Source organism: Myodes glareolus, chromosome 27 (genome assembly GCF_982192425.1).
Source record: "Myodes glareolus chromosome 27, mMyoGla1.1, whole genome shotgun sequence".
NCBI lineage: Eukaryota > Metazoa > Chordata > Mammalia > Rodentia > Cricetidae > Myodes > Myodes glareolus.
Window position 1 is genome coordinate 42,011,903 of NC_142052.1, and position 288,358 is coordinate 42,300,260.

General features: G+C 45.0%; 1 long non-coding RNA gene across 1 annotated transcript; it reads right to left on the reverse strand.

The window, feature by feature from the left end:
* Nucleotides 1-172,622: 172,622 nt before the first annotated feature.
* On the reverse strand, nucleotides 172,623-173,851 carry LOC146889406 (uncharacterized). Its single transcript, XR_015000128.2, has 3 exons — nucleotides 173,710-173,851; nucleotides 173,262-173,359; nucleotides 172,623-172,904 (listed from the first exon to the last, which is right to left on the reverse strand). It is a non-coding gene; the product is annotated as an uncharacterized LOC146889406 (long non-coding RNA).
* Between the last annotated feature and the right edge of the window lie 114,507 nt (nucleotides 173,852-288,358).

The window sequence follows — 288,358 nt, forward strand, 5'->3', positions numbered from 1 at the left end:
AAGCTCAAATTCTGGCCTACTTGTACAACATTTTCAATCTGCAATTTATTAATAATGCCATCCTTCATTGTATATGACTTATCTCACTTTAACTTTCCACTTTCTATAATTTCTGTATTTACTCTGCATCTTGTGATATATATATATATGTGTGTGTGTATATATATGTATATATATATACATATATATATATATTGCCTACAAGAGAATTTCAATCCCCTTTTGGAATTAAGCCTGGTTTGATTTTCTAAAGTAGCTGGGTGGATGGTCCTCTATTGCTCCATCACTGCTTTTATTCTGTTTATTCGGTGCCGGAGATGGAATCTAGGCCCTTGTACATGCTCGTCCTGTGCCCTACTCCTGAGCTACATCCCTATCCCTCATCAGCAGTGTGTTGATTAGAGGGGAACGCTGACCAAAGAGGAGCTGGTGCTGACTTCGCCATGTGATGTGAGACTCCCTTCTGCATGCTGTGAATACGTTTTCTTACCATTAGTTAATAAAGAAGCTGCTTGAGCCTATGATGGGGCAGAAAACAGCAAGACAGGCCATCCAAGCAGAAATAGAGGAGAAAAGAAGGTGGAGTTAGAGAGATGCCATGTAGCTGCTGAAGGAGACAGACGTTGGAGAACCTTACTAGTAAACCACGAGCCCCATGGCGATATATAAATAAATAGAAATGGGTTAATTTAAGATGTAGGAGTTAGCTAGAAATATGCCTCAGCAATTGGACAAACAGTGTTCTAACTAATATAGTTTCTGTGTTATTATTCAGCTCTGGGGAATGAATGGGCAGCCTCTATCTACAACCATGGAACGCATTTCAGAAGATACCAGCCTGTGGTTTACAGCGCTCACCACTGCTGGGCGGCCCACACGGCTAATGCGATATCTCATCTTCCTCCAGAGTGCATGCACAAGTACCAGTGACCCAAGTCACAATGACCGGAACCTACCCTAGCTTCAGATCCTAACAGACCTTCAAGGATAGATGGATAGGAAATCGAGAGCGCTAGTTTGCGTGTGGTTTTGCGATTCTTAAACATCCCCAGCAGGTTCTAATGGGAATAATTTACAAATTAGTTATTCAGAAGTATCAACTTATCTAGCTTCTATTAACAGCTCAGTTCTTTATTTGTACCACTATCATCTGACCTTTGACCCAGTAACCCTTGGATGCTTAAGAGATGCCTGGCAGTGGTAAGTGTACAATTTCTCATCTAACTTCCACACAGTCAGATGGGCAGAGACTCGTCGTGCTGTGGGACTAGTTCCTAGAGCTTGTGTTCATGGATCAACGAACCCAGAATCTCAGTCTATGTTTGACTCAGCTGTTTGTGCTTTGAGCCCTGTGCTATGAACTTTAGGTTTCATGTTAAATGCAGATAATCTTCAGAGATCCTCTGGCAGGAGGAAGAATTCAAAGTGCCTGGTTTGACAGAAGTGCAGACTGGTGAGGGCTTTGTAGACAAGATTCATGTCTGTAAAGTTCTCGGGCCTCCCTGAGACGAATGTAAATCGTACCTCCAGAAATAGGAGTATCTGGAGATCCCCACAAGTAAGAACTGATTGCCGGAATGAGTATATGAATCAAAATTAGGAACACTTCAGGCTATTCATACTAAAAATCCCTTAGTCCGTCTGGAAAATCAATATGACCAGTGATAAGACGTATCATCTTCTTACTAAAATGGTTTCCTTTTCCTGAATATATAGTAGATCTTATTTCCTACTTTCTCATGAAGTCAGAAACATCCACATGATTGTGCTCTAGCCAGTAACACATTAATAAAAGCAATACACTCTACGTCTGAGTCTGGCCCATGAAATCTTAAAAACAATCTTTCAGTCTCTGTCTCCACCCCCCCTTTTCCTTCCTTCCTACCTTCTCTTTTCTTCTTTCTTTCTTTCTTTCTTTCTTTCTTTCTTTCTTTCTTTCTTTTTTCCTTTTGTGACAGTACCTCACCCCATAGCCCAGGCCAGCCTAGAGATCATTATGTAGTCTTAGCTGGCCTGCCTCTGCCTCTCAAGTGTTAGAATTACAGGCGTGTTCCCATGCACATCTCTCATGCTTTCTCATTGTCAGGCTAAGTAAAAACCTACAGAGAGTTTAGAATCCATGTAGAAAAGATAACCTAATCTGTGTGTTACCAGGCTCTCTCTATCAACCCAACCCTAAGCTTTCAACTAGTTGGAAGCATCTGGGGCTATTTATGTGAGCAAAGAAGAGACTTCCTTGATGTTTGAGCTGACCCTATAGCACGAGCAACACAGGCACCTAAATGACCATTCTTTGGCAAAGCCAACAGTCTAGACCAACATTCAAAGTCAAGTTCAGGTTTATAGCACCAGCTTTTCTGGCATAGGTCATGTTGACAACCTATGGAAATGCATTCTGTAACTTAGCCAGCCGTCAGAAACCTCCTGGGTGTGGTCTTAACTGAGTTCCCCTTCTCTAGCTTCCTCTTCCACGTTGATCTTGTCTACAAGACACTCTGGAGTATTAACCTCATGACTTTAAATTGTCACTTCTAGATCCCCGGACCTGGGGAGCAGATCTATGCTTGATGCTCAGCACTCAGTCATCTTCAGAGCTCTTTGCTCCAGAGTCCTCAAGGCTCTCACCACCTGTGCCGACCCTACAGTTCATTAAGGGGAAATCACCATTTGTCAGAGATTTTGACAGAAATCAAGAAATTAGAATCATTGGCTTCTATTGCATCCGCTTTTGTTGACTAAGAAATTTTCCAGTCTTTAAGAAAGTCAAAGTTTTAAAAATAAAAGACTCAGCAATAGAACTCTATATACTCTAGATATAACATGCTTTGGTTGGGTATGGTGGTGCATGCTTTTAATCCCAGCACCCAGGAGGCAGAGGCAGGTGGATCTCTGTGAGTTCAAGGCCAACCTGGTCTACGTAGTGAAAGTTTCAGGACAGTCAGGGCGGCATATAGAGACCCTGTCTCACAAACAAGCAAAAACCAAAGCAAACAACAGACCAAAACAAACCACAACAAAGCTGTATTTCATCATTACTGAAGATATCTCAGGCATCCCTATAACTCAGACAAATACCCTGTTCTATCCAGTACTGTGACAGTCAATTTACGTGTCTGCGCTCCTCATTGCTTTCAGCCATTTAAGGACAAAAGAACTTGTTGCTTCTGTGTTGTATCTGTCAGCTCTTGAAGGCTTACTACGTGTGAAATGACACAGACAACGGTGAGCCATGAGCGATCATGTCCTTCTTACCTTCAAAGTCACTTTCCCGGGTGGCTTGGTGACAGCAGGAAGAAGCACACAGCCACTTACGACAAATGCTTCACCAGAGTGGGCCGGCAGGTTCGGGCGCTCTGTGTCTCGGTCTCCTGGGTTTGTTTTCTTAAAGTTAGAACGGCAGTTAATTAGTCATCTGCATGCATGCCTGAAAACTATTACCACAAACATTGAAAATAGCCACTACTAGACATCACATTCTTGTTTTCCCCCATTTGGTTTATCGAGACAGGGTTTCTCAGAGTAACAGCTCTGGCTATCCTGGAATTCATGTTGTAGACCAGGCTGGCCTCAAACTCACAGAGATCCTCCTGCCTCTGCCTCTGAGTGCTGGTACAAAGGTGTGTGCCACCACCACCTGGCTAGACATCACGTTCTTAATGCAAAACATTTCAAATTCTTTTAATCAAGAACTTGACTTTATATGACTTCTATGTACATACCCACAATCACTTCTGTTTCTTAGCATCAGTATATGAATTCTAGCCAACATAAGAAAGCAAAAATGTGAAGATAAAGTTATTATTTGTGAATAAGATTGTACAACTGGGAATTCCAAAGAACCAACTGAGTAATGATAACATATATTACTTTGGATCAACTTATATGATTATAAAATTATAAAATATGCAGCTTTCCTTAAGGAATCATTTTTCTTTTTCTTTTTTTTCTTTTTTTAAAATATTTATTTATTATGCATACAATATTCTGTCTGTGTGTATGCCTCAAAGCCAGAAGCCATTACAGATGGTTGTGAGCCACCATGTGGTTGCTGGGAATTGAACTCAGGACCTTTAGAAGAGCAGGCAATGCTCTTAACCTCTGAGCCATTTCTGCAGCCCTGTTTATTTCTTTTTAATTTATGGGTTCGTGTCTGTGTGTGAGAGGTTATGTGCAGCAAGTGCAGGCAGTCCCTGTGGCGGCCAGAAGAGGGCGCCAGACCTCTCAGAGAGGGAGCGGCATGGAGCTGTCAGCTTCCACATGGATGCTGAGACCTGAACCTCTCCGTCTATCTCTCCAAATCTGTAGCTTTCTCATATGCCAGTACCAACCAGTTTAAGGTGAAAACAGTCAAAACTAGGACACAGGTAAAGACCCAAGATTAAACTTAAGATAATGCATAAAAGCTTCTCTGCAAAAAAAAAAAAAAAAAAAAGACAAAATTTTGCAAAGGTTACATAAAAAAGAACTTGCATAGCAGTATGAATCTTGTTTCTAAGCAGGAAGGTGACTTTGTCAAAAGGTCGTTTCCACAGTATTTATTAAACACATTAAGATAGAAGCTGAAAAACAATGATCCACTACTTCATCTGAAATAAAAATGACCAAGAAAACACTTTAAAGAAAAAGGGAAAAGAGTTATGGCCTACCGATAGTAAAATGCTAGGAGAGGTGAGGACTCAGTGCACCCCAATACTCTCGATGCCTCGCTCCCCCCCCACGCCTTTTGTCCCCAGAACCACCTAAAACTGGGCGTGGCGGCAAATCGCTGTAATCTTAGCACTTGGGAAGCAAAAGCAGGAGAATCTGAGGTTCAAGTTTGTCTTTGGTTACTGCGTGATTTCAAGGCCGGTCTGCACTATGTGAGGCCCTCAGATAATAGATCACTCATTCAGTCGTTCTATTGATCAATAAGTAAATCCCTCAGAAACCCATAGCGTTAGAAGTGGTGCATAGATCATGCAGGGCCGGTAAAGAATCTGAAGCCGGCCCTATGCCTGAGTCCCAGGGAGCTGCTCCATACGCCAGGAGCCGGCTGTCGGCTGGCAGCATCGCCCTTCAGTAGCGCCTTGCAGGCTTCGGAAGAGGACATGGTTACCATGGCTGCGTGAAGCAGAAAGGCCATCAAGAGCTGTCCTTTGGGAGCTGAGTTTGAGATGATCAAATCAAGCTCCGAGAAGAGGGAAAGAGGCCTAGAAGGGATGGACCAGTTCACACTGCACACAGAGATGCCCAGTGCCTTCACTGGGATCCCTTGAAGGCCAGTGTGCTCTTCAGGGCATTTGGAAGAGGGAAGAGTTGTTGGGTTTGGTTTATGTTAAAGTTGTTGAAGATGATTCATGAAACAGACCTTACCGTGAAAGGAAGGTCCAGATTACCCAGATTACAGAGGATTAACTAACTGGTAATGTTGGTATTTGAAGCGAATGATTCAGGAAAATGGCTTATTTATCCTGGTATTGGGACAGTGAGGAATGGCTATGTTGGCGCCCCAATTCTTTGGACTTGTAAATTGTATTTTGATCGCTGTGCCTACACTTCCATCAGAAGCAGGACGCTGATGGAACCAGTTATTTTTTCCCCTCTGCAGTTGCTGAGACTTTTTTTTTTAATCCCGCAACAGCATTAGTTTTTGTCAAATAAGATTTTGATATCTTATTTGATAAGATATCATAGGGTCATTCCCTTTAATTCTGCAGAGGCAGTGAGACTTGTTTATTGTTTATCTTTATTTTATATGCACAACCTTCTGTCTGGATGTTTGTCTGTGTACCACACATGTGCCACGGGTGCTGGGAACCGAACCCAGTGCTCCTAAGCCCCGAGCTGTCTCTTTCAGCTCCTCTTGGTTGGCATTTCAAAATGCCAAACCAGCCTGGCGTTCTTGAGTTCCAAACCCAGTTGGCCAAAATATTTTATCCTTTTTCCGTTTTGCTGGAGTTAAATTGTTAGCGTGTTGATCAAGAAGAAGCCAGTGGCACTTCATGTTTGTTTCTTTTTGGTTTGTTGATGACTGCAGCGAGCATAGCGACCCATTCCCTCCAGGGACAGGATCCACCTCTCACAATCTGCAAAATTTGAATGCCGCCTAAAACAAGCAAAGGTCCAAATTCTCCAAGAGAACAAACGTGAGATAGAAAGCCAGAAACAGACACTAACGTTAAACGCTGTGTGGGCTTAAAGTCACAGTTGTTGAGATTTGTGTACTTAAAACAAATTTCTGCATTTATTGAAATATCAGCTATCAAATATCAAATCATTACACTTAGATTGAAAGGCAAGAACTTCGTGAGGATAGTGTATTGCACTTAAAACTAAGTGTGGAAATTGTGAATTAGAAATTAGTCAGCGAAATGACGACACATTCCTGAATTGTTCTTAGGAAAACTCTAACATCGAACACTACATTTGAATTAGCATGATGATAGGTAGTCGGTAAAAGTACTTGGTGCTCAAACCTGGTGACCTCAGCTCAATCCTGGAAATCCACGGACATGTGGAGGAAGGCAGCCTCACAAAGTTACCCGTGTTTGCCACATGCATGGTATGGAATACATACCCTTCCATAATGCACACACTCGTACACAGAGCAATAAAAGTGAACACGTTTCTTAGAATTCCCTATGCTAATATAGTTCCTTCCAGTACGCTTGCTCACTTTCTCCCTCGGTGGGTCTTGATAGGATTCAAGTTCATCTGAATCCTGCTTTCCTCTCTCATACGTCTCTAACTTCCTACTATTCATTTGGAAGATCCCTTATAACTCTGAAACATTGCTCCCATGTTGCACTTTAAGATGAATGGATGATAACAAGAGGAGCCCCAGGGTGCTGGAGAGATGGCTCAGAGGTTAAGAGCACTGACTGCTCTTCCAGAGGTCCTGAGTTCAATTCCCAGCAACCACATGGTGGCTCACAACCATCTGCAATGAGATCTGGTGCCCTCTCCTGGCCTGCAGGCATACATGCAGACAGAACACTGTATACATAATAAATAAATAAAAATATTTAAAAAAAAAAAAAACAAGAGGAGGAGCCCCAATACAGAGCCAATTTTGTTAATCGGGTTACTCTGTCAATCTGGAGACGGTTCAGTGGTTAAGAGCTGTCTGTTCTCACAGAGACCGTGGGTTCAGCTCTCAGCATCCACATGGTGGCTCACAACCATCTGTGACTCCGGTTCCATGGGATCTGACACCAGCTTCTGACTTCCATAGGCACCAGACACGTGTGTGCAGCGCACACATACACGCAGGGAAAACGCGGAGACACATAGAGTAACATAAATGAAGCTTTACAAGATCAAGAGATAATCCAATGGCAAAAACATTTCATTTTGTAGCCACTTAAAAGTGTGAATAAAAACTCTGCCGAGTTGAGGGCTTTTAATAACAGACCGGGAGAAATTAGAATTACAAAGTCTCATGGAAGTACGATTGAATCTTCTGGAAATAAAATTTATAATACAAAGGGAGACTTGGAAATGAACTACTAAGAGCCAAGGTTGTAGCCCAGCGTTAGAGTGTTTGTCTACCATGGGGGACTCTGGGCTCCATTCCCAGGAACACCACACACACACACACACACACACACACACACACACACACACACACGCTGCACTACACTGATCCATAAGGAATTCTGTACAACTTGTGGTATCAATAAGTGGGAGTCCCAGCTAGTGAGAGTCATGCTGAGTATATACTGGGCATCCTTGTCTGTGTCTCTCAGGAGAGTATAAGCCTTTCTTGGGTTTCGGTTAGGTTAGTCATTGTACAGCTTACCAGCTTGGAGACACCCTCAGCATCACCTCCTCTGGCATCAGAGGGAAGCCTCAGCTGCAACGACCTCCTCAGCACAGGGGAATCACCACCAGTCTCTTTAAATTTAGTCTCTGGGGTAAATCTTTCTCCCACTATTTTTTCCTTTTGAGTCGGTTTCGGGGCTTCTTCCTTTTAGGTGCAGACTGGATCTCATACCCTTGTCATCTGTATCTCAGACGTCCCAAGTCTCAGCATCATCCTGCGAGAGAACGAGTCAATCTCCCATCTTATAGATCTCTATCTTATACATCTTCCTCCTCCTCTCCCTCCTCCCCCTCCTTTTTTTTTTTTCTAGAAGGAATTAGATCTCAGTTCAGATGGGAGTGGCCATACATTGAGAGCCTACCACACATGGACTTTTTCTCTCTATCACCCTTCCTACGTTCCTGGTCCAGACTCGATTTACCGCCTGTGCACAACCGCAACGGCTGTCGAAATTGTCTCTGGACTCTTCTTGGATCTCTTTTTCAGAAGCACCCTCCCCAACCAGAGCTGACCACATTATTTTCCAAATTAACCTTGATGGTCTCTACCGTCTTCAGCGTATAGTGAAATTCCTTTCAGATACTTTACACTGTCAGTGATATAGTGAAGCCCACAATACTTAATAGATGTCAAAGGTTTTAGTTTACCAATGTGTGCTAATTAAATACTTTTATTTCAGATCTCAGAAATGTAGGTCGATCTATCAGCATAAAGTGTGAGATGCTGAGATTCAATATTTTTGTTTAATTTAAAAAATGGTAGGGAGCAGTGAGAGAAAGTGGATAAAGGCTGAGCTGCCAGAATTTGATCCCCAGAACATGGAAGAAAGAGAGAACCAGCTCCTTCAAGTTCTCATTGGTCTCCACACATGAACCAGAGCTCACGGAGAAATGCACACACACAATAAGTGTAGTAATCAAAAAAATAAAAGATTGGCAGATCTTACGAGACCACTTTGCATAGTTTTAAAAACCCAACCTGCAGCCGACTTTAAAAGTGATTTAGGTTTGATTATTTTTACATGAAAGGAATCAGACACAATACAAGCAGACTCGGTGTGTAAAAGGCCTCAAATCACACGCGCTAGCAATCTCAGTCGTACAGCATCAGTCTCCTGGAAGCCGATACACACAGCGCAGATTTTCTCTGAAAAGACTTTCTCTTGCTAATTACCATCCAAAGCTTCCTGGGACTTCGGTGTTCGCCGTGTCTAATTTTTCTTTCCTGTCCCTTCCACTTCACCTCTTGTCTTCAAAATTTCCCAGGTTCTGCCTGGTTTCTCTTCTCCTGCATTCCGCACGGTGTGTTCCCCTCCTTACCTTTCTGTCTTCCTTCCTGTCCCCATTGCTACCTCCTCCTCTCCTTCTCTTCCCTTGGTCATTCATACCTTCACACGATGGAACCTGAACACTAGGGATGATATCGTAGACCTTGGAGCAATTGTGGTGCTCCTTCTGTTTAATTAGAAAGCGGGGGTGGTGGGGGGTGCTGGAGAATTGCCTGCTCTTCCAGAGGTCCTGAGTTCAAATCCCAGCAACCACATGGTGGCTCACAACCATCTGTAATGAGGTCTGGTGCCCTCTTCTGGTCTGAAGGCATACACGTAGACAGAATATTGTATACATAATAAATAAATGAATATTAAAAAAAGAAAGTGGGGGCAACTTCTACCCTTGGTCAGTGTGATTGTTAGACAAGAATGGAGCTCTTCAATTAACATAGGCAGAAACACCGTCTCTCTGGTGCTATCTATCCTGGAAAGAAGAGTGAGTATTGAGGTGTAAGGATTGACTCTCAAGGCCTTCCCATCGAGGAGGCCCAGGACAGGTTTTAACATCACTGGTCTTCTTCCTCCTACTCTCTGATGACCCACCATGAGGCTAGATCTGGCCTTAAGCAATTTTAACTATTACCGTGAGCTAAACTTATGTGTAGATTGAAGTCGAAGACTCGTTATCAGAATGGTCGTGTATATCATTAAACATAGGTCAGCCTAACATTATCAGATTGATCATGCTTATCATTAAACACGGGTCAGATTAACCTTATCAGCAACTTGTAGCTGACCACACCTTTCGAGTCTGTTCGCCCAAGCTTTTGCTGCGGCTGTATAAGAGGCAATAGTCTCTACAGTGTTTTATCAAATAAATGAAATCAAATAAGATTTCATGAAGGCAGTCTCAGAATAACAGGTACGTTTTTGGTTTGTTTCTCCAAAGTGAAGCTTTGGTTGGATTTGTATCAGAAGCATGGATGTATACATTATCCCTTCAAGCTATAGTTTACTTGAGAGGGCGTCTAATAGAGTAGCTTCTACGACATATAAAAAATGCTATGTGATTTAAATGTTGGGCAACGTAAACGTGTAATTAACTAATACATATACACATAGAAGAAACAGGAAGTGGAAACAAAGATTTAGTTGCTACCACAATTTAAATATTTCTTACTTTCTTGCATCTTGGATATTTTTACCTCAAAATTAGTCTTTGTAATTGAATATCTAATTAGTACCATTTCTTTATGGTCTTGGAAGAAGCTGATGTATATTTATTCATTGGAATCTACTATGCAGAACTTTTAGCGGTTGGGAAAAATGTGCATTTCTCCCTTGTATACAGCTTCCAGGTTTCTGTTTGATTATGATTTAATAAAATGGAGGGAGAAAATGAGTTGATGATCTACTCCGTTGAAGACCTCGTGCATATCTTATGATGGGGAGGGTCACTGGTGACATATTTTGGAACCTGTATAGAATAATGACTGTAAATCTTTGGGGTGTAGGGACTGCATCTTCAGGGTATAACCATCACATTCAACATATGGAAGTGGTCCAGTAAATATGTCCTGAATAAACGATTAGGTATAGTGTCTTCACTCTGACTCACTTTTTTAGGTAGCCGATCAAACCCGTTTACTTTGCTGGTGTCTCTTATTTCTTCACTTCTTTTTCTCTTTTACCTTTTTTGGTTATAACTTTAAAGCGGGGTGTCAATGTGAGAGGAAGGGCAGGAGCCTTTCCCCCGTGAGACTGTGGAGAGAAGAGGGTACAGAATATTGACTTTGACTGCATTTTAGAGCGAGAGGCACAAAACTCGCCGCGCTATGAAAAGCCCATTTAAAAATAAAGCAAGCTTTGGAATCCCTGAATAGTCGTGGGCGCTGGGCGGAAACTTTGAAGACAATAATTTTAAAACAAAACAAGCTAGACCTTTCATTATAGCGTCATTATCCAGATTTTGAACTGTGAATTCACTTTTACTTTGGTCTTTTAAATAAATTATGCATGTTTTCCATATGGAGCCAGCCCCACACCAAAACTCCTTTTTAATCCGGGAAAGCATTTCCAAATCCAAGTTTGTACCCAGTCTCTGGGATATTAATTTGACTTTGGATGGCTCCGTAAACTTTCCACGTTTGGAACTCTTTTTGAACTGTCCCTCGGGACAGGCATGTTTGTGTTGCGCATATTCTGTCTTTTAATAGTAACATTTAGGAATTCAGTAGGAAAGAAATAATGCCCTTGTAAATGTGATCTCTTTTGCAAACATTCAAACAAAAAAATGTCCTCCGCCTTACCCCCCACCGGGTCTACATTAATAAGCCACCAAATGTAGCCTGGCTGTCCGATTCCAAAGGAACCTTCTGACAACAGTACTGTACACTGTTTTATTCTGCTGGGCCCTTAACAAAGGATTAAGGCATAATGCAACTTTAATTAACTGAAATATTAATGGCGAAAAGCTCTTAAGAGAAAAATATTTTAAAGAGTTGCTCATCACAAACATGGTTTCAATAAAAGTTTATTTATAAAGCTGCATAGGGAACCAGGAATGGATAATTAAAACTTAAAAAGCAAAAAACAAAATTTTTTTTCCTTTTCTCTGTAAAATCATTAACTTGAAGAACTACATAGATAACAGAAAAAAAATGCAGGAACACTTTCTGGGGAGTTGAGCTAATTAACGAAAGTCGAAAGGAACTTTTCTTTTTTCTTTTTGGTTGGTCGGTTTGTCTCGGTTTGTTGGTTTGACTGCTTGCTTGCTTGTTGAGTTTTGGTCGAACTTCTTATGGTGAATGTATAGCGCCTGAAGGGGAAGTGTATTCAGCCACCCAGAATCCTTAATGGGCCCACGCTCTGACATCATTAAATGCCTTTCTCAGTAACCACTCAGCGTCCGGGAACTTCAGCTAATGAGATGCGGAAGAGTAACAAGACCAGAACCACAGCTCTGGTCTCTCTGGCACTAGTTGGCTCTCAACCCTACTGTCCACGCACACAAAGCAAAGTCATGGTTTTATAATTTGCCCCTAACAACGTTTCAGTACCAACAATGGGCCAATTTTGATGGCTTTGGATTCAGTTGCTCCAGCTTCATTTAATAGAAAGCCACCAACAGAGGCTTAAGTGGTGAAGTCTTGTGTTTTTCAAATAAAGAAGTTCAGAAGGAAGCACTGTAGTCATCAGGATAATTATCATGGACTGAGCGTCCTCTATGTTTTTTTCTGTTCCACATTACACCGTATTTGATTTCCTCCCTTGCTTTACCATTAAGAACAACATCTGAATTTTTAGCGGGAAAATGAATTGTGAGGGCTCATGGGCCCGACAGCTGAATTGAGCCTTTTGTTAGCAAAGGAAAAATAGTCTGTTTGTTTTTATCCTTATTTTTATTTATTTACTTTGGAGACATAGAATTCTGACTGAACTGGCACTCAGCATAGACCAGCATGGCCTTGTACTTACAGAGATCCTCCTGCCTCTGCCTCCAGAGTACTGGGATTAAAGTCATGAGACGCTACGAGCCGCCGTGTGCCTTTGTTTTTAATACCCAATTGACTTCTCTATCTCATTGATCAGAATTAGTTCATGTGGACTATCTCTACTTGGAAAAATAATCTGAGAAATTGAATTCTGTTTGTTAAGGCATTTTGCTCAACTCGGTAAAATCAGATTTCCACTGAGAAAGAAAGCAGAGTCAAAAGGTAACAGTGGTTGCCGTTTTGTGTGTGCAGTCAGGAAGCAGAGAGAGATGATTGATCATTGATCCTCACCAGGACTTACACCGTCCTCTCTTCTTTCAGCCTGGGTTCTCAGCTCAGGCGGTTTCATCTCTCCCTTAGTCCTTTCTGGAAAAGCCTCAGAGGCCCTTCTTGCGTCCCCTAGGTGCTTGTTAATCTAGTCAAGTTTCTAAGATACGATAACCATCACCCCTTTCAGAGTGACGATTTGGGGGCTAAGCGTTTAACCCATGAAGGACGGTACAGATTCAAACCACGGGACTAAGCTAAGGAGATGTTGGCATTAAATTAGGAAACGCCTCATCTTTTGGTGTTTCTGCCTCAGGTGACTCAACAGGATTAATACAAGAATGCACGACCTAGCTCGACTAACGGCCAACAAGCTAGAGTTCATAGTCAAACACGCCCAGCTGCAGCTTTGCAAGTAAGTCAGTTTTTATTTTCTCAGGACCAATGTATATTCATTGATGCACATTTTGCTGGCTGCTTTAGCACATTAAAGACAGAGTTGAGTCAGACAATCCTGCAAGACCCAAAATACTTACCTGCTGCTCTGCCATCTGAAGAAGTGAGCATCACTTTTAAACATGTAGCAAACTCTTCCCCCCCCCACTTTATACCTGAGACTTCTGGAAGCAAAGGTGCATAAAGCCTTGAAGGATTAAGCCTGAGGATTGGCTCGGAGGGTAACAAGGTGAGCTTTGAAAAACTGGGACTCTCTTTATTAATCATCGAGGCATTTCTAACAGTCCCCACTCACACATCAATAACGTCATTCTCACCGGAGCCGTTGTTTCAAGTTTGAAGCATCTAGCTTTTAGAATAATAAATAACAGTTTTCTTGAGTCAAAGAAGTTACCCCATTGCCATGCAGGCAAACAAAACTGAACACTCCCCCCACCCCACTTTAATTATTTGTCTAGACATCTTATCTCTCCCTTAGCCTGAGAGGCACTGGCTCACCGAGCTTGGCGTTCTCAGTGCCTGGCAGATTGTACAGATCCTAGTAAGTGCTTAAAATATTTGTAATACAGGAGCTAATTAGTAACTGATCAGTGTTCTGAAATTTATCTTAGTGGTTTATAGAAAGAGCAAAAAGGGGTTGCTCCTTGCTAATGTGTAGTAACGGGTGACATTTCCCCTCAGAGGTTGACCTTTGCCCTTAGCTCCTGGAAGGCAACCTTTAAGCTCTCAAAATGTCTTTCTTGAGTGTTTGTTGTTTACCTGGGACCTTGGGCCAAGCCAAGTCTGTGTTAATTGAGGTTGTGGAGGACCTGACCTTCAGCCAAGTCTTATCAGTTTCATCTCCAGAGGCTGAGGTCTCAACAACGTGGCTGTGGCTGAGTCCTGAGAAAAACTTCAGACAGAGCTTCCCCAGTGGTGTCTAGTACCGCACACAGTTGCTGGAAGAGGGAAGGAGGATGCATGAGCCCCCCAGTGAGGGAAACAGAAGGTGCCCAAAAATCTTGCCTACATCCTGTTCCATGTGCATTTCTCCTTGGACTCTGTGTTTTCGCTGTAGTGAACTGTGATTATGAGGGCAAGAGCTTTTACGAATTCTAGTGAGTTACGGAATCTTCAGGTGTGTGTGGGGGTGCCCAAATCCATGACGAATGTCAAAATGAGGACAGTCTTGGGGTGTTATACTTTATAGATAGTCACAGTTGGGACTTGAACAAGTTCTCTATACACAAGGGATAGAAATAGGAATTAATTTATTAAGATTCCAGAATGAAAAAAAAATGTGAGCTTGCTAATATTTTAATAACCATTTGAAGGATAAACAAATAGAGACTTTAAGAACAAAGACTTCATCCACACATCCAGAAAATAAAATAGTTATAAACTTAAGGTCCCCAGGTCTAGAGCCCACCATGACAAGACTACAAACAGCTCCCCCACTGAGTGGACAGGAGTAGCTATAGGTACTTCTAGCCCAGGCCTCCATGCTGTCTGTTCTTGGGCCTCTGGGGATGTTTACTTTTCTCGTTTCTTTGATACTTCTACTTCTTCATTCTTCAGAACTTCAGTGGAAATGGGGTATCGCTTTCTCATGAATTGTCTTTATCACATACTTTTTGCAGAAAAAAATTAGCCCTTTAGCAAGCTGGTCCTGTTCTTTCTAACTAGACATCCCTAAATATAAAGTGTATAATTTGTCTGCCTGCTGGGACTCTGAGAACCAGTGACACGGGGTAGAGAAGGCTTGATAAGGAAGGATGATTGTTATCTTTGCCCTTTGTACCGTTAAGATAACAGGGTGTGCAGAAGAAGACACCAGAGACGTTTGTAATTCCCCAGCAAGGTCTTTACTTCGGTGGTGTGGAGACAGGGCTGACTATTTGACACCTGTGGCAGGTAAGACGCGGATCCAACCTCTGAGTCAAAGGGTAGCCGGTGTGGCTCAGAATTCAGGTAGACCACAGGCAGGGGGAACACCTCTCCCAACACTCCATTTCAATAGTGCTCAGGGTCTCGAAGCAATTACGTCTCAGATATTCTGGTCCAGAGATACTGAGACTCATTCATCCCAGCTCTTATTTTTCCCTCCAGCGTTGAGTTCAGGGACTCTCTGGAGGACATGGTAACCGCTCTTCCCCCCGAGAGCAACAGCCGGAGACGACAGCTTTCATCTGCTCCTGTAGGACATCGGCCCTCACTTACATGCAATCCTCTGTGTCACAGTGTCCATCAAATACAGGCTTACAGGATAAACCCAGGTGGCAGATTTTCCACATCAATGTGTCTGAGTGGAAATTGGATCTTTTTTTTTTCTTTTTCCAGAGTGACTTTCTTCTAACCATCCAGAGGGGAGAGGATTCTTTGATTTATTATAATTAGGCAAGCCAGGAGAGAGAGAGAGAGAGAGAGAGAGAGAGAGAGAGAGAGAGAGAGAGAGAGAGCAGCAGCTACCATAGATGTAGGATCAGTGAATTCCTGAAACAGCTCCAAGAGTTGAGGAGGGTCAGAAGTCAGTACCAATTTATTTATTTGTTTTTGACAAATATCTCTGTGAGTCATGTCCTAAAGTTCTTGAAGGATTATTCCATTCTTAGGACTGTTTTGCCCAGTTTTCTGCAACTAACTGTGGGTCTATCTGCCCCACGATTGGTGCTGGCTGTCCTGACTGTGGGTCTGTCTGCCCCGTGGTTGGTGCTGGCCGTCCTGGCTATGGGTCTGTCTGCCCCGTGGTTGGTGCTGGTTGTCCTGGCTATGGGTCTGTCTGCCCCGTGGTTGGTGCTGGCCGTCCTGGCTATGGGTCTGTCTGCCCCGTGGTTGGTGCTGGCCGTCCTGGCTATGGGTCTGTCTGCCCCGTGGTTGGTGCTGGCTGTCCTGACTGTGGGTCTGTCTGCCCCGTGGTTGGTGCTGGCTGTCCTGGCTGTGAGTCTATCTGCCCCGTGGTTAGTGGTGGCCGTCCACTACTCACCTTCTAGAAACTTAGCTACAGAAACACCGTTCTGACAGATTTTGCAAATACCCTGGAACAGTTTCCAAACAGTCCCCCATCTCTCTGGACCAAACAGATTTTATGATGCTTTTGGTATTTTCACTATGTACATCTCTCAAAAATAATATAACTTGCTTTGTGGTGATGGCGCACGCCTTTAATCCCAGCACTCGGGAGGAAGAGGCAGGCGGATCTCTGTGAGTTCGAGGCCAACTTGGTGTACAAGAGCTAGTTCCAGGACAGGCTCCAAAGTTACAGAGAAACCCTATCTCGAAAAAACAAAACAAAACAAAAATAATATATCTCAATCAAGAACCATTTCAGAGTAGTGTCATGACCATTTGGAGAACTTTTGACACAGTAAAAAAGAAACAGATTTTAGCCATTGCTTTTTCATTTTACATCGATATTAGAAAACTTCCCTATGTTGTTTGAATTCTAAATGTACCTCCCCCAAAGATTTGTTAGTACCTAGCATGTTTAAAGTAAAATTTAAAATGTAGACTTGTGACGGACCTCGATTAACGAGGAGAAGAAGCAGGAGAGGAAGAGAGACACACCCACAAAGGGGGGCTTCAGGTAGACAGTAAGTCCCACTTTCCAAGGCCCCTAGAACGTAAGGAGCTCTCTATAAACTGTTCTAACAGGCCAGACACTGCTCCTGCCTCCGGAACCCTTTGTGGCCTCTATTTGAACGTTAGGAGATTTAGGTGATTGGCAGGACTCATCCAATCTGCAAGCCCTTTCATTATTGCCTGGAGCTATTTTCCTCCTACTTCATTTCTTTTCCTTCTCTTTGGAAGCTTCTGAAATTAATCACGGGCAAATTGATATTATAGATCATCCTAACAATGTCTAGCTTAGATGGGTAGGCCTAATCAAAAGGGAAAACGTAAAAAGTTAGAGTTCATGGAACAAGTCCTGGTTGTAATTAGCCTTTAAGATTACAAAACTGAAATTTTATATGAACAAGTAAGTTGACTCATAGTAGGTAATGTCTTAATGCAAAAGAGATAAATTTATATAATGCTACAAACCAAAGTTTTTTTTAAGAACCTAGATTTTAAATTTTAAATTAATTGATAAGGAATCTTTGAATACATAGACATGAGTTCCTCAATCAGCACTGTCACGTGATACACGATAAAGCAACCTTTATTCTATATGTATGTATGTAAATATGCATACATATGCAGGCTTATCATTAAATATTTATACTGGCTTAGCATATAAAACAGTAGTTTCTGTCTTAAAGTTCAATGGTTAGATGAAGCTGAGAATATTTTTGTGTGTGGAAAGTCATCTTACAAGATAACTTTATTTGTTTGAAGCTAGAATGCCTACCGTTGATGGATTTACCCCTCAACAGAAGAAGTCCTATAGATCCTTAACCTCTGCCTAAAACGAGAGCCCGAGGATGGGTTTTCCTTCTGCTGAAAATATGTGAGTTGGCTTTGGGTGGAGCCAAGAAGACAGTGGATTAGAAGATGCTAACCCACTATGACACAGCCAATGTGAGGAGTTCAGACAGTGAAGTACAGGCTTATTCTGAGGACAGAAAGAACGAATGAACTTGGAAAACCACAAAATGTGTGACAGAACAGAAGTGGGGAGGGATGGGGGGTGCAGAGAAACAGCTGGAAGGATCAAGCGGCATTAGGCTTCAGCAGCAACTCCTCAATGAGGAGGGGAAGCAGACGCCTCATCCAACACTGTAGGAAAACAAGACTCTCCTGGTTTAACTGACGCTCCTACCTGCCTGTCACACCTACGTTTCAGAGGCTGTGACAAAGAAGCTCTGACGTGTGTGTGTGTGTGTGTGTGTGTGTGTGTGTGTGCGTGCGCGCACACACACACAAGTATGCATGTGTTTATACATGCACGTACACATGCCTGTGCAAGTGTGTGTGTAGTCATGTGTGTACATGCGCATATGCAAGTGTGCATGTGTATATTCACATGCGTACATGTTCCTGTGCAAGTGGGTATGTGTATAGTCATGTGCCTACACATGCCTGTGCAAATGTATGTGTATATTCACATGCGCACACGTGCCTGTGCAAATGTGTGTGTATATTCATGTGCACACACATGCCTGTGCAAGTGTGTATGTGTATATTCTCACGTGCACACATGGTTGCTTGAGTCTGGGGACCAGAAGGCAATCTCACGTCATTCCTCACGTACCATTCACCTTCTGGAACACATCAAACAGCTCAGACTAATTAAACCCAGAGAACTGCATGTCTGCACTCTTAAAGCCTGTGATAAGCATGCTGAAGTGTAGCTCCTCACAAGGCTTCTGGCAGGAGCGCAGGTAGAGAAGGCCTCAGTTTGCTTCAGGGGGTTGGCTACTCGGGGTTTGACCATGCTCCAGCAAGTATATGGGTAACACAAGTTGGACTCCTGTTTTCTTTTTTTTGGGGGGGGGGAGGTCACAGGGTTGGGGCTGGACGTGGGACAACCAGGAAGTGAGTGTGATTGGGGTGCATGAAATTCCCAAATAATGAATAAGAATAAAATGTCGGGGAAAAAAGAAAGAAATGAAACCCAACAATCTGGAAGACAGAAGAAGGAGCTGAAGTTAAAAACTAAAGATGCCCAAATTCAATGCAATAGATTTAAAACAAAAAATTTCCTTAATCTAGGGAAAGAGATGGATACCCAAGTATAAGAGACGTATAACCCAAGAATATATGATCAAAGACACAGTACAAGCAAGTGCCTAAACTAAGAGAAATATTAACATATGCAAGACAAAAATGTCAACTCTCTTATAAAGGCAAACCTATTAAAATAACATCAGTTCTCTCAGCAGAAATTCTAAAATCTAGAAAAATGTGCAATGAGATGTTGAGGTAAAAATAAATCACTGCGGACCAAGATTACTAGATCCATCATAGATTTTCCTTAAAAAGAGTCAGTGGAGACATAGAGACCCTTCAAGACAAGCCTAGACTTAATTGGTGACTACCAAGCTAGAACGGCAGATGACATGAACAGGGTTCTAACCACAGTCGAGGAGGCAGTCACCATCACGAGAGTACTCTGAAGACTTCATTTCACGAGAAGAATGGGTTGACAAGGAAGAGTTAGGAGAGCAACATTTGGGTACGGCTCAGTAAGCCAGCAAACTACTAACACAAATAGGTAAGAAAGAAAAGAACAATTAACATTCCAACCAACCGAAAAAACAACTCACAAAATTACGGGCGGATTCAATAGACTTAGGCTAATTAAAAAAATTCTATGTGTGATGCGTCTTAAAAATAATGACTAGCTGATAAGATTAAAAAACAAAATCCAACTATGTGTTGACGACGGGAAGCATGTCACAGATGCAGAGACTGAGAACAAGAAGGTCAATCAAATGCAACCCCCCCCCCCCCAAGGAAATGCTGACTGCATTTATACATCTGACAGCAGGATTCATGCCAGGTCAGACAGAAGACATGAAGAGTGTCATTACATATTGCTAAAGAAAGCAAGCCATCAAGAGCACACAGTGATTGTATATACATATAAATATGCATGCAGCAAACATTGGTGCATTTAATTCCACAAACTAAGAGCCACTGCTGGCCATAAAGGGATAGCTAGATCCAGGCAGAGCAAGGTGTGACTTCATCTCCCAACTCTTAACAATCCGTAGGTTGTTTGGGAAAAAAAAAATCAACAAAGGAGCTTCGGAGTTAAACTGCATCAAAAATCAAACAGACTTAACTGTTACCTACAGAATATTGCAAGCAATGACTATAAAATACACATCTTCTTGGTAGCTGATGGCCCCTTCTTCATGATAGACCACTTTTTCTTGTGTCTTATTAGATCCTAGAAGAATAAAACCAGAAATCAGTAGCAAGAGAATCCACAGAAACTATAGAAATATATGGAGATTGAACAATACACTCTTGCTTAGGTGTGGTGATACATGTCTTTAATCTCAGCAGCGCTTGGGAGGCAGAGGCAGGAAGGTCTCTGTGAGTGTGAGGCCAGCCTGGTCTACAGAGTGGTCAGAGCTATGAAGACCAAAAAACTCTGTCTCAAAAAACAAATAAACAACTCCAAAGAACAAACAAACAAACAAAACACTTTTGAATGACCAGTAGGTCCCTGAAGAAATTAAAGAGGGAATGTTAGTTTCCCAGAACCCAATGAAAACAAAATCACAACTTATACGAACTTTTGGAATAGGCCTAGAGAAATGGCTCAGTGGTTAAGAGCACTGGTTGCTCTTTCAGAGGACGTGGGTTCCATTCTCAACCCCAACATGGTAGACCACAACTGTCTGTAATTCCAGTTCTAGGGGATCTGACACTGAGTATTATTTCAAGGTGTGTTACATTTGCTCATGCTCTGCAACATTTGCTTAATAATGGAAAGATGTGTTTAATTCTGGGTAGCCATGACCCTTTGCTGTCTAATAAAGAGCTGGACGGCCAATAGCGAGGCAGGAGAAAGGAGAGGCGGGGCTGGCAGGCAGAAAGAATAATTAGGAGAAGGGATGAGGAAAAGGGGGAGGAGGTCAAAGCCACCCAGCCACGCAGTCACCCAGCCACGCAGCCACGCAGCCACCCAGACACCCAGACACCCAGACACCCAGCCACCCAGACACCCAGCCACACAGCCACCCAGACACCCAGACACCCAGATACTCAGCCAGCCACAAAGGAAGAGTGGAAGCAGGATTACAGAAGGTAGATGGGATAATTTAAGTTCAGAAAAACTGGCTAGAAACAAGTCAAGCTAAGGCCTGGCATTTGTAAGTAATAATAAGCTTCCGTGTGTGTGATTTATTTGAGAGCTGGGTGGCGGGCTCCCAAAGACCCTAAACGAGCAATAAGAGTTAACAACCAACAGCATGCTGGCATTCCAACATGGGGCTGGAGTCAAAGAAAATCCAACTCCATTTAAAACCCCGAACAACAAGGCACTATCTTCTGATCCCCATGGCCACCGGGTACACACACGGTACAAGCAACACACACACACACACACACACACACACACACACACACACACACACGCACACACACACACTAAAATACAAACTTTCAAAAATTATTTAAAGGCCCTTTTTTGGAACACTTAGAATGTAGCAAAGACGGTTCTCAGAGAGGAAAAGTCGAGGCCCTGAGTGCTTTGGTTGACCACATCAAGGAGCTATACTCCGACAATACATCAAAAGGTCCCAGGAAAAAAAAAAAGAACAGACCAGACTCAAAGCTTTAGCCAGAAGGAGACAAGGGTTGGGGCAGAGGTTAATGATATGGAGACTAAAGAGAACTTTATGAAGGATTAATAAGACAGAGTTGGCTCTCAGAAAAATGCAGATCAACACACCTGTACCCAAACCAATGGAAAGAGAGAGAAATCCTAAATTGACAAAATCATAGAGGAATTGAGGACAGGAGAAGAGACACCAGTGATGTTCCAGAGGAGCATCAGGTAATCATTCGAGGACTTACCTTTGAGAAAGACTGAAAGCCAGGCTATGGACTGAAACAGATCCATAACGAAGAATAGGAAGGAAGCAGTAATAAGGAGTCTGCACCCACCCCTCGAGAGAAAGAAAGGTGAAGGACAGGATGGCTTCATTGATGGGTTCTGCAAGCTTCTAAAGAGCCGACAGAGATGCCTACGCTCGTCCATAAAACAGAAAAGAAGGGACATCCTGAAACCACACCGCGAGTCCAGCGTCCCCCGGCCACCACAGCAAGAACAGATGAAAATCAAAGCCCAGTTCTCCTAAAGAGCACATATACACGCCTTCTCCACAAACCCCTGGAAGCAGAAGGCAACGCCAACATTAAACAGAGCGACACCATAATCCCTGGGTGTCATCCCGGGGAGGCAAGGGTGGTTCAAAGTGCAGAACTCAACAAATGTATCAGCACACGGACAAATACATGTTCAGAAGCATGCACTCATCTCAATAGATACAGGAAGGACTTTTGGAAGAATTCAAAATCTTCTCACAATCAACGTTTTAAAAGACCAAGAGTAGGTTACGTGCTTCAACATCATAAGGCTTAGTTTATCAACACAACGTTAGCTGACAATATATGAACTGAATAAAGATAAGAAAAATAGCCTCTAAAATCAGAATGAGGTACAGGTGCACACATTTTCTTATGGTTTTCAATATAACAGCCAAAACCTTGCCTAGTGCAGTGAAGTAGGAGAGAGGATTAAAATAATACAAACAAGAAAAGAAGAAACCAAAAGCTCCCTATTTGCAGATGACAGACTTCCGAGACTTCTTCTGAAGTCCCTATCAGAAATCTCTTAGATATGATAAACATATAACAACATTTTGCTCCTTTACTTAATAAAGAAAATAGATGGCACAATCAGTAGGCTTCTGCTAGGGCTGCTTGCTGAGAATGTCCAAGCCACTGGTTTGGACTCTGGGACTTAAAAAACAAAATGAATGCATTTGTTATTTTTAAAAAAATCAGGTGAACTCAAGATTACTGTGAAACCTTCTAGAATTCCCATATATACATACTCACACTTTTATATTTATATTATTTATATTACTTATATTTATATTTATATTTTTTGAACTGGGGTTTTGATATATTACCCAGGACATCCTTGAATTCTTGGGCCCACAAAATCCTCTTACCTCAGTTTCTTGGGTAACTGGGACAAGTATGTAGTAGTACAACTGACAGAATTTTAAAAAAAAAAACCTCACAAATTTCAAGGAAAGTTGATCTTTCTGTGTTGACTTTATGTCTACATAAAGTGTATGACTAGAAGTGCTTGTCGCTTGTTGTACACTCTTCATGTGAGGAAGGCACGCTTACGGAGATGCAGCAATAGTGCGAAGATTTTTGCCTCCTAGTTTAAATATAAAATGTCAGTTGATGACTTTGATAATACATATTTTTTTTGATTTATCAAAAGCTTGGGGATTTATCTAAAAATAGGCTCTTCCTAGAATAATTATTGGCGAAGTACTCGCAAGTTGATTTTGTGTGATACCTTAATATAGAATCCCCACTATCATCCAACCTACTTTAGTTTACCGTGTGAGAAGTTCGCAAGAGATGTTCACAACTCGCACCCGGGCAGACAAGCGGCTTCCGTTGCCCGCCACGCAGTCATCTTCCTTATGACAGCCAACCAGACGATCAGCGACTTTAGCCAGACCATCAGGTAGAGAGTTCCCTTGCAGTTCACCGGGCGAGATCAGTGTGCACCATTAACGCTTAGCAGGGCAGTCGGGCTCCTGGCCCAGAGAAGACAATGCTCCGTTCTCTAGCATTAAAAAAAAGTGTAAAACAACCCTTGATGGAGTCTAGATTCCATAGGATGGTTGACTAACACTAACAATCACACCTTCTTATCGCATGTGATAAATGAGAGTCGTTGTGTCAGGAGCAGAGGTTCGCAGTAAGTTTCATTTCTGTTTATTTAAATCAAACAGGGATATGTGACAAGAGACTGGAGCACTGGTCAGTCCAGACTTGAAGCCCACACCGCTTCTCCCTCTGATGGTGGACTTCATTTACCAGTGGAGCCACTCTCCCTAGGGAAAGCCTTCTTTATGGATCCGTATAATGGTCTTCGAATGGACGGAGAGTGACAGCCACTGATGTGGAGGGGAAGGTTAACATTGGAGGCGATAGTTTCCGCAGTCTGAAAACAAGGTCTACCTCATTTGTGGACTGTTGTCACTTTGTGTCATTGGACAGAGATTAACAGTAGCGTCCTTCTATCTCTACATTAGTCAAAAGATCTCGTTCCTATTCAGGGGGACATAGTGGGAATGCCACAGATTGTAAACACAGATCCTCATTCACGAATGTCCATGAAGGTCTGGCAGATGGTAAAACATTGTCTCTGTTTTCCTTTAGAATATAAGTTTGTATCACTTTAGGTTTTCTAAAGCCAGATGAAGTGGCAAATGCTTGGGTTCCCAGTATTTGTGAGGTGGATGCAGGGGGGGGGTCGGGAGTTAGAAGCCAGGGTGAGTTCTCTGAGACCGTACAAACAAACAAAATGTAGTTACATGCCCTAATGTACATTTCAGTTGAAAGTGAGAAGCTGCCTGGGTTGGCACCGTTGTAAACCTAAACTCCACCACTGCTAGAATATTGGGGACTGTTGTGGAATGTTGTTTTAACTGGGCAAAGGTGTTGTTACATTGGTTTACGTGGCACTTGCTTGATGATGTGAGGATGTGTGTTTAATTATGTAAAGATGCGTTGCATCTGCTTCACCTTGACGGTCTAAGGCACCTGATTGAACTGAACAGCCAGTAGCTAGGCAAGAGAGGGATAGGCGGGGCTGCCAGGCAGAGAGAATAAATAGGAGGAGCCATGCAGGCGAGATGTATAGGAGTTTTCCCCTGGCCGTTTTTTTTTTTTTTAATCACCAAATCTTCCAGTACTAGGACCTGCTTGTATCCAATTGATTGTTGGCCAAAGGGGTCCCATGGAAATCTCCAAACAACCTAACATGTTGCAGGGACAGTGTTGCTCACCACAAACTGACAGAAAGACCCCATTGCCGAAGTCAACCATGGAATTCATTGAACTGGTAGAAGCTGAGTTGGCTCCTACACAGATAGAGCCTTCACCCTATGTTCTAGTGTCTTTGGTAGAGGTGGTTACTCAGCAGAGTATCAAAAGAGAAACATAAACGCCAACCCAGCCACAAACCCTTTGCTCTATAATCTGCCCTGCCTACAAAACCTGCTAGGGGAATGTTGGCCCAAAGCTAGTGGGAATAACCAACCAATGTCTGATTTGACACTCGAAAGGAACCATACTTGATACTGCTTGGGTGATCAAGAACCAGAGACCTGTAGCCCAGAGACCTAAGGTAAAACTAAATATTACTGGTCTAGAAAAAACAAAAAATAAAAAAAAGTAGCAAAAAATGACTACTAATGACCTTCTGCTATACAGAGACCAGGGCTTTATTCAGCCGCCACCAGAGAAGCTTCCCCTGCAGCAGATGGGAACACATACAGAGAATACAGCCAGACATTCAGACATCACACACACACACACACACACAGAGAGAGAGAGAGAGAGAGAGAGAGAGAGAGAGAGAGAGAGAGAGATAAACAGACAGAGAGAGAGAGACAGACAGGCAGACCGACAGACAGACAGAGACCTTAAAACACCCAGCTGTAAATGGGTTATCTCCACCAAATCCCTCTCAGATCTCAAGGAACCCTGGATAAGAGGAGGCAGGAAGAATGTAAGAGCCAGGAAACAAGGCTCTCTAAATCAGCTGAGTTCTTACGAACTCAGAGACTGAAGCATCAAGCTCAGGGGCTACGGACATCTTCTGTGCGTATATTACGGCTTCCAGTTTAGTGTTTTTTTTTTTTTTTTAACTCAGTGGCATTTTTGGAGGATTTTTTTTTGTCTCGTAATGTTTTGTTTAAACATTTTTTTTAACCCCAAAGGTCTTTTGCTGATTAATTATGCTTTCTAATTTTGTGGCTCTAGGTGTTGGCTACTACCTCTTCATGTGGGGTCTGCCCTTAAGTGTGGTTGGCATGTATACCCAGTGAAATGTTTCCTGTGTGAGCAGTTATCCATTGGAGATTGTGTGAAAATATCATGGTGCTGTGCTGTAGTTTTCGACCTGGGAAAACTCCTATTACTGTTTTGCATCCATGGAGTGGCATTTCAATTGTACTTCAATAATACAAAAAATTTATAATAAATAATACAATAAATAAAACTTGCCTGAATACCAGAAAGTAAAACAGCTCCCCTGGTCAGTCTTACAGATCAGGCAGTGGTAATACACACCTTTAATTCCAGTAACTACACGAGTTGCCATAGAAACTGGATGGTGCATGCCTTTAATCCCAGCCCAAGAGAGGGTTATAAAATGGGAGGAGACAGCTCTCAGACACAGTCTCATTCTGAGATTTCTGGGTGCAAGGATCTGTAACTGCTCACATTTTTTGGAAGTCGCTTGCTCATATTTCCTGCTTACTCAGTTCATATTATTTATTGGGTCTCTGAGGGAGTTGAAGATTAGATAGTTATAGTTTCCCAGAAGCAGAAAGCAAGTTATGATAGAAAGTAAATTAAGTATAAGGCTTCAGACTCACCAAGATAGGATAGATAGGAAGTACTTTGTCTGAATTTATTAAATGAAAATTGGCTAGACCTTGTTGATGTATTTATTGCCTATATATATTGTATATAGTCATTGTACTTATTGTATATAGTTTTCTTATATTAGTTATAGCCTTCTTTTTATTTTAGACAAAAAGGGGAAATGTAGTGCCTTTTCAATTGTATTTTAATACGTAAAGTAATGACACAGAGTTTAGAAAGGGGTCAGATTGCTCACTTCCCATACATTCTGCTTCTGGTCATGTCAGTCAGTCAAGAACAGTCTTTCCAATAGAGGCCTCAAATCTTAACTTTCCTTCCTACTTTAAGCAACTCAAGAGCGACGAGATTCAGGGCAATTTCGAAGATGTTTTTTCCTCTCCAGTCAGTGCGGCCGTGTGTACCGAGGCCTCACTGGTTCTGGCAGAGTCACACTCCTGTGTGTAGCGTTTACTTCACTCTCTGTGTGCCTGTGTATTAGTCCTTGCCAGGAGACTCTGGAAACCCATTACAGACTCTGAGAAGACAGAACCGTTTGGCGGTACGGGAGATTTACAAGCTGCTCTATTTGACAATGAACCCCACGGGTGTACACGTTAGGATTTGAAGAATTTTTATTTTTGACAAGAAAGGCCTTCTTCGGTAAGCTGTTTTTCTTTCTTGGCACACAGTTGGACCTGTCTCTAAAATTTCCCTTTCTTCTCCCCTAAACAGAAAGGCCCATTTTAATCAGAATCTTAGTTCTTCTTTCTGAATTTTGTTCATCATTTTCCCTGTCCGGCACGTGGCTAAGAAAACACCACGCAAAGTCGGACAGCCAGAATACCAAGAAAGCAAATCCACATCCCCAGGGTATGAGTGACTCTGGGCTTTTACCCGTACGTAAAAAGAATTACTTTGCACCCTGAAGAGCTTCTGAGGTGACTTCCTTCCTGGCTTTTAAGAAAGTAGCTGATTTCAGGAAATAGGTTCTCCTAGTGAGGGGACCTGCAGCTCCACCACAAGAAGGAAGAGGGCGCTCTCATTTCTCAGCTGTTTGTTGTTGTTGTTGTTGTTGTTGTTGTTGTTGTTTCTGGTCCTGTCAATCTGGTGGAATCTGCAGACCTAGCTAGAGAGAGCTAGCTCGTAGTCTATTGTGGATGTTGAAGTGATAGAAACGAACCTGCAGTGTTGCAGGGGACGGACAAGTGGAGCCAATCTGAATGTCTGCTGCCGAATGCCAAGCCAGGACACAGCTCTGGAGGGTGACATTTCCGTTCTGTGCTACTCTGGGGAAGACTTTCACGTCCTTCCGTGCCTCCTCCTTTCTCTCTCTCCTTCCTTCCTTGCAGTGTATTCAAATTTGAACATTCAAGTTAACGTTAGACTATATGTAAGATCACACGGAATCAAATAATTGAAAGTCAGATCATCTTTCTCTAGGGTGTGTGCTCGTTCGTTTTCGTCAACCTGATGTCGGCTAGAATCACGTGGGAAGACACGCCTTCGGTTGAGAAAATGCCTCCACTAGACAGCTCTATGGGACATTCCTACCTGTATTAATGATTAATACAAAAGGGCCCAGTCCATTGTGAGCAGGTGCCACCCCTGGGCAAGGGTCCTGTGTTGTGTACAGAGAATAAACCAAGCAAGTCATGGAGAGAAGGCGGTGTTCTCTGTGGTCCCTGCTTCAGCTTCTGCCCTGACTGCCCCAGTAATGGCTGGGGGCTGGGAGTGTGAGCCAGACAAACCCTTTCTCCCCATGTTGGTTCTGGTCATGGGGTTTCATCACAAACAGAGGGTAGAATGATGCAAATGAAGGCAGGATCTTACGTAGGCTTTTTTTTTTTTTTCCAATTTGGGTTTCTCAGCTACGGTCACAGCTCGCCTGCCTATTTCTTTGCTCTGGAATCTCTCCTTCCGGTTCTCCTGCCACTCTGATGTTAGACTTCCAGAACAAAGAGTCAATCATATCATTTTAAGAATACTCGTGGTTTCCCTGTAGTCCCACGGGGTGAAGACAAAATTCCTTAAGAAGATGTCGAGGGCTCCTTTCACAGTGCTGCAACTTCCCTTCATACCCAAGCTCCCCAGAAAGTCTTCTCCTTCATATGCTGCCTAAGAAGAAGAGTCCTGGTGATCTGTCCAACATTCTCTCCAAAACCAGCCAGGACAGAGGTGGCCAGGCATTACACAGCCTGGTGGGGACAAGGTGAACTGGCAAACATGGCTTCTTGCCAAGAGGGAAGGGCCTGGGAGCTGCAGCTTAGCTTGAGTCATTTGTTGCCATGTGGGAATGTGGTCCCGATCTTGCCAGATCTTCAGATTTTTTTTTTCTTCCCAAGAGAAGCCAGAAATCTGGAATTTTATGAGAAATCTTCCAATTTTCAAATCTTGGCAACTAATTCAAAATATTTTTAAAACACTACATGGGCCAAAAAGAGAGGGGAAAAAAAGTCTGCCAACTGCGTGGAGTGGGACATTAGACTGTGACCTCTTTCCTGAGAGGCGGGAGCTGGGTGCTCTCTCCTTAGCTTCCCGGTCAGCCCTCACCAAACTTCCCCCGGTTCTTTGAGCGCATACCAGGGACCAAGCGCACCTCACCAGTAGGTGTCTTGCTGTCATCCATTTCCTCCTCATCCTTCAGGACACAACCCAAATGTCACGTCCCTCGGCATAGTCCACCCTTCTCCGGGATGCAGTCAGGGGTCTTCCCAGACGAGACGCTCCCGTCTGCCATCCATATGGTTGCCGTGCGGATGCGAAGGGGCTCCTCCGTGGCTCGTCCCTGGCACCTATCCCAGGGTCTGGCACATAGTAGGCGCTCACGAAATGTCTGTGGAATGGATGTGTTCCCATCAGTAGGAATAGATGAGGTTCCCCAAGGAAATAAACACGTCTCGATGCCTCCCATCTTTGCCATGTTGATTTCAATGTGGTAGGCAAACCCATCTGTGGATGCGGGTGTCCTTTTTCAGTTCTGCACTGCGTGCAGACTGTACTCTTTTGGAGCGTTCATTGAGCTCACTCTTCACCGCACTCATTGGCTTAGGGTTAAGCGCATCACGGCAGATGGTGACGTAACTCCTCGTCTTCCGCGGGCTTAAATTATTCAGCTTGGCTTTGAAGACATGAAGGTGTAGAAGAGTTGTTCCCTCAACGACCTTGGAGTCAGATTTACAGAAGTGAAACTGTTGCGTGGTGGGTCAGGTATTTTCCATGCAAAGATACGCCTACTAATTTTGTCTAATTCATTTCTTAAAACCGTCCTGGGTTCACGTTTGATGTGTGTTATGAGAATAATGCCAGTCTAAATGATTTCATATGAATAATGAAAACCACTTGAATCCTTACTTACCTCTGTTAAAGCAAAACCATAAGGACTTCTAATTCCTAATTTCCTGTATACAGCCCACACTTTCGAACAAACAAGCTCATCCACATAATTTGACCACACATCCACCCACACAAGAAAGCCCATAGATTCCATACACATACACTCCTATAAACACAAAATATGTGAAGCAATTTGCATAATCATCTCATCTACCCAATAGTATTCAAAGTAGACGTCCCCTCTGGAATGTGATGCACTCATATATTAATTAAGAAGCTGCATTCTCTTGCCTCCATAAATGCGAATACTCTTCTGTTTTACCTCTTTGAGAATTTCTACATTTTTCTAAAATTCAGATAAAACTTGTTTGAAAACGTGGGAGGATTTTGGTCAAAGATCCACCTGCTTTCCTACCCTTATCAACAGAAATTAACTATCTTGTTCAAGATCTCACTATAATTAGCTGAGTCAGGTAAGGCCTATAAGAGGACCACCCACCCGTGACCACTACCATTCCTATGGAATTATATAGATTTTATTTCTTTTAGAAGTCAGGCCAAAGGGCGCAATCAGAGTGGCTAAATGTTAGGAAATAAAACTTTTTAAATAACTAAAAAGATTAGAAAAGCAAATCTTCCAAATGAGTTTTTGTCTCAGTTAATTTGATATATCGGTTTTGTTTTTTTGTTTTTTTTTTTTTGAGTCTTGGTTGACAGTGAGTTTTGCAATATGCAGTTTACATGCATGATTACAGGACGGTCTTTGTTCTTCTCCTTACACTGTTTTCTTCTAAAGCACACCACTAATAGGACCTCTCAATCAGGGCCTTGAGAACTCCAGAGAAAGGTCAGGGCAACATACAGTGCTATGCTTGGCAGAGAAATCCAACCACAAGCCCGGATCTCCTGCTCGGCCCTCGCATATGAGAGTCCAGAGACATAAAATATGCTCAGTCATCAAACTGCTGGATTGAACAGAATGGCCCCTCAGCCCTGGAAAAGAATGGGGGAACCGCAGTCATCCAAAGGTGACATTCAGGGTCAGACGGATAAGTCCCAGATGGCATCTGGTGACTGTTGAGCATTAAATACGGGTGCATTTTGAGTGTCCCCTTTCTAGATCGGCCACCACGCATTTGAGAGAAACACAGAAACAGGAGACCACCTCTCCTTCCTTATTTGGCCCTTCCCCTTGAAACCACTCACAGGAACTAAGGATTCTCCGTTTTCTTCCTTTTTATAAATTTCATTTTTTTAAAAAAAAAAATTATTTTCCGACACACATTCTTACTACAGAGTCTAGCTGGCCTTGCATTTAAGAATCTTGTGCCCTGCCTCCCGCATGCTCGGATTGCAGGTGTGTGCTAATAAGGCCTGGTTTCTGAGAAGAACTTTCTGATTGCCCCTTGAAGCAGGTCGTAAGATTCTTAGCCCACTTCTGGGCCTTCCTTACACTGGCAGCCAAGGGGCAGCCTTATCCTGAAGACATCAGGAGGATACCACACAAGCTGACCGCGTGTCACGTTTCCTCCTGGTGTTGTCATTATGGGATCGTTTTCTTCAGTCCCTTTGTGTCCCCAGGACTACCCCTTCTTCTTCAGGCCTCACATGAATCATCACTCACGCACACAAATTTACCCCTTTCTTCAGGTTTTCATTTTACTGTGAAGACGCTTGTATCTAGAAAGCATGCAACCAATTTGTCAGCTTTTCCCCCCTCATCTGTCCGCAATTCCAGGGGCCTCGGATGCAGATCTAGTGGGTCACAAGCCGCTGTTTCTGCGCTGTTGTGGTGCTGGTTCCTGTTTTCTTTTGTTTATGTGCTCTTCTGTGTTTACAACTGGGACAGTAATGTGGGGTTTCAGAGCACGAAGCTGCTCACCAGAAGACAGGAAGTTCAGGCTTGGGTTGAGGAATTCTAGGCTACGCTGTGCCCTGTTCTTCCCGATCTATTGCTCGGAGACTGTGCACCACACTTTGTCCTGGTAGCTTCCTCGCTCTTTGGTGGATCGTCGCTGTTCCTGCCCATTCGCCCTGAAGCATACTCGGGAATCCCTTCTGTCAGCACAGCCTGAGATACGACAGAGATGGTGTCTTTAGTGCATCCAGGCCTTTAGTGCATCCAGGAGATTGTAACAAAAACACCCAGGGATTAGGAGCAACAGTTACTTCTCATGGGTCTAGAAGCTGGAAAGAGCAATATTAAAATCCAGGTAGGCTGGGAAAGAGATGAGGATCCATCTCTCAATCCACAGAGAATACCTTTCCCATGTGCTTACAAAGAGGAAGTTGCAGGCAAGGCACTCGGACCCCTTTGTAAGGGCACCCTTCATCCGTGTCTCGAGAGCTCCACGTTCAAGATCTTAAATGCCTCCGAGAGGCCTTGGGTGCTAAGACTACCAACATGAAATGAGGTCTCCAAACACGAATTTTGGGGGGAATAGAAACCCTTAGACAGCAGCAGGTGTTGAACAGGAAAGAAAAAAAAAGTCAAAGACAATAGGGACAAGACTATACAGCCTGGGGATGAAATGGACCATTCTAGAGAAGGAAGAGCCCTTCTGAGAACTCTCTTGCTCTCATTCAGCGGAGCAGAGTTTCAGCTCTCATGGGGAAACAACAGACAATAGCGGTGCTCAGAATTTCCACGTGGGACAGAGAAAGACCTTCACATCTTTCCTTATAAGGGGAATAAAAGTCCTCCCGTGTGCTGCAGGGGGACACGGCTGTTACTAGGTTATAAAGTTTAAATGGTCTTATTAGGATTCCCAAACCAGGAATATGCAACGCAATTTCCCCTCCCTGCCCCCAAGACATATTTATTGCCATCTATAGTGAAAAAAAAATAAGAGCTTGCGAGATTCCCAAATGTATCCAAATAAGCAGTTAAGAATACACAATGCGCCTACGTCACATCAAAAGGGGTAGTGTAATTTAAGGACTGCGGGGTAAAAATAAAACCCAAACCTGTCACAGTTGCACAGAAATGCGGCTAATCCCCTGTCTGAGTTATTTGGTAATGAAGCATCACCCCACCCCCTCAAACGCTAGCCAGACCAGGTTGGCCAGCCTTCATTGCCCTCCTGGGGCCATCACGCTTCAGATAAACTCAACTGACTTGAAAGCAAGGTTCAACAGACAGGCTGCTTGCACGTGAACTTCTAATGTGGAGAGGGCCCTGCATGTGTTCAAGCTGCACCGAGAAACTCCATTGCAAAGTGTCGCTAGACAGGGCGCTCACTTGGACCTGGGAAGGAGGGTCCTGGGAGTGTAGCCCCGCCCCTTTGCGCTGGGCTACAGCTCTGCTTGGGACCATGAGGAGTCCACATGGCACTCACTGAAAGGAAGAGTCTTCCCCACATTCTGTTTGTCATGCTTCGGTGGCAAACAAACAAAAAAAAAATGGGAAATGATTTTTTTTTTTTTTGCGTTTCCGTGGCACACGCACGGGATGGTCATGGGCACAGAAGAACTTGTTGACATAGCGACAGAGCTAAACCTGGTCCCTCTCAACACCCTTATCTATTTATCAATCATCTGCTCAGGTCCGTTCTTGGATCACTAAGTATAGAAACCCATAAAGGATAGGCCTGAAATGCTAAAAGACGTCCCAAGGCTAGACAGTGGATACCACACCAAGGGGTGACTCGTTAGTGCCACAGTGGAGCCTAATTATAAAACAGGTAGGACAAAATGTCAGTATGCAAACAAAAAAGAAAAAAAGAAAGGAAGGAAGGAAGGAAGGAAGGAAGGAAGGAAGGAAGGAAGAGAAAAAAGATCTCATTTACAATGTTCTCAAAAATATCCTAGGAAGACACCATGTCAGCTCCATGTGTTCTCTCTATCAATTTCTTGAACAGAGAAGGTCCGCCTATCTTTGGAGAAGGCTGATTACCTGGTTGAGAACCACGTCAAAAAACAAACGAAAAGAAAAAAGACAAACCTCGAACCTGAAATTCAGTGGCTGTCATTGCTGAACTCACAAACAATTACATGTCTTTGAACGTGTGTGTTTCAGCTGGGCTTGGTCAGATCTCTGCACTGAATTCAAGACCCCCAAGAAACTGTTGAGAAAAGGAAGAACAAGCTGTGTCTCACCTCCAGCTCACTCTAGGACTGGCCCTTATATTTTTTTTAAATTGTTTTTATTGAGCTATATATTTTTCTCTGTTCCCTTCCCTTCCTCACCCCTCCCAGGAGGAGAGATCCTGTCTTTTGCCAGCTTCCTTGTAGGTTAGAACCACGTATGTCTCTCACAGGCTCCTCTTTGTTGTCTAGGTTTTCTGGGGTTGTGAATTGTAGGCTGTTTTTTTTTTTCTAACTTTTGTCTAAAAGCCACTTAGGAATGAGTACATAGTATGTTTGTCTTTCTGGATTTGGGTTACCTCACTCAATATGATGCTTTCTAGATCCATCCATTTGCCAGGACAGGCCTTTATTTGGTGTCATGGGATGTGGGATTTCTAGTACGGTTGCTGTCACTCTGGACTCCTACACCAGAGACCTTTAGGTGACTTTTCAAAACTTAAAGGGGAGAGGGTGAGCATCGCTGGTTGGCAGATGCTTTGGAAGGAAGCTGACATGATTATGTCAGCGATTCTACACAGCAGATTGCGCTCCGAGGAAGTGTCCAAGGGAGGTGTCGGGAGGAGGGCTTGAATTCTGCCACAAGGCCTGCGCTGAAACAAGACTGGAGGTGTCGAGGCCAGCCTTCCAAGAGCTAAACTCCAGAACCGACAGACTCGGGACTCCTGACAGACAGAACAAAGCGGAGGGGAAAAAGAGATCCAAGAAGACCAGTTATGTGTGAGCATGGGAAGTTGGTGGCGTTCTGGAAAGCAACACAGAATGAGCTACCGACAGTAGGTATCAGAAACACAAGAGAAAGCGTGGGATCCGCAGCATAAATGATTTGATTCTTATCGATTAAAATCCAGGATCTGTGTGGCTTCTCTTATGCTGTCACTGCCTGAAACCGTGATACGATTTAAAAAATGAATAGATTTGACTCTGGAGTTAAGGATTAAACTGTTACCTGGAGGCCCAGGATTGACCAGGGGTTGTATGTTTTATATGTTACTAGTTTTATACTATGTCTTCCAGGAAAGCCCACAATAGTCAAGTCAGTGGTCTATGGATGACACCAGGTTATCGGCGAGAAATAAGTAGAAGCAAAGACCCTACTTAGACAAGGCATTTACTGTGACACTCTCCTAACGTAAGCACGTCCACCGCGACCAGATGGAGGCAACACGGCATAAAGCAACTTTTCTTTCAATATGGGTTATTTCTACCATGATACTGAATCCTTCGGGATGAAGGCCCGATGTTTGCACTGGTCTTTGTGAAGTGAGGAACAAAAGATCGATAAAATTCTGTCTTGATAGTCGATTGCTTAGGCTGAACATTGCCGGCGTTCTATTCATTGAGACCATGTCTTCATTTCCCTTGTCGTGTGCCCTTTCAGAGAGGGTGTATGTAACAATGCTGCTGACTCTATAAGTTATAGTCCAAGGGAAGCTGTGTCTGCTCACCTCATTCCAGAGATGTTAGCCACAGAGACAAGAATGACTCTCTCTTAAATTCAACGATATAGGAATGAGATAATGCTGAAATGCTATGGGTTCTTGTTTGAGTTTGCCTAATAGAATTTTGACTAGGAGTTGACGTTTTATGTATTTCCTTAAAAGTCAATCTTGCCTGTGTTCATTTTTCTGAGTTTTTTTAATATTAAGTACAATCATAGCCTTAAGTTCTAACACACATATACTTTTAGAGCCGAGTCTCACTGTCAAACTACATTACAAAATTCTTTTAACAATAAACAATTCAATTCGGTATGTTCTAATAATGTTTTATTTTTTAAATTAATAAAATATGTCTAAATTTAGAAATAAAACAGCCCCTTATTACTGAAAAATATTAAACATGGAAATAAAATGAATCTGGCATTTTAAGTTGCCCGTTAGCTTCTTATTTAAGGACTGACTGTATTGAAATCTATTTACCGCAAAGAAAAAATTCTCAGTTTGTCTATCATAACTACAGTTTATTTATTTGAATAAACAATATCTTTAAAAGGCTAAAGTAATACTTTACTTCTGTAATGAACAGAGAGGAAATTATATGTCAGATGTGCAATAATTCTCACACAATCCAATCTTGTTCTCCATAGTTTAGAAAGGACACGACCGAGATCTGAGCTTAAAGTACTTTTTCTGTACATTGTCTCTGGTGCAATTAGAAAAAATGGCTTGAATCCGTTGAATAATCAATCCCAATGCAGAAAGAGGTTGGGATCTTTATCTATGCCCACACGTGTGAGGAAAGACACGAGAGAGAGGCCTGTGAACACAACCGAACACCTCCTTCAGGACATCCGACACCGTCAGTGTGACCTCGGAGACCACTGGGGGATGTGGGCCGACTGGGTAGGGCCACCTCCCGCAGGCTGGACACAAGGCTCCATTTCTCCTCGGCCCTGTGCAGTTGTGTGCTTTCCCTGAGCATTTTGGCCCAGCTTTCGGTTTCCTCCCCCTCGGATTCCATACCCGGAGTTTTTTCGGTAATGCTAGAAGCTGGCCTGGATTCCCGACATTTCAACGTTCCTAATTAAAGGAGGGGGGCCTTCTCCAACTGGCAGACGGTGCCGTTGGAGCTTGTTTCCAACACAACCGTGGCTGTGAGGCCTTTCCTGTCAGGGATCTACCCGGAGAAGCAAACACGCTGGGGGCACCTTTCAAAGCAAGAGTCCGTCCGGTGAGTGATAGACAGGCTTTCAAAAGTGGCGGTGAACATGGCAGAGGCAGGTGCGGAGGGCGGTGGGCGGGGCTCGGGGCTGAGGGGACCCGCGGAAGCCTTTCTGCTCCAAGCCCTGCTGTAGTTTGTTGTGTGCTTCAGGGACTGATAAAGGCAGGGGCTCATTCAGGAGCACGGGCAACCTGGCCACGAATCCCAGCTCTGCAGTTTAGGGAAAGGCATGCTCTTTCAACTTTTCTCCAGTTTGGCTTCCTTATATACAAAATGGAAGATGTAATTCGGCTTTCTCAGAGGGCAATGTCTGACCATAGACTCGTGTATGCAAAGCGATTACGTATCTGATATTCAGGCCACGTAAGGTTCCCATAAGTGGCACTGTACTGTTAAATCTAAGTTAGTGGAGTAATTTATAACTACCCTAGATATTGGAGACATAAATTATTTTTTTTGAATGTGTGCTCAAATATTGCTGATCCAGACGGTCTCATGGTAGCTTACCAAATGGCTGCTAACTCAGCATAGAAAGTACTAGACTGTTTGGGGTGCAATCTTACTTTTGAACTCAATGCTTGATGACTCAAGGTTTTATTAAAAAAAAAAAACTAGTGTGGGGGTTTAAACGCAATGACTGTTTGCTATTGTTTGTTAATTTGTAGCTCTTTTCTGATTTCATTGTATTTCTGTAGGCCTAGTAAGCACCCTCACAAACATAACTATAAGATGTGCAGGCCCCAGGTTGGCCCTTAGCCCACAGGTGGCATTGTGGTGCACCCCCACACCTCCACACCTTCACATCCTCCTTTCTGTCACCCTCTTCAGAATCAAGGCCGGACTTCAGCAACCAAACCGTCCTAGAACAACCCACTGTGATCCTGGCTGATGGAAAAATGTACATTTCTCATTAAAGTACCCTAAAATGTATAAGACTTTAGCAGTTGATGAAAATGACCCTTAATTGCGGTATCTTAGTGAAGCATGCATGTTGGAGTCTTGGTTAGAATCCTAAGTTTGCCGTCATTTACCAAAGGCTGCCATAAAGGGCAAGGGGCAAAATCTTTAGGGTTGGAACTTGAGGCATCTCATAAGAGATTAAAAATATTTAAATATCCGGGGACAGAAACTCTCTCTTCTTCTCTACCTCCAACTTTTCTACAAACAGAAGAAATGCAATCACGTTAATTTCTTAAAAAAAAAAAAAAGAAACCAGTATTAATGGCCAACAGAGCCTCCAGCCTCTGGTGGTGGAGTTGTGGAGAGGGTTGGATCGCTTTGGAATATTGTTAGGCAATCTCTATTAAGGTAAAACTCATATAGTCTACGACTCAGCACTTCTCCATCAGTAATGATACCCATGTTCAACAGAATGCATAGAAATGTTTTATTTATGCATAAAATATAGGGGCCAAAAGCACCTCAAATGACGTCTAACCGCGGAATAGCTAAGTAAGTTGGTACTATACAGACAGTCACCAAACTGACACCCTCAGCACAGGAGATGAACTCCATGGACAAAGCGTTGAGTACAAGAAGTCGATACCAGAGAGCACCCACTTTGTGATTCATCTCCCCAAAAATCCACAGCTAGGACATGCAGCCAGTGCAGCGGCCACACTGGGAAGAAGGTGGTGGGGAGAGGAACAAGGGTGGATGGGATTTGGTAGCGTGCGGGCTTTGACGGGATACCGAGTGAGCCCTTTCATGCAAAGATGCCCAGGGCACAATTATGACATGGAACTACGTACGTAGCAATGCTATATGACTGTGTACTAAAGCACATACAATAAACCGGTCTCCTGTATAAAGACCTTCAAAGGCAGGTGATGGTCCAGAGGGACAATCCACTAGCTTCTGAGCTGCTCTCTGAGGCTTGTCCCCATTTTCTTCTGTGAGAAAGGGCTCTGACCACAGCACTTCTCAGTGAGCTTCCTTCTTCTCTGCCATCACACACTGACCTCAGAATCAACACACATCCACCGAACTTCCTGTTTCCTGGACTGCACAGGAGAAGGCAGGTCATGCTTTTTTATGGGGGTGGGAGTTCCGAACTAAAGCCACTCTTTCCTCAAAAGATTTTTGGGCAGTCTGGTGGGGAAAAAAAAAACCCTTAGAATACATTTCTAGTTTTTTCATTTTTTAAAAGATTAGAATAAAATTACAGCATTTCTCCTTTTCCTCTCCTTCTTCCAAACCATCCCATATTCCCTTCCTTGCTCTTTTTCAAAAGTTTTGGCCTTTTAAATTAATAATTATTATATACATAGCTATATCTATCTCTCTCTATATATATATATGTATTTTTATCAAATATACTATGCTCAGTCTGTAACATGTTACTGTGTGTTTATTCTCAGGGCTGACCGCTTGGCATTGGATAGCCAGTTGGTTTGCTTCTATAAAAAAATAATTTTTTCTTGGTAGCTGCTGTCCCTTCAGTGTTGATTCTTGTTAAGGAATAATCTCCTGAAAAGAATGCGTCCTTAATCCTAACAAAAAAATGAGAGGCCCAAACCACGCCGTAGAGTGGAGGTAAGCATCTTAAAGACACAGGACCTCAGTAAGGCATCCCCTAGGGCTTCATGCTTCTGAACCGCCGATGGCATTGTTTGGGCTTTATTTGCATCCTAGACCTGACCCAGCAAACTAAGGTTCTGAACACAGCTTTGCCCATTAGATCCTGATGAGAAAATGTGACCTGAATCAGCTCCAATCAGATTGTATGGAACTTTCTGTGCTACTAACCGTCTCTGGGACAAGAGCTTCCCCAAACCAGGATTCTTGTTCAGTGAGCACGCCCTCCGCCCCGTAGTGGTGAAGGGGAGCTGTGTTTCTTTAGGGACCCTTTCTCCGGCTCCTCTTTCCTTACCTTGGGACAACCTACAGAAGCCATTAGGGTTGAAAATGTTTGGCTGAACGTTTTGTACCTCTCGTTTCCGAGAATTTTCCAAAATAGCAAAAGGGATGTTGACTTCCCACCGGGACTCAATTAAGTGTAGCAAATCAAACAGTTTTCGGGAAGACGTTCTCGCTCCTCTGACCACATTTCCTGCCCCACAGAGAGACGCTGCGGCTGCAACCAAAATTTATCTGAAACTCTCTGTTGGAAGTAAGGAACGTATTCTGTCTTGGAGGGAGAAAGGGACAGGGAAAGGTCCCGGGGGGGGGGGTGTGGATTTGTGAGTGGGGAGGAGACCACCAAGGATAGCTGTGTAATTAGGAAGGAAATGAAGGATGCACTCACCAGGTTTATAGATCTGAGCAGAGGCTGGAAGACATCCGCTATCTAGCAAGAGTGAGTAGTGACTTCGCTAGCATAGAGAATGGCTTAAGATTCTACTCCAGCAGCTGTGGGTCTTATCCAACCGGGGAAACTGATTTTTATCATTCTTCACTGAGGTATGACACACAAAAGCCATTGCTGAGGTTAGAGATCGAAAATATTTATCAAGTCAGTTTCTTCATAGAGACTAGCTCCCCTCTGGGCCTGGTATCAGCAAGCTGCTGTGTCCTTACCTCCCACCCCTGGGGAGCAGCTTGCCATTCCTGTCACGGAGGAGACAGGAGAAAGCTGTAAGACATACCACCAGCAGAAACGTCTGCCTCCGGGCACTGGCCAGTCATAAGACACAGTAGCTGTGGGATTTGGCTTCTGAAGACAGATCTGCTGTGGTTTGGATATGACCTCCCTCAAGAGGCAAGAGTGGAAGGCTTGGCACTCAGTCGGTAATGCGGCCAAAAGGTGCTTGGCTCCCAGGTTGCTAACGTCACAAATAGATGAACTTGTTAACGAGTTCCCAAGTGGACGGGGGTTATTCAGAGGTGAGGCCCAGCTGGGAGAAGGGCATCACTGTGCCTTCAAAGGCTATATATGACCTGCCACTTTGTGTATACATATGTGTATATATATACACATATACATATGTATATATGTGTGTGTATGTGTGCATGTATGTATATATACATATATAAGTATACACACATATATATACATATACACATACACACACACACATATATATTCTTCATTGTGTCTCTCTTTCTCTGCCTCCTGTCCACCATGACGTAAACAGCTTTGCTCTACCCGGCTCTTGATTGGTGGAACTCTGCCCCACCGTACACAAACCAAGAAGCAACAGGCTGAATGGAGCCCTCAAGTCATGAACCCAAATAAGCCTCCCCTCCCATCCGTTCCTCTCTCAAGCATTTGATCAGATTTCAGCACCGAAATCTGACTGCTGAAAACTTCTGACCCTTGCCCAAAGTCTCTGCTGCCAGTTTAGGAGAGACCTAAGGGCGGACACCCATGAGCCGTGTCCTGTCCCCTTAAGCACGGCGGTGCTGTTTAGAGCGGTTTCCCTGCAGGGGTTTCCCAGATGCTGACATGGCTCATTGCCCATCACTTAGCCAAGCAAGGGCGACCCCTCCGCCGCTGCCCTGGTTTGCCTGCTCCTACTCGCCGCTGTTTTTCTTCTGCACAGCTTCCAGCTCGCTGACATTAAACCCTGCGTAAGAGACCATTGCAGCCCTGAGCAGTCTAAATGTGGTCTCGAGGCAGGATTGCCCCCCGTGTTAGCCTCCTGAATAAGGGGTTCTTCTCAATCCCCCACCAGCTCCAGTCTGTGCACCCTTGTTTTGAGCAAAAATCTAGTCTGGCTTCGCTACAGGACTCGGCTCTCAGAGGCACTTGCTATGTGTAAAATAGTGTTCTCTGTGATACCCACCTCCCCAGGAGACGAGGGAGCATGAGGGCAAAAGGGGGTTTCCATCCCCCATAATCACCTCGCACACTGACAAGCATAGCCAGGACCCCACACAGGCACGAGTCTGAGAAAATCGCTCCAAGAATTGACTTGTATTCCTATACAAGCTACAGAACATCTAAGGGGAAAACGGACCGAAAGTTTGTCATAAAATTAAGGAAATGACTGAGGAATAGGTTCTAATGATTGAAGATATTCACATCGACGGCTCGGGTTGCTTGTACAGGTGGCGGAGGGTGGGACTAAGCACACACACAATGACAAATGATCCATAGAGTCTGCTTGTCCGCGTACAAGCAGGGCCTATACGGGATGTTTGGAAGGTAACCGAAAACCACCCACAGCTCCCCTGGGCCACTTCATAGGTCTGCCGAGAGGAAGATCTTGGATGGGCGTGAGATACGGCCCCCAATATTACTGTAGGCTGTTTACAGACTTTAGGCCCGCCAGGCAGGGCCGGCGATAATTGAGCCCTCAGCTGGGCACCGACTGGACGTGTTAGAGATGAGGCCTTCACACAGAACGGGACTTGGGGAATGCTTGAATTAAATAGGCTGTGCTAACCAGTCATCTCCCGCGCTTGTTCACATCTGGGGCCCAACATGGTGCACCCAAAGGTCTTAAAACCCTTCCTATATATCAGCCAAGAATAGCTCCCGAAGGGAATACCTCAATGAGAACCTGGGTCATTGGTATTTCAGGCTACACCATGTTTTACTAAAATAATGAAACAAACTTAGTTTTAATGAGTGGAAGAAGTCGTTTTTTTAATTAATTAATTTATTTATTTTAGAAGTCGTTTTTAGTAAATAAGAACTATCCAACTTATTAACTGTAGTGTGAAGGCTGGCCTTTCCTTCCTTCCTTCCTCCCTCCCTCCCTCCCTCCCTCCCTCCCTCCCTCCCTCCCTCTCTCTCTTTCTCCTTTCCTCCATTCTTCCCTCCCTTCCTTTGTTTGGCAGCAGGAACTCACCCACATGGCTCAGGCTGGCCTCTAAAATCCTAAATTTCTAGGATCACAGACTTGCAGTATCAGGATCCTGGCTCAGCTTCTCTTTCACACGCATTAGACATTAATAGGAATTTCTGTGGTATAATAAGCTGTCCTCGGGAGAAGGTGAATATGAAAAACATCCATAAATGGCTGGCTAAAAGTTTGGGGGCTGGGGAGACAACTTTTCAGTAAGGCTGGAGGGAGTTCAGCAACTAAGGCCAGGAAGAGGGCTCAGACAGTAACAAGCTTGCTGTGTAAGCAGAAGAACCCAGGTTAACCCCAGGAGTCACATCAAAGGCCTTGCCTGGTGCTTGTACCTATAATCCCAGTGCTGGGCAGGCAGAGGCAGGAGGATTCTTGGAATTCACTGACTAGCCAACCTAGCCTAACCTGCAAGTCTCAGGGCTTACTGAGAGACCCTGCCTCAAAACCAAGATTTACAGATCTTGAGGAACAATACCAGAGGCTGCCTCTGGCCTCTATGTGTGCACACATGCACCCAAGTACATACATGTACTCCCACACATACACAAGCATGCACACAGTCCATTAAAAAAGAAACAGTCTCAGAATGAATTTTAAAGGTGGAATTATTAAAATGATAGTGCTATTTCATGACTTTTTCTTTTACTTTATACTAAATCTGAATCATCTTGTTTGGTCTCGTACCTTTAATAACTGTTAAAAACTTGCTTTATAGCTACCAAGGGAACCTTGAAGGAGGCCAGCTATCTTCTTTTCAGTGTATTTTTTTCCTTATTCATCCCTAATAGTCATAAACACTTCAATTTTCTTCCCTCGTCTGCTGGAGAAAAATTCATGCTTTTGGCTTTTCCCCCTCTGGAAAATAGATTAACCAAAATGTAACATGATATTTAAGTGAAGAGTGTGCCACTGACATTAAATGGTCCACGTAGCATTGCATTATGTTTTCCGTTTCATCCCGTGCATCTTTCTAATACAGGCCAAAGCCGGCGTTCATGTAAATTGCTCTGATTTTATAGAGCAGGGAGCTGCATTCTTCTTGAAACCCAGGGCTCTTGTGCAGTAATAGAAAAAAGACAGCGGCAAAATAATGGGCGCGAGCAATCAAAGTATCATTATAGGTACATTATGTGTGGGGTGCTAAATTGGTAGAAGGCCTTTATTTTTAATTTCTGCTCATCTGTTCACCATTATTAAGCGAGCTTAGATACCGAGGAGATTTAAGAGTGACAGAGGGTAATTATACACTTTAGGAAAAGATATTTCTCATCGTAGGCTCAGGACTGCACCGAGAGAGAGAGAAGCCTGTTAGGATTTTCTGCAGAGTCTCTGTGAACGCTCTTGTTTGGATAGGAACGTATATTCAGTCTATAATCCAGCTTGGGTTCCACACAACATCGTTTCTGTTAGATTTTTGTCTCCTGGCTGGAAATCGTCTTGAAGGCTTTGTTAAAGGCATTATTTTAATAGCGGATCGTTGACTTTGTACTTTATACTTAAGAATGATTCACAAAGCAGTTGGTGAAAATTTAAGTTTTCCGGTTATGGTTTGTGTCATTTGAGAAGAAACGGTGACCATTTTAAACATAATTGGAGATATTACTTAGCTTCTGAATGATTGAGCGTATTGATTGAGAGAATTAAGTGTATTGATTGGGAGAATCTGTAAAAATCTAATAGTTTTATTGATGTATACTTGACAGAAAATAAGATACATATATATAATGTATATTTTAAAAGTAGATTTAAATTGCAAACTTCTTATAAATTTATATATATGTATATACATGTATATATACATACACACATACATATGTATATACATGTATACACACACACACACACACGTATGGCATCTGTTTTGATATCCCCACACCCCAACAAGCGTATTCTAACAAATTGTTCTCAAAGGTAGTGATTGGATCCTAGAATCCCCACATCTCCTGATATTTCCTTATAATTTCCCCTTTGATTCTTTTTTCCCAACGCCTACTGCAGGGCAGAGTCAATTGGCTGTCGCTAAGGTGACTTTGAACTCTTTAGTTATACTTCGGTGAAATCGCATCTGCTCCTGTCTGATGCCATCCCCTCAGGAGGTGTCCTGGGACAAATCTGTGCTATTCTTTACATCAGGAATGTCTCACCTCTCGTTGGCAAGTGCCATTGTATTGTGCCAATACGTTACGTGAACCCAGTGTTAGGCTAAACCTGTTTCCGTATGTAGTAAACCGCAACCTAACTTAGTACGTGAACAAATTACAGGACAAACAAAGAGAGCCTTCCTAAAACAAGTAGCCCAGTCTCAGCCAGTCCCAGCAGCTGAGCATCAGCCAGTCAGAGGCTACCACATGACCAGCATCCAGAAGAGGGCAGATGCTTCCGCAAACGAGGCTCACAGAAGGCCAACCTGGAGCCTGTCAAACCATGTCTGCCTTGTTACAGACGTCTTTCTGTACAGACAAGCTGCCGGCCCGGTTAGGAGGGCAGCACTCCAAGAATCTCCACAGATGCTGGGTGCTATGTGACTCCTCTGGGACTCTAGCTGAAATAGACTCTGCAAAACTTAGTTTCTCGGAAGCTCTACCTTGGGGCTTGAGGGATAGCGAAGTGGTTAGGAGCACTTTCTGCTCTTGTTGTGGACCTGAGTTTTAGTTCCCAGAACCTACATCTGGAGATTCACTATGTCCTGTTGCTCCAGTTCCCCTAGAGGCCACACCCTCTTCTGGCCTTCTCAGGCAACTACACACAAGGTACATAGATCCACACAGAAACACACATACCTAAATAAAAAAAAAAAGAATGATTTTCTTTTTGAGAGAGAGAGAGAGAGAAAGAGAGAGAGAGAGAGAGAGAGAGAGAGAGAGAGCACAATCTGTGTATTTATAGACCTTTAAATTGCCTCAAGTTTTTGGCTATTATGAACAAATTTGCTATTGGTCCTTACGTTTATTTTCATGTGTGTCTACGTTTTTCTACTCTCAAGTCTCTATGAGTGTATGTAAACACATGTCCATGAGTGTGTGTGCCTGTGCGGCACACCCGTGCACACAGGCCATACAGGGGCACTGCATACAGGGGCGCTGCATGAGTCTGCACTTGTTCTTTGGGTTAGTCTCCCTTAACCAACAGGTCCTGTTTTCTCTGCTAAGCTGGAAGCCAGCAAGGCCTGGCAGTCTCCTGTTTCTGTCCCTCCTCAGAGATGGGGTAACAGGAGTTTGTGGGGACTCTTAGCTTATTCCACGGGTGTTGGGATTTGAATTCTGGCCCTCGTGATTTTGGATCAAGTGCTTTTAGCCACCGAACCATCTCTCCAGTCCTGCTAGAGATATTCATTTACAGGCCACTGCATGGGATACATGCTTTTGTTTCTTTGAGATAGGCTTAGGAGTGGAATCACTAATTCACATCGTAGACACATGCTTACGTTTTAAAGAAACCAGTAGCTGCTTTCCCAGATGATGATACCATCATGTATTCCCTCTTACAGTGCACAGAGATCCCGTTGCTCCTCATCCTCATCGACGCTTGACGCTCATTTGTTTTTATCTTTAAAGGGGCACCGCGTCATCTCCTTCCACTTTTCAAGACCCCTAACCTTTATTTTTATCAGATACTGTAAGAGCGTTTGGACCACGTGTCTACAAGCGTGCCGTGTGCGGCGCCGGCAGAGGCCGGAAGTGTACATTGGATCCGTTGGAACCGGAGTTACGGGGGTTGTGAGCCAGCATCAAGGCGTGGGGAATGGACCCTGGTTCCTCTGCAAGAACGTTAAGTGCTCTTGACCACAGAGGCACCCCTCAAACCCCTCGTTCTGATCTAAATCTACATTTCTGTAACAGTTTACGCATTGGGGCCTTTGGGTTTTCTCAATGGTAATAGTTACAGCCTTAACTTTTGTCGATTTTATTTCTAAGGAACTTTCCCTCCTGGTACTTTTTAGAGCATTCCTTTCAAACTTTAACCAATATTTAAGAAAAACTTATCTATCCATCTTGTAGTTAGACGTCTCTGTGAACACACATGCTCTGAATGCCTGTAGATCCAATCAGATGTTGTATATAGATGGTCTCTGCGAATAAAGACAATTTCATTTCTTCTTCTCTAGTATGGATGCTTTTTATTTGTTTTTCCTGTTAAGGATGCCAATTATAGGTTGTTCGGAGGTGGTCTTTATCAGACCGAAGATTGGTTTATTTCACATTGCCAAGGGTTTTTGTCAGGGATGGAGATTAGATATAACCACATAATCTAATACTGTTTGAATGCATATTTTAAACAGAATTTTGACTCCAACTGACTTTTGAATAGTCCAGAACATAGAATATTAGAATTTGTGATACTTTTTAAAGGAAAAAACATCTCTTAAAAATGACTGGTGTTACCACGCCTTTAATCCCAGCACTGGGAAGGTAGAGGCAGAGGGACCTCTGTGAGTTCAAGGCCAGCCTGGTCTACAAGAGCTAGGTCCAGGACAGGCTCCAAAGCTACAGAGAAACCTGGTCTTGAAAAACAAAAACAAAAACAAACAAAAACAAAAAAACCCAAAAAGACTGGTGTTGAATTTCCTTAGCAGTACATGGGTTATCTAATGTACCATTTAACACTGTATGTAGAGGATCACGCCACTTTTTTCTTTTGTTCGGATAATTAGAAACTGTCATACACTTTAAGCAGTCATGCCTTGTACTTGTATCACTTTAAATTCTAAAATAGATTTATCCTTGCTTCTTCTATTAAGTTATGTATTTAAAAGAAGGGATTACACTGAACCCCTCTGCGTCCTCCCCAGAGCCTAACCGTGTGTGTCTTTCTTACCATCAGGTGCACCATCTCCCTTGCTGATTAAAACTGATGAATTGAATAAATCAACTTCTCCTCTTCCCGAGCAGCATCATCGATTTCAGGATTTCCGACTTTTGAAAAAGGAGAAAAGGATAATGTTCTGTGTGTTTCTCCCACCAAGTCTTTAGTGTCCAAGCATAAAAATAGCCAGAGGGGAAAGATGGGGAGCAGTTGAACAGTAGAAGTGGGGACAGGAGAAATGGGCTCCTTGTTACTCTTTTGGCTTAGGCTAGGGTCAGCCGTACATGTCGTCTAATTGTGTATAGGGAACCCAAGTCTGATTTGTTGATTTCACGCTTACTCTTTTTTTTTTAAGGACTTTCTTATTTATTTATTTATTTATTTACTTACTTATTTTGTATACAATATTCTGTCTGTGTGTATGCCTGCAGGCCAGAAGAGGGCACCAGACCATATCACAGATGGTTGTGAGCCACCATGTGGTTGCTGGGAATTGAACTCAAGACCTTTGGAAGAGCAGGCAATGCTCTTAACCACTGAGCCATCTCTCCAGCCCCCTTCACGCTTACTCTTGAAGAGTAACAGGTTAGCAATGATGACCTTGAAGAGCTATCCTATTCCCGGATACTAAAGAGGCATCTAGGTGTCCACAAGACCTGAAGCGTCTCACACACCACACCATCCTGCTTCTACATGAGGGTGTTCCTTTGCTGCCTTGTTAGACTGCTTAGATCATTTCTGAGCTCTCTGGTGTTGAGGCTTGAACTTGGGGCTTGCACATGCTGGGCAGGTGACCCGCAACAGCGTCACATAGCCAAGAATTATTTTCACGTCTTAGCGTGAGACCGGGTCTCACGTTATTGTCTTGGACGGCCGTTCGCTTCTTCCGTAGCCAAGGCAGGCCTTAATCTGGAGGGCTCCCTGGCTCCCACCCATAGACCCATTCACACAAGTGGAGAAATAGAAAAAGACTGGGGGTGCTCTCAGCATTAATGACATAAAGATGAGTAATTTGTGGTCTTCATCTACTCTTTGACGTTAATTGACTAATTACCTTTGTAGGGATATAGTTAGGTCTTGAGTTAAGAGAAACTCTATATTTTACTGCTAGTTAAAAGCACTTACTCATTCTTTATTTTCTGTGTATGGGTGTTTTGCCTGCCTGTGTGTCTCTGCGTCGACCATGTGTGTGCCTTGTGCCCCTCGAGGCCAGAAGAGGGCAATGGATCCCTTGGAACTGGAGTTATCAATGGCTGTGAGCCCTCATGTGGGTACTCGACGTTTAATTCAGGTCCTCTGGAAGAATGGCAAATGCTCTCAACCACTGAGTCATCTCTCCAGCCCCTATGATTTTCATTTAAAATTAAAAATCTTTAGGGCTTTTTATTTTAAATTAAGTAGTTTTGACACAGGGTCTTATGTTGGACTGCCTGGCCTATTAGTTTGCTATTTAGACCAGGTTGACATCACAGCTGTTTGTATTTATTTTTAAAGTAATGTACAAAGTAACAGCACCCCCCCCACGGTATTTTCACACGCCATTTCGAATGCTTCTCCCCTGAGCTCTTTCCACCTTCTCCCTGATGTCCCTGATGTCACCCACACTGTACCCTCTGCTCCCAGTGTTCCACCTTTCTCCGTTCATACACCTGTCTTCTACATCACCCTACTCCTCCCCTTTCAGGAAAGGTCCCTCTTTCCCACTGCATGGCCTCTTTTACAGTTCCCTGGCCTCTGCCCACACTTCCTTTAACACAAGTACACATTATAACAATTAGAAGCTAGGATCCACACAGGCAGGCTAACTGGTCTCTTGGAGCCGGCGTCATCCCATTTAATACATTTTCCAGACAAAGTGTTTGTAAGTCAAATACATACGCTAAATACTGGTAATGATCATCGTGTTCCATGTCAACAACCAAGTCCTTTTCCTGTGTACCACAGTCAGTTCTTTCCTGTCTTACAACGTTCAGTTTGTGGCCCCGAAATGTGCCGTGAACGGCAGCATCTTGCCACCTCTGTCTGTGGCTGACAGCTTTGCTGATGGTATTAGAGTTCAGGAAATCTCTCTCCAGAGCAAAACAAGAGCTGGTGGAAATAAAGACGCTGGGTTCGCTGCCAAGAACATGAAGAAAATGGAAGGGGAAGGAGAAGACCCAGCATTTTGGTCTATTCGTGAAAGCGCAGAGCAGAGGCACCACCTTTGGTCAGAAGGCCATCAGCTGTAGTCACAGCGGCAGCAGGAGCAATGGAGCTGGTAACTGAGGGTGTCAGTTACAAATGGTCAGCCTCACAGCTTGGCATGGTGGCGTGCGCCGTTAATCCCAGCATTGGGAGGCAGAAGCAGGCGGATCTCTAAGTTGGAGGCCAGCCTGGTCTACACAGAGAGCTCTGGGACAGCCAGGGCTACACTGACAGACTCTGTCTCTAAAAACAAACAAGTCAACACAAAGAATCATCAGACTATCTAAAAGCACCGCAAGAATAAAACAATCTTGACTACGCCCGTAAGACTGGAGAATCATAGGTGTCGGTTTTCCCAGAAGGTGACGGGAATGATGGACAGTGGTAATCCATATATATCTGCAATTAATCATCATGTTTTATATCAAAAACCAAGGTCTCTCGGTACTTACATCTATCTGAGGCTGAAGTATTGACCAGTTGACAAACATACCAATATTTTCTGTTTGCCCACGTGTAATACATTTTGATCTTAGTAGCTGAACAAATAATTTGCAATGTATATTGTGTCTTACCTCTTTATTTAAAAAATTTGTACAGGATTATGCAGGCCATTTTCATGCAACTATGTGATGTGTTTTAAAAGGATTTTCCGACATTCTTCTCACCTCCCCCACCCCTGCTTACCCCAGCCTCATTCCCTACTTTGGCATCTCTACATATAAGACTGTTTCTGTCTATAAAGTCGAGAGAAAACATGTAGTATTTTGCTGTGGAATAGTCCTCTTCTACACTGTAAGGAGTTGGCACTTGAATTGGTTTAATAAAATGCTGATTGGTCTGTAGCCAGGCAGGAAGTATAGGTGGGGCAACCAAACTAAGGATGATGGGAAGGAGAAGGGCGGAGTCAGGAGTTGCCAGCAGATGCAGAGGGAGCAAGAGATGAATGTGCCATGCTAATCAAGGTACCGCCACGTGGCAGAGCAAAAATAGCTGGTAATAAGTCTGAGCTATTGGCCGAGCATTGACAATTCACATTCAGACTCTGAGTGTTGGGGCAGGAGCGTCCGCTTACAGTATCTGACGTGCTGTGGCTGGCTGAGTTCGTTTGAGATGATAGCCTCCAATTTCATCCCCCCACCCCCCTATAAACCACGTAAGTTCATTCTTTGTGACTGAATGAAACATTAATTGTGTATGTCACCGCATTTCATTTCTCTGTTCACCAAGGTGGCTCTGCTACTCGGCCACCGTGAATAGCTCAGCTGCACTGAGCGCTCAGGGCAAGGATCTCTGCCAGGGTTAGAAGAATGAGACCACCAACAACCATATTCTTAACTGTGCCACATTAAATAGGAATTAGTTATGCTTTTGCTACCAAAAATGTTTGCTTTTTTTTTTAAAAAAAAAAAAGATGGGTGTCACTATGTGCTGGCTAGTTTTATGTCCTCTTGACACAAGCTAAAAGTCACTGGAGAGGAAAGACCCTCAACTGAGAAAAACCCTCCTTAAGATCCAGCTGTAGGCAAGCCTGTAGGGCATTTTCTTAATTAGTGATTAATGGGGGAGGGCCAGTCCATGGTGGGTGGAGCCATTCATGGATTCTATAAGAAAGCAGGTGGAGCAAGTCATGAGGAGCAAGCCAGTAAGCAGCACCCCTCCATGGCCTCTGTGTCAGCTCCCGCCTCCAGGATCCCGTCCTGCTTGAGTTCCTGTCCTGGTTTTCTTTGAGGATGCACAGTGATGTGGAAGCGAAAGTCAGACAAACCCTTCCCTCCCCAAGTTGCTTTGGGCATGGTGTTTCATCTCAGCAACAGAAACCCTGACAAAGATACTAAGTAACCAAGATAGGGCTTGGACTTGCCATCTTCCTGACGCAGTCTCCTGAATGCTGGGACTGTAGGGATTTCCCCGTGACTCCTGGCTCCTGGTCTTCCAACAATGGAAAACTCAATTGGAGGCACAGGAAGCAGGAAAGTGTCAGTTAAAATAGGAAGCCAGATGGGAACTTTGGCAGAACCTAAGAGTAAAACATTTCTTAAAATTTTCTTGAACTAACTAATGACAAAACGTGTATAATTACACAAAATATAATTTATTGAAATAATAATAAATACAATTCCTGTCCTCCCACCGCCACTCCCATGCCCTGCAGAGGCTTCCCAAATCACACTTTCTTTGCTCTCACTAAGGTGACTCAATCCTGAGTCTTGTGGATGAAACTCCCTGAAATTTTGCCATGAACTTACGTTATTATGCATCATGTTATTTAATTCCCATGCTTTCGAATTTTATACAAATTCGGTAATTATGTGTTTTGTTTCTTATGCCCCACATTAAGTGTGATATTCCCGATTCTGATCACCTAGTTCAAGGACATTGTTTACTGCTGAAGAGTACTCCATTATTGCATGAACCCCATTAGGGATTCAAGAGATTAAGATATGTTTTGGAATTTTTTTGTTTTGCTTTGTTTTTTCAAGACTTTTTTTTTTTTTTTTTTGCTGTTCTCTGTGTATTAGTCTCTGTTTAGACCTGGCTATTCTGGAACTTTCTCTGTAGATCAGGCTGGCTAGAACTTGGAGATCCACCTGCCTCTGCCTTCCTGATGCTGGGATTAACGTTGTGCACCACCATTGCCCAGAGATTTCAGGATTTTTTTTAATTACTAGCTTTACGTTGTGCCCAAGTTAGGATTCCTTAAGAGGAATCCAACCATGTTTTCTTGAAAAGTCATGAACGTATCTGGCTAAGAGCCCTGCCTTGGCTTGACCCGTGTGACTCTGGAGATGTCCCTTAGGTCTCTCATCACCTGTCTCATGCGAATAATGACCCCAACTATGTCAGAGTGATCAAATGAGATGATACACACAAAATATTTCCTGGAACTAATTCCTAGATAGGATTCAAGTGTTTAATATTTGTGATTCACCAGAAGAAACTATGGTTTGGTACAAAATCAATGGAAAGTGATTTGAAAAAAAAAATTTTCCCAGCTGAAAACAAAATGCTTTCAATGTTTCTGAAGAAAAGTTGACACAATTGAACCTCTTCCAAATATTGTCCACGATGCTGAATTTAACTCAAATGTGCCAGAAGAGAAAAGGATAAAGGGAAAGACTCTTGAAGGAAGGCCCATGGGTCCGGCCTGTGAGGGAGAACCCGGGTGCCCTGTCAGTCACTGCAGATCCCACAGGGATCTAAACCTGGGACATTCTTCAGTCAGCACGAAGCTCTCTGGGTGACGTGAATGCTCCATAGATAACTGGGGAAGAAATTGTCCTTTACAGAATGAAGACAAGGGAGTTCTCAGAGACTATAAGTGTCTCCACCTTGCCCTGGAAGAGCGTGGGCATGCACCAAGGACAGGAAATTTCCCCTCCACAGTACCTTTTAAGCTCTCAGTCTAGGTAGCAGCCCGCATCTTTTGACAACAGGAAACCTTCCTATGACCTTGCGCATGTGAACTGGAGAGGCTTTGAGCGTCACACAAATGGAAAACACAAAATGATGGAGGAGGGTTATCTGTCTATTGTGTTATTTTCATTGGTCAATAAAGAGACTGTCTTGGCCCCTTGATAGGACAGAAAATTAGGTAGGTGGAGTAAACAGAACAGAATGCTGGGAAGAGGGCTATGAGCCAGATGCCATGGAGCCAGCCACCAGGTCAGACCTGCTGAATCTTTCCCGGTAAGCCACACCTCGTGGTGTGATACAGATTAATAGAAATGGGTTAATATCAAGATATGAGAGTTAGTCAGTAACTAACTCTCTAGAGATAATGGGCCAGGCAGTGCTTAAATGAATACAATTTGTGTGTTATTATTTCTGGGGCTAAGCTAGTTGTGCGGGAGCCGGGCAGGATGAAAAGCAGGCCTGCCCGCAGCTCCTTTCTACAACAATCTAGGACTTTAAAGGAGATGCCCTGGCGGAGCCTGCGTTATAACCAGGTGTAAAATGCAGAAACCAACTCTGCAAGTCAACGTTCAAAAGCAGATGGATCGTGCCATTAAGTCAAAATAAATCACATTATAGGCGAAGAGCTCACACGCCAGGTACAAACCATTGGCTTCTACTGGCCACACACGTGACACCAGAAGCCATGCTTTTTCCACCCTATTGTCCACAGTCATGCTTAGCACAGCCTTCAGGGTACTGACACCCGGCTTATGGCTCATTGAATAACTGTAGACCGGATGTCTGTAATAACTTCTGTACTACCTTGACGCCATAATGGCCTTAGTTACTTTAGCCTAGCAAAACATAGATCGCTGTTGGTCAGTTAATAATGTTTATTGGAAGGAAGTCAACTTTCACAGCATGCCCACGCCCCAAGGTTATGCTCCCCATAAGTGGCTCTCGCTTTTTCAGAAGCAAACATCCTTTTTAATATGTGTATATGCATTTTATACACACACACACACACACATACACACACACACACACACATACACATATATATATATATATATTGCACTTTTATTATTTGTGTGTAAGTGGGGCTTGTCGTGAACCACGTTTGGACATCGGAGGACAACTTACGAGACTTGTTTTTTCCCTCCTACCCCTAAGTCCCAAGGATGAAGCTCAGGTTGCCAGGGACGGAGGTAGTAACTTTACTGACAGTACCATCTCACTGGCTGCACAGGTCTCCTTTTAGAAGCAAACATTTCACATCACTATTACACTGTTTTGCTTTTAGTGCTGGACTAAGTAAAATAAATGTGAAGATCTCTAGAAAGAATTCGGCGGCAAGCCTGTCCTTAGATTGGGAGTCCATGAACCAGAAACCCGAACTCCTGAATCCCTCCTCGTGTTCTTGTTTTAGACAGTAAGAGAGAATGATCACTTCCATCCCCATATGAGAATCTTTGACGTGATGGCTCGCTAGCGTTTTAAACCTCAGCAATAACCAGTCCCTTTCATCCTGCTCCAGCCCTTCCTTCTCTGGCGCTTTTATTTTGAAGTCTTTTCTGAACCCTCTCCAGCTTTTCTTCCTTTCGAAGTGGCAGAAGCCGCCAGTGGCCACAGTATTCTGGTGGCACTCCGTTAACAAGTGACACAGGGTGATGGGCTTCTTCAAGACCTGCACTTGTAAATACAGAAGGCAGCGAGCAAAAACCCCAATAAAAGTAAACGCCATTACACAATTTCAGCCTATAACGTCTGATGAAAAGGTTATCACGATGCCATGCGGAGCTGCTGTGTTTCTTCGACCTTATCTTGCCCACACTCCCGTTGGTCTACTGTGTAACGGGATACACAGCTCACGTCTTTAAGCCACACAAATGTAGGAATGAGTCCCATATGTACCTTGGCTTAGTCCTTTTGATGGGGATCCTGATTAGCCCCTTGGCCACACAAGTAGAGTTAACATGTCTTTCCAAACAATTCTGCTATGTTTCATTACTCAGACTCCTTCCCGCTGCTGAGAAGGAAGCCCGCTCTCCTCTCCTCTCTCCCAGAGTCATTCAGTGTCTTGGAGTTTACTGCCTGGGAACTAAGCCATCATTTCCCCGCTCTGCCTTGAAAGCGGCAAGAAAGCACAAATCACATCTTTTTTTTTTTTTTATCAGTGTAGGTGGGAATTATGAGCTAACTAGAGATTTCCCCAAATCCTGAGTTGGCTGCAAGTTAATTTGGTAATTCATTTAGGCCCATAGGACAGCTGCACTGTGCAAGAAGTGGGGGTTGTATGTTCTTGGGTTTTTTTTATTTATTTAAGAGTAAGCCCAGGAGCCCAAGAGGACAGCTGTGTTAACCATGGGTCAACAGCATTCTCCATCCGACCTCTACCCATCAACACTTGTTCTGACCCCGTCGGAGTTTCACAGAAAGAGAAGGGATCATTAGTTGCAAACTATGTTCATTCCTGACTTTCTCTCTCATCCCTCATACGGTTTGGGGGAAGTCCCTATATGTTTGAGCATGTTTTCCCCAGAACAGCCATGGCGTTCTTTGTCACACGTGCGATTTTGAGAATCAGATCAAACAGTGACCCTTGATGTGCTGGGTAAACTGTAGTAGAATCAAAGGGACAGCCACTCTGCCCTTAGCTTAGAGGCACTTCAGGGACGAGAAACTTCCTCCTCTGGTGAACTTACAAAAATGGGCTGGCAGATGGAGCCAGCGAATCCAGTTCAGTCAAAACCTCTGGATCACCCGGTTCAGGAGCAAAGAGTGGGTTTTCCTATTTCTAAAGGGTTCCAGAAAACAGATGTAAAACAAACGAACCAAAACATGACAGACTTGCCAGTCACAATATCTCAGATGACTTCCTCTCTGCCCTCGCCCCAGAGAAGATCGGTGGTTCCTAGAAGCAGAAGTGAGTCACTAGATCCTGTGTCTGCAGCCTCCCCACCAACTCAAGGACACGTCGCTTTCCGGCTGTCTCCTTGAAACCTCTCCTAATCCCGCACACAAGAGGCTAAAGGCAAATAGGCGGCGATTTTGTTATCAACTGGTGGGCACCAAGACTCTTCAGCTCCATGCCAAAGATCAAAAGGAATCTCAGGTTGCATAGCTTAGGGGGTCTTCCAATCTACGTTCCAATTGAGCTGTGGGCACAAATCATTTTAGAAAAGACCAAAGGGTCTTTCGTTTTGAGTTTGTGTTTCCCCCTCTAATAATCAGCTGCAAATAGAATTATCTCATCTCTCTCGTTCTCTCCTATCGCAGCCATCTTCAAAACCCCTTCATCTAAACTGATCCTGGTGGCAAGGGGCCGCTGACATAATTAAATTCAACCGTATGAATTCTGGATCAAGATTAAACAAAAGAAAAAATTAAAGCATTTATTATGTTGAAATTTCTTATGCCAATTTTCTGCTAGGAGGGAGGGTTTTAAAGGTCAGGGCCCTTGCTGCAGACTTCGGGGCATATTAGTTACAGCCGTTCAGCCTGAAAATTCCGGGAGAAAGAAATACAACGAACGTCATGACTTACAAGAGACCACTGCTCTAATCAGCTCACGGGAAGCAGACAAACACGCGTTTCTCCTATTGACAGTTGCTAAGTGGGACCCTGAAGCGTGTTTAGAGGAGAGAGAGCTGGAGCTTCCGGGTTCGGCTGTCAGGCTGAAGTGAACATCTGAGTTCCTCTCGTCTGCTCTAGCCCGCCACGGCGGGAAGGCACACAGAACCGAATGCTATCTGTGCTCTCCCTGATAGATCTTTATCACTTCCATTCGGTGGGTGTTCTCTGAGCCAGACAATGCCGGAAAGCCGGGGAGTCAATATGGTCGATGGTAAGGAACAGAATGACAGAAACCTCACGGATTACTTTGCTCTACTTTCAGAAGCCACAGCAAGCACCACCACAAACCTGAGTGCGTTCTTCTGAGGCAGAGCTTTCTGTAGCGATAGTGGACGAAGACTCGTAACTGAGCGTGGTTCTCGAGATGCATCTTGTGAATAAGTTTCTCCTTCTCAAAAATCATGTCGAGTTCTTGCTTTTTTTTTTTAAATTGAAGTACAATATCCAGACTTCATATCAAATCTCAACTCATAAGAATCATGTCTGCAGTTACAAGCCCTATTGCTTTGCAAGACTAAGTGATTGACAGGGGACTGCGGGGCGAGATCAGTTGGCAAAGGGCTCTTTGGGCAAGTGTACAGACAATATGAACAGACAATAAAAGAGAAAAGAAGGCATTAGAGGGAGACCATGGCTCCAAGGGGTTTGCTGTGGCTGTGGTTGAGCAAGGAGATTGTAAGTTTGCATATGAGTTCTTGGCTTTTCTTCTTAAAACTTGAAATATGCTGTCCTTGCAATAGTAACAATAACAGTGTTTTTAATTGAAAAGATATTGATTATCTAAACTCAGACTGAAGTAGCTATCCAGTTGCAAGCACACAGTAGGCCTTCATGAACTGCTTTTGCTTGCTGTGGTTGCTTGATTGTAGTTGGTCCCCATGAGCCCATAGGGAGTAGCACTCATAGGAAGTGTGGCTTTGTTGGAGTGAATATGGTCTTCTTGGAGGAAATGTGTTACTGTGGGGGGGCAGGTTTGAGGTTTCCTATGCTCAAGATATCGTCCAGTATCCTTTCTGCTTCCTGCTGCCTTCTGATCAAGGTGTAGCCAGAACCATGTCTGCCTGCACACCACCATGCTCCCTGCCATGATGATAGTGGACTGGACCTCTGAACCGTAAGCAGCCAATGATGTGGGAGGTCCTTCTGTATATGGGTTGCTTTATTTGTTAATGAATAAAGCCGTTTTAGCCCATGGCCTAGCTGACTAAAGCCAGGTGAGAAATCCGAGCAGAGATATAGAGAGAGTAGGCAGAGTCAATGAGACTGTAGCTGCTGAGGGAGAAAGAGGCCAGAATCTTCCCAGTAAGCCACAACCTAGTGATGATACACAGATGAATAGAAATGGGTTCATTTAAGATGAAAGAGCTAGCTAGGAATACACCTGAGCCATTGGCCAAACAGTGTTGTAATTAATATAGTTTCTGTGTGATTATTGGGGTCTAGGTGTTCAGGAAGCAGAAGCACAGTCTCCGTTTATGGACCACCTCAGTGAAATGTTTTCCTTTGTAAGAGTTGCTGTGGTCCTGGTGTCTCTTCACGGCAATAGAAACCCTAAGACACTTCTAAGCCCTGGCCTCTAAGGCTCTGTCTCACCTTCCATTCCGCTCCTTTCTGCCTGCTACTCCTTCCTGAGCTAAGGACCTAAGGATGGCACACAGTATCAGACATTTCTGTCCATGGAAGGGCTTACCTTGTTTTCTCCCTTGAAGGAGCCACTGACAATTTTAAGATTCATAAATGACAAACTTCCTCATTCTATACCAGTGCTGTTCCGGCCCTTCCTGAAGCTCAGGCCAAATTTCCATTAGTCTAAATGGGAAACACGTTCAGGGAAGACTGAAGTTTTGGCGTTCAGAACCATTGTTTAACGTGCTCCTTCCTGGGTAAAGAACTCTGTAGAAGAACCAATAACTGACCCCATGTCTGGAGTCCTGAAAGAGCGGCTGTGTGTAGCCTCCCCTCCAACCCCCGTGAAGCCTGTGATGTGGGTGCTTGTTTAGGCCATTAATAAAACATACGTGCTCATTACCCAATGACCCATTAGCTCTCCTTCCAAGCCTGCGCCGTGTGTGTGTGTGTGTGTGTGTGTGTGTGTGTGTGTGTGTGTGCCATTCTTACAGAGAACAGAATGTGTTCTGAATTGCTACCAAGAGCCATTTACATTCTTGCTCAGGCTATTTAAAAATTGGGTATCTGGCTCCAAACAGCTGAAGTCTCTCTGCTCTACAGTGTAAAGACAGATACGGGTGCTTCTCCGACACCACCAGCCAAACTGCACAGTAAGTATCGTTACAGAGACGGAATGTGGAAAACCAGCACCCAGGTGATGGCCCGACCTGGGTACCAAAATTGTAACTAACCCAGTCTCACAGAGCACAGCATTTTACCATCACCAGGCTAGCAGAAGCTGAAAATCTTTCGGCATATAGAGCCTTTTCTAAGTGCTTCCCTGTCTCCCGTGTACTTAGGTAATCTCAACCTGCAGGATGTGCCCCCCTCTGCTCAGGAGGGAGTCACCGAGGTGGGGCTATGTTTCCATCAGAGTCACAGAAGCAAGAACAAGCGGCTCTCTGTGTCCCCAGGTTCACTTTCTGTAGGTTAAACCAACGGAGGATTAGATATTAAAAAGGAATAATGAATTGTCACTGTACCTAGCGCATGATGACTTTTCTCCTTATCAGTAGACAACAAAATAGCTATTTACGTAGCTTTTAGAATATATTAGGTATCGGGGACTCACGGCAGGGTATATGCAAAGACAGCACCATTTTATGCAGACGATATCAACAGCCACAGACTTACGTGTCTGAGGAGGACCTTGGAATTGGTCTCTGTGGAAGCCAAGGCATGTGCGTGCAAAAGTAGGGTGACATCTTAGGAATTTGTGGATATTACTCAAGGGGGAAATGGGTAGAAAAAAAGAAGGGGGTCATTCCTCAACTTCTTGAGGAACGGAGGTAAAGGGCAGCCCATTAAAGTGCAGTAAGTGTGTTCTTGTGATGGAACTCCAGAACTGCCTGCCTCGTTCCAGAGAATGAAAATAAGCCAAGAAATGCAAGGGGCGGGCAGAAGGAAGAGGAGTGAGAGCAGCAAAAGGTGGAGGAAGAAGGGGAGGAGGAAGAGAGGGAAAATTAGTAAAGGAAGGAAAAATGTTTTCTCTTCTCTTCCCCAGTGGAACCATCCAAGAAAGCAAGCAAGCTTTCTTTCAAATGGAATGGATTCTAATTTCTTCGGAACATAGACAGTGCCTTAAACCACTACATTTGTTGATTAACTGTTCTGTGTCCTCTCTCTCTCTCTCTACATAACTTCTCGATGGCTATTTCAACATTCAATCAGGCCTCAGGATTCCTGTCAATAAAGCCCAGCATCTGATCACCAATGTCAAACAATAATAAATAAGATCTGATACTAAGTTCGGAACAGAAAACATGTTTCAAGACATCGTAGGGAGCTGAGAAACTGTACCTGTGTTACAGGTTAGAGTTTCCTTGGTTGTCCTAGATTTTCTATATGTTAAAGGTTTGGGAATTCATAAAAGTTTTGCCTTTTAAATTTCATTTTGTGTCAGGCGGTGGTAGTGAACACCTTTAATCCCAGCACTCTGGAGGCAGAGGCAGGCGGATCTTTGTGAGTTCGAGGCCAGCCTGGTCTACAAGAGCTAGTTCCAGGACAGGCTCCAAAGCTGCAGAGAAACTCTGTCTCGAAGCCCCCCACCCCCCCAAAAAAAACAAAAAAAAATAATTTCATTTTGTTAGTCATTGTCTTGGTTAGTGTTTCAATTGTTGTGAAGAGACACCATGACCACAGCAGCAACATTTAATTGTGATGGCTTACAGTTTGAAAGGTTTAGTCCATTATCATGGTGGGGTATGGCAGCATGCAGGCAGACATGGTGCTGGAGAAGGAGCTGAGAGTTCTCCATCGTGACCCGAAGGCAACAGGAAGTGAACTGTGTTACACACAGTGTGTAGCTTGAGCATAAGAGACCTCAAAACTCACCCCTACAGTAACACACTTCCTCCAACAAGGCCACACCTTCACCAACAGGGACACACCTCCTAGTAGTGCCACTCTCTTTGGGGGTCATTTTCTTTCAAACCACCACACCTGTCTGCCTATTTTTTTCACCCATATTTGAGTCCTTGTTATGCAACAGACCTGGCATTTAGTGGTAGGGATTACAAAGTTGAATAATAAAGAGCTGGGACCCTAAGGTGTTCACATTTGAATATGGAAAATAGCATCATTATCCCGTCATTTTGGGAATAATTTCCATCATACTACTGGAATCCTTTTACCTACTATTCATTATACAAGATTCATGTTATTTATTTTATTGTTTGATAATTTCATACATGTATAGAATATGCTTTGAGGACCTCCAGCCTCCCCATTCTGTCTCCTCCATCTCCTCCACTATCTCTCCTGGACCACTATCCCTCTGGCTTCACATGCTATCTTTGTAAAACCCACTGAGATATAGCTAGCTGAGTGTGTGCTGAGTGTAGGGTCAGCTGCTGGAGCAGCAGCCTCTCGGGTTGCAGAGATCCTCTTTAAAAGCAGCCATCATGGCCTCAGCCTTGCTCATAGGGGCAGCACCATGCGGACTCAGTGGGAGGGACAAGAAACAAGAGAACAGGAAGTCAAGAGGGGAAAGTATTAAAGAGAGGACAGAGGTGGTTACGATTAAAGTCTAACATATATCTATGAAATTCTCAAAGAATAAATGGGAATATTATATAAAATAGGTATCTTTTTAAAAGATCAGTCATCTCTTCAAAGTCTTCAGATGCTGCCCTGACTCAGTGGAGCTGGGTCCCAGCCCCACCGCTGTATCATTGGGGCACTGATCTTATTTTCGACAGGACATAGATTTAGTCAGATACGTAATGGCGACAAAAACAAATACACACATGCAAGTCCTAGGAAGACGGCGAGTGATCGGCGGTCGGACAGGACTGGACGTCATTTATCTTGCACTGTGGTACCCCATGGAGGTTGACAAGTCATAGAAACACAGCAGGTGCCTCCCTAGGAATGAATTCCAGCAGAGCATTTACTCCCTGGAGTTCAAGGTCATTGCTTGGATTATGTGTTCCCTTAAAGAAATCCTACATCTTGAAAACCACAGAATTCGTTTTCAACAGACTGAAATCACTGTCGCTCTTCTGATATTGTTTCCATTTTGGCGATGGTGAGCAGGCCCGCCAAGCAGCAAGGGTGAGAGAGGGTGTGGGCACTTAGGGGCCCATATTCCCGCTATGGCTTTCATTAGAGTCTTTTCTCACGGCGACTCAGGAGAAGGCTTTAGGCTTCATTTTCAACTTTCTTCAATTCATTGTTTCAGAAGAGTTACCATTTCCAAGTCAATTTTAAAAAATAAGGTGGAAATACTAGATGATTGTTTTTAAGAACAAATCATATTAACCTGTATATTTATTGTTTATATTTATTACACTTAAATAATTTCTTATTCAGATCAACTGATAGAAAATCAGGATAAAAGAATAATGGAAAACAAAAGATTTTCTGTTAACTGTGTTGGTTGATTGACTTTCTGTTTTTGGTTTTGGTTTTGCGTTTTCGAGACAGGGTTTCTTGGTGTGGTCCTGGCTGTCCTGGAACTTGCTGTGGAGACCAGGCTGGCCTTGAACTCACAGAGATCCGCCTACTTCTGTCTCCCAAGTGCTGGGATTAAAGATGTGCACCACCACTGCTGGACTTATTCTGACTTTTTTCATAGCTTCTTGTCTCTCAGTATAACCTGATTTTTTTTGTATTTATCTATCCGTCTATCTATCTATCTATCTAACTATCTATCTATCTATCTATCTATCTATCTATCTATCTATCTATCTACTAGTGTGTGTGTGTGTGTGTGTGTGTGTGTGTGTGTGTGTGCACGTGCACGTGCACCTGCATCAGCTTATCTGCCCCATGAGCACACAGTGCCCCAGAGGTGCTGGATCACCTGGAATGGGGTTGTGAGCCATCACGTGGGTGCTGGGACCTGAGTCAAGGTCTTTTGCCGGAGAAGGAAGTGATCTGAATCCTTGAGCCATCTCTCCAGCCTCCTAATTCTTACACTTACTAATAAATACAGTAAAACTTCGAGGCTCAACAAAGGTTTTTACCAAATTTTCATTTTACTAAATGAAATCTTAAAAAAATAAACTGATAATAATTACTATTATTATCCCATTAGTTCATGAAAGTATGCCATACAAGATTCAGAAGAACATACTAGCATAGATGGACATTTAAATCAAATAAACTCAGTTTTCAGAAGTCCACTTTATGTCTTAACTGTTTTTATTTTAATAGGGACCACTGAAAATTTTGATATAGACGCATGGCATCAAAAATTCAGACTTGGAAATTTCGGTTGGTTATTCTTTTCTCTCCTCTCCTCTATCATTCTGTAATCCTGTGTTCCTTGTCTGTTCCCAGGGCTCACAGTAGGAAGGTCCATCTTGTACATTCTCACAGTGTGATTGGAACAAGTTGCTTCGGCCTGCGGCTCCTGAAGCAGTGCCTCCATCTCAGTGAATCGGGCTCGGTACACACCACCCCACACTCTTCATCTCAGCGAATCGGGCTCGGTACATCCCACCCCACACTCTCCATCTCAGTGAATCGGGCTCAGTACACACCGCCCCACACTCTCCATCTCAGTGAATCGGGCTCAGTACATCCCACCCCACACTCTCCATCTCAGTGATTCGGGCTCAGTACATCCCACCCCACACTCTCCATCTCAGTGAATCGGGCTCGGTACACACCACCCCACACTCTCCATCTCAGTGAATCGGGCTCGGTACATCCCACCCCACACTCTCTATCTCAGTGAATCGGGCTCAGTACATCCCACCCCACACTCTCCATCTCAGTGAATCGGGCTCAGTACATCCCACCCCACACTCTCCATCTCAGTGAATCGGGCTCAGTACATCCCACCCCACACTCTCCATCTCAGTGAATCGGGCTCAGTACATCCCACCCCACACTCTCCATCTCAGTGAATCGGGCTCAGTACATCCCACCCCACACTCTCCATCTCAGTGAATCGGGCTCAGTACATCCCACCCCACACTCTCCATCTCAGTGAATCGGGCTCAGTACATCCCACCCCACACTCTCCATCTCAGTGAATCGGGGTCGGTACATCCCACCCCACACTCTCCATCTCAGTGAATCGGGCTCAGTACTCATTGCTCAGAACCAATTTCGAAGGGGTTCACAAAGAGTTAGGTATTATTACTTAGTTATATTAAAGAAAGACAGAGACTTTCTTAAGGTATACACCGAAGGCTTGTAATTGCGTATGTTATTACAAAGTAGCTTTTTACAACAGGGGTTTCACTTTTTTAAAAATGAATTATTAGTCTGCCCTGTGCACTGAAAACAGCCCTCGCAGTAGGGAAGGCCATATGGTGGGAACCCTTCCTCCTCTTCTTGACTCCCAGTTTCTCAAATCCCCTCCCCAGAGATAACTACGGCAACTATGGTTACCAGATTTTTATCCGTCTTTCCATAGATAGTCTATGATTATGTAAACACATATATCCCCAATTCTTTCTTTTTTATAAAATGATAGCACATCATTTGCTCTCAATTTTTGAGGTTAATATATCTTAAGGCTGGTCTGTGTTGGCACGTGTGGGTTTTCCTCGCCCTTTTTAATGCCTGTGTAGTGTTTTAAATTGCATGTCTGCACACAGTTCACTTAACCCATTGCCCCTGAGCTTTCTACAGTCTTTCACTATTTCAAATGATCGCATGTGACATGTGTACTTGTGTGAGGATTGCTGTGGAATATTCTGACCAGAGCTACCAGGATCAGGAATGGGCACAATTCTGACACTTCCACCATGTTTCAGTTAAAAAAAAAATTGGAGTTTTGAAGAGTAGTAACCTCCTCTGCACCTGCTATTTGGAACTTCTCCAGGAAGATTCTAATTCCTACAGGAGTCTGTTGCTGAAGAACACTGAATGTCACGTTCAACATGGGGCCTTTACAAAGATCAGAGTTGCCTTCGCAGACACTCTGCTTTGGTTGCTGGCTCTGATTTGCAGTTTTCCAGGTCTAGATCACAGTCCCACCATTCCCCTTTGGACATGCTTAGGTTGATCCAGATGGATAACCTAGGCAGTCAAAAAAATAAATGGTTCAAACGAAAATAATACATTGTTCTTAGAAGCTAGGTGTGAGGGAGCCCATGCGCAATCCCGGCATGGGCCAGGTTTAGGCAGGATTGTGAGTTTAAGGGCCAGACTGGGCTACGCGGAAAGACTCAGCATAAAAGAACAACAACAAATCAAAAACCCCAAACCAAAAAACCCAAACCAAATACTTGCTGCGTGAATCTGAGGAAGGATTATCACCCTCTTCCACTTTTCTGCTGCTTCACCTCAAGCAGTCCCAGAGCCACCGCTGGATCTTCCACTCCTTTAGGAAATATGGGTTGATGAAATCGGTATTAGGAGATGCCCAAAGCAAAATCATGCCAGGCGTGGTAGTGCATACACAAGACTCCATCACTCAGGAGGCTAAGGGAGGGAACATGAATTTGAGGCCATGCATAGGCAAGGACAAGAAAGAAAGAAAGAAAGAAAGAAAGAAAGAAAGAAAGAAAGGAAGGAAGGAAGGAAGGAAGGAAGGAAGGAAGGAAGGAGGAGGAAGGAAGATGGGGAAATGGAGGAGGGAGGGAGGAAGGAAGGAAGGAAGGGACAAGGGAAATCAAAAAAGAGGTGAGAGAGTCCATAGCAATCTGAATCCTTCCTTGCATTATTACATGCAATTCTTACAGACCTGTGCCTTCTCTTTTTATGCATGGATTTTTTAATTCACTTTCTCTCACTCTCCTTCTCCCTCCTTCCTTTCCTTTTTTCATGCTTGTTTTGAAAGACACCAGCCCCTTCTTGAACGGGTAGGACAGAGCAGTGGTTCTCAACATTCCCTGATGCTACAACCCTTGAATACAGTTCCTCATGTTGTGCTGACCCCTAACCACAACATTATTTTTGCTGCTATTTCAGAATCGTAGTTAGGCTACGGTTAGGAATCCTAGCGTAAATGCTTTTGGGAACTCTACGTTTGCTCTACGTTTGCCAAAGGGGTCGCGACCCACAGGTTGAGAAGCACTGCCATAGAGCGTGGCAATCATTCCCTGTGGATCAGGTTGCGGCCAGCAGCATCCAGTCGGGATGATTTGTTTTTTATTTTAGTTTTTAATTATATGTGTGTGGGGGGGGCAGGGGTAATGTGGGATATGCACCTGTGAACGCAGGCATCTGTGGAGGCCAGAGCAGTCTGATCCCAGCACCCCACGGGAAGTTGGGCTGCAGGGTGGTTGCGATCTGTTGAATGCTTGCACCTGAACTCAGGTACCTTAAACAGAGGCACCTGCTCTTCACTGCTGAGCCTCCTCAGGGTGATGCTGTTGGGTGAGTTTTCCTGTGCTGGGTGTGGCAAAGCACCTGTGGTCCGTGGGCTTTGTTAATGATTCGTCCCAGGAAGCTCGTGGGTTCCGAGAGAAAAAAAAACGATGAAGATTTTCCCTTTAGTTATCCACTCACAGATGCTGAAAAGCCTCATTCGGGGCTTCGCTATAAGGCTGCTTTATAACAATTAAGCTAACTGTGGTTAGGAGATTAGTTCCAGCATCTTTTATGGGCAGCTACAATTTTGGTCGAAAGGATGGAGTGCGCAGTCTCAGCCATTCCGAAAGGGAAATGTTACCAGCAAATTCCAAGGTCTTTCCAACCAGCTGGGGCTCTCTCTCTTGGAAACCACCTCACCTCTCATCTGTGCGCTCACACAATCGGAAGCAAACCAGGGAGGGACGTGGAGTGTCACGGTGTGCCCTTAGTCTGAGAAGCTGGTCCCATTCCATTAAATGACAGCGCTCCCTCCCTCCCTTGCATCCCACTTGAGCGGCTGAAGGAAAATTGTGGAATTGCTAACGCTCGCTGCAGCTGCCAGGAAATGATACTAATTAGTTTAATTTGCAATAACACAAGCACTTAACTCTCCAAATAATCTAAGTTGGTAAGTCAGTTTTTATATTATGACAATGACGTGCTTAAGAGACAGGGAAGCGGTGCTTTTTTGACCTTTGACACACATTTTTTGATGAAGGAGCGGCTCCAAAGACACTTGGCTTGACTTCTCAATTATACTTTCATCTGTTTTCTGGGGGGAAATTATTTAATACACTAGAAGATTTGGTGGCTTTACATAAAGAAAGGAAGCCGAGCATGATGTCACCAAAGGTTTACAGCCAAAAGGATTATTTTGTTGTGTTTTTTTTTTCAAAAAAAGAAAAAGAAAAAGAAAAGATGATTGTCCCAAAGGATGGTAATAGCTCTGAGATCACTAAAGTCCAGGCAACCCCAGGTTCACCTTTGCAGGGGCTTAATTTCTTCTTTTGCCCTTCTCTGTGGCAATTGTCAGCTCTGGAAAAGACACTGTCGTTTGCATTTCTCTTCCCCCTGCCTGGCCTTTCTCTGTCCTCAGACAAGGCTGGCACTGCCTTTCCAGCTCCTCCACACAGGCGAGCATTTAAGACGCTTTCCCCTCTCTCTGGACACCTTGTATCCACATGGCTTTTCCAAGTCAGAAAGGCACAGCCTTCGAAAGCCTTTGCCTACGCAGTCCCCGGGCCCCTCCGAGCTGAACGAGCTGCTTCTTCCTCGTTGGTTTCTTCTTGGGATGATGGTTTTCATTCCACACCAGGCTGGGGGCGGGGGGGGGGGGGGTTGTGGCTGCCACCGAGTACATGAACCGGTCCAGAGCGAAACAGAACCACGTTTCTCATCCAAGAACCATGTACGTGCTCCGGGTGGTCTTCCTGAGATGAGGGTCTTGCTTTTGGGTCTCAGCTTAGTTTTTGTTTTTTATTTATTTATTTTTAATATTTCACTGCTTTTTCCCCTTCCCCTCCCCTCCCTTCTCCTCCGTGATTTCAGTACTAAGTTCAGCCTGGGTCAGAGAAGCTTGTCAAAATCTTACCATAGTAGGTGTCTTTCCCAGGAGTCCATGCGCCGAAAGCTGTGTGGCTTTTTGGAGATCTCTTAGTCCTAGCAACGCCTGTTTGCACTCAGTGAATGACGTTTATAAAGAATGGTTGGACTTGCGTTTCTCCTTGCTGCCCCAACTGTCGTTCAGGGGTCCAAGCAAAAGTGTGCTTTCTTCTGAGAGATTTCATCGTAGCGAAGGGGAGCTAAGTTAAAGGTCCAACATCAAACAGCTGCTGGATGCTTCTCCGCCATGTCTTGTTCTTATAGCAATTAGCAGGGGAAACTGGCACAGGCTTTACCGTTAAAAAGAAAAAAGGAAAGAAAACCCATAACACGACGTTCTCTTTTTCAATTGATCCACAGCATTGTGATCAAACATTGGGGAAAAAAAATCCCCGAAATGGATAAAATACTCTCAAAATAGGGCGGAGGGGGATGGTGCACATTGTTGAGGGAAGGGCATTAAAATGGATGCTTAATAATTTTCACCAGTGTTTTTTTTATTGTTGTTGTTTGGAAATTCTGCCTCGCTGGAGTCTGTGTCATAGACGCCGCCTTCGTTAACTTTCTGTCCACGTTTCCATCATAAATAAGCCTCCATGTTGCGAGCTTTATAATTTGGTTATAAAAATTTGCTTTCTACTAAACTTTGACAGGACACACAAGACTCAATTGTCCGAGAGAGAGGTTGTTTCAAAAATGGTTGGGAGGAATAAAAAAGAATGAAGGGCATATTGTGCAATGAGAATCAGGAGTTTCACACTGTACTTCTTTTAGTGGCCTAAACAGTGATGCGTTTAGATAGATCTTGGCCCCGAAGTGAAATTTTAGAAAGATGTCACTTGTCCGCCGATAATGACTGAATAAGCATGCTTTTACCCCTCCCTGGTCCCACCCCCTCTCACTCTCCACATCCCATCTCATATGGTATCGAAGAAGACACACAAGAAAGAAAGGCCATGGTTGCCTTCCGCCTTGCTCCAACCTGGTTTTACTTCCCACTAACCATTTCTTTCTTATTAAACATCTAAAGAAAAATGATCATTAAGGACCTGGGTACTATACTAGTCACGTGTCCATCTATGGGCAATGCCTACACATGACTTAGAGTATGCTTAAAAAAAATTAATGGGTTGACAGGAGGCCAAGAATCTACCTTGACTCCTGCCAGTGATTGACAGGGTTAGGAACACCCCCCAAATCTCTGCAGAGCTGGTTTCCTCAAGTGAGAAACACGGGCATCTGCGATCTAGTTCTTTCTTCCTATGAGCACAGTTTTGTTATAGGAGGTAGGAAGGACACAGCTTTCAAAGACTGAGTTTCCTTCCCACCCTTTGCAAATGCCTCCTGTTGAATGAGCAAAGCCTGGGGCCTCTAAAAACTGTTTGGGGGCTCCACCAGAAGTGTGACTTTAAGGACTGGGCAACAATACTGCTGTGGGTACTGTATATTTTATGGCAATAATCACTAATGTAGATCATCCATTTAATTCTTTAAAAACAGGTTAAGTCAGAGACATCATCTCCATTGTGTAGGTGAGAAAACTGAACTCCTACAGGCCGACTGACTTGGCCATGTGGGAGCTGCTACAGCATTCAGAAATGGATTCTGTCCTGCTTCTGGACAGTTCCTTCTCTTCAAATTTCCCTGAGAATGCTTCCACTTAAAGCAATAGGACTTAAGGTCTACAAGTCCCTGTGTGTGGATCTGCTCACCAGTGAGCCAGACCTTTGTCTTATGGCTCTGCTGTCCTCAAAACTATCAGCACAACATCCCTGCATCTCTGGACCCCAGCCTGTTGACAGTCTCGTGCTGCGGGTACCCGCATCTCTGGATGCCTCAGCCTGTTGATAGTCTGGTGCTGCAGGTACCTGCATCTCTGGACCCCAGCCTGTTAACAGTCTCATACTGTGTGTCCCCGCATCTCTGGACCTCAGCCTGTTGACAGTCTGGTGCTGCGGGTACCTGCATCTCTGGACCTCAGCCTGTTGACAGTCTGGTGCTGCAGGTACCTGCATCTCTGGATCTCAGTCTGTTGACAGTCTGGTGCTGCGGGTACCTGCATCTCTGGACCTCAGTCTGTTGACAGTCTCTTACTGCAAGCCCTGTTTGACTTCAGAGCGCCGAAGGCTAGCTCTCATTCTCAAAGCTTCGATCCCTGTCTTTCTGTCTTGTGTTTTCTCTCTTCCCCTTCCACTCCTTTTTTCTGTCTTTGGTTTGTACAACGTCTCAAAAGACAAGAAATACCCAAACCCTTAGATTCTTAAAGCCAAACAGGTTTTATTTGGACGCTCTTTAGACCAAGACTTTCAGTTTCCAGAGGACCTGAGAATCTCACCCTGGTGTCTGGCTGCTGAGAAGCACTGATGTCAGAAACCGTTCTCAGCGCAAGAGCCAGCTGGACTCTCAAGCTTCTGGTGCAGCCTCTGATGCCTCCAGGGTCTCCACATACCCTCTCAAGAGCGTGACACGGGGGCCACTCACCAACCCTTGCATATACTACCTAGTTCTTTAAGCCTCTACACCTAGAACTCTCAATGCTGTGACAGCCGAAACATGAGAGAAATTCAGCCCTTAGTTCAAAATTAGCCAACGAAGGGCTCTTTCGAGTTCTGAATAAATAAGGAAACTCCCCCATTTTATACCTAAAGTCACTAAAGCTGAGTTCTATGATTTGTTCAGTCGACAGTAGGGCAGATGGGGAGTGGAAAGGGGAAATTCAGTAGGGTAGACGGCGACCAAAGAGCCCACTGCTACAGCTTATAGTGAACTAAAGAACAATACTGCTTAATGATTTAAAGGAGATGTCAATATTTCTGGTCAAATATTCAAGGTCTTGGCTTTAGCAAGAAATAAAAAAGAATAATGCATTCCCTTGCCAAAAATATTCAGGAGTTTGACATCATAAATCAGTTGTTTGAGACCAAAGAGCCTTCTATTTTCCTCTCCTGTTACAGCAGCGACCACAAGAGTGTAGGGAAACTTGCCATGTGGGTCTTCTCCGGGGGGCAAGGCCAGACCTGCTGGGAACGGTACCCACAGTGGACTTCACCCAGCGCTGTCTCTCCAATCCATCACTATTCAGGACCCGCAGCCGTACCATTGCACGGCTCGCTCTGAGATGCGTGGCTTGCCTTTGTGATTTCTGTCTCCACGTCAGTAAACAGAACTCAAGAATTCTGAGGGATTACGGAAGGTCTCGGAACCGGCCAAGCAAATTGGAGAAAATAAGCGCTGTGTTGATTACATAGGCTCCCTTGGAACACAGCGCTATCACGGATAACATACAAACCCAGGGTTGGGGGATTCTTAAAGCTTCCTCAACGCTCGGAAGCACGTGAATGGCATCACATTTACCAAGCTCTCTTGGGTGTGAGGGACAGAATGATGAGGTGGAGAGAGAGTCATTTTATTGTCTTAACATTAGAATATGGAGCATTCCCGGAAAATTCATTCTCGCTGAGATCCTGGCGACTGGCACCATATAGCATATACCCTGTAGGTCAGGAAAGCACAATAGAAAAGAAAAAATGGCTTCTGTTGGCTTGTGGGGCTCCGATACAGGCTTGCTATGTGTCCTTTATGTAAGAACTTAGCGTGCCCATCACCATCGATGGGTACCCTAGGAGGCTGTTTAATTGCAATTCGGCAACTTAACGGGCCTGCACAGGAAGCCAGGGCCACTTTGCATATAAAGGTATACCAGTCGCCTGAGTCCGCCACTCCTCACCATTCATTGAGCGCAGCTTTAAGGCTAAATGTGTTTGTTCAAAAATCCCCCCCCTTCCCAAGTCACAAGGGTTGCTCACTCTAACCAGCAATTTAGAAACAATAAGAACACTTTTCAGGAGAATTATAATGTGGTTGTCTGATACCCAGAATGCCCCTTTGTCAAAGCGTCCCTTATAATCAACACGAGAAATATAGGGTGAGCTGGCAGTTGGCTTGGAGGAAAGGGGTGGTGTGTGTGGGAGGGGTGGACGCCACATCGCTGCTGGCTTGATAGAACTTTACTTTCTCCTCCGTGAACACACTGATACAGAGTTATCCCGGTCTGTGAGCCCCCGCCCTGCCCCACCTCTGCCGGGTTTGCTGTCACCTCTCCTGCCCAAGAAATCAAGAACAGATGTGTCAGGCCTTGAACGAGAAAGTAGGGGTCAGAGGGCACTTTGTAATATGCCCAAAACTTATCCTAGGGCTTCCAGACAATTAAAGGATGTCAGAATCCATGCTTCAAACAGTGTCTAACTCTTTGGGAGATTCCACATCGCGTTTTCGACAAGTAAGAATTGGAAATGTCTCTTGAACTAATTTGCAATACCTAAATTGACTGTGTAGCTCATGTTACAATTAAAACACAGAACACTCAGTTATGAATGGGGAATGTATTAATATGAGGCCAAGAAAACTTTTATCTGTAGAAGTCTGAAGGCTGAAGTTTCTTTTTTTTTTTTTTAAGTGTGTTTTATTAGAAGCATCAAAGACATCTTTATTTAGATTTAAGAAGCCAAGGGCTGGGGCATCCTGGAGGCTGCAAACAATGTCAGGTTCCTCTTATGACAGGATTTATTTCCACCTGTGTTGCTCCATGAACCTCTGTGGTCAAGGCATCTCAAGAAAAACAAAACAGCCCATAAATTTACCCAGAGGGGAACATGAATCAATGATGCTGGATTTTAAGGAGAATTTTTATTTTATTTTATTTTTTTGCTGAGATTAGGCTACAAAAGTAGTTCATGTCTATAAGGAAAGGCGAAAGCTGATTACGTGGTAGAAGAATAAACCTCGGCTTACTGAAGCCTAATTTTCCAGGTCTAGCAAAAGGAAAGCTTTAGACAAAGCAGAAAGAAGTTCCCGTGTTGTAGGGAATTTGTAAACGTTGCTCTCTCAACTATTAATAAGCCAACTTGCTCTGAATTTAGACGGAAATGTAGCTGTAAAGTTCTAACTGGGTGTGAAGGGAGGGTGGAAATCCCTGTCCCTGTCCCCTGCTTCTTCCTCTCCCTCCTTCCCTCTTTCCTTTATTTCCAGTGTAGGCACTGAACCCAGGACCTCATGAAGGCTTAGCACGCTACCAGTGAAGGTTCAGCCCTTTTACTGATGTGGTACCACAACAATAGTTCCCAGACTTCTATCCCAGAGACACATAGAGGACCAAACCCAGGATGGGAGCTTCTGGTTCCTATGACCTCAGGGTCGAAGAGGAATGGGTCAGGCGAACTCCTCAAACGCCCAGACTTCCGACTGGAAACCCAGCCGGGAGACTTGGAGAGCTAACTTTCACCAAGCGGTAGTCACTGCACGTCATTAACCCGGTTTCATTGTTGTGGTTATTCTTAGTCCTCAGGGGACAAGGAACGATGCCTAGATCGGAAAAAAATACAACAGTTCCAAGACAAGAATCAAAGAGAAAGCATTTGGGCAGAGCACAGACGATGCCTACTGAAAGTAAAATCTTCGGTGATCTTCCCTTTGTCGTAGTCCTCGGACATTTATAGATATTTCAATGTGGTTTACAAAGGACAAAGGTCAAGCATGCACGAAGGGCCTTAGGGACCCTCTGCCAAGTGGACGCCAGGGCATCCTGAGCAGCTGATCTGTTCAGTGTGTCTGTCCTGGAGACTGGTCCCAAGCTATCTCGGCCTTTGAGAAAAGGGTGGGGCTGTTGGGAATCTACCAGCCCACGGGACACGCTATCTAGACCTGGGCTTCCAGAGAGACAAAAAAACTCTGCCCACAATTTTTTTTGTCACCTTCTGTTCTTGGAGTCTTGGTGGTGTTTGATCTTAAGGCAGACCGGAGAATGGGTCCTTGCCAATGAATTCTTCAGCTGTGGTTTATCAGACTTACAGGCTGCACACACACACACACCACTCACACACACACTACTACTACTACTACCTCTCTCTCTCTCTCTCTCTCTGACACACACACACACACACACACACACACACACACACACACAGACAATACATGTTGTACTAAGTACACTGATCCCTAGAGGACACCAGCGTTCATGTCTCCCCCTGAGAGAAAGGTGCCCCTTATAACAGTCAGGAGGGAAGGGAGGAGACACACGATAAAGCATTAAGGGCCTTAGCCCTCTGCTCATCACCTCATTAGGGCAGAAAATGTGGCATGAATCTCACCACTCAGGTCAAAGTGATTTCTCTTCTTCTGTTGGGACCTGAACCATCGCGCTGTCTCTTGGACTTTATGTATCCCTACCGCGGGCCCTAGTGTACTAAGGGCTTACTTGGTGAAATGTTTGCAATGGTTCTGAATGCCAAAAAGGAAAAAAAAAAGAAGTTATGAAAGTTGATCTGAGCAGTCCTAGGATGCTGGGGTCCCCAGCTGCTCCACCCTCCACCGGATCCACACTGCCATTTCAGTGGGCAATTGCTAAGAGGGAGGAAGGAAACCTCACATAAAGAGATCCCCCCTCTAAATGTTAACTAAAAGTCCCTTATCTCTGCTGCCGCCCTAACTACCTCACTAATTCTGGTACCAAAGTCATGCTGTTAAGGAAATAGCTGATTTAAACAAAGCAGGCGTATTTTTAGAACAATAAAAAACCCTATTCAGGATATCTAATTATGCAAACTGTGAACAAGAAGACACTAGTCTTGCATTAGCAGAGACTTGACTCTTGTTGTAATTTGCTCTTTTTTTTCCGCAGCAGAAAGCCGGTCCTTTCTGTCGCTCCGCTGCCTTAGCCGGGCTTGGCGCTTCTGCCGGAGCGGCGCAGGTCACCGCAAAGTGTTTCTGTTGCTGCGGTAGACTGCAGTTAGGGAGCGTGGCAGGATAATGTATTGTAATGCAGATTACGGTGGTTTGCTGCTGCGTGATTCACAGATATGATTGCATCTAATTTCAGAAGTAAGTGGAACCGTCTGCTCTTTTGTGTGGGCTGAAAGGCCCTTCGACGGCATTCAAATGACTGCTGCTTTTGCACCCAGAGGAAGAGAAAAGAAACCCACCCAGTGTCACCATTCTAACTCTCCTTGCCCGTCGTACCCGCCCCCCAACCCAGCGCCATACTGGGTTTTTTTTTTTTATGAGAATTTTATTTCTTTTATCTTTCCTCTGAGAAAGAGTGCTGTCTGATGTTTTGGGGGAGTAGGTACATTTAGTTTTATTAAATTTTCTCCTTTCTCCTCTTACAGAGGGACCCCCTTCTCTCTCTCTCCTTGCCCCTCTCCCTCACTCATCCCTGAGGTTCTACCACAAGGCAGTTCTCACTCTTCGCAAAAAGCATCTCCAGGGAGACTCCTGGCGACACGGTCCTGGCTAACTTTATGAAGCCTGGTCTTTCGAGACCATCATGGACCCAGCTCTGAAGGATCCAGGTCACGTTTCCATTGAGCGAATAAGAGTTCCAGGTGTCTCCCACGTTCTCCGTCACACGCAGATCGCAGCTTATGATCTCCGCGTGTAGGTCTAGGTTAGGAAGCGCATCAAGAGGTTGTGGTGGCAAAAAGGGTCAGAGAAAGGAGCATAGGATGGATAGATGTGGCAGGAGAGTGGGAAGGAAGTCAGAGGAGGGCGGAAGAGTACATGTAGGCGCAGGGAAGAATGTGGGGGAAGACAACCAACAGCAAATTTTCTTTGAGGTGCCTTAATAAAACCTAACACTGTGCAAGCTAATTTATTAAGTAAACAAATAAAGAGTAAAAACAGTTTAAGGTGCTATGGTTCATGCAAAACTGCACCATTTAAAAAAAGATAATGAGAATACTGGCAATTAAGTAATTACAGTCTTAATTCTTAGGTATGACTAGGCTGTGGACTTGTTTTTAAAGCCAGGTTCCTTTAACCTGCTAACTCCCCAGTTTCCACTTTGGAGGGAGGGCTTGGGGGGGGGCAGGCTGGCCGTGCACATCCTCTCTGGTCTTCTATGGCCACACACAGTTCTCTTTATGCAATCAGCGCCCCCAAGTTTGAGTTTGCATCCCCTAATTATGTGTTTCCTCTAATGTTTGTTTTCCATTGCTCTAACTTTGGTTTTACATATCTCCCTAAGACAGCCCACAGAAGCAAGTTAACTATACTTTGCATTCCAAACAGACATGAAACCTAGGTAACAAGGCCTTTGGCAGGAAAACAGTGGGATTTCCCAGTGAGCCACATGAATGTAGATGACTCTGGAAGCCAGAGGCTGATATAAGAGGGCAAGGACCGAAGGTCTGCAAAGAACCAGCCTGTCAGTTCCTACAGATGTTCCGTTTGCCCGGCTCCCGGACGGGGCCAAGTCAGGTTCTTTCCTCAGCTGACACCCAGAAAAGGACCCAACTGATCTAGGCGCTCAGAGTATAAATATCTTTAAAGCGGCTGCTCCCTCAGCCTTGCTCCCTCTGCTAGAGGCTGCTCTGTGCCCCCAGGCCACAGGTGTTGGGGTTGCAGGTTTTTATCTGACCCACAATTAAGTAGAAACCTATGAGACAATGAACTCTCCCCAAGGGAGCCACTACGTCGTGACTCAGTTTCCCAGTTTGGTCTTCAGAAGTCACCTGATATCTGCTGTTAAAGGTTTTTTTTTTCCCCCAAGTGTTGCTTCCTTTGAATGGGCCACAGTAAAAGATGTTGTACTTTATGTAAAATTCTATCCACTTTTTTCTTTTTCTTAAATGCAGTTTCCCACGCTGTCGGCTCTCCGATAGTCTGCTGGTTGGGTTGTTTCTAAGCTTTGCCTCCTTGCTCTTAAGGACTAAAGAGGCTGAGGCCCGAACCTCCAGTGAATCCCATGGGAGCTGTCTCCCCAGCACAGTCACTTAGCAGAAAACGCCAAGAGGTGCTCCAAGCAGCCAAGGTGAAAGGCCCAGGTACCACCTCACCTGTACCTCAGTTGGGAAGGCCTGCTAAGGAGGGCATCATTATCCCATATGATGTACACACGATGGAAGAGGAGAGTCATTAGAAAATGCACAGCTGTAAGGGACCGCTACTCAGTTCCCTCTCTGCATACTAAAAACTAATTGTAATATATCAGCATCGGTTCTCCTAATTATTAGCATCTACTTCAAAGAAAGCACTTGGCTGGGGCATAGCGGAGAAGACGTAGCAGAGGGAAGACGTGGCAGAGAGAAGTCCTAGCGGAGAGAAGACGTAGCAGAGGGAAGATGTGGCAGAGGGAAGGCGTAGTGGAGAGAAGATGTAGTGGAGAGAAGATGTAGCGGAGAGAAGACATAGCAGAGCTCTTCCCAGCCTTCCCGGGGTGGTCTAGTTTGAAGCAGGCACAAGCAGGAGAGAGGTGAGAATAAAGGAGCTGCGCATCCTTTTACAATGTTGCAGCTATTTGCTTCTATTTTTAAATAAACAACGAGCTAATTCCCACCCCAAACACAACAGCGCCCTCTGCTAACCTAATGCTGCAGCTGCCAAGGCGGAATCAAGGGGTAAATGGGTCAAGCCCAAAGCTTTAGAAATAAATGATATTTCTTTGAATGGGCAACTAGGGCATTTAGGTTACTCCAACACTGCGTATCTTGGGAAAACCCCAAGCTACACTATCTGTCAAACAAAGGGGTAGCCCTGTTGTTTTCAGACAGAAGAACCTTCAGGAGAATCTCCAGGCATGTTGGGAAACATACATTCTTTTAAGCTATCACACATGGAAGGACCCAGTACAGGTATCTGGAATTTATATGTAGGAATATATATATATATATATATATATATATATATATATATATATATATGTATATACAAATACATATATGCATGCAACCACAGTGAATGACCAAAGAGACTGTGCATTGATGGGGGGTGGAGAGAGGAGAGGAAAGGGAGGGACATTGTAATTAAATTACAATCTCAAAAATAAACAAATCAAAGCAAAATCAAAAAGGAGATGAACAGGGCGATTCTAGTGAGCTGGCTGCTACAAGCTCCAGAACAATACTGTGAGGAAGAGATGTGTTGTTAGGGGCAGTTGGGCTAGTTTGTCGGGCCATTGATGGGAGATAAAACCATCTAAATTATAGAAGGTAGTCTTTATGAAAAATGTGCTTTTTCTCTCTCCCAATGGAAGAGTCCCTCTCTCAGAGTGTGAGGATGGTCAAGTGCGTTCTTGCCTCACTCCAAACTGCAGGCCAAGGTCACTGCCTCTTCAGAGCGGTCAGGTCATTGCCTGCCTTTGGAGAGAGTGCACACCTCAGCACACCGGAGACGACTCTACTCTGAGCCTTCGCGTGCACTCCGCTAACCAGTGCAGATGGTGAAGCCTTTGCGTTGACACCCTGGCCACTTCCTGTCCCTGGTTCCCACCACATGCCAGAGCCACTTAGGGAAGGAGTCGATGACTTCCTGTCATTGTGTTTGAGTAAGGAATAGGACAATTACCAGAGGCTTCTGGAAGCTCCTGTCTTCTCAGTGCCCTAATGGAGCATTGGATTCCGAGACTTGGGAGCGTAAACGGCAGTGAGGGCGCCCACGTGTTTCAAAGGCTGTGGAAATTGCATTGCACAAGTGAAACCACCGGAAGCGTTCTGGCTTTCTGAAAGGATCCTGCTGAGATATTTTTCATCACTTTTTCAATATTTTTTTCCTTGCTGTCATTTAAATAGAGCCATGGAAACTTGAAACTTAAATTTGTTTCCCTACCCGAAGTTTTCCTTCCAGCTTGCACATGCACACACACACACCACACACACACACACACACACACACACACACAAACAGACATACACACACGCACACATGCACACACACACATAGCTGCTTTGTTATTTTAGGATCACTCGTGGACTAAAGACCCTGATCTTTTTTTTTTTTTTAATCAAAAAACTACATGAGTCTTCTCTCCTCGTATTTCCCCCACACAGGCTACATCATCTTCCGATGGTGAATTAAAACCCACGTAGGCAAAAACATTAGAGACGGGCTCATTGCAACAGAGAAACAAGAGTGGTAAGTGTGCATCTCTTCCCAAGTAAGTATCCATCCATTGCCTTTCTTCTTTCCTTTTTCCTCTTATTTTTCTTCCGTTTTTCTTCCTTCCTTCCTCCCCTCCCTCTCTCAATCTTTGTTTTCGTTTTGTGGTGTTTCCTTAATGGTCTAATTCTGTGAGCCGAGATGTTACAGATCACAGGTGCAGACTTTATGTACCACATGGCACGGGCGGTCTCTCACACTCTCGACGTGAGGAGCCCAGGCTATGATTCCGGCCCTCACAACAGCTTGGCCTCGCATGCACACACTCCTCTTCCAGATCGGCATGTCCGTGCTCCGCATTAGCCCTGTGAGCTCTGCATTCACTTTTTCTTTTAAAACTTTGTTTTTCCCGTTGTTTCTCTTGCGTTCTCATAATAATTGGCACTCCCTCTGGTAGCTAAAATTACACCTGTAACTGTCCAAAACTATTAGTAAAGTCAGCTTCACCCAGAGGATAAAGTATCTGTCTTGTATTTCAGACAGATTGTGTTCCAACACCATTGTGGTCAGATTTTTATTAAAAATTCTTCATATTTCTTTTCTCTCCGTGCCAAACAGATCACTACATTTTCAACACTTAATCATCTTCATCATCTCAAAATATTTCCACATTAAAGGAAAATATTTAAACTTCTTTCTGGGGCATCAAAACTTTAGAACACTGCATGAAGCCTGGTTTTCATAAAGCCCCGTAGAAGGGTAGTGTGTGCAGAAGTGACTTTAGAAATAATTGTCAAGATCAGCTCTGAGGAGTGCTGGAGTGGTCACCCTGGAATGCCCTGTGCTTGAGTTCCCTGATGTCTGTCTGTCTCTACAGTCAAGCTTGCTCCCTTCTTTGGAGCAACTTGGAGAGTTCTTACCACTGATAGGAAACTGGCTACCCTTAAGAGGGCTGCTTCCACTAGGTCTTTCATGATGGCGGTGGGAATTGGGAGAGAAGAGGAGGGAGGAGGAAGAAGGGTGTGAAGTTGGGGGTGGGCAGAAGGAGGGACACAGTCATGGCTACCCCTTTCTCAAATGGCAGTAGGCAACGTCTTTAATTAGTTGTTGCTCTAACAGTCTAATGAGAAAAGTCGAAACTTTTCTGGCCGTCTAAGACCAAAAGAGTTCGGCACAGAGATCTGATCGTGCCTGTGTTGGGAGGTCAGAAGACGAACAAGAGGCCCCCAGGACACGCAGAGATGAGAGACAAGCTAAAACCACAAATGGGAGGAACAGAAGCAGAAGTAAAGCCCGCGTTCATAGGCATTCATAGTGACAGGAACTCAGCAAGTGACGCTTGAGGCAGGAAGATAGGGACCGTGAGGCTTCTGGGACAAGATCTGGGCCTGGTCTTGAAAGACTTCCAGCTCTCCTGGTACTCCTCCAGCTAGAGCTGCCGTGTGTGAAGAATCCTGGGCCGACCAGGAGGTACCTCTGTCCAGGGCCTCTGTATTCGTTCAGTCCAAACAGGCTAGATTTTGTCTCTGGAGGACCGGGGAGCCTGTGGTTCTCTCTGGAAGTGGTCCGAGAGCCAAAGAAGGCAGGGGCAGATGTTTGAAGGAAGAGGCATGTGGCTTGAATATATAAGATAGGGCTGTGTATGTATAAATTGTCATAAGCAACAAGTGGCTGGCAGGCCTCAGCAGAGAACTGGACAGCTAGGCAGAAGCGGGAGCCAGCCCCGTCTTGCTCACTGCCTCCATGTCTAGGTTTGAACTTTGGAGAGGCCGTGAATTCTGCTAGGAGAGGGACAAGGTAAGAGGAAAGCATGTGTTTGACAACCAGCGAATTTACTGTCCAATCAGATTGGGACATGCGCAGTACAAGAGTCCCCCCCCCCCCCCCCCCGCCCCGCACTCCCCCACCCCCGACTTGCAGGCTGTAAATGTTAGAGGCATGCCTAGGGAAGGGGAAAGCGCCTCCGCGCTCTGTGGGTCACCTGGGAAAGCTGTGGGCTCTGACCGCCCCGCCAAAGCTGCACACTGGGTCGTGTATGCCCAGTTGCAATCTACGACCTGAAGCAAACGGCATTACCATTAATACAGCTTCTGCGTGATTATTTCCTGTCTAGGTGACTGGAAAATGAACAAGCAGCCTCCGGCTACGTGCCTCCATTCCCAGAGCACACGGGTGCAGCGAGAGGACCTTGGTTGGTTAGATGGGAGTCCTTGAGCTTGCAGATGATGTTTCAGTATCCTGCCGGGCTCAATGTAAAACGGAAGTCCCGTAGCAGGTGTGTCCAGAGCATGGGGCGCACGGGTGGTCTCGAGGTGCTCACAAAGCAAAGGGGCACTCTCCCCCAAAAGAAGCAGAGCCCTGCAGATTGCTTGGTCTCAGACTTGGGGTCTTCAGAGCCAGAAGCAAATCAAATGTACACGGCTTTACGCAGCTAAGAATGTAACACCAGGAGAGCGGGAATCGGGGAAGTCATTCGGCCATGACACTACAGTCTGCAAACTGTTGCTTCATAAGGAGAGGACAGTGGTGAGCAGGAAGTCAGTACGCTGCTCCAGGAGAGGTCAGGGAGAGGAGGCAGACTGTCGGCATGCAGGAATAAAGCCCTCATCAGCAACTGAATCAGCTGGTACCTTGGTCCTGGGGTCCTCAATGGTTGGGGCTGTGAAAAATGAATCTATCCAAGCCACACCAACTGTGGTAGACTAACCCAGCATTTGGAACCAAGACACTTGAAGACCAGACCCTGCATAGTACCATGGAGACAGACAAACAGCAAAAGGCCTGAACGGGGAGAGACCTTATGGTCCAGGGAATGGCACAAAATGTGATCTGAACTGTGACATGCAGAAGACCAGAGGGCTCACATGCCCGCTCCAAGGAGTTAAGAAGCAAATTTGAGCGGAAGGATTCTCCCCAGAGTGTAATTTCTGTAAGCAGAAATTAACCAAGTCGAAAATGCTGGGGAGAAAATACGCAAAGTCAGAACGTCTCCAAGGGCATGATTTATTCAGGGACAACTTGGAGTAAGGAACATACCAGGTCAGAGGTGAGATAAAATGAAAAGCTAGCTAAGGGTCGGGTTCTGAAATGTCTTACACGCCTCATCATGGAGGCCTTCAGGGTGAAAAGGCAAGAGATTGAAGAGTGGATGATATTTTGGGTTTGATTTTTCTACTGTTAGCTACCGTGTGATATTGAACTAATTCTTTAATTTTAATTTCATGTCAATAAAATACAAATGGAACCTGGGCGTATACTTCAGTCTTAGTAGTCTCATCCAAAATGGATGAGGTCCTAGGTTCGAACCCCAACACCATAAAAGGAAGAGAGAGAAAAAGAGAGGGGGTGGAAGAGGGCTAGGGAGAGGGAGAGAACCAATGAACACGGAGCTATGTTTCTCCTCCTATCAGCTGTGAAAATGCAGCCGAGCAAAGAGATTGCCTATCCTCCTTCCCCGCCACCCCATACACTAGGTTAGCAAACATATATCTGAGAGGAAACAATCAATCTTGGCAAAGACGTGGAGAAGCAGACACTTCCCAACATTATTGGGGTGTCGTGCTGTCGTTTGAACAGGAAAATGTCCCTCCCTTGGTTGGTTGAACTCTTTGGGTCCAAATGTCAGTACAGCACCGTGTTGGGAGGAAGTGGAAATTTTAGGCATCTCTGGAGAAGGCAAGGCAGTGGCCCTGAAGATGACACTTAGTCCCTGCCCTCCTCTCTCCATCCTGAGTATTTTCGGCTACACATTCCCACACTGTGAGGTTCTGTCCTATCACGGGGGACAGAACTGAGTGAGCCAAGGACTATGGTCTGGAATCTCTGAAATCATGAGCCAAAGCAATCTTCCCTCTCTCGAGTTGTTTAGGGCAGGAGTGTTGTCACCGTGACGAGGCCGATACATGTCGCATTAATACAACTTGCTAGGGTAAAGGTCTAAATATTTCACCTATTCCCCTGCTCGTCTGGTCCTTACACAGTTACGTCTGAGAGCATGAACTCCCACAGTGTTTGGCTATTATACAGGACTCCAGTACATTTATGACCCTCGCTGCCTTCCCTGAGGATTTTGTGAAAAATTACTAGAAACGTCTTTGTTTCTTTAAGGAAGAGAAGGCTCGACAGTTTTTGAGTTGATGGCCTGTGGAAAGACCACCATGGGGGAAAGAGGATGACAACCACAGGCCTTCTTCTGTTGCTCTTGCTAGGGCCATCCTAGGATGTGCACACAGTGTGGAGGAGTCAGGGTGCTCCTGTTTTGCTACTTAAAAGAAGGGTGGATCAAGTGTGCTCATGTGCAAATGCGAATCCAGAGGAGGAGTGGGGATGAGGAAGAGGTACCAGAGGAGGAGTGAGGATGAGGAAGGGGTACCAGAGGAGGAGTGGGGATGAGGAAGGGGTACCAGAGGAGAAGGAGGGGATGAAGGAAGAGGAAGAGAAGAGAAAACCTGGAGGAGGCTGCAGTAGGGGACCACTTGATGGTTTCCAGCTGCTTAGCCCTGAAATAATCACACAGAGACTATATGAATTAAATCAGTGCTTGGGCTATTAGCTCTAGCTTCTTATTGGCTAACTCTTACATATTAATTTAACCCATTTCTATTAATCTGTGTATGGCCACGTGGTTGTGGCTTACCAGCTAAAGTTCTGGTGTCTGTCTCTACCAGGGCTCCATGGCGTCTCTCTGACTCCGCCTCCTTTCTCCCAGCATTCCGTTTAGTTCCATCCCCCCCCCCGCCCTCCACCCATCCCCTCCCCCTCCCCCACTCCTTCCAGCCCCACCTCCAATCTCTCTTCTCACCCGCATCCTCTCCTTCTTTACTTCCCTTCAAAACAACGAGCAGACCTCCAGGGCTATCAATTGCACATGGCCTAACAAGTTTCAATGAGACTCGGCACAAACCCTTATGTCAAGGCTGGACAAGTTAACCTGGGAGAGGAAAAGTGTCGCAAGAGACAGATTTGTCACCTTAATACATTTCCAAGTAAAGAGAATGTCCCAGTCACTTTCTTATGACTGTTAAGGACACTATTTTCTGAGTAGTAGCCACCTTAACTCTGGAAGGCAGCATGAACTCCTATTACGTTGTATCAAAGCACGGATCAGTTAGGACCTAAACTTTCTATTATCCAAACTATATTTTTTTTGCTAAATGTTTCAGAAGAGGTGTTACAACAAAAGGTGTGTGTTTGCTAAAACCACAAACATTTGCACACATATCCTTGGCAAAGGCACGCTCGTTACAAGAACTTTTTCAAAGAATGCCTGATGGAACAATATGTTGATTCATGGCTGATCATTTTCTTCATTCTATCCAAAAGGGAAAAGAGTGTGGGAGCATTCATTTAGATTTTTTAAAAATAATAACAGAATTGAAACAACTTTCCTCCAGGAAGCAGAAAGCTCTCTGTATCTCGGTGAACTGTGCATTTCTTTTAGAAATGAGTTTTCTATTATTTTAAAATTCTGTGTGCGCATGCGTGTGTGTGAGTGCATGGTGTGTGTGTGTGTGTGTGTGTGTGTGTGTGTGTGTGTGTGTATTCTTGAGTGCAGGGACATGAAGAGGCCAGTGATATCAGATTCCCCTGAAGCAGGAGTTGCAGGGAGTTCTGAGCTACCCATGGGAGCTAGGACTCGAACTCCGGGTTTTCTGCAAGGACACTGCACACTTTCTAACTGCTGAGCCGTCTCTCCAGCCCTGTATTTTTTCTGCTGCTTGAGTAACATCCTCATCACCAAAGGTTTCTTTTCTTTTTAATTTTATTTATTCTCACTATCACTGGCACGCGTGTGCACATATGTCTTGCTTGCACATGCCTGCCAACATGTGGAGGTCAGAGGACAACCTCTAGGGGTTCTCTCCTCCCGCTGCACGTCTCAGAGATCAAACTCGGATCAGCAATTTTGCATGGCAGGCTCCCTGACCACTGAACCATCTTGCCAGCCTACCAAATGCTGTAATTGGCTCTCAGGCCCTTCTGACTGAAGGGGCATCCAGATACACACAATAAATATGAATGGACGAATAGGCAAACACCCTCGTGATGTGGATCAGGTTCTCCAGTAAAGCAATTTTAGAAAGTTTCTTAAGTGACAGCGAGGGTGACATTAGGTCACGAAGGCCCATGGAGTGGGAACTCAAAACCCAGAGCCCTGAAAACAGGGCTGCTAAATATTACACGCACAGCCACGCCTTGCTAAACTCATTTTTCAGGACAGAAAAGCAGATTGTGGAATTATTCACGCCAAAGTAAATCCTCGCTTAATTTAATCGTCAAACTAGGTTTCCTAATATGGATATTTTCTTAGGCTTCAATTTGTTACATAGCTAACTTATTTTCTAATAGACTATGTTGGTAATAAGAAAATGAATTACATGCTCTTGGCAGAGAGATGACAAGCTAGATCTGAATTTATCCCACACAAACTTGGTACCCCCCTTTTAAATTCAATAAGCTCGGATCCCTCTACAATATATCAGATCTGGAAGCCAATTATAAACAGATGGCAAGCCTCCGCACCCCACTGCTCAGCAGAGACCGAAGGCCACACTACACTTTTATCAGGAACTTTCTGGGGCATTATCAAAAGAACACATGGTCCAGTCCGGCTCATTCCGAGTTAAGGCGGCTCGGCTTCCTATTTTGGGGTCTTCTAAAAGCAAGCTTCTAGTTGGCTGAGCAAGGCAGAAGAACACAGCAAATTTAGTGTAGGGCTCCTCCCAGGAGGGGGCAGTGGCAACTCCCTGGGACCAGCCCACGCATCCCAGAGGCCCTGTGTGCTGAACTAGAAAAAAAAAAAAACAGTGGAAATCAGGCGCCTGGTGCTCGCAGAACTCTGGTCTGCTTTTACCCAGCACCTCCAGACTCAAAGCAGGAGAAACACGGGAGTAGCCAACAGCCACCATGTCACCAGGTTCCCCATCACAGCGGGACCCACCAAAAATAATAAGACCCGTCTATGATAGGAAACCGAATTATTAAGAGCGTTAAACGCTGAAAGATTGCAGCCCCGTCGTCACACGGGCTGCCTGTCGCTCGTCTCACTTGTCAAACACGAGTTCATTTTTGACACTGATTTCTTAAATTTCCGCTGACTTGGCAATCCGCAGCCACTTCGCACAAGCTCTGTAATATCTTAAAGACTTCGCAGCTAAGCTTTGGGGGTTTAATTCAGCTCTCTGACCTGTTTAAGAGACTAACGGAAATTTGTATCAATTTTCAACGAAAGGCCGAAGAAGGCCCCTCTCGCTCCGAAAAGACTCTTTGTATCAACGCCATGAATCAAATGGTTTGTCTAAGTGGTTATTCCAGTACCACCAGTGAGGGCGCAGCAATGTGGCCGTGAATCACATTTAATAACTTGTGGTTTGCTGTCATGAACACTTAATTTGATGTTGAACACAAACCCTGCAGGGCCGGAGGGGGCTGGGGAACAGGGAGTGGGGGGCAGGGTTAAGATTCACTTGGGGTCGATCTCTTGGCTTCTTCTCCTCCCTCGCTGCACGTCACGTTTCTGTCTGCGCTTGGTTCGGCTTCGTCCCTTCAGCCGGGCTGCAGAAGCACTTGAATTCTTGGCGTCTATTGTCCCTTGGAGTTTTCCTGGGTCCTGCCCTCGTCAGGAAGGCTCCCCCAAGGACCACAAGAACATTGCAGCCCTTTGCAGTGTGCTGGTGGCGGAGAGCCGTCAGGCTGGCTAGAAGAATTCAAAGTGTCCAGGGAACCCACAGAAGATTTCTTGCCGCTTTTTAGCTGTCTGGCATGCAGCAGAAACCCCTCTTGTGTCAACTGCTAAACACTGCTGTCCCTGTGTCCTGGATGGAATGCGCCAAAACTCTGCGAGACCACAGCCCCACATGTCAGCCATGTGTGCTGGCGGCAGCCGGCTCCAGCCGCCTCAGACGTTTTAATTCGTCACTCGGGAAAGCAGATGTGTCAGGCAGTTGGAGTACTTGGGAGGTGACCACAGCAAACTCCCTGAGGGGCCTACCCCCCCCCCACTACCCGCCCCCCCCCCCACCCCAGGATCTCTGATGAGCCTCTTCCAGGCAGACCTAGAACCAAGGGAGCAAAACGGGGCGGAGCCATTCTCTCCGGGACACACAGATAGAGGAAGGCCAAGGATTTTGGACAAAGACTGAAGGTTGAGTCTCTGTAGTCCCTAGTCACCTGCCCAGCAATCTACAGGTCCTGTATTTCATAATCCAAATCCCCAAAGTCCTTTGCGAAAGTACCATTAACTCCAGTCTTCTCTCACGAGTTTCAGAGAGTTTCTGAGTCGCTCTGAGGATCTGTTAAGTGCCCTTCAAATTCTACTTTGCATTAACACGAGCCCCCCACATATGCCCTGATCATCACAATTTAGTTTATACTCAGGACATCTGCTTCTGAGGGAAATGGAATTTGACATTTAAAAAAAAAAGAAGAAGAAAAAGAAGATCCTGTTTTCACAGTGCAAAGGAGCCAATAAATGTGTTTTCAGGTACCATCCCCACATTTCGAATCAAAGCAAGCTCTAATATATTCAATAAACGCTAATTAAGCTGTAACACCTCTGAAAGCAATAAATACTCCCTCGGCATTCCAAGAAACTGAGAGACCTTTTCTGACTCCCCACAGACACCTTCTCCTCTGGCCGGCTCTCCTCCACCCACCGCAGAAACTATATCACTGCTCAGAGCCACTGGCGAACGAGAGAGCCTGAGCCAAATTATTACCTCTGGCACGGTGAATGTGAAAAGTGAATATTTCTGTTTGACATATTTTTATTTTAATGTATCTATAAAATAAGAGAAAAGGGTATCTTAAAAAAAAAAACCCAAGCTCATGAGATAAAAGTGACAAGAATAAAGTCACCCAATAGAACGCGCTCAGCAGATTCGTTATAAAAATGCATGGGTTTGGAAGTTTTGTGCCATAAAGATTAGCAGGTCCATTCAAATAACAGTTATGGTACCAAGTTAACTAGTTTATAGCCACTAGGTTTACTAGTCCCACAGTAAATGACAGACACAAACTTGAATAAGGAAAAATAAAACCAATGTATTATACAAAACTGGGATGAGTCCCTTCAGCAGGATCACTGAGGTTGGGGTGAAAGCAAAGGGTTTAGGGCCAGAAACATCTTCAACTATTTAAGTATTTCACTTAAGGGGAAGTGAATTAAGTTCACTTTCATTATTTAATGGATTTTTTTTCCATAAAAAGGAAACTGAGGCATGGGGGAACTCCGGGAACTGGTCTGAAGACCCGAAACCCTGGTTAATAACAGACCAAACATGAGAATTAGCTTCACACTTAAGACTGTTTCCTCGGCTGCTTCCTCCACCAATGTCTGCAAGAATGATAATCTCTTACGACAGTTTGATGGGGGCAGGCCTCGAGACCAACGCAGGTAAAAAGCCCGAAGCCAACAGACAGCAGAAGAGAGCCAGAGGGATCCAAACCGCCTCGCCCCCAGACAACGTTCCTTTAGAAGTGATTTCATTAAACCGTTTCAATTCTCAGAACATTCTGGGTAGCCTGAAAATACGCAGATAAACACAGGAGAATGCACTCAAATGGCTTCCTTCGTTACTCACTTTGCGACCAAGATTCTCTCGAAAGAATTCTCTCAAGCCTTCTTTTCCAGGCAGTGGGACTAGTCCTGTGTCTAGGCCCTGTGACTATAGAGCCCCGGAATCCAGGATGGGTAGCTCGGTGGCGAAGCCCTCTGGATGCTCAGTTTGGCGTCTTTGCACCCGGTCTCAACAAGAAGGCAGAAAGCCCATTGTTGGCCACTGCTATGTATCCGTGTACACCCTAAACTCACTAGATTCCGAGGTGTTCATCCAATGCTCGTCTTCCTACAGCTTACCTCACCTCTGAGGAGGATGGGGGAGGAGGGGGATTGGAAGTAGGGAGGAAAAACGGAGCGCGGTAACCTGAAGGACCCTGCCCCGGGGGCCTCTAGGCGTTCCACTCAATGGGCTTTCTGCATGCCACATCTCCATAGAAATCCTATCATCAAAGCCACCAGACACTATATTTGTTTTCTAATTACAGAGCCCGAGCTAACACTTTACTTCTTCTTCCCTATAATAACAACAGCACTTCGTATTTATCTAGCGCCTTTCTTCCAACCAGCTCAAGCAGCGGCCCAGACATCAACTCTTGAACCCCAAGCCTCTGGTGATCAGTGGTGACTTTGAATTTCTGCCTTTGGAAGGTGGAGAAACAAGGCCGAGAGTAGCCAAGTCTTGACGGGGTGGAGGACAGGCTGATGGGATTGGCTTGGCCCTTGAAGTAATGCTACCTTTTACCCTATTCAGGGACAGGCAAACAGCCAGAGGCTGGTGCCCCCCACTCCCCCCAGAATCTCCCCAATGGTACAGATGATGTGTAAGGACAGCATTGGAGTCAGGGGGACCAGTTAGGAACTGTCACAGCATTTCAGGAACATTGGGTAGCAACTAAGGTGTAGCAGGGTCAGGGGACAATGGCTGGGATCAGCAAGATTGTGCCACTCAGAGTAAGGAGTGAGGACAGGAGGGTGGGGATCGTATCAGGATTTCTGCTTCGGTGAGTCCTGTCAATCCCAGTTACAGAACCCAGACGATCAGAAACTCAAGGAAGGAGACATTTCCAGAACTGGAAGGAACAGGTTTGCAGTTTCCTTTACTGTTAAAGCAGCCTGGGCTGTAAGGAAAAACCAAGGTGAGTTCCTTCAAAGGCAGAATGGATGGATCTAGGCTCCGAGGAACCCAAGAGTAGAAGAGTCTACTGGCTTCTGTAGGCTGCCACTTGGGCCACATGGTGTCGCTGAGTCACATTGTCAAAGCCCCCTTTTCTAGCTGCTTTCAGTCAAGTGGCATTTCCTCTCTGGACCACGAGGCCCCATGTGAGTCTTTGTTAAAGAACTTATTGATTAGCTACCCATCACATCAAAAACACTGCATTCCTCACCCCGATAAAAAAAGATACAAATAGTTTTCCGCCATGATGATTCTCAATTAGTCATCTCCGCCGCCTTTTCTAAATATCCGTCTTTAATTGATTGCCTCTACTTGATGCTTAGAAGTGATTGACACTCAGGTGAGCCGTTCTGCATGTTTCTCTTCCCCGAATATCGAAGAAGAATTTTGCCAACGTTCTCTAAGCATTTTTTCCTAGTTTCCTTGATTTCCCAAAGACACGGAAAGATGTGAATGGTGATGGGAACTGTGAATGACTCCTGGTTCCGGGCTGTGCCTTGCCTGGGACTGGAGAGGCTGTGATCCCGGAAGGGGCACGCGTTACACCGAAAAGGGTCCCCTCTTTGTTTCTTCTCCAGAATGGAAAGACAAGGGAGTCAACACAGGAGTCCACTCTCCCTGTTTGCCTTCCTTCGTATGACAGGGAAACACAACAAAGAGAGAAGTTATGGGTGGATTGCCGTGTCCGTGACCATACCTATCACAGTTTGGGATTATATATTCATTTATGTCTTAATTTCTTAGAAGCTGTCTCCTGCGTTAGACCAAAGGATTCACTAGGAAAGGACTGGTGTGGGAGAATTGTATGTAATCTGTCAATTATATTTTAAATAAATGCTGATTGGCCAGGCAGGAAGTATAGGTGAAAAAACCAAACAGGAAGTAGAGGTGATGCAATGAGAACAGGAGAATTCTGGGAAGCAGGAAGCTCCCTCCGCCATTCCTGCCCAGACCACAGACAAGCAAGATGTAACCTGCCCCCGCTGGAAAAGGTACTGAGCCACATGGCTAACACAGACAAGAATTATGGGTTACTGTAAGATGTAAGAATTAGTTAACAAGAAGCTAGAGCTAATGGACCAATCCGTTTATAACCTAATGTAGACTGTGTGTGATTTTCTTTGGGGCTTGCCAGCTGTGGGGTACTGGGTGGGACAGATACCCCAACAAGCCAGCCCCTCATGTTACAAAGAACCATGTTTATTTTATTCTCTCATCTCTAGCCAATCCTTGCTGTTGAATAAGTAAGTCCCTATTTTAAAAATTGCTCTGATATCTTTCCTCTAACATCAAGCTCATAGGCCTAAATTGCAGCACAGCAGCTTCCTCGTATGAGACACCCTTCACCACGTCAAGGCAGCCCCAGCTCGACGCTCTGGCATGGTGGGGCTGTGTTGTTGTCCCACTTGGGGAAGATCCTGCTGCCACAAGTGAACCAGACCAAAATGATCACCAAAAAAGGAGCAGTGTAGAACAATCAAGAAAAGCAAGCTTTCGCTGCAGAGGCCCAGACAGTGACCGTTCTAATGATGAGAACTCTACGACTGCCATGACATGGTCCAGTTCTGCTGGTCACTCCCGAGAGCAGCCGTGGATAATTACACGAGCAAACACGCCTGATTGTACCAATAAAACTTTACAGAAATGCCCAGTGCCTGTAGTTCGCCAGCCCCCGAGGTCGAAGAGTAACAGAATACAACGAGCTCGTGCCTGTCCACAAACTATGGCTGCCCTGCTTTATGGACCCGAGACTGTTACGTAAGGCAAGGCAACAGTGTGCTCACCAATCTCAAATTGGACTTACCTGTGGAATCCGTCAATTAGGACCTTACCCGCCAAGGGATTTCTGCCCGTTTTGACCCCCCCTCATGGAACAATCTCGGTGCCTAATGCTTAGGAGGATCTCTGTCAATGTGCTGTGAGGCAGAGGAGCTACTAGGCTGTAAGCAAGACCACCTGCTCTTGTCATTCATCCCAGAAGTACATGTGATCTGCTCGCTGTGCCCCAGGCACTGTGTTGGGCACTGGGCTTCAGCCGTGAGCAGAAGAATCTGAGTCCTGGCCTTTCAAGGCCCAAGGTAGGCAAGGAAGGGAGGCAGTGTGTGTCGGGGCCCTTAGGGAGCGAATTCCAGCTGCTGTCTGGCACAAGAGGAGAGCTGAGCCCGAGCGTGGAAGTCAGGGGAAAGTTCCTGCGTGCTGTGCACTGGATGTCTGTGCTTCTAAAACCTCCACCCTTCAAGCCCCAGTCCTGCATAGGCTGGCAGGAGAAGGCGGGGTTTTGAAGAGAGGTGACCATGTCCTGAAGGTGGAACCATTTTGATATGAGCCCAGAGTAGTTAAGAAGAGACCCCAGAGTTCTCTTGCCTCTTTTCCACCACCTGAGAATAACTCTACGCCCAGAGAGTCCTCACTGGAACCTTCTTCTGCTGGTAGCCAGTCTCCAGAACTGTGAGGAATCACTTCCTGTTGCTTAGAAGCCCTGTGGTCTATGGTACTCCATCATAGCATCTCAAACAGACCCAGACCCCAGGGAAGTAATGCCAACGTGACATTTGAAAAAGAACCCCCCCCCAGATCGTATTTCTTGATATAGTTGAGTACATAAGTCTGAGTTCACTGTTATTCTAGACCAAAAGCGTTAGGATGTATTTGGCAAGTTTGGGAGCCAGAGAAGGGTCACCACTCAAAGGACACCATCATGGCCATACCGCAGGAAACGTGAACGTGACCCGCAGTCCTCACGCAGACCTGTGAGGAGTTGCAGGGCCACATCAGTGAGGATGGCTATGAAGAAGTTGCTGTGGTTTTGATTGTGGACCCCTCAATCCTTTCTACCGTGCTCGCTAAGACAAGCTGATTTCTTAGCACCCATCACTGTAGGTCTGAGTCTCTGTTAAGGGGGTCCAGGGTGTTGATCCATCTTCATTCCTCTGAGAGCATCTGCGGTAACTCAAAACACACAGTAGTGCACCCCAGAATCTGCCCTCAACAATCCAGCATATCTGGGACCCTTAAACCTCTCAATGACTCTAAACTCTGACTCAGTTTGAAAATCACATCATAGAGTTATCCTTAAGGATACATTACCTTGAATTAACATATTTTCTGCCTTTTAAATAACAAAACTCCTAAAAGGAAGGCTTGTGTGTGTGTGTGTGTGTGTGTGTGTGGTGTTTATATCTGCATATCTATACCTGTTTAAACTTTAACTTTCTATTATAGTATAAAGATTCTAATTATCCCAATGTGCACTGGTTAAGTGACAGCTTTTGACTCGACCTGAAGCAGGACCTTTTTAGTATTTCTTACGCACTGGGCTTCCACTCGGCCTGTAGGGCCACAACAACGACAACACATTTTTAAGGCAAATAAAACCAGGTAGAAAAGGACAAAATGGGATACAGTATGCAAAAAGAATAGCAATTATCCGTGAGCTAGAAATCTACTAAGAAGAGGCAGTGAGGTAGCAGGGATGAAGGACCACATGGAGTATAGAATACCCTCCACCCCCAATTCAATAGGCCATGGGTTGAATTGAATTGTTAAAATTTTGGTACATGTTGGAAAGCCTGTATATTATTAAGTGGGTAGAGAGTAAGGGGCAGCAGGGAACACACCTTTTTTCTTTTTGATGTCCGCAGTCAAGTAAGCATATTTTCTGCCTATAAATTATAAAGCCATCCGTGTTGTGAGAACTGGGCCTGGCGCACACACAGCCACACGCGGTGAGTGATCTGGTCCAGCCAGCTGCATTTGTACATGGGCGATCCCTGGTGTTCCTGCTTTGAAAGGTCCTGGGTCTGCACCAACATCAGTTTTCCTCTGCGGGCATTAGGAATAAAAATTATAGATGGGCCTCACAATAGAAACATGGCCCACTTTGGGGGGAAATAATATATAAATCTCTGTATCGTCATCATCATCAACACTGTAGGGTTCATCGCTCTGAAATCTTCATCCACCTCGGTGAGCTAGTTCGCACTCGACTGGAGAGATGCTTAAGCAAATCTGTGAAGACTACCTGCGTGGAAGTAGGGAAGAGCCTGCCGGGGACCAAAACTGCAAGGTTCACTGTCTGGGTCACAGGGTGTGGAGAGGCTCTCATTTCTTTCTGCAAGTCAAGCATGAACCTACTGCTTGTTCCTGATGGAGGGACCGCAGCATCACAGACACAGACAATCCGGGAGGACAACGTAAGAAAAATCATGTCTTGATTCTTAGTGGCAGCACAAACCTTAGGAAATCTAGATGTCTTTACAGTTTGTAAACCCAGGTTATTCTTACAACATCACAGTCTTGACCTGACAGAATCAGCTGCCATTGTCCTAGGAGAAGGCTCCTCTTTTCAGGACAAGTTAGTCATCTAATGTTTTAATGGATGTTTTAATTTTCTATCACCCATCATCATCTGATTATAGAAATGCTCTCTGAGCTGTGGACTGCACTTCTCTGAAGGGACGGAACTAAGAGGTGCCTCTAATCTTTGGTAGGGTTTCCAGTGGGCTAAGACTTTGGAGATTTCTCTTGGGAACCATCCCGTGCGAGAATGAAGAAGGTAAGATTGGGCAGTGATGGAGGTTAAACCCAGGTGACATTTCAATCAGTCAATTGACTTATAAAGGGATTTCTTGGTAGGTAAACTCCCCAGAATTGTCCTGTATTGAAACACTGGCAAGTCCCTGGATGCAGATGGCTTCTCAGAGGGACACTGTGTTTGAGGAAACACTCCCTTTGCTTGGCAGCTTCCCGAGGAAGGGATTCTGCTGTGTCGGAAGTCGCCAGAGGGCAAAAATGCTGGCAGTTGAGGGAATAAGAGGTTTGCCCCAGAAGAGGGACATTATCTTGGCACACTGTACCCACTGTGCATGTCCTTCTGCCACCCAGACTCGCTTCCTTCCTGTTTGGACAGCCCCTTTGGAAACAGCTCCTCTGGGATTCTGCTTTATGTGTTTTGTGAAATTTTTTACCTGACGTGTTAGTGGGGTGAACAACAGCCCCTGCCCCATCTGGTCCTGAGGCTGCAGCTGCTTCTCACCCTTGTCCAGCTACAGAGACCCAGCTTCACCAAGCCTGGATGTCCCTTTATTAACCAAAGTGTCACTGGATATGGCCTGCCGTGAGGGCAAAGATACAGACTGGGCGAGGAAGCGCCCTTTAGACTATCTGCCTATGAGATCACAAGGTGAGCTAATGGTAACTCCTGCATGTGAGACGCATCCATCCCCAACAGGCAAGCAACCTCCAGCAACCATTGGAAAAATCCCAATACAGAGGTCTACCCACGGGGTGGGAAGACATTTGTGGGGTAGACCTCACAGCTACGTTTTCTACTGCCTGAAAATTAATGACCTCATGCGTACAGAAAGCCTAAGATGTCTTTAATAATTTGTAAAGCCAAGTTATTCTCACTACATCACAGTTTTGACTTAGAAGAATCAGCTGCCACAGACTCTCGGAGAAGGACTCTTTTAAAGCCCAGCCAGACTACTCAACGTTTTAGTTTGTCTGTTGGCTTCCTGGTAAGCCAGCATCATCTGACTTCAAAACTCCACATCCTTGGTGGTTTACATTTAAAAAAAAAACTCTAATTGAGTTTGATATAAAAGGTTCATATTTGATATTGGGGGGGGTACCGGAAGCATGCAATTTTTTCTCACTGGCCTCTTAGGAACATCTGAGGAGTAAAATGTTAGTATCACAGGAAAACTTGAAACAAAACCATAGCTTAATATTTTTTTTAAGACTCAAGTGATTGAACATGACACCAAGCTCTAGTTAACATGCTACATGGTTGTGGAGATATTAGGATTTAAACAGATGTCAGCATTTTTTTTTTAACCAAGCGGAAATTGGATTCTACAGATGTTGAGGAGTAGGGAGTTCAAAGTGGTTGGGTGTTGTATTAAAATATACATTTGAGCGGGGGAGGAGAAGGAGTCGTTTTTAGTAGTTCCTGCTGGATGTGCTTCGGGTGACGAGGATGACTTTCAAGACTTCAGGCCAAAAGCTATGGAACGTTTTCTAACCCTGCAGCTTTCTCTTCCTGCCCTGACTTCCGGGTTTGCAGGAGTCTGCGCAGTGATGCACTCCTGCGCTCCATCTCTGCTCTTAGGCTCTTGCGTCCAGACTGCACTGCTTCATCCCAGGCGTTCATTCCGCCTTTGCGGTCTTTGCAGTCACTGTCTATGACGTCATAACCATCATCTCCTTGCAGATTTTCAGCACCTTCTCCACACATCTGGACCTCTTTAGAACGCATCATCTTAAGCATGGACTTAATGAAGATGCTTTTGCCAATGAAGAAAGGGGTTGTAAAGTCGTGAGAAAGTGAATATCCATGTTTTACCTTTTTTTTAATCTACTTTTTAAAAATTATATTGCTCAGTTTTAAAAAAAACCACATTTTACATAAGCGATAAGCGGGCAGAAATCTGTAGTTTTTTTGTTTGTTTGTTTTGTTTGGTTTTTGGTTTTTGGTTTTTCAAGACAGCGTTTCTCTGTAGCTTTTGGAGCCTATCCTGGAACTAGCTCTTGTAGACCAGGCTGGCCTCAAACTCACAGAGATCCACCTGCTTCTGCCTCCCGAGTACTGGGATTAAAGGTGTGTGCTACCACTGCCCGGCCCAGAAATCTGTAGTTTAAAATGGAAACATATAAAATACATCCTCCTCTATAAAATCATCACCTTATGTTGGTGCCTTGATTTCTGTGTGTATGTGTCTGTACTTGTCCGCGTGTGTGCATACATGGGTGTTGTTCATGTGCACACGCTTGTGGAAACCAGAGGTTGCTGCTGTGTGTCGTACTCGGTCATTCTTAGTTTATGTGAACGCATTTCTCAGTGGGCCTGGAGTTGACCAGTTGAGCGGGTTAGCTGGAGAGGAAACAACCAGAGAGAGAGCCTCTTCTCTCTGCCTTCCCAGTGCTGAGGTTATAGGAACATGCTACTCTGCCTGGCTTTTACATGGGTCAGGGATCAGACTTAAGTGTTCATACTTGTACGGCAAGCTCTTACTGACTGAACCATCTCCCAAGCCCCGTTTTATTTTTTCAAACGTACCATCCTTCCTACATGCTTGCAACAGGGGCTCAGTTTAAGAAACTACTTCTGGATATCCATCTATGCCGCTCCTTAGCTCCATGGGACTGTTTCAGAAGAAATGTGACCAGAAAGAAGAATCCTAAGGCCAGACAAGACAGAAAGAATCTCCCGGGAAGCCTCAGGAACTGCGGGCGGAAGGAGCCACTCTGCACAAGGCTTGGTACCCGGGGCGCTACTGGGCACCCGGGATACACCTCTGGGAAAATGTCAGCCAGTTGGTCTCAGTACACAGAAGGGGGCTTCAGTAATAACAACCCCGATAAAAACGGGATTGAAACGATCGTGGATCCCGTGACTTCTTCGCTAAGCTCTGAGGTCCACCAGCAGTTCCACTCATCTTCAGGTCAGAACCAGCTCCGGCGATCTAACCCCCTTACAAGCCTTTTCTCCGTGGCTCCTCAGAGCCCAAACGTGAAAATACTCTGAGAGCTCGCTCTGCTCCACTCTGCTCCGCTCTGCTAAGCGGCACATATCTGTTTTATATGTGAATCTCTTACGGCTGGTTTCGCCTTTCTATTAAACCTAGTTTGAAAGCATCGCCTGAAGCCATTCCTGCCTCTGGCTTCTTCCTCTTTGCTCCCTCGTTCTTTGAGCTCCACACGGAGCACATCAATCGCCGCTCGGAAAGCTTTGATGCCTCTTTGGCAGTGACTTCAGTCTGTGCTGCATTTACCACAGGGCTGTAGTGACTGTCTCATGTGGAAGAGGCATATTTGTGGTTGATAAAATACTAGTTCCAAGGCAGGGAGAGTGAACTGATTATATTGAGCATTCTTATGACTGTCACTTTTCCTTCAAGACAAAAGAGAACAATTTTGGTTTCTTCATCCAGGCCACATAGGCGCTGATTTTTAATTATCATCAGACATTATTAAAGGAAATCCAAGCGAGACGAGGGGGAAATTATAACTATGGTTTGCTGCGTAGGGGTCAGGGTAGGAGGAGGTTAGCCGGCACCTTCAAGCTCTTAGATGTGTGCAGTACTTGATTATGTATACAGTTACTCAGAAGGTATTTTGCTCGGCATAATTACATACAGAATAAGGCATGGAACAATGCTCTTCTATAGTCTGAATTCAGAGACATGAAAATCCCACTGCCCTTTACCTACAAATGGTTGGATTGATTTGATAATCGCTTCCCTTTTTTAACCCAAAGATTTTCTTTTAGAGATGAACAACTTTGCCCTTGTAACTTTCTACCATCCTTCCGCTACCCTGCCCACTGAGCTGGGTGGGAGTGGGCTCTTGCCCCGTTAACCTTCTACGCAGAGAGACAACGCAGTAGAAGTTGTGTGCAGGGTCTCAAAAGCAGGTAACAGACATTCAAATCAAGGCTTCCTTTCCAGCACCTTCATTGGTAGTCTGTACGTCTGGGAAAGCAGTCTGTCTTAGTTTCTGTCAACTGGACGCAGGCTAGACTCATTTTGGAAGAGAGAAACTCAGTTGAGAAAATGCCCCCATTAGCTTGGGCAAGTCTGTAGTGCATTTTGTTAATTAGTGACTGTTGGGAGAGACACCATCCACAATGAACTGGGGCACCCCTGGACTGGTGGTTCTGGAAGCAGGTTGACCAAGTCATGAAAAAACAAGTCAGCAAGCAGCAACCCTTTATAATCTTTGCTTCGGTTCCTGCCTCCACGTTCCTTTCATGAATTCCTGCTCGACGTACTTGGATGACGGGCTATGGGCAGCAAGTTAAACCAAACCCTTTCCTCCCCAAGTTCTTCGGGTCATGGTGTTTCATCACCACAACAGAGACCCTGGCTATGGCAGAAGCTGGTGCCCAGAGTACGGCGTTGCCACAGCAGACCTAGCTGTGTGTTGGGAGTGTGTTGTGTGTTAGAAAAGTTGTCAGATATTCAGAGCTCAGTGGAATATTCTGTGGGAGACTGGAGGGTAAACCTGTTGAGAGCTGTGGACACGGTGGAAACCTGGCTTGTGAAGGTTCAGAGGGAAGCGAGTCCCTTAAAGATTTACAGAGCCCATTGGTGCGGTGCTTTGCGCTAGGAACCTGTGACATCTGGTTAGCTGGAGTTGGAGAATTGCCACCATTAAGAAGAGAACAGCATCAAAGAGACAGAACCCCCTGGGCTTCTTCAGGGTCGGCATGCGGAGGTTGCAATCCAGAGGGTCCTGGGCTAGACTTTGCACTGGAAGCTGAGCTTGGTAGCAAGAGTCGTCCAGGTGGTACTGATTACAAAGGCTTCAGAGGTCAAAGAGAAGAGCTGAGGCTTGGCACCCTGCCAGGAGAAGCCTTTGGGAAGGTGCGTTGAGGGTCCAGGATAGGAGTCATGGGGGAACGTGGAGGCTTGGTACCACGCCACAGGGTGATACTATCTCAAGAGAGCCCAGGGGAAGGTGTTGGTGAAAGTGCGGCTCAGTCGCCATGGAGACCTGAGCATTTTGGTACCAATACTATGGAGAGACTTCCGAGGACAGCAACAGCTTCCGAGTGGAGCTGGCCTGAACCCAGGGGTAAGACGGGGGTGTGCTGTGAGGGTCTTTCCATGCCCTTTGGAGGAGGCAGAAAGACGGCGGACGCATCCCAGAGGTCTACCACTGACCCTTAAATCGTTGGAATTTGCTTTGGTTTCATTGTGATTCTGCCACGGCTCTTTCCTCTTGGAGCAGGAAAGCATTTAACTTCTATTTCACTTACGGGGGCCCACAGTTCAAAGACTTTGAACTTTTAAAGAGACTTTTGGAGTTTTAGAAAAACTAATGGTTGTGGTAGAGAAACTATGAATATTTTAAAGAGACTGAACTTTCAAAGCGTTTGAATTTGTAAAGGCCATGGGACTTCCGAAAGCAATTATGATATTTATATTAATATGAGATCTTGGGGATGAAGAAGAAGTCTAGGTTTAACAGTAATATCTTTTTGTATCAAGTTGGCAAAGCATCTAGTGTGCTGGTTGGTTTTACGTCACCTTGACATAAGCAAGAGTCATTTTGGAAGAGGGAACCTGAAATGAGAAAACAGCTTACAAGATCGGCCTGTGGGCAAGTCTGCAGCTGTAGGGAAGTTTCTTAATTAGCAATTGATGAGGGAGAGTCCAGTCTGTTGTGGGCAGTGCGGTCCCTGGGCTGGTGGTCCTGGGTTCTATGAGAAAGCAGGCTGAGCAAGCCATGAGGAGCAAGCCAGGGGGAGCAAGTCAGTAAGCAGCATTCCTCTGTGGCCTCTGCTGCAGTTCCTGCCTCCAGGTTCCCATGCTGAGTTCCCGCTGACTTCCCCAGATGATGGACTATGATCTGAGAGATGAAATTAGCGTTTTTCTTTCCAAGTTGCTTTTGGTCATCACGTTTTATGACAGTGACAGCCACCCTGACTGAGACCATTTCCTCATCTATGAAATGGGTGTGAATGGTATCTGTCTTGTATGAGTATCGAGAGTAACAAATGCATTATGGGGCATGAAGTGCACAGTAAATAAAAATGTTAGTCATCATTATTACCAGGATCATTAAAATCTTTAGTAGAATTATGGCGGCAGGCCCATAGGTGATTTAGGGGACTCACGTCCCACACGAGAAATCACCTGATAAACGGTGGGAAAATCTTTAGTGATATAGATTACCCTGGAAAGAGTGTCTGCTGCTTCTGAATGAGTCTTGTAATCCCAGATCATCCTAGAAGGACAAACTAAAAACCCCCAAACCTTAAGAAGAGAACCTGTTCTCTTAGCTCACTATATATATATATATATATATATATATATATATATATACACTTATATATATATATATATATATATATATATATATATATATATTTATGAGCGCCAACTAGATTGGAGGGCTGGGAGGAGGGCTCCTGCGGGAAAGTGCCATCCCACACGACACACCGACACACCGAGTGCAGTCCCAGAGCCCATGACTCACACACAAACAGGCAAAGCTGGGACAGCGGTGCACACAAGCTAGAAATCCAAGGGCGAGAGAGGGCGGAGTTGCATGAGTCTTGTCCAATCAGTGAGCTCCAGGCCGGTGAGCAATGGTCTCTCAACAAAGTGGATGGAGCCTGGGGAGTAACACCAGAGGCTTCTTTTGGGTCCGCGTTTACAAGCTCCCACAGGTACACACACACACACACACACACACACACAAACACAAACACACTGGATTCAGGGTTTTATTGCTACAGGAGTTCTCCATACACACGAGCTAGATTCAAGTTTTTATTTCCAAATCATTTTTCTTTCTTTTGAACTAGCTCTTCCTCAAACAAATTCTACACAATGGTGATGGTGATGACGACTGTCAAGAAACACTTTTTTTTAAAGTGTAGTAATGCTGTGTGAGTGGGGGGTAGCAGGTGAAGGGGAGGCTTGCCAAAGGACAGCATTTCAAGCCTCCTAGGAGCGGTGCTGTTTTCCTCTTTGGCTGACTTGCCGTTTTGTTAGTTTATTTAAACCTGTGCAGGCGCTGTCGTCTTCTGAGTCACCTAAAAGGAAGGTTGTTGATATGTCACCCTGTGGACTTTTAGTGTCCAGAAATCCAGGGATGAGCCTAAGTGGTCTCCATGGTGATTAATCCCGAGCGATCCTCCTGCACACCAACTGTGAGAACCTTTGAGGCAGAATCCACCGGAAGGAGCGTGTTGATGAACTCATGAGATGTGAGCACAAGGAGGAAGGTTAAAAGTACTCACACTTTGGGTGTTTCTTCACGGCTGGGAGCTTTCTCTTCTCCTGGGTTTCCTTCGCGAAGTCTTCCGAACTCTTTTAAAGAGAAGACGGAGCAACTGTTTGCTAAATGCCTCCCGAGAGGCAGAGCGGGTGTGCAAGAGTTAGTGCCGGAGAATACATCGGTGGAGCCGACGCACATATACCGCAAGCCCTCATTTGCCATAATTTAGGGAAATAGATCTTGACGTGGTGCCAGGGACTCTTATAGCTAAGCTACTGTCTGGCTCTGTCGAGGGGGGAGCACGCAGAGCCCAGAGGAACCGTAAAACATCAGCTGAGCACTGATGGTGTTTGGAGTTCAACAGAGTCCTGTTCTCCAGTGAAAACCTGCATGTCTGGGGAACGGCATTGCTACAATCAAGACACGGCCAAACTCGCAGATGTGCCCAATCTTCTGTTTCCTCTCCGTTTTCCCAGGTTCACAGCCCAGTGACAAATGAGGACAGTATTGCGCTGACGTTTGCATAGCAGCCTTGGGAAGCCGCTCACAAATCCCTGTGGTGGGGACGCGCCTCCCAGGGCTGATGGGTAAGTGGTGCATCTGTCCAATCCATCTCTGGGACACACTAAGCGCTCTGTTACCCGGCATGGAGCGAAGAGAAGAAATCCCATTACTCTAAGTCGAATAGAAGAAATCCCATTACTCTAAGTCAGGCTGCAAAAGAGAAAATATTTTCTCCTTAATGTCTTAAGTGGTTCCCACTCTTCTATTTATGTTTTCAAGTAAATGAGGACATATGATTGATAATTACAAAATAATCCAAACATGTCTAATGGACCCAATCTCGGTTCTCCTATTTTCTGGGGTTCTCACCTGTAGCTGGAGTTTTCTTTGGGCCACCAACCAGCTGCCAAATAAAGACATGGAGACATGTTACTAAATGAATGTTCAGCTTTAGCTTAGGCTTGTCCCGTTAGCTCTTTTAATTTAATTTAAACTGTTCCATTCATCTACATTTTACATCAGGACCTTTTTACCTTTCTTTCATATTATATATTGTACCTTTCTTTGTGTGTTCTACTTTCTTGCTTCCTCCGTGTTTGCCTGGTCAGCCCCTGTTGTCTCCCTGGTATCTCTTTTTTCTCCCCCTGAACCTAAATCCCTCCTCCTCCTCATGCCCCTGCCTGGAAGTCCTGCCTATACCTCCTCTCTCGCTATTGGCTGTTAGACTTTGCTCAGACCAATCAGGTGCCTTAGGTAGGCAAGGTAAAACAGCAACACATCTTTACATAGTTAAACAGACATTCCACAACATTCATCCTTTTTAGCTTTTGAGATGCAAGAAGGCTCGACCATCCCTCCCCGGAGCAGGAGATAAGATTTGCATTGCTTGCTGGCTATGGCAGGATTGCTTTCCTATTGAACTCACAGCAGCTGTGGCTGCCTGCTCGAGACTTGAGCAAGATCAAGCCAGGCACCATTCTAGCATGAAGTGGGGGATGTCCCACCCCCACACACCCACAACTGATAAGAAATGATGACTTCTGGGCAGAGTCGGTTTTCTTTAAGGCTGTGGACCCTGGTAGGTTAACCACACCCCAGCACAGACTGGACTCAGAGTGTTATCAAATAAGAAGGGGTACAGGAAGTTGGAAGACTGGTAGATCTCAGAGGAATTAGAAAAGGAGAGATGGAAATGGGTATACTTAAAATGTATGAGATTCTCAACATTTATTAAAAGTATTATATTAAAATAATTAACTTTTTTTCATACTTTAGAAAAGAAAAAGTACTGCAATGGGTGATCGCCTTATTGACTATACATATGCGTTCACATGCACACGCATGTGCGCGCACACACTTTCCTTCACCTTTTTTGGGTAACAGCCTGCTTTGGGGGAGTTCATCTGACTCCGCATGCAGTCACCTTGTGTGACCTGACAATCCAGATGTTCCCTGTCCCTAGTGAGGGAATGCCTGCCCTGGCAAAGCCCATCAGGGATGCTCTCCCCAGCACCCAGACTGTGCAGAGTTCCACCTACCGCAAGCAGGCGTTTATTCCTTCTAGCGTTTGTCTTGCCAGGGCTGACTGCTACTTTCTGCTTCCTAGAGCCTCAGGGCTGCCTCGAGCTCCCCCAATGTGCTTCTTTCGTCTTGCCTTTGCTGCTTCAGCAGCTTTACCCCTTCCTCACAAATCTCTCAGACTTGGAGTTCCTCACTGTGATTTGTAACCAGAGGTGTCAATCAAAATCTTTACCAGTTGGCCTGCCTTTGGGGGAGGCAACAGTTCTTGGTCCTCCCCCAAAGGCATGGAGACTTGTCACGGTTGGCTGTGTGTAGGTAAAGCATTTTTTTTCCCTATAGGTTAGCTCTCAGTGTCTGTTTTTGAAATAGGGTTATTTTCATCCAGGTGAAGATTTACACAGGGCTGTGTGATGGAACTAGAAGGTTGTGATCTAATTGGGAGCGGAAAGGAAGATTCTATCCCAGCAAGGGTGAGCCAGAGTCTGGTCCATAGGGTGGGATGCTGGCTGGTATGGGGATCAGCACGAAGAGTCACTTTCAGATCATCAGGATTCCAGAGACGCCTTTGATTTGGAGATATCGGATCTGTTCCTAAGAAAGACAACCTTGAGGTACTAACAGCTGTAAGTATGTGTGGCTGGAGAAGGCTTCCCTGTACTGGATTAAATGGTATGGACAAATCCCTCACAGACCCCACACACACATTGCAAAAATTGGGATGTAGGTATAATGGGTAGGTCTAGCTATTCAGGCCCAGCATCTGGATTTCTCGAGAGACAAGGCAAGGGACCACTACATTGGGGTACAATAGAGAAAGTTAGGACCTTGGCAAAGGAGACTCTTCAACAGAACACAGGGTCTGCACCAACTTCAGCCTCCTTCCCGCTGTGGCTCGTCTCCATGGCTTGTAACCCGCTCACAGGCTACCTGTCAGAGCTGCACTGATGCTCTATGATGATCCACAGTTTGGCCAGTTGTCCCCTCCGTGGAACATCCTTCATCCTGTCTATGCAGAAATGCCTCTGTCCTCGTGGTCTCTAGTGCCTGGCGTCTAGAGCAATGTATCCTTTACTCAGAACGTGCCGCGCCATTTGCCTCCATCAGAAAACTGTTGGACTGCTCCACTCTTGTTAAAGCCAAATACTTAAAATTTTTTTGTTTAAGAATGTAAAGAGTCCTTGTAATTGGACAGCACACAGCCGGCTCACTCATTCCTGTTCTGAATGACAAAATGTCTTACAGAATGCAGAAACATTTCCCCCACCCCGTGTTCCCTCCACCTGGAAAGCTAGCTCTGGGACACCTCTAACCAGGTGTGAATGTTCATAGGTCTACGGTCTCCACAAGAAAGAAGAATGCCTTAGAGAGCCGTTACCACCCTTGGTTCACGAATACAACTCCAGCAACCATTAGCAAAGTGCCAGCAGAGAACCAAGACTCGGTAGGCTCTTGCCAAAGGAATGTAATTCTCAATCCAAGGCTTCCCTAGAGCATAGTAGCATAGAGTGAATGAATTTCCAGAAACAAATATATATGATTCCAGCATTTTGCTGTCATCTGATTTGGCTATTGCTTGTTTGTGGTGTGTGTGTTTTAAGATATTAGTTATGAGCTGTACAATGGTGGTGCATGATTTTACGCCTTTAATCCCAGCACTCAAAAAGGTAGAGGCAGGTGGATCTCTGTGAGTTGGAGGCCAACCTGGTCTACAGAGTAGTTCCTGGACAGCTGGGGCTACACCCTATCTCAAAAACAAACAAACAAACAAAAAAGACATCAGTGATAAAGGGCTGGGAAAGCATAAGATGCAAAGTCCACGAGGACCCAAGTTCAGTCTGTAGCATTCATATAATTCCACCTCACAGTCTGCGTGACCGAGATAGGAGGATCCCTGGGCTAACTACCCAGCCTAATCAAACCAGTATCCTAAGGCCGGATGAGAGAAACAGTCTCAAAATATGAGGTAGAGTCCTCCCAAGTTATGACTCCTCAATCGGTCTTCCGACCTTCATCGGCATGAGCAAACGTGTGCACACTCACACACGTGAACGCAGGCTATCACTAATAAAACACAGAACAGTGAGCGAGGCTGTTTTCATCCCCCAGCTCTATCTCTTGCGAGTGCTTCAAACACAAGAAGCTGCCCAACAAACATTCGTCAAGGGAATACATGTGTAAACATGGATGAGTCAGCATGATCAAAGCAAGGCCTGTCACCACCACTCTTCTTTATGAAGCAGAGATAGCGAGACTTCCTTTCTTAATGAAGTACAGAGCTTGGAGTAGTTGAAAAATGTATCCGTATCATGATAAATGTTCAAGGAAATGTGTCTTCCCTGATATAAAAGAAAAAAAAATGTTCTTCTACTGAGCTTTTACAGCCATACACCAGAGGTTAAAAGCCCATAAGGTACGATGAAGGATGAAGCATGGGCCTGTGAAGTCAAAAGATTTCTCCCTGCTTTGAAAGATTGTGTTGCAGAGACCTGGAAAGCTATCACACGGCTTAAGTGTTTTAACTGGCCATTATATTGTGACATCAGCAAAGCCACCAGTTACAGGGCCTCCCCTCTTACCAGAAAAGATCCAGAATAGAAGATTAGTTGACAGAGAATGTTTCTTTCAGAAAGAAAGAATAATCAATGCCTAGAAAAGAATCAATCAACTGCTGAGTCCTCCCAACTACTGAGTCCTCCCACCTGCTGGGTCCTCCCAAATAAACACACCCGGAAGAACTTACCCAGCGAAGAACTGGTGTTGGCCATGAAAACCCTCGGTCCTGGTTAAGGAGACTTGTGTTTTCATCGGCTGCTGCTCCCAAGCCTGTAGAGCTGTCTAAAGCAGGTAGAACAGAAGGGAACATGGCCTCTGCGTGGATCCCAGACGCCCCCAATCCCGTTCTAAGGGACACCTGTACAGTGCAGTCTCATGAGCATTTACGGCATCAACAGTCAAGGGTGAACTCTGTGGTAATACACCCAGTCCCCGCATCAAGAGGTCTTCCTCAAAGCCTTTGCTTTAGGAAGACAGCCATGTCTACCTCCACGTCTGGGCTCCCTGGACCACTAGACTTTGCTAGTCTGCTTTACAGTTTGGAATGAAAGTCATATTTCCCAGTGTCTGTGATGTATCTGAAGACTCCAACATCGATTAAAACACTCAAATTCTTTTTTAAAAGCTTTTTCTTTGAGATGCAAAAAATGGCAACAATGAAATTAATAAAGTGTCTTTTCCAAACTGCAGTGCTATGCCAAATGTAGTGTTAAATTTAGAATCTATGTTTTCTTCATATTTGAAAGCAGCTTACAGGTTAGAGTTCATTATTTTGTTAAGTGATCAAGAAATAATAGGCAAATTTACAAAATGTTATCCATAGTCAAATAGCTCGCAGTTCGGAATTATGAGCACCAACCTCGCAACTGTGTAAGAACTATAGGCGATATGGCATGAGGGATATTTTCATACATTTTGTATCATGTGCACTGGAAGAGGCAGACTAAGATAGACTGCCCAGCGGGGAGGGGGTTCAAACGCACCCCAGATAATGCTGTTACTTAGTAAACACAGCCCAGAGCCTGAGCCTCTTCTCCCCATTGGATACTTCTCCAGAGTTCGTCCACGAAGCAGGATGGAACCCAGGGAGAAGACCCCGCTGGTGTTGGACACAGACGCGCAGGCTCAGGTTGTAGGACATCCACCTCTTGTTACAGGATCTAATATGCTGTCTCAGCTTGAGTCTCAAGCTCTGTCTGACAGGACAGAAAGAGACAATAAATCAGGATGCCCGTGGAAAGACACAGCCGTAGCAGTGTCCTGTGTTTTAGTGCGGCGCGCAAAGGGTCTTGGCAAAACGAAAGCCACACAGGGATCAGGAGTCAGGAACGGCTTTGCGTGGGTGGTCTCGCGACAGAGTCAGCGCTGAAGGACCACACCATGCCAACTGTGGCTCTTCGGTCCTTTGGCACCCTCGACCAGCAGCAATATACCTCTCAGACCACACCATGCCAACTGTGGCTCTTCGGTCCTTTGGCACCCTCGACCAGCAGCAATATACCTCTCAGAGGTCTGTGTAGGACATTTGTGCTTCCCCAGAATCAAAAGGGAAACTCCTGAGAACTCCCGTCCCCCTCTTTCAAAGCAAAGATGGGGTGTAGTTGAGCCAGTCCGCGCTCTCAAGGTGCTGGGTCCTACCCGCTTACATATGCTTTAGAGTTAACGCATTCAGAATTTCAAGATCCCACACAGTTCTATCCTCATTTATATGTTTAAATGCCACAACCAGGCAGAGGATGACGGCGTATATTTTGTGTCTTTGCCTCAAGCAGACTCCACCTTTAACTTCGCAGCTGGAAAAGGACCATCTGCCCAGCTTGGTTTCATTCACGGGGAGAAAAGACACACCAGACAGACTCCAGGGTGGAGAGAAGCATCCTCAGAGTGAGGATGGAGAGTCCCCCATGACCTGGCCGCCGGTTAAAAACAGGGATCACGAGCAAAGACTAGAAACTTCTACATAAAAGGACACTGGGATGCAACCGCAGGAAGTGACTCCATGGGCCAGCAGAGAGGACGTTTTTCTCTCCTCATTCTCAAAGTTTCTTCACATTAATATATATATATATATATATATATATATATATTAGATATTATTATTTATATGTATATTGGTGGAGTGCTTGGTGTTAGAGAATTTTCCAGGAAGTTCTAGACATTCCCAGGATTTCCTGATTCCATGCTGCCAGACTGTGGAAGTAGAAAATGCGAATTAAAAAACAGAAAATGGAAGAAAGGGACCCAGCCTCTCCAGGCTCCTCCCAGCCCCTGGCTTGCAGCGCCTGGCTACCGAGGGTTCCTGAGGCCTGGGCTCTGACCACCCTGCTAAGTTGGCTTGTTTTTTCTTAGAGACTCAGTCTTCGGTGCACTTAACGAGGGAGAAATAGGATGTGCTTCTTCCCCCTTTGGAATCACTTCAGTATGGTCCGCAGCTTGATTAGCGTGGCCCAGCCATGGTTTGGGATATGATGACTTAAATCATTCCTATTAGTTTCCAGCTGACCTTGGAACACAACCATTCCATCTGATTTCAATGAAACGTTAGACTCTGTTGTTCCCAGTCCACTAATGAAACAGCTGAACCTTCCCATGACTTGTGGCGTTTGTAATAATGGGTAAGCATTATCACGAATGAGGCGAACCAATTGACAAGATGGCAAGACAGGAGTCGGGCTGGAGGGCGGGGGCAAGGGGCTCGCACACCAACGATTCTAAACATGTGACCTGGACGCTAAGAAACAAGGCAGTACCACCCAGAACGCTAGCGTGGTGCCTACACCAACAGCGGGTGACCGCCAGACACCCTGCTTTGGCACAGTGACCTGGTTACCAGGAGCACCGCGTTAACGGGAAAAGGCACTTTTCAAGGTCTGTTTGCTGCTGAAGCACACACGAAGCACTTCCCTCAGTCCTCCGAACTGATTAAAGCCTTTACGGAAAATAAAAGTGTTCAGCCGGAGGGAAAAGCTGAGGGAGCCGAGCCGTTGTTGCTTGTTGGTTTGTTTTCACTGAGGTGTGGAAGAGAGAGCCCGGGCTTTGACAGATTTCCAGGTTCTCATTTAGTTTGAAAGGTTTAAGAGTTTATGCCACCCTCAAACAATTTATACAAACTCAGTGGGTTTCCAAATCAAATATAATGACTCTCACTCTCTTTCGGACAGGGAGAGTCCTCCTCCTGGCTGGAATCCGGGTACGGAATACAGTGCCCCACACATAGCACACGCTGAATAAATGAAAGAAGAAAACCAGGCCCAGGGAGGCTAGAGACTACCTAAAACCTCCTCCCCAAGTGACTCCCCAAAGTCCTCATCCTTCGAGTCGCTTCCTCTGACCTGTCCCAAGCCCATAACATTTGAGACCCTGGAGTCAGGCAGTCGGGACTTGATCCCCCCATCTGCTTATCGCAGGTAGGTTCTGGGGCTGTGGCAATGACCACGTCTTAGGGACTCCATCTGTGAAGACCATTCATGACAAGTAAGTCCAGTGTATGGCCCAGTGGCACTGAGAAGGCTGTTCGTTGGCACCTCTGGGGCACCGCCCTTGTCCCCTCTCTCCCTCTCTGTTCTTCCAGCACACGCAGAGGGAAGGGTTCCTGACTTTTGCTCCCAGTAGTCCCCAGGTTACAGATTTGGGTGAGAAGCCCATCAGGTCTGCCCCCTGAGATTCCGCAGGGTGTAAGCAAGTTAGAGAGCTCCACCACCAAGAATGCTGAGGCGGTCTCAGACCTGTTTGTCTTTGCGGCATGCCGATTGGCTTAAAGTTGATTTTTCCCCTGAAGATACATTTTGCTTCAGAAAATCTATATCACCCTTGGATAACTTTTTTTTTTTGAATGAACATTGCCCCTTCTTGCTTGCTCAACCAGTCTTGGGAGAGGAGAGGGGAAGCTTCAGGCTCCAGGCGAGACTTTTCCTGCCAAAGCTATCATTAATTGGAAGAATCTGTTTTCTTCCCCCAACTTTTAACCGCATTTTAAAAGCCTGTACAGTGTGTTTCCCCAGCGTCTGTTCTAGGTGATGTCATCCCCCAAGAACCTAAGTATTCAAAAAAGAAATCATAATAAAAAAATGTGCTCTCCGGCCACAAAAGACAGAATGCAGCTGAGGCTACTTCATTGTTTCTAGAAAAAGAATCGTTCATGTACAATACAGAACGCTCAGGGGTATAGGCTAGCTCGGGTTCATAAAAGTTGACAAATTTACAGGGTAGTGTCAAGGAACTACAAATACAGCTGGCTTGGTTAGGACCAAACGTTGCCAGGCTCTCCTATCTGTGCTCCCTCTGGGGCCTGTGGAGGGAGTCACGATGGCCAGCCAGTGTTCGCTGTGTATTTGGAGGTCTCAAAGTGAAGCATCATTCTGCCATTTTTGTTCAAGGAAGTAAGGGATGAATGTGTCTCTAGAAGAGTGGTATCATACATGTTCTCTCAAAGAAGAGAGGGCGTTTAAAGCCCTTTGTCAAGCTCAGATGTTTCTTTTCTTGCTTCCCCCATGAGGGAAATAAGTCCCCCCTTTGGGGCCATTCACTCTGCCTATTGTAAGCCTAGGTCCCTCCTTTCTTTGGGGCAATTTCAATTTCTTTGTCTACTTCAATTTTTAGCATTTGAAAGTCTCTCCATTGAATACTGCGATACCAATGGATATCCCAGAAAAAAATTCTTCTTCTTCTTCTTCTTCTTCTTCTTCTTCTTCTTCTTCTTCTTCTTCTTCTTCTTCTTCTTCTTCTTCTTCTTCTTCTTCCTCTTCCTCTTCCTCTTCTTCTTCTTTTATTTGTTTTGGTTTTTAGAGACAGGGTTTCTCTGTGTAACCCTGACTGTCCTGGAACTCAAAGATCCCCCTGTACTTCCTGCCTAGCTACTGGCCAATCAACATTTTACTAAACCAATATGAGTGACAAATCTCTACAGGGTACAGGAGCACTGGCCCACAGCACAGGGCTGTCACTTACAGGCCAGAACGTCTGGTTTCTGATTTCCCCAAACTCTGTTCTCTCCTCCTAACATGACATTTGACAGTATCCCATGGGGTCTTCCCTTTCCTCCATCAGCCTAACTCCCAGAGCAAGGGTGGAGACAAGATGCCTAACAGGGCCTCTTGCAGCTGTTACTTGCTCTGGAGATACCAGTTCTGCTCTTCTGTGCTCCCAAGAGCACTCGTTTGGAAGTGTTAGGCACAAACCACTCACTTTTTTCAGAGCCTAGCTTTCTGGCTTTAGCCCCAGGCCCCAAGATCCCCTTTCCCAGCATGCTCTGGGAGTGTGGAGCTGGGATTCTTCTCTCTTCTGTAGGATTAACCTGGCAGCTAGCCCACCTCACCTCTGATGCTCAGGGACATTGAAGTGAGGTTTCTTCCAGGATGCCCGAGTGTGTCCCAGGCTCCCCTCTGGTGTCCCGGACTACGGTTTCCTCTGTTCTGGCTATCTGATCACCTATGATGTTTTATCGTATCTTTTCTGCTTTTGTTAATCAATCGTTGCTGTTATTTCAAAGGAATCTTTAGAGGAGATGGAAGCTGGATGCCCAAGCTGTCTAACATTTTAAAGCAGAAGTCGAGGCTCAATTTTAAAACGAGGCTCATTTTAAGAAAGAATTCCCAATGAAAAGAAAACGAAATCAGGCTGCTTCTGAGTTGTCTAGGTGAAAGAGCCGCATGCGAGGGTCTTGCGGACAGACACAAGCTCTCCTCCTAGGCTTTGCATGGGTCTCTAATAAACAGTTATGCTTGGGTTTGGGGAGGGGGGCTCAGCTAAGAAGAACACGAGAATGCTAGAGAGGGCTAAAAGGGTGCAATAAAAATGATTCCAGCTTGGATAATAGGGTATTTGAGGAGAAGTAAACAGAATTAGGACTTTTTATCCCAGCCAAACGAAATTTCAGATTGTCCTAATATAGTCAGGTTTTGAATGCACGAAGCGCTAATGGCGTAGATCAAATTTTCTGTATCTCTAGTAATGCCAAAGTAAGTAGAAACTGAGTTTAATTGTGGGACACAAAAAAGGGCGAGAAACTGCTTGAGGACAAAAGCACAGAGGAACTTTCCGAATGTTAGGTTATTAACGCTGGCAGAGGACTCGCCAAGGACGGTACAGAGACAGTCTTCCAGATCTTAGAGCAAATGAGAGGGGGCACATAATTGAGCTCTGTCTGGAGAAAGCCGTCCACGGTAGGCTCTCCCTAGCATTATGGTGAATCTGACACAATGGCCAGACTGTGAGTGTGTCTGTAAAACTGAATGCAAGAGTCTTTCCTATCGTTCTTCTGAAATAAGTTCATTCATGAGAAGCTGGCAAGAGAAATGCATGGGGTTGAGTTGTAATATTTTTGTTTATGTTTTGTTTTGTTTTGCAACTGTTGAAAAGTCTACTTTTAACTTTTCTCTTATAAGCATGAACCTTCTTTGCAAGATCTCTTCTTCTCATTAAGCCCTCCCTCCCAAAGGATGTTTTCCCCGGTAACCCCTGACGGAACAGCCTAGCATACACACCCTGGCTCATCACAAACACTTACTTGCTTATTCTCTATCCAAGAGCCCTCTGATTTATTATTTTTGATAGAATTTGCCCACATGAAAAGAAGACACAAGGAACTTGTGGTGAGGATTATTTAGAGAGCTAAAGCTTCAGATTGTCCTAATATAGTAAAGTTTCAAATGCACAAAGGGCTAACGTACAAGTTGGATTTTCTGTATTCTCCTGAAAGCCATAAGTAGACTTCAGGGGGAGAGAAAGGAAGCTCTAGGGGAATAAAAATACTAAAACTTGCTCAGTGTTTCAGGGGTTCGAATATAATATAACAATATAACATACATATATAACAATATAACATCTGTGGGATATGTAAACAGTTGTCCAGTTCCTAGGAACACTGGGAAATGTTTAATCTCAAGGGCTGACAGTGTTTCAGTGACAGAGATTTTTCAGTCGAAGAGTCAAGGGGTGTTGATTCTGTCTTTTCATACCTGGAGGTGCGTGAGGACCTAGCAGATCCAAAGTGAGTCCTGAAGTAGAAATGACTGTTTGGCAAGCTGGAAGCTTGCGGGTAGGGGAGGAAAGTTCTCCTCTTCCTTCTTTGGCTGGAAGATGGGGGATGAGATGTGGAACCAACCAGGTCTGCCAACTCGGAACCCGAACTTTAGCAACATCTTCACATGGAAGCATGAGAAACACCTTGCCGCTTCTCAGCCTTCTGGATCAGAGGAGCCATGTCTCCACATTTCTAGGCATGCAGTAGACCCAAGGTTGACTCCATCCAGTTTCTTGGCTCGACTCCTTCCCATCTGTCTGTGGGAGCACTGTGATGTACACCTGGGAAGTCATCACTTCAAATTGAAACACTGTTTCCATTACATAAGAACCCTTTCTTGCCTCCTGTCCCCAATTCCTGGGGACCGCTATGCCATGTTTTGCCTCTGTAAGTGTAACTACTTTGGTTACCGCATATGAATAATGGCATTTAATCTTTGTCATTTTGTGTCTGGCTTATTTCATTCAGCATAACGGCTCCAATATTGTTCGCTATGTTTCAGATATACAAATCCTATTCCACATGTACATCAATCAGAGTTCTCTAGAGGAACAGAACTACTGAGTGTGTGTGTGTGTGTGTGTGTGTGTGTGTGATTAAGGGGATTTATTAGAGTGGCTTACAGGCTGCGGTCTAGCTAGCCCAACAATGGCTGTCTACCAATGGGAAATTCAAAAATCCAGGAGTTGTTTAGTCCATGAAGCTGGATATCTCAGCTGCTTCTCAGTATCATGAAGAACTAGACTCTAATGCCAGCGAAGGAGCGTACTTGTCAGGAAGGACAGGGGCAAGCAAGCAAAGAGAAAGCGCTTCCTTCTTCTCTACCCTTATATAGACTTCCAGAAGAAGGCGTGACCCAGGTTAAAGATGTGTCTTTTTGCCTCAAAAGATCAGGATTGGGTGTGTCTTCTCACTTCAAGTGATCTAATTGAGAAAGAAAATTCTCACAGGTGTACCCAGTCACTTGGATTTTAGTTAATCGCAGGTGTAGTCAAGTTGACAACCAAGAAGAGCCACAGTAGGATGGCCCAGCAGTTAAGGACGCTTTTTTTGTCTCAGTTAGATGGAGACATCACATCTAGGGCTCAGTGGCCCAAGGCCCCTCACTCTCTGCACACGGTCCAGTTGTGGATCCCTGTATGAATTCCCCTCTACTGCAGGGGGAAGCACCCCTGACGATGGCAGAGCAAGACACTGATCTATGAGTAGAGCAGAATGTTCGGAGGCATTTTGTTGCTATGTTCTTTTAGCAGAACAGCAGTATTTGGTTTTCACCTAGGTCCCTGGCCTATCTAGTCTCAGGCTCTTGGTCACCTGAGCAGTGTTGGGGATGAGTTCCATCTCATGGAATGGGCCTTAAATCCAATCAAATGCTGATTGGTTAGTACCACAAGCTTTGGGCCACTATTGAAACTAGCAGATCTTGGACACAGATCTCCCTGATAGACCAAAGTTTTTATGGCTGGTTTGTTGTTTACCTTCCTCTGGTAGAAGGCAGAGCACCTTCCAGTACCCTGAAAGCTAAGTCTTTAGGGGTGAAGGCTCTCATGTGGGCACCAGAACAACTTCTCCTTGTTCAGTGAATCGTGTAGGTGTTGTCTGTAGCAATAGGGCCTTACCATAGGCTTGTGGAAAGCAACCAATAGTCAGAGTCTTGGCAATAGGCTAGGCTCTCTTGGGGGTCGCATAGGGTCCCTTTGAACAATACAATTAGAAGCAACCCAGTTCTGGAACTGAAGTCCTCATTTGGCAATGACTGATGTCTAGTTGGGGCTCTATCTCTCCTATTATTTTGCGATTCCATTTAGATCACGCGCCTTTATATATGGATACATTTCAGGAAGCTTCTACTGCATTAGTTTCCCTAAAAACCTTCAAATGGCCCTTAATTTTAGCTGTACCTCCCCAAACTGCCTCCCTGTATGAGCTCCCTCATCGCTCTCTTTCCTCCCTCTCCCCATCTGATTTTCCCATTCAAGCCCCCTCCGCCATACATAACTATCTATTCTGTTTCCCCTTCGTAGGGTGGTCCAATCCTCCCTGGTCCCTTACTCTGTATAGAACCACTGTGGCTATATAGATTGTAGCCTGATTATCAAAGACTTAACTTCTTTCCTTCCTATTTGTACCTCGTTCATCTACTTCAGCTGTCTTACTGCTTGACTTAAGACTTCAAGAATTATACTGAGTAGCTGAGGAGAGAAAGGACACCGTGTCTTGTTTCTGATTTCAGTTGAAATGCTGAGTTTCTCTCAGTTTAGGTTGGTGTTGTTTGTTGCCTATTATGTTGAAGTATGTCCCTTATAGCCACAATCTCTCCAGGACTTTTATCACGAAGGTGTGGTGCATTTTGTCAAAAAGCCTTTTTCTGTTTGTATGGTCTATTGCATGCATTGATTTATGTACGTTGGATCATATCTGCATCTCTGAGTTGGAGCCTTCTTGATCATGGTAGATGATCTTTGTGATATGTTTTTGTATTTGGTTTGCAAGTTTTTGGGAGTTTCGCACCTATGTTCATAAAGGAAATTGGTCTGTAACTGTCTTAGTCAAAGCTGCTTTGAAGAGACATCATGACCAAGGCAACTCCTTTTTTGTTAATTAAATTTATTCGTTTATTGTATGAATAATTTTAGTTCCCTTCGCTCTTTACCTCCCATTCCCTCCATTCTCCTCCAACACCCCCAATCCACTCCTCCTCTGTTTCTGTTCAGAAAGGAACAGGCCCCCCATGAGTGTCAACAAAGCATGGTATATCAAATTGAGGTAGGATTAAGCCCCTCCCCTTGTATTAAGGCTGGGCAAGGCAACCAGGTATGAGAAATACATTTCTGGAGGCCCAGCTTCCACCACTAGAAGTCCCACAAGTGGATCAAGCTACATAGCCATCACATATATATAGAAGTCCCAGGTTGGCCTTATGCAGGCTCCCCAGCTGTCAGTCCAGACTCCGTGAGCTCCTGTAAGCCCAGGTTTGTTGTTTCTGTGGGCTACCCCATCATGACCTTGGCCCTGCCCCTGCCCTCACCTTCAACAGGAATCTCTGAGATGCTTGACTGTGGATCTCTGCATCTGTGTCTCTCAGTTACTGGATGAAGGCTCTCTGATGACAATTGGGGCAGTCACCAATCTGATTACAAGAGATGGCCGGTTCAGGTACCTGCTCCACTATTGGTAGGAGTCTTAGCTGGGGTCATCGTTGTAGATTTGTGGGAGTTTCCCTTGCAGCAGGTTTCTACCTGACTCCAAAATGCCCCCCCATAATCAAGATGTCTTCTTCATTACTCTCCCCCTCCATCGACCCCCTCAAACCGATGCCTCCTGTTGCCATCCCTGCCAGCCCCCAGTCTACCTAGGAGATCTCTTCTATTTCCCCTTCCCAGGAATACTCAAGCATCCCCATTTAAGGGAGCGTTCCCACTCTGGAACTACTAAGGTAGACCGAAGCCAGGCTGTACCTAGAGCCACAATAGGACAGCTCTGAAGGCTGGCATCATAACAGGACAGCTCAGCCCTAGAAGAAAAGATATCCTGACTTGTTGGGAAGTCTGGGGATGCCTGAAGTTGGGGTCTGGTGGGGGACGGTCTCCTCACAGGATACAGAAATCCTGCTCCTCTCCTAGAGAGTGGTGACGACTGAGCTCCACACTGCTAGCTTATGAGAGCATGCTGGCAGAGCTACATGCTTCTTCTGATGCATGGACAAACTGCTTCTTTCACTGTCTCCTTTTAACTTTTTTTTTTTTGCTCTGTTTTCAGGGTTAAGGAGTATTTCTTTCATTGGCTCTGGTTCTAGGGCAAAAATGCACTTTTTTGGCTCTAGTTTCAGAACTAGGGTGTGTGTGTGTGTGTGTGTGTGTGTGTGTGTGTGTGTGTGTGTTGTTTGTTTGTTTTTTCTCTTGGTTCGGAGCTAAAAGTGTTTCTTTCACTGGCTCGAGTTTCAGGGTCCGGGTGGTAGATTTTGTGCTCAGGAATTGACTGGTTTCTTCAGTTGGTCCCTTTACCCTGTACTCAGTCCCCCTTTGGATTCTCCTAACCAAGGCAACTCTTGTGAAAAAAGAATTTAAATGGGGACCTGCTTACAGTTTGAGCGATTTAGGCTGTTATCATAACGGCAGAAGCAGGGCAGCATTCGTGGCACTGGATTAATAGCTGAGACCTATATCCTGATCTGCAGTCAGAGAGAGAGAGACAGAGACAGAGACACAGACACAGACAGAGCAGACGTACATAGTGCAAGAAACAGAGACAAGACCTGGCATGGGCTTTTAAAACCTCAAAGCGCCATACTGATATCAGTGTGGTGATTTCTCAGAAAATTAAAAAACAACTTACCTCAAGACCCAGCAATACCACTTTTGGGTATATACCCAAAGGATGCTCAATCGTGCCACAAGGACATGTGCTCAACTATATTCATAGCAGCTTTGTTTGTTATAGCCAGAGCCTGGAAACAACCTAAATGACCCTCGACCAAAGAATAAATAAGGAAAATGTGGTACTTTTATAGAATGGAGTACTGCATAGCAGAAAAAAATGATGACATCTTGGATTTTGCAGGCAAATGGATGGAGCTAGACAACATCATATTGAGTGAGGTAACCCAGACCCAGAAAGACAATTATCACATGGACTCACTCATAAGTGGATTTTTAGACATAAAGCAAAGAAAACCAGCCTACGATTCACAATCTCAGAGAACCTAGACAACAATGAGGACCCTAAGGGAGACATATATGGATCTAATGTACATGAGAAGTAGAAAAAGACAAGATCTCCTGAGTAAATTGGGAGCGTGGAGACCACGGGAGAGGACTGAAGGGGAAGGGAGAGGAAGAGAAGGGAAAAGAGAAAAATGTAGAGCTCAATAAAATCAATAAAAAAAAAAACTCAAAGTACACCCCAAGTGACACATTTTCTGCAGCAAGGTCACCCTTCCCAATCCTTCTAATTCTTTTTAAACACCACTCCTTGGTGACCAAGCATTCGAATATGTGAGGCTATAGCGACCATTCTCATTCAAAACACCACAGTAACTCTCTTTCCTTGTTGAGTCTGATTGTGGGTTAGGTCTTATGGAAACTGTGGCCTTGCAAAAGGAATTGGGCAATGTTTCTGGTTTGCAGACTATTTTGAGGAGTGTTGGTGCTAATTCTTCTTTGAAAATCGGATAGAATTCTGCGCTAAAACCATTTGGCCGTCAGCTTTTATTGGTTGAGAGACTTTTAATTACTGCTTCTGTTTCATTTGGGGTTATAGGTCTGTTTCAATTCCTTCTCTGATCTTGATTTAATTTTGGTAGGTAGTAGATATCAAGAAAACTATCCATTTTGGTTAGATTCTACAGTTTGATGGAGTATAGAAAGTCTGCCTTTATAGTTCTCTGAATTCTTCAGTGTCTGTTGTTATGCCCCCCCTTTTGTCTCTAATTTTGTTAATTTGGATCTTCTCTTTCTGCCTGTTAGTTAATAAGACCAAGGCCTTACCAATCTTACTGATTTTTTTTCAAAGACCAACACTTTGTTTCACGGATTCTTGGTATTTTCATTTGTTTGTTTCTGTTTCATTGACTTCAGCCCTGAATTAGGTGATTTCTTCCCACCTACCCAGCTGTCTGTCTTCTTTTTGCGACAGAGCTTTCAGGTGTGAGGTTAAATTACTAATTTGAGATTTCTCCAGTTTACCATGTAGGCCCTTAGTGCCATGAACTTGCCAGTTAGGACCGGCTTCATTCTGTCCGGTAAGTTGGGCGTGCTGGGTTTTCATTTTCACTGAATTCTAAAAGCTTTTAATCTCTTTCTTAATTTCTTTCTTGATCCGTTTTTCATACAGTTGTGAACTGCCCAGTGTCCATGAGTTGGAAGGCTTCTGTTGTTTCTGTTGTTGTTGATAGACAGTTTTAATCCATGATGGTTTGATTGGATGCATGATGCCATTTCAGTTTCCTTCTATCTACGGAGACTTGCTTTGTAGCCAAATAGGTGGTCGATTTTGGAGAAAGTTCCATGAGTCACCTAGAGGAAGGTATTGTGTGTGTGTGTGTGTGTGTGTGTGTGTGTGTTTGGGTGAAATGTTCTGTATATGTGGTAGGCTCCTTGGGTTTATAGCATCATTTAGCTCCAGAATTTTTCTGGTTAGCTTTTATCTGGATGACCTGTTCGTTGGCACAAACGGAGTATTGAAGACACCCACTATCACTATGTGAGGGTCAATATGTGGTTTTATCTGTAGTAATGTTTCTTTTTATGAACTTTGTGTCCTTACGTTTGTTGCTTAGATGTTTAGAACCGTAATATCCATTTGGTGGATTTTTCCTTGTATGACTATATGGTGCTGTACTCTTTCTCTTTGAATTAATTTTGGTTTGATCTGTTTTGTTAGATATTAAAATGGCTATATCAGCCTTTTTACTTGGGCCCATTTGCCTCAAATATCTGTTTATCCTTTTACCTTGAGAAGATGCCATCTTTGATGTTAAGGTGTTTCTTGGTTGCAGTGGAAGAATGGATCCCATTTTTGCACCCGCTCTGTCGGTCTGTGTCTTTTTGTTGGAGAATTGAGACCACTGGTGTTGAGAGTTATGAATGAGCAGTGTTCGATTCCTGTTACTTTACTCTTGTGGTGGTGACTTTTTCTCCCTTCTTTTGATTTGATAGCCTGAGGCTATCTACTCCTTATGGGTGGAACAAGAAGTAGAGAGCAAGACAAAAACCCCAGGCTAGGCGTAACCCCAATCTACTTCCTCCAGCCGGGCCCTACCTTCTAAAATTTCATAAGCACCCTGCATAATGCCACCCTCAAACATACGATGTTCGAACATACAATGCCTGTGGGCAGCATTTCCCATTCAAACCATAACATGCATACATTATCAATAGTTCATCTCATTATATATAAATTATTCCCATTATATATAAATTATAAATATAAATTTATAATATAAATCATTTATGTTATATATAAATCATTTTAAGAGTAAGTTTTCTTAGTAACTGGGAAACCGTTGGAATGATCTCACACTGGATCACTGCCATCTACTTCGATCTGACAGGTTAACTTTTTGTACCAAAGAAAAAAGTATTTCTGTAGGCACCTTCCTTTAGCCGCGAGCCACGAAGATTTTCCAGAATGTTTCCTGGAAATTTATATTCATTTCCTGTCTATGAGAATTTCAGAACATGCCACTATATTTCAAATAGACTGGAAAATAAAATAAGGTATATTCAAAGCATTTGGATGAAAGCAGAGAAAGTTCTTACTGTAGAGCATTATTTATAACAGCCCTGTTAGCGCTCAAACCCGGGACAAATGACTAACCGAGGTGCCGTTAACATATTAAGGAGGACCCGGCTATCATTTTCTCCAAACATTCCTCAGCCCCTACCTGTTATGGGATCTGGTTAGCACACCCTGCCTTGGACCCTAAAGTTCTCCAGGTCAGGGGCTGGGCTGCCTTTCCCCTCAGCTGCCCTTCCCTATAGAGTTCAGCCATTTTGGTTACCCAGCCCCTTTTCTACACCTTCCTTTCCTGACTTTCCCCTCCCCCTCCCTCCGCTCTCCTCACATGGCCCAGCTCAGAGTCAAGTTCATGCTATACTCTCCCAGATGTCCCTGCCTCTGACTATGCAGACACTAAACCTTCTCCTCCACCATACCTAGGAGCAGTCATTTCCTTCCTTTCTGTTTCTTTTTTTCCCCCAGCCCCCTAAGTAAAATGAAAGCATTTCAATGTTCCTTCACTTGTATTCCAAATATATGCCCTTGCACCAGATGGCAGCTTAAATGCAAATGGATGCTCCAAAGTTCAGGACCTGGTGGATGTGACCACAGAAGGCTGCCCACCGCAGCCTCAGTCCAAAGCCCACAGACACGTTACGCCTGCAGTTTTGCCTGAATCAAACATATGCACCCACAGGGAAGGTTTCTATCAAAATCATACATATTTCATTGAGAAATTCTTTAAAGAAATGCATAACACTTTGATGCTGTGGAAGAAGAAGGACCATACATGGCCTTGTGTTAAAGATCAGCCTCAAAAGTTAAGATACAGCTGATATGTGTGTGGTGTGTATTATGTTATTCATAATCTATTATACAGATAGAAAGAAAGATAGATAGATAGTTAGATAGATAGATGATGGATAGATAGAGGATAGTTAGATAGATAGATAGATAGATAGATAGATAGATAGATAGATAGATGATAGGTAGATAGATAAATAGATAGATAATAGATAGATAGAGGATAGATAGATAGATAGATAGACAGACAGACAAGTAGAGAGATGATAGATAGATAGATAGATAGATAGATAGATAGATAGACAGACAAGTAGATAGATGATAGATAGATAGATAGATAGATAGACAGACAAGTAGATAGATGATAGATAGATAGATAGATAAATAGATAGATGATAGATAGATTGATAGATAGATAGAGGATAGATAGATAGATAGATAGATAGATAGATAGATAGATGATAGGTAGATAGATAAATAGATAGATAATAGATAGATAATAGATAGATAGATAGATAGATAGATAGATAGATAGATAGACAGACAAGTAGAGAGATGATAGATAGATAGATAGATAGATAGATAGACAGACAAGTAGATAGATGATAGATAGATAGATAAATAGATAGATAATAGATAGATAGATAGATTGCCTAGAACATGTCCTAAGCTGAATGTTGAATGTGGTGCTCTAATCTCAGGTTTGAGGTTTTAACATCAAGAAACTACTTTTTGTTGTTATATTTTCATAGCAAAAGAGCCTGTCACTAAAAGGATTAGCAAACCAAAAGGAAAGAGGCCAGAGAGCTGGGAGAGAATTCTCCCTCTGCAGACCAGCACCAGGACGGTGTCTTTATACCCGTTTCAGCATCTGTACAGACGCAACTGCTTGCTGGCTTGCCTTTAAAGAGCTATAACTAATCACACAAATAATACGGAGGCATTTTCAGATCAATTCAACACTTCAGAAAGAAAACATGACACATTTGATTTCTTTAAAAATATCTCTTGAGGTTTTGAAGACGTATTTTTTTTTTCTTTATTTCAAGTGGTTCAAGAAGAGCCTTTGGCAGAGGTGTGCAAAACGGTGTTGTCTCTGAGTCATTGGATCGTCCAGTTTTAAACCGTAAACACCGGGGGTTTGGGCTTGCATTTCCAAAAGCTCCTGGCCTACAATTGCATGGTCGGGTGGAAAGTCACGAACCCCATCATTCCTTGTCTCTTAAACCCCTCCCTTTTCTTGGGTGCTCAGATGAAACAGGGCAACAGCAACCTCAGGGACAAAGGGGTTAGTGTGGCTCGTGATTGATTGATTCATCATGGCTGAGAAGTCAGGATGGCAAGGGATCAAGGCAGCTGATCACAAGGTATCCAAACCCAGGAGAAAGGTAAATGCTGGCACTCAGCACGCTTATTGTACCTTTTTATGTCTCCACATCACTTTACCTGGTTCTTCCCACTGCCAATTAACAACTGATGTAATCTAGGTAATCCCTCACGGGCATTTACCCAGAGGCTTGTCTCAAAGGTGTTTCGAGACCCTGCCAAGTTTGACACATTTAACCAGCACAGTACACCGTAGAATTTTCCACTATAGAACTGTCGCTCCAAAAGGGTCACGTGCAACCTCTCCAAGAGTCCCCAAATCAGAAATCATGCAAGGAAAGCAGATACCATGATGTCAGTGTCAGCAGCTCAGTGGCTGTGTCCTCTGTTGGGGATGGACACACACAGGCACACTACACACACACATACAGACACATACACAGACACACACACATACACACACACACAGGCACACACACATATAGACACTCATACACACACACAGACACACACATATACATACCACACACACATACACACACACGACTATAGCAAAATTGAATAAGCCCGTGGCATAAAGAAGCTGCAAAAATAAATACAAGGATAACTCACAAATTAAAAAATCTATAATCAATAAGAATGTGTAGATGTGGCCGCGTTCTTAGATAAGACTGCATTTTCAACTATTTTTAAAATGTTTCCCATTTGGCAAAACCCCAAATGGGCTTTGCCAAGCACTTTTCTCTGCACGTTTTAAGTGCATATGTATTTCAAGGAAAATTTAATCCATATGTTCTTCTCTCATTTACACAATTTACCAAAATGTTGCTTTGAATGAGCCATTTAATGTCTAAGAAAACGAAAGAGCGCGTCCCCCCCCCACCCCAAATAAGATTTCAGCTTTTTTTTTTCTTCCTGAACTAAAAATGTGTTCTGGACCGCATAGAAAACTAATTGAAGAATATCCCATTCCATTTTGATATTCAGAACCAAGTAATAGCTGATAAAAGGCCAACTAACAGAAGAAGACACGCTCCCCTCGGGAACTGCTCCCAACTTTCTCAAAGCCCTGGCCTCTCATGGTTCCGAGGAGCCAAGGGATATCCAGGGTACAGGTCTCAAAGAATAACTCTTTTTTTCCTTGCCACTTTAGAGAAACTGAGTCTGAGCAAAGTCGAAGCACTGACGGCCACTGCAAAATAATATCAGTGGAACCAAAGTATTTGTCCAGTTACGTGAGTTCATTGTGTATGGTTTTAAAATCTTATCTAGAATTTCGTGCTGTAATGTATGCATGCTCTGGAACGACAGAAGATTGTGAGGGCACCGTGCAGCTCCTCCTGTCTGAAGAGTGCCCTCTGCCTTCTCCAGACATGTGTCATGAAGGCTGTTGTCATGACAACAGCTGGTGTCACCAGGGAGAGCTTCCGTCGCCCGAGTCACCAAGTGTCCCGAATGTAGAGCCACAGGGACCAGCCATGCGACTACTTTGTTAATTATTTTTAATTGTGTGTGTGTGTGTGTGTGTGTGTGTGTGTGAGAGAGAGAGAGAGAGAGAGAGAGAGAGAGAGGAGAGAGAGAGAGAGAGCTGTCCTCCCACTGTGGGACCCACGAATTCAGCTTGGATCATCAGATTTGTGTGGCAAACATCCCTATCCCCCGAGGAGCCATCTCATTGGCTGCCACCCTTTGAAAAGGTCAATGAGTCCAGCAACACTGGCCGTTCTTACCAAGAAGGAGGAACGGAAACGCATACTGACCGCATCGCAACAGATAAGGACATTCATTCCTCCCTTTCTTGCCTTCTTCTCCCCACAGAGGGTGTCTCTGCAGGTCATGTTTGTACCATGGTGTGGAAGAGTCAAGGATGAGTCAGCCCCGGCAGGGCCATGGGCCACCCTGGCTTCAGCTTCTGTTGCCAGGGTGTTGAGATGCCTCAACCTCTCCAGGTATGGAGACAGACCTGGGGAAAAGACAGCCTGCTTCCCTGGGGAACAAAGAGACTCAAAAAGGAATTTGAAACTATAGACCAAAGATCAGTGAAAGATCTCCCTAAGTTCTGTTACCTGTGGCCTCTGTGTCTGCTGCTTTATACAAAGCTGTGACTGTCAGAAAGTTCTCATTCTTCCAGGGCCACGGAAGGGAGTGGGTATGCCGTAAATACATGCATATTGTCTGCAAGCAGTAACGGAGAGAATCGCGAGATCTTCTGTGGGTGGTGGGAACCAAAAGGAAACCGCATGGACAGATCAACTACTCGCTAGCTCTTTAGCCTCAAGAAGGTTGCTTGACCTCTCCTTCTCGCTTGCTCATCTATAAATGTGGAACAGTACTATGCCTTGCTTCGGAGACAAACAGCGCATGTAAAGCCCCTGAGATAAGGGTTACACAGAATGGAAACTCAATAAAAATAATTGTGGTTAGCATTTTTTCCTTGCTTCACTCATGCTTGGAGACTGGCTAAATTCCTAGGACTTATAGCCAGCAAAGAAAAGGAGACTATAGGAATGGTACTTAAAACTGACGAAGAGACCCACGTCTAAGGTGGGGGGGGGGGGAGACCGATGGGACACGACGACACTATTGCAAACCAGTGAACTATGATTCTGAACCCAACCGTGTACTCCACACACAAAGCAAGCCCCGGCTTGACGCAGGCCCAGCAGGCACCCATGTCACCCAACATGTGACTCTTGAAGAACTGTACACTGTCTTTCGATCTTGATTTCCAGTTGTCAAAATGAGCTAACCAATCGAGCTCGCTCGTTATAAAATATAAAATAAACAACCGTGTCACATGATAGTCTGTAAACATGTACAGCCATTCGGCGTCAATTCAAAAGTAGAAACAAGGATCAAAAAACAGCGTGGTCAAAGATGAGCCAGCCATTGTAACCCAAAAGCAAAATCCTTGACCGTACCCTCAAAGCTGTAGATCTGGGAGCATGGTTCTCTGGGGGGCCCACGTGTGGCTGAACTCTGCATTGCTTTGTCTTGGTAGTGAAAAGAATGTAACTGCTGTCTAAATGTCATTACCAGGGAAATTGGGGTGCCTGCTCAGCCTTCTTACTCTCATCCTTAAGGCGATTTAAGAACAACTCAGAAGGATGCTCAAGAACAATTTTATTAGTGCCAGAAAGAGAAATCATGGGGTAGCAAACCTGTAAATCTTGGCACCAACCCAGAGGAGAAAGATAGAGAAGAGGGAGAGAGACACTAGGGCTTTCTGAGTTAAACGTGGAGGCTCAGCTTTTAGTCACGTGATTAAAGGGAGGAGGCTTCCTTCGTACAAAAGAGAGGGGAGATCCCAGCGGGCCAGAGCAAACACCCACAGGCATGCGACAGAATGTAACCAGCATGCAACAGGAAAAAACATGGAAAAGAAGAAAAAGAGAAAGTTATAATTTCCTGAGTCAGGACCCAGAAAGTCTGACCGATGTAAGGAGTCTCAATGGCAGCCCCATAATGACCGCACAGAGAATTTGGACTCCGGGAAGGCTGGTAACACATTGTCTCCTTAAGGGGATAATTTTTCTTCCCTTCTCTTTAGCGTGGATCCAGGGAAATCTGACTTTCTGAGAATTTGATCTCTTAGCACAATGATCTACTACGCCAACTGGATTCACTCTTCCGTTTCTGTGTAGCTTGGGATGTTGGTCTCCACCTGGGTCAGAGGTAGATTCCACTCTCTTCGGTCGGAAAAATAACCCTTCATCAGAGTCAACAGAACTATGACCAAGGCTGTGACCCTGCCATTGTGACGATGACTTTCTCTTTCCGGGAGGTGTGAAAAGTGAGGTTGGATTGGGTGCTCATAAATGTTCCTGCCTCCTGGGAACGTAACTTCTATGGTGGGGGAGGGCTTGCCTAGCATGCTCAGTTCCCTGGGTTTGAACCCCAGCACTGCCAAATAGAAAACAAGCGTGCCCACCACTCTGACAGTTCATGGGCCTACCATGACCTAGAACAGTTAAATGGGTTTTAAGACCCCTCCCATCACCGTCCTGTCATTACCGATGTGGAAATGGCTGTGGATAAAATAAGCTTTATGAGAGACTCTGGAATCCGGTGCACACAACGGTTCGGTGGTGGGGAAATAATGAACCACTTTCAGTCTAAATTTGCTCCTTCGTGACGTCAGGATTCTTTTTCTGCTTCATAGATTTGCACAAGGGGTAAATCATAGAGGTTGCTGGCCTCACGATAGGCGCTCACAGGGCACTGCTAGGAAGATGGTAGACAAGAGCATAGTGGGTTCAGACATCCGATGGGAGCTCACGTACAATAAGGGAGTATCAGCGGGCACATCCGTGATGCTTCCCAACCCAAAGACGACTGCTCCTGGTTTTCCGTGTCGCTAAATGTAAAAGCAGTGGGATGGCATTATTGACTGTATTAATGATGCTGCTCCCCTGAATCAGGCTTTGTCAGAGACTTTCCCAATGAGTAGAGTTCCATTATATCTCAAATCTAATCATCAAATATGTAACAGTGGATGCCGGACCTTGATGTAGACAGCACATGTTATACTGATGGGTAGATGAAATGTTTGATATTTGAACAATAGAAACAATCAAAACTGCGGAGTCGGAGCTGAAGAGATGGCTCAGCAGTTCAGGACACTTGCAGCTCTTACAGAGGACACGGGTTGAGCTCTCATCACCCACACACCAGACTGCAGCGACCCGTAACTGCAGCTCTGGGCTATCCAGTGGCCTCTTCTGAGCCCTGCAGGCTACTGCACACACACACACGGTCCACCTCCATATACTCAGGCGTGCAACACATAGAGCAAGATGGGAGTTTAATGTAGGGCGTGCCCAGAAACGTGCTCGAAAAAGCTGCACACAGCACTCGCGGAAAACACCCTCCATCAGAATATCGACAGAGTTTTAAACCTCTCATTAGGGGGTTCTTCTCCTCGCAGCAGAAGCGGGCCAGAGAGATGCTATGCAGGTGGGAGCTACAGTTTATCCCAAGGGCCGTCTTGAAAGATACATGGCTTGGTTGACCCCAAGAAGACGAAGAGTCTTCAGGGTTGTTGAATTCAGGCTTCCGGCTGACAGAGGAAGCGAGGAACCGAAGGACCAGGCATTTCTCTGCTGGCTTTGAGGGCTTTCTCTTCCTTCTTTCTGGTTCCTATGATTTTAACCAACACAGTCTCTAAACTATACTTGAAAATTATGTGCGTTCCTAAGTGGCGGTGAGCCCCCCCTTCACACTCAGCAGTGAGACTTGAAAGTGAGGGCGAAGTTGTCAAGGATACAGAGAAGTCACTGTGGGAGAAATGAGATAGGGAGCTGAGCTCCCCATGGACCTTGAGAAGGAAGGAAGAGGCTTCAAACCTACCCCAGGGCAGACATTCTGATAATCCCAGATAGGGCAATAAAGCCAAGCAAGGGAACCCTCTCTTTCTATTATTTCCAGCTTTCTTTATTTTTACTCCAAGATTGCAATTTGTTTTAAAATTTCTGGTACACAATAGCTCTTCCTTCCAATTTCTGCACAGTGCTTCTTGGACTTGGGGAATGTGGAGAAGTCAAGCTAGGAAATACATTCAACCTGATTACTTAACCAAACTTCCTAAATGGCCCAGGTATGAATTCTTATCCAACTCAAGAATGAACAGAGCTTTGTCTTGGACTATCCTCACTTCCTAGCTTCAAGAAGGGGACAGAAGGATGCACTGGGCAGGGGAGAATATTTTAGTTGGGTCTTTAAGTTGAAACCTACACATCAAAACAAAAGAGAAATAAAGGCAAAGTTTGTGAGCTCAGGTAAACAAATAGTTCGGTGGGGAGGGCTGGTTTTCAAATGCCTCCGTCCACCCCACGCACACTCATTTCCCGTCTAGGGTCCTGCCGCCTCTCCTTGTTTCAGTCTCGAGTCAGGCATACTGGAACTGATCACTTTTCAGGCTCAATAAGTCCTTGTTAATTATTTTAACATTTCAGGTTTAGGAAACCCAAGCCCAGTGTTTGCCAAGTGCGCTTTTCCTTGATTTGCGCGCCCTCTTATATTACAAGGGAAGTCGAGTCCATGTGTTTCTGATTCATTTGTACTCAACTCATCAAGACATCGTTTCGTGAAGGCCATTTGATGTCCAAAGATTCTGCGGAAAGTTCTGTTCCTCAAACTACCGAGCCAGGAGAGCTATGCAGTTAGAACAGAACCAATCAGGGGCCCCAGAACTAACTCTTCTTACCTCCCCTGTCCTGACTGGCTTTCACAGGGGGATGGGTTATCTGGATAGAGATAACAGTGTTTCATGGAGGGGTTGGGGAACTGCATTGTAAAATAGCTCTTTGAAGAGTCTTTCTTAAGACTGGCTATGGCTGACACAAAAGCCCTTGAAAGAAAAGAGTAAGATCTTGTTCCGTTTGGTACAGCGGTTCTCTTGTAAGCAAATTCCCTTGCTGTAAGAATCTCAGCGCAAAATGGAAATTGTGAATTGCAATTAGATAGAGCATGTTTCTACTTGAAAGTGTAATCCTCATGGGTGTGTTTACACGGGAATACTGTCTTTCCTACTGAATTTCCTTTGGAGTAAAACTCACACCCCAACCTTTTAATCCATTTACGGAAAGACAGCAGGAAGATTCCCAACACAGAGGCCGCCTTCCTATTTCCAGTTCAAAGACGGAAGTTCTCCAGCTATTTTCCTATAGAACACAGAATATCAAAAGTTAAAGCCATTCTAACGGAAACGGCTACAGATTTAGAATGTATCAGAAATTAATTTTAAAAATTAATTTGTTTCCACTTTCTGCTTCTTCCCATAGCTCGCTGTCAGTTGCTGGACTCTGGGTCCTCAGGTAGAAACCCTGTCAATCGCCTGAGTCTCCAGAAAGCAAAATAAAATTCAAGAATCATTTGAAACCAAGATCACAAAGTAGCTTGTGGATTCAAATAACAAAAGGTTACAGTAGACGAGTTAGAGTAAAATCACAATATACCTTGGTCTGATGTCTGCACCAGCCGAAAGCCGTGAAGCGGCTGGCAGCTAATGAGGACCTTCGGCTGTCCGCTTTCCCCAAAACTGCTTATTTTTTGAAGAGCGCTCTCTTTCCTCCCCTTTTCTCGCGTGTGTGTGTCTGTCTGTGTCTGCCTGTCCATCTGAATATCTTCTCATTATCATTTAATCTTCAGTGAGTAGCCCGGGATCCGGCAAAGGGCCCAGCTGAACACAGTTCAGACAGGCGGACTCAGCAGATGCTGGGTCTCCCTTTCCTTGGCAGATTACGGCTGGATTGCCCACGGCTGGGAGAGAACATGGGTGCTGCAGGAAGGAAACCTGGACTCTTTCCTTCTGGTTTTTAACGAGGTTCTTATGAAAGTAGCCACATGAGACAGGAGCAGACTGTCCTCAGCTGTACAATCAAGTTCACAGGAGTCCTGGGTACACCCGAGGCTCAGCACCAATGTCCCCTGGAGATCTTGCAGCGAGCTGAGATCAGCCAGTGTCTTTCCTCCTGAGAATCAGGACCAATCCTACCTGGTTCATGCCAAGCAGCCGTTCGGAACTGCATAAACGCTCCGTGTGTGCCTGGTGAATGACATCTTTCTAAGACCCTTTAGGAGAATGTCTATTGCTTGCCCACGGAATGGGGTGAGGAAACCAGGAGGGATGCACTATCTTCACCCCATTTATACTGAAAAAACAAAACAACAACAACAACAACAACAAAAAAAAATCCAAGTCAGCCATGTGGTGTTTATAGACCGATAAACAAGGACAGAAAAGAAATGATGACCACACAATGTGGACGTGACCGGAATGCCACAACATGGAATGCCACGGATATGTCACAAATTTGACCATGATAAACCTCGAGGGCAGGAAAGAGAACGTGATTGTGATGAGAAAACCGCTCCCAGGGACACAAGCTGAGCTAGGGGATTCCTGGCAGAGGGAACCGCCGATGGGGTCCAATTACAAAGACGCTGAGAGCAAAGGATGCTTCCACGCGGACACCTCACTTCACACGCGGAGAGAGTGTCCACCCATGAGAACCGGAAGTCCGATACATACGATAGTTTCTCAAAATGCTACGAACAAGGAACAAACGCCAGGTCCGTCTCAAAGTGGAAGGCTCCTTGAGGCCCTTCTGTGGTCATTAACGTAGCGAGCTGCTCAGTGTCTTCATGGACATTGATCTGAGAGCAGAATGGATGGAGCTCCAGAGGGCGCCCTCCAGTCGACTTTCTGTGTCCTTTGGTCGGTTTTTCTGTTCTAGTCTTGGCAGTTTCCTGTACCCTACACAGAGTGCAGGACTTGGGAACCACTGTGTCCTAAGAGAAATGCAGAATGCCTTTCTGGTCCAACCAAAGAATCTAGCTCTTAGAAATAAAATGAAATCACCAAAAACAACAGACTCCTTGTGTCTAATGTGCAGTTTGTCTGTTTGTAACAACTCTCTCTGGACTGGACTATCAGAGGTGTCACACGTGGTGGGCGTGGTCACGGCGTCATTTTTCAGGTGTGTTTTCTTCCATATTTTGGGTCATAGACAAGTTGGCGCCCTAGATTCCTCACAATTTCTTGTCTTTTCCCTAAAGGGACTTTACTATACCCACACACTGCGGTTGGGGAGAAAGTTGCTCCCCAGCTTTCACAGCTACCCAATGGCCTGCCTCTGTTTCTTTCCCTCCCCAGCGAGGTGCAGATGAATCTACCTTCTCTGTAGGTCTGATGACTTCAAGGTCTGAACTTCCAGGTTTCTAACCCCCAACCTGGCACAAGAGGGCCCCCTAAAAGTGTGAGCAAAGCAAAAAAGCAGAAACATGTATTTATTATACATCTTAGCAAGGTTCGGAAAGCGTGAGGTACCTGAATCGATGAATCTGGGTGATTGCGAAGATGAAATTTTGGTGAGAAGTGTCTGTTGCTGTATAGAAAAACCACCCCCAAGTTTACAGACGTAAATAAAAAAAAAGAGTTCAGTAACTGTTTCTGTGGCTCCGGAATTTAGGGGTAACCCAGATGGGGAAGGAGGGGTTGTGAGGTTACAGTACCTGGGACTGGGGTCATTGTGAAGACGTCTCAATTTCTGTGTCTGAAATACCAGTCAAAGCTCCTACAGCTGGTGGCTGAGGTAATGACTCTTCTCTCCCATCTCCCAACTTTTCCTTTGCCCAAAAGCAGCATTTGGGCATGAGGAATTCTTACCCAGCAGCTCAGCTCCTCCAGCTAAAGGCATGTGCGGGGCTACCGAGTCAGAAGCTGAAGCATCGTTCTTCACCAAGCTTCAGTGGCGTTAGGATTGTTTTCACCTTGTTCTGAGTTGGTCGAACTGACTGGCTGAGTCTGGCCCCATCAGCCAGGTTAGGTAAGTAGCCAGGAGCTTCTCGAGACAAGGTGTCACGTAGCCCAGGCTGGCCTGGAATTTTTCACATAAGGAAGATGACCTTGACCTCTGACGACCTTGAACTCTGAGCTGCCTGCTTCCCCTTCTCGAGTGCTGGCATTCTAGGCATGTATCTCATGCCCTTCTGATAGGGTGCTAGAGATTGAACCCAGGACTTCCTTCGTGCGAGATAAGCGTCGGACCAACCGGACTACATCCTTGGCCCTTAATACTGGACCTGCCAAAGAATCTAAAGATCTGTTTTAGATACCCACTGTCAGGAAGGGATAATAGCAACTTAAAATGATCAATAATACCTTTGAGAATCTGTAGTACATAAAACTCAGCCCTCCAAGGTGCTCTCGATAGGATTTTTGAAAGATTTTTTTTTATTTTCATTTTTAATGATGTGCACATGCGTATCTTTGATTGTAAGTCTGTGCATGGCAGGACAGTGGCCATGAAGCTTAGAAATGGGTTCAGATCCCCTAGAGCTGGAATTCCAAGTAGCTAGAAGCCCCCCAACATGGGTTGTGGGACCCTGTTTCAGGTCCTCTTCATGAGTAGTAGGAGGCCTTCACCACTGAGCCCTCTATCCAGCCCCCAATAAGACTTTTTCCTGCTGCTTAGTGTCTTTCATTTCACAGGCACACTTCTAAAACCATCAGTTTCATTTCCATTCAGCTGGTCCACTGGGGTTGTGTTTCTCACTCCTAGGCATGCGTTAACCGAACAGGATGCAAAAAATAAATCTCGCCACTTAACGCTTTGAGGAAACCATGGCCAAGACTGGAGAGACAGCCCGGCAGTCAAGAGTAACTGCTGTTTGGCAGATGACCCAGGTCCAGTTCCTGGAACCCAAGTTGGGTGCCTCAGAACTGCCTCTCATTCCAGTTCCAGGGGAACAGAGCGCCCTCTTCTGTCTTCTTGGGCGCCTGCTCTCCTGCGCATGTGCGCTCACATTCTCAATTTAAAAAAATTATACATGTTTTCCAAAGGAATCCAGTCAACCTTACAGTGATATGCAATTGCTACATTAGACACACAAACAAGACCGAACTGAAACAGATAAAAAAAAAAAATAGGCCAATGAAATTAGCCCACCACCCCTATTCTATGGACTTGGAGAATCAGACTCCCAACTCCACCCGTTTGGAAGGGTCCTAAGCCAAACGGTTCCGACTGTGGGGACATGGCCCCTGCCCTAGTTCTTCAAGACAATGCCAAAGGAAGACCTACGAGTCACAACACAGAGAAAGAAATGGAGGCTCTTCCCCTAGGACTCAGTTCTTGAAATACAGTCTCGTGAACCCTGTGCTTCCAGGCAGACCCCAGCCTTACTCAAATGTATCTTCCTGCGTTCAAGGAAGGTGCCAACAGGATTGGCTCTCTCCCTGTGCGGGACAGGTTCCCTGCTGCAGGAGGTCCTGGCGCACCTTCATGCGTAGGGGCCCTAAGGGGAAGCAAGTGAAAGAGGCAACTTCATAAGACGATGCTGGAGAGGCTGGGAGAAGAAAGAGAGCCACCAGAGACACACAACGATGTTCATCAGGGACCTCGGCAAGTGCCAGGGAAACGAAGATACAAGACAATACCGCGGCATAGCAGCTAAGAGTAGGACCCTTCCAGTCGGACTGGGAAATGGCCCCTGTGAATGAGCGGTGTGGAGCCAAAGGGAAGGCTGTGGCCGGCCTGCACAGCCTTCGGATCTTTCTGTAACACCACACAGATGGGTGGAGATGCTGCTGGGATTGTCCTGACCACCCAGGCAAACTGTCCTGCGGCGCTGTCTTCCAATCTTCCAGCCAAATCAACAAGAGGGCACTGGCATGGGTGTTATGCTCACGGGCGCCTACGGGCTCCACATGTCAAAGAATAACCACCCCAGGCCACCATTCACGGAGTCCTTGTATCTGTTAGCCTGGTTCCTGCACCAGGGGTCCTCACACGCCGTATCACACAGGCTATGTTTATTCTCAAACGCCCCTTACGCCACGTTTATTTGTAAGAACATATCTAAGCTTTTATTTCGCCTGCTGTGGGAAGGAGGTCCGCCAGGACGCACTACAAGAAAAGGGAATGTTTATGTAAAACTTTTAGACAGAATGCAGGAAAAATAATCTTTCTGGTTAGAGGGCGTCGCTGGAGGAGGTGAGGAGCTGACTTCTCAGAAGGGCTCTTAATTGCATTTAAGTTTATCAGAAAAATTGTTTAAGCCTCTATCAGGAATGCCGGCTTCTTTCCAGAAGAAAGTGGGCGACGATGTAGCTTATACACAGAGAGTTGTATCCCGAAGCAAACGTGGGGCAGCATTTTTCCCATCTATTTATCCTTTCTCTATGTATACTTCATGCTTCCTTCACGTCAGTGGGTTTTCTCCACTTCCAAGTGGTTTTTCTCCACTTCCAGTCACAGTCAGCAGCTCCATTGCTCTCTCTGGCTTACGCCAAGGTCAAATGCTCCTTTCTCACGATAATCTCTTTGTATTCTACATTGGGGTGTTCCATTGTTCCAAGCTTGCTTTCAGTGGCTCCTTCTTGTGAGGGCTGCCTTGGAGTTGGAGTTTTCATTCTTTGGGTAATCTCGGCTGTTCTAAAGTTCATCTAAGATGGGCTGACACTGACCTCAGAGCAACCCCTTTGCCTGTCTGACGGATGCTGGAATTTCAAGTGTGTGCCACCACGCCTGGCATTGCTGCCTCCTCGGTCCTTATTTTAATTGCAAGTGATTGTATATTTTTCTTCTGTGTATGTACCCACGAGTAATCAAAAGTTGGCGTAAGGGACTCCACGGTCCTCCTGTCTTGTTGCTCTATGGTGCTCAGTGCACGGCTTCTTCCCCATGGCTCACTGTGGCTCCTTGACCTTCAGCCAGCTCGTCTTTATTCCTGTCCGTGGGAAGGGAGTGAAGAAGGCTTCTTTAAGGACATGCTTCCAAAGCGCCCACGGCGTCTCGGCTGACCTCACCTTGGCCTTCGCCTGGGTGCAGAGAGCCACTGGTAGTGAGGGAAAGGGAACAAGGTGGCCTTTAAAATCCACACCTTCAGCTTCATGAGAGGATGGGAAGAGGAAAACAGGATGGGGAAAGAGGGCGGGAGGGTCAGCACGAGGTTCCCTTCGAATGGCCTCTCTCAACTTTGGTCAGTCGTCACAGGCCAGGAAATTGCATTTTTACTCAAGCTGTTTCCTTGGGCTCTAGCCTGTTTCTTCTTACTGGCTTCACGGTAGATACTTACGGACCTTACTTAAAAATATTTTAGTGCGTTCTTTCACAATTTCATGCATGTGTATTAGGCATTTTAATTCATATTTATGAATTTATGTACTCACCCCATTGCCTTTTCTTACCCACACTCTGCCTCCCATTGAAGCCCTTCTCTGCAACACAGATTTCATTTTTTTTTAATGTAGCTAAATGCCAATTCCTAACTCTGGGTGATTTATATATAATATTAAAATGTTGGTTATGTGTGATCAAATATGATTAGGTATCTATGTGGACTCAGCCATGGGTACTAACTTGTATATTCAATCCACCGTGAGTCCCAACTCTTTTCCGCGTACGCCACAACTGTACTGATGCGCTAATATGCTATGCGTATTGTAAACCACGCACACAAATTAAAACTGGTGAGGTGAAGAGAGGCTACGCCAAAGTTCTGATGCTTTCTTCCTTCGTTCTGGTGGACTGTCTGAGAGAAGCCCAGGGCAACAGCTTCTGGAGCCCTTGCTCTATGGTTACCATACACAGCACCATTCCAACTGAAAATCCACTCCAAACAGAACCTGGAAGACCAGGGCAAAATGTTAGCGGTGGATGTTGTCATATTGTATGTCTCACACTGGGGGAAAGAAAGAAAACAATTGTTGGAACTCCCACATTTAGGATCCGACAAACAAATTAAGTGTCTCGACAAAATGTCTACATTGGAAAACCCATTCGGGCTCTTTGCACAACACAGTTGAGTTTGCTAAAGAGTTCAATCTCATCTTGTTTATGAACCCCTAATTTCCCCATGATTGGGTTTCACCGATGGGATAAACAGGGCACATTGCTGGTTCTGCTCATTGTGGTCATGGATTACAGGGCCCCGGAGAAGCAGGCAGAGGTAGTTTGGGGTCTGGGTATCAATGTGCTGTGTGTGTAGTCTATGGGCTTCTATATTATACATATGGAGAGCAAAGTTCTTCAAACGGAGTTGGGGGTGAAGTTGCCAGAGAGCGGTCACACTGTATTTCCCTAAGGACAGAGAGCCTGAAACTGACAGCTTTCATTCTGTATTCCAGAATAAAACCAAGCAATCAGGACCCAGCAGACCCCTGCACGGGGCCGCTCACCGATATCAATTACTCCGCTAATTAGCCTGCCAAAGTGTCCTATTCATTTAAGTCTTTCATTTGCAGGGACGGGGAAGCAGTGGGGACCAAAGGAAACAGGGACCATGGCATCTCGGAATTGCCAATGCGCAAGACGTGAACATCTGATCAGAGGCTGGCATGTGCCCACGGCCTTAGGGAGAAGAATGTCAAAAAATCAGTTTAGAGAAAGTTCAGATATGGCTCAGGAGAGACGGTAGGATTCAGAAGTGAAATTCCATGCGTTCTGATGAATGAATGTGGAGATAAAGACATCAGTAAGACCGCACCGAATTTCTATGATGAGTTTAGGTTTTGAAAGAATCTGTCCAAGCGAAATTGTATCACCAAGGTCAGATTGTGAAATGTATAAGAACATTGTCAAAACCGTTAATGCGCTGATACACCAGTGCTTACGAAAGTGACAAAGGCAATCAGACCTGTTGGGCTTGTCTGTGCTGAACTCTGACGTGAACGAGAAGCAGGCTGTGCAGCCAGGAAGACAGGGAATGCCGCAGGTGAGCCAAGCTTCCCCATCCCGGGAAATTACCTCCAAAATGGGAAAGGCAAGAGTGGGCCACAAGGAGACACGACCTCTACAGAAGGGAGGGCGGCTGAAATGAGCCCCCCTCTCCATTTCCAGAGAATTCCCCAGGGCCTGGAGTCATGATGCTGAGGTCGCTTTGTTCCAGACGCAGATTCGAGAAGGCGTGGGGCATACGGGCTTTTCAGAAGCTCAGCGCTTGAGTGTCGGAGAGCAGACTGCCCCACATCAATGAGAAGACGCGTGTTCTTTTGAAGACTTCTGGTTCCCACGGACTGTGTGGAGTTAAAAACAAAATCAGGAGCATCTTGCTCAGGTCTCCAGTCTTCTAACATTCATGACATGATACTGTCCTCTACGAACGTGCCGGGCTGTATTCAAAGCTATCCCGGGAGGCACGTAGTCCACCAGCCACAGGTTGGATACATATAAATTATACATATGGGCTCTTTAGGGTGATAGACGAACAGCCGGCAGGCAAGCTCTAACCAGGTGCAGAACACCTGCAAGACAGTCCCCTTGCAAATGTGACAAATGGCCTTTAAAGGTTTGCTACTTTCCTTCTTTGTAAGAAAAAAAAATGATTTATTTTCTATGTGCCTTTTTAAGCACGGGACTATAAGACTTCTTTGAATGCAGCATGTCATTCATTGTGAGATCATGTATATACTTGAAATACTTTTTTTGATTGAGGAAGATTATATTAAATGTATAATTCATCTTAATTTTACAGCACTGAATATGGAAATCTGTCTTAGAACTGAGGAGACACACATACATATACACACTTGTATTTATAAGACTGAAATCATACATTTTATACACTTGCCTTTGATTTTAATCTTCAGCTCAGTGCCATGGAAAACTCCATAAACATCATTTCTAATGAATCAGTAATAACCTATAATTCATGTAATTATTCCTTTATTGTTCTAAACTTTCAAATTGGCTTTCTTCTAATTTTGTGATTTATTTTCCAGAAACAATTTTCTGCCTTGCCCGTCGCCTTCCTGAGGTGCGGTTCTGACGCAGAATTAGTGAATGGCAGATCCACAAGGCACGAAGGTTACAATACACAGTTCCAGACCGAAAGTCTGCTCTCGTCCACACGGCCGCCGGTCATCTGAACCAGGACCCAGCTTCCAACCACTAGAGATGATCTTTACAATTTCTGTGTCTGGATACTGGGGGAAAAAATCAGTTCCCTTTCTATTTGACTTGGATTTTATTAGCTACAGTGAGCTCATTACAGTACCGGGGAGGTTATCGCTCTCTCTATTTCTCTTTCTTTCTTTCTTTCTTTCTTTCTTTCTTTCTTTCTTTCTTTCTTTCTTCCTTCCTTCCTTCCTTCCTCCCTCCCTTTCCTTCCTTCCTTCTTTCTTTCTTCCTTCTCTCTCTCTCTCTTTCTTTCTTTATCTCTTTCTTTCCTTTGTCAACCATTCATTTTATTTTACTCATTTTTCTACCACAAATCTTTTATTTTTCCTGTTTACTGTCTTGTTGTCTTTTCAGAGATCTGAACCCTCCGGGTCTGACTTGCTCACATCTGCACGCTAAACCTTGATGCTGTGTTTTACATACGGCATCTTCCTTAAGGCAGACATTCTAGAATGTGGGCATTCTCCCTTGGAGGGTTTGGCAAACCTACTCCTGTGGGTCTGTCTGCTGCTGACCATGCTGAGCCCCCGGACACTGCTGTCTTTCTGAGTGACAGCTTGGTGTGCATTCTGTGCGTGCCTGTCTTTGGTTCTGTGCTTGGCGTTTGGTTGCCTTCATCTGATACGACTGTGACGGTCATAGATGTGTGTTTCTTTAAAAAGCTTTGCTGGGGGCTGCTGCTAAGTTATCAAATCACATGTGAACCTATATATGTCATAAAATATCAAGTTCATGGTTGAGGCAAAGTCTTGGGTTTTCATTACCTGAGGTCAGGGATTTTCACTCCCCCACCTTCACTACGTCTGCTTTCTGGTCTTCATTGAAGTGCAGGTCGGTAGGATCTGCTAAAGAGGCAGAGGCAGGAGGATCATGAGATGGAGGACAGCCTGGGCTACACACTGATGCCTGGGGGTGGTGGCGCACGCCTTTAATCCCAGCATTCGGGAGGCAGAGGCAGGCGGATCTCTGTGGGCTTGAGGCCAGCCTGGTCTACATAGAGAGTTCCAGCACAGACTCCAAAGCTCTGAGGACAAACCCTGTCTCAAAAAAACAAAACAAACAAACAAAAAAGAAACTCAGTCTGGGATCATTTCTATCAAATTGTTGCTTTTCCACTTACTGACTTTTATGCCACCGTTGGGGTATTCGTTTTCAATGAAATCATATTTGCATTTTATCTGAATGCAGCAGCGATTACTTTTCTTTAAAAGGATGGTTGTGTGTGTGTGTGTGTGTGTGTGTGTGTGTGACTGCTATTCTTTCCCATGGTCACTGAGAGCCCTTTCCTGTTAGAACCTTTAGTGGCCTAGAGTCCTCCGGTTTTGTGAGTTCTCAGGCAGCTAGACTGTGAGGAGCCAGAGCTAACACTTGGTTAGGTGCAACTCCTGCCACAGAGGCACCTGGTCCAACAAGCAGAAGGGCCACGAACAAGTTCGGGCTCGCTAGCTCTGCCTCTAGAATCACCTTACCGTGAGAAGCACAGGGAACATGTGGACAGCATTTGAAAGGACCACTTTATGTGTTCTTTAAAAGTTGAAATGTGGAAAGAAAGTTGGAGGCTGTGAAGCCCTGAAGCTGAGGTGGCCAAGCAGGCAAGAAACAGAGACGGGTGTGAACAGGGTTAGAACAGCTGTCTCCCATCATGAGGAAAGAAATAGAGACATGGCCTGGGCATGATGGCACAAACCTCAAAAGCCAGTCCTTGGGAAGCAGAGGTGAAAGGAGCGTGAGTTCAGAGCCAACCTGGGTTACAGAGAGAGTTCAAGGCCAACCTGTACATACTGAGATCCTGTCTCATAAACAAACACACACACACACATGCTCGCACATATGGACACACAAGCATGCACACGCACATATGCACACACGCAATTGTGCATGCTCATACAATGCATGCACACATGCACACACACATGCACACTCATGCGCATGCGCGCAATCATGCACACTCACATGCATGCACATGTGCACATACATGCACGCACACGAACACATTGTGCAGACTCATGCACACGCATGCTCATGTGCACACACACATTTATGCACACTTACACATACTTGCGCACACACACAATTGTGCACACACACACATGCACACTCACTATCCCCTGCCTAGACTGGAATATGAAAGAGGCCTCACGGGAAACAAACCAGGATTAGGATGGCTGCAAGGGTTTCTTACTCTCATTTACATAAACAAAAGCCACAAGACTCTTAGTGACAAGGACTGAAATTTCCAGAGCCTTCTCTCCTCTTAAATGTTAAGCGTGGGACCACCAGGATGTCTAAACAAGAAACAGTGCAAGGTACCAAGCAAGGGTGGCTTGAAATCCTCCCTGGGAACCAACCCCTCACACTGACCTCTGACCTCCATACATGCACCATTGTGTGCTCACACGCATACGGTGAATACAATGTAATAATAAAGATGTAATATTTTGCTGCTGGTTACACGTAACTGTGAGCAGGAGTCCTGTGGGGCTGATTTTCTGAAATATTAATTCACCCAATCTCCATTACCTGTGTTCTGTTCTGTTCCGTGTGCATGCGTGAGTGTGTGCATGTGTATGTGTGTGCATGTGGATGCGTTCATATATAAATGTGTCTCTGTGTGTGCCTGTGTATGTGTGTGTATGTATAGGTGTGTCTCTGCATGTACTTGTGTATGTGTGTGCATGTATAAGTGTGTCTCTGTGTGTGCCTGTGTATGTGTGTGCATGTATAAGCGTGTCTCTGTCTGTGCCTGTGTATATATGCATAGCTACGTGTACGTGTGTATGTGCCGTTTTCTGTCTCACTGAAAGTCTGATTGCCTCAGAGGCCCGAAAGTCAGAGCAATGCTCCCTCCAGATGCGGCCTTAGTGAGAGACTGCAGCTTAGTGCTGCGATCGCTAACTTCATATCAATTCAGTTGGGCCGTAGTGCCAGATATGTGGTCAAAAATTCTGGATGTTTCTGTAAGGGATTTTTTTTTGGATGAGGAAAACATTCAAATCAGTGAAACTTGAGTGAGGTGATTGTCCTCCATAACGTGGGTGGGCCTCATCAAGTCCATGAGAGAACTGAGTGGAATAAAAAACTGAGCTCCTTACGCGGGAAGGAATTCAGCCAGAAGATACCTTTGGGCTTGAGCTGCCACATCAGTCCTGCCCTGGTCACCAGCCCGATGGCCCCACAGACTCCCCGCCTCTGCGGTCATGTGTGCCAACTCCTTCCAGTGGATCTCTTTTTCTCACACTCTTTCTCTTATTCTCTTTGCCTCCCTCCTCTTTCTTTCTTTCCTCCTCCTCTTCCTCCTCCTCCTCCTCTTCTCCTTCTTCTTCTCCTTCTTCTTTCCTCCCCCCTCCCCTCTCTGTTCTAGATTTCTGGAAAACCTTGACAAATATGTGTGCTATCTGTTGTGTGTCTAAAAAGGCACCCAGATCTGAAAGTAAATTAGAATACATAAAACATAACTCTGGCCCTACTCTTTTAAGATTGTGCACACTTACTGTTGAGATTGTGTGCACTTACTACTGAGATAATTGTGCACACTTACTGCTGAGATGATTGTGCACACTTACTACTGAGATGATTGTGCACACTTACTGCTGAGATGATTGTGCACACTTACTGCTGAGATAATTGTGCACACTTACTGCTGAGATGATTGTGCACACTTACTACTGAGATAATTGTGCACACTTACTGCTGAGATGATTGTGCACACTTACTGCTGAGATGACTTTCACACTTACTGCTGAGATGACTGTGCACACTTACTGCTGAGATGACTTTCACACTTACTGCTGAGATGATTGTGCACACTTACTGCTGAGATGACTTTCACACTTACTGCTGAGATGATTGTGCACACTTACTGCTGAGATGACTTTCACACTTACTGCTGAGATGATTGTGCACACTTACTGCTGAGATGACTTTCACACTTACTGCTGAGATGACTGTGCACACTTACTGCTGAGATGATTGTGCACACTTACTTCTGAGATGACTTTCACACTTACTGCTGAGATGATTGTGCACACTTACTGCTGAGATGACTTTCACACTTACTGCCGAGATGACTGTGCACACTTACTGCTGAGATGACTGTGCACACTTACTGCTGAGATGACTGTGCACACTCACTGTTAGGATTGTGTGCACCAACTGTTACAATCCCTCTGGGATTATGCTGAGCTATTTGTCCAGCACGATGTTAATACAGGCAGGACTGCAGCGCACCCCTGTCTAATCTCTACATTTTGTAATTGACAAAACAATACACAGGAAGGCACTGCTTGAGTGATGATAATCAGGACATAGATGTTAGGTGTATTTGCAAAGCTGTGAGTTAGCAAGCAAATTCTTCAGTAAAAGAAAAAGTCTAGGAAAAATACATATACTAGATTCTTAATAATCCTACGCAAACTCTTCCCCCGAAGACCTCCCACCTGGAATAGAGAATTCACACTGAATGATAAATGAGAATTCTTCTACAGAAATTATTTCATAGCTATTTGCAGACCATAGATAAAACATTCTGTCTTCTAGGAGTTCATATTCAAAGCAGGCTACCTGTGTTTGGAGGCACCCGTTCTGCAGGGGTGGGGATGCAGCCTTTGGGGAACCAAGCCCTTTTCGGCTCTCCGCCCACTGTGACCCACAACTGTGTAAGTCTTGGAGTTGATTCCCCTTAACAGCTTCCAAGAGACTCACCTCCAGTTTCTTCAAGTTAAATCAGCCGTAGACAGTGATTCCAGAGAAACTCCAGTGACACCCACGCATTGGGGACCCTTAATGAAAATGGAGTTTGCGTTGGGTAAAAGTGTCAAGATAAGAACAACACTCATGACTCTGATGAGCCACGGTGCACACCAGGGAGCTGACTTCCTGCTTAAACATGCAGGAAAGCCAACAAGTATAACACATATGTCTTCCTTCCAACTCAGAGATTCCTAAGCAAACCCCAGTCAGAACCAGCACACCGCCCAAAGACAGCCACGTACAACCCACTGGCCGAGATTTTCACACAGGTAAGCAATCACTAAATGACCTGTAAGACCACACTACCTAAGTAGTGTGCCGCCATTCTTGTGCCGCCATCTTGGAACCTGTGTTGACCAGTGTGAAGAGGGCTCAGCCCGTCCTCTGTCCTGACATCCTGGCTCCTTCCTTCCCTGTGTGTTTTCATTTTCATGACATGTGTGGCGGCAGGAATACTCACCCAGTGCACACTTCTCTACAGCAGTTTGCCTTGGGAGAGATGTGTGGCCTCCAGGGACACCATGCTGTTGGAAGGCCAAGAGATCAGTGGGAGCTCAGCTTACAGTCAGCAACCTGATCCAGAGTCTCTGTATGGATGCCTCCGGGCAAAGATCCATCCTCGCTTTAGTGGCTGGTACAAGTTAGAACACAGAGCTAATGGCTTACTGATGTTTAAAAAATGCTACCGGGTACTGAAAGCAAGGGTCGGTACCTAGCTCCAGTATCCCTGCCAGAGAACTAAACCGTGACTGTTAGTTACCTTTCAGCGGCCATCTCTATGACAAACGCTTCCCACAAGAACCCACTTTCTGTCACTTGAGACGGATGGTGATGGCCGCGGTGACTCTTGATGAGGAGCCGAGCCCCCCTTTCACAAATGACCCCATGGCTATTGCATGAGACTTTAGTCTGCCGCATTTATCGGTTTCATTCTCCAAGGTCTCACTGCCTTCGGAGTGGTGACATGCGGATTTCTCTACAGAAAAGATATGTCAGTGGTAAATAAACACATGAAGAGATGTTGCTCTTGATCATTAGAAAAACTCAAACAAACAAACAAAAATCCACCTCACATTAGTTACAAACTTAACAGGGCAATGACAGCTGGAGTTGGTGATATGCAGAGAAACGGGAACCCTCAAACACTGTTACGTGATGTGAATGGTCTAATCACTTTATTAAAAAGGTTGACATGTTTTCGAAAGCTTAAACATGTGTTCATGCATGACCCAGTAGCTTGACCCCCAGGTATGTGCCCCGAATGAATATAAATATGCATCTGTAAAGGGTTTTGAGCGTTCATAGCGGCCAAAGGATGGAAGCAACGAGAACGTCCTTTAGTGGAAGGCGAAGGCAGAGAATATCCAGGCACTGGGGTGTGAGCCACTGAAGAGAAGGAATAAAGGTCTGATACAAGACAAAAGAAGGATGACGCTCCAAAACACAATAATTGGAAGAAGTCAATGACAAAGGAACCCACGGCATATGATTGCAGCCACAGGATGCGTCTAGAGGAGGCAAATTAATCATGGGTGAGAATATCTGTGGTTAAGAGGCCTAGAGAGGGGGCAGGAGGACAGCGAGAAGGGATAGCGAGTGATTGGGGGACCATGGTTATTTCTGTAGGGACGAAAACGTAAAATTAAGAGGACAATTGCATAGCTTGGTAAGTATACTAAAAATACCACCAAAGTGTACAGCTTAAATAGGTAAAATGATATATAGATTATTAATGAAGTTGTTAAGCTATAATGATAAAAGATAAAAAGAAAAGGGGTCCCACTGTGTCCTCTCAAGACGGCCATGAATTCTAGATCATTCTGCCTCGGTCTCCTAAGTACAGCAAGGTCACAGATACGTACCTGCTTTAAACATGAGGACACACACACAAAAAAAATCCCTTCCTATAATTTACTGGTTCAGGAAAGAACAACTTTTGAGAACACGAAGATGCGTGCTTGAAGTGTGGAGGGGAGACAGGTGGTGCGCCTCGGAATAGATGTCGGCCGCACAAAAGGATGGTGCAAAAGCACCTTCAGGCAAGCAAAGGCTTCTGTGCTTTTCTTTCTCCCACTGATAACATTTTGTTCATCAAAATGTGTCCATACTGGGCTGGGGAGACACCATCAAGAAAAGGCCCTTGTGGTGAAGCATGAAGACCCATGGTTAATATCCAGAGCCCATGTAGTGGGAGGAGAGGACTGACTTCCATAGGTTCTTCTCTTACTTCCACATGTGCAGCAATGCAACATGTAACACATACACACACACACACACACAGAGAGAGAGAGAGAGAGAGAGAGAGAGAGAGAGAGAGAGAGAGACACCATGATGTTTTACAGACCTCTTACTAGTGTGACCTCCTTTTCCTCCATGACCCCTCACTTTAGTGTGATTTAGTGTGACCTTCTTTTCTTCCATGTCCCCCCACTTTAGTGTGACTTAGTGTAACTCTCCTTTTCTAGGCTGACCACACCTCCCTACAGAATGGGGAGTCCAAGTAGCAGCCTCAATGTGTAAAAAACTTGTGTTTCAGGCTCTGACATGTGGAGGTTCAAGAATCTAGCATGGAATTACCGATACAAATGAAGATGAAAACCTAATGAAAGGCGGGCAAAGGCATTATGTATTCAACACCAGTCACCATCCTCCAGTCTTTGGCCATGGCATGACTCCATGTCAGAGCCTTGGGTAGACAGCAGTGCCTTAGCCCACCCAGACCTCCCCACCGTACACATCCTCATTCTGTCTTCACTTCAGGCCGTCAGTCCATTCTACTCCGCGTTCGTTTCACTGCAGGGTCTTTTTTTTGAGACAAGAGACTTCTGGAGTTTACAGGGAGCTCCATCCTTCCTGTGTCGCTGGTGGATGTGAGAGACGTTCTTAAGTGGGAATCTGTTACATATGCACGTGGAAAGGCAGAAATAAGACAGTTCCTAAGTTATCCAGACTAATTCAATACATTTTAAAAATACTCTGTTTCTAATCTCTACACTAGAGCCCAATGTTTCAAGACTAAAGAATCCAATTTACAGCCCCGGGAGCCTGACATAAACAAGGTGCAGAACACAACCACATGAACCCAACAGTGACAACCAAGAATTCCTGTTACATTGGGCTATTGTGTCATAGGCATCCAGAGAAAGGGCCCCCACGCACGCCAAAGACCACACAAACGGAAGCCATCGTAGACGCTTAGACACGGCACGTTCCTGGAAGGTTCACGCGTCCATCCACCTCACACGTGAGTTGTCCGCCTGCAGTCTCGGTTGGTAGCATGAAAAGTTACAAAAAATAAATTTTACATTTTCCTATGGGGAGAAAAGGGTAGGCCCGCCAGGCACACCTCAGCTAATAACTGGGAACGAATGTGAGCATGCCAGGCATGCTGGGAAGTAGCCCAAACTCAGCGCAAACCAGAGAGGGAGCCAGTGGGCTATCTCTGCTCTTCATCATGAGTGTGAACAGAGATGGGACCGCGGTGGTGAAAACCGACTGGTTTTCTAAAAGGGAACCTCTGGTAGTCCGATTTATTTTTCTTTGTCGTGCACTATGAATAAAATAGCGCTCAGCTGCACAGTTTAAATCATTTCCTGGAGTGCTGTTGGGCTTTGGTGTACGCGGACAGCCGTTTTAAACTAACTCTGTAGTGTGGGAAGGAGCTGGCAGCCCACTAGGAAGAATTTCATCACCTAGGCTCCCGAACCTCAAAAGGCTCTTTATAGACTTGAGATACAAAAATTCTTTCACTGTTGCCTGAGATTATGTTTCATTATTCCGTGGGTTCAGTTACACACTTGATAAGCTGTCTACTGTGTATCAAATTCACACCAAGTGATTGGAGACTATGTTCCCAAATGATTGACAGTTCTCTAGCAACAATAACGCATTACCTGTCAACTTTTGAGATATGTTTTCGATATAATGAAAATGAAATAACACTAAAATACATAGATCTCTGAAAGAGGGAGGTTCTGTCATTCCAAAGAGATCCCAGGTGACTGCGAAAAAATGTATTTGCCTGGGTAACAATTATGTCACTGTGATGTGGGCATCTCAACCACACACTTGACTGCAATCAATGCTCATTCCCATCAACAGGAAGACAGTGCTGAACTCAGTAGCCCCAACAGAAGAGCAACTTGGCGTTCTAAATTTGGAGACAAAAGTCTGCTAATTGGTATTAAGGAGCTGACATTTCCTGTAAGTTGGGGGCTTACCATCCAGGTTGCAGAACCAGGCATTAGAGGCAATGTGTTATAATTGGTTCGCTCTGGGTTAGCTGGTGGATATTTTTAACATTGGAAACCTGTTATTTTGTCGTTGAGGTTTATCCTGCTTCCCTACAGCTTCACAAACTTTCCGTTTTAAATTCTAGAACCTTCCATGCCAGTTATAAACTTTTATCTTTAAGAGGGTTGTCGCCTTTTAATCATTTGCCAGAAACGGGTTCCCCTTTCCTTTTGCCAAAACGTTCTAGAAGACAGCATTGCTCTTAACTTCGGCTGAGGGAAAAAAACTCTACTTGTCTCACATAGGTTCTTATTAATTCCCTGGGAAGCCTGGGTCAAGACAGAGGTTGGTGTAAAACAACATGTCACAAGGATTCATACTTGCTTCACACAAACGTGAGTTTCCCCCTTAGCAGAAGAAGCCAACGTTCTGATCATTTTGCCCGTGGAACACACTGAGCGCTGTTTCTCACGCGCCCAAGTTAGCCCCAGCCGAGTTGCTCTGGTCACGAACGAAGAAAGCTGTGGTCAGTTCCTGGGTTTTAAATCTGAAACCTGACCGTCACTTGCTGGCCTTGGGGTCCCTCAGCCTAGTCTCGTGCCTTCTCGGGAGAGTCTATGAGAAAGCATGCTGCATAGCCAGCCCCCTTCAGCCGCACTGAGTGGAAGCACTTACGCAGGGGCGCAGGCAGGAAGCTCACCCCACATTCCCATGTCGCTAGGAGTGTGCCCTGAGTGGGGTCTGTGGCTGCCCCACTGCTATGCTGCAGAAGGTCCTGCCTGTTGCAGGCCACCCCCTCAACATGTGACTGCTCACGGGTGTCCCTGCTTGAAATCTAGAAAACACCATGGCTTCTTTTCAGTCAGGCTGGAAGCCCTTGATCATTCCACTCCTTCCTTTCCGTTCTTCCTCTCCGGTTCCTTCAGTCTAGAACTTTCTTTTTTTGGTAACATGTGTGTTATTCTTCTAGTTGGTGGTCCCCGTTTAAAGACTCTGACTGCTCAAAGCTCAGTTGCCCTGCACCGCGGAGGACTGTTGCCTTGCCTGGGTGAAATTTCTGGCTAGGACACGAACAGTTTTTTTCTTTACAGTTGTATCTACCTTTACAGGATACTACTCTAGAGCCCAGTGCCTTGTGCAATGGGGACTCGTGTTTGTGTGTTAATTGCATGATGTCATGTCTGAGTCTTTCCTTTCTCAGATGAGAAATGCCCTCAGCATCCGGAACTCCCTTCTTACGGGGTGAGACCTGTGCATCTCAAAGTCGTCACTGTGTGCAACTTAAGAAGGAGGCCCTGGCAGCTCTGCAATTACTGGTTCCAGGCTCTGAGCCGCTAAGGATGGAGGAGCAAGGTGGAAGGGGAAGGGAGGGAGGTGGGAATCGTATTAGGAGCCCCGATCGCCTGAGGCGCCCGGTCTTTCCAGACTTGGTTCTTCATTGACAAAACTAGAAGGGAGAGCCTTTTCCAGCTGTGAAGTGACAAAACATGAAAAATTTGCACAGCCCTTTGTCAGGGTCACTGAGAGCAGTCACCTATATGGGCTTTCTAGGTCTGTGCTCTTTTTGAAAATAAACTTATATTCTCTCTTTCTTCCTGTCTTCTCAGCTACATTCATTTTGCATTAAGAAGCAATATACTGATCTGAATAAAGTGGAATCTTCTGGGTGTCAAAATGAGGAAGAGACCTGGTCAGTCGTCCTCATCAGCTTAGACCGTGAAACCCAACACGGACAAGTTCAACAGAACCGCCATATATGGGCTGCCCATGCGTGCTTCAGCATTGCCAGGGCATAAATGTCATTCATTCATTCATTCATTTATTCATCTTATTTAAGGGAAGAGTTGTCCTTGTGCCTTGAATCTAGGTGTTCAGTTCAAAGAAGGCTAATGCTATCTCAAAATACAAACTCATATACAGATGTCATACATGTACAGAAAAGCAATTGGAATGAATGTACAGCAAAACACGCATAGTAGCTATATCTGAATCTGTGAAACACACGTGCTTTGAAGTTTCCATTATATTCATCAAGCATGTTTTATTTTATCGTAATAATAAAGAGTTTCGACCCCCTCTGGGTTGCCTTTCCGTACATTGAGGCTTGCATGCACCTCCGTCCTCCGTGAGTGTGTGTTGACATCTAAGTATCCTCCACTTCCCTGGAAAAACTGCAGCCGGGTCCTGCTCTTCCTCGTCTCAAATACAATAGCAAAGACATTGTAAATGTTCAAAGGCATGTGCTGGTTGGAGATTAGGTGTAGAAAATCACACTGTGGACTTCCTGTGTGTTTCCAGTGGCTGTATCTTGGGCTCAGAGTTCATTTTGCTCAGGCTAGGCACCAAGAACATTTTAATGCAGCGAGATTTGCATGCTCAGACTCAACAGATTTAAGCATCTTTCAAAGTTGCTCATTCCCATCAGATAAACTCATTGAAATAATAAAGCCCCACAGGAAATACCTACTGACGGTGGAGAAAACTAACGAATGAATGTTTTCATTGCAATGAATAAAATGACATGGAGGTCCATCCAAAGGAACTCAAAATTGTTTATTGTGTATCTGTTTGGAGTTAAAAGTTTGGGTAAGGAATATGGCCAATTTTATTAATACTAAACAATTTCAAGGTGATAAAAAGCCATACTCTGTAGGATCATGATCTCCTGTATAAATAAATCCTGTGTTCTAAATAACTGGAATTCACTTTATTCATTGTAATATCACAGGGCAAAGTAGGCCCACGTCTATGATAAAACCAGAAACAAAACTGTCTTCCGTGTACTGCCTTTAGCAGAATGTCTCCAAATCTGGACTCAAATATTGCGAATGTTAAGAAAGACTTTTCATATTGCACTTTTGAAGCATCATTGCAGATCAGTCTCCAAGGATGTTGAGGAAGAGGGCCGCTTGTTGATTCCTGGCCACCCGGCTAACTTAGCCCCGAAAATAATCACACAGACACTGTATTAATTAAAACACTGCTTGGCCCATTAGCTCTAGCTTTTCATTGGTTAACTCTTGCAGATTGATTTAACCCATTTCTATTAATCTGTGTATCACCACGAGGTCATGGCCTACCGGCAAAGTTTCAGCACATCTACCTCGGCAGCGGATCCATAGCATCTCTCTCTCTCTGCCTTCCTTCTCCCAGCATTCAGCCCAGTCTTCCCCGCTTACCTAAGTTCTGTCCTGCTATAGGTTCAAAGCAGTTTCTTTATTCATTAATGGTAATCACAGCACACAAAGGGGACTCCCACATCACAGGGGGGTGGGTGTCTCTTTCTCTTCCTTGTCTAAGACTCATAGCTAATGGATAATGGTCTCAATAACTTTAACCGAGAAGAATTATCAACCAAGCAATAGGAGATCAAGAGACACAAAAGATTTTGCTTGTTACAGTCCCCAGAGACAGAACGGAGACGTAGGTCTGCATTCTTGAACTAACCTCCGTGAAACACAGTGACACAGATAATCTCTCTCTTTTCTGCGGCTCCCTTAAGACCTAGAAAAAGACAGGAGGAGACTGTGTGAGACCAAAAGATGAAATTACCCAATTTTTTTTTTTAATGTACCATAGGTCAGACGAGCTTCCTTCTTCTAAGGCCTCAATGATACTGTACCAGGCGCTAATTTAAAGCCTCAAGCCAGCTTGAGTCATTCGGTAGAAACAAAACTCTAAGCAGGGGGCAGAGAAGACCACTAATTTTTTTTTTAAAGAAGAAAATGCAACTGGAGAAAATAAAATGTACTCTGTTCCGCTAGAAACCTGACTCCACTCCCCAGGCTAACCAAGCCTTGTTTCTGAGGATGAATAATGTCACTGTAACTCATCGGGAGACTCCACGTTTTAATTTGAAGAGTCATTCCTCTGTTAACCTTTAATGGCCTGTCTTCTGGACCAACAGAGAGAGTTGCAGAAAGGAGTCATCCGGCAGGGGCGTAATTAAGGCTTGTGAGAAGCAGCTGGGGAGCTGATCTCCTTCTCAGCCAATGACTGGCCGGCACCGGCACCGAGATCCACCATTTGATCAGTGGCCTCTAGCCCTGGGGGCTTTATGGTCTGCAAGCCACAACCTACTAATAAGCACCCTCCAGCCTGTTTGCTAAACAGATCTGTCCTGGCAGGCACCCAAAGAGTGCTCTCCCTTGCGTGGCCCATTGTGTGGCAAGCGAGGGAACAGACTCTGTCCCTCGCGGAGGCAGGGCAATTACGGATCGGTTAGCTCGACAGCTGCGGCTCCGAAGACTGCTTCCCTCCACCCAATCGAGGCCTAATTTATTTTTGTATTGTCTTTGCTGCAAACCAACCAAACAGCTCCTCCGAGCTCATGTATACAATACCGCGAATGGCTCTTTCTCTTATAAACAAGATGGCAACTCTTGGCTCAAAGGCCTCAGCCTCGGTAGCTGCTGGTTTTGTTTTTATGGTCGGAATGAAGCCTTTGCTTGTTGTAGCCTTGTTAGAATGTTTAAGGAAACATGGAAGACTGCTTGCTTTGATAGGCATTCCAGTGTGTTGAAGACCCTGCGCCTGCACAGTGCTGCTGTTGTCTGCCACGGATACGAGGCTGTCGCTTTAAAGCCCCCAAACGTAAACAAACAGAAAAGGGACATCTCTATGTGAAGCATGGCAAAGTGACTTGATTTATGCACATTGATCTTCAATTATGACGTATGGAGGAAAATGTCTTTTGGAAAGCACTTTTATATCCAAATTAATCCTTGCCGAATTGATAATTTAAAAAAAAATCTAGGCTTCTGGAATATTAGCGTTGGGCTAGGAAGTCTACCTAGAAACAGCGCAACAGCACCAGAAAGATATATTGTTTTGTTTTTTCCGTTTGTCACGCTGTTTGAGCACCAACTCCTTGGCCTAATGATAACTTAGGCCCTAGAGAAAATGTGAGGCAAGCTAGTGATGCCACTGAGAAACATCTAGAGGGCTTTGGAAAAACGGCTTCCCAGATAATAGTAGACGATAAAACCGTGACTGTGCTTCCCCTGGGAGGGAGTCTGGAGCCGACTTTATGTATCTAGAGCAGGCAGTACACCTCGCTGGAGCTCCAATTACTTCAGTAAGACGGAGGGGCCTCTTCTGCAGTCTCGGGATGGGCTGGCAAACACCTAGAAGTAGGAACTGTTGTCATCGGTGAATTGAGATCAGCTGGTGACTACCAGGTACAGGTTTACGGGTTGTCACCCACTGGACAGGAGTCTTCCTGATCAACTCTTCATTACCCTAACCAGCCTGACTTAGGGATCTCGGATGGCAGTTTGAAACGTATAAAGAGTTTTGTCTAACGTCATCTCACCTTTTGCTACTTACTGACCACCGCCCCCCCCACGCACACACACACTACATTTTCCCAAGCCAGAACCTTCTAGATTCACTCTAGCAAAGACAGAAAGATAAGCAATAGGTGTTCAAAGCCAACACCTACGGCTTCCTCTGGGGCTACACTCAGAGAGAAGTAAACAAGAAGGGAAGAAGGTTTAAAGCTGAGGACAGGCTCACCGACCGGGTAAGAGTTTGTCCTATTCTTTCACAGAACCAGAGTTCAGGTCCTAGCACCCAGGTTAGGAGGCTCAGCACGCCCTGTAGCTCCAGACTCAGGGTATCGAATTTGCTGTACTGGCCTCCATGGGTACCTATGCGCACATGTACAGACTCACGTTCACACATACATTTGTGTAGTGTGTGCATGTGCGTATATGTGTGTAATTAAAACGAAATGAAGTCATTAAAGCTGCACTAAGGAGGACGTTATCACAGCTGCCAAGAAGCCCCAGGAAAACTCACCCTGAGAGCCTGACCGGAACGAATGGCCGAGAAGGTTTTGCTCCTGCTCTGGCCTGTTTGTGCCAGCTTTTCGGCTTATAGTCAAGGCACGTTGTGGATTTTGTTGTTGTGTTTTGGTATTTTTCCCAGAGCCCTATTCTTTGCTTTTCCCTCTATAAATAGTCAGGTATCTAAAACGAAGAGGTGACCAGATGTTCTGTTAGGTTAGAGCTAACTCTTGCGGTACTCTGGCTGAAACGCATGCGTCTGTATCAAATAGACATTTTAGTACGTTTCCTGACGTCCAGCTCTCCCTGCCTCTGTCTTGGGTAGTGCCTGACTCGGTGATTCCTTCAGTCACACTATAGAATGAGTGGCTGACTTAAATAAACTGACTTAAAACATGCAACATTCCTTACTCATGGATTTTCAAACCAGCTGCAGTTTGATTGGGCTACGAGTAGGTGGGACTCCGTGCTCTGGGAACTGGGATACAGCCCGGTGCAGTTCAGTCTTGTGCATACTTCTACTCTCTGGATCAACGGCTGCCCAGGACATGATTGTTTCACAGGGACCAGCAAAGACTTAGGGCACTGGCCCAGAATACAGTCACTAACATCCCCACCCACTCTTCCCTGACCAACACCAGTCCAATGACCGATCCTATATCAGCATGGCTGAAAGAAAAACTTTTCATTCCTAGTGGGAAGAACTTCAAGATCAGAGGGCGAAGGGTCTGGGTAAGTCTAACACAGGGAAATCATGATCCATTTTAATGATGGGGCAATCTGTCATAGACGATTTACAAAAGGAAACTTTTATTTTATGTTACAATATCTATTTGTTTTGAAGTATATTTTAAACCTTAACTCTACTTGTACTCAGAAGTCATCTATAATTTAATTAATTATATATGATTAATTTAAATAATTAACGTGGTTATCATGCATTGAGATATGTGTGAGTATAAAATGCAGACTAAATTCTGTCAGCTTGGTGGAAGTGTAACGCAATGATATAAACACCCATTTGGTAATCTCTGCATGTAAAAATGCAAACATCAAGCTCTTAAGCCAGAGTTTGAACCATGACCTCGTCACGTGGAAGATGAAACTCCGGAAGATCTTCTCCTTCCTGCACAACCCCTGCTACTCCGAGTCCCTATGATCCTAGGTTCCATAGATTGAGCCGTAAGTGAGGTCACTAAAACTCACATCCATAGAACTCACAATCAACAGAAGACCTATCGACAAACCGTACTGCTACAGCTTCAAAATGGGTCGTCCCCCATGGTCTCACGTATGAAGCACTTCATCCATACCTAAGGTTATTGCTTTAAGACGCTGGAAAGACTTCAGGAGGAGCCTAGGGAGAATGTAGGTCCAAAAAGCAGGCCCTCGAAGGTCACGTCGGGACCCCAGTCCCTTCCACATCTACCCTGAACTGAAGCAACTCCTCGGCCATGTGTTCCCATGACAGTGCTATTCTGCTCAAGAGTTCAAGGCTAAGCAACCATAGGCTGAACCTTCTAAAACTGTGAGCGGGATGTCTCCTTCTCTAACCTGCTATCGAATATATTTCAGTCGTTGCTATGCAAAAGTAACTAAAACTTTCAAAGTTATGAGGCTGGATCAAAATGACGAAGTCCCTAGCTCCTCCCATGCAGGCATCAGGAACGGGGAAAACGTGTAGGGAGAGGGTACTGATCTTGCCCGTTCCACAGAGAGCAGCCGGCTTCCAAACTGGTTCCCCTCGGAGTCTGAACAGGAGCCTGACTCGAGAAAACAACTGTGCCATTTATGAACAGCATTGCTCAAACCCCAAGAGCTCAGAAATGGAAGAATTCTACAACGGAGTTAATCATCGCTGTGGTCACTGGTGTCTCCGAGAAATCATTTAAATAATAATAGGATAAAATAAAAAACGGCAAAAAAAAATAATAACAGACGGATCTTAAAGTGTGTCCTGAGATCCTAGCAAGCATCTCTTTGTGCCCATGGTCCCAAGGCTTTACGGACCGAGCGAGTACTCTCGGGTGAGGAGTACACAGGAGGGAAGAGACAGGAGGAAGACGTGAATTGGTAACAGATGTTATAAAAGGGAAAAAAGAGAAGTCTGTCCTCTGTGCAAACCAGCTGACAAAGGACTGCCTGAACAGAGTGGGGAAGAGGCGTGAAGGTGCGCACAGAATAGAAGGTAACCTGTGGAGCGGTCCGGACCACGCTGGCAGGAAGCGCTGGCTGCTGAAAAGATAGCAGCATGCCCAGAAAACTGCAGTAAATGCAAAAGAAAAAGGCAAAGGCAAAAGGAAAGCAAGCATGGGTAAGCGAGAATTCTTTTTTGTTGTTGTTGCTTTGTTTTCTTTTCTTTTTGTTTGTTTGTTTGTTTTCGAGACAAGTTTTCTCTGTAGCTTTGGAGCCTGTCCTGGAACTAGCTCTTGTAGACCAGGCTGGCCTCAAACTCACAGAAATCCGCCTGCTTCTGCCTCCTGAGTGCTGGGATTAAAGGCATACAAATGCAGATCCCAGATGTGGCGAGGCTGCTGCACTCAGGAGCCCACAACAGCTCCGCACAAGGTTGGGCCTGTGGCAATACATCCCAGAGGAGAAGGGGCTTCTGAAGACCTGGGCCTTCTGGAGGAGCTGTCTGTCATGCATGGCTGAGGGAGGAGAGAGAGAGAACCCCTTCATATTTACTACACCAGCAGCAGAGGGAGCTCTTGAACCAGGCATCTTATATGCCATCCCACATGGTTTATGGTTTTTCCTTTTTCTCACAGGCAGAAAAAAAGAATGTAAGCAATCTTTGCTTAGCAGAAAATTAGAATTGACATGTCCACTCTGCTGTTAAAATTTATCGCCATGACTTAGTGAGAAAAGCTAGGGTCAAGACCGCTCTACTGCGTGGGCCCAGCAGGCCCAGCTGCCAAGCTCAGATCTGCTCCCTCTGCTGCTAACTGGAGCACCCCTTGGCTATATAAACAGGTTTTGAATCATGTAGCCATGCTGAAAAGCCAGAGGATGGGATCTCTGTGTGAGACCCTGGGCTATTTTCTCAGAGCCAGCCTGTCCATGCCCTCTGGTCACAGTGGTACATCCCAGGTACAGCACTTCCATCTTTCCATGAACCGTGGCTTGGTATGTTAGACCTTATCACTTAGCAAGTTCAACATGACCCAAACGATAATGGATACTTAGGAGTTCCATTGCAAAGCATTTCTGCTGTTATCACACCCTGGTGGAGGCACATGCTTGAAGCCAGATCATCATGCTTGGACGCTCTCTCTTCTCCAGAGGTTTTGGAAAGAATTTGTACATTGTAGGGAATTCATTTCTGAATGCTTGACACCATCTACCCAAAGCCAGCAAGACCTGCAAATTTCACTGTTCCAGTGTTTTTTTATTATAATGTAAATGTGTTTAATATGTAGAACTACTCATAGTTTCTATTTCTTCTTGTGAGTTTCCATAATTCTGAGTTTTCAAGGGAATTTTCCTCCTTATCTAAGTCAGTGGATCTTATACAACCTGAAAGGTTGTAATATTCCCTTATTGTCTTTCTGGTGTCTCTGGGCTCTGCAGAATTGTATCCCTCATTCTTGAGATTGGCGACTTGAGTGTTTACCACACACACACACACAAACGTGTGTGCATATGTGTGTGTGCATGCATCGATGCATTGGCACATATCCCCCATGCCACTGTATCTTGTGAAGCAAGTTTATCAACAAAACCCCACCACAGATCCAAAAAAGTTTCCAAAGAAGCATAGAATTCTATGGATTTTTTCCCCCTCAGTCCTTTAGAGACACCATCCCCCTGCCATCTGAAAAGCCTGCAGTCCCTTCTTCTTCTCTGCAGCTGAGTGAATTTCCCTCAAACGCTGTGATTTTTTTCCTTCACCTTTTGTTTTTCAGTTTGATTCTGATGGGTCGTAGGTGTTTTCCACTGTTTATCTTTCCAGGAAGTAGTCGGGTGTCCCGGATCTGGATGTTTATAGAAGACGTTGATTGTGACCGATGCACTCTGCTTTTCTATAGGCTTCCTCATGTAGCCTTGAAGTCACCATCTGATACGTATCCTGTGTGTTCTGACATAAGCCTGCCTCATCACACCCATGTGCTACAGATACCATACTGTAAATTAGTTTTGCACGTCTTTCTTTAAAAGAAAGTAGCATAGTAGAAAATGTACTAGAGGGGGAAAGAAACAAAAAACCAGAGAAATCATAGTCCTGTTTTCAATTCTTCTACTAACTAGCTGTCTTTCAACAAGGCCTCTGGGCTCACACAGTTTTGTCTTCAATGAGTTCAGTTCTTTAAAACACTTTTAGATTCATTTATTTTAGCTGTATATTATTTTGCTTGCGTGTATGTCTGTGCACCATGTGGGTGTCTGGTGATTGTGGCCCTCAGAAGAAGGTGTCAGAGACCCTGGTGGTTGTGAGCCACCAAGTGGGTGCTATTGATGCGGGAGAATTGTCTGTATTCTGTCAATCATATTTTAATAAAACGCTGATTGGCCAGGCAGGCAGTATAGGCGGGAAAACCAGACAGGAAGTAGAGGTGATGCAATGAGAACAGGAGAATCCTGGGAAGCAGGGAGGTTCCTCTGCCACTCCTGTGCAGACCACTGAAGAGGCAACATGTAAGCTGACAGCTGAAAAAGGTACCAAGCCATATGGCTGACATAGATAAGGATAATGGGGTAACAAAAGTCATAAGAGCTAATAAGTAGTCTGACCTAATGGGCCAATCAGTTTATAACCTTATGGAGTTCTCTGTGTGATTGATTTTCTCTTTGGGACTTGCCGGTTGTGGGGTACTGGGCGGGACAGATACCCCAACAAGCCGGCCCGTCATGTTACATGCTATGAGTCAAGTCTGGGTCCTGTGCAATAGTCACAAGTGCTGTTAACCTCAGAGCCATCTCCCCAGGCCTCTGAATTTAGCTGGTTAAGTTAGGTTATTGCCAAGGCCTTCGAGATCCTATCTTTCAATGCCCTTGAGTTATCAATATGGGAAGACTCCAGGAATACACAGACTCTTCTCAAGAAAGTCTCTAGTTTCCTTACATCCCACAACCTTGCCTCATCTGACAGTCAGTACCATGCCCTACAGAACACCGCAGAGATGAAATAGCATACTCAGATTTTAAAAAAAAAATCTGGGAAGTTTTCCCGGGAAGAGAGTTGCTTATGGCTTTGGAAGTCATATCAAAATAACCCCCACATGTTAACAGTACATGTCACGCTAAGAAACAGCTATTAATGAGGGCTTTTAGAAACAGGCAGGGTAGGTTTAAATAAGGTGCAGCCTCCTGGTGACAGATTTGAGTAGAGAGAGCCAGGAAGCAGCCAGACTGACAGAGGTACGGGTTCATTACTAAAAATAGGAAGAGGAAAATGTAGCAAGCCCGGTCAGGTGGCAACTGAAATTCACACTTGGGGCTTTTAAACATCAGAAGCAAGACAGTCATTTACAACGCGTTTCAGAAGGGTGGGGTTCTGCTCGGTGTAAGGCATACGCACCCATATGTGTAATGGCAGAAGGTGACTTGTCTTCCGTGGAGCGTGAGGGGGCAGGGAGGGGATGGAAGCCTGAAATGGGTTCTCTGCATAATTTGTCTTTTTTTTTCTTTATTAGAAAAACACACATTAATAGCAACTTGAAAACGAGGAGTGATTTTTCTTAATAGTTTTTTCGGCACAGTCCAGCCTGGACCTGGATGCTGGGTTATGGGAGCCCACAGCCTGGTCTTTTGGTTTTAGTAGGGACCTGCTGTGTCACAGCGCTGGAACCGGGCATCGCCAGCTGGTCTGTTTTGGTTGTAGTCATGGCAGTAATGACAAAAATAAAATTAGGATTCTTTCATAGCGTGTAAGGGTACTATTGAAAACGCGCTTCTGTAAGCGACGGGGGGGAAGGCAGTCTTCACTCCTTGCAGTGAAACCATCCCCTCTGCCCAGGATGGAAGGGGTTGGATTCTCATCCTAGGTTTTTAGATTCTGGAACTCGAGAGTTGTCCCGCGCTACCGTCTCGCCCGCAAGAACGACGCGGGACACTTAGGATTCTTCTGCAGTAAAGCTTTATGCATCTTGAGAGGGAGAGCATAAGCTTACATGGCGGAGACCCAGAATGAGGGGAACCCAGCCCTTATAAAGGAAACAGTCCTCGCTTCTAACGTGTCACTCTTGGATTGGTCCACTGCCCATTATCCCAGATGATGCCTCGGGAGTAGGCAGGGACCCAGCGGTAGAGAGTTACCAAGCACGTGCGCTGGGATTAAAGGTGTGTTCTACATCACCTTGAACTCACAGAGATCTGCCTGTCTCTGCCTCCCAGGCATTGGGACTAAAGGCGTGTACCGCCACACCTTGGGGTCACAGAGGTCAATCTCTACCTTTGTTCCTAGAAGCAATGGAGAATGCGGTCCGGCCCTCCACAGAGAGTCACAGTGAGAAGCTTATTTTGAAAGAAGCAGTGGGGGCCAGAAGAAGCACTTAAGAGCACTGGTTGCTCTTCCAGAGGACCTGGGTTGAATTCCCAGCACCCACGCGGCGGCTCACACTAGCATTGAATCCTAGCTGCTGTTAGTAATAAAACCCCAGAGTCAGATATTAGGGGGTGAAAGCTGAAAGATCAGAGAAGCAAGGCAGCCAGCCACCAGTCCTTACCTCTACGAAATCCTCAGACTGAATGGGGTGTCCTGTTTCTACAAGTCCTCAGACTGCCTGCCCAGAGCTCCTGTCTGGTCCCTGTAGTATGAGGGGCCGGCTTGTTGGGGTTTCTGTCCCGCCCGGTACCCCACAACCGGCAAACCCCAAGGAAAATCACACACAGGCCTCCATAAGGTTATAAACTGATTGGCCCATCAGGTCAGGCTACTTATTAGCTCTTTATAACTTATGTTACCCCATTATCCTTATCTACGTTAGCACATGGCTCCGTACCTTTCTCAGCTGGGCAGGTTACATGCTGCCTCTTTGGTGGTCTGCGCAGGAATGGCGAGGGAGTTCCTGCTTCCCAGAATTCTCCTGTTCTCATTGCTCCACCCCTCTTCCTGTCTGGCTTTCCCGCCTATACTGCCTGCCTGGCCAATCAGCGCTTTATTAAAATGTGATTGACACAATACAGACAATTCTCCCACACCAGGTCCCCCTTATATTCCTGTCTCCTCCCAGCCATATCCCTTGCTGTCTCCACCTCGCTAGTGCTGGGTGGGATTAAAGGTGTGTGACGCCCAAGTACTAGGAATAAAGGTGTGAGCCACCACCACCTGCCTCTATTTCTCTTTGAGTCTGGATCAATCTTGAGTAGCCTAGGCTGGCCTAGAACTCACAGAGATCCACCTGCCTCTGCCTCCCGAGTGCTGGGATTAAAGGAGTGTGCCACTACTGCCTGGCCTCTCTGGCTAACTGCTGGCTCACTCTGCACTCTGATCTACAAACAAGCTTTATTTGTTAGATCACAAACAAAATATCAACACACACTACTGTCTATAACTCCAGCTTCCAGGCGATCGGACACCCTCACACAGAGTATATATAGGCAAAATACCTTTGTACATTAAATAAATACCTTAAGAAAAATGTTAAAAAATACAGTCTAAGTATTTAAAGTAAGAAAGACACTCAGCTTATGAAGAGACAGTGGACTAATCTGTACCCCAACCACGTAAAGGGTTGCCTATATTCCCCGCACAACCCAAAGCCAGAGAGTAAGAAACTAGAGGATGTAGGTCTAACAGAAATAGCCGAAATGATTGTAGGAAGAATTCTATTACCTTCCCAGCAGAGGCACAGAATCGCTCCTTTATCCACAGGGGATGTAGCCCAGTGGATGTGATCAGTGCTCAACTGTGCACAAAGTATTCGCTTCTATGGACCCTACGGCATTGCCACATGCTAGCAGAGTTCATCCGTTGTTTCATGGCTTACGCCTTGGTATCTATCGCCTTGCATCATTGCCCTTGTGCGTAGGGGGCATTATTAACTAAAATAGGAACCATGGGGACAGTCAATTCAACTGTGCCACTAAGTGTCCCGGGAACGCGTCGTGTATACTAAGTATGTCTGTGCTTCCAGAAGATGTGGTCTGTGCCCAGGTGAAGCAGAGTGTGATGGCGTAGGATTTTATCACACGGCTCAAGTGGCATTCAAATTAAAACTCCGGGATTGCCTATTTATGGGACTTGCCATTTAATATTTATAAACCGTGGTGCACCCACACACAACCACAATGGTGAAAGGCAACACCACAGATAGCAGGGGCTACGTGCGCTGGTAAAAAAAAAAAAAAAAAAAAAAAAAAAAAAAAAAAAAAAAAAAACAAGTAAAAAACCCAATAGTCAAGAATAAAAATCAATAGCCAGCCAAACCAGAGGGGTTTAGTTTTGTGTCTGTGGATATTGTCACAGGGGTCAACCTGAGGGACCTGGCGTGACGGATTCTTGAACAGATAACGCTCTGTCATATAAGTGACCTTAACGTTGCTTGAATATGTGGAATGCCTCCCGGGCTACTTCTTAGAAAAATGAAAGCATCTCAGCCGATCAGAATGAAGCCACTGACTGCTTACTAGGGGCTGTCCAGCAGAGCTGACTCAAAAGAGATACTACAGCCGCAAGTTGCGAGTTGTGTTTTCTTGCTTGCTTCTGAGTTCATGCTGCAGTCTTGTTCCACAGTGGACTGCAGAGAAACTCGGGCTTGAAGCTGCCTGACCTATGAGTCACTGTTTGCTCAAAAAGAAAGAAAGGGAGAAAGAAAAGAAGAAAGGAAGGAAGGAAGGAAGGAAAGAAGGAAGGAAGGAAAGAAGGAATAAAACTTCCTGAAATGTTCATTGTGACTCAGATCACTTTTTAGCAATTTACTTTTTCTCATACTAGGGATTTTAAAATATTTATGAGAAAATGATGAATGCGGTAGATGGATAGCAAGTTAATCAAACTATGAATATTTATTTGTTCCTTTTTTTTTTTTACTATTCGTCTTATAAAGATCCTGCATTATGTTTATCATCAGAAAGAAAAACAGCATTCTGAAGACAGGCTCTTTTCTCTGGCTGAGGTACGTCATTTCTAGAGCCTGGTCCCACGAAGACAACAGCTCCTCCCTACTTTCCCACCTCCCTGTGGCATCTCAGTCTGTGTCTATGCCGCACGGTCCTGCGAAGCCATTGACAATTGAACTCATTTGTAGCACCATGACCATGGCTCCACTCAAGACCCACGGCACCAAATTGCACCAGCAAAAGAAATAGTTTGTTCAAATGTATTTAGGCCAAAGTTTTCTCCAAAATTCTTGATTTGTGTCTACTGAAAAAAAAATAACAAAACTTCATTTCTTTTTGCGGCATTGAGGCTCAAACCCAAGGACTGGTATGGGGGAAGGCACGGGTAATGCACTTGTATCTCTGTTCCACTGCATCCCTGATGTAAGCCAGTTCAAGATGCTCAGCACCTCAAGTAAGTATGGAATAATCAGAGCAAATTTGCTCTTCTCAGACTTTACATTTTCTGCAAGAAAAATATCAACTTCCTCCCAGGCGGCACAGGGGCACTGGAGGGCTGCAGGGTGTGTGACCTGCAAGGAGGGGGGGATGGCCATATCAGTAGGGACAGTGAGCTCTGCACGCTACGTAGACAGCTGGGTTCCATTGAAACTGTCGCACCACACCCGGATGTCTGCCTTCCCACTTAAAAATCTATGTAAGACAGGTTTTTCTGCCTTGTTTGAGCCGCTGCTGTTTTGTATCATATAATAAACAAAAAGCATTCCTGGAGGGGGGGGACACACAACAAAAGTCTGGCGTCTCTGGGGGAGACAATCACTGCTCATGAGGTGCATGGTATCAAGATATTTACAGATGAGGAAACTGAGGCACAGATATTGATCTCCTTAACTATTAAGAGTGAGGATTAAAGGGACAAAGAAGACCAACGGGCTGGGGGCCATGTTTTCAGGGAGCGACAAGGGTGGGACCCAGAAAAGCCCCAAAGCAGGAGATCAACAGGCTATGCTGTTCCCGCTGCCCGTATCGTCCAGTGTCATTCCAGAATAAAAGTCCCCAGAAACCTAACTCATGCGTACAACATGGGATTCTGAACTGCACATGCTGTCCGTAAAATGAAAACAAGAAATAGGAACCAAAGAGCAGATCCCAGAGGTCAGGAGAGAGGGGGAAAGCGGTTCCCTCTCCCTGCTTGAAGGTGCGTTCATTTTCCTCTCTCGCCGAGTAGAATGAAGGTAATGGGAATTTTATTTGACACGTGCTAATTTTGAAATTGCTACACATCGTTACATCGGTTACATTAGTTACATGGTTACAATCGATGTGGGACTCGGGACACCTGCAGGGTGGATCCAGCCAGGCTGCCGATGACCTGGAGACTTTATACAAAGAAGAGGCACATCCTGGCCCCCCTTGTCCTTGTTTATTTAGAGGGACGAAGTTGGTGGCATTTCCTATCTGTTAGTGCCTTGGGTATATGCAATCTACAAACAGGGATGTCTAAGGCATATTCTGAACATCTCTTTAAAACTCTGTGGGATGACGTCTGTTTGGTTCTCTCTGCTACACTCACCTCTCTTCACTCCCTTGCCCCCCCACACACACAACAGCTCTTGATTAATAGAGGCTCCTGCCTTTCAGGAGCTGTTTCAATAGGATTTTACCATAATACTGCTTACTATGAGGCCTCAGAAAATGGAAGGGATTAGGGTTATAGCCCTAATAATTTGCCTTTATTGATCTAACCTGAAATAACAGGCACAAAGGAAAAATAAAATTAGCAGTCTCTTGAATAATTCCTGGGTAAACGTAAGTATTAAATCCCGTTGACAAAAATAAATAAATCAATAAAAAGGCAGTAAGGCGGGAGCCACGGTTTGAAAGAGACGCGTCAGGAAATGGCTAAGGTTCTCGGCCGCTCCTTAAGGGCTTGGTGGAGGTCTGACCCTGGCGCACTCACCTTCCCTCTCTCAGCTGTCGCTTTATTTCTTGGGGTGTTAAATGTCACAGTGACTAGTGCCTTTTCTCATGAACAATCTCTCCTATATGGAATTTTGCCAGAATCCAGAAATAAGCAAAATTTAAAAAAAAAAAAAAAACAACCCTCTCTCAGGAGCTCAAAGAGCAATACAGAAGGTAAACGTGACTTGTGTTCCTAACAATCCACTTCATTCATCCACGAGCCTCCATCTGGCATGAGGCTGTGTGTGGAATGGGAAGATGGAGGAACTGAAGAAGATCAGGCTCGGGGCCCCAGCCCGTGAGGAACGGCCAGCAGTTTTCCCTTTCTTCCAGTTCCCAGAAGCAGGGTGTTCCTAACGGTCCCGCTATGTCTGCATATCAGCCTTGCCCTTCCTTATTTTGTGCCTGAGAACCCCAAGCTTCCAGCCCATGTCCCTTCATTGCGGCTGTTCAGCTTTGTCCAGCATCTTCAGAGTTGCTCAGATCCAGACGACTCACCCGGCAGCAAATGTTCAAACCACAGAGAAGAGGGCTGTACTCACTCGGGCATAGCAAGGACTTTATCTGCCGGTCTCCATGAAAGCGGTCCTCCTCGGAGAGGAAGCTGAAGTGTGGGTGGTGACAGAGGCCCCAGCGTATGAGCTCCAACCGTCCTTGGAGATGACAGAGAACACGGGACTCATGAAACCCAAGCTGTGTCCCATGTTGCTGTCCCTGAAGGTACAGACGCATCCTTGCCCATCGCCTTCCTGTCTTCACACAGCCTGCAGGATGCCCGACACCTGAACGCTGTGACAGGGTCCCCGCCCAAACCTGCCACAGCCAGCAGCTGGCTGATAGTCACAGCCACATCCATATTGCCTTTTTAAAAAATACTCACTTAGCACAAATAACTTGAGAACTTTAAATTCCATGACCCATGTGGAGGCCATTTTTAGTTCTTGATCCAGCAAACGCCAAACTCCAGGGCCAACTGTGCCTGATGGTCAGCGGTCAGTCTAGCAGGGATTCAGACAGGAAGAGGAGAAGGTTTAAGGGAGTCACAAACCTGGTCCTTCTGCTGCTGCTGGAGCCAAAGCTTCAACACCCAGGTATTGCAGGGTGAGGCCCCTCTGGAGCTTCAATGGCTAATTAACTCTCTTGCTTCCTCTTGTGTGTGAGGCTCATGGGGCAGTCCTGGCCTGCCCGGGGTGGCAGCAATGCTCCCGTTTTTAACCTGTATTTTCACAAGGTCTTTCTCTCTGAGTCATCCCCCTTTCTGGCTGTGCATTGTCCTGTAAGGACATTCGCCATTGTATCTCATCTAAGATGATCTCGTATGGGGCTCTGTAACTCAGTAAATCTGCAAAGACCCTTTAATCAAGTTAGGTCACATTTACAGGTTCCAAATGGACATTTTTTTTTTCTTTTCGAGGGGGCTTTTATTTAGATTTCTGTTGCTGGACACAACCATAATGAAAAACAACTTCTTTAAGAAAAGGTTTATTCAGCATCTCTACCCCAGTCACGGTCCAAATGGCAGAACCCTTGAGCGAAGGCTACAGAGGAATACTGCTTAATTGATTTCTCCCCATGGCCTGTAAAACCTGCTTTTATATGCAACCCAAGACCACCTGTCCAGCGCTGACACCTCGCTTAGTGAGCTGGGCCCTCCCACATCAGTCATGAGTTAAGAAAGGGACCCACAGAGAAGTCCACGAAGGACCAATCTGAGGGAGGCAACCCCCAGTTGAGCTTCACTCTCCCTAAGTGACTCCAGTAGATATCATGTGGACAGAAAACTAAGCAGCACCAAGGGGGGCCTCTCCTTGTCCACTAGAGTATACTATATATTAAATTGGATCTTACCCATTACAGGAAGTTTTGCACAGGGCAAGTCTCTATGCTGGATATCAGCGGAAGTCTCCCCTCTCTTAAGTGTGGTTCATTAGACTCTCGGTTCAGTGGCCCCGGGGAAGCATAGCTCCTAGTGGAGCTTGTGCAGAATATTCCAGAGTGAGCTCCAGAAGGCCGCAGTAGCACGGGTGGGCTAGCTCAGCTCACCTGGTTTTCCACCCCTTGCTCGGCATCTCATCTCGTATCTTGCTGAACCACAGACAGATCTGACCTGTTTAATTCAGGATGATTACCCATCCAAGATTCATACAGAAGAAATTTCATAGAATAAGCAGTAACAGAGAGATTAATGCAGGAGGCAAATCCCCTTCAACTCCTCGGTGTGGGTACCAGGGCCATTAACCTTCATCTTCCTGAGCCTCTTGCCCTCCTAGTCGGCTTTCTTTCTTAGAAGTTTCTTCCTCTTTCATTCAGCTCCATTCTTAGGGTCTCACGCTTTACGCTGTAATTTCATTACAGTGGCTTCCTTTCCAAGGAGGTTCTCAGATTTAGAAAGACGCTGGCGCTAAGCTAAGGAGACCCACGGAGACCCGACTCTCCCATCTTACCATCAGTCAGGAAACCGCGTGCACAATTCAGCTGTGCTTCAACTAGGAACCAAAACGCCTCAGGTGACATTGCTCCCAAGGAGATTTCCGAATCACCTTTACCCTTTTGTGTGGCTTTCCAGAGCTGCTCTTTAGACTGGGGAAGAGGGGAGCTGTGAGGAGAAAAAAGGAGCGCTACGTGTTCGTGAGGAGGAGGTCGTACCGCCGTAACCCCAGCTGAATCTCATCTATAACATGACCATCCCTGACTTCTCTATCCCGCAATATGGCCCCCACTCTCTTCCTTAAAAATAAACTTGGTTCTCAATCAAAGCTGTGAGTCGCTCTATCAGAATGACAACGAGTGAGCCCCTGGGCAGGACTGGCTTACAGGTTCTGATACCCCAGGTTTCAAACTACCCCAGACTAACAAACGATCGGTTTGCACCCTCCGTGTAGTGTTGGCTACTTCAGATAATCAGAGAATGACTAACTAAAGCATGGGAGGGCAACGATTGTCCAAAATGTGAATAAACCATCCTGCAGAGAAGGGAGTATGGGAGGAAGTGGGCTTCCCTTCTGCTTAGGTATCTACTCCGAGGTGAGATGGTGCATCGCCGCTGTTTGAGAAGCAAACTCCGTTCTGAGTTCCACTATGGTTCGTGCCACAGGCCCCAGAGGAACTGGAGTCTGGGTCAAGATGGAAGATGGAATGGCAGACTTCAGTGATCAACCAGACCTCAAGGACTTGAGGACTTGAAACGTTCCTTTCCAGAAAAATGTGTAGCTGAAGAGAACAGGATAAAGACACAGAAGACTCAGCTTCCCAGTTCATTCATTAACATAATCACCATCTCCGGCCGGAATTTCCAGTTTGCCAAACCATTTACAATAGCACAAGATAGGGAGGGGCTTAAAGAGAGAATTAAGAACTATCAAGTCCTCCATCAGCATAGATTCCCTGAGAAGTCACTGCTATAGCTCCTTACTGTTAGATAAAGCCTGCAGCTCTGTCGCTTCCTGAAGAGAAGAGGCAATTACGCTTTTAAAAGTTTTAGGGGTGAGGGTGGGGATGGTGGATCCATAATTACCTCAGGCCTAAATTCTCATGCCGATTTCCAACTTAATATGATCGGGTCCTCTGCTTCTGCCTCTGAGGGAGAAACGCTGATGCTTATAAAACGTAGAAAGAATCCCTCTGTCCGAGGATGCGGCCACAGTTCAATGGACACAGGTGCATTCGGTCCTGGAAGGCCATGGGGCAGGTGCAGAAAGAGGGAGATTTGTGGGCACAGAATACAGACGTCCCCAAGACAAATCCTTGAATGAAAAGAACCTCAAGAAAGACCAGAAGTAACAGTTAGGCACATCTACAGGAGACGATGCCCCAGCCATGGAAGGCAGAGAAAGCCAAAAGGGAAGAAGTCTCCTACCCAGAAAACAGATTTGGAAGGTGATCAACCGCCATCCTTCTCTGTCTGGCTTAAGCACTCTTTTTTTTAAGGTGATTAGTGTTATTCAGTAATTAGTAATTAGTTATTACTTTATATTAGCATATATTAGCATGACTCACTTGAATATCATTGAAGTTGAAGTGTAGGGGGGTGGGAACGGAAAAAGTGCTTACACACAATTCACAGAGTATTGCTGTCCTGGGTAAACTCATATAGGTGTCAGATAAGGGACACAGAGGGACAAGGTATTGCTTTCTGAAAAGGGCATTTTAGGGAAGATGGCGTTTGATAGGAACGGGGTAGGGGCTAGGGGAGGGCATGACAGTCAGAGTATTAGGATGGGGGAGATCTCAAGCTGAAGAGACGATCTGAGAAGGGGCTAAAATACAGGAAGGGCTAAGGCAAGTGAGGTCATGTGGCAGGTGACCATGAGCCTTAGGGAGTCTGAGAGCAGAGCAATAGGTACAGACACAGCCCAGGAAGGGATTCAGCCACCATGTTCCCTTACACTGGACACAGGCTGGGAAAGGTCTGAGCAAGAGAGCCGACCTAGAAGGGTGGCAACAGGCCCAGAAGGAGAAGAGAGCTGCCTGAACTAAACTCTATGGGATTTAGGTAAGGGAGCTGGCAGAATCCAAGAGCACGCCAAGGCACGAAGCCCAAAAGAGCATCACAGCAAATTTAAATGTGAAATACTTAGAAACATGTCTCCTCGGTGAAGCTGCCATCCAGAGACGGCAGTTCAAAACTGTAGCGTACCTTGGGGCTGAGAACTCTGGTGCCACATTAGAAAGAGGACGCCTGTGAGACAGGGGAGGGTCCCAGGCTCTGCAGGCCCGCCCTTCCGTCCTCAGACCTGCACCCACCAAGCTGTCACTCATGCCTGATGGGGCGGGATTTAAAATGAAGCAGAAGCATCCAGAAACCTTTATTCCAACAGAACAGAAGAGATTTACGCTTATAGAGAACAAAATCAACTTTTAAGTCATGCTTACTTGTTTGTGTGTCTTTTTCACCCCAATTTTCTAGCGAAAGTTTCCAACTCACAGTGGATGAAGGGGAATGAGAGAGATTGCTTCCTTTTCCAGAAATACCCAGGGAGGCATCATTGAGGATTTTGTTTCACACTTAGAAGTTTCAAGGTTTTTTTTTATATAACTAATTATTTAATTTTACCCAAGAAATACATCTTCACATGAGTAGTGCAGGCCTGCTTCTCCAATTTTCCATAAGGTAGGATTTTAGATTTAATTCATATCTAAGCACATAAACACGGACAGGGTGGAGAGTGGTTCTTAAAGCTGGGTTTCCGACTCGGGGCCTTGGGTCTTGGGTCTCTGGGTCTTGGGAACCCATCAGCTGTGCAGGTGTAAGCTCAAATTGCTTTTCAGGAGATGGAGTAACCTGTGAGGTTTGTAAAACACGCGCCCTGTACTGCCCCAATTCTCAGAAGCAAAGTCTAAGTGCCACTTATGAAGGCTTCCAAATTTGTCTGTTAACTCAGCTCTCGAATCAACGTCAGATGAATCTGTTTCAACTGGATTCCATCACTACTCCGAGTCAGTTACCAATAATTCGTGTCATTAGTGGGCAATATATGTAGAGATTATCATTATTTTCTCAAATATTCCCTTATCAGAAAAATATTTCCTTTGCAGTTATATTTATAGTAAAACTTATCTGTGAGTCCAAATGCTCTTCTTATTTTTATTCTTATTCAAATGTTCCTCTGGGCCCACCAGGTTTGAATGACACCCCATCCTCAGAGGCTGTGAAGTAGTTGTTCTCAACACCCAGGCTGGCTGAGTCCTGGGGATGCAGAATCCTAAGGTTCAAATTCTATTTACTCTCAGACTTTGAGACATAGAGAAAGTAGCATTTGCTGGAGGATTTGGTTAAAGAATCTGACCCAAGAAGCTGAGGATGAACGAATCTGAAGCCTAGGTAGAACTTTCCTTGAAACATACATGGATAGAAACATGTCAGGAAAATGTCTGAAAAGCTGGCTGAAAGGATCACCCAACCCTGAAGAATGCCCAGAGATATGGACAGGAAGCCAGGACTGCAACTCAACTGTGGCATTTACTCCGGAACTCTCCGGAATGATGTCGCAGGACGTGAGCCTCAGGTGGTGGCTACAGACGACTAGAATGTTCTTACGATCCTTTAATAGTTGAAGGAACAGAACTAACTCTCCAAGCCGCGGATGCTTTGGAGAAATCAGCTCTGAACATGAGGTGATTCTACAGAACAGAGCGCTGCAGAAGGCTTACTGTTGACAGGACAGTGGACAGTGTGGCCTAGTAACACAATTCTCACTTTGACTACCCAGTTGACAAAATTCTGCAGACGACCCGAGGATCCCTTCCCATGACTCATTGCTTACCCTGCACTTTGGCCCTGGAGCACCATTAGTGAGACACCAAATGTTCAACCTTACGAGATTCGCCGTACCTAGAACTGTTTTACAGAACAAACCGTTGGTCTGACTCAATAGAATGGTGAACACCACGCTTTTTTTTTTTTTTTTTTTTTTTTAGTTTTGGTGTGCACATAGCTAATTCAATTTTATAGCTTGCGTGAGTATAGGATCCTGTTTCACGCTGCCTTGATGTTTCCCTAGGCATATCTTTAGTGGTGGGCAGGGAGGGTGTGCACCTGCCCTTCAGGTGAAAATTGCTTTCCCAGAGATTGGTTCAGCCTTTCCACAAGTGTGGGGGTGTGTGTGACATTTGAGCATCCAGACACCACTTCTTCGTGGTCTCCTACTGCAATGGGTGCCCTGGAAGGCAGAGGTCTTTTCAGGCACAGTTGTGGCTCTATCGTTAAGCCTAGTACAACACTAGGCAGAGGGAGGACATCCGATAAATAGCTATTGAATTCTTATGAATAAATAAAGCAGACCCAGACCAGCTAGCGTCCTCTCAATCAGAGAGAAACCAGTATGAACAAATCTGACCTGGGGTTATGGACGCCTGCCCTTAACAGCCTTTGTGTTCCGTTCACAAGCCTGACTTCATTCAGAACGTCCCGAGGCTTCCTTCCCAGCAAAGTCCTGAGAATGGTCCATGCCTACCCCATTAGCTTTGCAGCCGCTGAGAAATGAACGGGACAGAAAACATTTTCATAGGTCTGCCGGGCCCAGAGTTAACTGCCCTTTAAAAAGGGGCTTTCAGATAAGCAAAGCTTCCCCTGCCTCGGGCACTTAAACATTTATCTGTAAATATTTAACGGCAATAAAGAGATGTGTGCAGGTGACCGGCCTCATCCTTCAGATCTTTGGGACAGACTGACCATCCACTGCTGGCTTAAAAACATTCCTGGGGGTTTCACCCTTCAGCTCTCCGGTCTCCTGGGATTATTTACCGCTTTAGTCAGCCTTGAGCAAATACCTCTTTGCACTCTGACCTTCAGTTTGCTCTTCTAAAATTCTTGGGGGTGGGGGGGACACCTAACTCGCTAGCTCGCTTTAGGACTCACAGAAGTGGAGGCTAACCTTGACTTTTCGAAGAGAAGAACTCTGTGCAAACACCCCCCTTAAAGGCGCAGGGGCCGTGTGCTCTTTGCCCTGATCCAGTCCCTTTGGCTGGCATCACAGGTGTGGGGAATGTTAGAGAAGGAGCAGATGCCCTCCCCCATGGTCCCACGCATGTTGATTTTGACAGGAAGAACCTGGCTCGTCATTGAATGTCACTGGTGGAACCATACTTCTACCTAAGACAGAGACTTCTGCCCAAGAGACTGAGCTGCCCATCACTGAGTTCAGAGGACCAAGCAATCAAACCCAATCTCTGGCCATTTCAGTGAGCTATTTGACTCACTGGAATGGTTGCCTGATTGGATGCCCGATTCAGTCCAAAGGGGTCATCTTAGATGCCCGTCTTGTTCCTCTTGTTCCTCGTGCTAAAATGAGTACAGAGAGTGGGCCTGGGGAGCCGGGGCAGACTGACTGAGCATTTGGCTGCCACCTTAATGCAATCTGCTGTTTGAAAGGTCATAGGCTTCATTCCCAAAGCCACTGGATTCTGTGTCCCCCTCCTTGCCCTCCTGAGGGCTGGGAGATGGTGAAGCCAATCCTCTTCTCTGTCAAGGGCTCTGTGTGACCTCACGGGATACGTAGATGCTGTCTGTCTTCAGTCTCTAACATGGACGTAGTCCTCTGCCACGAAGGTGGATCCTGTTGGCTGGGTTAGTGGGTTGATGCATATAAAGGCTGCTTCAGAAAACAACCTTCGAACTGTTGTTGCCCAACAGACAGGTTCTTGACCAGAGTCCCCAGGGCCTTGGCTGCTTTCACATTTGAAGTACTCCGTCTCCCGGTGAAGGTGCTTCCACTTGTCAGTTAAAATCGCATTTTTCTGGCATTCTCCAAGTGCCGATACCGCGTTAGATGGAAGCAATGCAGACAGGAAGCCCGCCTACCGGAAGCATTCTCTTTGAAACCGCTCATCTCGGCTCCAAGATGAGCCTAGTTGCTCTTGCTGATTCAAACAAGCAGTCTGTTAGTGGGGCAAAATAGACAGGAAAAGTTTTCAGGGTGGTAAGCTAAGCGACCCCGTGCCTTCGGGGGACGAGCCTGGTTTTCAGGCTTACACCCTGACCTGACCTATCTCACAGGGCCCCGTGCTCTGATATTATCATCGTAAATGTCTTAATTTTTGAACGAGGGATCCGACATTTTCTTTCTCGGTAACCCCTGCAAAACATGTAGCTTGCCCCACCTGACTGCCAGCCACGGCTATAGTCCCTATTGTTCTTAAATAAAAATAATATGATGATGGGATGCCCCGGGTGGCTCGCAGAGCAGCTTCTAGTCCGACAAGGATGGCTGTGGGTCCCTGCAAGATCTCCAGGGTGGCAGCGCCATGCGGCCGGTGGAGTCAGGCGGGCGGTTACGGCGGATAAAAGGCTCACAGGACGTAGTATTACTTAAAGAAGAGGGAGACATTTATTGCTTAAAGAAGAGGAAAACAGAGAGACATAAGAGAAACATAGAGAAAAACAAAGACACATGTACACACAACAAGAGACAAACACAAGAGAGAGAAAAGATGGCAATGGGGGAGGTCAGAAGTGGCTGGGGTGGGCGTGGTTAGTTCTTAAAGTAACCGCAAAAGAATAACAGTCCCAGTAGCTCATATTCTAATATTTCCTGTTATAATACGCTCATGAGGACCAGGGGTGAAGCTCAGTGGTGTGCTTGTCTCGTCCAGGGTTTAACCCTCAGCATCCCCTAAATAAAGTGTGGTTGCACACACCCACCATCACTGAGAGGGAAGCAGGGAGTTCAAGGCCACCCTCAGCCTCACAGCAAGTTTGAAGCAGGTCTAGACAGTGTGGGACCCTGGCTCAAAAAACAAAAACTAAAAACAAAAACATAAACGAAAGAAATCAAAAGAGAAGATGCCCAGGGCTGATGAAATGGTTCCATTGGCAAAGTGGTGTTTGCCATATAAACCCTAGTAGCTCAGGTCAGATCTTCAACACCCACATAGAAGCCAGATGTGGAGGTGCCCACCTGTAATCCCAGTCTTTGGGAAGCTTGCCGGCCAGCCAGCCTTGTAGATCTGAGTGCCAGGTACCTGACTCATGCTGGTGTTCCTGGCCACACAGGAGCTGCATCCGATGCCTGCATGGACCTGCTAGCCCACCATCCTCCCAGTGTCTCTACCGATCACTGCCTTGGACTTTTGGGGGGTCACGAGGAGCTGGTAGGCACGAAGTAGCCAGAGTCATCGCCTTCACCTGGACTCCTTAGTACTAGCTGATTATTAGAGAATGCTTTTCCACCCCTCGGAACCCTCCAAGTTACTCAGTACCAAATGCAGAAGTAACAATTTGGATCTCTTACCCACCCCAGCTTTCTGTAGCTCATGCCTTGTCCCGGGGCTGTTGACGTCCCTGTATTGTTTTTCTACAGCATGAGATAAAAACCAGGGCTTTAGTTGTTTGGCTTTTACTGGGTGATTAGTCGAGGCATGATAAGAGGAAAAGCACTGGGAGCATTATTTTATTTGAAAGCCAGAAGCACATAATGTTTATTAATAAAGAGCCTGGTTTACATAGATTTTATTATTATTGAGCATAAAATGGTTTATATTACAAGCAAGGGTGAAATTACTAACTAATTAGCCCATGAAGATCATGTTTAATGGAATATATAAATCTAGGGTGCTGCTTTTTTCTTTCTCAACCCTTATGGGTCCTGCTCATTAAATGTGCACATATGCCTTTATGCTGAACAGGGGGTTGTGAAACGCAGCTCAAGGTCAGATGAGTGATCCTGTGCTTGCTGGTGTCCAAAGTCTCAGGGGCTCTGCATCCCTTTGCTCTGAAGGAGGCCACCTTCCAGGTGCAGGTGCTGGGGTGGAGCTGAATTCAAGTGAAAATAAAGCAATGGAGGAAAACAAAAGAAGAAAGTATCTGCTAAATAGCTCCCCTCTGCCCTCCCCTACCCTCTGCCCTGTCCCCCCCACCCTGCCCTCCCTTCCCTTCTCCTCTGCCCTCCACTTCCCTCCCCTCTGCCATTTCCTCCTGTCTACCATCCCCTTCCCTTCCCTCTGTCCTCCCCCCTGCCCCCTCCCCTCTGCCCTGCCCTCCTCTTTGCCCTCCCCTCCCCTCAGCCCTCCCTTCCCCACAGCCTTCCCCTCCACTTAAGGCCCATTTGACTATTCCAAAGGAAGTCAGTTTCCAGTAACCCGAAGGATGGAGCCACCAACGTCAACGCACCATGTCCAGATTTCAGCTAGCTTCTGTAACAGCATCCTAAACTATATCCCTCGCTGTAAGAAACTGTCATTCGCATGGGAAACTACTGGGAATATGGCCTGGAAGGAAAAAAAAATAATCCCAACATTTGGAAAAATGGATATTCCTCAACACTTCCCCATGAATGAAGTAGGGGCTGCAAATTCAAAGAAGATTCCAAAACTTTAGCAGTGCCCGGGGACCCCGCCCCATTCGGGACCCCTACTGTTTCCCTCCAGGTGGCTGGGAGGCCAAGGAGGGAGTTCTCACTCTCCAGCCTCTTGGCAGCAGGTTGCTGCTTCCCACTGAGCACCCAAGCGGTAAAGATGCCTGCAACCCCCACCCTCCCAAATCTTAGTCGTTTTAGGCTTAATGTCTACTACCCGGGTTGTTCAAAAACCGACTTGCAAGCGCGTGTCGCAACTCCAACCTTTTTGTTAAAAATTCAAGCCGCCACACGGTGGAAGGCGCGATCCTGCCTCAGGAAGGAATGAAAAGGCCTCAGCCACAGGATTTCCTTCCAGGGCCTGGAGTTCTTTCATCTGCCCTTCGGGGTGACGACCAGAAAGAAAGATCAAACAGAAACAATACTCCCAGGTTAGGGCTCTGATAACCCCGGGCTGGTTTCCAGTTTCTGGGGGGCGGGGAGGAGGAGGGAGGGCACCATTCCAACAGCCCTAAGCGATGACAACATTATTCACGATGAAGATAACACTGCCTGCGGCCTTAACGTCCTGTCGTTTCATTTTATGGGCGTGCTTTTGTTTTAATGTCACAGATCAGTGCGAATCTAGACGTAGCAGGCCAGAAGATTTGTATTCAGGAAATCTGTGTTTGAAAGACTCCAGTGTTTGCTCTGGGGGCCCGCGCTCCTTGGACACCAAGGGGTTTTGGCCTCCCGTTTGAGGGCCTGCCCGGCTCGTGTTATTTAAAGATGAACACTGCCCCCTGCTGTCCTCGGGACGCATTGCGGCCAGACGAACTTGGCTAGAAGATGAGAATCAACCACCTTTGTAACAAGGGGATGTGGGTGGGTGGGTGGGTGGGGGATGATTTTATTTTTTTAAACCTGGCTGTCAGTTCACAAAAATTATGACCGCAAAGAATTGCTACTGCAAGACAAGACAAATCGTTTTATTTTATCGTTGTTTTTAAGTCGCTTTGACGAACTATCACCAGAGGCAAAAATCTGCTGGAAAGAAAGGTCTGGAGCAAACCTCTGCGGTGCCCCAGGGCCTCCTATGAGTAAGACGCGGGGAAGAGGAGACTGCGGAAGGTTCTGGCCGGTTATAGTTCGGCTGCAGTTGGGTACAGCACCTAAAGACAGTCAAAACCTGAGTCAAACGAGCTTTCGGACAACCCCCAACTAAGGTACCCTAGCGCTTCAGTGTGAGCACTGCTGGCTGCTTCCAAGCCAAGAAAGCCCGGATGTTCTAAGAGGTTGTCCGAACCCCACAAGGGCACCCCATGGGTTACCAGCAGGCCATCTTTGTTTCTGCTTGGAAACCAGGGGCTGCCGGCTCACCTTCCAGCCTTGCTTTTAGCTGAGTATTCAGGGAAGCCTTCTTAGGCAAATTTGGGAGAAGATACTTAAGTGCATCCTAAAAGATCACCACTCCTGACTCTCCTGGCAGGGAGGCGACAGTCTTGAGAAAGTAAAAGGAGTGGAGATCTTGATCTTCAGATTCTAGCTGTCCATGTGTGGGGGAGCCAAAACCAAAACCAAAACCGTTCCCGCGCTGCTGGAAGGCAGGGCCGGCAGCTTCCGCAAACAGTTGGATTAATGTCATCAGGTACCCACTGGGTCAGCTTCCCAGGTCATCTGTTCATTATAACCCTGGGTGTTTCTACAGCATCTTACTGAGGTGCATGGGTTTGTTTGTTTGTTTTTGAGACAGAAATTATCTCCTTTTTATAAGCTAGAAATTTCGGGATTATAAAGAAATAACTGCCTCATATTCGAGAAGTTAATGGGTACAACAGACCTTGCGTTCACCCCACCTTGTAATCTGTGAGCTAACCTACAGGTCTTCTTTCCTTTCTTCCCCCCACCCCGCCCCATCTTCCTCAAACCACCAAACTTAGAAGCTGGGCATGTTAGCACATGCCTGTGACCCCAGGACTTGGTAGGTAATGAGTTCAAGGTTTGCCTTCCAAACCCACACACAGGGAGAAAGGAGAGAGAAAAGGAAGAGGAGACAAGAGAGAAAGCAGGGAGTAGAAGGGAAGGGAATAAAGAGAAGACAGAGAGAGGAAGTCAATCATGCTGAGTTATCCAATACGCCTATTAAATATGCAGCAGTTTATTGACAAACTCCCAGCAGAAAGGAAGTCATCTGGCCAACATTTTATTTTTTAATCGGAATTGCCTTTACTGCCCCATCTGCCTGGGGTATCACTAATGGGTCAATCGTGGTCTAAAAACATTGACGAAACTTCGAGTAAAACACACAATTCCTAATAATTTCTGTGTTTCAAACGGCTGTGTCATGACTTATTGGCACAAGTCAATTATTTCTCAGTCTGTGCCTCCCGTATAGAGTAGCATAGCGGCGTATCTCGGGGACATTGTCGTTCAGGATGGTCTGTCTCATGTCATCAAGAGGAGACCACACGCAGACAGATGTATACCAAGAGATAGAGGGGGAGAAACCACATCAGCATGGCTTTTATTGCGGTATGCGACGACGATTGTCCTTTTAATAGTAGGTATTGTCTCGTAACTATACTGTTCACACTATACCCTACAACTAATAAATACACGTGCGTGTGTGCGTGCATGTGTGCGTGCGTGTGTGCGTGCGTGCGTGTGTGTGTGTGTGTGTGTGTGTCCTAAACTGCATCTCCCATGGATAAGGAGTGACTCTTATAAGCTGTATGGCATGAGTGTGTTATGTCGGAAACATAGATGGGCACGCCTGTATCTTTCCACAAGACCAGAATTCATCGGCTAACCAATGAAGTCACAAGCTCTATCCATTTTGCTGTCTGTAATTTACCAATGTGGTCCCAATTTCTCCTGATAGCCGGCCACCTGAGAATGCGCCTCATTGTATTCCAGTCTTAATTACTAAAGTTAGCTCAGCTCTCACGTTCACCCTCTGTGAGATTTACAAGCCCAGGAGTCGAAGGCTGACAGAGAGGACTGAGGAGGCCACAGAGTTCCGGCAGAGGGGAGCAAGCTCAGAGGGTGTCTGCAGGGGACCATCTAAGAAGTCCCAGGACTAGCAGGTGCCAGCCATTCAGACACAGTTGTCAAAGGCAGGTCTGGGTGACAGGCCCTTGAGGGACGGTCTGAAGTGGGCCAACTGTCATGGGCAGGAGAAACTGAACACTCACCGTCGCTGAGAACAAGAACGAGAGTCCTTGACTCCAGCATGCTTCTGAACTTGCCTAGGGACTTAGCCAGGGCCCTGGTCGGCATGGCTGCTGCAGTTTGGGCCTAAGATGCCTCTTCTTTCCCGGTCTCAGGTGAGACGTTCCCATCTGGAGTGTAACAGGCTCGGAAGCCACGAGTTTCTGATATGGTTTGGTGTATTTTCAGGTGTCACGATTTATTGGCACAAATAAATTATTTATCACTTTGTGCCTCCTGGTGTTGGCAGATGGTGGCTGTTTACGCGCACAAACAAGATGGAGAGGCGTTGGGTTTTTGGTGCTTACTCTCAAGAGAGAGTAATCCGGGTCAGGTTTGTTGCTTTATAAAGTGGAGTTGTGTTGGGCCAGGCACAGCCTGAAAGCTGGTGTTCCACAGACCGCGGTGTGGTCAGGAACAACCCTCTCTCCCTGTCCTCAGAGCCTCCTTTGGCGCCTTCTGCATTCATGGGTCGATCCTGAGGGGATTCTGCTCTGAGATCCCCTCCTTTACTTCACCCCCTTTTCAAAGCATTTCAAAGCCCTACCAAAGTCTTTTGATTTTCGTCTTAAATGCCAGGATATTAACAGTGACAATCTCCATTGCATGCTTGCGCTGTACTGTGAGCTACCGGGGGAGAGTCCTTCATGGGCCAGCTCCTTGATTACCATGACGATGATAGCATCCAAGAGATGTCATTGTCTCCACCTCGCAGAAATGAGGCACAGACAAGATCAGTCACTTGCTCAAGGTCACAAAGAAACTGATGCAGGACTGGGAATTAGATTCAAAGTTTTTCTTAGTTCCTTCAGTATGAAATGCTCATGGATCTATTAAAAACACAGGAAAACCTCAAGCAGAAAGGCCACCGTTCAGGTTTTCCTCCAACATCCAGGGTAGACAAAGCATCCTTTATGGGCCATGGAAGATGAGTACGGAGAGCCACGGATGAGTCCCGCAGAATCCGAATATCGGGATCTCGGTGGGAAATAAGAGAGCAATTATAAAGAAGATTGGAAGTGTTATTTATTCTATAAAAATGAAGCAGCCTCCAGGGTTTACCTCCAGGGCCAGCTGGAGGCTAATCTCTGAGCCAACCTTCTGCTGTCTGTCACCGGGAGTTAAGGGCTTGTCAACACCAGCTGTTTGTAACAGTCGTGCGGAGGGTAATACATGGTGACAAGAACCGCAGTGACCTCCGCAAAGCCAGCGTGTGTCTGTGCCCACAGTGACCTCCCCGAAGCCAGCTCATATCTATGCCCAATCCTGCAGCATCCACAGCGTGTGTGTGTGCGTGTGTGTGTGTGTGTGTGTGTGTGTGTGTGAATTGTAATGAACTCAGTTGCTGCTGAAGGTAACAAGTTAGAAACAAAACTGACATAAGCCCAGATCTGACCCCACGGGTCCTCAAAAGATTCCAAAGAAATCAGGAACCTCTAGAAGGCTGCCTTCTCCAGAAGGTTGGTGTGATCACCGTGAGATGGGATGCCATGGTTTCCTTATGAATGGGTATAGAGGACCTAAGACACTGATCATTTATCATCCCGCTAATTAATTCCCTGAAGACCAAATCAAATGTGAGAATGGAGTGATCCCTCCTGGACACCAGAGAGAAGCCAGTCCATCAGAAGGCTTCGGGCGCTTGTGCCAAGTCAGGGCTGTGTGGACCCTGCTGCTTCTCCTGCCTCTCAAGGCTTTAAGCTAGCGTCAACGCCTCGGGTTCTACAGGGCAGGGCTAATAAAATAAGAGTGTAGATTTCCCAGAGTCCTTCTAACACTATGTTTCTGGCATGATACTTTCAATACTGAATGGGAGAAAAATTTCTCCTGAGAATGGCTGGTAAGCCGTCTGTGTTGGCAGTGGTTTGCAGAAGAGCTTGAGAGTCTAAGCACAGCTGTAGCCTTTCAAGTCGCTGGGTAAAGAAACGGGCTGGCGCTGTGGCTACTCAACTTGCCTGTTGCTAGGATTTTCAATCACAAAGCAGGCCTCAAGCTCGTGTGTGTGTGTGTGTGTGTATCTGCATGTGTGTAGCTGTGTGTATGTGTGTGTGCATGTGTGTGCTTGTTATATGTGTGTATGTTTGTGTGCATCTGTGTATATGTATGTGTGTGTTTGTGGGCATGCATGTGTGTGTACATGTGTGTATATTTGTGTGTATGTGTGTGCATGTGTATGTTTGTGTATATGTGTGTATGTTTGTGTGTGTACATCTGTGTATATGTATGTGTGTGTTTGTGGGCATGCATGTGTGTATGTGTGTGTTTGTGTATGTGTGTGCATGTGTATGTGTGTATGTGCATGTGTGTGTGTTTGTGTGCATGTGTGTATGCATGTGTATGTGTGTGCATGTGTGTGTGCATATGTATGTGTGTGCGTGTGTGTGTATGTATATCTCTTGAGGCATGATGCCACAACTCCATAGCTACATGCACTGCTTTAAATCACCAGAGATCCGAGACAAGCCTTCATACAAGAAGAACCTCCATTTCCCATAATCATAGTTGCGTTGGGAGATCCGTTGCCATGGCCTCAGATGTGCTCCTCCCTGCTGTCATTGTCACTTGAACCTGAGAATGTCCCCTGTCATACACGGAAACCCTAGCCCTAGTGGAGATGGGGCCTCCAGTGAGGTTGTTAATGGTAAAGAGGTTATAGGATGAAGCCCGCACCCATTAGCACCGAGATTTTACAGGCCAGGGAAGAGCCTCCAGGGCCATGGCTGTCGCTCAGCCTCTCCTGACAGACAAGAACAGGGCCTGTTGGGACACAGCCAGAAGGTCCTGTCTGCAAGCCAGGAATAGTCCTCAGGAGAAACCAAACTGGCCAATGACTTGATCTTAGACGGCCAGCTTCCAGAAGAAGAGGGAATGAGTGGCTACGACTGTCCCACCCAGCCTGTGGGCTTCTGTCATACACTGTCCTGTATGCCTCCAAAGCACCCCTGCCATTTTTCAGTTACCCCACCATTTAAGAGCCGATGCGGGGGGACTTTAAACACCCCCCACTTTCCTCACTTCTCCAGCAGGCCCAACATTTTGGACACAAAGTCTTGGCCACCTATGAGCTGTCGATGGGGTCCCAACCTCTGATCTTTGGCTACAGACTGAGAGACAGACAAGAAGCCATCTTGTCCGTACCGAGTTCGGAGAAGTACAGGTGTCTCCGCAATCACCTCTCCTCAGCCCCTTTTCTTAGACAGATAGCACCAGTGTGGCCACCCAGGGGTCTGGGCTCCAGATTTTGCAGCAGGCTGTGGAGGCCGGCTTGCCTCCATTTCCCCACACATCAGTCTACCACTCTGCCTGACAGACTGTCACACCATGACTGTGCCTAGCTCCATCCCTTCCACTCCTTCATGCGATGAATATTTATTGACGCATTATGTGACAGGCACCGTTCCAGGGAGCTGGGACATTGCAGGGAAAAAAAAATAAGCAAAAGTCTCCATCTTCTTAGAAGTTACTTGCGACCAGAAGCCCTTATAATTAAATAGCTTTTAGTCAAGGCAGATTTCGGTTTGTCTCATTGTAACTCCACTCTTTAGATTTTTACAGCGTGTCATTTCTTTCCCAATGACAGGTTCCTGCCTCAACCCCATTCTTATCTCCCCCCCGCCTTTCCTTTTATGAATAATACTGCCAGTACTCCATGTTACCAGAGCAAGCATGCATGAGAGGAGAAGCAATCCCAGGAACTTCCTAGCCTGCCAGGATCCACACATACGATCGATCGCCAGGCAAAGAGCAGGGAGCAGGGTTTCTAAGGGTCTGGAGAACAGGAAAGCAATCCGAGAGCAAAGGGCATGGGCCTCAGTTCTAAGTTTCTACTTAAGCCTTGCATTGACAGTAAAAATGCAAACGCAATTCCCCATTCCTTCTCCCCAGGGACCTTTCTTGGCTGATTTCTTATAACTCAATTGCGCCGGTTCAGACAAAAATCAGCCAAGGTCATGACAGTGAAATGCATATTGCACGCTGATCAAGGGACCTTGGGTAGGAGTTACCAGCATGAACTCCAAGCCAGAGCTCCGAATTCACCCTGTAATTATTTTATTTTCGACTATAGGAAGTCTCAATCAAATTGCTATCCTGGGTTTAAAACACTGCTTTCTGAAAACATCTAAAAGCCAACTTGTATTTTTGTCTAAAACATACATAGTAACCTAAGCGAGAGTCAGCGGCAGGAGCGTGAACTTACACGGGGTAGGGAATGTGCCCTTCTAGTGTTAACCAACCCAGAAATCACCTTCATCCCATTTCTGAGTTTGAAGATAAAAACACCTTCCCCCGCCCCCTTCTGCCCAAACCAGTAGATTGTCAGGGTCACAGGGTGTCAGTTAAAGACAGAGGGATGCTCCAGTCTGGGGTTCGTCACCCCTCTTGCCTTCATCTTGGAAGCTCTCTGGTTCCAGAACCGTCATGGGCACAAAGGAGTCAGTGGGAGACAGGGGAGTATTTCCGAATAGGGTCAATTTCACTTAGAGAAACTGCCTCAGATTTGGTCTCTTGCCAAAGAAGGAAAGTGAGAAGCCAAGTCTTGGGCCGATCCTGAAGAGTCAGCCCAGACTAAGCAGCTGGGTACCCTTGTGCTGGGTAACAAAAACAGTCCCCAGCCCACGTCCTTAGAGCCCTGAGGAGAACAGCGCCTCCTACCGGGGAAGCCAGGCAAAGCATCATGAATACTGGGGATTGAACAAACCCCTGAGCTTGACCACTAAGCGTCCAGCTGGTTTCGAAATGTCTCTTATTCTTCTTACACCATGCAGGGCTCAGCCTCTCATGAAGTCTCTGCTTCAAGTTCAGAACACTCGTGAATGAGACGGCGGGTGGGGTGGGGCTCGACTGAGGGTTGCAAGCAGATGGTGGCGGAGCCCTCCAAGGTGTCCCATACACATTTTTTTTTCCTCAAAAACTCAAATGGAGAACCTATCCACCTCTGTATAACTGAGGACAGGAGAATATTCTATTACTGTGGTACTGATTCTCACTGTGAGTTCAGATTCACACAAACATTTTGCTAGATTTCTTTTCTTTTTTCTTTCTTTCTTTTTTTTTTTTTGACTGTTATCGACCCAAGTAACATCCTGTTTCAAATAAGGTTTTATATAAGTATATATTATATAGATATATTACAAACCCTTCATAAAGGTCCCTGGATGTCAAACGATTCGTACAGAGCAAGAAATTGCTGGATTAAGTGCAGAAGAAACAGGTGGATTAAATTCCCCTCAGACTCTGCGTGGATTTCAATATTCAGAGGAACCTCGCTTGAGAAAAATGTCTTTTGAATTTTCCTAGACACAGAGTCTTTAAAAATAATCATGATTTCAGGTTTGCTTCATCGGGTTTGCTTCACAGCTTCCCCGATCCGGGTCAATCGCGGGAGAAATCCACACACGTGTCTACATGAGGGGTCCCCGAAGGGGGTCCCAGGGGTGTCCAGGACCCGGCAGCCCTGGCTGATAACCATGCTGTATGGCAAGTGCTGAGCGAGAGAGGGCCTCCAGGCCTCCAGCTTGCCTGTGTTCACACTCACGGTGGTTTGTTTTTGTTTAGCTTTCCGTCTGAGAGAAGAACACTCTAATGACTTCCCCACCACGGCGCTCCCACCCCCTCCCCATCGTTTGCTTCCCATATCGCCGAAACCCTCGGGGAGAACCGATTGCGTGTGACAAAGAAATATGTCTTTCCTCCGTGTTCCAGACCTTGGAAGCCATCCAAGACCCCCTTTCCCCGGAGGCCAGCTCTCCTCGGCTGGGATTTGCATTTCACCGCCCAGACACTGCAGCAGGGGCGAGAAGTTGCCTCGGCAGAGTGGTGGGAGCTAAAAGCAGAACGCGAGAAGCCTCCATTTTCCAGCGCGCTCCGCACAACATCTCCGCTGCCAGAAACCTAAAGCCGAAAAGCGATTTGAAATTTATACAGAAAAGAACATCAACACGACCACACTCAGCCTCTCCGCCCCTTTCTCAAGACCCCTCTTGACCCGAGAACGTCTATTTCATATTTGAATCAATTCTTAGATTAATTAATATCTCCCCCTCCCCCCACCCTTACTTAATCTTGCTATTTACCCCAGGTGTCTGGAGTTTTCTTAAACTCTCCTTCTCCGCGAATTTTTAACTTGTAAAACCGAACAAAGCAACTCTTGAAATGTGAGCGAGAATTTGAAAAAGAAAGAAGAAATTGGGTCAGAAAATAAAAAGTCTTTTTTTTTTTAATTGATCCAGTTTAAGCCTTCTGAAAGTACTTAAAATATGCTCCACTCAGGGAAAGAGAAGTCAGTCACCCACCCTGTCAGTGATCACCTTTAATAAAGGCTATCGAAAGCGTACTTGTAAGAAGGATTGTTTTTGGTGAGGTTACAGAGGCTACTCAGCTAGAAGAGTTAGCATTGCACTCACAATTACCGCCCATAGACAGAGCTCGCTTCCCCAGCCGAACATGTGGTTTTCTGAGCTGGTACCAAAGCATTCCCAAGGGGAGACACTGGCACCTCAGAGCCTCGGCTGCTTCCTGCTTCCTGCCCTGTACACACACCTCAGGGAAATCAGGCAGTCTTCTCCTGTCCGTGTCCCAGAGGCTCCAAGGAAGGCTAAATACAGCCTACAGCCCAGCTCAGCCTGTGTAGGTCAAGTGTACCTAGGTCTTCATCTATCTGCTGAAAACCTTCATTTCTCTCATCACGAAAGAGACAAGGGCCGCGAGAAGGGAAGGGTGTCTACCAGACTCCCCCAGGAGATGGTCATCTGCAATGGCCTTCCTTCAATCCGCCAAATGCCCCGTGAGAGCATGAAGGACGGATGAAAATGTCCCTGGGTTCACTTGAAGGTTCAACCCTCTTTCTGCTCGATGCCTCCGAGCCCTCTGGCCTGCAGGATAAAATCCAGGCTTCTGAGAGCTTGCAGGAGACGGGCCTGGCAGCCGGTGGCAGCTCTTCATTATCCCAAAGATACCCAGGTCCCCCTCGTTCAGGCTCTCCCTCAATCTGAAACACTGCCTGGCTGACACCCGCTTCTTTGTGAAGACTCAACTCAAACGTTTCCCCCTAACTGAAGAGGTTTCTTCCTGGCACCGGACACTCGGCTCTTCTCAAGCTGACTTGGTTGCCTGATTCCACTCAGCCGAGGTGTTCCTGCTGTTGCTGCTCCCTGCAGCAGATTCCCAGTCACGTGAGAGTGCACAGTGATGTTTGAGAGAGGAGGTGTGTGTGTATGAAAACACGGGCAAGGGTGATAGGCCAGCCCAGATGATCATTCTGCCCAGGGTTTGAGGCATCTTCTCGGCAATCAATGCAGTTTGGCCAGGAAGCTGCCAGCCACACCGACCGGGGCACCCCTGAGCTGGGTTTTTAGCCCCTCAGGTCAGACCACAGATAGTTTTTCTAAATCCAGAGCTCAGCCCAGCCCTGTCCATCTATCCCAGAACCTTGTAGAAGCCAAGGGGCAGCCTTGTCTTCTCCCCAATATCTCTCCACACTCTGCCTCACTCTCTCCCTTATTTAAGGGTTCACACATTGTTCCAACGAGTTAAGCAAAAACTGTTCCGTGGGGTAAAAGTGCCGCGGTAGTTAATTTTGCTCGCTTGATAGGGAGCCAATAGTTGATTTTCTATTGCTAATAGCACAATGCCACACTCCAGGTAAGCACTAGCGGAGAGGAGCTTGCAGTTCTTATCCAGAGTTAAGGGGCCCCGCACACAGTCGGTGATGGCCCTCTGCGTGGCAGAGTGCAGAGGCCACCCGACATCCAAAGGTAAGAGACCTAGCCTAGCTGGCTTTAAGCGTAGACCCACTGTTGCCATGACCCTCAACCCACTAACTAACCCATTAATCCACCCATGAGGACAAAGTCCTTGTCACCTAAGGTCCTACTCAATCTGGTCTCTTCGTTTCTCGTGATGGAGATTAAGTTTCAACATGAATTGTGGAGCGGTCGGACCGTATCCAAACCACAGATTCATGCAGATGTAACTGGGCATTTTGTTTAATCAGGCCATACCTGAAATGAACTCTCTTCCTGAAGACAGATTATATTCCAGTCCTTATGTATAACTGGTTGAACTCTGTTCACCAACACTAGACAGTGAAGTGCTTTCTATGCGCCAATTCATGTGACTTTTACAGAGTCTAAGTGACATCTGCTTTTATGGCTTAAGTTTACCAGTGAGGAAGCTGGCTACACTCACCAGCAGACAGGCATCCCCATAGCTCACAGGTTTTGTATCTCTCGGGACAAGCATCACCCCCTTATCGGTCTCCTAGAAGCACAACAGACAGCTTGCATCTTAGAGTCACAATTAACTACCCACAGCATCTCCCTTGTTTTTAGTCCAAGCCCACCCCAGACACCCCAATTCTTCCATAACTACATAGGTAACTTCCGTCTGTCGGTCTGTACACCAAAAGTCAGATGGGAAAAGTTGAGCTCCCAGGGTAATTGAAAAGACCCCGGTTGTTGCTGGTTCTAACCAAAACTGGTTCTAACCAAACCTCAGCTCAAAAATCATTACCTAGAGAGTAGAAAGGAGGGGTGTGTGCAACCTTGGGGACACCGGCATCCAGAAAGAGCTAACCAAATGCCAATCACATGAGGACTGCAGAAGCCAAAGGAGAAAGAGGAGGAAGAGGCCCCACCAACTCCAGCGTGGGTGAATTTCTGTCATCAGTGTTGGCCACACATTGCCTCTCAAAATTCTGAGTCTTGGAATAAAACAGCTATCCTTGTCTGCGACTATCCTGTTCATCCAAGGAAAGGAAACAGGCTTAAAGGGGCTCTCGCTCTCACCATGGCAACCTTCCCCACTTCCTTTTGCCATCCTGGGTGGACATCATAAGTGCTACCGCCTAATAAGACATAGAAAAGCAGTCAAGTTTCCTCCTTTAATAAATGGTAGGTAGGGGTTTGGGCTCACCACCCTCACCTGCATGCCCTCCACCAGCTTTCCAGAGACCCCCAGTTGAGCCTCACCCAACTCTCAAGGGCCCTTTTAACCTTGCATGCCTGACACTGGCTTCTGTTCCCAGCTCATCCGTGCAGAGTGGATGCCACACACACAACCCCCCTCCCGGCCTCTACCTCTCCATCTGCAAAATCGCTGAAATAACACTAGCCACCTGCTTCCTTTGCGGAATGGTGGTGAGAATTAACGGTATTGGGCTGATGTGGACAGCTTCCCAAGGAGCTCGGTGGATTCAGAACAAGAGGCTTTATGGATAACGAACCCCGTTCCCTAGTCACGGGACTTTGAAGCTGCCCATATATTTTCAAAGCCAGATATCCGGCAACATCGAATGCCCTATTTGTTATTTGAAATGGTGCCCAAAAGAGAAGGCGACAAGACATGACAGAAAGATATGGTTGAAACGACCCTTCTGGTGACCATCCATTCAACATCTGTTGGGGGGGGAGAGCAGGCTGATTACAGAGCCTCAGATTGTGAGTTGATTATCATTAGCGAGGTAATTCAAGCTGGGGGGGGGGCAAAAGGACAGGTCAGGCTCCGGAGATTTTTACTGAATGCACAGCCCCCAGCCCAGCCCCATCTGACCATTCCAGAACACTGCAGAAGCCAGGGGCCGCCTCGCCTGCTCCCCAGCATTTCTCCACGCCCACCCGCCTCTCGTCCCTTTTTTAAGAGTTTCCCAAACTGTTCCTGCCAGTTTAAGCAAAAAATGTTCTGTGAGGTCAAAGGGGCCACGGTAATTAATTTTGTTCCCTTGACTGGAAGGTGAAAAGCTTTTTATTATGTAAGTTATAAATATCCTGGAGGGAAACTTTATCTCTCTCTCTCCAATGGGCCCGTCAGGCAGCCTACATCAGGACTTTTTTTTTTAATGTTTATTAGTCTAGGGGGGCTGTTTAGGAGGTTTGGTAGTTTCTAAGTGCTGACATATATCTATCGTTTCAAATAAACCTAATGGCAAGGAGCCACGGGTGGACCACTAAATATGGAGGCGGGGAGACGGTTGGACTGTCCACAGACACGCAGAGAGCAATGAGGAGCCTTTGAGCCCAGGGCAGTATGGGACTTGTTCTCCAGGCTGAGCCCAAGGCTTGTCCTCTCCTCCTCCTTCTTACTCTTGAGTGATTTTTTTTTTTTTCTCAGCTGCTTCCTCTCAGCCTCTCCAACAACACACGGCTATTCCCACACCACTAACCCACCCTGGAGCTGAGGGCTTCCTCCTCTGTCTCTCCCTCCCACCCCCCAAATTACCCATCACGATTGCTTGTTTGGATCCATTCTTTGTTATACTAGAAACACACACTGGAAACTGTCCTTCCCGTAGGCGAATAAATTGTTTACAGACACTGGTGCTTGCCTGGGCCACGATGCCCAGATACGTGGCCAGCGCAACTCTCTCCGTGTCCCTGTGAGGATGGGTTTTGGATGAGATTTATTTACACTGAAATCAATGGACTCTGAGTGAAGCAGAGGGGCCTCTCTAATGAGGGAGGCCTCATGGAAAGCAAGGCCTGACTAGGGCCGAGACTGACCTGAACTCACATCCCACACCCCCACATCCCTGCCCCCGCACTGTTCTCTCATTGGAGAACTCGAACACCTATGCCAACGGCAGTGTTGGGGGCAACCATCGCTCTCCTCCAGGAAGACGGGCATTTAGTATAGCGACCCCCGCCTTACAAACCTGGAGAAAGGGGGTGCTTATGTTTCTTATTTTATAAAGCAGTACCGGTTAGCTTGTACCTTGGCAGGAATGACATGCCTCAGGCTGCCAAAGATGAAGGAAGCAGAGGAGAGAAGATGGGTGAGAAGAAAGGAGAGGTGAGGTCGCAATCGCAAATGGATCCCAGCTGAGGATTGTTGAATGGGAATGGCCTCCGTCTTTGAACCTGGCCCCCCAGGTGGTGGAACTGTTTGGGGAAAACAAGGAGGTGTGGACTTGTTGGAAGAGGTATGCCACCTGGGGAGGTTTGAAAAGCCTGTGTTTTTCCCAGTTTAGGGAAAACTTACAGATCACAATCCTCTGCTGGAATAGAGAATTAGCAACCGAACCCTGTAGCCGGGGAAAAGAGATCCGGGGCTTGCTTTACATTTGCATAAATAGTATAAGAGGCCACGCCCAAGTGGGCGGGTAACTTAACTGCTACTGGCGGTAGGAATTACTACTGCAAAAGGACACCCCCAGCTCTCTGCCTTTCAGAGATAAGGAGACACACGCAGCTGAAATTCGTAACACAAATACAAATACGGGGAGAGAGAAAGGCCGTGCCATTTCTGCAGCTGAAAAGAAACGCTAGGTTAGATCTCAAGGGTGCCAATCAAGACAGAGGGAGGGGCATTTACAAAGCTTCCCATGGCTGGAGACAGCGTTTCTCTCCACCTACCAAGACACCTAGTTGAAGGATTTCCATGATTTATTATCATTGGTGGCAGGACCATGCTTCCTCACAATCAACATTTCTCCAAGATGGCATGGCCGTGTAACGGGTATGGAAAGGCTTTAGCTTAGAAAGAGACGGTAGGGACCTAACTGGTGTGAGTAATGAAGGTGGGGCTGGACTACTTCTTGGTTCTCAGGATCATCTTGTCAAGAGGGGAAGGAGAGCAGGAGAGGGAACCGAGGTGGGATAGAACCTACAAACTGCTCCTCAGTTTTTTTCTGCTACAGTTTCGATCAAGAATGCCCCTTGCCCCTTCCCCACTCCCGTGCCTAAAGAACTCTGCATTGAGGACCTGACCTCAAGTCAAGCGATAGAACCATGAAGGGGACCTTTGAAAGGAAGTTAGGTCACCGGAAGTGTCCTGGAAGGACTCTTGGGGACCTGGGCCGTCTCCTAGCTCTCTTTCTGTCTTTGCTTCCTGGACGCCACAGGTTGAGATCCCTTGGGTGGTATCCCCATCGTGATGTGCTGATATCAAAGGTCCAAAGTTCAAGGCCCAGTACCCTCGCCTAACACCTCAGAAACCATGAGCCACAGTGACGCTTGTCCTTTACTGAGCTGAGTGTCTCCAGTGTTTCACCTCAGCGAATGCAAAACAGACTCGTCCAGGACCAAGATCTATTCTCACCTCTTCGTAGTCAAGGGGTAGCCATGCTGCCGAGTTCTGGAGGACAGGCTGCGTGGATGGAACACGCAAGGCTCTTAGATCACACCCCAAGGGACGCTTATGTCCCTTCCAGACTCTATGTCTGCAGCCCTGACTACGGAGGGGTTGCGGGGCCAAGGAAAAGGTGACGAGTGAGGTTGGAGAAAGCGACAAAGGTGGAGTTTCAGGACTGGGGGCTGAAGGTAGAAGGAGCCCGGTTTTTGGCCCCATGAAATTGTACACCAGACTGGAAAGGCTAGTATCATGTTACAGTGTTAGCGATAGATAGATAGATAGATAGATAGATAGATAGATAGATAGATAGATAGACAGACAGACGGACAGACAGATAGATATATGGGTAGGTGGATAGATAGATAGATGGGTAGGTAGATAGATAGACAGACAGACAGACAGATAGGTAGGTAGGTAGATAGATAGATGGGTAGGTGGACAGATAAATGGGTAGGTGGATAGATAGATAGATAGATAGATAGATAGATGATAGATAGATAGATAGATAGATAGATAGATAGATAGATGATAGATAGATAGATAGATAGATAGATAGATAGATGATAGATAGATAGATAGATAGATAGATAGATAGATAGATAGATAGAAGAAACAATAAATATTCTTTTAAGCCATATTCTAATAGAGGTGGGAAGCTTGGGAACCTCCAGGGCTATAAGATTTTGCATTCTCTCCCACATTTTGAGTGATTGAACCAGTAGATTTTTCCCATCACTCTGGCATCAGAGTGAAAATCTGTAGTCACACTCAGGGACTTACAAAGTCCACCCCCTTCTGTGGCAACAGTCTTGGCACCAATCCCTTCAAACAGAAAGTACGCACACAACCCCAAACTCTTATTTACCGAATGTTCCTTTTTAATAACGGTCTCAACACATTTGGGAGTAGAAAATCCCAAGCAAGCTTTGGAAATCTCTGCAAAAGGCATTGCCAGAGAGCGGAACGCTGTGAAATCCATCACAAGGGGTATGATTGCAGCGAAAAGGACCCAAGTTTTACTATCAGCCCCACAACTAACATCTCAGTTCGGCAGCCCGAGGCGTTTTGTCCCACCACAGAGGGAGAGGGGGAAGGGCTGTGAGAACTATGACCTCTCAGAGGCTAAGGCCAAAGGAGCCATCCCAGGACACAGAGCTGATGGGACTTCCGCCTGGTCACTTTCTTAGTGAGTGGGTTTCCATCTGTTCTGTAGGAGGCTAGGTTGTTAGCAGACAAGACTTTGCTATAATGCCCTCTGCCGTGGGATTTGTTCAGCTGAAAGCAATCCCTGCCTCTTGCTCTGTGGCTTTCTTGTAGAGAAGACACGGAAGGCAGTGTGGCCCAGTGGAGAGAAGATAGACTTTGACGTCAGATGCACTTGGCTGTGAAGTCTAGGTTCACTACTTACGTGACTTTGGACGGTCACTTTGCAGCAAGTCTGTCTTGCTAACTGCTGCGGTAGGTTTCCTGGGTTGTGTTGGAGGCGTGTGAAGCTATCGCTCGGTATCGTACTTGGGCAGTCAAGGCTGTTAGTGTCGTGCTGTTTGTGTGTTCGAGACAGGGGCTCACTATATTGTCCTGGCTGGTCTAGCTCTTCCTATGTAGACCAGGCTGACCTGTACTTCACAGAGATCCACCAGCTTCTTCCCTCTTGAGTGCTGGGATTAAACCACATCATCCTGACCTGCCTCTGTTAGTGTTGTTTTCTATGATTGCTCTAATTATTCTAATAACAGGGCAGTAGACCAACCAGGCTCAAATCCTAGACTGAGCAGGCCAAGTTCTCTAACTTGGGGGAAGATACTTAACTTTTCTGAGCTTCCGTTTTCCCAGCTGTAAAGAAGGATCCTACGGAAAATACCTCGTAGGTGTGCCGTGAGAATTTAGTGCACACCAAGATGAAAGCCATGGGAAAAGAGCTCAGCTGAGACCCAGGCCTGCGGTTTTAGCTTTGCAGGAGACAAAACTCCACGGTAATTTGCTCGAAGGCAGCGAGCCAGTCACTTTTTGCGTTCTAAATAAAGTTACGCACCAGTGGTTTAGAAAGTGGCCACTCTGAGTCCACTCTGCACGGTAAAGTCACAAGAAGAGGATGCCGAGAGTGGGCAGGTGTGTAGGAGCAGCCTGAGAAGGAAGCCCCCCCCCTTCCGCTTCTACTTCCAGACACAGTTACTTCCCTGTGTATTTCATACGGGTAATACGAGGCGCCCTTGAAGGGGGGGGCACAGTTCAAATAATTGAGACACTCTGGAGCTTCTGGGTAAGACTTCAATAGGTTGAAGGTTTGAAGTAAAACCGTGGGAAATTATTTTAAAATATTAACTTTCCTCCAGTGTTTTCTTTGGTGGGGGGGGTTGTTTATTGATTTATTTTTGTTTTGACATCCCAAGCAAAGTTTCTTCTTCCTCCCCTCATGGTGGTGCCCCCCTCCCGCCCCATCCACTCCTTCTCCACTGTTCTTCTTCAGATACAGGCAGACCTTGCGTGACTATCAACCTGTCATGGTCTGTCAAGTTACAGTGAGACCAGGCTCCTCCTTTTCTATAAAGGCTGGGTAAGGCAATACGGTAGGAGGAGCAGGTCCCTAAAACAGGCAGCTCAGTCAGAGACAGCCCCTGCTTCGGCTGTTAGGAGTCTCAGAGGAAGGCTGAGTTGCACAATTGTAACATAATACAGAGGGCCTCAGTCAGTTTCACGCAGGCTCCCTGGTTGTTGGTTCAGTCTCTGTGAGCCCAGATGAGCCCAGGTTAGTTGGTTCTGTGGGTTTTGTGTGTGTGTGTGTGTGTGTGTGTGTGTGTGTGTGTGGTTGTCATCGACACCACTGGATCATATAATCCTTCCTCCACCTCTTCCGCAGGATTCCTTGAGATCCACCTAATGTTAGCCTGTTGGTCTCCTCCAGTGTTTTCTAAGATGTCCTGAGCAGAAAGCTCAGAGCGCATGGGGTTGGGGCTCAGCATCCTCCAGTCTAGGCCACATCCTTCCTGGGCCATGTCTGTCCATCAACCAGCTGGCTGACTGGAGTACCCCTTTGCTTTGGGGCTTCAATGTCTTCATCTGGAAAGAGGAGCGACCTCGCCAGAGGATTCTGGGCTGCCCACAGCACTTCACAGTGGAAGACCCTGCCCTAATCCAGTCAGATGCATCTTAGCAAGCAGCCAACTCTGCCTAGTCTAAAGAAACAACTTTCCTGGGTTTTGTCTTACTTTTCCGATATACTGGCTACAGTTTGTAGAAACTCGCAAGGAAAACTCGCTGTCCCTGTCCTTATGTTCAGCCGTTTTGTAGTCACAGCTAATCGCAAACATTGGGCAACGGTGGTCAACCATGGCCCCCCTCCCCCCCTTAGGACCTAGGCTTTCAGAACTACTGTGTGGAGCTCAGACGCATGACTCCACCCACGGCTGATTGGCTAAAGCGAGTCACGTGACTTCTGAGTTCCGCAGGGAGGGGATAAAAGACCAATCTTCCCATCACAGGAGTACTTGTGGCTCCACACAGCCCACCTCGGAGGTTAATAGGGAATTCCTCACTTCATCTGGGAAAGCCTTTGTTTCTCAAAGGAGGAAGAGCCCCCTTCCCTGCTCAAGGGAGACACTGGGGACTCAAGGACTCAGATGGAGGCGCCCTTCTAGGAAACCCACCACGGAGGCAATTTCTCCCTGATATGCTGTGAGAAAACAATGCCAAACAACCTTAACTCGAAGGCGAAGTGTGCCATTAGGGATGAGGAGAGAGAGAGAGAGAGAGAGAGAGAGAGAGAGAGAGAGAGAGAGTCAGGGCTGGGGAAAGCCAGTCTTGGAGAGATGACACCGTTTTCCGCGGCGCCAGGCACTTCCTGCTAATGACTGCATGCAGGCAGCTCGCGAGCACAGAGGATGCCAGGCAAGAACATAAAAGGCAGAGGAAGACGGATCAACATGTTCGGCTGCCATTTCCAGGAAAGGGATGCTGTCCCCAGCAGCCTCCCGCAGTAGATGACCAGGAAAATAAATAAATAAATAAATAGATAGATAAATAAATAAAGGAAATGCAAATAGCACCACTGAAAATCTGAGCCCTGACTAGTGTGCTTAGCATTGAAACACATCCTCCCTCAGGCCCTGGCTCAGGCCCAGCCCAGCCACTTGAAGCAACGTTGGCAGCTTGCTCTCTCTCTCTCTTGGCACCGGGAGTGTATGGCAGCTGGATGGCTTGTAGTCAGTGTAGTTTTGCAGCTGGTGGTGGCAGCAATTGGCAAAAACGAGCCATCCAGATGGGGCATTAAATTCTCTTTAATGTTTATAATATGTCAAAAGAGAATAATCCTATGTCAAAGTGGCCGGGGCGAACTTGTATTCAGGAGTTGACCGGAAATCCGTGTTGTCTAGATAGAGGTTGCTTTATTGTAACTACAGAGGGGAGTCTTATTCCCTAACATTGGTTTAGGGTGAAACGGAATATCCTTTGGTTAGAAAGATTAAGGGGGACCTCCCACCTACTCCCCTTTGCAGGATCTCCATAATCTGTCAACTACCAGTCAGCATTTAGCTGTGTGGGTATAGGATATGAGCTGAGGGTTTGAAAGGAAAATGATGTCTTAGTCTGGAATTTTTATGGTCTTCCCAGGGACCAGTGCCATTCCGTTAGCAATGGAAAATAAACAGTAAGTTAATAGTTGTACTGCATAAAATAAGGAGCAGAGAAAACCATTGCCCTATACATAGAAGAGCAAGAGATTAATATCTAAGACATGTATTTTTGAGCTGCCAAAAATCAACAATAACAACAACCCAAACCAACGGAATCGCCCGCTTTAAAAATGAGCGTCAGATGTCAACAATTCACAGAAGGCCTGGATTGTTCCGAAGTGATGGAGAATCTCATCAGCCCTCAGGGAGAGGCGAGAGGTCGTTTGCACCAACAACACGGGAGATACGCGCACCGCCATACCCTGTGCACACCTGCTCTGTGGAAGGATGGTTTCTTGGTATCTACAAATTTGAAACATGCATGCTCTCTAATCCAGCAAGTCATCGGCTCCTCCTGGAATAGCAGCCAGCGTCCCCATGCGAGACGGATCGCAGCGCTCCATAGCGACCTGTGCACCAATGTCCCAGCACGGCCACCTGAAGTTGGCTTCTTGGGGCATAACATTAGCACCCTCTGAGAGCTTGTTAGAAATGTCCCACCCTTGAGTGACCGAACTCAAGCATGTGGAAAGAACAGACTCCACGGTTCCAGTGGTCTTTTCTAATGAGCCCTTCTACTGATCTCTAAACCTTGTGAAGCAGTGAGTTATGATGCTGCATATAATGAGCAAGGAGGAGGAGGAGGACGAGGAGGAAGAGGAAGGAGTAACCTAAATGTCTGAAATGGCTTATTCATACTCTAAAAAAAAAATTAGCCAGCATGTTTTAAAAATGGAGGCGATTCTTGAAGACTCAGAACCCAGCAGACAATGTGATACTGTTTCGTTTTCCGAAAGGAGCTAAGGAACACGGGCTGGGGTGTGTACCTCAGGTGACAGAGCATCCATCCGCCTGGCATAGATGGAGCCCAGGGTCCTATCTCCAGCACCCAGAAACCCACGGTGGCCTGCATGGTAGCACACACCTGAAAATCCAGCACGCAGGAGGCAGAGGTGGGAGGCTCAAGAGCTCAAAATCACCTTAGGCTACACGGTGATGATGAAACCGGGCTTGGCTACCTGAGACCCTGTCGCAAAGAAACAACAAAATCTATTTTAAAATGTGCATACATTTCTATGTGAGCGTGTCCAGAAGTCTGCAGGGAGCCTGCAGCGGGACATCAGTGGCACCAGGACTATTCTGCAGAAACACCAGGCTTGGGGTGGTGATAAGGCCTGTGGCCTTCCCTTTGTCACTCGGTATGTTAGGTAATAAGGACTCAGACAAGTATTACCTATGAATATGTTCTCCTTTTTCTTTGAATTAGCTGGTGGCTAGGAGGTTTGGGTTTTAGGCCACCTCCTCTGGGTCACCTTGGCTAATGCCAACCTCCCTACCTATCAACTCCTTGATCTGGCAAAAACTTGGACCACTTAACCCAAACTGTAGCATGATAATAAAACCCAGAGACAGACACTGGGGTTCAGCCTGAAGATCAGAAAAGCAAAGCAGCCAAACCGTTAGAGCGCTCTTACCTCTATGAAATCCTCAGACTGAAAGAGAGCGAGTTCTTGTCTCATCCCGCCTTATATTCCTCTCTAGTGCTGGAAATAAAGGCCTGCACCACCACCGTCTGACCTCTAGGGCTGATTAGAGTGACTGCTGGGATCAAAGGTGTGTGCCCCCACTGCCTGGCCTGTGTGGCCGACTAGCTGGCTGCTTTGCGTTCTGACCTTCAGGCAAGCTTTCTTTGTGAAAATGCAGATGAACTATCACTACACCAAAGTCCTTTTATTCAGCTTTATCAGGACGCTCGGTGGCTAGAGACTTCTGAGGACAGAAGTCAAGATTCTTGAACCTGGCCAAAGAAACAAACAGAAACATACATATTTGCACCTTGGAAAGACTAAAGAGTAAATCATTTCCACTGGCCATTTTAACACACATGACTTACAGGGGCGTTCCCTGTCTTTAAATATCGCCATGGCTATGAAAAGTCACTTGTATTTTTAACGGAAAAGTTTAGAGGTCTGATTTTTTTAAAAATTGCTCCACAAAAATTTCCAGCATTTAAATTCAAGTGAGTTTGACAGTCCCTGGTTTTGGTGATATTGGATACAAATATAGATAATACAAATCCTCACGTTCTTACAGAACACAATGAACCGGAGGGTAGTCCTGCACATGGCCCTCTTAATTAGATTGCACATGTAGGTAGTGAGATAATACCTGGGCCACAAGTTGTAGGGATAGTGTTTTGTTTTGATTCTAACAGGGAAAAGAGGGATTATGTCAAACACCCTGTTTACTTTCAGAGTTATCTATTGCCTATGTAGCTTGCATTACGTGTGTGTCTAAATGAATTTTTTTTAACCAAGGTATAAATTCATTTAAAAATAAAACTGCAATTCGAGGAAGTAGATACAGGAATAATGGTTACGGAAGAATTGTAGAAAGGCTTTGATTAAACAGCACAGGCTGAAGCAACACTTACTGCAACCGTAAGTGTCTCTCCCCCGCCGAAGACGGTCCGACTTTACGGGCTAAACGCAGTGTTCAAGCACAGCATCGGGCCAGAGAGTTGGGAGCATCCACAGCCTACCGTTTCATAACCAGGCATTCTAGGTTTGAGAGTAGAGTCCAGGCTTTCTGTCTCTCTGGCCAGGTCTCCTTCCTGAGTGGAAACAGATCGCAAATGCCCTTAGCACCTTGGATGCAAATGGATGAGAGGCAGCCAACTTTACGAGGATATTAATTTTGAAAAGCAACGTTGACCGCTTTCCACTGTTTCTTTAAAATAAATTTAAAGGAGGACTTTGGGGGCGCTGCCAGTGCAGAAGGCCCTTCATCACAGTTTTAGGGTTTCTGTATATGAAGTCACTTTCTATTATCGTGAACAACAAAATGAGAAAGACTGCGTTTTGTGTTTGTAGGGTGTTTGCCCGTCACGAGCGAAGCCTCGGGTTTCATCCCCAGCACCACGTGAGCTGGGCATGAGGGCACACATTCCTGGAATCCCAGCACTCAGGCTGTGGTGGCAAAAGGATCAGAAGTTCACAGTCATCCTTGACTACGCAGGGAGTTTGAGGTCAGGCAGGGACACATGAGGACACACCATTTTCAGCAGAGAAAAGGAACAGCCACGGGTAACGCATGTCTATGATCTCAAAGCTTGGGAAGTGGAGGCCCGGGGAGCTTAAGTTCTATGTCAGCCTGGGCTATAAAGTGAATACTGAGATCTAGCCTCTAGAAAAAAAAGGGGGGGGCAAATAAAGGCACAAAGAGTGCCAATTATTGTCAACGTGTCCTCCTAGGTCCATTTCCTTTCGTTGTCTGTCCTCCTCTAAACCCTGGCTGCTGACCGCTGCCACAACCCCACCTTCCTGAAGAGTTGAGCCTTCTGGTGAAAAGGATGAGAAACAACCAAAGAAAAGATGAGAAGGAGGAGGAGGAGGAGGAGGAGGAGGAGGAGGAGAGATGCGGCTTTATCCCTCTCCTCCAGCCCCATCTCCACTCTCTCTCTTTGCTATCTTATTGATGGAGGCTACTCGACGGTCCCCATTTTAGGTTGTACGACAGTGCAGGCGATGACTACTTCTGTGACTTGGGAGACGCTTGGATAACCCTGACCAGCAGCTCAAAAGAGGGCTTCGCGTGGCTGCTGCTGGGATTTTGTTAGACAGCGGCCTTTGAGTCTTAGAGGGAGCACTGTCAGCCCAGGGGGGAATTTTTTCATTGATTGATTCAAGTTATGAGTATAATTGGTGTTTCCAGATAGATAGTTAATAGTATAATCATACATACATCAAATTTTAAGAGTTTTTAAAATAGTCTCTTATTTTATTCTCTTCCCTTCTTTTGCCTTTCTTTTAACCCCCCTAACTAAAGTTTCCTCTTTCTCATTTCCCCATCTGCTCACTAATACTCTTTCTTCCCTCTCTACTGGTGCCCCAAGTCCAAATGGTCCCCTTTTACTTTCCGGGTGTCTGTAGTTACTACAGACTTTGTACTCACACCTGCAAGTTTTGAGTTAGTTCTCCAATGAGAGAGAATATGTGACCTCTGGGCTACTTCCCTCCACATGGTCTTTACAGCTCCTCCCCTTTACCTGTAAAGCGTCTGATTTCATTGCAATTTGCAGCTGAGCAGCGTTCCAGAGTGCATACGTGTGCATATGTGTGCATACGTGTCATGTTTCCGTTATCCGTTCCTCAGCGGAAGGACATTTAGACTGGTTTCCGTTTCCTAACTCTTGTGAACAGAGCAGCGATGATCATGCCTGAGCAACTATCTGTGCGAAAGGATTGCCAACTCCTTTGGGCATAGGCCAAGGAGTGGAAAAGTTGGCTCATAGGGAAATTTTATTTTTGGCTCGTTTGAGAATTCTCCACACTGATTTCCAGAGGGGCAAAACCAATTTGCAATGCCACCAACACTGAAGGAAGGCTCCCCTCTCCCAGTATCCTCTCCAGCAGTAGCTATGGCTTGTTTTGTTGATTTTGGCCTTCTGGCTGGAGTAAGATGAAATTTCAAACCTATTTTAGTTAGCATTTCTCTAATGGCTAGTGATGATGAAGACTTTTTGAGATATTTCTTAGCCATTTTTTTTTCTTCTTTTGAGAACTCTCTCTTCAAGTTCCTGGCCCACTTTTTCAATAGGTCATTTATTTTTCTGACTTTTTAAAATTTTTTTTATATATTATGGCCGTTAACCCTCCATCAGATGAATAGATGGCAAAAAAATCTTTCCTGTTGTGCAGGCTTCCTCTTCATCAAATCTTTGGTTTGTTTGTTTGTTTGTTTGTTTCTGTGCCAAAGCTTTTTAGTTTCATGAAGCTCTCCTTGTCAGTTGTATGCCTTAATTTCTGAGCAAATGGAGTCCTATTCAGAATTTCCTTTCTGACACCTATGTGTTGGGTCGATATGGTTTCCTCTGGCAGCCCCAGGTTTCATGTTTAGGTCTTCGATCCATTTGGAGTTAGTTTTGGGGAGAGATGAGAGATGCAGGTGTAATTTTTCTCTTTGGCCCGCGGACACCCGGTTTTCTCAGGACCGTTTGTTAAGGATGCTGTCTCTCATCCAGCTCATGGTTCTGGCATCTTGTCAAATGTTAAATGGCTGAAGTTATGCGCTCATGTTTGCGTCTTCAGCTTCGTTCCGTTGGCCTGCGCGTCTGCTTTTATGCCAATAGCACTTGGTGTTTATTATCATGACTCAGTAACATATCCTAAGATCTGGAATGATAGTCCCTCCATCACTGTGCTTTTTCTCAGGATTGCTTTTTGACTATCTGGAGTCTTTTGTGATTTTGTATTAATTTTAGGATAGTTTTTTTTTCTATTTCTGTGAAGAACGCGATAAGGATTTTGATTGGGGGTGTATTGAATCTGATCTGTAAATAAATTGGTAAAGATTTTTGCAACATTAATTCTGCAGACACATGAGGATGGGATGTCTTTCTCCTTTCCAGTGTTTTTATCTCTTTCTTAAGAAGTTTAAAGTTTTATTTGTAAAGGTTCTTCACCTCCTTAGTTATATATATATATATATATATATATATATATATATATATATATATGTATATATATATATATAATTTTTTGAGACCACTGTGAATGGGAATGTGTTCATTATTTCTTTAGTGTTTGTTTTTGATATCTAGAAATGCTATTTTATTTGCACAAGTTGATCCTGTATCCTAATGCATTGGATACATTTATTTTTCATTTCTAGAAGTTTTCAATAGAGTTAGTTTGGTGGTTTTTCTTACTTGTATCCTTTTAGTTTCTTTTTCTTGCCTTATTGCTTCAGCTAGTGCTTCAAGCACAACTTTGCAAAGGAGCGGTGATCGTGGAAATCCCTGTCTTATTTCTGTCTTCAATAGGATTGTTTCAAGCTTTTCTCCATTTAAGACACTGTTGACTGTGGGTTTACTTATTTATTTATTTACTTATTTATTTATTTATTTATTAGTGTACAGATTCTCTTGTGTTGAGATGTGCTCCCTCTAGCATGGCGTTCTATAGAACTTTTATCACGAAGGCACGTTGGATTTTGTCCAACGCTTTTTCTGCATCTATAGAGACGATCAGATGATTTTTGTCTTTGTGTCCCTTTATGTGGCTTATTACATTTACCGGCTTGCATATTTGGAACCATCCCTGAATTACAGGGATAAAGTCAACTTGGTTATGGTGCATACTGTTTGTTTTTCTTTTTTCTTTCTTTCTTTCTTTTTTTTTTGTATCGGTATTCGGTTTGCAAGTATTATATTGAGCATTTTTGAGTCTGTATCCATCAGACTCACACTGGCCTGTAGTTTTGTTCTTGGTTGTGTCTTTTCCTGACACATTTAGAGTATTGTTTATTTCATTGAAGGAGGCTGAGAATATGCCTTCTGTTTCTACTTTTTTTTTTTAATAGTTGAGAGGCATTGCTTGCAATTTGTTTTTGAAAATCTGATAGAATTCTGCTGAGGATTCATCTGATCCTAGACTTTTTTTGTTTGTTTGTTTTAAATTGGAAGCCTCGTTACTATTTCAGTCTCAGCATTTGTTATGGGCCTAGTTAAGTTGTTAACTTCTTTTTGGTTTAATATTTGTGCTTTGGCTGAATCTAGAATTTCATGCATTTCTTTAAGATTCCCCACTTTAGTGGAGTACCGTTTTTCAAGTGATTACTTCACAATCTGAGTTTCTTTGGTGTTACTTGTAACATTTCCTCATTAATTATCTTTTATTCTGTTAATTTAGGTCTTCTCTTTCTTTGGGTTAATTAGGTCAAGGGTCTGTCAATCTCGTTAATCTTCTTAAAGAACCAGTTTTTCCACTTGTTGACTCTTTGCATTGTTTCCTTTGTTTCGATTTCATTATTTTCAGTTCTGATTTTTTTTTTTTATTATTTCTTGGCATTGACTGGGTTTAGATTTGGTTTGTTCCTTACAAATGTTTGCACTGAATCACTGTTGTTCATCTGTGCTCTTTCTGATTTTTTTCACGTAGGCACTTAGAGCGATAACTCTCTCTTGGAGGACTGTTTTCCTGGACTCCCAGAAGTCCCATTGTGTTGTATTTTCATCTTAATTTTGTCCCAGGAAATTTTTATTTCTCTCTTGATTTCTTCTTTGGCCCATTCATCATTCAGTAATGAGTTGTTTAGTCTCTGTAAGTTTGTGTATTTACTAGAGATTTGTTGCTGTTGAGTTTAAACTTTACTGCCTTGTGGGGAGATAGGATACAAGGAGTTATCTGAACTTGTCGAGATTCATTTATGTCCCAGGGTATGTGTACTTTAGAGAGATTTTCATGTCCTGCTGAATAGAAAGTCTATTTTTTTGGCGTTTGGGTGGAATATATTCTGTTAAGTTCGTTTGATGTATGACATCATTTAATTCTCATGTTTCTCTGTTTATTTTTTTGTACTGATGACCTGTTGTTTGTAGAAAGTGGGATATGGAATTCACACCGTATTAATGGGTTGGTGTGACTCTGTCTTTAAATTCAACAGTACTTTTAAAACAATGAAATCAGATACACGAGAGTTTGCTGCATATGTGTTTAGGATAGCAGCGTCTTCTTGGTTAACTGTTTCCTTGATGAGAACGAAATATCTCTCTATCTCTTTGGATGAGTTTTAGTTTGAAGTCTGTTTCGTCAGATATTAGACAAGCAATGGCTGCTTGCCATCCTGGTTCCATTTCTTTGTTTTTTTTTTTTTTTTAATCTATCCCTTTACTCTAAGGAAGTCTTATCTTTAGAGGTGAAATACGTTTCTTGTAGCCAACAGATTTATGGATTTTGTTTCTTGGTACATCAGACAACCTGTGTCTTTTGATTGGAAAACTGAGACCACTGATAGAGTTATCAATGAAGTCTGTGTTAACGGTGCCACCGTGATGCTGAGCTTTGGCTGCTGTTTCTATTGTCAGTGCCACTTCTATCTTAGTGATTATGGCCCCATATTTCTTCCCAAAGTCCCCTGGCGGTGCCCGTTCCTCTCCTCCCCACGCTCTCGTTCCCTGCGATTGTTTTACGTTTGCTTTGTTGGATAGAAATTTTTTAGGCTCTTTACTTAATGGAAAGTTTTCATTTCTTCTCTTTCATCTCTGGAGGGTAGTTGGGCTTTTGTATATTAGTCTAGGTTAGCCCTCATGGTCTTTTAGAACGTGGTATTAGTCTAGGTTAGCCCTCATGGTCTTTTAGGACGTGGTATGCACTTCTCCCGGCTCTTCTGTCTTCTTCCACTGAGACATCCACTCTTATTCTAATGGGTTTTCCCTTCTACGGGGCTTATGTTTCCTTTTTCTCTTACAACTTTCAATGTACTTCCTTTTTCTGCGTACTTACTGTGTTAACTATGGTATGCCATGGGATTTCCTTTTCTGGTCTTGTCTAGTTGGTGTTCTGTGTGCTTTTTCTATCGCATGGCCTCATCTTTTCTCAGTCTGGGCAAGTTTTCTCCTGGGATCCTGTTGAAGATTTGGTCTCTGCCTTTGGGCTGGGATTCTTCTCCCACATCTATGCCCATAATTTGGTCTTTAGTCTTCTGATGGTGCCCCATACTTCCTGTGTGTTCCTTTCATATGTTTAATTTTTTTATTCTGTTCCTTGTTTTTTGTTTGTTTGTTTGTTTCTTGTTTTTGTCTACCTCCTTTACTTTATCTTCAAGTGCTCATATTTTATCCCCTGCTGGATCCATTCTACTTCTAGGGCTTTCCCTTGAGTTTTCAAATTGGGTTAATGGATTTCTCAATTCCATCTTCTTTTATGCTTGAGGCTTCTCCCATGTTCCTTTCTCTTTACAGAATTCTGTCCTCGTTGATTACATCAATCTTCTATTTGTATTTTCTTGGGTATCACTCAGGCATTTTCCCCTTTCAGTCCCCCCCCACCCCAGTTTCCTTGAGCTGTAATCTTCTTTAAACTCTGCAAAGTCTTTGGTGAAACTTACCAATGTTCTTCTAAGTTTGGTGCTCTGTAGTTATTTTATACAATTCTCACCGGCAAACATTTCTGCAGGACTATAGGTTTTGGAGGGGAAATTATGGCTTGATCGTTCATATTATTTGTATTTTTGGGTTGAGATATGGGTGTGTGAACTTCTTTTCCCAGTTCTATGTCTGATATGTACAGGGCAGGCTGGGAAGAAGAGAGGTTGTGTGGGCAGGTGGGGTCATTTTGCCTGGATCTCTCTCCTTCCTTTCCTGTAGCCACACTTTCTAGGTAGGATGCTCCTTCACAAAGCATTAAGAGATAGTGAATGCTACCTCTTACCGCAGTGTCTGAAGAAGTTTGCCTGCTTTTTACTTTACAAGAGAATATATAGTCACCGTCCTTCCATGTGACTGGTCTTGAACTAAGACATTGAAGCGCATAGCCGATGAGTCTTTCAGATGCGCATCCTTTGGTGGAATGAACAAGATGCCTGCTAAACTTGCATCGCATCATTGCTGCGACTTGATTTAAACACACAGGCAATTACAAGGCAATGCATTTATTGTACTTTTAACATGTAACTCACTGTTTCCTTTTCTACTCAGAGAGAGGGTCAAGCATTTTCCAATGGGAAAAAACATCTCCATGTACAAAACAGTGCTTTGCCGTGAACGTAAGTAATGGCTTGATGTTTGAGGATATCTGCTAAGTGCGCAGATTGCAAAGAAGGTACTTTCAATTGTTCAATAATATGTCCTATTTAATTGCTCTTATTATTGAATAAAAGTCCCTGCAGAATTTTCACTTCCAGCAATGTTTTCTGACCTTCTTTAAGTGTCTAGACAATAATGACTTCCTGAAATGTTTGAGGGAAAACATAAGACAAAAGTCTTACCTATATGAATATTCGAGGTTATTGGGGTGCAGAAGGAGAGAGAAAATAAAATGGTTTTGTGGTTTGCTGCTGTGCTTTGGAATGGCAAGGTTTTGTTGTGACCGCGATGTAATAATCAAACTCTGAATGCAGAGAGTTACATTTCACAAGGACGACAAACTTCGCATTAGAGGTGCGAAGTTTGTAAGATCATAATGACTTTCTGTGACATTAACAACGAAGGGTGGTGATGTTTGGCTGAACAGAACGATTTTTGGCGACTCTCAGGTATTCGGTATACCAGGCACTGCATTTCCCTTAAATAGCCACTAATGGACCTTAAAGTTTCAGTTTTCAGGTGGTCCTGGAACCAGAGCCCAGAAGCTCCTGGAGTCAACTCTTGTCTTCAGCATCTGAACCACCTCAGGGGGTGACGGACAGCCAGCTAGCCCCTCTGCTTGTCACTTGCACAGTTTACTTCAAATGTGTCTTTACCCTGTCCTGAAAGACAGGAAAATGTTAATTCCCTTACAACGTCCTTAAAGCTGTCTGAGCCTTTGATCACACCTGTCCCTATTGCCATGAAAGGACACCGCATCCATCCCTCTGAAGGACAAAGCATTTGAGGAGGTATCTTGGAAGCCAAAGCACAGGTGAGAATTCTGCAGACAGCAAGGTGCATCTGGCGCTGGGGCTCTTCCCTGGGCCAGCTGTTTCTGTGCTGAGATGTTTGCATTCTCTGTTTGGTACTTGCTTGGCTCCTAAAGTCAGGGATAAGGATTATGAGGGATGTGTGGAGTAAGTTTGTTCTTTAGAAAGGGGACAGTTTAACCAGACTGGCTTGGTGGATGCTTTCACAGATGTTAGAAATTAAGGGTGTTCTATGGGCTCTCTCAAAAACCCCAAACTCACTCAGCAATCTACTGGGACCTTACATTGAGTGACTTCTCCAGGGGGAAATGTGAACAAGCATCTATTGACTCCAAACAGGGCACCAAAGAAAGGAGTCCACCCAAGATTAGCATACCAGTGAGTTTACTGGGGTTACTTACAGAACATGGCTGACTCTTGAGCAGTTGTATTGTCAAAGCACCCACCCCAGAGTGAGTGGCAATGCAGGTTGTGCCGTGAGCTCTGGCAAAGACAGATCTAGCACCTACTGCTTCTAGAACCCCACGGAGCAGCTGTTGATTTGGGTTTTGTGAGCTTTCTGAGTCTTGTGAATCCCTGTCCCCTCCGGGAGGGAATACTTCTGCTGTAGGGAGCCGTGTGTTGGTTCCCGGCCACTCAGCCCCAAAGTAATCACACAGAAACTATATTATTTAAAGCATTGCTTGGCCCATTAGTGCTTGCTTCTTATTGGCTAACTCATACATCTAAATTTAACCCATTTTTATTAATCTGTGCATCACCATGTGGCTGTGGCTTACCAGGGAAAGTTCCAGTGTCTGTCTCCGGCAGGGCTGCATGGTTTCTCTCTGACTCCTCCTTCCTGCTTCCAGCATTCAGTTTAGTTTTCCCTGCCTACCTCTATTCCCTGCGCAGTCCCAAGACAGCTTCTCTATTAACCAGTGGTATTCCCAGCATACAGAGGGGAATCCCACATCACTTCCACTTGGATTAGTGATTGTATAACATCTGGCATCAATGGAGCCCACACTGAATGAATGTGTGGGACCTCTCTTCCCAGCTTTCATGGTTTGGTTTCTGTCAGCATGTCTGCCTGTTTATGCTTTCCTTCTCTGCCTTCTAGAAAGGGGACATTTCTGCCCAAACCCTACCCCTCCCTAAAGATGAGCTGGCATCTCACTGACCCCAGCTCTCCCCGGCACCCTGGTGTGTCTTCACTGGTCTCTTCCATCTGTTCCTTAGCGTCCAGAAATCTGTGGCCTGGTCCAGTCTCTTTCCATCTCTCAGCATTGCTGGGATGTTTAACAACACACTCTGCTTATATCTCCTTTCTCTTGGTCCTGTGCTACCTCATACTAAACACCTGATTCCTTCCTTGAAGAGAAACCTGGCTGCGCACCTACCACAAATCTCAACATGTCGTAGGATCACAGACCTACAGAGGAAAGGTGGCTTGTTCCACCTGTGGTAGCAGTCCGAAAAGCAAGGCTCAGTGAGGTGAGAGGAAAATCTGAGCCCAAAGCCAGGAAAGTTTCAAAGCGTCATTCCTTGCGGCTTCTGACGCAACTGTTTCAGTATTCAAATCTATCAAAAAAAGTTTCCCTCATGCTATCCATATCCCTTCCTGTTGAACGATGGTGTGTGTTTGCTCCTCCTTGTCAAATAGAATTCTCCAGAGCCACAGAGCTGTTAGTTATTCGCGTATTAACCCTGGACATAGCACTTTAAAATGAACGGTCCAAACATAGACTTGAACTCCTCTCTGCCCTCCATACCTGGGAAAGGAAGAATAGAGCTCCTTGACCCCTCACTCGAGCGTTCCTGGAGAAATTCAGGCATGCACAGGATACCCTTCCCTTTCTCTGCAGTTTCCCTGATAGCTGTATGCTGCATACAAGAGAGACCGACTGCCCATATCTGAAATACTCCTAATTACACACACTGTCCTACAAGGAGCACCTGCTAACCAGTAAGATGTGCAGGGAGCACGGCACAGAGCCATGACTCTTACCCTGCCCCGGATCCAACCGCGCTAAAGGCCAAACACTGGTGCTCTCAATATTCAGATCAAATAGACGATCGCAGGGCTCAGGCACAGCGAAGGCACCCATGTCCTCTCTCCATCCTTGCAAAGTCATGAGTCAGGAAATCTGAATAGGCAAGGGCGGTGGATTTATCCCTTGATGTGATACAGAAAGGCAGGCACCTCCGTGGACCAGCCATCTTAAGGTCTACGAACACAGACGTAAACATGTGCATACGACTGGCCGCCTCGACTGCAGCATGGCAGAGACTGTGAAGGCAACAGAGCCTTGTGGCTCCTGACGTGACCCAGAACCTGGGCCTGTGGGTTTCAGACAGCGACAGCCCCTTCCCGTCCTTTATGAGGCTCATCATTCAGGGCAGTGTCTCTTTATTGCACCGAAGGCGCGCTACGTCAAAACCGCCAGCAGCGTCCGGTTGACGGAGTTGAGAGCGGTGCATCAGCTGCCGATTTAAATTAATTTTGCTTCTTGAACCATGAAAGATAGTTCTTTGAACAAGAATCCATGATAAATACACATGTGTAAAAGTCCTTTAATCATAATTATCATAAATGCATAAAACACAGTTTAAGGCTCTCAGCCTCATTAATTTCTTATGGTATGAAAGCAAAAACAAACAGTAAATGAGAAAAGTATAAGTCATAATTTAAATGTGTTATGCATGGCCATTTAGCCCATTAAACAAAGAGGTTCTCTGTAAACTCTGGCGAAAAAATGTTCCTGCACCAGCCAGTGTCAGAGAATAACGCTGCCATCTCCCTACAGAGCACCAGTGTTTGATTAGATCTTTTAAAAAAATACCTTGCATGGCTAAAACAGAATTCGAACAATTGGCTGTACCCTCCAACACCGTAGGCTCCCTCTTTCCAAGGATTCTACTCTTAGCTGACTAATTCCCAAGGGCAGGTGACTCCTTCTTAAAGCCTACAACATAATAAACACTCGGTAAATATCAAAGAACCTGATCCCCCCAACCAGTGTGTCCTAGGTTTACACGGGTCAATTTGAAACATCTCCACTTTCACGCTTTGAGTAATTGTGGGATTTCTGTCTTCTCTCTGATGAATGCGTGTTTTGCCAGGGCCTCTAGTTGTAGCAGCCCTGTCCCCGGTGTCTAGCTGGATGGATACAATGTCACAAATTGGGTCTAGCTGGATGGATACAATGTCACTAATCAGGACTAGATGGATGGATACAATGTCACTTATCAGGACTAGCTGGATGGATACAATAGTGTCAAGAATCGGGACTAGCTGAATGGATACAATGTCACAAATCGGGACGGTGGGTCCAGATGATGATTTTCCAGATGCTCCATGTTCTGTCAAGTTATAGAAAGAGGAAGAGATTTAACATAATCCCAAGGCAAGACCTTAATTATGCCCTGCTGTCTCTTTTGCATAAGTCATATTCGCTCAGACTTCCTGCTAGAGACAAGGGTGAAGACATCTGCCAGATGTGGGGCTACACGCCCTGGGTGAATAACCCCCTATCTTCATGGCTGTCCTCTGTGTGCCACCTGCACTGGGACTTGTATGATACCTGGGTGTGCTTGCAGAAGCCCCGCTATGCTCTGAGAGCCACTGGCTTGATGGGGCCATAAACTGATTTGTTTAATGAGAATATCATAACAATTACCTGTCCTCGAGCTAAAAAAAAAAAAATAAAAAGCAACACAAATTATCATCTCTCTAGACAAAATATCACTCTTTTTCTTTTGACTTAGTTGTGCTGATAAAGGTGTGATTAGGGACAATTTCAAATATTTCCAATTGTCGTCTTCCTCGGATGGCTCTTAACACTCAACCTGATGGATTGGCCGAGTGGGAAGGGGACATCTCAGGAACTACCAAGAATGTATACTGTAATTAGACACCTAAAGACAGGAAACGCCTTGCAGGATGGCAAGCCCCCTGGACCCAGTGGTTCTATTGCCAGCTGAACTTAGGCCGAGACTCCATTTACTGCCATCTCCATAAGCCCTGCTCTAACAGAAGACAGCAAGAGCCGTCAGTGTCCCACATCCCATGGCTACCTGGGATCCAGCGCTGTTCACAGGAATCTGAATACTGCACTCCCCCAAGCATAGGATGAGAGTCAATAATCTTTAGGTCCTTTGTTGGGGAGATATTGGGGGGTTAATGGCTGACTATGTGCATATGTGTAGATGGTGATCTAGATCCATCCCCCTAGAGACCTCACCTTGTTTTGGGCCAGTGAGTTCTGAGAATCAACTCCAGTCTCACCACTAGTAACTGGGGCATTAGGGGTTACTTTGAGTGTTAAACCTTCTTCATAGGCAAGCGTATCTGAACACAGAGTCCTTAGCTGGGCTGCTGTTTGGGGAGTTTGTGGAACTTTGGGGACACGGAGCCCAGATGGCAGAACCAGTCGGTGGGGTAGGCCTTGAGGACTCTACACTGGCTCTGCTCTCTCTGGCTTCCGTCCTAAGCTTTCTGAGTCCCTGAATGCCGCAGCAGTGTAACAGTTCCCTCCCACTCCCACCTCCACGAGCCCCCACCATGCCTCCACTACTGCCACTGTTGGTCTCACACGTTCTCACACAGGCAAGCAAAGCACACTCGTCAGCCTCCTTGCTTCTTTTGCATTGCATTAGTTGCGCGACTCCCTTGTCAACTGTGCCTTACTAGCAGTCTCCTGGATGTATGTGGACCATGGTCTCCTGAGGGCTATCACAGTCCCCGTCCATCACGATGCTTGCGTTGTTTAAACACCAGCATCTGGCTTCTATGACTCTGGAACACGATTGTCACTCAGGCCTTCGAGAAGCAAGGAATCACGTTCTGGGGCAGCACATCCCTGTCTCACGGATGGCACCTCGGCTAAGCCTCTCCACCCTGGGGTGCCTCTTTTCTGGTGCATTCCTCATCACTTTGGTCAATGAAAGTCCCCAGAACTTTACTTGGAGTTTGTTCAGTGGGGGGATGCTTTGTGTAATACATCCGTTTTTGTGTACCTCATTTTAGAGCCTCTGTTTTTGGATTTTTGTTGTTGTTTGTTTGTTTGTTTGTTTTCCACAGCTGTTCTGGCTTTTCTACTCCAATCAGCATAAATAGTAACCTTCGGCAACGTTATAAGCTGTCTTCGGAAAACGGACGAGCATGTGCAGATACAGTGCCTTGTCAGGGCCTTGATCTTCAGGGTGCCTTTTTCAATATGCCCTTACCTTACTCTGCTTCACACTGTGCCCTTAACAAATGCAGAATTATCATTACCAGGTCAGTTCGAAATAGATTGTAAGTCCGTGTTGTGTGACTAGATCCCATAGCTCTTTTGGGGTCCTCTCTTACCTGGACCAGTGATTCCATGGACAGGTCTGGTAGCCAGAAGAACTGATACAGACAAACCCCGAGAGTGCTTTGATCAGCAAGTCATAGATCTCTGCGCGATTTTTATTGCCGTTAATGATGTGTGTGTGTGTTTATGTGTCTGTGTGTGTGTCTGTGTGTGCAGGTATGTGCATGAGAGCTCCCCTGGATCTGGAGTTACATGTGATGTGAGCTGCCTGACGTGTTAACTGAGAACCACGCCTGGGTCCTCTGCAAGAGCAAAGCATGTTCTTAATCACTGAACCATCTCTGCATTATTTTTAACCCAGGGAGAACTTTCAAGAAACAAAAGTAGGCATGCTTTATAACTCAGAGTTCATGAAAATTTGAATTTTAAAATTTCCCTTCTCTCCCCACCCCACCCCCCCGGGTTTTACAAAACTTAGGTTCCTATAACTTAATTCTACCATGACAGACTTTCTAGGCTTGAGAACACAATCTTTTCTGGACCTCTAATAACCTTGTTTGAGTTATAACCTAGATGGGGACCTAGACTGGATCTTCCTTTCCTCTGTCACAGGTAGAAAGGGTCTGTGAATTCCCAACAACTTCCTCTGATGGTCTCACTGTCTCTTCCATTGGAAAGGCATAGTGCAAGACCTTTCAACAGTTCACAAACAGCACAGAAGAGCCATTGTTCTTGGAAGTAATACCTCCTTCCGGCTCTCACAAACCTTAAGATATCTGAGTGCATCCCCTGCTCCCGTTATCCCATCCAGGCTGATAAGCTTTAACAATTCCATTACTCCACACACAATGTCTCAGAACATGGCTGAGCTCAGTGTTCGGCACAGGGCCCCGAGGGCTGTCTTCCTGCCAGCTGGCCAGAGAAGGCTAGAACTCCCAAACTGAATTTCCTTATCTGCTTTTCTCAAACGGCTCCTGACACCGCGTGAGGTACTTCCCTAAGAAATATATACTGAGATCGCAATTCCTGTCTTGGAGAAAGTTCATGAGAGAACACACAGGAATGCCATCTGTGGGGAAGGAGAGCAAGTCGGGATCGCGCAGAAGGAGAAGTTGAACACAATATCGCTGGAGTGGAGGCCTCAAGTGGTCTCCATGGAGTTCCTGAGGCGGTCAAGGGTGGACTCTGCCTTCAGAGCTGACCTACGTTGAAGACAGGCCGCTCATCTTAGTTTCCTGATAGTCTCTCGTGGTTCTCTTGGGAAGATGAAAATATGAAAAGTCAGAGAAATAACTCCACCAAAGCAAGGGTCATTCCCTAGTTGGGACTCAACAGCAAATAGAGCTCAACTTTTTTTTTTTCTAGAGAACTTGGTGGGCTCCAATTTTCTTACTTTCCCCTAAAAACACGGGGAAAGAAAGCACAATTTTCCCAAGAGTCACTTGGCATCATAGAAGCAGGGTCAGTCTTACTTCCAGCCTTTGTTCTCTGGACCCATGCCGTCCTCCGTGAGGGTGTTACCATACCAAGAGATCAGCATTAGCCGCTGTGGATGGACGGCGGACGTTGGCATTGGCAGCAGTTTGACCAGATGACGGGTGACAGCTCACGCTGCTGGTCCTGTACACAGTCCCTGACTCTGTCACCATGATTGCTCCACTCACAAGGCTATTGACTGGGTCATCACCAGAGTGGCTGATGTCAGAGACTGACCAACGGCAAATGGCATGTCGTTCTATATACTTGGTTATTTGGTTTCTTCTTCAAGTGACGTTAATATATTATTAAAACAGAATACAAGGGTCTCTTACTTCATGTTCATTCTGATAGTTCTATCATGTATCTCCTGCCCTTAATAATCAGGGATTTCTCCTCCTAGGCACGTGACCAATCAGCCAAGACATTTACCATTCTGCATGTATTTTTTTCCCTTACCCAAGAGTTATATGTGATGCTCATGTATGGAGAATTCTGTTGCCAGAATTCAAAAATGCCTCTTGGGCACCGTATTTCCTTCTTACTGATGGAAGGTACATGATGCAGTAGTCCATTTACTCTGAGACATCCATTGAAGTCCTAACCTAATTGCCAATTTTCTGAGTCCTGAATTGTCTATACTTCATATTTCTTCACTCTCTGTAGCCTCCAACTACTTAATGCAACTGTAACATCAGTCTCATTAGCTCTAAGATATAATAATATTAACACTGTAAGTCAATGTGACATAGAATGGTCCGTGGTTTATATCTCTTTAAATTAAAGTACTTTTGTAATTCTCAGTTTGATTGTCAACTTGACTGTTTGAAGAAACATGTAGGGGATTATTCAGGAACTACCCCAGATGTGTCTATGAGGAAAACCTGCCATAAATGTGGGCAACACTGTTTCATTGGCTGGAACAGTGTGGGGGAGGGAGGTGAAAACACCAAGAACCACAGACACCCCCCTTTCTCTCTCCCTATCCTGCCAAGGTATGACATGGACCACACTGTCCTGCCCATGGGAAGTGAAACCTCTAAACTGTGAGACAATGGAATTTTCTCTTCTTTGTGTTGTCAATGTCAGGTGCAGACAGCGGTAGGAAAGCAGCAAATGCAGGCTTAAGAGCAGAGAAATTGGCGCAGCCCCAAGGTAGAGCCACGCGAATTTGCTCGACCCCAGGCTCCTGAGGTACTTCTGGGTTCCTTCCAGATGGAAAAGGGTGCAGAGCAGAACACACACCAGGGGTAATCCCTTCACAGAGGTTTATGGAAGCGGTGGAGCCGAGGTTCCATTTCTACCTGGGCTTTACATCCTCTCTTCTGAGAATAGCTTGTGTTGATACACCAAGTCTCTGTCCATGTCCCCCATAATTCATAGCCTCAAAGTGCCAAGGCCTTCCTTTCCTCTTGCTTACCACCATTATGATTACAACAGCAGGCATGCTTTCTAGGGTTCTTCATGCTGAAGGTTCAGCCTTTCCTTCAGTCAATGGCTTCTGAGTCTGAAAACTCTGGTTCTACCTATTGAACAGGGATGATAACTTTTGGTGAGGTTGTCATCCTTAACCTCTAAGGCCTTGCGTTAGTTCCCTTCCTCACAGCTTGTCAAAATACCTGGCCATGAGCAACTCCAAGGGGACGAGTTTAACTCAGGTCCTAATTGCTGCATTGTTTGAGTTACATATCTGTATATAAACATAGATAGATAGATAGATAGATAGATAGATAGATAGATAGATAGATAGATAGATGGATAGAGATAGGTGATATAAATATAGATATAGATTCTAGCCTAACTCTACAAATCTTTTAAAATGATGTATCTCACATCCTTCCCTATTTTGTCCTGATTCAGTAGTGACACAGTGCCTTCCACATTAACATGATGTTTAACTGGATCCCAAGTCACCCAAGGCTATCTCAGTCCAGCTACCATCTCTAAGACAACTTCTGTCCTGCCATGCCTGTTTGAGGAGCACTTGCTGTATTTTAATACACTTCAAGGCATGCATGTTCACACCTTGGGAGAAGGCTCATTCGGTAGAGTGCCTGCCATCCGAGCACAAAGAAAGACCTGCGTTCCAATTCAATCCCCAGTATTCACGTAAAAAGCAGGACACTCAGGCAAAGTGCTATCATGATTCTAGGGCGACAGGCATGACTAGATCCCTGGAACTCACTGGTCAGCAAATCTGGCCAAATTGGTGAGTTCCAGGTTCAGTGAGAGATCTGTCTCAAAAATGAGGTGGAGAAAGTTTGGGAAGACACTTCATATCAACACATCAACATATATACACACATACACACACATTCACTGAAGGAAGTGGTGTCAGAAGTTTGGATGAAGAACCTGATGGGAGTGAAGAGTGAAGCATCATTTAAAACATTCCACGTTTCCAAGGCCCTTGATGTCAGAGAAGAGCAGGTAGTTATTAACCACGATTTGTAGGCTTGTACCCCAAGCCAAGACGATGGCGTCTTCAGCTGAAGCAAAGCAGGTATATCTAGCCAGTCTTCATTCATTCATATTTAAAAACAATAGGAGACATACGGAAAATTGAAGCAAACACAGCTCTGTTGGGTTAGGGACCGAATTTTGCTTTGTACCCTTCGGTGAGAGTGAAATCGACATCAATGCAAAGTTAGGGTTGTAAGCATCGCAGAGTCACGCTCCATACTAGAAGCTGAGCCTCTGAGCTGTGGAATTACAACAGTCGGACCACGAAAGGCAGCAAGAACAGTACTTCATGGGTCAGGCTTGAGTAAACACGAGCCTAAGGTAGCACCAGGAAAAGAAAAAGGGTAAACTAACATTTCTATTTATTCTTTCCTGTAGCTAAAACGTGGGTGGTTCTGGTGGGTCTCTTTCCGTCTGACTCCTGAGGGAGCAGTCCCGACTGCTCTGCCCACCCCACGGGTGTCTGTACCATGAGTGAGAGGCAGAGGCTGGTACATCTGTGTTCTATAAGAGAAGAGAAGACAGGGGCTCCAGGGACAGGGAGCGATGCCTTATCAAAGTACAATACAGCGGAAAGCAAATCGTAAAAGGAGACCAACATCACCTCAACAACTGGGGAGTTGAATCAAGCCCAAAACACATAAGGGATTGCTTAGATATTAAAACTGTGAAGTACCCAAGTTCTTTACAGAAGAAAATTGATGGCCTTAAATTACTTGATATTATAGAAAGGGATGAAAACATACAAAGTAATCCTCCATTCTTAAGTTTTCAAAAAGGAAATAAGGAATAAGCCTACAGACACCAGGAAGCCAGACTTAATGGTAAAAGGCAAAAATGGGTAAATAAGCCACCAAAAGGCATAGACTTTGCTATAAAGGGTTGCTCTTTGAAAAGAACTGTACATATTTTTAAAAACTCAAAAACATTTTCAAAAGCTGATTAAAGTCGAAGGAAGGTTCAGTAAAGAAGGGGCTTAATAAACTCAGAGACAAGATGAAAAGTTATGAAGATTCTACAATCAAATTCAAGGAGAATAAAATGTAAGCAGCCAGAAGAAAGAAGAAGTAACCTCCCCTAGACAGATGTGGGTCACCAATACTGAGCTGAGGGAAGGCAGCTTTGAAAATGCAGCTCACCAGAGAAGAGGCTCACGTTGCCAGGATGTCGGCACAGAATGCCATCTTACATGGTCATTAAACAGTCATCATTGCAAACTCAGGCGAATACGGAGTATGACAAAAGACAGTAAGTGCCGAAAGGCACTCCAAGCAGCAAACACCATCTTCAACTAAAACTTCCAGAGGGCGGTCATAAAAAATACTATAGACCATCTAGCTATGAAAACGGGTACAAGTACTAGTTTAAAAATCAGCAAAAATAGAATCAAAATGAGCCAAGCATCAAATATGTTATGCCTAAGGGAGGTTTGTGGAAGGTGACTTAATCGATCTGTCAGCATAATTCCTTTTATTAATAGATTTGAGTTGAAAAATGTAAATATCTGACTTGTTAAAACTCAATATTCATCTCTGATTGTAAAAATGTCACAGATACCAGCACTATAAGAAACTAATAAAAGAAAAGGGGAAGGAGGGAGGGAGGGAGGCAGGGAAGGAAGGAAGGAAGAAAGGAAGGAAGGAAGGAAGGAAGGAAGGAAAGAAGAAAGAAAAAAGAAAAGAAAACCAGGTACATACACTTTCCTAAACAGCAAAATGTTAAAAAAAAAATCTTACAGGAAATTAGCAGCTTTCACTCCAGGGTATTCACTGTTTTTTAAGGGTCTGAATGTCCAAGAGAAATATTAAGCAGAAATGTAGGCAAAGACCACATTTCCATTTCCCGGACCCCTTAGACCTGAATAATCACACAGAAACCGTATTAATTACAACACTGTTGGGTCAGTGACTCTAGCGTATTCCTAGTCAGCTCTTACATTTTAAATTAACCCATTTCTATCAATCTGTGTACCGCCACGAGGCTGTGACCAAGGTTCCCGCATCTTTCTCCTTTGGCAGCTACATGTTGTCTCTCCCTGACTCTGCCTTCTTTCTCTCTCTGTCTCTTCCATTCTGGCTATATTCTGCCCTGCTACAGGCAGAAGCAGCTTCTTTGTTCATCAGTGGTAATAAAACACATTCACAGCTTACAGAGGGGAATCCCACACCACATAAACCCTGGAAAAGAAGGTATAGAGCTGTCGTTTTTATTGGTGAAACAAAATCTCACCACCCCACATTCGTGTTTGCCCAGCTTGATAACAGCTGCGTGAAATCCCAGCTTTTAGGGAGAAGAGGGAGCATCTTGGGTTCCAGTCTAGACTGGGTTACATAGTGAGCTTCAGAGCAGCCTGGGCTGTATAATGAAACCCTATCTCATTCATACATATGTGTACATGTGTTTATGTGCGTGCGTGTGCATCTGTGTATATGTGTGCATGTGTGTATATGTGTATATATGTGTATATGTATATGCACGCATGTGTGTATATGTGTGCATGTGCATCTGTGTATATGTGTGCATGTGTGTGTATATATGTATATATGTGTATATGTATATGCATGCATGTGTGTATATGTGTGCATGTGCATCTGTGTGCATGTGTGCTTGTGTGTGCATGTACATGCGTGTGCATGTGTGTTATAGGTGCATGTGCATCTGTGTGTATGTGTATATGTGTGCATGTGTGTGTATATGTGCATGTGTATGTGTGTGCATGTAAAATAATAACAAACCCTGAGAGTTAATGAAGTTGTGAAGGTGCACAAACTAAATACATAATACCAGCATATTTTCTTCCCTGAGGTACTTAGAAATACAGAGTGGGAGCAACAAATAAACACCTAAAATTTCCAAGGACGACACAGCCACCCTATGAATGGAGGTTAACAACACTATGTAGATGATATAATCTGAGACCTGGGAAGGGAAATGGGCATCTCAGGGTTCTTGTCTCGACTGCTCGACTCCATAGAAATGTCTCTTATATCAAGACGATTGAACTCCAACAAGGATTTGCTTTTGTTTTATTTTGTTTGTGTTTTATTTCGAGGACACAGAAGAAGATTGGATGATTTTATATTAAATAATTTTCCAAGACGGCATAGAAATATCTGCAGCAGAATTTGGAAGCCACAGAGAAGCAACAGACAAAAAGCTAACTGAGATGGAGGTCTACAAGAAGCGTATGTTTGTGATAAGGGGGCTTGCACTCTGTTAATAGGAAATGATATGATGAACACGGATCAAAGGGCAATTTCAAGTCAACATGCATTTCTAACAAACATGTTTAACCAACCAGAAAATTCGCTTCCAGTGGAGAAAATGCAAACCAAAATAACAATTCAATTTTCCTTTGCACGTACCAGGCTGGCGAAACCCAGAGACCATTCCCTTTGCAGCAGAGAAATGGGCACGCGATACCCATAGATGCCGCTGAGAATAGAAGCGATGTGTCACAGCTTGTTTGGGAAGCCATATAGCAACTTCTACTGATTGAAAACACATCACACAGACTTTGACTCTAATCTCCACTTCCTGGAGTCCTGCAGAAGTGAAAACACCACCAGGAAGTGAAAACATGTACGGTGTGAGGTGAAAATAATACTGGGCCAGGCAGGGGGCACAGGATCAAAGTGGTTAAATACGTTATGAGCCCTTCACAATGTGAAGTATTAAGCATCCATTAAGAAGCTAAGCAGAGACTATTGTATATAACACCATTTGTAAGGGTTATCTTAGCATATACAAATCATCTTGACTTTGCCTATCTATTTATGTCTGCATATACTGGTAAAAGGATAGGGAAAATAGAAAGGCCAACACCATCTTGTTAGTCATAGTCATGGGAGTGATGAAGGGGAAGCCGGAAGGATGTGGAACTTGGAGACAAAGAAGAAAGTTACAACCAAAAATCGGATTTCACCTAAAAACGTTGAAACATGACCGAATTGCACGTTTATATAAAGTTATTTGCCAGCGTGAATATACAGGATCCTTGCAGCGGGGAAATGTTAATGTCAGTCATGGGGCTGTGATTGGAAAACCGTGTAACTGAACTCCAGCCCAAGGGAAGGGCACGGCCATAGCGCAGGCGCAGTCGCTATGGAGACCAGTAAAGTGTTTCTGCAGCGCTGTCCTCACAGGTCCCATGCGGACAATCACAGCAAATATGCTTAACAGTAAAGTTTAAAGAGAAGCGGTCATTTTATGTGCTACGTTAGCACGTTTAATAGTGTCGTTACACGTAATGCGAATTTACGTTAAATCCATATAATATTACGCCGCCAAGGCCCTCCCTCTTTGTGTACTTTGACGCTGTAGCTTCCAAAGGGCTAAAAGTATAAAAGTAGGTTTGTGATGCTGCAGTTCAAAGTGATGGGAGCCTACAAGCAAACGTAAAACAGTAACTTTTAAAACTATGTGTGCGCATGCGTGTGTATGCTTGCGATGTAGTGTGTGGTGTTCACCTTTTAAAATGCCACTTTCATGAGCTAATTTTCACAGTCATGCTAAAAGGATTAGCAGTATCATCTTTTTTAAAAGGTAAGAAGAGTGTGTGTGTGTCAACAATGCCCCTGTTTTCCATCCCAAAGTTGATTGTTTTCCTCCATTCAGTTGTATGTGTTCAAAAATCCAGTGATTTTTTTTTTTTTTGGAGTGGAAAAAAATGAAAGAAAATGGAATTGGGGGATAAATCATAGTTTTCCATAGCTTATGAATGGAACTCCAGAAGCATTTGAAGTATAAAGTCCCAAAGCAGCTGCGCAGGCCTCGGTGCGTTCCCCCAATTGGTACTGCCGTGCAAGGTGCATTTAGGATTGTTTCTCATAGCAACATTGTTTCTAGTCGGCCAAGTTGGGCGGTCCCTTTAAAAGTTCCACCTCAGTATCAAACATTCTTTTGTCACATGGAGAAGCTTCCAGACTCCTGCCAGTAGAGTACTGATTTTTTGCCCTTCTCTGTAATCGATGACTCCTCGGCTTAGCTGGAAGCCTCTGGGGGCCCCAGGCAAGACCTGGCCACTTGGGCTCCTCCTGTAGTGTGTGACTCTGCCAAGCCCCCCCCCCCCCCCAATGCCTGCACTTCTGCTCATTCTTGAGCCGTCTTTGAAAGTTTCATCCTCCACACGAATCTGTGCTCCTACATCCCTGGCTGTGTTTCCGACTCTGCCCATTTCTTATCTACACAGCACATAAGACCCGTCAAAGACATCTATCTCTCTCTCCGTGGGCTTGCGGTCTCAAATCACGCTCTGATAACTCCGCATGGCCACACACTATCCAGAAGGAGACCTCAATGAAACCACTGAGTGGGACAATCCTTTTCATTTTGAAATATTTTAGTGTAGAGCATAAATAATTAATTGGACCATCAGTGCTGGTTAATTGAAGCGTGCATCTTTGTTTCCTTTAGGTTTCTATTTCCCTGTCAAAGGTGTTGTAAAATTGGTCGTTCCTGGTTGGTATTTAACAGACAAAGTGGGGAGCAGACACACAGAAGCGTTGTCCGGCAAGTGCTTCTGAAATCAGACAGTAACCAGAACAGGGAGGAGCCTGCCAGGACCCAAGTGACTTTTTCTGCCAACCCAGCTCTTGAAGGCCAACCATTGCACTTGCTCCTATTTAATTGGCATCTCCAGTCCCCTGCAAGTATCTCCATATCAAAAGCTAGGTAGACCATGGCTCCCAACCTTTTCTAGTGCTGTGACCCTTTGATACAGTTCCTCATGTTGTGGTGACCCTCAACTATAAAACTAGTTTCCCTGTTACTGCATAACTGTGATTTTGCTACTATTATGGGTTGTAATATAAAATAGCTGTGTTTTCCTAGGGTCTTAAGTGATCCCTGCGAAAAGATCTTTCACTCCCCCCAAAGGGGTCGTGACCCCCAGGTTGAGAGCCACTGCCCTAAAAACATTACAAAATATTTGGCAGTGTAAAGACTACAGTTAGAGTTGAGTCAAGGGTAAACACTCCGATGCACACTCCTTGGAATCCCAAGTGGAAATCTTCCGAGAGTCAGTGCCAGAGACCCTCAATATGCCTGGGACGGCATAGGCCCGAGCACCCACCGTTGCTGAGAAAGTTACAGTAAAACATACAGAATACAAACTCCGAGGCGTGGAAGAAATAGCTGTGACGTGCCTGTTGGTGCACCTCCACCCTGTGACTGCCACAAAACCCGGCTCATGCCCCCAACGTTCATTGGACTTGAATCTCAAAGGACAAATGAAAAATCTGAGCTGGTTTTTAATACAACTGCTTCCGTGCCTTTAAAGAAGGCAGAGCAGAATTGCAATCAATGGAGACGCACTCACGATGAAGCGAAGTCCAAGTGGCCGCTGGATTAATCTCTGCCTCTCTCCCACAAGCGTGTGACCCTGACGTTAAAACCACTTAGGGCAAGGCCCTAAAAGCAGCTGTGAAGTCCATCCATTAAGAGAACATTTCTGTTGGGTTAAGCTGCGGCTTCTTTCCCAGCCCATGATTTTAACAGCTGCTCCTCGGAATACTTCCTTCCCTAGGCTACTACTGTTTTTCCCAGGGCAGGTTAGTTCAAAGTGCAGAACCAAAGCCTTACGGAAACAGGTCACGGTGAGCAAGCCCTGGGTCTCCAATTACCCCAGCAGAAAATGGCTTTCCCATCCCTCGGTGCACACGGGAGTCAGCCACCCAGCGACCCTGAGGTGTCTTAGGTGGGCAGAAATAGCATGAATGGCAACACTGAAATTTTAATGTCCTGAAATATTAATAATTACAAGTGAGTTATAGTAGATATCAACCTTATTAATATTAGATACATGAATACAGACATGAAAATGACATTAAGCAAATTTTTATTACATTTCTAGCGCTTCTTAAGGAAGTAGGTGTTGTTTCTAAGTCTTAATAGTAGGTTGGCTGCTTTTATACAGGAAAACTGAGTTCCCGACCAAGCACACAAAACTTAAAAATCGACAGCTTTTGTGGTTGAAGCAAATGTTTCTGATTTGAAGGGAGAAAGAACCCATCGAGCTCAGACTAAGCCACAGACAGCCATATCTCCCATTCCGTGTGGTCAAGCCCCCGCCACCCTCAGGGAATCCAATCAGGGACTGGTCGTCACTCACGATCCTGAGTTTTCCTAGCGGACAGGCAAGCCTTTCTCATTCATTCATGAGCATGGGTATTTGTCACGTTTGGGTAAGAGTCTAATGACTCCTGTGTTGCTGTCCCCTCAGAGATAGTCACACTTTTCTGTGGTCCTCACGACTTGACGCTGTATTCTGGCTCCTGGGCAAGACTAGTTCAAAGTATAGAAACAAAAATGTTACAGGAATGGGCAACAGTGAGCAAACCCTGTGGACCAAAGCGAGGAGTTCACCTGTAACTGAGTATCCGTGGCCTGTCAGAGAAAAGGAAATGATACATCCCAGTCTTCTTTATGTAGGTGTGTAGAATGTCCAGCCTGGCTTCTCCCACGAGGTAATTAAACATAGTATCTGTAACTCCTGAGACAGCCCAGTACAATATTTAGTGGAAAGTTAGAGGTCCTTTATCTTGAGTCGCCTTGGAAGTTGTCTTTTGATCATTGATGCTGGACCGAACGTAACAGTAGCATGCAAAATAGCTCGAGGCAATGCCTCATGACCCCATCTGTGCTGGTGCTCCAAGTGACAACTGCAAAGCAGACTCCAAAGAATGTTTCTTGCTCGGTCAGGTGGCCATCTTGGTCCAGCTCCATCTTCCTTTTATTTATTTGAGTTTCGGATATCCTAATTTTGAGTTTTTGGAGACCAGCACCTCTTAGGTGCCTAATAAATGCTAAAGAGCAATAATTTGTTCTGGGGGGTGAATATATAGTACTCTTAATTCTGGCCTTGAAGACTAACTTCACACAAGCCGATAGAGATCGCTCATGCCTTCCAGACGTCTGCATTCTCAGAAGAATAGAAGAGAACATGCAGACGTGATAATGATTTTAAATTTTTAAATGGGAATTAAAACATTTTTTATCGTGCAAATACTGTTACTTCAAAGCTGTATAAGTTTGCTGTGGAACTATTTTAAAAAAGCAGTAATTCCTGGGTAATTTCTGAGAAAGCAGAATTTTATTTGAAGTAGTCAGAATTTTTGCTTCGAAATGTTATTGCCCCTGGATTGTTAAATAACGAACAATAACCAAAATATGACTATTCAATGGCTACTCTATCAACTAGAGCCTATTTCTCTAACAAGTAGAATCATAAAAGGAATTAAAATATATCAGCTATATTTACAAACGGTCACGGATCGTGTTTCTACTCCAAATTGACCATATTGGATTACAATTAGGAGTCTATTGACCTGCACGTTGAGTGCACTTGGTTTTAACTCTAGGTCGGTCATTTCTTCAAGTCAATGTCGAGATTGTAATGGATAATTGAAGATTTCAAACCATATACTCCCAGGCCGATTAATTGTGACCGGCATGGTTCTGACCGCTAATGTCTGAATCAATGTCAGATTTGCTCATATTGAGAAATGTGCTGGTACAGCGGTTGGCTGTTGTTAAGCATTTCCTGTCCCCTCCTTTGTCTCTCTTTTAAATTTTAATAAATAAACCTTCACCAAGCTGCCCCTCCTGCTTACAAAGAGCGCTGTAGGAAAAGCGCTGGACTCTGCGGCCTTGTTTTGCCTGAACGTCTCTCTACAGTGAGTTGAACGTCTCTCTACAGTGAGTTGAACGTCTCTCTACAGTGAGTTCTAAAACTGTCTTCGTGGCCAGGTCTCAAGGAAATGGCTGCCATTACAGCCCAGAAAAGAAAGTCAGACATGAATGAACCCCACCTTTTGCATGGCTCAGTGGTAGAAGCCCAATTATGATTACAGCAGTTGAGTCTTATTGATAGGGAGTATGTGTGCCCATTCCCTCTGCAATTTTTTTTCTATTGAGAAGTGTGCTATTGAATGGTGGTGATTTCATTTCGATTTCATTCCCAATCTATGCTCATTAACGATAGTGGAAGCTAAACCTTATTTACGTAAAAATGAATTTCTGTATGCAGAGAGAACAAATTGATTCGTCCTGTAGGTAAGATTCTAGGAGATAAACATGCGTTTTTATTCTAAGTCAGTAGAAAGCAGCATATTATGCTGTCTGCATAGGAATACCTGAAATTTCATACTTCTGCGTGCCTTCGTTCTTTTTATATTTACCAAAAAAAGTCACACACCCAAAATGCTATTTTAAAATCAAAGAAATCTGTTCTGCATCTCATTTTACTATTTAATAAGAGCAGCTGAAAAATGACTTAAAGATGTGGCCATATGGTGTGAAAATCCAGAATCAAGGAAAGAATGAGATACTGTAAACACGTTAAAAAGCAATAAAAAAAAAAAAAGGAGCTGACTCTGAGCTCCGTTAATGAGAAGCTGGTGACGGGGGGGGGGGGGGGGGGGGGAGCTGTCTTTTATTGATCACATTTGAGGCCGTTGACTCACTGATGTTTTCCAAAACACAATTCTGCATCTCAAAGTGTTCGAGAGATTCGAGGAAGCCTCTCCCTCATCCTGGAATTGTTTGCACAGAAAACTTCCATAGAATAAATTACGGAGGCTTCCAGCTCAGCTCAATTAACTGAATGAAAGCCGGGAGAGAAAGGAGCTCCAATCTGGTAGCCACAGAACCTGGCATCATTTTCGCTCGTGGAGTTTACAAGCGGATTGGGGCATTGAAACGACAGCCTGAATTTGGGAGCTAAGATAACAGGAAGAGGCAGGGGGAGCTCAGGCTAACACTTTGCCCCCACAGATGTCTCCATAGGAAGTGAAGATCTTGAAACCCCAGGCATTTCATGAGGAAGTCTGTCTTCTTAAGGAATTCTGATGTCTCCACTGCTTCTCCCCAGCTTCACAGATACACAATGCGCCAGACTTTCTGTTCCCAAGGAGTTCCAAACAGTTCGTTCCTTTAATGGTGCTTCAGAAATGGAACCCAGCTTCATGGAACAAAACTTTGGTCCCTTGATAAATGAGTAAATCTTCCAGGCCCTGGAGAGTTATCCAGTGCTGACCCAAAGCTCGGGCTATGAACTCGCGTCCTTACCTTAATCTATTCAATAAAGATTTTCCGATGCCAACACTGGACTCAGCACAGAGAAGAAAAGCATCTCTCTTTTCAAGAGCTCCAATTCAAGAGGGGAGAAGAACCCTTATAAGCAGTTTGTGAAAAAAGTGGGTGATCGACCCCAGTCATGCTCTGGAGGGGTCTTCAGAGAACTGGGGAGTCCCTGCAGGGTCTGCTGGGTCAGCAGGGACCTGTTTCCTGGGAATAATTTTTGCTTTTGTTTTAAAAGAAACGCCGCTGCTTTCAAGGCATCTGAGACACTCCCCTCCCTTCTGTTAAAGTCAAATGTGGCACATCCCACGCACCCCTTCCTCATAACTGCAGTGTGTGGGTGGCAGAGGGGGGAAGGCTTCTCTGAGGGTGACTTACCAAACAAGGAACTCAGCCTCTCTGTCCCTTGGTAGCCCCAAACCACTTGGTGACAGGCAAGCAATAAGGGAGGAATAATGTTGACAGTCTCGGGGTTTGCTTACACATTAGCAACTGACAGTCTCCCTCAACCATACCCAATCCTGCCATCGGGAGCTGCAGAAGCAGAGAAAACCACAACTAAAGTACTAAAAGCCTCATGTCACGCCGGCGACACTTTCTTACAAGTAGACAGCATCCTCAGTAGCCCTGGAAACCCAGGGAATGAGTGGAAGGTGGTGGGGGCGGGCTGCTGGAGTCCTACTGAAGCCAAGAGACCCCAGCAACCGCTAAGATGAAATCTTGACACACCGACCTAGATCGCAAGGCCTCCTTCTGGTCCAGTGTGCCTTCCAGCCCAGGGCAATTTGGCCCCACGCCCACAGCAGTGCCCTCGTGTGCTACGCTGGAAATAAAACAAAGGACGCCATTCATCACAGATTTCAACAACTGGTTTCTCTTCTAAATCTGAAAGAAAAATTTGGCAATCATAAGGCTGGGTTTTTTTTTTCCTCTTATTTTTATATATTTTCTTCTTGGTGTCAAAATAAACTAGGGAAAAAAGGGGGGGGGCAATGGAAAGAAAAGGAAAACAGAGCAAACGCTTTAGCGCTCAGTGGCCACACACTGCCATGAGACAGATACCACGCCGTGGAAGGTGCTGCTCTCGAGTTCTCCAATCCAGAGGGCCAGCCCCTTTCTGCTTCTGTGAGAGGCGGCTACTTAGGGAGACCCAAATAGGCTCCCCGTGTTAACGGCGCTGAGTATTTACTTTAATCAAAGTGACATTTCCCAGACGGTGTCACCCAGAAAAACCTCATCTGCCATGAGAAGTAAAAAATTCAGTTGAGCATTCCAGGGGAAATTGAACACAGGTGCTCCCCCGTCTTAGGATGATTTGGTTTAGGAAACCACATAAGCGGGAGAGCGGTGCAGGGATGGCACGGATACCCCTCCCCACGGGCGTCTGCTGCCTGCGCTAGGTACTCGGGATGCCTGGCGAAGACGTGAAACACAGAACATCACGCTGTGTCGTCAATTGCTAACCCCGGCGCGAGGGTTTGCTAATTAGGAGCCTTGCTGTCTACAGTTTCCCGACTTCCCCTCTGCCCAGCCAAAGGAAAGTCAGGTCGGCGTTTAGGCTGCTCCAAGGTGCCTCTCAGAGCTGTTAGCCTGCGGCAGCTAACTCAATGAACGCCATGGGATTTGCAAATACAACAGACAGTTTCCTCCATGGATACATATGTGTGAGGACATTATACACTTTAGAAACTCAATATAAGTGTCCTATGGACAACGGGAGACAGGCCAGGCATGGTGGAACCTATCCCCTAATCTGTTTGCTCAAAGGGAGCTTTTCAGAGGAAATGGCTACACCATTGCTACCAGAATCAGAGACTCGGCACATCAGAAAGGCCAGACTGTGCCGGATGCTGGTCATGTGACTTACAGGTGCTTTGTCAAGGGAACACTCCTGAGCTCCTCTGACCCCAGCTGCTGCCTCTGTAGGGTGGAAACGGCAGGTACCTCTGAGGGACGCTGCCGGGACTGAGGCAGTGTATGCGTGCGTGTGCGTGCATGACCGTGCGTGTGTGAGTGTGTGTGTGTGTGTCTGTGCGTGTGATGCACTCATTGTGCACACAGGTCAGACCCAGCTCTGTTACATCTGAAACTTGTGCAACTTTGAACATCAGCTCAAAGAGAAACCATGCACAACTATCTTTATAAATGCACTTAGAACAAGCAAGCCATGAGAAATTGCACTTTTCTGACATATATTAATTTGTGTGTATGTATGTGGACACATGTGCACCTGTGTGAGATGTGTGTTCCAGGCCGTAAGGATTAGCAGCAAGCACCGTTACCCACTTAGCCACCTCCCTGGCCCAAGAAATCACACTTAAAATGTGAAAATGGTATCACGGTTCAAATTTTCTTAAAAAATGATATCCTCTGGGTATTTTTCTATGTGGATTTTGAGTGGCACATTTTTTTTTTATCATAACTGTGCTTTCCAGAGAGAATGCAAAACCCCCTCAGCTTTCCTTCGGGCCACTTGAGAGATACCTGACCTTAGGTGTTTGCTGTTCTCTTTTTCTGAACTGGCGTTCACCATGTAGCCCTGACTGGACTTGAACTCGCGGCTATTTGCCTGGCTCTGCCTCCTGAGCTGGGGTTACTGTTTGTGATGCAGAACACTCCCAGAGCACGACTCCCCACCCTGACGGCTTGTTCTTTGTGGTTTTCCCAGAGACTGGGTTGCCCAGACCAGAACTTCTGGTCAACTCTGCTCCATGTGACTGTCATGGAGACCTAAATGATCCCGGGTATTTGTAACTGAATGCCTGCACCAGCACAGATGCTCTGTAGCCCAGGCGCCTGTCCGGGGTGGAAAGAATCAAGAGCGACCTCCTTCACTTACAGATATATGCTTCTGAACCAGATCTCTCTCTCTCTCTCTCTCTCTCTCTCTCTCTCTCTCTCTCTCTCTCTCTGTCTCTCTCTCTAGACAGGGTTTCTCTGTAGCTTTGGAGCCTGTCCTAGAACTAGCTCTTGTAGACAAGGCTGGCCTCAAACTCACAGAGATCCGCCTGCTTCTGCCTCCCAAGTGCTGGGGTTAAAGGCGTGCGCCACCACCGCCTAGCTGAACTAGATCTTTCAATTCAGTCCTAGCCTCATCTCTCTTTAGCCCTGCTCCCCTCCTCTTCTTGCCCACTTCCTGTGTATTCCTGAACAGTCTCAGCTCGGCTTTAAGCATCACACCTCTGGGGGAGTCATGGAGAACTCCTGGAATCCATTTTTTTTTAACTTAAAGAGCTGGTAGGAACTTACCTATGCTAGGAAGTATCTGCGCTGCATACGTGTCTCCTACTGAGTCTGAACTAGGGCCGCTCGGCTTCCCCTTATCTGGCTTCAAAAATGTTCCATGCCATTCCGAAGGGTCCACACATCACCCGTGGAGCCCAGTTCAGCGTGAAACTGTGAGTGTTCTCTCTTTAGAGTCTTCAGAGTCTCATGACGGTAGTAGCAGGGTACTGAGCCAGGCTCGGGGCTGTGTGCTGGTGTCCTAGTTACGAACCCAAGAAGCTGGCCTTGGTGGCTGTGATACCACCTCGAGAGACAAATCGAAATGACAGGAAGTGGAGGGATACAGTAATTCCAACCAACCGCACCCAGAACACTTTTCTTTTGCAGATTTTACAAAACAACGCATTTGTGGGTACACGCAGTTGCAGCCTGTGAGCACAGCGCCTTCCCTTCCGAAGTTCTTGTGTAAGTAAAGGCACCTATGGCCTTAGCCGAATGGTTCCTCTGCTCCCGCTGAAACAGAGTACGTGTTCAATAAACAGTTGGAGGTGACGTTTTATCCTCAGGGAACTTACAGTTTAGCCAGCAAAACCAACAAGAGTAGATCAGCAAACCCCTGCCGCTGGGCACGTTAGAGGCTGACTCTGTAATTGCACAGAAGGTGGGGAGGCAAATGCAAACCAAAATAAATGACAACGTAACTACAGGGTGAGCCAGCCAGGAGTGTGGGCTGCAGGGTCCAGCTCGACCCTGTTTTAAGGGCAGTCTCGGCCCCACCTGGTGGGGGCTGTACTCGGAGGTTTAAAACCTCATGAAGAACTTCTGACTCCCAGAGCAGCCTTGGTTTTTTGGAGTAGTGGGATTGATTCCAAAATTTTCCCAAATTTAGGAATCAGCTCAGGGAAATTCAGCTGGATGACACCTGGTCCTGTGGGACTCTCTCTTTGTGCCTCTACTCGAGGACATAGGACTGTGTTTAGTGATGGAGAGGGCACTGTCATGCACAGGATGCATGGACCAGCCCAGGGAGGGAGTCATAAAACTGGAAGCTAACATCTTCCGCGTACAGGAAGGACTAAGGCACAATACCTCAGGGCACAACAGCTAGATGAAGGACAGATCTGGAGGAAACTTCTACAGGAATTCTCAGGACCTTGGGATGGGGGGGTCCTCCACCACATCAAAGAACGGACAGGCCAACCCACTGAGTGTACAGGTTTTAACTGAATCGCAAAACACTAGGAGAAAAGCTGACTGGGCCCAGGAGAGGACCCCCCCCCCCCTCTCCTGGAGTCCAAGCATAGGTCTAAGAACATTGTTTAGGCTTGAGGCAGAGTTGTGACCTTGCAGAGCAGGAGATAAAATAGGAGGGCAATGCTGCTCACTCAGCAGACTAAGGGAACTTGGAGAAATGCATTCTAGTTATCTCCACAAGGGGTTTGTTGAGAAAAAACATGGGCTACAACAGCACCAGAGATTGGTTGACATTCAACGAGACAGATTGAATAGTGATATCAAAGCATGCTCTCAAGACTGCTTGTATCTTTTATCTGGCTGTTTACCTTCCTTCCATCCTTTCAAAATATTAGGGCAGGTACTGTGAAGGCAAAAAAACGTAAATCTCAACACAGACAGAATAGTATTCACCGTTTACCAGAAACCCTTGACGCTCACTAGAAATGATAGTTTTATATAACAATGTGTCATTGCTAAACTCCCCCACCCTTTTACTTTCTTCGCAAATATATTTTCGTGTCTATGAAATCAGGAAACTATCTGTTTGCAGCTACAGCTACAGAGTGAAAGACAGGAGCCCACCACAGCTGAAAAACAGAATAAAACAAACAAACAAAAAAACCAATCACCTACCTGCCAGAGATAAAAGAATTATTGGCAAACACACCATGGCTTTCACCATGCTATCTATCCTTATTCTATGAAACGCTCTAAATTAGCCCTACGAAATGAAAGACTTTGCATGTCAAAAAGGACGTTTGTTAATGCAAAGGCCACAAGCTAAGCGGTTAAAGCATGCTTGAGAAGAAACTGAGTTAGCATCAACACTGAGGCCATGCTTGCCTGGGAAACTCTCTTCACTGTCATGGTGGGCCTCTCTATGAACTCTCCCTGCTCTTCTAATAGGTTTGTGACTGGCAGGATCTAGTAGGAACCCAACCAAGAAAATAGAAAACATCGTCTTTCCAAAGAGAGAAACTTGGAAGCTTGTAAAGATTAAGCAACAAACCAAACCCAAAAACCAAACAACCAAAACTCCAGGATGGCAGGGACTTTGAAACCAAGAGCCCGGATTCTCAATGCTTCGAGCACTGTGGTTCTCAACCTTCCTAAGCGCAGACCCTTTATTACAGTTCCTCAGGTTGTGGGGACCCCCAACCATAACATTTTCATTGCTACATCACAACGGTAGTTTTGCTACTGTTATGAATCACAATGTAAATCTCTGTGCTTTCCGATGGCCTTAGGCGACCCCAGGTTGAGAACAGCTGGTCTAGAAGCTTCAAGGAAGAGGCCCTCACGGACATGGGGCTCCACTATCTGCACAGGTGAAAGAGCTCGTCCCATGCGGAGGCTTCAGAAGGTCATCGTGAAGATAGTTCTGAAAGTATTTTGAAAATATCCCTATCAGGGTGCACACTGTTAAAGTAAAGCTTCCAGAGACAGAAGTTATAAGGACGAGTGCAGCCCTCCCGTGGGCGGCTTACATGAAAATGGACCCCACGGGCACCTTAGGAGGTGTGGCCTTGCTGGAGGAAGTGTGTCACTGGGAACAGGTTTTCAGTTTTCAGATGCTCAAGCCAGGCCCAGGGTCACTTTTCCTGCTGCCTTCTGATCCAGACGTAGAAGAACTCTTGGCTACCTATCCAGCACCATGTCTACCTATCCAGCACCATGTCTACCTATCCAGCACCATGTCTACCTATCCAGCACCATAGCTATCTACCCATCACCATGTCTACCTATCCAGCACCATGACTACCTATCCAGCACCATGTCTACCTATCTAGCACCATGTCTACCTATCCAGCACCATGTCTACCTATCCAGCACCATGACTACCTATCCAGCACCATGTCTACCTATCTAGCACCATATCTACCTATCCAGCACCATGACTACCTATCCAGCACCATGTCTACCTATCTAGCACCATGTCTACCTATCCAGCACCAGGGCTACCTATCCGTCACCATAGCTACCTATCCATCACCATAGCTACCTATCCAGCACCATGGCTACCTATCTATCACCATAGCTACCTATTCAGCACCATGGCTATCTATCCAGCACCATGGCTACCTATCCAGCACCACGTCTACCTATCCAGCACCATAGCTACCTGTCCAGCACCATGTCTGCCTGCCTCCAACTTCCCACCATGATGATAAGGGACTAGACCTCTGAGTTGTATGCCACCCCCAGTTAAATGTGTTTCCTTTGCAAGTTGCTGTGGTCATGGTATCTCTTCACAGTAATAGAAACCCTAACTAAGACACCTCCCCTCCGTTCCCAGACTGCAGCTTCCTGTTTAGTATTTCACCCTTCACCTCTCAACAGGAAGTTTGTGAGCTAAGAAGGATGCTTTGCAGAGCTGAGGTGTCATGCAAGCTGTGGAAGGGTAGGTGTGGGGTGAAGGAACAACGGGTTGCCAACATGAACACTGACAACACAGAAAAAGAATTCTGTCCTCTATTTAAGTCTGTTTCTCACATCTTAATTCATATCAAGTCAATCTGTCTCAAAATATTGCAATCACCAACAGAAGAATCTGAGAGAGTAACCTGGTCTGGTTTAGACCCAAACCATGCTAAGCAAGGCATCTCCTTAGGCCTCTGAGAAGTGGAAGACCTGAGTTAGTGTCGTAATTGTTCTTACCTATGAAAAATGGGCCCCTTGGAAGCCATGTGCGGGCCGGCTTAAAACAATAAGCATGTTTGAGTCCTAAGGACAACACGCTGTGTGCGTCTGGTCTGGATGCTTATCAAACAAGTGTCTAGGCTGCTCTCTGGAGTCTCTGGGCAAACACAAACAACAGAGTCAAATAAATGCCTTTAAAAGCAAGGCCGTGGAGCATGTACCCTGTCAGTGGGGTCCTCACAGCCCCCAAAGTAAACAGTAACATGAGAATATTTATATGGAAAGAAAGTGTGTATCAAGCCTGCCTTGGCTCCGCCAGAGGGAATGATAAATTCCTTTGCAGATCTCTCCCAGAGTGGCCCTTTGTTGACCGCGGACGCCACTTCCATGGCGGCGCGAAGCCATTGCGGAGCGAGGCTTTTCATTATATCAAGGAATGAAAATATCGCCCCCCCCCGTTTTGTTTTATTTCGCAGTTATATTTTACTTAACTCCCCCTACCTTTTGTTGAAATCGTTTTAATTTATCATGAGTCAACCCCAAGTTTAGGTTGGAAACAAACGACAGCTCCCCACCACATACCCACAAGCAAACCATCTCCCCCTCATCACCCAGTTTATTGCTTCTCTTACCCTTCTCTTAAGAAACTTAATGCTGGGGTACATGGCAGGGTTGTGGAGGGAGGAAATGGAAGGGGGAAATGATGTAATTGCATTGTAATTTCAAAAAATAAAGGAAAAAAATTAAAAATAAGAATACTTGCATACTGGAATATTCAAGCAAAGGGACTTTTAAAGAAAATATGCAGTAACCTTTGAGTTTATATGTTAAGATAAAAATATTTGTAATACTTTAAGATTTTTCAATATTACTTTCTTTTATTTTTAGTATACTTAAACATTCCGGAAAGAGAGAGGTGAGAGGGGAAAGGGGCTAAAAGTTGAAGTTTGAGTGGGACAAAACTACTGGAGGGTTGATCAAAGGTGGATTCTATTCGCCCACGTGGATTAGTGCCTGTTCACAACTGGCGCATATCATGGGCAAAGCCACCTGGCAGGAACTGGAGGATGAACGAGCTACAAAGCCACAAACCCTGCAGTGACCACTTTGGGGTAAGAAAAAAATAATGCAGGAGAAACGTTTGCACAAATCTAGCCTGTTTCTACCTGGGTCCACCTGGGAAAAGGTTAGACAGGAATCAAGGGAAAATGTTAGCTTCTTTTTCACTTCCTTTTTTGCACGCAAAAGGATAAGCCTTAACTCAAGCTCAGGACGGGTGATACTGTGTCTGCCCGTGGGCAAGCCTCCACAGAGCACAGTTGGCTCAGATTCCTGAAGAACCAGCCAGGGGAATGGAAGAAGGAAAAAAAAGAATAGGAATAAGAGGGAGTTAGAGTACGGATGAGGGAAGCCTAACACTGCTGATAATAAATAATGACTTACAGCTTTCAATTTAATTAATTTAAATTATAGGATCAAAGGTCAATTTAATTAATTGTATTTCAAGCTAGTAGCTAAGCCAACCCACATAGCAGTAGCCTCCATAGCAATAGTTGACAAAAAAAAATGAGGAAACTGGTCTCCTCTATTTGTGTCTTTATAAACAGATATTAGAAATTTGCCAAATTTTATTTAGGAATACGAATTTCGCAAAATTCTTTGTCAGTTTTCTTAACTTCTGCGGAATATGTACTTTTGCTCTTTTTCAACTTTCATAAAGGATGCTCAATAAATCGTGGTCATTTTGTCATTTGGTGTCATCAGTTGCTGTGCGACCAACACACCACCCATCTCTAGGGCAGTTTTCATTCTCCAGCCATGAGACACACACACTTGGTTAAGTAGGCCTTGCCCAAGGCCAAGCAGTCTGCACAGGGTGGTGGGAACATGGAAAGGTTAACTAGGGCAACGGGTCTACCAATAAGGTCCGTCCTAAAGTCCAACTGGATCAATACCACCATGTAGTCTTACCCCTCGTCTGTCTTATATTGCTTAGTGAGACTGAAACAGAGCTCCAGAGTAGATTAGTAAAAACTATCAAGAACCCATTTCATTTTTATAGTGTGCTTTTAAAACGCTTTTCGAGGCCGCAGACCCTCAGTTAGGGTAGGCAGTTTTTGCTTCTGTTTCGTAACTAATGGAGTTATACCTACACAGAAGGTCTGAACACCAAGCCAAACAGCAGTCTAACAATTTCTTAGTTGAAGTTTTTCCTACTAGGCTATGGGAATGCCACTTGAAGAGGTCACTGTTTTACTAGTCGTTTTGATAGCTTCTCAGCTCAGAGACTAAGAAACTTACCCACTTCTGGCTCTCATGGGGCAGCATCTCCCTCCTCACCAAAGGGACTAAGATTCGAGAGTTTTGAAACCATTCTTACGTGGCGCACCACTTTTCTGTATTTGTTGTAATCATATTGAAAGAAAACAGAAAATATCCACAAAACCACACACTGGGAAGATAATAAACACAATCAGGTTTGAGTCATTCTCGCGATATTAATTGTGCTAATCCATGAGCATGGAAAACCCTGCACAGGCTTATGTACCCTCTTACAGCGCCGAGAGGCCTTAGACGCATTACAGGCAAGTGTCTCCTCAAGTCTTCCAGAATTCCCTAATATTTTCCTTTGTAGCTTGCTTGGCACTATATTGCTCTCCTGGGTATAAATCCACCATCAGTGCTCCCTCTATGGTACCAATTCCCTCATGTCATTCTTCCAAGTCAAATCTAATAGGATGACTCAGTGATGCTCATGAATCTCACTGACCTTATCTACATGGCTAATCTGATTTTGTGTTAATTAAAGCAACCAGAAAGGTATTTTTAAATGAGCGATAATTGCAACAAATTGTATTTCTAGATAAATGTCATATAATTGAAGTAATTCCTTTTTTTTTTTCCTTTGCTCTAAAGTTAGAAACCTGATGTGAAAGTCTGATTCTCAGTTTGCGGCTTCACTCTTCTCCTGTCTCCCGCAGATTGGCACTCTGGCTCTGGTGGCGGCACGAACCCCTCGCTTCAAGGCTGAAGTTCCAATTTTATTCCAACACAACTGTCACAACGCCCCGAAATGAGCTCAAAACAAGGGGAGGGGGAGATGACTCTGCTATGATTTGACTTTCCATGTGTTCTTTAATGAAAAAAAATAGCATTCTAAATATTGGTATTTACTCCTAGCTAAATACTTTATTTTATGAAAAAGAAAAAGAAGCTGAGATTTGGTTGCTATTATTTCACAGGGAACGAAACAGGCCTGATGTTCCTCTGACAATTCCGTCCTTTTCATCTACAGAAACTCTGTATTTATCATACATTATGGCTGGTGCTTCTGATACTACGGAGCCCTTCTGGTGAACTGAAGGAGGTGTAAGCAAGCCCTTTGTGCCAGATTGTTTAAGCAGGGAAAAAAAAAACACACTTAATTCACATCGGATGTGCAGCTTTTGCAAACACAAATGCAATATTTGTGTTTGAGCCCTGACAGTAATGGCTGTGAGATACGCTATTAATGTCGGGTTTAAAGATGCTTGTGGTAGGACCGCATCTACAATAACACAAATAAAAAACTGGATTCAGACAAAACAATAGCGAGGAGCCCAGTGGGAGAATGCAAAAGATTCTCTCCAAAGGAGCACTCGGAGTTAGTTTTCCTGCTTTAGATTTTAAAGAAAACTCTCAGAAATAGCTTCAGATGCTATCATCTTCAGGTGGGGGAGTCGGGAGAGCCTGGAGAGTCACTCCACAGAAGCTGAGTTGAGTTGAGTTTTATGGGCTCTAAAGCTGCCTGGAATGTCTTCCGAAGCGCTTCTTGTAGATTAAACCACTCTTCAGTATCTAGTATGTCATACATAGATGCAGGTGGAGAAGCCTGCACTTGTATTTTACAATATTTGATATTCTTCTATCTAAGGAGAGACCTTCAGATCTGTAGATTGTATTACCAACCGAATAAACAGAATCTCTACAATCAATGCCCCTGATTAAATGTGTGAAAAAATGCTGAATGCCAGAAATCCTGCAGGTTGTTGGTATGAAAACATGAACAGGGTTAAAATAAGGTGAAGCCTGGCCTAGATGTGGTCTTTACTTTACATCAGATTAACAAGCATAGTGAGGCACCAGGCGTGGACTCGGGTTTAAAAATACAAATGGTGATTACATGAGAAGCAATTAGCTATCATTACATATGGCGCTTTAAGTTTTCAGGACATGTACCCAAAGGAAACCACGGCTGATCCAGTACATCTGATGACTAAAGCCATAAAATGCACATAATTGCTAAGTCGGATGCTTTCGTGGCAGGAGGGAAGCCGAACGTTCCTCTGCACGGCTGAGTCCACAGAAAGATAAATGAGAGACTTGGGCGCAGTGCTGGACGGATTCCCTATGGGTTTGAATCCAAGCTCCACCTTCATAAAGCAATGCATGAACCCAACTATCCACTCGCAAGATGGTTTTGACACTGTTCGTCTGCGAAAGGAACCATGGACCCCAACCTTCCGACTAAATCACTTATAACAGGAATTTAGAGAAACTGATACAGAAAGTGTGTATACATTAACTTCATGAAGCAAACAAAGCCAGGGCAGATAAAGGGGACACTGGATGACCTGATTATGGCTAGTGCAATAGTGTCCTTCCAAAGTTAATGGAAAGTTGTGATCCTCCGTGCCAGTTGCAGGGCACCTATATGGCTGCATATTGGTTTGCATTTCCAACATTTTAAGTAGACTCACTTGGCAAGCGTTATAAAGTAATACAAGCAGGCTCCCCAAAGCAAGACTCGCTGTTAAACTCAAAATTAGTTTTCAAAGACCAGAATTTGTCTAGTGACTCATTTCTTGTTTACAGTGGAAAGGCATGAGCAAGAGCAGTCTCAGGACGTCAAGTCAGTCACTAGGATGCCCGATTTCAAAGTGGAACAGCTACCTCCATCCAGGAAGTCTGAGACGTTATTTGAAACCACAGTTCAAAGAAATTTCCATTTTCTAACAATGATGTGACAACCAGGGCTATTCATGCACTAACAGACAGCAATGTTTAAATTATCACAAAAGTGTTTAGGGATGGATAGATAGATAGATAGATAGTAGATAGATAGATGAAAGATAGATGAATGGATGGATAAATACATAGATACATATATCATAGATAGATAGATAGATAGATAGATAGATAGATAGATAGATAGATAGATGATAGATAGATAAATAGATGATAGATAGATAGATAGATGATAGATAGATAGATGGGTTGATAGATAGATAGATAGATAGATAGATAGATAGACAGACAGACAGACAGACAGATAGATAGATGATAGATAGATAGATGAAAGATAGATGATAGATAGATGATAGATAGATAGATAGATAGATAGATAGATAGATAGATAGATAGATAGATAGATGATAGATAATAGAAAAGTGTCCACTATTACTACTTCGCCCATATTTATGTTCTCCAGGAACCAGCTAACTACAAACTTGTTGATAAAATTTGACTGAAAAGCTCTTGTGTGTTTGGTACCTGACGAACAGTGCTAAACATCTCTGAGCTCACCTATTATTTGCTTCTGTTTATAATACTCTTCCAGAACTTCGAAACAGAAACTTGCTTGCTTACATAGTCTGCTTCCTCTTGGAACTGTGTGATTTACTACTGAAGTCTGGGTAACAGTCACTTACCAACCTCTTCAACCTAATAGTTTCAGGAAAAGAGGAGGAATAGCAACCGTGTGTTGAGGTCTTTCTGTCCTGGAAGGAACACGGAAAAAGGCAACTTGGAAAACGGTGATATAACAAAGAAGTTTAGGGGAGTGTAAATAACAGCATCAACCTAAAAAGAGGGAGGAGAAAATGATTGGCAGTCAAGTTCATTTTAAAGTTGCAACCGTAACATTTCTACCTAAATAAAAGCAGTGTTATTCAGCATAACTTCCGTATAGGTTCAATAAAAATAAGATTCACTTCAATATAAATAGGAACAACCCATTCCTTTACAGAGTTAACGTTAAGAAAGGATGCATAGTGACCTAAGGTTCAACTAGGAGTGTAACATTCAAACTACTCTCTGGCTTGAGAATATTAAAAATTATTCTCCCCTCCCCCCTTTTTTTCCTTTGGTACTGAATGGCTGCAGGACCAGGTGGCATAGAAACTTCCATCTACACTAGCCTGTGAGAAATTTATTTCTGTGCTCAGCAGCCTCTGGTTCCCTGGTATCTGCTTTGGTTTTGTTGTTGTTTTGTTTTGTTTTGAGCAACTACTAAGCTGTTTCTGACCTCCAAAATTGGCCTAATATAGTAGATTGGAGGCCATTTCCAAAGATATTGAGGATTAGGAATCTAAGATTCTGAGCAAGCATCCTCGCTCAGGAAGACAGCGCACCGGCTGAAGGCCAAACGCCAACCCTCCACTTAAAAGCATGGCGCTCCAGAGTCTGTCCACCGTCTCTTTCTTCTCCATAACCGAACATATGCACAGCTGGAAGCAGCAGCTTCAAACTCTCCCACGGTGCAGAATTCTCTCTGCTCTATTAGTTTAAGTAAATGCAAATTACCTCTAGCATTATATTCATAGAAATACTTAAGCTTGTTCGTAGTTGATTTTTTTAAGCAAATTACTGTATTTTTATGGCGGGAGGGAGAAAAATGTGCTCACATGGTTTCTAATCAAGTTAGATATTTAAATAGTAAATGACTGATGTGTTTAGTAGAGATGAAACAAACTACGAATAATTGTTATTTATGCAGGGAAGAGACCAATGCAAGTCTTAAACAAAAACATAAATAGAGGGGCAGCTCTTTTCCCATTTCTTAGGCAAAGCCTGTGGGTGTCTGAGGGAGACAAAAATTGGTAGGATTCAGGGACAGGATGAGCTTTGCCATGGTGCTTGTGTTCTTTGTTATAGGAGTCTGTTTCTTAGCAACGTCTTGCCTCTTCTGGTTCTGGTACTGGTTGTAGGCTCCAATTTGTCTACCCTGGATGTGCAAGTGCTAACGCATCATCTAACCATGATAAGGAACCTCTGCCCATGTCTCTGCTCATTCCATTCCCACGTCTCCCCATCACAAACAGAATTCATGCCCTCGCGTGGCAGAGACGGGGCCCTCCCGTATGGTCTCCAATGACACTAGCTTTCAACCATTCTCACTCCAAGGAGTCATGCTACAGGGCTTATTACATTCCTCTTCTTCCCTCCTGTTTTATATACACATGCGCACACACACACACGCACACACACACACGTATGTATGCATGCACGCATACACACACCATTCTCACTCCAAGGAGTCATGCTGCAGGGCTTATTACATTCCTCTCCTTCCCTCCTGTTTTATATACACATGCGCGCGCGCACACACACACACACACACACACACACACACACACACACACACATGTATGCATGCATGCACACACGCATGCACACATGCACTGAATATGATGAAAGTGTCTAGGTTAGCTCGAAAGTGTCTAGCCAAGAGCTAGGACAAAAACCTTTATTACATAAGAAGGAGCCTCTGCCCAAAAGTCATCCTGCCGTTGGGGAGGCCTGACAAAAGGAGAACTTAGAATGACTAACAAGTTTAAAAGACAAGACAGGATAACAGCCACACATGTAAGTTGCCTGTATGAGGCCCTGGACTGGATGCCCACCCCAGGACCAGAGCAAAGAAACAGAGCAGACTGGAGCCTACACATACATCTGTCACAAGGCAGCTTTCAGCAGGGCTAACTAATGCCCAGGGCAGGCTCAAGAGCACTGAAATCCCATTTGTGAGCCACTCCGGCTGCTTCCTTCTCTAGACAAGACTGACTTCTCAGGCAGGTCAGCCTCCCAAGAAGACACACACTACAATCAGCTATTAGGAGCTGTGAACACCCCAGATCCCAAATTTCTGGTAAACAACTTGTAATGCTTGCAGCTGCTCTGAGTACGAGACCCTCAGGAGTTCCTGATGGCAGGGGAGTGGTTTCTGGTGCGTTTGGCTGGGGCGTGGCTATCAGGTAAGGATCTCTATGTAAGCAGCTCTTGTACACAATAAGGGGGACATTCCTGTTTCAAGGATGACCCGTGTCTCTGTCTGTGAGTCTTTGTGTGTTTCAATCTCCAGTTCCTTGCCCAGCTCACAAACTGTATGGTAGCGCATAGAGCGTGGATGGACGTGGTGCACTAGCAGTCAGCTGCTCAGCAAAGCCAGCAGCAGTGGGCAATTTTAAAAACTACAGGTCAAAATCAGGTCCACTGAGGTAAAGTGTGCCGAAGTGATATTTTGCTTGTGTTTTAACAAGGAAATAAAGCTTGCCTGAAGATCAGAGTGCAGACCAGGCGGGGTTGGTTTATACCTTTAATCCTAGCACTAGGGAGGTGGAGACAGGAAGGCATATGGCTGAGGTAGGAATATAAGGGCCGAGGAGACAAGAACTTGGTGTCCTGTGAGGTTTGGTGGAGACGGTGCAGTCTAAGGATGCAGTCTGAGGACAGGATCGCCCTTTTGGTCTGAGCATCGGCAGGAGTAAGAACTCTTTAGTGGCTGATTGCTTTCCTCCTCTGATCTTCAACACCAACCCCTAAATCTAGCTTGGGTTTTTTTTATTATTAATAGATACAGAATTTGTGCTACAGTGTGTAACTGAGGTCCTGGGGGTAGCAGCGACTAAACAGAAGCCTCCTAAGGGTGCTCTTCAGGACATCAAGTTCACCTGGCTCTTGAGCCGTCCCCTCCACAGCACTATCAGTTTTAAAAATCAGAGTTGGAGGATGGTCGATTCTTTCTTGCAGTTAATCTCAAAATAAAGTTTGCTTTGATCTCAGGAGATGAACCAATGGGTAAAGCGCTTGCCAGGCCAATCTGACCCCTGAGTTCAGATCCTCAGAAGCCATGCAGAGCAAACATGTGAAGGGCAGATAAAGGAGCCAATGGATGCTCAGGGCCACTTAGCCCGGCTTACAAAGCCAGTGAAGAGGCGGGCAAGGCGGGCAAGGCAAAAAGTGACACCCAAGAGTTGGACCTCTGTGCACACGCATTGACACCCATGTGCCCCCTCCACAAGAACACGCCCATATGCACACACATCATGCATCATTCATACACAAATTAGTGAACAAATAAAATGCTGCCTTTATGTGGGAAGGCTTGGGTTTCGAACCCGCTGCGAATCTGAGTGCTAAAAGGAAAACACATCATTTGCAAATAATCAAATTTATGGTGTGGGTTTAAAATCATGTGCATCAGCCCAGTTTATATACATTGTTTGGAGATACTATAAATTAAGAGTAAAGGCCATATCTTCCTTACAAAACTTCCTAGTTACATGTGACACTTAATTTTAACTTTAGAAATGTCGAGAGCAGGTAACGGGGTGAATATAGTCAAAATACATAATATGCGTTTATGAAAATATCAAAATAAACACGTTGTTATATGTGGTAGTTATGTGCTAATAATAAACTCCCTAAGTTTCTTTTTTAAGTTTTTCAACTTGGCTCTCTAGTTGCATTTCTTTTTTTTTTTAAAGTAATTTTATTAAATTATAAAAGTTTCCATTTACGCCCCTCTTCCCAACACCCTCCCACTCCCCCCCTCCCTCTCCTCCTCCCTCTTTGTCCCTAAGGGCAGTCAGGGTTTCCAGCCCTGTGGGAAGTTCAAGTTCGTCCCCCCTCCCTCCAGGTCCAGGAAGGTGAGCATCCAAACAGACTGGATCCCAAAAATCCAGTATATGCAGAGGAAACTAGTCCCAGTTCTAGCAGCATTTCTATTTGATGACCACTCATGGCTACACTCTCCACCCTGGACAGCAAAGGTAGACAGCTTGTCCATCCCCACAGAAAGGGTCTGCCAGGCAGCTTTGGTCTCTCCAAAAGCCCCCTCCTTAAACATGATTAGAGGCTGCTTCAAATGGCAGACTATCTTACAGGCCCTCTGAGATGTATAATACTAGATCTTCGGTACCCGACTTTATCTTCTCGAGACAGATGCTAACATGGCCTCGGAGCATCTCTGCTTCAGCATCTCCTTCAGCACAGAGGCTCTGACATCGTGGGAGGCTTTCCCTTAGTATATAAGATGTGGGCACACTAGGGATGCTGGGACGGGCCTGGGGCATCAGGCGTGTGGGCCTTCATTCTTTGGAGGTGCCTTAGAAACGGAGACAGAACACCCAACTACGGGAAGGATAGGGAGCGTCCTAATCTGTAGTTTTAGGCTTCCTATCTTCTCCCTTGTTTTAATGAAGGCTGTCATGTGATGGAGTGAAGCACAGAACATCCTAAGAGAAGACCACACCGATGGGAAAGCCTCCGTCTTTGAGCCAGTCTGCACTCTAGCCTTGGAAGCCGCTGATGTTGTAGGCTCTATGGAGCTAAGAAAATCTCAAGTCCTATTTTAGTCGAAGCGATTTTTGCTTATTCGACACTATTTTAAGATACTAGCACGTCACAGTTCCTAGGGAAGGCACTGCGGAGAGACGCCAGCGGCACAGTCAAACGAGGTTAAGGAATTATGAAACGATGTTTTGGCAATCAGCGAATTGTCCCTTAAAACCCGTGATGGTTGCAGGAGGATGCAGGAAGAAGGGGAGAATCCGAGGAGAGTCACGGGGTTGAGACGTCTGATGAATCCCAAATGTGTCTCTCCTCCCACCTCCACGTAGAGCGACTCACACTGGGGATGCCACAGCAGCCCCACGCACAAAACACTACGCTGAGATCCTTCGCTAAATTCTTTAACTCATCTGTGTCCTTCCGGGGAAACACCTCTGTCTGAAGCCACATGTCTGGAACGCTGCATCTTCTGCAGCTCAGAACGCCCACTCAGACGCGCTCAGTCCCCGGCTCTAAGGGGAAAGGCATCAGATGTTTGCAGCAGCCGCTCCAAGTAGTCAGAGGTGGTGAGTTCGAGGTCAGAGGTCCGCTTCAGTTAGTGGGCATAACATATGTGTCAACAGAGAATCAATTAGCATGTCTGCTCCTTGGTAGACATTGAGGATCTTGAGAAGCTTATTGTCCTCTCAGAGTTTCAACTTCCCTATGAAATGCAAAAGAAAAAAAATCTTCCTGTAAAGCACTGAAGTTTTTATATAGGCTTTTACTGGTTCTTTGAGGACTCCATACATATAGACAATGTATTTTGATCATCATTATCTTCCTCCCCACCTTCAATGCCTGGCTTTCTCTGACACACTCTTCCCAAATGTGTCCTTTAGTCTTAGACCCGTTGATTCTTCTTTGTGCCATTCATACAGTCACAAAGGTGGACCCACCCACCTACTGAAGCATGGTCAACCTATGAGGGGCCACACCCTTAGAAAGTAGCCATAAGCTGTCAAAAAAAATCTTGTGTGCAACTAGGAGGGAGGTCTCTTTTCATGCTGGGATGTTGATTGGCTTGACCGTATGCTTATCTTGTGCAGGCCGCCACAGCCGCTATAGGTTTATGAGTGTGGAAGTCTACCATGTCCAGAAGGCACTGTGTGACCCCAGTCCTTTCTGACCTCTGACTTTCAGTATTCCTGCCCCCTCTTCCGCCAAGCTCTCTGAGCCTCGAGAGAAGGAAGGATCGTAGCGCTAACTTTGTATCCACTAAATTTGTCAATTACAAATTATATTTGCCAGAACTTTCTAGAAAAAGAGTATTTCAGATGAACCAGATATTCCAAATGGATGAGGGAAAGAATTTTAATATACAACAAGTTCCTCACTGCTCCATTGCTGGTGGGAGTGCAAGCTGGTCGAGCCCCTTTGGATATTAGGGTGGTGATTTCTCAGAAAATTAGGAAACAACCTTCCTCAAGACCCAGCAATACCATTTTTGGGTATATATATCCAAAGGATGCTCAATCATGCCACAAGGACATGTGCTCAACTATGTCCATATCAGTATTATTTGTCATATCCAGAAGCTGGAAACAACCTAAATGTCCCTCGATCAAAAAATGGATAAGGAAAATGTGGTACATTTACACAATGGAGTACTACACAACAGAAAAAAATGACATCTTGAAATTTGCAAGCAAATGGATGGATGTAAAAAACTTCATATTGAATGAGGTAACCCAGACCCAGAAAAACAATTATCACATGTACTCATTCATAGGTGGCTTTTAGACATAAAGCAAAGAAAACCAGCCCACAGTCCACAACCCCGGAGAACCTAGACAACAACAACCCTCAGAGAACCATACATGGTTCTAATCTACATGGGAAGTAGGAAAAGACAAGATCTCCTGAGTAAATTAGGAGCATGGGGATCATGGGAGAGGGTAGAAGGGGAGGGGAGAGGAAAGGAGGGGAGCAGAGAAAAATATAAAGCTCAGTAAAAACAATTTTTAAAAAGTTCCTAAATGTGCAAGTGATGATCAGGAAATCAATACTTCACAGACAGTAAAAATCAAATTATTGTAGACAAAGATCCCCAGTGAGCGAAACCCCAAAGTCACCTGGGAACTGGCCAATAGCAGACCAAGGCATTCAGTTTGTTTCACCAGAGGTAGCCAGGCAAGGGAGCCTCTCGACGTGATGGGAAGCAAACCAGCTACCTTTGTAAAACCTTGAACCATGGCTGCGAGCAGAGCCTGCAGAAGGCTATCAGGCAGCACCAAGCTAATGAAATCAGATTTGGGATCAACACAACCAAGAATTAACTATCTGGAGTGGGAAACCGCAGGACCGGCTCTCACCGCTGCGCTCATATTGGATGTGCTGGCGGCAGGGGTCTACACTGCAGAAGTCAACGCCGCCTGGGCCTGTGGAACAGCAAGCCCGTTGACCTTGTCAAACAAGGAGGCATACGTTGGGATCACCTTGCTCAGAAATGGTTTGGTGCCTAGCAGGGCTCAGTCATGAAGCAGGTAAAACCAAACGACAGCTTCCTAAATCGCTTCTTGTTGAATGAGCAATGGCGGGTGTTCTTGTGTCTTTGACAAGGTTATCCCTCTGCTCTCGTGGGGAGCTCTGATAGCTCCATTTTCTTGGCTCTAAGAAGGCTAACTGGTAATAATACTGTGTACAAATGGGCATCTTGAACCTTCGTGGCGGCTGATTTTATCAAGCAAACAATGGTTTTTAGCGACTACTATGCATGCGTATTAGGCACTTTTCAGTCTTAACTCTAGAGGCGTTGATGCACTCAGTGACCTTCCTCTTTAGGGAAGTGCCAACGCCGAGAACTTTTCCTTTTGCATTGGAACTTTAGCCTTCACATTGCCACCCAAGACCTTTTCTAAGCCTAGAGCAGACAGAACGAGGCTGCGATGCAGATTATCATTGAACACATGCAATAACAAAGATTTACTAAAAGACATTTTGAAGAATCTGCCTAACTAAACATACCTTCCTGCCTTCCGCTAGTGCAGGCTCCATGTCCCAGTGGGATGGAACGCTATTCATTTATTGTTTTTCCTTCTGCTTTTGGCTCTTTCAGGAGCACTTTAGGAGCCCTAATAAACGTGGAGTCGAAATTCAACTGTTGGGAAGGATTCCATTTCAGCAGCTCGAAAAACGTAATTCATAAGCTTAGATTTTTGTCGTGCTCTGAATTGCAGCCGAAATGCACAACTAGGACAAACCCTCGTCTGTCACTCTAGGAAGTCAGATTTTCTTTCCTCTGCCCCCCACCCCTCGCATGAGTGTGTGTTTTATCAATATTATTTCTAAGCCAGGACGCTGGTGATTATTCCGAAAAGCCTCAGAGCTTTTCATAAGTGCATACCCATTAAGAAAGCATCTTCCATCTCACCCCTGGCACCTCAGACTCAAATCAAGAAGAGGAGAGGGGGGAAAAAAAGCACAAAATTCTAAAAATCAAACTGGTGCTAGACTTGAAATCTTATATTCCCCCTGCTTTTAGCACGGCTTTTCTTAATATAGGCAGGGGGTTGTTTGTTCATTGATTTTCTTTTTTTAATGAGAAGGGGGTAATTTTTTTTAAAGATCAGAAATGATAGAAGAAAAATCTCTCAGATAGTAAAACAGATAGCCTCAAGAGTTTTTTTTTGTTTTTTTTGTTTTTTTTTTTTTTTTTACCTAAATCGTTATAGATACCTAAAATAAAGCTGGCCAGTTAATCTTGTTGCAGTACATTTAGAAGAGCAGCATTTGAAAATACTGCCTAGCAGCAATGCTGAGCCGCGCCGCCTCTAATTAAGTGCAGACTAGGAAAAATTATTCTTAGTTTAGTCTGTGGAATTGGGGGTGGGGGGGCGGCGCGGGCGGGTCGTGGAAATTTCTCCCTTTGCAATTCAAAAATGGTTTTAAAGATAGAATATTTCTTTTTCAATGTCTTCATTAAACAGAGCTGTTAAGAATTGTCTCCCAACCATCCCCGAAGAGTACAAAGCTCAACCAGTATTCACCCCATATGCTCGGCTTTGAAGTGTGAAGCTGTGACCATCCCGAGCCTCTTACACCACCATCAAAGCCATCTCATTACGCCCAGCACTGAGAGTAAAAGCGGAGGGGCCGGACCCGCTCCAACACAAACAGTGCATTAACAAAGCAACCGCAATATTTCTCCCCCACATGGCTGGGACTTGAAGAAACTCTTACCATATGTACACAGGCAGGAGATACAGAAAAATTGACTGGGCTACAACATCATTGAGAAGTGCATTAAACATGCTGACTGGAACTCCATGTGACTCGAAGGGGCCGGGGGAAGAAAACAAAATGCAGCAGATTTTAGGATGAAGGAGCAGAAACACTGGGCTGAAAAATGAGATCGTGCGCATTTTGAGTGACACATTCAGGTGCCCGTGGCTTCTTGAGGGAGTGGAGAACAATGTGAGGCTGGGGAGCAGCGCTGCACTACCCAGCGCTGGAGGCTACTGCACGCTCTGCCACGGTTCAGTTCCAAAGAGCAAGGAAGTTTACGAAGACAGCGGCATCTATGAGTGTTGGTGCGCAGGCCCCTCCTAAGAAAGGGGAATTTCCTTTGCGTTTCTGTGTGGCCCATTTACGACTGTCCCGCAAGTAAAGGATAAAATGCCACGGAAAAGCGAGGCATCATGGGTGACAGAAATCGCATCGTCATAACCGCTTGGTTCTCGGATGAAAACAGCTGGTAGATTTGAGCGAGCACTTTGATTTCTCGGTCTCTGTTCTAGAAAAATCCCGCTTTTGCACACAAAAGTCAGCTAAAGTGTCACCACCGTACGTTAGGTATGAGATCAAATGGGCAACGATGTGTATGTTTACAGCGAAAAAGACATAATACGTGCGCTGTGCATAGCTATATAGCTGGTGGAAGGGATGGGGTGTGGGGTCACGTAACGCTACGGATAGACATCTTTCTGAGATGTTTTCCTCGGTCAAACTTGCTGTGTGGGCGCTTACAAACACAGACCGCCCATCTGTTAGGTTTACAGGGCACAGCGTGCTCTCCGTATAGAAGCTCTACTCCCAAGCATGAGTCAAAAACACTTTTTAAAAACTGACCTGTACTGAGCATGCGCAGGCCCCTCGTGCGTCTTTTTTCCTACCCGAAAGAGTCTAGCAGTCATTTACAGGCCCTTGTGTATTAAAAGTAAACGAAAGATGCTTTAAAGTAAAACCGAGGATCGGTTTCGACTTGAGTGCCCTGCAATGGTGTACGAGGGGATCATGCACACACAGACCGTTATCTACAAGGCTCTGAAGGCAACCTTCGGAGGAAAGCGAGGGGCCCCTGTGCTTAGCTATCTAAGTACCAGCAAAGGGAAATCTGGCACACCATACAGGGTATACACCGTACCATAAATTACCAGATGACTCAGGAGGCCAAGAATAAGTGGTTGGAGATGAAGCTTAACTTTTAACCTGAAATAGCTCAGTTTTTGTAAAAGAACTAAGAAAATAAAACCCACAATAAGGTCTTATGAATGTTTGTGGGGATCCTTCATCTTGTTGCTATCTTAACAGGAAAGGACTAGTGACTTCTTGCTTCTAGGTCTGTTTTCTAGCTATTGAATGAAAAGGGTAAACCTATCTCCTGCCTTAATTATAAACAGAAGAACGGCCAGCCAACAAGTTCCTATTATCAAGCATACCTTCACAGAGATGCAGACATGGGCACTCACCAAAGTGCATGGCACATCATAATGTTGGGCACCCTGAATACTACATACTTACATGCATGCACAAATACATTATACACATACATGTTTATACACATATTTTACATGCTTTGCTGTGTATACTATATATAAAATAAAGCACCTGCTATTCAAAGAGCTTATTATTAATTTGTAGGGCATGTGATTATGCATGTAAGCCTTTGTGCAGGCATGGTATTGTTCATCCCAAAACGACACTTTTCGGGGTAGCATAGTAACACTTTCCTCAATAACTTATTTTCTCCCACGGCTCTCTGGTTGTTTTGTGGACACATCTGTGGCTCCGTTTCTCTTCCTTGATAACACTAGAACTTACAGCGGGAAGCGGGAACAAACACAGACACTCCAGTAATGATCAGACGGTCACATGACCTATCTGTCTCCACAGCATTTCTCTGAGACGGAAACTAAAGACCACCTGGGCAAATGAGGAGAAATTGTCTGCTGTAGAATTTGGACATTTAGAACTGAAAATGCTTTAGACCTTCCGCTCAAGAGGTTTGCTGGCAACTTTGATGCATCAAACAAAGAAAGACCTGGTGTCTTTACAGTGGAAGAGGATAGAGCCCCCAAATGTCAGCGGTCCCCTCCCAGGACATGGACAATCTACACAAACAACGACAGCCGGCAAAAAGCAGAGGACCAGAGACTACGGTTCTTACTTCTCAAAACCTCTTTACAAGACGGTACTATTCTTCTATCTCATAAAAGAAAACACCAAATACGAAAATTACCTGGCAAGTAAGGACTTGAACTCTGTGGGAGCCCACAGAAGTGGATCCATTTTATCTTGACCAAAGATCAGAGAATGCAAGCCTATTCCTGCTCCTTCAGGGCTATGACAGGAGCTGTGACTAGGGAGTGACTGCCTACAGGATGCTTGGTCTAAGGTGTGGTGGCCACACGTCCTGCCTAAACAGCAGAATGCTTAACTCAGAATATGGTGGCTTGATGTTTCAGGTATTGAAGCAGGGAATTGCTCTGTTCATTCTTTGTGCCATGTGAAAGCGGTCTTTTGCCTTCTTCTCCCGTTCAGGATTGGGGTATAGAAGCGTATGGAAAATAAACGCGGATGAATTCAGTATTCACCGGATTGCCCTCCCAATTCTATTCTGCACCTCTGTTCCTTTTCCTTTTGTATCTCTTTTCCTCCTATCTAATATTCCTAAGCCACACGGCCCTACCCTGGGCGTGTGAACCCCTTTGAGGCTGAACCCTGACAGAACTCAGGTCTTTAGTCTCTGAGTTCTTAGCTTGGCCTCTTCATTATGTGGCTTCCTGCCTAATTACTCAACACATGGCACTATTGGTTAGCTCACGCTGGTCACCAACTCACAGCAGGGTTATGTCTGGCTCTCATATTAACTTAAATCAAATGTTCCCCTTCTTTACGGGCCCCCAAATGCAGTCATGCCCTTGGCCTTGCTGCTACGGAAACACCAGTTCAGTCAGCAAACTCCAATCATTGACCTCTGCAACCCTAACACTTCTTGGGCTTCACACTCCTTGAGCTAGTTCTGCCAGATTGCTCCAGAACAAGAATGTAATTTGTTTGAATGAGAAATGTTCCCAATGCACTTCGCCTCCAACGGGTGGTGTTATTCAATGACATTTAGGAAGTGCATGCTTGTTGAAGAAAGTAGGTCATTGGGTCTCTCTCTCTCTCTGTCTCTCTCTGTCTCTCTCTGTCTCTCTCTCTCTCCCTTTCCCCCCTGCATGCATCCATTTGAAGGTATGAACTCCCAGCTTTCTGTTCCTGCTGCGTACCTGCAATGTACTACCGTATCCCCTTCCGTGATGGATTCCTAGCCGTTTGGATTTGGAAACCAAATCAACTCTTCCTTAAGTTACCTTAGTTACCTTAGGTCGAGGCATTTATTGACAGCAACAGGAAAAGAAATATCTCAAGCCATGCAGCAGCAATAGTCAAGAGTCTTCAGTATAAGCCCACCCCCAAAGCGACAAAGAGCTGCTCACCTCGCGGTCCCATCGGTGTTCCCGCAAGCGACCAACAAATGGCTCTCGTGAGCTCCTTGTGTGCTCAGCTCCCAAGTGCCTTCCAAGTCATTGGAAGGTTTTTGTCCTTGTTTTTAATTTTTGATATTCAGTCGTTTCAACTATGGCCTTACTTCTTTACCACCGCACCCCAACCTCCAGGTCTGAGCAACTCGTTTCTCACAGTCTCTCCCCCTCTTCGGGTCACACTGGAGAAGATGGAGCCAGGATCCAATATAACTTATGTTCTCGGAGAAAAAGAAAAAAAAGGAAATGTGAGCCTAGACCTTGTTCAGGAAGAGTGCCGTGTGAACACGAAGTGGGAGATGTGCGAGCCAGGAGAGAAAACACTCGCATCTCAGACTCGCAGCCTTCAGATCTGAGACAGAACATTTCTGCTGTTTAAGTCACCTGGTCTTAAGACTTTGTTCCCACAGCCATGCTGGGCTCATGCCACGGACTGCCTCCTTGCCCACTTTCATTGCCTGGCACAGAGTTGGGAAGAGAAATCATGCTGCTCCCTCTCCCTTCTTAGACGATGGCTGTCCAGCCTGTGCAGCAGAAAGCCTAGGCTGGTTGTGTGTGTGCACATGTGTGCATGTGCATGTCTGGATTGACAAGTCTGTGCAACCTCTGGGAGAGTGCAACCATCAGTGTTAGCCTCATCAGTGATAAAGGTGATATTTCCACTCCTTTATTGGCATTTCTCTCTAGGGAATGGGTTCAACATTTATTGCTCTCCTTTCAAAACCAGCATCCACTTTCTCATTTTCTTGAGATCAGGAAGGGGAGACTTCTCCTTCCTCCATTGTTTCTTTAATCCTGTTGCTATACATCATGCATCCCGCCTCCCCAAGGCCTCTGCCGTCAGATATCCAACAGGAGCGGGATCTCCCACTTCCTCGCTCCCCTTATGATAACTTAGAGCCACATTAAATTAGCAGATTACTCAGATGCTTCCACAGTGACCATGGAGGACAGGCAAGCACAATTAGCCTCTTGACATTTCTGACTACATCTTCCTGATTAGCTAAGACTGGAGAATACATTATTCCATAGATATAACTTTAATGATCACATAATACTGAATGCTAGTTTAATGATACATTCATTTTCACAATATACAGTAATATGGCCCTGTGTTGTCATTATCACTATGTTCTGAGTCTTCAAGAAGGTGCACCTTGTCTCCACCAATAGAAACCAGGGGTTGAGTAGGCGTGTACATAAGCATACAGAAATTGCATTTATGGGCTTAGTATTATGGGTCCACCGGTATGGCTAGTATCCCATCATGCTGGAGGTCCCTATAAATCCTAGGGAGGGGGGACAAATGGTAAGGAATTCAGGAAAAGCATCTCCAGCATCAGGGGATTTGTACTTCAAAATTGAGTCACCAGTCACCGCTGGAAATCGCTTATCAAGCCCAAGTCTCCAAAGCACCGTGGGTAACTTCAGAAAACACCCATCTCTGAGCGTTACACGTGTCTACTGAAAACTGGAATCATAAGGTCGCTAAGGTTTAGGCGCTCCCCTCCCCCACAGTTCTCTTCACTGATAAAGGGTGCTTAATGTGTGTCACAAGGACAAATGGCGTAATCCTGAAGAGTCCGAGAGGCGATATTCCTAGAAGTGATTGCCATGGGAGGTGGAGCCTCCCAAGTCTTAACTATAGACCTTACATGGTATCTCTAGGATCGGAAGGGATTACAAGGAAGTGGACAGGAAGGAGGAAAGATGCCATTCACTCCACCTGTCCATTGAATCAGCAGGTTCATTTTGGACATTTGTTCTCATCAATATTTTAGTAAAATCTGTGCAGTAAATACTGGGAATGAAACAGGGAAGGATGGAAAACCAGCCCAAAGGTGTATTCTCAAGCTGGTCACAGCTGCACAAAACTGGGACTTGCTCCAAACGGACCTTACAATTTTCCACCTTGGAGACAAACGAGGAGAGCATCTATCTGTCTCCCAGCTATGGTTCCCCAACTGCCCCAAAGTCGCACAGTTGGGTGATAATTAGTTTGTAGCAGAACCCAAATGAGAGAAGAGAACCTGTTTGGGGTGTAGCAGGTTTTTTGGGTTTTTTTTTAGTATTTATTTATTTATTACGTATACAATATTCTGTCTGTGTGTATGCCTGCAGGCCAGAAGAGGGCACCAGACCTCATTACAGATGGTTGTGAGCCAGCATGTGGTTGCTGAGAATTAAACTCAGGACCTCTGGAAGAGCAGGCAAAGCTCCTAACCGCTGAGCCATCTCTCCAGCCCCCAGGAGGTTTTGCCCATAATTGCTGGCCAGAGAAGATTAGGTTTATTCCTTCCATGTCTCCCAGTTGGCTTTTTCTTCTTCCCTTGTTACTCTCTCTGTGTTACAGTAGTAGGTATAATCCCCCTACATGTATTAAGTCTTTAGTGAGATCCATTTGTGAGTAACCTTATAACTGACCTTAAAAGTTAGCACCATAGTAAGTCACTGGGAATCAGTCTTCAGACTTGAAGTATTTTCACGATGCACAATCCTTCATCTTCTCCAGAGTTTTCTGGGGTGTCAGTACCCTGTCCTCCTCAAGGTAAATGTCATGTTCTAAATATGGTGACCCACATCTATCAAATCAATTATCGTTTTGAGGCTGTGGCAATAGAGGTGATGCCAAAGATGACAAGAGCTCTCTGCGAAACCAGCACCTCGGCTGATGAATTTCAACCAAATCCAATGCTTTCTTTTTTTCCTGAGACCATCTCCATAGCAACTGGAAAATTAGAGTCGAAAACGCTCGATGTGCAAAGTTGCTCCTGGTTTGCCAGATCAACCCTTGTTTCGACAGTTTGCATGAGGCAATCTAGGGGTCCCGAGACTCTCCCCACAAGTGTTGATGCCCTGAGAATTTGTCATGGCACGTATGCTCCTAGAAGCAAAAACAGTTCCCTAATGTGTCGTGAGGCTGATTGTTCCCGTACAATTCATTAAGGTCTTGTAGATTTGAGGTAAGCACACACACACTAGCAAATGAAGAAAAAAATGCTCCCTTTGTGTAACCTTCTTCATGCTATCTATTCTGTCTCAATAATAACCTGACATGGTGTAAGTATCAGTCCACTGAATTGGTGACAGAAAACAAAGACCAGCGTCCCCAACACTTCGAATTATACACCCATGTGCCACACTGTTCAAAGCCAAATTTTTCTGAACCTGAAGAGGAGGTAAGCCCATTCTTAGTGAGAAATCATTAGAAAAACGTTTCTAAGTATCTTCTACCCTGACGCCGCCCCTTTTCTATCTCCGTCCGGTATTCCTCATAAACTTTGCATGTGCTAGCCACAGAAACGTCCACTCCTGTGTGTGGAAACTGCGAGCCGCTGAGCTGTGGAAAACATACAGGAGGTGCGTGAATGGTCCACGTAATCATGTGGAGAAGCTTTAGAAAGTTTGCAGAAGTCCAGGGATGCAGGTTAGATACCAACAATATTGGGTGGGAAGCTGGATTATACAAGAGTAGTCTTATAAATTTCATTTTATTCAGAATTAGATGGATTCACTGAATGAGCCAAGATAATTAAAAAATCACCAAGAACTGGGGGAGATTTAAGGTAAAGATGGAGTCGTGGCCTTATGTGTTTACTTTCGCTTCTACCAGAAGCACCAAAGAAAAGGTACTGAAGAGAATAGGTTAAAGTCACCTCTACTGAGAGATGCGGAAGAGGTGGCACCAGATGCTGAATGGCAGAAGCGTGAGGAATTTGCGATTTAGTTGATCCTGGGCGGCAAACAAGCAGACGTGAAACAACCAGACTCAGACCACACACGTGAAATGACCACAAGTAGCAACCTCATTTGGAGAGGAGAGGTCCAGGTGAAGCTCAAGTCGCGAAGTCACGTGATCGTGAAGCGCGGGATGAAAAGTTCATTGTTCATCTATATTTATCTCCAGTAGTGAAAAATTTTAAGTACTATCTAAAACTGGCAAACCAAGAATAACTAAAACGTGTATTTGTTACTTTTTCCTCTCACCAAGATAAAACACAATAAGAGAAAGTTTTTTCTGGCCTAACCTATGGCTCCAGGAAGGTAAGAGTCCGTGAGGCAGCAACACCCAGCAACACAGGTAGGCACAGCAGGAGGAAAAGGAAGCTAAGAGATCGTATCTTCAATTGTAAACACGAAACCGAGAACAGGAACTACAGGCAAGGCTATGCACACCCAAAGCCCCTCCCATAACCTGCTTCCTCCAACAAGGCCGCCAGCTGGACACTAAGTGGGCAAAGGCCTGCACCTGCAGGGAGACGTTTCTCAGTGAAACCGCCGCAATCAGCGTGATGTTTACAGAGCTGGAATAAAACCTTAAATAATAAAATTTAAGGGTTGAAAGCTTTGAAGAAAGGAGCCTGAGACATAGGTCTGGTCGAGGCTGTCGGTAAGGGGATACTTAGTGAATTTGGGGATAAACTCTACAGAGCATTTGACTTTGGGCCACACACGCCATTTTGGTACAAAGAAAATACAGAAGAGAAGGAAGGAGGCAAGGAGGAGAGTAAAATGTTTCAAGATAAAATAGAAACTTAAAAAAGAAAGAGGGGGGGCATGGCCCAATGGATTAAAACACTAAAATAAATCTATTAGAAGGCACTTCCAGCCTACGACCGGCTGTTGGGAGAACACCTGATCTAATAATTCATTTAAACAAAACCTTAAATGATGATAAAGATTTAAACAGTCCTAAAACATTAACAGCTAAAACAGAAAAGGAACAAAAAGGCCAAAACAATCTCTTTATTAACCAATAAAAAAATAACACATAAGCAGATAACCCTCCTCCATCATAAATCCTCAAGTGTTAAATAAACATTAGCTAGGTGCACATGCCTCTTGAACTCTAAATTTTAAGTTCAAGAGTCCAATGATAGGTCTGTCTATGCTCTACCATCTCCATTTCCCCTCCACCTTTGAGTCTCCACCATCCCTACTCCCTATCACCCTGGAGTCCTGTGGCTCCATCTTCTCTACCATCCTCGGTTCCCTGCTATTCCATAGTCTCCAACCTCCCTACTCCCTCTCATCCCGGAGTCCTGCCACCCTCCGTTTTCTGGCAACCTTTATTCTCTTTGTTTTTATCGTCCTCCCTCATCTTCATTCTTGATCATGCGGGCACAGAACGCAAAGCCAACCATACCCCTTCCCACAACCTCTCTGACCTTTCTGATAAAATGCGGACTCGAAACCGAGCTAAAGATTCAGACTCTCGCCTCTGATGGTGTCTCGAGCTGCGTTTCTTGAGTTTCCTGGGACTGCTTCTCCTACTCGAGACCACCACAAAGTTCTGGTCAATCATACCGAAGTCCTTGGCACACGCTTGTGTTTGTGTTACCCTCACGCCTGCCTTGCATTCCCCTTTATTCTAGAAGTTTTCTAACTAAAGTCATGGGCACGCACAAAAGCAATGCTAAGAAACCTCCAAATAATGTAGGCAACACCTTACAAATATCACGGACACAAACCATGGACCCACTTTAAGAAGCCCTCCCTTAAGGTATAAGTAACCTTGGAGTGGTTAGGAATTTTTGCATACAATGGATGATGCATGGGTTACATGGACCAATCTCAACTACATTTCTATGTTGCCAAAAATCCCACATGGAAAGTTAGTTTTCCTGGAAAGGGGTAACTCTATGAAAAACATCCCTTTACTGTTCTGAAAATACTGGGATCCTGGAGTGTGAATATTTCTGCCTCATAAGGATGCCCGAGCATGCTGTTATAAAAAGAAAAGATTCTCTTAAAAAATTTTGGATGATATTAGATGAACAGCTGTGTAGAAAGGGGGGGGGGGTGTAAAAATAAACACTGCATGTTGGAGCATCAAAATAGTAACCATGTACAGTATAGGACTGTTTTTAATCAGAGGAAGATTGAAGCTATTACGTTTCAAATCAAATGTTATAAATTAGTTCAAGAATGCAGCTGAGCTCTCATTTAATTAAAAAGGTCCATGTTTAAACCATGAGGCACAGTAGCTGCCAGTGTGGCAAGACGAGAAAGCTGGCAAGACGAGAAAGCAAAGGAAGAGAGAAAGACCGGACCCTCCGGTTCTCGACTCTCGCTGACACCGCGGGAATATCTGGGGTGGACCAGTCTTGACGTCAGGAAGAACTCCATGTACTAGCTAATTCCAGAGTCAATGCAATTCTCCAGAATCGTTCGGAAGACAATTAGCGTCATTATTACGGTTTGGACAACTCCAAGCTCCTGGTTTTGTGTGGAAGCTCTCGATACCGAAGAGAACTCTTTCTTGGATCAAAAGTTAAGTCAGCGTGGGACCTAGATTTCCTTGGGAAATGACCCCTTGGCTGTCAGGTCTCATTGAGAATGAATCATAAGCAGTTAGGGGATTTCTTTGAAAGCAAGTCTCAGTTTCTGTCCCTGGTGCTTGGTGTAGTTCAGCTGAAATCTGAATCTACACTCCAAATGTTAGAGAATTCACTATTAAAGAAAAACGAGGCGACATCACAGCGTCTCTGAGGTCATATAGGGAAGAATGCAATTACCCCGAGAAGGGCTTTCCCCAAAGGTCCTGAGCTCAGCTCCGTAATTAACCACAATGCAGCCAGACCGTCCAAGCAAAGGGGCTTTCTTTGCTCCCAATTTGCCTCGTTCAAAAACACCTCAAGTGACGTAGCTCAAATTTTCCAAATTAAACTCTCCCCTGAGGTTGAAGCCATGCGTGTGAGAGATGACCTCCACAGAAAGCCTTAGACTTGAGCGTGAGGAAAAAAAGGAAAAGCCAGAGTAAAGAGGGGCGGGAACTAACCTCTAGTGGCTTCCGGCCCCCGTCGTTACCGCTACAGTAGAAAATGGAAGACAGGTGGGCAACGCAAAGCAGCCTTCTGCCTGGAAGAGTCCAAGGGGCTCCCCGAAAGCTGCTGCTGTTTCTTCTCTCACTACTGGACCAACGTTATTAGTGAAAATTTTCTAAATGTCACGGATACAAACTGGAAAGTTGAGTCCCGAAGACACCTGGTGCCAGTAGAAAGTCCACACCTTTTGTTGGTCCCATGCCTCAAGCTTGACTTTGCCCAGGAAGCTGACCCACCCGGACCAGTCATTAGGCGGACACAGGCCATTTGCTTTTGTAAAAACGGTGTGTCCTGAGCTTCTCTTACAGCTGGCCACAGCTTCACACTCTTCCACCCAACGCCAGAGAGACGGTAAGTGGGGATTAGGTTCGCTGCTCCCTGGCAAGGTTGAACCTGTGTACCCATGACCAAGAAAGCCTTGACTGAGGCCGCCCCAGCAGAGCTTGCCCAGATATGTGCAATTGTAACCTTTCATTTTGCTTTCTCTTGCAATCTGAATAGAAAATTGGTTGTTTTTTTTTTTATCCAAAATAATGTTAAGAAGAAAAGATCCAACGTTTCCTCTCAGCCCACCTCCTCACAGTCAAGGTTACAGGTCTTGAAGCCTCTTCTGCCCAAAGCAGAGGGGCTGTGCGGTGTTTGTTGGCCGTGCGCAGTTTGCTGATTGACTTTTTACAGTTGGTTACTTCAATCTTTTTCAATATTCTCCCATTAATCTAAGTACCATTACTAGTTATTTTCAAACTGATTTATAAGGAATGGTACTAAACTGTTTTTTTAAAAAAAAAAAAACACGTAAGTTTTTAAAGCCCACATCCTTATTTTAGTTGTGGACTTATTTAGCAATCAGATTTTTGACTGAAGTTTTGTAGACAAGTATTAGACACAGACACCTGAGAATGGTGTTTCTCCGCTGACAGACTGGTACAGCCATTTTAGCAACTGAAAAGAAGCTCATCTCCTGTCTTGAGACAATGCCTATGAGCTATTTCCTCTCAGGGACTCGATCTTCAAGCAAACATTCCTTTTGAAAGAAGATAATCTGTTAAGTTGAAAATGGGTCAATTTGAAGATATTCTTGAATATCTTTGAAGATATTACCAATTTTTTTTAGACAATATAGTCTTTATCTTACACAGGCATGATTCTTCAAACTCAAGATGCCCTATCAAAACTCACAATGTTCCTACAGGACAGGGAGCCCATGTCAACATGGTCTGACATGTCAACGTCATGTTAGGCTCCCTGCCCAAAACACCTCTATACATTTATACATTTCATTCCATGCTAACTTATCATGAAATTAAGATGGACGTGAGGACTGTTACCTGACCTGAACACGCAACATTCTTCGTAACCACTAAGCACAGGTGATCAACTTCAGTAAAGGAACATTAGTCAATCTTGTGCCCAAGGATTTACTGTCATAAGAATGAAATAAAGACTATTTTAGATATATGTGTCCAGAGAATGGAAGAGACAGCTCAGCACTTAAGAGCACATGCTGTTCTTGCAGAGGGCCGGGACTCCGTTCCCGGCACCCACATTTGGCAGATCGCAAGTGCCTATAACTCCAGTTCCAGGATACTTGACAACCATTTTCTGGCCTCTGTGGGTGCATGCATGCACGTGATGTATATAAACTCACATAAGTTTATATACATACACACATACACACATAAATAAGAAATAAATTTTAAGCAAGATTTATATGCTACAAAATGATGAGATGTAGTTTGGGGATACACTCTACTGAAAAGTGGGGAGTATTCCTCTACAAAGACCATGGATAGTTCAGGAATGCTCCAATGTATCTGAAGCCTGCCTTTCAATAACATATACAAGCAAAGACAGAAACTAAACTCTTACCTTTGTTAGCATGAGTCACTATTATAAGGAAAGATCTGCTGCATTTTTAAAATAATTGCATACATCATACAGCATCTCTTGATCATATTCACCCCATTCCCTCCCTCCCACTAACTTCCTTCACTCCATAACACATCTTCCTCTCAACTTCAAGTCCGCTTTTTAAATTAAGTATGTATTTATTTGTTTCTAATCCAGTGAGTACAATGTGGGCTGCCAATATATTCTTGTGTATAGGATCATCAGTGAAGTACGGCAGTACATCCGCCAAGGAAAAATGCTTCTCAGTTTCCCAGAAGCCATAGCTGCCCAAAAGTCCTCAGTTAGGTGCCGGTCGTTGGGAGTCACTCATGTGTCTGGGCTGTCATTTTTAAGTGTATGTATATTGTGCAGGTATCCACAGCTGCTGTCAGTGTGCATGTGCAACAGTCATGAAAACACCAATGTCTGATATAAATTAAATCCTTACAAGTTTCTGGTCACAGAGGCTCCAGAGAACCGAAATTAATTCAGGCTATTGCCATGGTTCTTGCTTACCCACTGTATTACCAAGACCTTACCACCGAAGATATCACATGGTTTGGTTACAGGACGTAGAGAAGTCAATCTTTTGCCTATCAGGAAGCTGCCTTCCTACTGGCTGGCTTCCATAGTCCTGAATGGGTGGTGAAGGGGAAAAACTAGCAAGAGACTTCCCCTGTGAGCTGCAGTTACGACTGATCTGGCAAGACATGCCTATTGGTACAACAGTGGCATAAATGTTATAAAGGCAACCAACCACTTTCTAATTAGAGTCAAGGCCCGCTCTGTAGGAAGAGATTCCCCAGAGCCATTGCACCTGGCTTGAATTCCAGAGGGATGGCACCCAGGCTTTGAGTGACCTTTTGCCAAAAGTCAGTGATTGTTACCTGAGTTGTTCTTTTGAAGGAATTACGGAGTCTTTGCCTAGCTTCGTCTTGAGAGTACCCGGATAACCAGGAGACCTCGAGGCTGAGAATTGCTTCGGCAGATGGTTCCGTTAAACAGCTCCAGGTAAGGGGTTTCGGTTCGTGAAGGTGTCATTTGGGTCATGATAAAGGGACACTTTTTCAAAGCCAGAGTGGTCCATCCACGGAGACCAATTTCCCCCGCTTTTGCTATGTCTGCATTGTATTTTGGAGTGGCCCTCTTTCTTCAACTGACTCATGCAAACACTGACAATATGCCACAGGAGGAAACCTACCCCTGGTACCATAAGTCTGACCAAGAAGCCACTGTTGGGGAGTTCATAGGCCCCCAAAGGGAACCAACTATCTCTATCTTGCTAAATAGACATTATAGCAAACCACTTCTAAATATTTATCTCCATGCCTGTAAATGAGTTCAGCTCTCAGACTGCATCAGAGAAGGTTTGTGTGCCATGGACAGTGGTCAACAAAGAAACTCCCAACTGATCAAAGTACAGAGAGAATCTGTGATGCGCTTAGCCATAGAAAGGACACGTGTGTCCTACCTGACCCCACTGCCTCTGAGGCTTGGTGACCATGAAGAGAGAGAAGATGGAAAATATTTTAAGAAGCCAAGTTCTGAAATGATTAGACTGAAATCGTGTTTTCTGAACGTGATAGGACCACTGCACTCATGAAGCCAAGCAGCGGTGATTGTCTGTACAAGACCTACACAGATGAGTCCAGCAAGGAGTGCGCTTGCGCAGGGCTCCGAAGATCCTGCCCCACCTGAGGAGCTTTGCATAGCTAATAACTTGGAGGGGGTGGGAGAGTCAGATTTCGTTCAGGGTATAGACTCTTGTAGGTTGACCATGCTCCAGTGGATGGTCTCAAATCCATGAGTATGCGGGTAGCGCCAAGTGGGATTGGAGGGTGGTGTTAATTCTGGAGCATAGCCTCCAGACCCTGGCGCCCATCCCAGCACCCCTGACCTGGGAGTTGCAAGTCTGGACTCCAAATCCCAGCATGCCAGGTCCTGACCCCTCCCGGGAGGGGGGGGTTAGAACCACTCCCACAAGGTATTTTTTCTTAACAGGTGGACCCAAATTTGGAAGTGGGCAGGCAGAGAATGGATCTGGAACTTTAAGGGAGGTGAGGAGGCAATTATGATAAAAATCCATTGTATGCATGGGTGGATCACCACAATAAATAGTAAAAATAAATTTATTTTAAAAAAGAAAATATCACAAAAATGTGCAGATTTTTTTTGTTATGAAACTCCTATACTTGATTTCTTCTCATATAATTAAATTTAATTTGATAGGAAAACTCTAGGTTGAGACCTTTGAGAATGACACCAAACATGGTATTCGTATTCAGGGATGCCCGCTTTCTACAGCATGTGTGAGTACGGACAGCCGGAAGCTCTGCTCGGTTCTAAGCATTGGATGTCTGTAAGAGTCCTTAAGTACTTGCTACTCAACTCACCAAAGTTCTCTTCGCTTAACCTAAGTTAAAGTTCTTATTCGATGGTCTGAATAAGATGGTCGCTTGAAACTGACCGTGGTATTGTATGATCAGAATTTGGGAGGCTAAGAATGATTTCAAGGTCAATCTGGTCTCAAAAAAAAACCCAAAACCATAAAAATTGTGTGACTTTTGCATTTTGTGTCTAAACGATCACATCTCCTTCTTGTGGTCAATATTTCCTTCCCCCCAAAAAACCAGAGATCAAACTTCCCTGAGCAACGTCTGGGACTCTCAAAACCCAAAACCAAAACAAAAGACCGATCTAGGGGAAGGCAATTAGCGTCTGCCACGAGAGGCTTGGGGTCTGCGGACACCTGTCCATCTGAAACCACTCTGGCTAGACGACATGCCACCTCCTCCGCAGGGCCACCAAGAGTTGGCCAATAAGGACTTCCAGCCTTGGTACCCTACACCCTGGGCTGTGTAACCCGGAGGAGAAAGCGGCTAGAGCCCTCTGTGGTCGTCACACAGAGACCCAAAGTTATTTTTGAAGTTTACAAGCCTGGTCCAGCCTCCCGAAAAGTCCCCCCCCCCCTCTTAATCCTACAAAAGCAAATTCCAAGTGAAGGACTAAAGGCTGTAGGTGGTAAGGAAGCCTTTAGTGATGCTATTACGCCCCTATCCCCTGGCGACTTAACAACAGACCTTTTCAGAACTGAAGGAAAAAGAAGTTTGAGCCAGTAACTGTAGCATGCAGCAGCCCTCCACTATTAATACTGCCCGCGTGCAAAGATAAAAATATGTCACTAGCTCATGGTCCAAGGGGCGTGGATGGAGCCCCACGCTGGTGTAGGTCTAACATTCGTGGCGAAGGCTCCCGTATGCAGACCTAGGGGGTCATTGAACTGTGCCCACTTTTGCCTAATTAGGAAAAAAGATTTATAGCATTCTAGCCCCGCCCTTAAACATACATTCCCTTAAATCGTTTGTAAAGCAGACTCACTTTCTTAACCTGTACAACCATTCCGGCACCTTTCAAACCACAAAAGACGAGGCCAGAGCAAAAGCATGCAATTTCCTCTTTTATCCGTTTTCTCATCACACGCTAGCCCTGGAAGAAAAGAGATAAGATGACTTTTGGTTTTTTTGTTTTGTTTTGTTTTGTTTGCGGGGGGGTGGAGTGGGGGGGTTGGCTTAAATCTTCTGAAAAGCTTTTACTCATACTTTCGCGTAGTTCAACAGACCCAAAGGCCGAAAGAATGGAACTCGCTCTCCTGCAATTTCTTAAACACGCTTGTAGGAAGAGAATGTGCTGGCAGGAGGAGCTGCCGGGATGTGTCTCGGCAGAAGAAAATTGTTTGGTGTTTGTAATGGAGTATAATAGCTATGATTCCCTTTGAGCGGCTGCCACTAATATGCTGATAAAAAAAAAAAAAAACCTGCTAGCTGAGATCCAGGCACCAGCCCATCCGTGTGTGCCTTCCACATGTGGCTCTGCACACAGTCACAGACGCAGGTGGCCCGCCCCTTTCAATGTCCCTCTTCCTGAGTTCCTACAGAGAACAAGTGAAAGAACCGGTTGCGTAATGACTCCGAAAGGTGTTTCTTTTTAAAAGCCTGGAATCACTGAGAATTTCACAAACATTTCCAAGTTGGAAGGCAGCAGCCTAAACGTGCTCCTGCTTAGAGCTGGGTTAGGGAGGCCTCTCCTTTCTCATGGAGGCTGTAAAAACCGACAATCAGAAATTAAAATATTCTATTTTGGTGACATAAGACTGATGCTCTAATGCTCACCTAGTGACACAAAGCTACCGACTTAGTAACAAACACTTCAATGTATGCGATTTTAAATCCTGCAGCTTTGTGTGCGTTTGACTATAAAAGCAGATGATACCTAAACTGCGTGTCACCACAAGAACGTTCTGTGGAGGGTGACCAACGCATAGTAGGAACACAGCTCGGTCGTGCTGGCTAAGGGAGGCATGAGCCGTGAGTTTCAGTCTCCGCCAAGCCACTGGGTGGCCCTGTGCAGATCATTTCAATGCAATTGTCCAAGAAGGTCCTGGCACAGAGAACACACAGGAGCGATAATCGTACTGTGATAGTATCACAAGCTGTACCGGCTAGAGTGCTTTGAAAACTCCTCGGCATTCTGAAAACTTATTTTTTTCTTTATTGAAATTTCTCAATAAAAAGCAGGATGTATTATGTAGGATGCTTATTGTATCGATAGTCAAATAAGGGGCCCGTAGAGCCGACAGTGCCTTTTGGGGTAAATAGATTCTCCTCGTGGGCCTAACAGGTATCCTGGACAATCTGCATCTCAGAGGTTTGAACAGCTAATGCAGGCATCTGAAGAGACCAAGTGTGCACGCTACAGTGCTGAGTTAACTCTCTATCTCGCTGCCCCAGAGCTGCTGCAGAAGGAGATGCGCCGGCTTAAGACCCAGCGGTGCTGCAAGGAGAGGTTCCATAGATTCCGTGCATGGAGCAGCAGCCCCAGCACCCACCGATTGTTCATACCACTTTCTCCAAGAACTGTTTGGCTCTGCTCTCAAAGCATCCTCTCTCCTGGTCTCTCTCTCTCTCTCTCTCTCTCTCTCTCTCTCTCTCTCTCTCTCTCAGTTTTTAATTAATTAATTAACTAATTTTTGAAGCAATTCTTTCTCACTTTACATACACCAATCCCAGTTCACACTCCCTCCCCTTCTTCCTGTTCTCCCCCCCTCTCCCACCACCCCATCCACTTCTCAGAGCAGATAAGGCTCCCCATGGGGAGTCAGCAAAGTCTAGCACATCTCTTTGAGGCAAGACCATGCCCCTCCCAGCTATATCTAGGCTGAGCAAGGTGTCCCTTCAAAGAGAATGGGTTCCAAAAGACCAATTCAAGCACTAGGGATAAATCCTGGTCCCACTGCCAGTGGCCCCACAGGGCTGGAGAGATGGCTCAGCCACTAAAGGCTGGGCTCACAACCGAAGAGAGAAAAGTTCTGATTTCTGAAGTGTTTGGTAAGCAGGTCTCCACATGGAACCCCAGTCTGGTGGCGGAAGTGTCTTTTTTTGGGAACAAAAGAAAATTGATTCTTGCCTGCAGTCTCTGTTGCTCAGTGTTAGTCATTTTCACGTTCATTAACCAGGATAATCCTACCTTCCTGGAAAGTCATGACCTGAACCCTCTACCATTGTTCCCTGGAGAAGAGCTACAGGAAAAGTCCTCAGACTGGCCTGGCTGGAGCAGTATTCTGTGTCTAAGTGGTCATGTGCGCTGGGCTTCGGAATGCAGTAACAGCCCTGGGAAACACGTGGCCAGTTCCTCAGTCTGACCGGGAAGCGACACCCTCTTGGGGAAGTGTCTTATTCTACTTTGAACGTGGCCCTCCTCAGCTTAGCTGATTCTACTTTCCGGGTCTGTACTGTTTAACAAGCAGACAGGATCATTTTGTTAACTAAAGTATGCTGAGGGAGGCTACTTAATATGTAAATTTAAAAATATACTCCTGTGGAAAAAATAAATAGATATCTCTGCATAGCGTGATCCGGGCTATTTGATCAGCTCAATTCTGGCTTGTGCTTTGATTTCCTCTTTCTAAAACAGTTTAAAATAAATCTTTTTTGAGGTTCTTCCTTGAACTGAGAGACATATATCCTCATACATGTTACTCAATAGCCATATAATACGACTCACTTTTTGCCATAAAAGCATTAACCACGCACATTTGGGAGGTTCCATGGATTCTTCTTAGAACACCGCACGGCATTTGGCAAACCATATCCCAGACCTCCAACAACATTATAATCTAAAAGAATCAAAATTTCTCAAAATACGAGGAAATAATCCAAGATCAGGTCATCATAGTGTGTTTAAATATCACAACTGGCAATGCAGCCCTGGCAAATTCATTCCACAAACATTTAGAGAAGGTCATTGGGTTTGGGAATGTTATCCGAGTGAAGGACATGGCCGTGACTTGGACTTTAAACAAAAGCGTTCACTAAAATGGTGAAGGTCGGGCGCCTTCGCTCTGTGGGAGCACACTGGCTGCTACGTGGCTACTTACGTGTAGGTTTTCCATCGTCCCATCCCAGGAAATTCAGAAAACTCAGATCCCTGGGTTTTTCTAGACATTAGTCACGTCACAAGAAAGCAACTCAGACCTTGCTTTTCTGGGTAAACAAAAAAAAAAATTGTTTTTTGCATGAGGGGTGTGGGTGTCTCCTGGTTTTCATTTGTTTGTGGTGTGTTTATGTAGCTTAATTGTCTCGTCAGGCAGCTTCCCAACGTAATTATGCTTTTTAACAAATGGTGTTTATGGCAACCCCTAACAGTGCAAAAGAAAGGATTAGTTTCTCCCACTCATCCCACATTCTGACTCCCCATGGACAACCTAAACCATACAAAGATGGTGTGAGAGAAATCTACCTTCACAGCGAAAGCTTTGCCCCAGCCTTTACTCTCAGGAGGGACTTAAAGCAATGGCTTTGATCTCCTTGGTTTGAGATCAGAAGATCCATATCACAAACCCACCCAGGATGACTTCAGGAGATAGACAAAGTCTCTGTACTTTCCCTGTAGGAGTTAAGTGGTCAGAGTGGGGGTTCAGGCACAGGCCTCTCAGCCGGACCTCTCAGGCCACAGTCACCCGAGGGACTATTGGTGACTCCAGCTATCAGGCCCGAAGGGGACTCAACATGACAATCATCAGGGACTTTATGGCCACAGAGACAAGCAGGATCTTCCTTCTAATGGAGACAAGCCCCCCAGCCCTTCCCAGAGCAGACTCTGCTCTTCCCATTCAGGGATTTGCTCTCCAGATGGGGTTTTCACCCTTAGGTGGCACACCAGCAGAGGGCGATGCCCAGGAGCATCCCCAGTAAGTCTGTTTGCCAGGAATGGGTACCTTGCTTATGCTTTTCCTCCTCCATCCCCTGGGCCAGTTAACCTCGAGAACACATTTCCAAAAATACCAAAAAACAAAACAACAACAACAACAAAAAATCAGAACCCGTTTTTGGTTGTTGATGCTGTTTTCTTTCCTTTTGGCATGACAAGGACTTCGTGTCACCTTTTCAGCTAGTCTCACTCCTGTGGCAAAAGAATCGCCCCGTAACTGCTTTGACGGCACAAATTAATTTCTGGATCTATTTTTTAATTTTCTAATTATAATTTTTAAACACGGCTTGGAGGAAATTAACATTTATGTGGACATTTGGTTCCTAGCCTAATGTGGCTTAAAAGGAAAGCAACATAATGAGTGTTCGAAGGGGAAAAAAAAAAAAGAAAAAACCAGGTTCACGACGCTTCTCACATCATCGCCATTGTGCTTAGATGTCACAACAGCGGTCTGCGCAACTATGTCAGCTCCAGCCTTCCCGGGCTCCGAGTGTTGGCAGGTAGGAGAGCTGTTGGCAAGAGGAAGGGTGTTAACCTCAGGATCCTGGATCCAGTCCAAGGCTGGTAATTACGTTCTGCCAGCCAAAATTCATCCCGTAATTTTAATTGGATGAATCCCTTTCTAGCCCTACTGCTAGGCCTGTCAAACTGTTGCCACGTTTCACCCCAGAGGTGTCTGTGTTTTCCTTGCAAGAATCGGGGCCCCTTTGAGGTCGGGCTTTATCAGTTCAAATCCCCAAAGTATTCTGGGATCATATGGAATTAAATATATACTTAGGTGAATATATAATATATATATATATAATATGTGATATATATTATATGTGATATATATATATATGAATCAGCACAGAAATGCACGATAAATAATAAAATAGACACATATCTTTTTTAGTGTTTAACCTCCGCATGCAGCAGGTCATTTTGATTGCTTTTAAGCCAGGCTTTTGCCCCTCGCTTCCCTCTTCTTTTCCGTTGAGAACATTCGTTACCTGTAACTTTGGCTTCCGTTTCCCAAGAAGTCTTGCAATGCCCAAAGTGTCTTCCATGGTAAAACAAAGAATTGAGGCCCCTGGAGTCGCCTGGAATGATGAAAGTGTGCTAACGTCCCTTGCAATCTCTCCCTAAGTCTCCGGAGGACACCAAGGGACACCGAAGGTTGTCAGGATAGCGGTTTCCCAGGAGGTAGCATCCTGCATCGTGCAGCGCTCTTGGGGAAGCTCTCTCTTACAGGAAGGGTCATGAAGCACAATGACCAGGAGGTAAATCTTCATACGCCGGTCCCGAATGCCCAGTGAAGGGAAAGTGGGCTGTCAGCCCTGCTTGTACCCTCCGCACTCGCCACGGAGACAGGTCCTCGAGAACCTGAGCAGCGACTTAACGCCCTGGTGTGCTCTCGAGTGTGGAAAGGCGCCGTGTGTTCGTGTGTCTCTCCACGGTGATCCGGCCCATTTTTCTATTGACAGGAGGTCTCTGCTCCTCAAGACGTTCCTTTTATACTTTGTCTTTCTCTGGAAGGATATTCCATACTTGTTGAGTCTTTGTTTCTATTCCTGAGTTCGCCTGCTGGCTGCTGGTACTTTGGTTTATGATTCCTGTCCAAAAACAGATCAGCCCTGGACTAGAGGATCACTGAGATGCTCAGCCCTTCCGTTCCCTGCTCTTTCCTCCCACTGGTTCGGGGTTAGACTCCCAGATGAAGGACACTTCAGTCTGCTTTCTCACTGTTACAAGTGGGCATAGCTTAGATCCTACAAGGCTCTTTCCTGGTCCATGGGAGCTGGAGCGGATAAAGACATCCTCAGATGGGGCTCCATGCATCTACCTGAGCTCAGAGCCAGGACTGAGGTAAAGAGTTCTTGTCTTTCCTTTTATGCTTGGGACTTTTGAAATATGTTAAAGGACAATTTCACGGATGCTGGGTCTTGGTTTCTCTTCTACTGCTGTGATAAAAAACGCTTGGACAAAGGCAACTCAAGGGGGAAGGGGTTTATCTGACTCCTAATCACAGGGAAGTCACAGTGTCAGGGCCTGAGTGAGCCGGTCACATGGCAACCATTAGGAAGAGAACGGTGGAGCGAGGCAAGTCTGCCAGTGTAAGCTTTATGAGATATAACGTCCAGGATCCCTGGCTCAGGGAGTGCTCCCAACCACAACTAAGGGAGTGCTCCCAACCACGACTAAGATGGGTCTTCCCACATCAACTACTTCAGTCAAGACAATCCCTTAGGCATCTTCTCGAAGGCTGAGCTTAATCCAGACGCTCCCTCCGGGGTGTCAAATTGACAATGGCTATAAGCACCACCCACCATACATCTGTTTCCTTGTTTGCTGTCATCGGTCACCCTGGAAGAAAACCACGGGGACAATTTCCCTCTGCGAGACGGAGATTCAGTTCCTAACGTGACCTTCATCTTGGGAGCTTTCACCTTCACCTTTACTTCTTGCTTGTGCCAATTCATATTTTACCCTGATCTTTTGCCTCTTCGTGGAATGGGAGATTTTGTTTCTCTCTCTTAGCTATTGCTCTAGGATATTCAGCGAAGAAGTGTGTCTAAAGTCAACTTGAAACTATTTGCATCATGTTGTGTCACGGTCTGTGTATCCTGTTACTCACAAACTAAATAACAAACAAATTTTACCTCCTTTCTTTAGCGGATACATTTTTGTTTTATGTGTGTGAGCATTTGCCTGTACATACACATGCATGCCACATCCATGTGCAGAGCCAGTGGAGGCCAGAAGAGGGTATCGGGCCGGAGAAATGACACAGGGGTTAAGAACATTAGCTGCCCTTGAGGAAGACCTGAGTTCAGGTCCCAGCCCCACCCATCGGGTAGCTCACAGCGACCTATAACTTCAGCTCCGCGATGCCCATTTCTAGACTTCTCGGGCACCCACTCACACACCATAAATATAAAACTTTAAGAAAAAGGATCTTGATGTCCGTAATGATGTTGCACCTTCTAATGGAAGCATGCCCCTCACCTACACACAGAGCCTTGCATAATGAAGTGGTTTCTAATCTTTCTAGTCTATTAAGACTACTGAAATCTATTCAGTCTATTGAAACATAATGACATGAACGTTCAGAACTAGCTGTTTCTTCCACCTTAATATTCCCAACTGGGATTTGCCGTTGGCTCCTCTCTTCGTCACAAGGACTAGCACGGCAGAATATGAGTCAATGCTGTCGTTAGCTGAACCTGGGATCACTTAAGCATCAGACTTACGAAAAGCCATCCTAACACATGCAAGTAGCTGAGAGCTTCCATCTCTATGATCCACCAGTTCCTTAATTCAGCTCTTGCCCTTTGACGCTTTCCGGTGTTTCTTAGGAGGTGGGGGTCTTCTGTTATAGAACCTGGAAATAAAATAAAAACCATTTCCTGTACCCTCTCTCTGGAGCCGTGTTTTCACTGCTATCAGAGTACTGATGAAAACAGAATTTTTTTTTTCTGATAATCTAAGTTAAGGAACTAGAGTATTTCGAAGGCCGTTCCAGTTCCACAATGTATCATTGTATTCAGAAAACTATGCAAAGTGCGTGGACACACTGACCCCTAAGTAACAGAAACTTCCATTATTGTGTGCCAGCTTCGACTGGGAACAGCCTGGCAGTAGCCAGCCATCGCTGCGCTGGTAGGCCCTGCTGTATTATTGCTGTCACCTGTATCCAAGGATCATTTAATGTCTCTGGGTGTCCGCAAATGAACGTAAGCTCTTCCAGGTGCCAAGAAGTTTGAGTCCTGTCTGCACAAGAACCGGGGACCAGAAACAGAAGTGTGGCTCTGGGGCTTTCTGCCTCCGGACCCCAGAGCGCCTGTCCAGAGGCGTCGTCCGGTGTTTGGAAAGAAATGCTTTCTGGAGAGCATCAGCTGAGCTGCTCGTGGGCAGATTTCCAAGCTCGATCTGCAAGATATTCAGACAGAAAGTGTAATGGCTTTTCCTGCCGCTTTGTCTTTGGCTGTATAGCTCGGTGGGTGAAGGAATTTAGATTTTTCTAAATGTGCTTTTCCATCCCACGTGAGCTTTTAGGAAGAAGTCGAACAGAGAGAGTTTTGGTGCCGCTGTTAATAACGGTTTCCTTCCTCTCTTCTTGTGCCTCGGTCACCACACCGCTCTTTCGGCTTGAAAGTCTAACTCGTGGAGACCTTTTTCTTCTCATTTGTTTTGAGATTTAGCTCTCACTGGGTAGCCCAGGTTGGCCTTGAACTGAATGAAGGTTCTCCAGTCTCAGCCCCTCCCTCTCCTCAAGGGCAGGGATTATAGGCCTGGGCCCGGAGGACCAGCTAGTGAAAAACAGGTTTGAAAACTCAGCTTTCGGGGCAAAGGGATCTGTTAAGTTCATCTGGCATTTTCTTCGATGACCTGGAGGGAGGCACAGCAGAGGGAAGCTGGGCTTCCAAGGGGGACACCATAGAAGGGCCCTTGCAGTTTGCCCAAGGCCCCTCCCTGAGCTCCAAGGTGTCCTTTAAACACAGGAATCAGCTCAACTATCTTTCTTGGAAGGCTTGAAAACCCCTTAACAACAGCATTCTTGCTTTCGAAGAGTAGCTCTGTGTTTTGAAGCAGGGGCTGAGGGGGCGTGGTGCGATCTCAGAACGCAAGCCCCGTGGGCTAGAACTTCGTAAGTTACTGTCAGGGTTTTAATCATTGACATGCAGGAAAGTAAATATAATCAGACATTTAAATCTGGAGCGATCCTTTGGAGATTTTAATTAATACGCAAAGAGAAGTGATTCAGAACCCAGGAGGATGAAAATATGGGGAAGGAGGAAGGAGGAGTCAAAACTGAGCGGACAATTACAGGTCAGACATCAGGCAAAGAGGGAAGTGGTTCCGTTACCCTGTCATTAACTAGTGGGAAAGCGGGAAGAGCCCTGCCCTACCCTGTCTCTGTCGCTTTTAACAGGGCTGTGCACATTCCTCTAGTTTAGGCGAAAGGACAGCAGTGTTCCTTGTGGGGATTTTTTGAGGTTTCTGTATTGATTTTTTAGAGATTGCCCGTGTTATGTTTTCTGCACCCTGTTCACGTTTCTCTTGTTTTTATCACATGCTACGCCGTTTAATCTGTGGTCATAGATTCTGAATGTCACAGACTCGTCCCCAGCAGTGGTGTTAGCCATTCATACTTTAAAACCTAGTTTAAATTAAAAATATGAATGCTTATGACACATCTAATGATAATAAATTTTGTAAGTGAGAAACTAATATATTGAATATTTTTGAATTATACTAATTTCATTAAAAATTAATAGCTATTCTTCAGGTTTTAGTTATTAATAGATGATACACCTTGTTTCTGTGAAATAATACTTTTGAAGTAACTATTGAAATTGTGGAAACATATTTTAAATTATTTAACTTAGGTGGCCTAAAGCATTGATAAAACTATAAGAAGGAAAGAAGGTTGAGTAAAAGATACTTTAAGAATTTATCCAGAGGGCTGGAGAGATGGCTAGGAACACTGGCTGCTCTGCCAGAGGACCCGGGTTTAATTCCCAGCACCCACATGCAGCTCACAGTTGTCTGTAACTACAGTTCCAGAGATCTGATGTCCTCCTCTGGTCGCTAAGGGCACCAGATGCACATGGTACCCCAACATACATGCAGGCAAAACACTCACACACTTTAAACAAATAATAAAGTGTTTAGAAATAGAGCCGGGTGGTGGTGGTGGTGCACGCCTTTAATCTCAGTATTCTGGGGGGGAGGGGCAGAGGCAGGTGGATCTCGGTGAGTTCGAGGCCAGACTGGTCTACAAGAGCTAGTTCCAGGACAGGCTCCAAACGACAGAGAAACCCTGTCTCGAGAAAAAAAAAATGTTTAGAGATAGAATTTGCTGAGAGGGGACAGCCTCACTTAATTATTTTTCTGGAGGACTGCCTCCCACAGAATAATTTATCTTTTCAAGTATGTCCAGGCTGAGAACAAAACACCAGATTTGAATCAACAGATGTGGTCTTATTTATTTCTGCACAGGATGTATATGGCGTGTGTGCTTGCGTGCATGCTTGTTGACCCACGTGGAGTGTACATACACACGTGTTCCTGCATGTGGAGACCTGAAGCTGACGTCAGAGTCCTTGATTGCTCTTCACCTTACACACTGAGGCGAGGTCTCTTGCTGAACCCTGAGCTCCCGTTCTGGCTAGTCTGGCTAGCTGGGGTTTCCCTGTCTGTCTTCATTGCTGGCATGACAGGCTACCATGCCCACCTAGCTTTTAAATTGATTCCAAGAGTGTGCACTCCATTTCTCATGATCTAGGGACAAGTGGTTTACCTGTGGTACCATCTCCCCAGTCCCTGATATTATAATTAAAATAAATATCACGACAATGTAATTTTTTCAAATAAAAATCCATTTCTGATGGTTTTGATGGTGGACACATTTAATTCCAGCACTCATGAGGCAAAGGCAGGGGGATTACTGTTATTCAAGAGCAATCTGGTTTAAACTTCCCAGCTAGGGAGCAATAGTGACATCCTACTTTATTAGCAAAAGGTATTTCTTTATAGTCATGAGTTTTCTAATAGTTGTAACATGAATCTAATATAGTATGTCTATCTTATAGACTAACTTTGGAATTGCAAAGCCAGTTAAAACTAAAAGAAACACCTGACATGGATTCCTCAAACATTTAAAGAGTGTGGAGCCAGAGCCAAAGAAGTAAATTGTCGTGTGCCTCAAGTTACTTTTCTGTTTTAAATTTAAAATGTCTAGAACGTAAGATCCAAGGTCTTTCCCAGAGTAATCCTGTTTTATTCTCTCAGACTTTCCATGTGTCCTAGTTAAGGTTTCTATTGCTGTGATGAGACACCACGACCAAAAGCAACTTGGGGAGGAAAGGGTTTATTTGGATTATACTTCTCCATCACGGTTCATCATCGAAGAAAGATGGGCTAGGAACCCAAACAGGACAGGGACCTGGAGGCAGGAGCTGATGCAGAGGCCATGGAGGGGTGCTGCTTACTGACTTGCTCCCCGTGACTTGCTCAGTCTGCTTTCTTTTAGAACCCAGGACCACCAGCCCAAGGGTTGCCCTACCCACAATGGGCTGGGCCGGCCCTCCTTCAGCAATCAGTAAAATACTCCACAGGTTTCCCTACAGCCTGATCTTACGGGGGCATTTTCTTATTTGATGGCTAGCTTCTCAGATGACTCCAGCTTGTGTCAAGACGGCATAAAACTAGGCAGCACATGGTGTTTTCCCCAAGACTTCTCATTGATTTCATATCTTGTTTTGTTTTGTTTTTTTCAAGGCAGGGTTTCTCTGTTGCTTTGGAGCCTGTCGTGGAACTAGCTCTTGTAGACCAGGCTGGTCTTGAACTCAGAGATCCTCCTGCCTCTGCCTCCCGAGTGCTGGGATTAAGGCATGCGCCACCACCGCCCAGCTGATTTCATATCTTAACAGCACACACTCACCAATTACCTTTGGCTGTTGGGCACCTCTGCTCTTGTTTGCTCAAACTTTCATTCTGAGTCTTCATTTCTGCCTCATAATCATTCCCCAACCAGTAACGTCTTCCTAAATTCTATGCTTTTCAACACGGTTCCTTATGTGAATTCCCTGTTCCAGAATGTCTTTCACTAAGGAATGAGGCACCACTCATACCCTGTTACTATATCATTCCATGACTGTTTCTCCTGTCTGAGGAAACATGAGATTAAGAAAGTTATCTTCCTTATAATTAGCATTCAGTCCAGTCTTGAATCACAGTTACACTTTGAAAACTTGTTGCACATGCAAACAATGAATTAATAGACTAAAGAAAATATAATAGAGTACTATACAGTGGGAAAAATAATGACACCTTGGAATTTGTGGGCAAATGGATGGATCTAGAAAACATCATATTGAGTGAGGTAATCCAGACCCAGAAAGAAAATTATCATATGTACTCACTCATAAGTGGCTTTTAGACATCAAGCAAAGAAAAACCAGCCTACAATTCACAATCCCAGAGAACCTAGACAACAGTGAGAACCCTAAGAGAGACATACATGGATCTAATGTACACGGGAAGTAGAAAAAGACAAAATCTCCTGAGTAAATTGGAAGCATGGGGATTATGGAAGAGGGTAGAAGGGGAGCGGGGAGGACAAAAGGGGACGGAAGAAAAATATATAACTCAATGAAATCAATAAAAAAAGAAGAGATAACTGCATACATAAGTGACTATGTGGATGAATAAATAAACCAGCAACGTGGTGAATGAGATCCCTCAGCCTTGCTGTTGCTGTTTTTGAGATTTATTTTTTATGTGTATGAGTGATTGCTTGCTTGTATGTCTGTCTAACACATTTACGTTCTGGGTGCCCGAGGTGCTCAGAAGAGGGCGTTGGATCCCTGGCACTGAAGTTATAGGCAGTTGGAAGCCACCAGGTGGATGATGGGAGCTGAGCCTGGGTCCTCCGCAGGGTAACTTAAGTGTTGTTATTAGTATACTGCTGTGAGATACTTATTAGCTGCAGCGGCGTTTCTCAGTCTGCCCACTAAGTAGCAGCTCCCTCACCCACCCAGCTGTCTAGAACAATGAAAACTCCCAGACATCGGTGAAATCTCCGCGGCCACGAGAACTCCTAAAGTAGATGGGTGAATGGCCCAGTGCAGAGATTCGGCTGGATCGCATGATTAGAAACATGTCTGCTTCCGCCGGGTTCCTTTTCTCTTAATAGTTGTCCTTCCCAACCTTCAAATTCAACTCTTGGTATTCTCACCGTCTTACAACATGAGGTCTGAAGCAAAATTAATAGAAGTATTAATTAATCATTAAAAATCAGCATTGGGGCTAAAGATGTGCTCTTTTATAAAAACTCACTTAGTTCATCAACGCCCCTTAAAAATTCAGGAACATCTGTAAGCAGACTGGGCCTGATACCCGCTTGACCTTAACTGGTGCAATCTAGCAGTTTTAGAAGGTCTTTCCTAAATGCCACTTCCTAGCGCCATCTTGTGGATCTTCCAGGAATTTGCTGATCTCTGATGAAACCGAAGTTAATTTTTCCGGAAAACGAGTAAAGGGGACTATGTTCTTGAAATGTCCTTCTAGACTCCGAATTAGGGACGCGGTGAAATTTGACCTCGGGTTTGGTACTCAGCCAACATGCAGCATTTAGCTTCCGGTACGGCTTTCCCTCGGCCCGTGGAAAGTCAAATAACCACACGGGTCCATCATCGTCATGGTGTTACATTGTGTGGATTACCGTTCTGTACAGTCACTGAAGCGAGGGTGTTCCGACAGGGAAGGTCATCCTGAAGTACTTCTTGATGCTGGAACAGTTGTGAACGCACAGGTATAACAGAACTAAAATGTCCTCGTGTGCTGGAAATCCTGGAAGAGCCGAGTGTTGGGGGAAGACTGAAATCTCATAACGTGAAGAAAACACCTTTGAACTGCTAAATTCACGTCAGGGTATAGACTTACAAGAGTGTTTTTCATACTGCGTTATGTTAAACTTTGCTCAGCGATATTATTATAAAACGCAATCGTGGGGTTGGAGGGATTGTCCAGGGGTTAAGTTGCAGGGGACCCAGGTTCAATTCTCAATACCCACGACAAGCAGCTCACAGCCAACTGCCAGTAACTCCAGATCCAAGCCATCCCACACCAGGCCTCCATGGGTACCAGGCATGCTGTCTTACACAGACGTACATTCAGGTGCTCACAACACACACAGAAAATAAAAATTTAAAAACTCCTTTTTAAAAGTGTCTTGTCCCTCATTTCACAGTTCTTCCTTTCAGAAAGTTCATCCATGACAGCGTCTGCATTAGACTTAAAAAAACGCTGATCAAATCCTTCACCTTGTGACCTTTGGCCTCACCCCGTCTTTGATACAAATCAACTCTAAGAGGAAAATCAAATGGAAAGGAGATGTTGGCAAACATAATAGCCTGGCTGTATCTTTTTAAAATGTGAATTTTACCTTTCTGACCAAAAGGAAAACATAATTTAAACCATTCAGGAACATGAAATGCTAAGGACAATATGGGAAGTCTATATGGGCTTTCTGATGCAGGAAAAGCGTTTCTAGCAACAAGTGAAATCCAAGTCTCATTGCAGGGCTCAGCATTTAAGAGAACCACATTTCCAGGGGACCTGGGTTCAATTCCCATCACTCACAAGGCAGCTCACAACTGTCTGTAATTCCAAGTCTAAGGGGTCTGATGCCCTTTCTGACCCCTGCACACATATGGTGCAGATATACAAGCAGACAAAACACCCACACGTGCAAAGTAACTGAGAAGTTTCTGTAGGCAAAAATGTTTGATTAAAATTCTATTTTATTTTCTCGCCCAAGTAGACAATCTCCTCGTTCTCTCTGTGAGATAGAGCAAATGCAATACAAGGAGAACCAAATACAATTTTACAATTTTTCCTTGTTCACCTCTCTTATTCTTTCTAGTAGAATTACTAAGAACTGTTAAATAAGCCAGATGCAGTGGTAAATGCCTTTCACACCAGCAACGGAAGGCAGAGGCAGGCAGATCTCTGGGAGTTCAAGGTGACCCTGTTCTACAGAGTGAGTTCCAGAACAGTCAGGGATGTTACAGAGAGAAACCTTGTCTCAAATAAAAAAGGAAAGAAAGAAAGGAAGAAAGGAAGAAAAAAGAAAGAAAGAAAGAAAGAAAAGAAGGAAGGAAAGAAGAAAGATGGAAAGAAAGAAAGAAAGAAAGAAAAGAAAGAAGGAAGGAAAGAAAGAAAGGAAAGAAGGAAGGAAGGAAGGAAAGAAGAAAGAAAGAAAGAAAGGAAAGAAGGAAGGAAGGAAAGAAGAAAGAAAGAAAGAAAGAAAGAAAGAAAGAAAGAAAGAAAGAAAGAAAGAAAGAGAAAGAAAGAAAGAAGGAGGGAAGAAAGGAGGGAAGGAGGGAGGGAAGGAAGGAAAGAAAGAAAGAAAGAAAAAGATTCACTAAACAGGTTCAAGCCTGAGACATTTGTAAATTAAGGCTCCTTTACTTTAGAAACTTGGAGATAGGGATAAAGTGTTAAAAAAGAGAGCTTGTCCCACAGGGTCATTACCCCATGGTTCTGACTGCACGGTAAACTATTTCTTGTTACAAGGCATTTGACTGTCTTTTCCATCTGTTGTTGGAGGCAGCTCCAGGAAGCAGATCTCGTCACTGGCAATGGTTACGGTATTTTCTGGTTCTGCTTACGTCTCAGTGTCTCTGTGAGAAGACTGTCCCAGCTGTGGACAGCTCGCTCCAGCTCTTGAAGTTCGCAGAGACGACCCTGATAGCGCTAGTGGAAGAAACTTCAGACCTGACATCACTGAGCGGTGTTTCTGTTCCAGGCTTTCCCCATGCCTGGCCACAGGACAAACAACTCCACTTTTCCTCAGCTCAGCTTCCTGGCCTTTAACAATATGGGGCATGGGGCGGACCAGACTTTAGACTCTTAAATACTTCGGTCTTAATAGATTAAGACTCTGTGAACTACATACTGGGGTAGGAGCATAGCTTCTCTTGGGTGTTTGAGGATTTGAGCGGTATGTCTTGCATAACTTAGCGATCTAAGAAGGCAGCCCTGCCCCTCCCATCCCACATATCAGGAGGTGTTTGTCTCACTTGATAATACTTTCTTGAAGCATATGAGGGTGTCTTCTAGTCCTGCTCTTTCCAGATCAAGGCTGTACTTCTCTGGAGCTTTTGTAAAGATTTGTACATTTTGTAAAATGTAAGCATTCAGCCTTATTTAACAGCCTCTTCCTGAAATGGGCCCGTAGAGAATTTATTCCTTCCCATGCCCCCAAATCCAAATAGCAATGTTGCATTTTTCTATATGATGTACTGCCTTCTTCCATATACACAGTGGCTGTATCACTCTCATGATTCTGGAGACCATATTTATTTCCGTTTTGTGGTAGTTTTAATTTAGGTAGCAGTTTCTTCTTCTTCTTCTTCTTCTTCTTCTTCTTCTTCTTCTTCTTCTTCTTCTTCTTCTTCTTCTTCTTCCTTTTCCTCTTCCTCTTCCTCTTCTTCTTCTTCTTCTTATAGCAGTATTGGTTTTTGGCTACTGCAGCTTCATGAAAGACATTAACTATGTTTTAGCCTGTCCCCTGTCCTGACGTAGAAGCCTTCCTCGGGAAGAAAGGACCCATGCTTTCCCTGGATTTTTTTTCAAGATCTCTCTTTTTTTCATTGTATTTGATCATACAATAACATACGAAGGGCCTCTGCACTTTCTTTTATCCAGAAGAATGGCCACTCACCCATAATCAAGCCACCCCAGCCCAGTAACTGAGTCCTTCAAAGAGCCCAGGCACCTCCTGTTCTTAGGATTATAGCTACCCTTTTCGAGGTTGCCATGCTGAGCCAAGGGAAGCGGGGAACATCTCAGAACTAATGCTAGTGGGTTCCCCCAGTGACTGTGCTGCAACATGTTTTTACCGTGAGAGCATGCTCGATAGTCAGTGGAATTGAAAGCTGTTGAGTGGGAGAATTGTTCGGAGAGATGGTAGCACATGAAAGTTAGCTTTGGAGAAGCAATGAGAAGATGCGTGCCCAGAGTGGAGCCCGCTGCACCGAGAGAGACAGTGAGGACAGACACTTCCACCTGCTGCTAGGCTTGCCCTTCACCTCAACCTCCCGCCCCCTGAAACATGGCACTATCTTTAAACCTGAGATTCCTGTGTCCGGAGTTGAATGCCAGCCAGTACTGGGGCAAAGGTGAACAGTCAGTTCAAAATCTAAGTTTGCCAAGGTGTTAAGTCTAACCTATGAACATATTATACTGGATATACTGTACACTGGAAATGTTGGCCATGATATACTTTATTACACTTAAACATGAAGCTATATTATCAGAAATTTTGATAAAAAAAAATAGCCAGGAAACTTCTGGAATTTTGATTTTATACCATGAGGATCGCTTCATTAATTTTATTGGAGGTACAAATTTGAGTTTATGTCATTGATTGCTGACAAATTTGTTTCTGTTTAACCTTTCATAGAAAGATTTTTCATATCATTGGTATTTTCCCCTTGAACTTCCGTGCAGTGCAATTTTATCTTATTTAAAGTTAGGCCTATCTAAATTACTAATCTGCTTTTCAAGTTTACTGAAGAAGTACTTTTAAAAGGCATTATCTGTGCAAAATATTAAAACGATATCATGCCTTGTAAAAATCCCCACCATCTCTTCCCCTTTAGCCCAGGCTTCCTTTTGAAGAAGCCTTGGCCGACGTTTCTGCAAACTATTTTTGTTTGAAAATTTCAGGGTGGAATCGTCGTTTTAGATGAGGGACACTGTATTTGCAATTACAGCTTATACAGCAAAGAAAACCAAAAATTCGCTTTGGCATCAAGTTGATTCGAGGTCAAAATTAGATTTCCTCTTCCTACAGCGTTCGAATCAGAAGCCCTCTTTCTGTAAGCAGACAGATTTCAGGTTGGTGCCATCATATGCAAACAGCAAAACACGCTGCCCGAATTCTAAGGTTAAAGTATAATTTGAAGTAAGAAGCTAACTTAATTTTGACCTTATCTTTAAAGTTGTTTTTCATCTTGGCACTTATGACGTTTTTTAGACTTTAATTCAATAAAAACAGTGGTTTTCGAAAATTTCAGACTAACGCGATTAGAAGCTGAAATCTTTTATTTTTCACTTCGGCGGCGGGGTGGTGGTGGCCATGATGTCATTAACTGCAAAGTAAGGTATTGGGGTCTATTCTGTGGCACAGCCCATTGCGTGGAAATAAATCTGAAGAGAAATAATTCCTGCCATTTTCCCTGCATGTAAAATTGTCTTTTATAAGGAGGCTTTCACGGGAAGTATCCATAACTCATTTTGAAGTTGCCCTCTTTGTGAAAGGGTGTGGGGTTGGGTAGGAAAATCGCTCCTTACTCCGGTCGACTCATATCTGAATGCATCCCGCCTCTTACGGTGGCATCTCACGACCGACTGAGAATTCCAGCTCATTCCATATTAGTTCCTTAACATGTTAGGCTAATGTTTATGTATGAAGTCACAGATCACTGAGCCGAAAAGGATCTGAAAAAAGCCCTCTGAAGAGCGAAGGAAGTGCTGGGCCCACAGGAAGGAAGTAGGCATCACGAGAAATAAGGAGCCTTGAAAGACGGTTTCAGCTAGAATCTAAGATTAACCTGCCTTGTGATCAATTGACAAGAGACACGTGACATCATAGGCTGCTAGTTGCCCTCGCGGATGGTAATTTTAGCAGGTGGACTAATGAGATGTACTTTAGTAACTGGTCAGTTTTCCTATTCCTTTCTTTGGCTTTGTGTTAACAGAGTATTCACAGCTCCCTAGCTTTTCCCCAAGATCACCAACAAACCTGGTACCAGGGATACTGTGTCAAGTTCCACCGTAATTCATTGAAAAGCATTAAAAGTAACATTTCATCCTATGAGCAATTTTCTCTAAAGACAGAAAAATGAATAGGCCACTTACAAGAAGGGCTTCCTCCCAGGACTACATACATCGGGCAGCACACATGTTTAATGTACTGAGTTCTTACCTGGAACAGTATTTGTTGACTTTCTCTGACGGAAAATCTCAAGTGCAAAATCAGAAACACATATTATAAACTCTGGGTGCTTATCTTCAAAAATGGCTACGTGTGTGGCCAATTTTATTTCGTCTGGACACGTCTATGGTTTGGCTTCCCATCCACTCAGGCTTTCCAAGCGTGTCTACAAAGGGAAGCACACCAGTTGCATCCCACTCATGAATTCTAGAGAGTTCTGAAATAAACATCTCTGCTCTTTGCATGACTTAGTCTTGTTCTGGAAAAGTTTAGGAGACCCACATAGGCATTGTCAGAGAGCCATTTATCCCAGAGACTCTCTGGTCACAGCTCTCTTTACATGGACACTCCTGACCCTAGTCTGCTGGTCTATGGTGTTATGGCCTCTTCATGACGATGCTAACTTAAAGATTCGGTTCACAAAGTGTCCAGGAAATCAATAGTCACAGACACTCTTTATTGTTCTAGAAATGGCAATCTAGTGTTGCTATCAGGAGACGCCATTACATGGAAGAACAACTATTTATTACCCTCCCCTTTGCATAGCGATTTTGCAAATGACCCCAATTTCATCCCTGGAAGAAGTAATGGAAAATAAACAAACAGCCATCCACACTCACAGCGTTGAAGATACAGTTTCTAATTTAGATAACACTAAGGAAATAGCATACACACCTCTGTGTGAAGCTACTGAGTATATTTAGTAGTCATCGTGGATGATATTTTTACGTCTCATCTTAAAATAAATGATTGTAGGAGATTGGCTTCCCTATAAATCGGTCTCTGATTGAAAAGCTCATTCTTAGGACTATAAAAAGATCACCATTGTTTTGGAGCACCAAGCATCACTCAAATTCCTTGGAAAGTCATCTGTAGCAATTGAACTTTTAGATGCTTCGAAGTTGGCTCTTCTACATACTTGATAATAATAAATTCAACACTTAAGTCACACACTATAGGCCATTAATGGAAAAAATGCCAAATAATATGTTGCTTTTTCGGATGCATGATGTTTCTTTTGTACTTTAAAAACTGGTTTTGCTGTTTCTTTCCCTAATCAAAAACTTGAATTACAATGTCCCATAATATAAAATATTTTCTGTCATTGCTGTGTTGGCAGTTGAGACTGTAAATGGTTTCTAATTTTAAAGATTCAAAGATTTTTTAGTAGCTAGATGAGTTGTGTTTTGAAATTCCCATTAACTTATTTTCAAATGATGAAAACCCACAACTCTGGGAAACTGATTATTATGGGGGGAAAAAGGCCTTGATTTGTCATTGTACCCAAATATGAAAGCCTGCATTTCGTAAGCATAAAAATTACATTCCCTTCAAAAGATTTGCAAATTCTCATAGGCACATAGCTTAGAGAATGAGAAGATTGTAATTTGAAAAATTACAGATCTCATTGTTTTTTGATGTGTGAAACCTATAAACAAATATCTGGAGATTGTATTGCAAAACTGAAAATCTCTTGTTTAGTTTTGCAAGGGACGGTGCCCGATGTGGCTTACACAACCCCAACTTAAAAGCACAAAAATGCCGAGCCATGCAAAGACACTCTAATCACCGCTCCTAATTACAAAGAAGCAGCTGGCTGAAATTGTCGGGGTCCTTGGGCGGGTGTGCGGTCTAGCGGTCAGAGCACGGGGTTTCAAGCCAGTGGTCTGAATTTCTATTTTAAACACGGCTTTCAAATGTCTCGGCGACTTTTAAGCATGCCATTAACTTTATTTTTAAAGAAGAATCTGAGGGCTGTTCCGGATTATTATAAGGCGGTTCTAAGGTCCTCTGCCATGGACATCGGCCTAACAACAACAGCAAAAAAAACTAAAACTGAAAAAGGAGGGACAGGTGATTTTCTGACTTTTTTTTTTTTTTAAGAAACCTTCCTTGGCGCGAAACAAAAGCCAGCGTGTTTTGGCGAGCGTTCGCTGGAAGGTAGGAGCACAGCTACCCCTGCCCCGCTTCACACCCCTGGGCCCTTGTACAACGCCAGCCCCATCGGACAGATGGCTTGCTGGTCTGGTGACTTCCAGCAGTTTCTCTCAGACTCCTTCGTTTGTTTTGGAAGAACCGGCACCCTCATGGGAGCCAAAGCTGCTCCTTTTATTCTGGCTGCTGCCGCCTCTATGGCACGGGTACCCTGCAGCCACGTGCCTGCTTTGTGTTTGCTTATGTGTGGCATTTCTTTTCGGGGTCCATCCAAGGGTAGTATGGCAAATGACCATGTATGTGTTTCTCTCATTGACTGCATTTGCAGTTCTAGGGATTCGCGCAGTAGTAAGTGATTCAGATTCCAACACACGGACATAAATCAACTATCACAGAAATTTTCACTGGGAATAATTAACATTCTGAATTTGGGTAACATAACCCCCATCTCCTCCCCCCCCCACACACACAGAGGCTTCTTCTTATTCCTTCCTCCGTCCCTTCTTCCCTTCCTCCCTACCCATTAACTTGCTCGCTTCCAAGGTTTAAAGACTGGATTTTTGAGTGTGATTTTCGTTTGGTTTTTAGTCCTAGTTCAGGCGGAGTGCGCTCTGCTGTTGGAGCCGAGCAAAGATCAGAAACAAAGGGCAAACTGAGGACTGGCGCGGGATATTACTGCGATGTGCAACGAGGCTATCCAAATTTGGCCCGCGTTTAACCTCGCCAGGAACCTTCAGAACCTGTTCTATTGCACGTTTTTTTCTCCCCCCAGGAAAAAGGGGACTTAAAACCCACCAATTAACCAAAGATATTGCTCTGTAAGGGGAAACAAGAGCGTGGCGGGTAAAGTGAAAACAGCTTACAGACAGCCCCTGTTTTACGTTTTCCTGATTGGAAACGCAGCCCAGAGTGCCTTGCAGAAGCACCTCGGGCACAATGAAAAGGTCCAAATCTCAGGTGAGACATCACAGAGTTAAAGGATCAAATCCCAGCAGAGTCGGTTTGGTCTCTGGCCTTGTGTAGGAGGAAGTTTAGAAACGGGGCTCTTCCTAAATTGCCCTCTGTGGAGGAGGGCGCTGGAACCTGGCCTGCTGGTTTGCAGGGGCCAACGTCAGCATGCGGATCCCCAGGAGGGTTGAATGCGAAAAGCAAGGGAGACTAATGTACTAAAATTTCAAAACTTGAAGATTGGCTCATTTTCTTTAAAAACCTGAATGTCAGGGTAAATACAGGTATTTATTTTAAATGCAGAGACTTACCCAGTTCTAAATTTCCTGCCTGGACCTGTTCATTCGATCGACAGGAAAGAAAAAGTCCTGGAACCTTGTTTGCCTAGCATTAATGAGGCACTGAAGCCCCTCTTCCTCAGCCCCGCGAAAATACAATGGAAACAAAAATACTCATAGCAGAAGGGAAAACAGGAAACCTTTTCAAGTGTGGGAAAGAGTGGGTAGGACAGGTCATAGTTTAGAATTGGGGGTAAGCTTCATTTGTTTCTTCCGCACACCTACCCCAGTGATAAGCCACGATCCAGGTCTAGTGTACCTACTCCAGGGATAGCCATGATCTAGGCCTAGTATACTTACCCCACTGATAAGCCATGATCCAGGTCTATCTAGTATACCTACTCCAATGGTAAGTCATGATCTAGGCCTCGTATACCTAAACCACTGATAAGCCATGATCCAGGCCTAGTTGGCTTGATATCTGAGGGTTGTATAAGTTCCCACGTCCTGTTGTTACCCTGGGTACAGTCAGCCCCACAGCACAGTTTCCAGACCCCAGTCCCAGATCTGCTGAGCTGTGTATGGATACGGCAGTGTGGGTCAGTGCAATTGCATCCCATAGATGACGGGAACATGGTCCCTTTGCTTCCTCAATGGGCTACTCATCCTCAAAGCCCGCTTTCTGTTTTTGATGTCAAAGCAATTTCCCGAAGGTTACCATGGAGTCAGAAACAATCCTTTCAGTAATGGACTTCTGTTCTAGCTTTTGTGTTTGGGGTTTTCGGTTTGTTTGTTGTTTTGGTTTTGTTTGTTTGGTTTGGCTTTATGAGACAGGGTTTCTCTGTAGCTTTGTAGCCTGTCCTGGAACTCCCTCTATAGACCAGGTTGCCCTTGAACTCATAGAGATCTGCCTGCCTCTGCCACCCACCCAAGTGTTGGATTAAGGATGTGCACCACCATGCCAGGCTTCAGTTATAGTTTTGAACTTTAAATAATTCTTATGCTACACTGTTAATTACAAAAAAAAGAAAACATTAACTGAGAACCTACAAAAATGATAATATACCTACTAATTGCCATTAAAATATTTTTCCGTTGACATGAGCTTTAAAATGGCGCCACACACAGCCTTATGAACTCTCACAACCCTTAATATTATCTATTAACACCATTTTAGTGAAAATCATTAGTGTTTAAGATTAGATTCACAGTGAGGGACATAAAGCCTCAAATTACAGAGCTGAAATAGGTTAAGGAAGTTGTTATGAAATACAGAGTGCAGCGACTAGCTGGGGACCATGCCATACGCAAGGCCAGCATGGTGGCAGTAAAAGCAGGAAGGTGGCAACCTCAGGGCAAGAGTGGAATGCAGGGCCAGACCCAGTCCCAAAGCCAGTTCAGAAAGCGGTCCAGGGCTGGCGGTACCAGTTTAGACTAAGGTTCATTTTATCACACTCCATGATTTTCTTCCAGCCCGTGAGTTGAGTGATTGCTCGCGATACAACTTTGTATTCATAATCAGGTCAAGGAGGGGCGGGGACGCCGGCAACCGGGAACGCGGAACTGCGGTTTTATGACCAGTGCGTGATCGTTGCGCTGTTACACCGTTAGTGTGTTCATAATCTTTAGTTCTTTTGTCATCGGTTTTGATTTTACGTTTCCTACCGCAAAATTACAAGTTTGGGGAAAGATGAAGTTGGAACTTTCGTGGTGATATAAAAACGAACATCTGTTAAAGAGTTGATTTTCCTGATCGCAGAAAGGACTCGGGCAGATGTTTCTACCAGTTCAAAGAAGCAGCCAAACAGCCGGCGTTTGAGAGCAGAGAGATGCTGAGGCAAATTACAAATAAAACGGAACAGCTTTGTTAGACAGGGCAAGGTAAAATTGGCACACGCAGCAGCTCCCAGCACTGAACAGAAGTGTGAGGCCGCTCCGGGGCTGGGAAGAGACCTAGAATCTGAGCTCACAAGCATGTGCAACACAGGACGCAGTTTTTCGCTGAGCCACATTTTCTCTACGGTCTTCACCTTCTTGGCAAACAGCAGTCTCAAGAAACATCCTTGATCACAAAACTAGATCGGCCCCATTGTATTTGGTTCAATAATGTCTGTAAGTGTAGGGAAGATTGTTGAATTTCTTTATGTCTTTGTGCACACACTCATGAGTGTGTGTGTATGCCTCACTTTTTTTCCAGACAGTTTTCAAGACCAAGACTCCTGTAGAAGTTCGCCATTAGATTTCTTTCTTTTTTAAAAAAAGTTTTATTTATTTATTATGTATATAGTATTCTGGATACCAGATCTCATTACAGATGGCTGTGAGTCACCATGTGGGTACTGGGAATTGAACTCAGCACCTCTGGAAGAGCAGCCAGTGCCCTTAACCTCTGAGCCATTAGATTTCTCTATTACTTCTCCAGCCTTAGCCATTAGATTTCTACATTACTCATTTGAGTGAATTCCTCTTCTCTCTCCCTTCCTGTCACTTTCTCTCGAGTGTGTGTGTGTGTATGAGTGTGTGTGTGTGTGTATGATGCTTGTATGTAGTGTGCAGATGTGTGTGGATGTGGATACACAAGCTACAAGCTACAGAGTGAGCATGGAGATCAGAGGACAACCCTGGGCATCGGTCCCTTCTTCCTTCTCATCTGAAACAGTGTCTGCTCGTTGCTTACCCTTGTGTGGACCGCACCAGCTGCCCATGAGCTCCCAGGGTTCTTCTGTCTCAGGCTCCAGGCTCCAGCCTCGCCACAGGGGCTTCAGCACTACAGATCCCCAAAGCCATTTTTAATGTGGGTTCTGGGGGTTCATGCACAGCTACTCACATTTGTACATATGTTACCTGCTAAGCCATCTCCCTCGCCCCAACCCCTCTACTCTTATAATTCATAGAGGGCAACAACCTGCTCCTCTGTCAGTCAAACCTTGTCACAGCTGCCGTGTCTTGAGTTCCGCCATCCTTGCTCCGCTTCGTCCCACTGTCTTTCCCGCCTCTCCATCACATACCCACGTGTCTTAGCGGCCTTGGGAGCTGCGGTGTGTCACACAGAAGACCCTTGTGCCCAAACATCTTTACTTATGTTCATTTCAATGAGTTGTTGTCAGGTTCAGGGCTTCTGGTACACACATCGTCGATACAGGATGCTCACCTGATATCTCTGCTATCCTGCTGTTGCCCAGAGTGTGGAGATGCTGCAGCTACGGTGTCACAGGACCAGCCCCTTCACGTGCTTCAGAAGCTCACAGATGGGGTAGATGATGGGGTTGGGCCAACCCAAGTTCCTGGATCCGGGCCTGTATGGTAGCAGCTGACTTGGTCAGTAGACTTCCGCAGAGCGGGAAGGGCCAATAAACATAAATTCTCACAAAGAAAACTATGACCCAAGAATGATTATCCAATTATATAACACACCATGAGTATATCCACATATGAGGAATATGACCAGGATGTATAAGGATGTGAAGCTGTCTGTCTTAAAGATAGCGTAAAGATATTAGTGAAGGCAATGGCTAAGGGATATTAAATTTGGGTGTGCGTGTGTCTGTTTATTTATAAAAGATTTTTACAAGACTACACTTGTAAAACATTGGCCCAGAAAATGCTTGATTCAAATTAAAGATAGAACTGAGTGACAAGTTTAAAAATAACTGAAACTGTGACTGACAGCCTGTACTCTGACTGACAACCTGTACTCTGACTGACAGTCTATACTGACTTACAGTCTATACTCTGACACACAGTCTATACTGACTGACAGTCTATACTCTGACTGACAGCCTATACTCTGACTGACAGCCTGTACTCTGACTAACAGTCTATAACCATGAATTCACAATTCTTCTGCCTCTCCAATCTACTGACATGGGAATTACAGGTGTGTACTGCCATACCCTGATCCAGCTCTTTAAGACAGCATGGTTTCACTTTATTATTTCTGTATAACATATACAAACACATAGAAAAAGCATACTCTTTTCTGTTGGGGTAATTATTATTTTTATTCCCTCCTTGGCAATTTCATAGATAAATGTATTAATGTTGGTTTTTAAAAATTATATCATTTCCCCTGCAGCTCCTCCCACCCCCGCCTTCATAGCCTTCTTTCACGGCCCACTGTGTCCAACCGTGTGGTCCTTACGTGCACAGGCGCAGGCCACGCACGCACGGGACCGTGATGTCTTAACAGGAATCACTTCCCGAAAAAACCGCATCTCTGCACCCGAGCATCCTGGAGTGCCTGGACTCCTCAGCCAAGGGGAAGTTTACGAACCCCTCCTCCCCTCCCCCATCTATGCTGCGATTTCCACAGGCTCAGCCTTGTCCGACACAGCCACTGCCGGTTCATGTGCGACATCCCTGTTGGGTCCAGAAGAAGACACCGTTTGCAGTAGGTACTTCGTGAGTTCTGTTCTTACCATCTTTGCGCCCCCTCGGCTCCCTGAGCCATATGGGGATGGAGAGAAACGACACAGTGATTACTATTTTGGTGTTTAATTCATCTAAGCCGCACCGTGTGCAGTCATAACGTCCGGGAAGGGCGCCTGTGGGGAGGTTGTTGCTATTGGTTTTGTTTTTTCTATTTTCACAAATACACTTGAGATCTTATTTGTATTCTGGCCTGTCTTAGATGTCAGTAATTAGTCAGGGCTCCATTTGAACTCATGATCCTTATATATCAGCCTCCTGGGTACAAGTCTAACGATAGAAGATGTCCCCCAAACATGTCCTGTTCTGTCAACATGTTTTAATAACACTAGTGTTCAAATACTTCATAGAAGAGGATATCAAAAGCAACAAAAACCTACCTCATTGTGTGTCCAGAAAAAAATCTGGCGTACTGAAATACTATTTCAACTTGGTTATTTTTCTGGGATTGTAGGAATGTCCAATGTAAAACGTACTGCTAGGTGGGCCAGAATAAGGCTTCTTACAGAGACCATAAAATTTATTTTAATTTGTATAATTCAGAGGTAGAAAATATTACAATCTCACACAAAAAGTCACACAAGTCTTTCTGACCTTGGAGACAGACACACAGACAAGTACAATTTACAGCTTCAGTTTTAAAATTATATTTATGGTAGGTATAACGAAGTAAAAACACTAAGCAGTCCGTGCCGAGGAGCAAACAATCAATTTGAACTTAAAACAAATAGAAAAGGCCAATACGCCAGATATTTGATCATCCCTCCCACTCTGACCATGAAATCCAGATTCCCATGGGGGCAAAACTAAATTAGCCACACATGAACCAAAACCAAAGTCAACCTAGAGCAAACACAGATGACAACAGCAGAATGCTCTAGTCGGCTTGTACTTACTCCTTACAACAAGAAAAGATGTGCCTTGCCTTAGTCAGCCGCGCTGTGCACGCCTTTGGCAACTAGGCCTATCTGGCTAATGGCGAACAAACCCTCACACCTCCCTATTGTATTTCCAAAACTGCGGAAGATCACTTTCAGCAAAACGTAAGACTTATGGCTGTCACACAGACACAAAATGAAGCTGTATAAGGAAAAGTCATATGTAGGAAGAGGGAGGGGTTATAATTATTTCTAAAAAAAAAACCCACCCCATCTGATACACATTTATAAGAATTAAGGAATAATGAAGTGGATTACAAAGACATACGAAATTGGGGGTTATGATGGGCTGTGAAGAAAAAAAGTCACCGATACAGATTTATAAACAGCGATCATCGATACTTTATAAAGACCTCGAAGACATCTCAGATCTAATGATCGGTATCAACAATGTAACCCTGGAGGTTACTTTAGGGACAAGGCAAAGTTTTTCACTGAAATATATTTTTTCTGTAATATTTATATTTCTCATTGTTCTAAACACACATTTTAATCAAAATACCTAAATAAAATTTACCTTTCTCATCCCTGAGGCATATTCACAACATAACAATGTTTACCACTTGATTTTGAATGCTTTATGATTTAAAACTGGAATTTTATAGAAGCTGCTACATAAGTGTGTTTCAAACATGAAAGTTTTGAATAAGAGACTATTATTCTATAATTCCATACTGCATTGATATTTTTCCATCAGTCTTCAATTAGATCATTTAATCAAACAATGAAATATATATGAGTTACAGGAAGAATGGAAAAATTGTAAGTACTATACAAAAAGAGCAGATCAACATATATACAAGCAAAGTGGAAAATACTTTTAAAGTTTATCCTATTTATAGAATACTATCCATACGTTGTATTACATTGTAGGATATACAGGGAATGATGGTAGTTTATTCAGTAAACTTCAAAACCAAACAGGATAAGACAAGCTAGGTGTGCCAGGCAAGCCAGGTGCACTAGACAAGTCAGGTGTGCTAGGCAAGCCAGGTGCACTAGACAAGTCAGGTGTGCTAGGCAAGCCAGGTGCACTAGACAAGTCAAGTGTGATAGACAAGCCAG